A 243,793-nucleotide genomic window follows, 5' to 3' on the forward strand; every position below is an offset into this window, starting at 1 on the left:
ACCTGCGGGGCCTGATTGGAATACCCGGCAGCGGTCCGGGTCTTCGGCGGCACCTTGGCGGCGGGGGGGTCCGCTCCGCGTCTTCCGCGGCACTGAAGGACCCCCCGCCACCGAAATGCCGCCGAAGACCCTGGAGCGGACCCCCCAACCCCCACCGCCAAAATGCTGCCGGAGCGGACCACTGCCGGGTGAGCCTAAGGCGCGGGGCCCTCTTAGGCGCAGGTGCGGGGCCCTCTTACCTGCGGGGCCCAATTCCGGGGAATCGGGGGAATCGGCCTAAAGCTGGCCCTGTTACAGACAACTGTCTAAATCACAGTAACAAAATAGAAATCCCAGCAATAGCTTTAAGCTTGTTCCAGCCAGCATGACAGAGAGAAAGAGAGAGAGAGAGAGATGCTTTTGTGTCTACCTCTAATGGAAGGTGCTCAGATACCATGGTGATGGGCAGCCATATAGAGACGTAGATTGAAAGAGATGAAGACAATTTCCCTTTCCTAAAGTGTAAAACAACAACGGGACAATGGCTTTTCCATGTCCAGAAATTCCTTATTTTCTTATGAGTCATTGCTGGTTAGAGTAAGTCATTTTGAATTCCACACACATTGGCTCTGTGTACAGAAAGCCTCTGTATGTCAGAAATCAGGTTTCTTATTGTCATATGTAGGCCCTGTCTATGCTAGCAAAACTTCCAAAAATTTCCCACTCTGGAAACACCATTTCAGCTCCATGGTGCTTAGCAATGTTGCAACTCCCAATGTATATGGGCCATTGGCATTTTTAACACCTGAATGCATGTTGCTCGGAGCAGGTCTAATCAACATGGTTTTAAAAATGCTAGCAGCAGCAGCCGCCAATATCCAGTCTATACTAGTGGAGCAGAATTGGTGTTAGTAACAGTGAAGATTTTTTTAAAATATCCCTAGGGATGCAGAGGGTAGCCCCTTTTCGGGGATGTGCATTGTGCCAGCATCTGTTCAGGATACTCACAGTTAATTCATACAGTTTCTCATTCTCAGAATCTTTTACTTAAGATGCAAAACTTTCAGTTGTTTCCTTCATATTTAAAGACTGGAATTAACTCATGTCCTTTGGTGGGGATATCCTTTAAGCCACTATATTGTTGTTACATTCCCCCTTGAGGGACCCTATTTGCTAGGACATAGAGCATGTGTTCACTAAACCCATGCCAATGCTGCTTCTAGAGTGGTCATAAGGGTGCAGGGTAGATTAGAGGATTCTTAAAACGTGAAGAAAATCAGCAACAATGTGAGATTTTTCAGTCTTTCTGGCTAACTTTATACTGAAATCACTTCCTCTTCCATCTCCCTAAGGGGCGCCATGCTGTGGGGTACAAGTGGGAAAGGCCCTTAAGGCCCCCCGATATCTACTTCAGCTCTTGTTACTGCATTTCTAACTTTCTCACATTTGTTCTTACTCTTATCGCTAAGAATGAGGCTGGAGAAATGGAGAACCCCCAAAGGACACCTGTTCGGACTGGATATCTGGATGCTATCAGATTTGCAATTTACTATTCTAGTGGGGTTTGCAGCACAGACCTAAGTGGTAGCTGGCTCTTGTGACTGGATAAGGCTGATAACTCTTTGGACACATACAGTGCTTTACACGTGGATAGCCCCTTTCGTCTGAGAACTGAAAAGCAGGTTACAAAAGGAAGCTAAGTATCTTTACAGCCATGTGCACTCCATCGCAAGCCAGACCCAATTCTGCATCAAGCGCCCCTGGTTTCTTGGAGGGTTTTCATTGAAGTATATATTAAAAGTAACAATATCATCCATACAGTCACCCCGTGTTGTTTATTTTTATACTAAATTCCATTTATTTTATGTTGTCCCATCTATTCGCCTTTGAATGTGCCTTAGATATACACACTGGCAATGCAGAGCTGCGTTATAAAAACTGTCAGGAGAGAATGTCCTAATTTTCAGACTCAGAACGCCCCCTGAAGTCATCAGCCTATGGTTTGATTTATACCATACCCATTGTCCTGCTCTTTACACAAATTCACAACAATTAAAGAGCCCCTGTTCCTATTCTGTTGTTCTATGAGGAAGATGAATCGACTGTACGCTTAGCAAGGAAACAAACAAACAGTCGAGCACAGGAAGAAAATCAATTGCCGCAGAGATTCCTTCACAGGCAATGGTCACAAGTGATTAGATAGGCAGCAAAAGCAGAGGAAGCTTTGTACAACACAAGGTCTAAATGACAAATCATTGTAAGTCCAGCCCATACTCGAGGTACAAATCAGAGCCAGTTTTGGTTCCCTTCTATTTCACCCCACGGCTCAGTAGCTACGGCGTCACCTAATTAAACTATGTCAATTCCTCAACCCTCACAGACATGGGTGGGCTGTGGCGGGAAGCTGAAGAGTGATTTATGGGGCCAAATTCATCCATCATGGAATTCTGTGGGGGATAATTTTGGCCCACTGAGGCAAAAAAATTCGCTGCCAGGTTGATACGTGTGTGTACCATGCTTCCACTTTACTGGCCTTTATTTTCTGATAAAACAGGCCTTCGGTTTCCGAAGATATTGCCCAGGGAAACTGTTGGCGTTAGCTTGTCAGAGTCCCCTGCGAGCAGTGTCAGTGCCCCCTCCCTCACAGACACACACATACTCCATTGTTCCTATCCATCAGCCTAACCCCAAAACAAACACTGCGAATTCTCATCCCGGGGGGCACCCCGCCAAAAAAAGTCTAACCAGAGGAAACAATTTCAATTGAAACTGGGGCCTCCTGCGGCTGCAGTTTACGAGGAGCACTGCCAAATCTGCCTCTCTTGGCGAACAAATTGTTCAGACTTCAGACCTGTCAGCAGGGTCAGGCAAGCCTCTGATTTTTAAAAAAATGAGTCTAACATTATGTTATTTTGAGGCCAGGTTTGCCACAAAGGCAGAAAAATAAACTAAACCCAAAAGACAGAGCGCTTTGTATATTACAGCTATTCACTAGTGATCAGCATTGAAATACAATACACTAGGGATACTTCACACATCAATGACAAGCTTGCAATGTCCTAATTGACTTTTTCATGTAAACTGCCATGCCCCATGCTTCCCCACAGGTGCATGGAAGGTGAGGTAAATGGTGGCCTTAGCGCCACAGGTGTGGATTAAAAATGCTCTCCTTTTTGGCCTTCCTCCTGCCCTCTCACGCTATCATTTCCCTCTCTTTAAGGCCCACTACTGTGCACCTTGCAGAGTTGGGTCTTTTGTCAGTCTGCTTTAAGGAAGCTTTCCCATCCTTGGACTATCCCTCTGTTAATGTGCCATCATGCTACAGGTAGGGATCAAAGTGGGCTGGGCTAGTAGCAATTTGGCAAGGCAGTTCTTTCCCGTGGGGGGCGTTATCTTGCACTCTTGAATCCATGCTTTCATTTTAATTCTCTTTTAAAGAAGTGTAACTTGGATGCAAGCCAGTGCAGCGTTGTCTGCCTGAGTCTGTAGCCAGATAAATGTAATCCTTGTGAAGGGTGCTAGAGCCACATCCCTCATAAAGTCCTAGGCTTTATCCAGAGACTAGGCATGGCCCACAGCAAGCTTCCTAAAGCAAAGCAAGCTTCCGAAAAGCAGTCCCACCAGTGTGTCTCATATCTGACCCAGAGGCTCAGATGAGAAAGTAGTTTAGGGGGTACATATCTGCCAGCACCCTCAAAGAAAACAACAGTCAATTGAACAAATCAAATAAATTTAAATAAGTGCACCCAATTTACATACATTTAAATATATTTGCATACAGTTGTGCGTGGGTGTTGACAGAGCCATAGATGCAGAAAGGAAAAGGTGGAGCAAGGTTGGGGGATGGAGCAAGGGAGAAGGACCAAGTGAGACCCTAGCATTCCTACCAGCAGCAACACTTCCCTGTCTTCTCCCCGAGAGCAGTCCTTCATTCTCCATCCCCAAGTTTTCATTCTTAACCCCCAAACTCTCCACTGCATTTCATTCCCCAAACCCCTCTTCATTTCCCTCTATCGCCCCCATAAACATTTCATTTTAGCCCCCCTCTTTTTAAGCATTTGGGAGTAGCAGCTCACAAGAGCTCTCTACACACACAGCCCCCACACTCCAGCAGAGGCATGGATCTTGGTGTCTCTTTATCGCTTCCCCAGGTGTGGGTCATGGGGCTGTGCATAGAGAGTGCAGGTTCTGCGCAGCTATCAGGAGCAGCTGCTCCCCAGCTAGTTGAAGCACAGGCAAAATTCCAGCCCTGTAGCAGAAGCAGAAGGAGGAGAGACTGTGGGGTCAACCTGTCCCTCAGCTGGTGGATTGGTTGCTCTTCCCAAGAAGGTAGGGGGCTGGGGAAGAGCAGCCAATCAGAGGAAAGTTCCCTGTAGGCTAGTGGGTTTTCCCCCTTGGCACCTAATCAGAGTCAGAAAATCCATAAGTTCTAGCTGATGAGAAGGCAATTCAGTCTATTGAGTCCTTGGCCTCTGTGCTCGGACTGACACCAAGTTCACGTGGTGGAGGGGGCTTTGTTTTTGTGTAACATGGATGCTGTGCTCTGAGAATTGGCAAGGGACCATCTGCCAGTCATCAGACAGAACTGGGCACAGTACTCAGTGCTGGGGAGGGCAAGCTGCAGTTCGAACATCAGTGCCTTGGGAAAGCTGCTAATTCAAACCAACAAAGAAATCTCATCCGAGCACAATTTTACACCAAACAGCCTCCCTGAGGCCTGTACACCAGTGCAGTTGCCTCAACGTTTTTGGTCAGGGCCCACAGGGACTTGGGTCACTGTAAGAAACCTGTGCTGGCTGTTAGATGCTGGTGGAGCTATTGCTGCAGTAAGGTGGCAGTGCTGAGAGAGGCTGGAGCTTGTGGACTGCAGGTAGAGCTTTGGCTGGTGATACTGGGGGCAGGGCGTGACTGGGAGGCGGGAGGAAGGGTGTTCACATTTTTGCCCTCATAATGCTCAGCTTTGGGGCAGCGCTGCTTCAAGAAGCTGTGATGCTGCCCCCACAGCCACTTGAAGTGCTGAGTCCCCTCCCCGCCTCCCTGTGTGTGGGCAGGCCATAGGAGGGGAGGGGAGGGGAGCAAGGAAGCAAAGTCAGGGCAGTATCAGTAGGAAGCTCTGGCTCCTCTCTGCTCCCACTGAATCCCAGTGGCTGAGGAATCTTTCTACATTTCCTCCTTCTCTCAGTTGCTAGGTTACAACTTAGCAGAGTGGTTCTCAAACTTGTTTGATCGTGCCCCCCTTCTTTGTGTCTGTAATAGTTAACCTCCCTTCCCCATTCACCCGCGGGTGCCCACTGGCCACCCAGCTCTGAAAGCAGAGCAGAGAGCAGCAGCTGCTGGGTGCCCAGCTCTGAAGACAGTGCCCTGCCAGCAGCAGCACAGATGTAAGGGTAGCAATACCATACCATGCCATCCTTACTTCTGTGCCGCTGCTGGCAGCAGCACTGCCTTCAGAGCTGGGCATCCAGCCAGCAGCCACCACCTCTGGCCACCCAGCTCTGAATGTGTACGGCAAGGTAATTTTTTTCCTAAAGCATCTCATGCTCTTTCCTCCCCGGAATACATTCTGTTCCTCCCCCAGCCCCCAGGGGCACATCCCCCAGGTTGAGAATCTCTGATTTAGCAAATGCTCTCTCAGGACCCACCTGCACATTGTGTGCTGCATGCCACTCAGTCTCTGTCAGCCTCACATTCCTCCTCTTCACATTTGTTCAATTCCCTCTTTTAGGGCTTCTCTTCACTATGGGGGTAAGTCGACTTAAGTTACGCTACTCCCGCTATGTGAATAACATAGCTGGAGTCGATGTAGCTTAGGTCGACTTACCCCGGTGTCTTCACTGTGCTGCGTCAACGGGAGATGCTCTCCCGTCAACTTACCTTAATCTTCTTGGGGAGCTGGAGTACCGGGATTGACCGGAGAGCGCTTTGCCATCGATTTACTGGGTCTTCACTAGACCTGCTAAATTGATCCCTGCTGCATTGATTGCAGCAGTGTTGATTTCCCCGTAGTGGAGATCAGCCCTAACGCTCATGCTTTTAAAAATGCTTCTTGAAATGTGGAATCGACATGAGTTGAACTTCAGAAGATTATTTTGGGGAAAGCTTCCACAGATCATTTCATAGCTAGCTTAAACTCAGTGTTGCCAGTTCTTGTTATAATTTTGTGAGCCCAAAATAATGGATGGTTGTGTTTTTAAGAGCCATATCCCTTGTGTGCAAGTTATTATGTGAAATAACTAACTAAATAATAATATTTTTATTAATAAAGTATGTTTCTAACCCTCATAATTGTGGAGAAAAGCCTGGAAATGTGAACAGATTTATCCCAAAAGGTCAGAAAACATAAGGCAAATAAAAATCCACATTTATTATGTTCTTTAAATTTCACTTTTTTAAGCCAATCTCATGATTTTGGGGGCCTGGTTCATTATTTTTGAACCACTGGGGTTAGCAATACAGTAAGCTGAAACTTTCTTGAGACATGGGTTATGTCTTCATTCTTATATAAAGTGCCTTGCACACCTAAGGCATCATATACAAATGTTAAATAACTGTATAAATATTTCATTGGGAGAGCTTTTTGTGTGTGTGTGTGTGTGTGTGTGTGTGTGTGTAGGACTGAGATAGATCGCCAAATTAGACTTGTCAGCATTAGCAAACATCCTATGTATAATTCAGTGGTAGCGATGATGGAGCTGAACATATGGAGACTTAGGGGTCCTAAGTCTGCCTCTGAGGAAACAGTCAATGATTACAGTTACAGTGGTGTAAATCCAAAATAACTCTGTTGATTTCAATGAAGTCCCACCGGAGACAGTGGATATTGAAGATTATCAACAGTGCAACAAAACGAAAGGAGAATCTGACTGATAGATTCTTAATTTTAGATTTCTAATGATAAAAATAGGAATAAAATATTGTGCAACAAAATGACATAGGCATTCAGACTGTCCTCCTCTTCTTTCTTAATTACAAAAACCTTCCCAATTAAAAAAAACAGGTAGAAATGGTTAATCGAATCTTGGTGTAATGCTTTTATCCATTAGGACAATCAGTGGCATTGGAACAATTTGTATAGTGGCGGGGGGGTGCTGAAAGCCATTGAACAAAACTGTAAACTCTGTATATGATGGAAACCACTTCAAGCCATGAGGTGTTGCCACACCCCCAGCACCCCTAGTCCCAGCACCCCTGATTACAATTAAACAGAATGAGTACTAACTAAAATTTTGTTTTGACATATAATTAAACCTATGTTTAAGAAGTAATAGGTAAGACATGCTTATTCGTTCAAATATTGTTGCCTAAAACATGTAATAACTTTTACACAAGTCATGTCTGTGATAAAAACTGGACAGGGTAGTTAAACACAGACTGCTGAGCTTTCAGAGAGAATTGTTGCTTAGGGAAGGATACTGTTTGATTTGAATTTACATACAATATTTCATAAAAGATCAAAATCAGAAGAGATTTTCCCCCGCCTCTCCAGATACAAATACATTGGACAATTCCTTTTTGACAATGAAGATCAGAAGTTTTAAAGGGAGCTGGTGTTTTACTTTGTTGTCATGATTAAGGTGAGGCCCAAGAGATAGGTGTTGAGCTAATGCTGTTGTATTTTCCCTCAGAACCCAGATGAATTACTATAGAAGAGTAGGAATAAAAATTCCAAACTGATCAAGAGGTCAAAATGTATTGTGGCCCTTGGATCAACACCAGAGAAATCCAATTGTCTCACAGCAGTTACAGGGAAGCAACATACAGCATAATTAGTAAGATTTAGTGACTCAAACCAAACGTTGATTTGTATGAGAAAGTGTTGCATTAAAACCTTTCAAAATAGATTACACACCCTCTTTAGCAAAAATATATGATAACCTCTTCTCTTTAACACATTGTTATTTTCTAACTAAGATGATTGAATAACTCAGTGAATATGGCTGGCATAAAAATCTGGGAAGGGGTGCAGGGGGGGGAGGAAGGAAGAAGCAGGGCTAGCAAGCTCTAAATCCTCTGCCAAATCCCCTTTTCATAATTTATAGTCTGTCACCAGTTTATCACAGAGAACTGTCCCTCTTTTTCTCATTCTACAGGCTTCTTTCCCAGTGGACAGTCTCTGCCAGCTGTCTAGGCAGCAGGAACGTCCTTTTTTTCCCAAGCCTCGACCTGTGGGAAAATCTTCATTGGCCAGTAATTGATTCCACCCTGCCAGCTCCATTACTTTAGTCTACAGTCAAACTGCCAGCAATCTGGAGACAGGCAGCCTCAGCCCTCCCTTGCTCCCACTATTGAAGTCCACTCCTAGCCGTGCTGCTAGCTATTGGGTCTCTGAGTTGATGTGTCAGCCCGCCCTGCAATTAGCACTAATCTGAAAATTGGCCTCTGCTTGCAAAGCCAAGCACCTGACAGCTAATTGTTTATGTCAGATTGATGTGCATTTAATATGGAAAGGTTATTTATCAAAGGGAACTTTTTTCTGTTTGTCTTAGCTCAGAGCAGGGAGAATTGCCACAGGCACTTCGAGCCCACAAACCAATAAAGATCTTATACTTCATTTAACTTAAGGAGCCTGCTAAATACCCTTTCTAAATCCTCAGCTCCGACCTAGTGCAGTAGTCATCTGTTTACCTTTCTTATAAAGAAACTGCTGCTAGCCAAGTTAGTGGTTTTAGTGGGTTTTTTTTAAATCAAAATATTGAGGGAGGGGAAAATACCACAGAAGGAAGCAATAAAACCAACTAAGAAATTAAAAATAACGATATTTAAGATTTTTGAATCACCTTAAGGACCTGCTGGTCTTTTCTAATCTATCTATCTAAGATTACTAATCTTATCTATCCATGTAAGGAAATACCTAGGATAAAATGCCATTGAGAGTTTTGCCATTCACTTCAATAGAACCAGAATTTCACTCCCAGTATCCTCTTTATATTGAGGTAAAGTTATTTAGGCCCCGATCCTGTAATTGGATCACAATGAGCAGACCTGTGTGCTTTCGGATCCCCATGGATCTACTGAGGTTGTGAGCTCTCTGGGGCAGGGACCCTCTTTTTGTTGTGTTTGTACATTGCCTAGCACAGTGGAGCCCTGGTCCATGACTGGGCTCCTAGGCACCATGCTAATCAATACTAATACTGAGGGTTGACCCTCACTGATCCAAATGCAGGACGGGACCCTTTGTTGTGAAAGGCATTATCTAAATACTCACCAAGATTTGAAGAGTGACTACTACACCCCAGCTAAGGTGTATTATCATAGAATCATAGGGATAGAAGGGACCACAAGAGTCATCTAGTTTAACCCTCTGCCAAGATGCAGGATTTGTTGTGTCTAAACTATCCAAGACAGATGGCTCCAGCCTCCTTTAGAAAACCTCCAGTGAAGAAGCTTCCACAACCTCCTGAGGCAGTCTGTTCCATTGTCCAACTCTTCTTACAATTACAAAGCTTTCCCTGGGATTTAATCTAAATCTGCTATGCTGTAGTTTGAACCCATAGCCTCTTGTCCTGCTCCATGAAAGAACTTTTCTCCATCTTTTTTTATGGCAGCCTTTCAAGTATTTGAAGACCACTATCATATCCCCCCTTAATCTCCCTTTTTCCAAACCTTCAGCCTTTGCTCATATGGCTTCATTCCATCCCTTTGATTATCTTTGTTGCTCACCTCTGGATCCTTTCCAGTTTCTCTACATCCTTTCTATACATTGGTGACCAAAATTGGACACAGTACTCTAGCTGAAGCCTAACCAGCACCAAGTAGAGTGATACCATCACCTCCCGTGACTTGCATGCTATGCCTCTGTTAATGCAACCTAAAATTGCATTTGCTTTTTTTGCAACAGCATTGCATTGCCAACTCATTTTGAGGTTGTGATCCACCTCAACTCCCAGATCCTTCTTAGCAGTGCTGCTGCCAAGCCAGTTTTCCCCCATTCATTTTGTATCTGTGCATCTGGTTTTTTCATCCTGAAGTGTAGCACCTTACTTTTGTCTTTGTTGAATTTCATTTTGTTGTCTATAGCACAGTTCTCCAATTTATCAAGATCCCTCTGAATTTTAGCTCTATCCTCCAAAGCATTAGCAACCCCCCCAACCGCAGCTTTGTGTCATCTGCATACTTGATCAGTGTGCTTTCTATACCTACATCCAGGTAATTAATAAAGATGTTAAAGAACACCAGACATACAACAGATCCCTGTGGAACCCCACTTGAGACCTCCCTCCAATCCAACAACATTCCATGAATAATTACTCTTTGTTTGCAGTTGTTTAACCAATTATGTATCCACTTAATAGTAGTTCTGTTGAGCCTGCATTTCTCCAACTTACTTATCAGAATGTCTTGTGGGACTGTGTCGAAAGCCTTGCTGAAGTCCAGGTATATTATGTCCACTGCAGTCCCCCAGCTACCAAATCCGTTACCCTGTCAAAGAAGGATATCAAGCTGGTTTGGCATGATTTGTTCTTGGCAAATGCATGCTGACTGATAGTGATGACCCCTTCATCCTCCAGGTATTCACAAATTGAATGTTTTATACATTGTTCTAGTAGCTTCCCAGTTAGTAAAGTCAGGCTGACTGGTCTATAGTTCCCTTGCTCCTCCTTTCCCCCCTTTTTAAAGATGGGCACTACATTAGCCCTTCTCCAGTTTTCTGGGACTGCTGCTGGCATCCATGAGTTTATAAATATTACTGTCAATGGCTCCAAGATTTCTTCAGCTAATTCCTTCAGTACCCTTGAGTAAATAGCATCATTGCAGGCATTTGCCTGATGTCAAACACCATACTATCTAGCTTCACTGGATAAAGCTTTTAAAGAAACCATATGTAATATTTAAAAAGAATCATATTTGTCCTGACATCAAGTGACAACCATATTGGCCTAAAGAACTTCAGTTTATTTTATGGTCCACCTGAAATATGTAATGAAAACAATGAGCATTTGCAATGGCAGAGAAGAGATTAGCATAGTCTGTGGAATTGAAGGGGTTGACAGAAAGATATTAGTGGTACACATGAAACTCAAACACAAGCTGTAATACAAAGAAAAAACTCTGGGGCTCTCAAATGAAAAATATACAGTATTTATGGAAAGTATATATGAAAAGCAATAAATCAGACAGAATGAAAACACAACAACTGTTTGATACAAATCATATTCTGACAGGGAAACTAGAAATGCCTGTGTACTTGTATTAAATGATCCCCAGTGTTCATTCCAGAGATGGAGGAAAACAGTTTTATTATACATCAGATCTGTCCTCTAACTGAATAGAGTTAGTCAAATGATATTTGTCAAGTAATTAATTCAATGTTTTATATTTGAAAAAAAAATCAATATTTTTCCATCTTAAAGAACTAGACTAAAATTAATAGAGAGACATGATTTTTTCTAAGTTTGAAAAAAAAACTTTCAAATAAAATATCAATGAATTTTCTTTTCATCATTGATTAGGCCCTGTCTGCACAATACATCTATTACTTATAATAAGTGATGTGTTTGGTGTCATAATATAATATTTAAAAATTTGGAGGTGAGTTAGAAAACCCACAATGTTTATTAAGAGTAATCAATTGAACTAGGTGAGCAGGAGAGCGTGAGTGTTAGAGACGACAGAGAGATCAGTTTCAAACTGTGCTTTACAGAATTGCACCCATACAAAGCTCCAGCTGCCATTGGAGTCAATGGCAAAACTCCCATTGATTGTAATGGTGCAGAATCCAGGTGCACAGAGAGCACACGGAGAGCCAAAACATTCCTCAATGAACAAAATGCACAATAGCTACATCACATCAGAACAAATTTTAATTGGTTGAACACACCCTGGAGGTAGGAATCTCCCTCTGGCCCCAATTCAGGAAAGTACTGAAGCATGTGCTAAACTTTAAACATAAGCTTTAAATCTCATTTGGGTTTCTCTTTGACTAGGATTTAAAGGTGTGTTACTGGAATGTTTTGGCAGCATAGATTTTAACTGGACCAGCTAGCACATGTTGAAGTCTACACTTTTGAAATGTGTTAGCGAACTCATTCTAACACCACATCTTTAAATCCTACTCAAGCCAAAACCAATGGAATTTAAGCACGTGCTTAAAGCATGTGCTTAAATGCTTTGCTGAATAAGGATGGATTTTAGCACCTTTTATCCTAGTCAATAAGTCAAAACAAATGCAACAACTTCCATGTGATTGAAACACAGGGGTGGGCAAACTATGGCCAGCGGGATTGCCACCCTCATGGTGCTGCAGGCCCCATGCCGCTCTTGGAAGCGGCTGGCACCACGTCCCTGTGGTCCCTGGGGGAGGGGAGGGGCAGAGGGCCCCGCGCGCTGCCCTCGCCTGCAGGAACCGCCCCCCGCAGCTCCACATTGGCTGCAGTTCCCCGTTCCCGGCCAATGTGGAGCTGCGGGGGGCGGTTCCTGCAGGCGAGGGCAGCACGTGGAGCCCTCTGTCCCCCTCCCCCAGGGGCAACAGGGATGTGGTGCTGGCCGCTTCCAGGAGTGGTGCGGTGTGGGGCTAGGGCAGGCAGGGAGCCTGCCTGAGCCCTGCTGCGAATTGCTGCCACCCCGAAGGTGCTCAAGGTAAGTGGCACTCGGCTGGAGCCTGCACCCCGCACCACAACCCCCTGCCCTGAGCCCCCTGGACCCCAACCCCCTGCCTTGAGCCACCTGCCACACCCCTCCTGAACCCCAACCCCCTTCCCTGAGCCCCTGCCTGCACACCGCACCCCCTCTCACACCCTGCACTCCAACCCCCTGCCCCAGCCCTACATTCATGGCCCTGCATGCAATTTCCCCACCCAGATGTGGCCCTCAGGCCAAAAACTTTGCTCACCCCTGCTTAAACAGCTTCCTGAACAGGGCTGCTTTCTCGAATCAGGTCAAGCATCCCTGTACCTAGGAGAGGCCTTCATAGGGTCCAGAGGAGGGAGTGACAGTGCTTTAGGAGTGCTGAGCCTTCCTGTGCCAGAAGGGATAACTGTATTGGGAGAATCCCTTCTGTGTGCAGATCTAGGGAGCACAGTGTAGGCCCATGATAGGAGCTGGACTGACAATCCCAGAGGCTGAAGTCTCCTGTTAATAGAACAAGTACAGTACAGCTAGCAACAGCCCATGTTACCCCATGCCAGCCCATCTACAGGCTTCATTCTTGAACCAAAGAATTTTGGAGACTAATTCTGACAGCTTATTTTATTTCTACAGTTTACACAATTTGAGTGTTACTAATGGAACAATTAGTCAGATGCTTTGCACAGTATTTAAATTACCAATTAATCGGTTAGCTCAGCAAGGGTTTCAGCAAAAAAAGAAAAAAAAAACATTTTAATTATATACAGGATTTCTCATTCTCATGTATTAGTAGGACTGGACACTACATATCCCTTGTAATCTAGAACAATGGTTTGTTTCTTAGTATTTGTGAAAAGCCTCTCTCTGTCAGATGGGAACAAATACATGTATTCCTCTGCTGTCTCATATTTTGGATTACTTTTACTATCTTAGAAAAGGAAAAAAGAGAGCACACATCCACGAGAAAGGGGCGTCAGCATGTCCAACCAAAACAAACAGTGACATGATCCAAGATTCAGATACATCACGTAAATACTCAAATGGACATTTTTAATAAGAAAAAGAATGGAAGTGAAAAAACACCATCCATTGTATTATTCGATAATGCTGCTCCATTGGTATTAAATGCTTATCTTGACATCTAAGCACTTTCTGATAACATACTCAGGTTTACTCTGAGTACAGGGTGTACCAAGTCTCTGAAAACCTGCTATTGTTGAAGATTATGTAAAATGGTAAATCAAAGTGTTACTCCCCCCCCCAACAAAAAATAAAACAAAAAAACCAAATTACTGTGTTTCAGTTGCTCCTTTGTAAAATTCAAGGAATTTATAGAGAAGGAAGGCTGGGAAAGAAGGAACAGAGGACTAAAACACACATGATTTTACATTACAGAATACATGATGGCACAGTGTGGTTAGAAGGTTTTATTAAGTGTTACTTTTATATGGCTGAATTACAAGAAGAGCTTAGTGAAGAGTGGAAAGATATCTGAATATTTATTGAAATTCAAAAGTGAAATTTGATGTGCCCTTTTGTGTTCAGTTTCTGCAAACATTTAAGCAAACATTGGATCTGTGGATATGGGGAAAATGGTGAATGTGATATATCTTGACTTTAGCAAAGCTTTTGATATGGTCTCCCACCGTACTCTTGCTAGCAAGTTAAAAAAGTATGGATTGGATGAATGGACTATAAGGTGGATAGAAAGCTGTCTAGATTGTCAGGCTCAACGGGTAGTGATCAATGGCTCCAGGTCTAGTTGGCAGCCAGTATCAAACAGAGTGTCCCAGGGGTTGGTCCTGGGGCCGGTTTTGTTCAACATCTTCATTAATGATCTGGATGATGGGATGGATTGCACCCTCAGCAAGTTCGCAGATGACAATAAGTTGGGGGGAGAGGTAGATACGGTGGAGGGTAGGAATAGGGTTCAGAGGGACCTAGACAAATTGGAGGATTGGGCTAAAAGAAATCTGATGAGGTTCAACAAGGACAAGTGCAGAGTCCTGCACTTAAGACGGAAGAATCCCATGCACCGCTACAGGCTGGGGGCCGACTGGCTAAGCAGCAGTTCTGCAAAAAAGGACCCGTGATGAAGCGTGGGGTTCTGCAAGCATATAATAAATAAGTTTAGTAGATGCATGTGAAATTTATCACATGCTTATGACTGCATCACAGGCCAATTTATCCATCTCCCAGGCCTTTTCTAACATTGCACTCCCCTCAGCCACTTCACACAGCTGCCATATTAAAAAAGAAAATCAACCTGCTAGAGAAATATTTCCTCCTTCATCCCAGAATGTAGAATCTCCCCCAGTTATTACATTTTCCTGAGACCCAGGATGGACAAGATTCAGACCCAAGTCTATAACTATCTGAGGTTCTGGAACATCCTTCCTATAGAAGTGGAGGGAGGATAGGAGAAAACAATCTACCTAGTTTTAAGATGGAGCCTGATAAGTTTGTGACAGTACCCCATAAGGCTTTATGAGGAGGGGGTGCTTATAAATGTATGTATGACATAACTGGAATATGTTTTGTGCTGCCTGTGCCATGTAATATATCTCCGTAAAGGTTATAGTCTATTATATCTATTCATCCTATTTGTACATATATATCATTTTCTACTTGAGGTTAAGAATATGGGCTGTATGCTTGCTTGGTTTCTAAGTAAGCTTTGGGAGGCATTTAGTCAGCTTCTTTAGGAAGGAATTCGCCAGGTTAAGTACCTGATCAGGAAACACTTGGAGAACAATGCACCTTGGAATGCTCCAATCCACATAAGAAGTCTTCCTGGAGCCATGCAAGATACCATGTGAACAATGGCTTCGGCCTGTAAAGACTGAGTCATGCAGGGACATGTGACTTGCCCAGGTGACTCCAGAACTCCATCTTGGAGCTGGACTTTGCATAGGAGGGAGGAGGTGGGTCTCCACCCACAAGAGAGAGTCTATTTAAACCTGTGGGAGACCCCTCCATTTTGTCTTGAGCTGGCTAAGGAAGGAGCCTCTTCACTTCCCCAGGATACTCCAAGGGAACTGGAACAAACGACAGTCAATATAGGGGGTGTGAGTGATTGCTGGACCCAGGCTAAAAGGAGATTAGCCTGTAAAAGTGAGCATTCTGGAACTGGTGAGGAACTTATCTGTATTTAGTTTGATTAGACATAGATTTGCGCATTTTATTTTATTTCACTTGGTGACTTACTTTGTTCTGTCTGTTACTACTTGGAACCACTTAAATCCTACTGTCTGTATTTAATAAAATCACTTTTTATTTAGTAATTTACTCAGAGTATATATTAATACCTGGGGGAGCAAACAACTGTGCATATCTCTCTATCAGTGTTTTATGCAGGGTAAAACGGATTTATCTGGGTGTAGACCCCATTGAGAGTTGGGCATCTGAGTGCTAAAGACAAGCACACTTCTGTGAGCTGTTTTCAGTTAAACTTGCAGCTTTGGGACAAGTGATTCAGACCCTGGGTCTGTGTTGGAGCAGACGGAAGTGTCTGGCTCAGCAAGACAGGGTGCTGGAGTCCTGAGCTGGCAGGGAAAACAGAAGCAGGGGTAGTCTTTGCACATTAGGTTGCAGCTCCCAAGGGGGTTTCTGTGATCCAACCCGTCACAAAGTTTATGAACAGGATTATATGATGGGGTTGCCTGTACAGTTGGACTCATGCTCACCTGGCTTTAAAGGCCAAGGGATGCAATAAAAGTTTATGTTTCCCTTGTTTCTGTCCTTCCTCCTTTGCTCAATCTTTTCTTTCCTTCGGCTCTACATTGTACAATGAAGAAACAATTCCTCCGTCTTTTTTTTTTGTCCATTTTATGCAATCTAATTATTTTTACACATAAAAAATGCAGGGACTGTCTTTTCGTTGTATGTTTGCACAGCACCTAGCACAATGGGGTCCTGGTCTATGCCTAAGGCTTCTAGATGCTACAGTAAAACAAAACACACAAACAAATAATAACGAAGGTTGCAAAGTCAACCACTCAAATCTTGGAAAATGCCAGAATTAAGGTTGCCCATATAATTTAATTTGGCCCCCTTGTGTGTATGCATTATGCTAGTCTATAATTACATGATCAGATACTGTTTTTTCCCCACAGGATTGGTGCATATGGAACGTTCAGTGGTTTAAGGAACAAAACTCTTACAAACTCTATAGAGCTCAGGCAAAGGGTGATTTTCAAAAACTCATAACTCTACAACATCTGAATGGGGACAGCAAAAGGAATCTTTTAGTCCTCAGGGCTACCTCCGCTGACAAGTTTCAAGTTCCTGCTTCAAAATATGGTGGTGCTAGAGATCTTCTGAAAACAATAATCAGAAGAATGTTTATAAATAATATGAAATGTTAGCCACCGATAGGGGACATTATCTTGACATATCTTCCTAGAATTATGTCAAATAAATATTCTAGTTTCTCTTCTCTGTAATAATTTCTTTTGCCTCTTACCTCATCTTTCTTTTTCCTTCCATGGATTCCCTCTCCTCTCTCCATGGTCTCTGAATTTCCTTTTCTCTGCCCCTCAGTGACTATTTTCTCTCTCCTTCCCTGTATTCACTTGCTCTCTCCTTTCCATTCTTTCCTTCTACCATGTTCCCTTTCCTTCCTCCCTCCCTGCTCCCTAGCCTTTCATCTTTCCTTCCCCTCATTCCTCCTCCTCATCTTTGATTAAAAGATTATAGCTCTGGTTTGGCCTTCTGCTGACCCAGCATCTCAGAGAATGATGAGCACCAACTCTTGTAATAGCTGAATGGTAACTAAACATATTCAGTAGGACAATAGCCAGAGTATCTGGAAATTACTCATGCAATTTGCTCCTCTGCAGTAATGTGACTGAACCCAAAACACTGCAAACTAGTACACCTTGGAGAAAAATAAAGCAACATAGATATTCAATGGGAAGGAGATAATTGGAAATGCTGGAAGAGCCCCCATAGGACCAGTGAAAGACTTGTGGTCATGGTGAACAGCAAACGATATAAACTTGGAATATGATATGGTGGCAAAGAAGATGCTGTAATCTGGAATGTCTATGCAGCAGCTTGATGTTACAGAGTAGAGAGTGGATACAGCAGTCTCTGCTTATACAGAAGTTGTGAAACAGCACCATAATTAGTCACCACAGAGAGTTCTGGACACCTCAGTTCTACAACGATATTAACCAAGTTGGAGAAAAATTCAAAGAAGAGCTTCAAAAATTATTAAATGACGTAAGGAAGGATTAAAGACTATAAGGAAGATTAAAAGTTAAATACATACACTGTAGGTTGGCTAAATAATGACTCTGGAATATTATTTTGTATAAATATCTGTAGGATGTAAATGCTGTGGGACAGTACAGGATGGTCCAATTGAGTACAACTAGGAGCAACGAGATGGAACTGAGCAAAGGAAAGCTTGGGCTGATTGTCAGGAATAACTTCCTGAAAGTGAGTATCAGATCGCAGACAGACAGACAATCTCCAAAAGGAAGAGGTGGATGCTTTCATTGCTTTAGTCATCTAGACAAGGCACTGACTAGACAACATACTATTGGGTTAGTGGGAGCCCTAGTAGGACTTGTCCATTTCTAACTAGTATGATTCCGTGACTCTGATTCCCAGAAGGGATTGTTAGAGAGGAGAACCCTGTGTTCTACAAAGCATTTTATGTGATACTCAGGTGCCTGCCACCCATAATTTACAATAGCCTCCAATTCCAATTAAGCTCTGAATCAAGATTAATTTACCTGACATCCTAAGAGTACACCTTGTTTTCCCAAGGAGACAGCAGATGGGAGTTGCTTGGTCAGTCCTTCCAGTTCAATTAAAAAAAAAAAAAAGGGATAAAATAGTCTACTTGTGGAAGAAGGGGGAGGAGGAGACAGTCCCCCTGTAGCTGCTTAATCATTGTAGTTTGACTGTACTACTACTGTCAGCACAAACTAGCAATTACAATTAATGTGCTGTGGCAATTGGATCCCACTTCTAACATGGATGGCAGGTCCCACCATTTGCATGCAATAAATTATTCAGAGCTGTCAGCTGTTCAGATGTGAACTGGTAATACTGTGGTTAACGCTCACCACATGTCTAATTTGAGGTGTGCCCACCAGTCCCAGCACCAGTTCAAATTAACACTATATTAGGGTCAGACAATTCACATCTGTGCCACAACCTCATGTGATTTCTTTAGAGAATTCCCGTATCTCATTCTGCAGGTTAGACACTACATTAAAAAGCAGACGAATGAAAGAGGAGACGTCGTGACATTTAATTTCACAAGAAATGATACGTTGCTTCTTTAAGTAAAAAGAAAAAACAAAACAAAAGAAACCCCAAGTTATTCATTAAGCATAAATTGCTAGAGCCTGTGCTGAAAATTAGAAAAAAATAGACCTCAGCAAACAACCTTCTATTTTTAGCTGCACATGAGAAAAATGCAACTTTCTATACAATATCCAGTGTTATGGGTATTTCAAAAGAATAAAAGGCAGTTTTGAGCAAAAAAATTGAGGTAACTTTTAATTTTAAAACGTAATATCATAAGAAAAGCTGGAGTATACAAGTTACATAAACATTTAGGAGTAGAGGGCCAAAGCGTTCAGACTTGAGTGCCCAAAGATCAGCATCTGTATCCATATTTAGGCACCCTAATAAAAGAAGCCTGATCGTTCAGCGGGACAGCATACCTGCAGCTCATTGATCTCAATTGGAGTAGTAAATGCTTGCCATGTTTGAAAATCAGGTCATTTTTCTTTAGGTACCTAATTATGGGTTTAGGCGCCTAACTTTAGGCACCCAACATAACCGTTTTTGGATATAATATGAAGTGTATTTTAGTAGATGACATAGTAATCCTCATCCTTTATAAACCTGAAAATTCTTTATGATCAAGTATGTAAAATTAAGAACATTACAGGCCTGATTTTGAAAAATGAGCACTCAGTTATTGCCCTGGCATGAGCAATCACAGAAACTGTTAGCTAGGTGAGCACTGCACACATTCAGTTGTGCCTATGAGGCTCTAAAAGTCTTATATGGAAAATAATTCTTTCAAATAGCAAAACATCATTTGAAGGGAAAAAAAGATAAGTCTCAAATTTTAAATTGTACATAGGGTACCTTGTAACCATTGTGTTTCTGAAGCATAGAATGAAGAAAAGTAAACATGTATATCAGGAGCCCCATTAAAAAAAAGTCTTGAGAATTGTTCACACCACCTATATATCCAATTACTAATCTCTACATTCATCAGAACAGAGATCGATAGGAATTCAAAACAAGCATGCAGAGAAATGGTCTTTCCAGCCTCCAATTTTTAAAAAAGTATTTAATTAGCACCCCATTCAGAGTAGGCAAAAATATATTAACATAAATTCAAATTAAGTTATTGCTTTACATAAAGACTTACCCTCTGTCTATAGGCTCTGTGCTTGTTCCTACCTAACAGGCCTTTCTCCTGACCTGACCCACTTCCTTATTTGCTGGTTCCCAGCTTGAAGGAGAATCAGGAACTGGAGGGAAGATATGTCATAACAGGAGCAAGGCTGGAGTACAGTAGTAGGGCCCAGATGGACAGGAAATGAGGTAGGGCAATACTCGCTCCTCACAAGAGTTCTCCATCTGGCCCCACCTTCCAGAAGCCTTACACCCTTACCAGTATTGTTCCCCCATCGCACCCCCTGGATTGTCTTATTGTAGAATTGCTGTGGAGTGCCTGACATCTTCTGATATGCTTTAAAAAAAAATATATATATATATATATATATATAACTGAATTTTTTGTTTAAAAATACACTCTACCTCAATAGAACGCTGTCCTCGGGAGCCAAAAAATCTTACCGCGTTATAGGTGAAACCGCGTTATACTGAACTTGCTTTGATCTACCTGAGTGCGAAGCCCCCCGCCCCCGACCACTGCTTTACTGCGTTATAGCCGAATTCGTGTTATATTGGGTCACGTTATATCGAGGTAGAGGTGTACAATAAAGAATGACATGGACTTTGCAAACCTAAGAAAAATTTAGATCAAATTTAGGAGTAGTAGAACTTGAAATAAAAATGTGAGTAAATTGAATTGAAATAAAAGGAAATTGTGGTTTATGTATCTATTTTTGCATGCTCAACAGAAAGGGAAGGAAACAGAAGCAACAGTAATGACATTGGTTACCAGAACTTCGGGTTAGTGGCATCAGAGCACTTTAAAGTAGAGTCCCTGAGGAGAGTGCTGGAATAAAGAGCAAGGTGCTTATCTCTGTAACCACCATTCCATCTCTTAAGGACTGAGCCTACTTACATTTGATAACATTTTTGTATTTGTATTCAGTTTGTTTATACTTAATATGAATAATTAGGAGAAGTGGAATCACTATAATGTGCTTAAATTTATGCAAGTCGTCCAATATATGCCACTTAGACTACTCACAATGGATAAAGTTAAACGTAAGTTTTGCACATACCGGCCATATGTTTCTTCTTATCGAGGAATCAAAGTATAGATGTGTATGTACCAACAGAAGAACAACCGAATAATCTTCTATATAAATGTGACTATGCGTTAACTTTACAAAGGCAGTTGTCAGCACTCCTTAAAATAAACTCTAACTATGCTCTCTGGGCTAAATCTTGATCCCATGGAAGTAGCAAAATAAACTGCTCTCCCACAAGAGCTGTATTCCCTTCATTGTATTTATTGATGTGTTTTCCCACCACCAGCCTATTTTTCTGTTGTTAATCTAATTTAGATTGTAAACTTCAATAGACAGGGACCTCTTCTTTCTATTTGCTTGTGAAAGTACCATGTCCATAAATAATGGATAACAGTAACAACTACTATTGGGAAATTGGAGCCAGATCCTCACCTGGTGTAAATCAGCATGACTTCAATGGAGCTACAGCTGATTCATGCCAACTGAGCACCATAGTGCTTTGTTATTCCTGATCAAATAATGTCAGTCTAGCCTGTTATGCTGCCCATGCCAGTGAGCGATACTTCAAAAGAAGGTAAGTAGCCCTCTTAATGAACCTAACCAGTTGTGCAGTATATACGGGTAGATGGCTCGATGACCCCTATAGACCTGAAATAAGCGATTTGTCACCATTGTTACATTAGTTTACTTCTGCAGTCAAAGCAGTTCAGGTTGTGAACTCATTAACTAAGCAGGATCAGGTCTTATCAGTACTTCTTTGGGAAACAACCACTGGGTAAGTAGGTGCTACCAGAAGCAGTTTGTGATTCAGTATGTAGAACTCTTCTCTCTTTCCGTATAAGTTAAGGGAGCCTACCACATATACCCACTTGTGTACAGAATGCAAGAGCAATAACAAACCTACATTTGTTTTATGGTTCTAATCCAGTGGTTCTCAAACGTTTGTACTGGTGATCCCTTTCACATAGCAAGCCTCTGAGTGCAACCCCCCCCTTATAAATTAAAAACACTTAATATATTTAACACCATTATAAATGTTGGAGGCAAAGCGGGGTTTAGGGTGGAGGCTGACAGCTCGCGACCCCCATGTAATAACCTCGTGACCCCCTGAGGGTCCTGACCCCCAGTTTGAGAACCCCTGTTCTAATCTATATTATCTATTCAGCTTCATCTTGTCTGGAATACATATTCTCGCTTGCATACACAGAAACACGCTTCTTTTCCATATAGTATTATGAACTTTAGAAAGGGTGCCTTTCTAGGAAGGCAGCACAAAATTTTAAAATAACTTATTAGTAAATATGGGGGGAAAACCCAGAATGAAACAAAACCAAAAATGAGTATCTTTTCCAACATGGAATTGAAGCCTTTTGCTCCAAGCTCTCTCCTCTTTGGCCTTATTTCTGCTCTCCAGCAGGATTAACTTGGCAGCAGTGATCCCATTAATGCAGAATTGGTTTATTTTGGCATGATGGTCTACCTATCACTTTCTACTTATTCAAGCACAGTGCTCCACACTTGCATGGAGAATCAAACCCTGCCCCATATTACCAGAATTTGTGTTTGGCTGGGTTTATTCAAGTCATTCCCCTAGTTTCCTCATTTGATTTTTCCTCTGAAAAATTCCAAACTTCATATACCTTCTGATTTGGCACACACATAACATTAGTGGGGTCAGATCTTTAAGTAGTGTAAACTTGCCAGGCTGCACTGAAATCTGTATTACTTACAGAGTAAAAAATCCCATGGCCATGTCACACCTTACGCCAAGAAAGGTCAAGGCTGCCACTACTTGGATGGATGGGATACCTCCAAGGAAAATGTAGAGGTTTTAGTATTTGGTAGTGACAATTTATTCTTCCTTCTGCACCAATATTGAACTTCAGTCTGACCCTAATGGGTGTCTGAAGCTGGTACTGGCTACTTTGGGAGGAGACAAAAACCTAAGATCCTGACCCCTAAAGAAGTACCAGCGCTACATAATTTTCGTTGTGTTGCTTGAAACAGGGAAGCTAAAGTGGAACTGTTTGCTAATATGGCTGATCATTTTTAGTAGCTATTTTATTTCTCAATAAAGTCAGGAGAACAGGACCTAGTGTACCACTTGCAATGTAAACATTTCATTGGAATATTTCCAAAGATGACACTGTGCAGAGCTATCACCTGTTAAAAGTAAATGAGATTGTTAATATTATACGGCTAAACTCCTCATAAAGCAAAATGGACTTCTTAAAGAACTCATTGCACTTTTGCCAAGAGTAGGGTGTTTGACTGGCCAAATTCCAATCTAGGTAATTACACTTTGCCTTCCTAACATTCCCCCTCTAGTTTTAATTGACAGTTAACTATTTTTGACTTCCCCTCCTAGAATCAGGGTCACATAATGTTGGTTTCTTCACAAAATGGCTACTGCATATCTCCCAGAGCTACTGCATTTCAGGAGGTGTGCAGAGGGTTAAGTGGTACACCCTGTAACATGTTATGAGATTCTGCAGGATAAAAGACTCTATTTAAATTCAAGGATGATTGATTTATTACTTGTTTGAGACCACAAGATACTTTTGTATGAAACCAGGCTCTCTTTCTGTAAAATATATTTCCCAGATTCTAAATGGTGTCATGCTTTATATCATTTAATGTACTTGATACATACCAGGTTATCAGCGCTGAGGCCTTGAAAATAATGGCTCCTCTCTATATTTGTTTCCTTTCTGCTCATGTCCTTGGGATGTGATGCTTTTATCAATAGGGAGACAGTCCACAGGATTAACAGGTGTATCAGACTATCTTAAAACACTTTTGCAAGTGCCAGCCACTTGCACCACAGCTGGAAAGCACACAGAACATATTGTCAACCCCCAAGGTGCTAATTTACAGCTAACTGCTGTAATAAATGTTGAAAAACAGTGAGAGAACCATTGTCTAGACTGGCAGTGATTATAATTGAAGGCTGTAGTGCCCCGATGATTAATCATGTTCAGAGTTCCTTGCTCTACTAATGATAACACAGAGCTCCTGTTAGTACAGGCAAAATAAGAATCAGCTTTAATCCCTACCCTTTACAGTCTTAAAACTGGAGAATAAACAAGAAAGCCTGGGAGTCTTAAAGCGTTCAATTACTATTTCCTTTAACCCGTAAGAGGTCTCAGATGGATGCTGTCCAGCAATAAACACATCTGGTGCTGTGCTCTGTGATCTAGCCACACAGGCTAAGAAATGGACACATTGCATCTGCTCAGAACAGATGAACTGACTTCAGTGGGAGCTGGACCTGGCCATGATCCTGCAGCCTTTACCCCTGTCCTGGGACTGCCCATGTAACTAAAGATTTGCCATACCAGGGATCCAATCGTGCTCCCACAATCAAAGCTACCGAGTAAGACTTTGAAAGATCAGGCCCCAAAATACAAGTGACTGTTTTTGTATGTAGCTGCAGAGTTACCTCTCAAGAACTTCCACTGTTTTCAGAACTTTAAAGCACTTATACAGGAGCATCAGTAAGAGAGAAAATAACAAGCGTCTTCATTTTTAAAATAAGATTCAAATGGCCAGTTAGCTGAAATGAGCACCGCTCCCTGGATGTGGTAAAGGAAGACATGCTCACATCTGCTTGATTGTCCTTGCTGACAGTAGTAAAGTTTCACACAAGAATCAAAGAATCTATCAGAAATGAAAGATCAAAACTTTTTTTTTTTTTAAAAAGGTCTCACATGTAGTGAATATGTTAATAAAATAAAATAAAAAAATCCCTGAGAAATTATTGGCACTTGAACTTTCAGGGGTCTAAATTAAGGCAAGTCTAATTTTCCAATTAGGCAGTTTGATAGGCAAGATGACATGTGCAGAGTAGGAGGGCAGGCTTTAAACTGCATTTTTATCAACATTTCTCATGACTACAGCGGCCTCTCTATAACTAACAGCTGAGGAGTGCACTTTCCCATGCCGTCAGGGGTGAGGAGGTTACGACTTAAGTATTGTGGCAGTTGTTTTTCACACAAGAATCCAGCTCACTGCAGCTCGCTTGAAAGAATCCAGCCCCCTTGAAAGAGATGGGACCCCCCCCTCCCCACCCCAAGCCTCCTTTCCCTCCCCTTTATTAAACGCTACGCCCACCACTTGAGTGGGCAGCTCAGTTTAACCCACCATTGATCTGGACAACTTGCAACACTAATTGGGAACAGGGACGTTTTTCAAAGTCGCTCAGTCGGTAAATGAAACTTCAGCTCCCCTGTGATCCAGCGTGTGCGGGGAAGCTGCAGGCCGAGGTCGCAAAGGGCATGGCAGAAAGATTCCAAGCAGCCGCTGCTCTTTCACAGCTCGTGCTCTCCAGGCAGCTGGCCGCCTCTGGTGACTGGGTCTCTCAGATCCGTATCGCCCCCCCAGGGAAACACCAAGTGTGTTTGTAAGCCACAGGCAGAGGCATTCTGGTAACTCCTAAAGGAAGGAGAGGAGAAAAATCTCTTGGGCTGTATATTGACAGTGGACACAGCCTGGGAGGTGGGAAACATTAAACCATCAGGAATTAATGTATAATTCAGAGGTATTTTACAGCATTTGGGGGAAATAATATGATTAAAATTCTTAATTCCAAACTTGGCATGAGTTCATTGTACTCCCATTTGATTTATAATGATCTTTTGGAGACAGCGAAGTCTAGTGATTAAAGCACAAGGCAGAGCTAAGAATGCCTGAGTTACAACCAGGTTCTGGCACTGACTTGCTATGTGACTTGGGCAATACACAATCTCTCAGAGCCGAAAGGGTGATGTACGTTACTCACTGCCCGTGGAAGCAGGTGTAAAGGAGGTTATGGGCATCTAAGATAGTATAATTTATACACTGAGTTGAGAAAAGGTGTGTGTTAAAGGAGAGAAAGACCTATTTCAACATAGCTGCTCTGGCTGGTTGCTTTTCTGCCCCCTCAGTGTGGGAGGTACACCAACACTGACCCAGTGGGCCAAATTGAGAGGTGACTGTTAGGGGTGTGTAACGTCTCAGGGGCTCTAAGTTGGTATAACATACATGAAGAGGAGGCTGGAAGATGATGCACCACCTTTTAGCCCCACCTCTGATTTTGCCCTCACTGCTTGTATACATAAAGGTAAACCAGGGTACAGGGTAGCATAATCTTGCTAAGTGATAGGCAACAGTGCCAGAAAGCGGCCACAACCTTAGCTCCGTTGCAGGACAAGCAAAAGACCTGTCTATGACAAAAAGTGGGCCAGTTGAGCATGGGATAGCGCTGATTCAGAGCATCCGCTCAGCAACCACCTGCGGGGCAGAGCACCTGTGGAGCCTTTAGAAGCTTCCCTAACCAGTGAAATCCCAGAGTGAAGATACTGCCTGCCCTCCCTCCCTGTGATCCTTGGGAGGTAGATCTGCACCAGCAACCAAACAGGTAATCGCAGAAGGAACTGTTTTAAGTAGTGGTCATGTGGTTAGAAAGTCACAGAGATTTAGAAATAGAAGTTATTGACAGATTTCCAATAAGAGGCAGGCTAATCCTCTCATCGGTTAGGAGGTTCAGGAGGTCCACACTGACCTCCGTTCTAGATGTCTTGGTTGTGTGGTTTAGTAATCGGCTGCATGGAGCTGTGGTTGTTAGCTTTAATTGATATGTTTTATTTGCATTTTATTTCTTTTAAAGGAGAAGATGTAAACATTCAGTAGATTGAAACCCCTATCATGTAAGAGACATATTAACCTCTTGTATCCCTCATCCGTGTTAGATGACTGAGGCCAGGAAATAAGATTGAGTCTCTTCCCAGTGCTCTTATATGTTACGCCTTTACCACAAAAGAGGCTTAATGCTGAGGGGGTGGAAGTACCAGCGCTACATAATTTTCGTTGTGTTGTTTGAAACAGGGAAGCTAAAGAGGAACTGTTTGCTAATATGGCTGATCATTTTTAATAGCTATTTTATTTCTCAATAAAGTCAGGAGAACAGGACCTAGTGTACCACTTGCAATGTAAACATTTCATTGGAATATTTCCAAAGATGACACTGTGCAGAACTATCACCTGTTAAAAGTAAATGAGATTGTTAATATTATACGGCTAAACTCCTCAAAGCAAAATGGACTTCTTTCTTACACTTAATTCAGAGTGAGACATCACAAGCCCTCATTTTACTTAGTAAGCCAAAGTTTTATGTTCTCATTTGGAATTGTACCAAATGCTCACTAGATTAGCAGTTTATCCGCATATTCCATTACCAAAATTGTCATTCTATAGAACATGTTTATCAGGACCAGAATTCCCTCCGCCCCCGGGTCATCTTGTACAAGAGGTAAGCTCCCCAATTTAATGAAAAGATGCCAAAAACATTTCAATATATTGCCATTGTAAAAGATTAGCCCAAAACTGCAGACTAACTACACTATCCACCTCAAATGAGGCATATGGCTTGGACGGGTTATCTTATTTAGGAAGTTTATTTCTTGGCTGTTTTACACCTAGACCATTGCAGAAGGGATGAAAAAATTAACAAATGGTTGATTTCATCAGTATAGTTGCAATGCACAATTCATCAGCATGCTTAATATTGATTGAACAGGACACAGCCCAAAACAAGAACACTTGAGAGTATTTAAGAACTTAGTGAATGTTAGTCTAATGCATTCATCTCAGGGATAATATTTATTTTGGTGTCAGGCCAGATGACAATGTAACAGCCTCATTTGGATAGTCTGACCCTAGATACATGATAAATAACCCCCAGAACACATAATTTACTAAGACACATGTAGAGCGCATGCTTGTGTCCATTTAAAGAGCTTCACAGTCAAGACAGAAGACTCTCAGAAATTTTTCAACCAAAGAGAACATTAACAACAACAACAAAAAAAGCTTAAGAAGAAATTCCATTACTTATAAATGTGTAAATATAAAACAAGATAAAATCAAAAAACTTTCAGTATTCTAGAGAAAAGCACAATGTTAACAGTTCTTCACCTCAGAGACAAGCTCAGTGGCAGATTTTGCTGGTGGCAATATGCAAACATACTGTCATCAGGCAAGTTCCAGCTTTTTTCTTCAGCATCTTTTCCATTTCACCCTCTAGAGGCCTGGAATTTGAAAGGGTAGACTACGGCAGAGGGATTGCTATTTACAATGTACTACATTAGCACATCAGCCACCGAGAGAGCATTTAATTGTGTTATTTTTCTTCCACAGTGTGTGATTAAAAAATTGTTTTGCTTTTCAGAGCTGCACATGCCCTCTTAATGTTCTACACAGAACAGAAATGTAAAAGTTAGGCAGAGTTTTAGGGGAACTCATCATCAAAGGCCCTGTAACTAGATCTGATTGAATCCTTTATTACAAAAAATTGTAAACTTTCCATCAATTAAAGATCAAATTTGCTTTGAAGGTTATTTATGAGCCCTTTTACTTGCTTTCCAGGCACATCTGTAAAGTATATGGGCTCTCTGAAGGTGAAGTGAGAAGTGGATAGCTAGGTGAAATTCATGGGCTGGGCTAGAGTAGTGGCCCCAGCTCTGCTGCACATAACATAAGAACATAAGAAAGGCCGTACCGGGTCAGACCAAAGGTCCATCTAGCCCAGTATCCTGTCTACCGACAGTGGCCAATGCCAGGTGCCCCAGTGGGAGCGAACCTAACAGGCAATGATCAAGTGATCTCTCTCCTGCCATCCATCTCCACCCTCTGACAGACAGAGGCTAGGGACACCATTCCTTACCCGCCCTGGCTAATAGCCATTAATGGACTTCACCACCATGAATGTACCCAGTTCTCTTTTAAACTCTGTTATAGTCCTAGCCTTCACAACCTCTTCAGGTAAGGAGTTCCACAAGTTGACTGTGCGCTGCGTGAAGAAGAACTTCCTTTTATTTGTTTTAAACCTGCTGCCTATTAATTTCATTTGATGACCCCTAGTTCTTGTATTATGGGAATAAGTAAATAACTTTTCCTTATCCACTTTCTCCACATCACTCATGATTTTATATACCTCTATCATATCCCCCCTTAGTCTCCTCTTTTCCAAGCTGAAGAGTCCTAGACTCTTTAATCTCTCCTCATATGGGACCCGTTCCAAACCCTTAATCATTTTAGTTGCCCTTTTCTGAACCTTTTCTAGTGCCAGTATATCTTTTTTGAGATGAGGAGACCACATCTGTACGCAGTATTCGAGATGAGGGCGTACCATCGATTTATATAAGGGTAATAATATATTCTCAGTCTTATTCTCTATCCCCTTTTTAATGATTCCTAACATCCTGTTTGCTTTTTTGACCGCCTCTGCACACTGCGTGGACATTTTCAGAGAACTATCCACAATGACTCCAAGATCTTTTTCCTGACTTCTTGTAGCTAAATTAGCCCTCATCATATTGTAAGTATAGTTGGGGTTATTTTTTCCAATGTGCATTACTTTACATTTATCCACATTAAATTTCATTTGCCATTTTGTTGCCCAATCACTTAGTTTTGTGAGATCTTTTTGAAGTTCTTCACAGTCTGCTTTGGACTTAACTATCTTGAGCAGTTTAGTATCATCTGCAAACTTTGATACCTCACTGTTTACCCCTTTCTCCAGATCATTTATGAATAAGTTGAATAGGATCGGTCCGAGGACTGACCCTTAGGGAACACCACTAGTTACCCCTCTCCATTCTGAGAATTTACCATTAATTCCTACCCTTTGTTCCCTATCTTTTAACCAGTTCTCAATCCATGAAAGGACTTTCTCTTTTATCTCAGGGCAGCTTAATTTACATAAGAGCCTTTGGTGAGGGACCTTGTCAAAGGCTTTCTGGAAATCTAAGTACACTATGTCCACTGGATCCCCCTTGTCCACATGTTTGTTGACCCCTTCAAAGAATTCTAATAGATTAGTAAGACACGATTTCCCTTTACAGAAACCATGTTGACTATTGCTCAACAGTTTATGTTTTTCTATGTGTCGGACAATTTTATTCTTAACTATTGTTTCGACTAATTTGCCCGGTACAGACGTTAGACTTACCGGTCTGTAATTGCCGGGATCAGCTCTAGAGCCCTTTTTAAATATTAGCGTTACATTAGCTAACTTCCAGTCATTGGGTACAGAAGCCGATTTGAAGGACAGGTTACAAACCTTAGTTAACAGTTCCACAGACTGCAGGGAGATACAGGACCACTGGATCTGTATAAAATTGAATTTGTGGCCCCTTCTTGGCCTGCCCCCACTGTGGAATTCTCTGCTGAATCACACAGGCTAGCCATGGAGATGCTATTCACAGCACAGATGAGGTGCACCGGCCTCTCAGCACAACTCCTAGCTTGCACTGGCACTCCTGCGCTATGGTAGAATTTCACTCTGTTCTCTCAGCGTTAATTCTACACTATATGAAATATGAATTCTTGATAGCTAAAGTCCATCTGTCACCATTATTTGCATATATATGAGGGACTCGTCAATGTAATTCACAGATGTTGGGGGACCCTGAACTCTGCATCTGATGAAGGGGAGTACAGGATAATTGAAGGGGAGTACAGGATTGTATTGTAACTTGTGCATTGTCAGAACTGATAAACACTTAAAGAATGAAAAGATTGCTATAGAAACAGAAGATGAGAAGGAATAAGATCCACTAAAATCTGCTGTGGTCTCAATTCCATAACTCCAAGGCCAGGCCTACACTACAGACCTATATCGATATAACTACATCGCTCAGGGGTGTGAAAAATCCACACCCCTGAGCGACGTACTTATACCACCCCAACACTCCTGCTGTAGACAGCGCTGTGTCAATGGGAGAGCTTCTCCCATCAACATAGCTACTGCCTCTTGGGGAGGTGGATTAACTATGCCGACGAGAGCAGGTCTCCCAGTGGTATAGTAGTGTCTTCACTAAAGCACTACAGCATGCAGCTTCACTGCAGTAGCACTGTACGTGAAGATAAGCCCTAAAAAATTGACTGTATTGGATTAAACCCCATCTGCTCACCCTAAGGGGCCTCCTGCCTGGAGCTCTCTGCTGTCAGCCCTCTTTCAGCCTTCTGAAGCCATGGCTCTTTGGCTCACGGAAGGTCATTAGTAGGCCATCCCCACTTTTGGCTTCCTAGTCCTCTGCCATTTTCAGCCTCCCAGCACTAGCTTTGGCTCAGGAAGCTCAGCAGGCCAGCTCCCCATGGACTTCTTGATAATTCGTCTCCAGTTTCCGACTCCCAGGCAGTTCTCACCTGTCCTTTTCATGACTAACTGTCACGATTCACAGGGTCTCCACAACTCATGGGGTCTTTTTCCTGACTCCCCAGTCTCCCTAATCCTTTATAGCACCCAGGTGTTGCCTCACCCTCTTAATTGGCCAAACTGGGAGCACCTGTTCTGACACAGGGGCGCCGGATTTGCTTCACTTACAGGACCTGGGCAAACAGTGATCTTAATAGATTATCCCTGATCACTGCTCCAGAGGAAGGCATAAATAATAAACTTAAAAACAAAACAAGTCATTGCCAAAATGTCCCATGGGGAAATTCCTGAATTTGGCACTCAGAATACACTCCTAAAACTTAACTTTTATTACGCTAAGGGATTCCTCTGCAAATCCAAGGTATGTTTATATCTGCATGATTTTAGAGACTAGGGTATCAGCATATTAAAATAAGTCGCACCCTTCAGTTTATTAGCCTGAAGTGTTAATCTTTAATCAGAAAATACCATTATGGGATAAATCTACCCTCTCAAAGTCAACAGGATTTAAACACATGAATAGGCATAGCTAAGTGTCTTTCTTACTTCAAAAATAATTGGAAGTAACTAAAAATATTTTGGTAATATATTAATATATTATAATTTATCCTTGGAACTCTTTTGCATCCTTTCCCTACTTTCATCTCCCTGCCTTCTTCCATACTGATTTGTGTTAGTCTCTCAATTCTCACGCTCCAAATTTCTCCCCATTTTCCTTCAGACTCCTCCTCTCAAAACATACTATTTCTGTAAAGCCTTTCAACACACCGCTCTGCTAGATTCCCACACCACTGCCCATTCATAATAGCATCTATGATCCTATGTGTGTCTGAAACGTTATCTTGCCTGTACTAGATTGCAAGCCCAACAGGAAACAGGTATGTTTGTATTCTGCTGGTTCTCATCTAATAAATACTGCATTTAAATGAAGTTCATTTACTCCATACATACAGAATATTCACGTATTGCAATCATAAAACACACACACAATACCAATGAACAGAACATTGAGACATTTCATAATTCACTATCCAATAAGAGGAGGTTACTCACCCTGTGCAGTTTTTCGAGATGTGTCCCCCTATGGGTTGCTTTATGCACATCACAAATTCCCCACCACACCCTCTTCTAACCCTACTGCCCCTTCCCACCTGCCCCTTATTCCCCCCAAGGCCACCACTTCACCTTACATGTGCATCTTCTCCAGGACCCAGGCACCTAATTAGTGGAGCCACACCTGCGCAGCTTCATTAAGTAGGTGGGTGGCCCTTTGTTCTCTTGTATGCAGCCACCCAGGCGTGCACCTTAGAGGGAACTATCTGCGGACCACCTGAATGGAGCTTGCGAACCACTAGTGGTCCACGGACCACAGTTTGAGAACCACTGGTCTAGAGAAAGTATGTACCTAAGACCATGTAGCAGCTCTACAGATTTCTGGAATGGGAACATTTTAAAGAAGAGCCATAGATGTAGATTGTGACCTAGCAGAGTGTGCCAAAATGCTGATAGGGAGTGGAATGTTGACAGCCTGGTAGCAAGCTATAATACACTCGGAAATCCATTTAGAGAGTCTCTGGGTAAAAATGGCGGAACCCTTTGATCTGTCTGCAATTGAAAAAAAAGTCTATTGGATTTATGAAATGGTTTCGTTCTAGCCAGATAGAAGGATCATGCCCTCCTGACGTCTAGAGTGTGAAGAATGGTCCACCAGTTGGAAGTATGTGATTTTGGAAAGAAAACGAGTAGGTATATGGTCTGATTCCATGTGAAATTCAGAAGTTACTTTAGAGAGAAATGTGGGATGCAGCTGTAAAGACACCTAATCCTTGTGGAATGTTGTGAAAGGAAGGGTGTCTGCCATTAAGGCCCCAATTTCTCTGACTCTGTGAGCTGAGGTTATCGCCACTAGGAAGGCTGTTTTCCTTGATAAATTCAGTACGGAGCAGGTGGTCATTGGTTGAAACAGGTGTTTCAGAGGCTCTTGAGAACCAAGGTTAGGTCCCAAGCAGAAGTAGGAACCTTTATCTGGGGAAGGAGATTCCCCAAGACTTTCATAAATCTCATGACTGTGGGGTGAGCAAACAGAGAGAACTCCTCAAACAGTAGTATGAAAGGCTGCTAGCACTGTTAGATGAATTTTGATGGAATTAAGGAACAGTCTAAATTTCTTAAGCTGTAGCAGATACTTCAGAGCAAGAGGAAGTAGGGCATTTTCAGGAGTAGCATTGTAAAGTTTGCACCAGTGGCCAAAACTTGTCCACTTCAGGATGTAAGTAGTGCTGACGGAAACTTTTCTGCTGTTTAACAGTATGTACCTCCGCAGAGCAAGATGACTCTAGCCCCACAAACCATCTAGGAACCACGCCTTGAGGCAAAGAATGCCCAAGTTGGGATGCATCAGGCATCCTGAGAGAGGAGTTGAGGGACAGCTGGGAGATCTAGCGGAGATAGAGAGCGAAGTGAAACAGGTAAGGGAACCATGCTTGCCTTGAACATGTCGGGGCTATCACAATGACTCTGGCCTTGTCCTGCTTGATCTTGTTCATCACCTTGAGGATGAGAGGCGTCGGAGGGAAGGCATAAAAGAAAACAGTCTGTCTCTCCAGGGCAGGAGGAAGGCACCCTCGAGTGAACTGGGGCCCAAACCTCTTCTTGAGCATTTTTTGTTTGTGGTTGTGGCAAAAAGGTCTACTTCTGGAAACCCCCAAATCTGAAAGTGTCCAAGAAGAACCTGGGACTCCAACTCCCACTCGTATTGTTGGGAGAAGCACCGGCTGAGTGTGTTGGCTGTGACATTCTGCATGCTGGGCAGATCCTTATATGATGCTTTATGCACCAGTTACACAACTTTACTGCCTTGGTGCTTAGGGAAGGGGATCTCACCTCTCCCTGCTGAGTGATATAAAACATACAAGCAACGTTGTCTGTCATAGCTTTGATGGATCTGTGTCTGATGAGATGAACGAAACAAAGACAGGCATTTCTGACCGTTCTGAGATCCAGAAGGTTGATATGGTGGGGGTCTTTCAAGGTGACCATCTGCCCTGTGGAATCAAGGGGCTGAGGTGTGCCTCCCAACCCGACACTGATACATCTGTAGTTACAAGTCACTGTCACTGCCAACTGGAGGAAGGGGATCCCTGCCCCTATATTGCAATGAATCTTCCACCAGTCTAGGAAATGCATCACCCACTGGGGAAATCAACACTTGTATGTCTAGACTGTGTCTGTTTGGTGCATAAACCATTCTGAGGCACCCCTGAAAACAACAGAGGCTTAATCTCACATGCTTTGTCATGAAAGTGCAAGCAGCCATGTGACCTAGAAGTTGAAGGCAGTTTCTGACTGAGGTCTGGGGGCTCTCTCGAATTGTTTTGACACAGCTGGATAATGTCAGGGCGTGTCTATGGATGCCCTGGATGTCAGGGAATCCAGCCATACCCCTGTGAATTGTATGTTCTGAATGGGTGTCAGTGTGGATTTTTCTATGTTCAGCAAAACAAAGAAAGTACAGTCCTTGTGGTGGACAACACCTCTTGGTAGGATCAACCCTTGAGTAGCCAATAGTTGAGGTACAGGAATACCAGTATAGCCTGACGACTCAGGTAAGCAGCCACTACTGACAGAACCTTCAAGAATACTCTTGGAGACAAGGAGAGGCCGAAGGGGAGCACTCAATACTGGAAATGAGCCTGGCCTACCACAAATCAAGAGGAATCTTTTGTGAGATAGGTGTATCGCTATATGAAAGTATGCGTCCTGAATCTAGAAAAGGAATTATCGCAGACACATTCTCCATTCTGAACTTCCAGGGTCTCATGAATCTGTTTAGAAGTCTTAGATCTAGAATTGGTCTCCACCTTCCATTCCTCTTTGGTACAAGGAAATAGTTTGAACAGAAACCCTTTCTCCTATACTGAGCAGGTACCAGTTCTACTGCTGCTAAGCAAAAAGGAGTTTTGTTTCCTGCCTTAATAGTGGCTTGGAAGAGGGGTTCCAGAAGAGAGATGGGGAAGGTGAATAAGAAGAAGGTGGGGAGGTAAAGTAGATGGTGTAGCTTGATATTACTTCCGGCACCCACTTGTCTCAGATGATATGTTCCCATTCATGCTGGAAATGGGATAGTTGGCTTCCAAATGGGGGAAGGTAGGCAAAATGATGAAGCTAGCAGGCTAATGAGGGGGGGGAATTCTAACCCTTGACTGTCCCATCAAAACTGGTGCTTTGATGATGATGCTTGTTGCAGGGCCACATCAGATGGGTCTCTCTCTCTGGAACCAGTGCCTCTTCCTGGGGTATTTTGCAAGCCTGTGGAATACAGAGAATTGTATAGGGCGGGATCTCTGAGACATGTGTGATCTGCTGAACTTAATGTTTGTTTGCGGAAGTGTAGACGCCTAACGAGCGTAATGGGCCTTCAAATCTTTAAGGGTATGTAACGACTCACCAGTGTTCTCTGCAAACAGCTTCCATCTGTCAAATGAGAGATCCCCAGGGAAGTTCAAAATATGGTTGAGGACACCAGACAACTGCAGCCAGGAAGCTCAATGCATCACCACTGCCATAGAGATAAAATGGACTGTGGTGTCTGCAGCATCGAGTGCTGCCTGCAAATATGTTCTTGCCGAAAACTGTCCCTCAGCAATAGTGGCCTGGAATTGTTCTCTTTGAGCTGGAGGAAGGTGCGCAATAAATGACCCAAATTTCGTGTAGTTGGTAAAGCTGTACTTGGCCATCAAGGCTTGATAAACTGCAATATGGAATTGCGGCATAGCCAATGAGTAGGCCTTCCTTCCCAGGAGGTCCAGAAGCTTTTGGTCTCTGTCATATAGTTTGGATTTATAGCAGTGTTGTTTGCCCCACTCATTCACTGGATTGACAACCAAAGAACTGGGAGGTCGGTGGGAGAAGAGGAATTCAGAGTTCTTGGAAATAAAATATTTTTGTCATCCCTCTTACAAGTAGTTGTCACCGTAGCTAGGGTTTGCCAGATGGTTCTAAAGAGTTCCAGTACAGCTTCATTAATTGGGAGGGCAACTATAGATGGTGTTGCAGAGTACAGAATGCCCAACAGCTTGCATAGGGGTTCTCTGACCTCCTCAAGGGGTATCTGCAGAGAGTCTGCCACCTGCTTAACAAGGCTCTGGACTTGGCAAAAATCATCAGCTATAGATGGATGGGGAGGCATCAGGGCCTCATCTGGTGAAAAGGATGAGATGGTGCTTTTAAGTGTCTGCACTGGACTCCTGCTCATCAAATGTTTCCTCATACTGCTGGAGAGGAGAAGCTTGGTCTCCCTATCGTCCTAATAGGACAGGGTCAGGGACTTAGAGTACTGCTGACAGTAGGCTACCCTGGGACCCTAATACGGCTGTTGAGGCCAACACAGGGGAGGAGGTGGCATGCAGAGTTGCTCCTACCAGGAATGATGAGGTCCTGGAGCATCTTCCCTGCCCTTTTGGGAGAGGAGATTAGCGTAAGGGTGTATTGGCGAATACTGCACTGAAATGGAAGAAGCAGAGGGAAGGTCATCATCCTTGTCATGCTCTTCTTCTTCTAAAGGAGGAGCTCCCAGAGAATTCGGGGGGCAATAGTACCAGGGATGTAAAGGGATCCAGAGACCAAGAGATTTTGATACCTGTTAACAATGGAAACTCTGGTTTGGCAATGACTGCCAAGTCTCTTTGGTATCTGAAGTTTTATGGTACCAATAACTGTTGCGGTATCAAGTGGGGTTGTGATATCAAGTGTTTGTCCTTATCTGATGGAACCAAAGCCTTAAGATGCTTCAAGGGTGGTGTGAATGAGGTTGAAGGCTTATACTGTACAGCGACTTGGTAAGGGCACTGTAGAGAGTAGAGTTCAAGTCAATGGCTCAATCCTTTACATTTGGTACTGTCCCCAACCAATGGTACCAGCGTCTTTCTGGAGTCCTGTTTAGTCTTAGAGCCATGGCATTTTCCCACATCCCCTGTCCCAGAGGAGCCTTTCCCTCCTATATAATGAGCCTTGAGGAAGACATCTCAGAGGCCGTAGATCTGGCTGGAGACAGAGGTCTTTTTGAGGGGGAATCCATGGGAGAGGAACTATATCTCTTCTTCTTAGCGGCTTCTTAGAGGGCTCTGAGGGTTTCTCTTTCCTAGGAGAATGTTGCACTGAGTGGGAAGGGGCACTAGAAACTTCTGGAGACTGACATCTGGAAGGTCCTGACCTGGTTCTGAAGCGGGGCGAAGGGGACGCGCCATCATAAGGAATCAAAGTTTGACTTCTTGGTTCCTCTGAGCCCTTGATTTCAGGACTAGACAGAAGTTGCACTTCTAAGGCACATGCGATTTGACCAGGCAGCGAACACACTTGGTTTGTCCGTCACTGATTGGGATGGCCTCTTTATACAAAAGGCAATGTTTATACCCCGGTAAACCAGGCATGCCCCTCACAGGGAGAACCAACTACAACTAACTGGCTAACTAACTAACGAGAAGCTCCAAAACTACTGAGGTAGGCAAGAAGCAGACACACTAGGTCTGTCTCAGGCCAAGGCCATTGAAAAGAAACTGGGGGTGGGGGGAATGGGAGGGCAATTCACCTGCACAGCCTGATATAGCTTTGGTGGGGGACACGAAGATACCAATGCTACATATGCTGGTCAAATGGAGGCTGCTAATGAAAATCTCTGATTGAGGATGCCTGGGGCACACACGTACCAAGAGTGAAACATCTATAGGGACACTATTAAAAGAACTCTTGACTTATCACAGGATTCTGCTCTGTCCCGCCAGGACTGCAGCCTTTCTTGCACTTTGCACCAGCAGGGTTTGGGTGTCACCTGCCCTGCAGTAGTGCAGGGAACTCTCTGTAGACCGTTGTCTTGGGAATGAATAAGCAGGCTGTGACAGTGGAGCTGCAGAGGGCTCCCTGTACTGCTGTTGGGGCCAATCAGCAGCCATGTGGCCTCCCCCACATCTGGGGCTTGTCCTCCTCTTCACAGTCCTGGCTGGGGTCTCTGCTCTATTATCCAAACCTCCACCTTATCTGAATCCCTTCCTTGTTCCCCAGCATGAGATACAGAAAGCATGCAAGGAAGAGATTCGGATACTGTGGAGGTTCAAATAATTGAATTTTGGATAAACAGGAGTATATTGTACACACGCAAACGTGGCAAGTACAGTAGAATAGGCCCACAATCAAGTTATTCACAATACAGGTCCAGAATTTTTGCCCAGACTAGTCTGAAGCAATCCATTTTGTTCTGGTAAAATGGAGCCTTCTCATATTTTGCAATGTCTCAACTTCCACACATGAGAACAAATTGGTTTTCTGTTTTATCAGAACCTTGTTTAGTAGCCATTGCAGCCTTTAAACAGCCATTTCTTTTCTACTCCGAGAACATAACGTTCCCTCAAAGAAGTCTTGATAAAATCAGTGTCTGTAGAGAGTCTCAGTATCACAGCATTTCATCTCATAACTGCGTGCCCTGGAATAGTTAATATCATGCATTTTGCCCCCAAATCGTATTTCTTCAAGAATGATATAACACTGTAAAATAGATGGATTACTTTGATAAGTCAATTTTTTGGGGATATCCAGGATGCCTTTTGGCTTCTAAAAACACTCTTTTTTCTGTCTCAGTGGCAGTATAATTCTTTACCTGAGGCTAATCTCCTATGTTCAAATTCATGTTCAAATTCCCATAATTATGATCACTGAGATGAAAGAGCAAACTAAGGCAACAAGCAAGCTCACATGGCCTGCTCTCCTTCATTGACTTGGATCATTTGTCGTTTGAGAAACAACTTCCCTTTACTGGTTTGCAAACAGATCTGCTAAAACACGCTCCATTCCCCTCACAAAGCTTGCACATTTTCCATAAGATTCCTACTCCTATCCTGTGGCAGAGAAGTACATGATTTTTAAAGCATTGTTCTCGACAGATCATGCACTGAGATGTATTTTGAACAATGGCACCGGTGGCTGTGTGATCCCCTGTGTCATACCCAAGACCTCGGTTTTGCTAAGGGTGGGGGAGAAGGGAGGAAGTGAAGGGAATATAATCTTTCCTTCAGGAGGGAAAAGAATTAGGAACCATTGTGTGACAAGGCTCTGGGGAACACCTGTCCCAGGTGAACTGGAGCTTAACTTCATCTCTGCTTCTTCCTTTCCTTGCACATACTTTCAGAGAAAAGGTTAAAAGGAGTGGCTGCTTGAGGAGAGAAGTGGGAGACTGCCTTTTATAAGGAGTTAACACTTGCACACCCTGTTCTACACCACAATAGAACTGCTGGACCAAGTGCTGATGTCTAGAACAATATACACTTGGCCAATATATAGCGCGCTAGATTTCTACATGCAGCTCTTGATTCCCTGGGTTGTCCCTGCAGCCTGGCAAGTCATATCCACCTTAACAATTCTCCTCACTTAATTCATTTTAAAGATGCTCTATGGACAACCTGCATATTTGGTGGCCTCTCTTCTGGGCCCCATGGCTATAAAAGGGCACATTTCACCTACTCTGAGCTCCACTGAATACATAAAATTAAAACCTGGAGGCACCAGAGCCCAGCAGAAAGATACTCCAATTTCAAATATGCCAAAGACACTTGGAACACTGCAATGGAGCGTCTCAAAATGTGCAGTGTGTGAGAAATCTCTAGACTGCACATTAAAACACACACTGTCATGCTCTTTCTAAGTTTGTTTATAAAGTCAGAGGCATAACACTACATTAAAATAGGTTTTTGCATTTAGACTGGTCACCATTAAAAAAATCAGTGATTACCAACATGTATTTGAGATGAGAGCTCAAATCAAAGCAACAAATAAGTTCAAGTCACTCAATGCTCCATTATGACCTGGGCAACAGCAAGGGCCATATCATCATACAAATGAGAACCCCACAATGACAGAGATTAAGACCATTATTTGTAGTATGAGCTCTGCTTTCTGACCTTTGATCCAGGAACCATACATCTATTTCTAAATTAAGCACCTTTACTGGAAGGAACAATGCACTTCTGCCACAGAATTCTGCTGGCAAAGTATAGCACTTTAGATCATTTTTCCTCTGGGATTGGAGTACAGACTCTGGAATGTCTGTTCTGCTCCAGGCAAGAATACACAAAGGTCAGACATAGTATGGTTACCAAATTATTTAAAGAAGCTCAGTTAACTTCTTACCACTGAATTTAGTATGAAGTGAGAATGTTTAATTTTAAGCCGAGAGATGAGAAGGTAAAAGATAACTAAAGACTAAACATACTGTGATTGTTGCCTTTTATTTAATTTACCTTACAATTTACACAACCGTGAGGGAAGAATCCTAACATTTTCTTTCTCAGAACAAGCAAGTTGGACAAATAAAATGTTAAGCATCTACACTTTATTGATTGATTTATTTACATAACTTTACTCCTTTTGCCTTATTTCTCTGCTTTCCAGGAGCCCTAGCAGCACTGCATCAGCCTCCAGTAAAGTTGTATCTGTTTTTGCTCCCAAGAATCTAGATGTGAGTTCCAGGTCCACCAGTCTCAGACGCACTCTGGATCCTTTTTGATATTTTCTGGGGGAAAAACAAAACAAACAAAATAAGTTCTGTTAAGCACTAGACATGCTTATGTCTTCTAGGATGGAACATATTCTAGAATCTCTGGCACTAACGCACCCCAGCCTCCATTCCCAGCTCTTTCACAGGATTGCCTTTGTAATCTTGAACAAATCACTCAGCCCTTCCGTGTCTCACTTTATTGTCTGTCAAATGACACTGATAATATTTACCTACATATTTGCAAGTGCACTTTGAGATCCTTGGATGGAAGACAGAAGTGCAAAGTAGTATATTACTAGTTTAAATTCCAAATCGATACTAGTTTCTTTGGCAAAAGATAAGGGAGTTGATAATGGCTTTTTCAAGGTAATGATTCACCTCATTCTTTATGAAGTTAGCAGCATTACAGCGCTGCACTCACCAATATTAGTTTACAGTTTACTGTATTTTATAAGTAACAAAGTTGCAAGAAAAAAGTTTGATTGTTTTATTTTTTAAAAACCTTTCCAACAAACTACTCAAACAAATTCATTTTTAAAATTAAAATTTTGCAAGGCACTTGAGAGCCTGATGCAAAACCCAGTGAAGTCAAGAGAAAGACTTACAATGATTTCAGTGGGTTTTTGGATTAGTACCTTTGTCCCTAATTTCAAAAAATGATTAAAGGGAATTTGTATGGAAACTAATACACGAACATTTGTGGTAACTTTCTTATTACATTGTAATCACACACACACACACACGCTATTTAAAGTACCTTGCTACAGATAAGGAATGAACACAGGTGATTTTGCTAAAGAATAGGCATTTTTTAAATAAATATGTTTTACTTTTATTGAACTACATGTTTAAAACAATAGATGTGAATTAGAGGCAGTGTGATTTGGGGGAAAGAGGGGAAAGCTAGTAAATTCTCCTTCTCCTTGTTTTAGGGCCCAATCCTGCTAAATACTTACGTACATGAGCTTAATCATGTGTGAAGGTTGTTCTGATAACTGGGCCTACAAATTTACCAAAATTCGGTCCAATAAAAGATATTGCCTCACCCACCTCGTCTTTATAAAAAGTGAATAAGTTCATAAGATGTCATAACTTAGAACAAAAAATGTTAATGGGACAAGGTATCAAAGGAAGACAAACTAAATTAGTCTAAACAAAAAATTCCTACTGATATAATTTAAGGACAATTTAAGGATTATTTTTGGTAAACAAGGAAAGTGTGGAAATTAGAAAACGAAAATTGGTATGTCAGAAAGTAGGCCTAATTGGTGGACAAAATAAAGACCGCTATTCTGTCCATCATTTCCTTTGTGGGTCAAGTACAATGAATGATAATCAATAATAAGGGCCTGATCTGTACCTATGCAGAATCCAATTAACTTCAGTGAACTCTGCCCAGGTGCAGCAATCCATGCTAGACCCCAGTGAGAGACTGGGTCTTATGCTAGAATGGAGTTACTATTGTGAACTATTTTGTTCTTCTACCAAAATGTTTTACTGTATCTGTGGTATCATGTACACCATTATCAGCAAGACTTATACATCATTAAAGGGGAAGATAACACATCACTAGGTCATTGGTGACATTGCTACTCTCTGTTCAAAAAATACGTGACACTGGCTATTCAAGCGACTTAGCATTTATTTAACGATGGCTAAGGCTACATTTATGTCACGGAGGTCATGGAAGTCATGGAATCAGTGACTTCCAGAGACCTTGGTGACATTCTCTGCTTCAGCCCCAGGGGCTGCAGGACTCTGAAGCTGACAGCCAGTGGGGTCCTGGCAGGGTTCCAGCAACAGGCGGCCCCCTGCAAAGCTCCAGCCACATATGACAGACTCCTGAGGGGGCCCTCCTCAGGGTTCCAATGACAGGTGACAGCCTTGCACAGGTTGGGGGGAACGACGCCTCAGGCAAGCGGCTGGGGTGTCCCATTTTCTCTTTGGGAAATATGGTCACCCTGCAGCTCGCAGCTACCAGCCACCACAGTGGTGGGGGAAAACATGGAGCTGCAGGAGCAAACGTCACAGACAGGTCACAGCTTCCGTGAATTTTTGTTTATTGCCCATGACCTGTCCAAGACTTTTACTAAAAATAGCCGTGACAAAATCTTTGCCTTAACTATGGCTTATATCTTCACTTCCAAGCCTTAGCAAGGAAGGAAGCTTTTTGTTTGATTCTATCCTCCACAGAGTTAGTATCATTTGCAATTTTTTGTTAAATTATTTAAAAAAACAACCCCCCACACCTATTATAATGGAACATTCTGCCTAGAGGAAGAGAGACACTTGTGTTTTATTGTTTTACTTTTTTAAAAAGTCAATGGGAGCTGCTCAACACTTGGTAAAAGCAGGCCCTAGGTGACTCAAATTGGACACCCAAAATTAGTGAACACTTTGCTAATGATACTGACCTTCTTTGTAAAGTAATTTGCGAACTACTGATGAAAAGCACTATGTAAGAGCACTATGTATTTTTGAAAATTTCAGCGATAAGCAATTCTTACTTTTAATGCATGAAAAACTGAACACTTATCAAATGAGATCAACTTTAGCAACAGTGGCCAACTGGAGAAGGTGAAATAGGCAAGTCAGACTGTCTAATGTATATGCTCTCTTGACAAGCTCATTGTTTTTGCCTTTCAACCCAGGAAGTCAGCACTTACTGTCTAACAGCTAACTACTAGCACTGTGCAAAACAGTGGGAATCTCTTAGCAAAATGGTAATGGAATCGATCTCTCTTTAATGAGTCATCCAAGACTACAGAAAGACTGTGCTGGAAAACAAATGTGATCTTAAAACAAAGTTGTTCTGGGCCCGTACGTATTTATTTTGATATGCGAAGATCCTAGTTTACAGTTTACTCCTGGGCCTCTTAGTAAATCCTTTGCGGCTCAGGGGTTGGGTTATGCTTTTCCCCCCAGAGTAGTAAAGGAAAAATAATTGATAGTATGATTCTAAAGAAGTAAGTACAGTAAGCAGCTTCTTGAGTGATTTTCCAAGAACTTGCCCTGATCACATTTGCCAGTAACAGTAGCAATCAATGCAATCAGTCAGGATTTTTATACACTCTTTTTTTAAAAAGAGAAAATTAAAGTATTTTGACTTTCCTAAAACATGAGAAAAATAATACATTTCTTAAAGGGTAAAGTGCAGATCTTGAAACCTCTCAAGGACTTAGGTGAAGTAAAATTCACTTAACAGTCGTAGTGGTGTGTGAAATAGTCACTGTGAAATTCAAAATGCTGGGGAACAGGGCATGTTTGCATTTGGTTGTAAATTTGAAACGGATTTCCAAAAAATGGGTTTTTAGCTCTTAAACTGGACTGTTCTAAAGCCAAATTGGTTTCACTGTGAAAACAGGCAAAATCTTGCAGTTTCACAGTAGAATTGCTGTTTTCATGAACTTTGGATAAAGCACAAAATTTCAAAGGTATAAAAATGGGCAAAACAAAGTTACAGAAACTGTACCAAAACCTGAACCTATTTACTGGTGATGAGGACACACAAAAAAAGAAGCTGGTTTAGGCTTAGGATAACAAAAGATGCCTCTCACAGACGGGGGTTGCTGACGTATTACTGTGGCTCTTTAGCAATGTACATTGGTAAATTCTGGTTCCTTCTCAAGCTCAGGTTGGCCACCCCTGATATAGAGAGACTGCTCCTAGCGCCTTCCAGCAGCCAGAGGCTACAAAAGATGGAGCCTTTTAGAAATATCCAGGGCCAATTCTCCAATATGAACCCAAGAGCTGCCCTCTTTATTAGCAGCACAGAAGAAGGGTGGGTCTTGGTATCTCACCAGGGTGTTGCTCTTGGACAGTTGGACTTCTCATCTTACTTTAGCCCTTACTTTGGCTGGTAAAATTTTCATCCCTTATGTAAAGGGGCCTGAGTGGGTGAGCAGATGAGGTATATGAAAGAGGACATATGAATGGAATAAGTTAAAAAATAAGTTAGTTGTTGAGAGGGAGAGAGATTTTGGAAGAAGATGTGGATCAGAGAAAACAGACAGGAGGAGGAGGTGGAGAATAGAGTGTATGAAAAGGAAAGGGATAAATAGGGAATGGAGAGGAAGAGAAAGACTGACAACAGGTAACTCACTCAAAATAGTGTAAGAAAACAGGATATCATCATCTACAATAGGATAGAAATAAAAGAAAATATAGAGTGAAGCCAGGAAGGAAGAGTAGGTATAGCAAAAGCAAGAGAGACCTAATAAGTTAGAATTAAAATTTTTTAAAAAATAGAAATGTTGAGTGATATGTTAAGTACAAAGTAAACAGCACACAACTCTTCCAGTCTTCTGAAAAAAGAGGAGGGACAGATTTTTGCCCTGGATAATAAAATGTAGTCCTTAGGCTAGGAGGTGTCAGGTAAATTGTCATGCCCTACCAGTACCTATATACATATAAACACACCAGTAAATTAACCTGCCCAGCAATGACCTAACTAGAGCGCTACCCTGCAAACTCTGTACTCACATGTATAGATCTTCAACAGGACTATTAAACTGAGGAAGGTTTTGCAGGATCAAGCCACTAGATCTCCAGAATGGAGAGAATTTTAAAAGTTACATATTAGCCTCCAGGTCTAAAGGTATTAATTTTATACTGAAAAAACTCCTTTTTGTTTGATTACCACCATAATCCTTTGGCATCCAGATACTATAGTGATGGGTGTTTTACAAATGCACAGATTAGACAGATAGTCTGACCAAAATATATATATTACTATAAAAAAGTGAGTCTTACAAATGCAGGCTATCCCTGTGCTATGCATCTCAACTGTGAAGTAAATTCAATTTATCATAATGTTCCACAAGAATGCTTTAATCTCCCATTGTAGAATTATAAACAAGCCTATTTGCTCATGGTAAGGTTTGTAATGAACATTGCCCAAGTTCCCAGACATGCCTTTAACACATATTTGTAATGAAAAAGCCAAGTAATTGTACCATGGTGAAAGCAGCACAAACCTTAACTGCTGCTTCAATAATTTGAATTTAAGTTCCAGATACGTTAATCACACATAATCCAATTATTAAAGAAAGTTTTCCGTAGTCACAGCACACCTGCTTACAAAAGTATCCTGAAGAACACCACCTTGAAGCAGCTGACACAACTGTCAATTTGTGTGGGTATAAACATTTGCCTTTGTGACAGATTTTCCCTACAGCCAGAAAACTTTAGGATAAAAGATCAATGGAGGCTGTAGAGAAAGCGGAAACATGAATACTACTTGCAGTGGTTTCCCATCAGACAAGTTTAGAAACATGGGCAAATGATAGGTTGCTGCAGGCATGGTAATCATACATAAAACCCATCATTCTATCCAAGGCACCAAAGTATTAATCCCTAAAACAACCGAGGTTATCCTGTGTTTAAGGTAGAAGCTTTAAGTAGAATCCAGTGACAAAGCAGGCATTTTGTTATGTTCAAAACAGGAGAACTGTCCAAAAAAGCACAAAATACCAATGGAAAAGGAAAGGAATTGTCCAGCTTTCTTTCTCTCTTTTTTTAAAGGGTTTGCTCTCTTTTAAAATGATGTCAACAGCTGTATTCAAGAGCATTCCATATCAGGACAATTTGTGGGTAGAAGAGACAGGACCTCCGCAAGTGCTATATGTGTTTGTAAAGCATTCCAACGTTTGTCAACTTTCCATTGTCAAGTGAGAATACTGAACCCACTTTGAAGTAAACAATTTGAAGGACATTTTGGTCTGGAGTGGAAGCAGTGGTATAGAATTCCTCTGCAAAACTTTTAGAAAACTCAAAAAAGGGAAAAAAATGTAATTTGGAAGTAAATTCTAAGGAAAAGGAGTGACTCAACTTTTTTATAATTTACTTCCAAAACAGTAATCAGAAGGGCAATATCAGGTAGATGAAAATTAGTTTGTGAGTTAAGGCAGCCTCTGGAATAATTTATTTAGATCCCTTTGATGCTTCGGTCCTATTTCTTGCACAACATAACTCTTGCTCTCCTACCCAGAAAAAGTTCCCCTTCCCTCTGACCTAATAGCATAGCTTTCAAACCAGAGCTGGCCTTTGGGGTTCCTCTGGCTACAGCATATCCTTCATCCTCATTCTAAGGACCTAGACACACTGAGACTAATCACTGATTTCTTTTGAAAAAGTTTCCAGCCCTTTTTCTTGTAAAGACATCTTTGAAAATATAAATTGAGAGCTGAAACTCAAAGATTGTCAATGATTTTTTACTAAAGGTCACGTTCCCCTCCACAGCCACCAACATTTGTCCTTTTGGACCCATGAAAACCTCAATTTTGGAATTGGTCTGGAGTCCTCAGTTTTGGATGGAGGACTCCAGACCAATTCCCAGTTTTGGAGGCAGGACTCTGTGAGCTGCCAGTGCAGGTGCTGGGGCTGCCATAAATTCCTGGTGAACCACCAGTCAGCTACTGAACTGGATCTCTAGATTACTGTTCCTTGACAAACTATTCTGGCAACTATTCATAGGTTTCCTTCTGTCTTGTAGTGGGAAGCTAGCAATGGCACAAAGGTGCCTCATCCCTCAAACATCTTTCTATAGAAAATGACTCAGGCTGGAGGTGCCTCAAAGAATCATATCAATATCTTTTCTCAAAACCTGAAGATAGTAATTGTCCACAATGGTGTGATCATAATAGACGCAAGTTTCTTATGGTAGTGATAACAGGGGTGATTGATTTTATTTCTTTTGGAAGGGTGGAGAAGGTAGCAGTGGAAACAGGATAAGGAGTCTGAAGGGGCGAGCAAAAAGAAAAGCCATTTTTCATATTCAAACCAAGTTTCTACAACAAATGTTGATTCACCCACACTGTATATCTTCAATATTTTGTAATATAAATTTAATAACAAAAATATAGTAAGTTTTCAAAAACAATACGCCCACAAATTGGTGCAACCAGGAATGGAAAGTACTATATATGTGCAATATAACTTACTTTCCAAATGATCATACCCTTCTATTTTATTCTGATTCTCAGATCATGCCTCTCACTTTTGTACCAGAGCTTTAAGTCTGTTAAAACCAATTTTTTTCTTTCAAACCAAGCAAAAACACAATCTCTCATTGAAGACTCTTCTGGATACCAAATTTCAACATTTAAATTTTAGCCATTTTCAATGTTCTCCTATTAAAAAACAAAAGCAAACAAACCTAAGAATATTTTCATAAGAAAGACGGGAAGGTAGGGGGCTTGTAGTGATGGTTTACAACCCATGACAATACAGCTGGGGAAAAAAGTTCAAATATTGGTTTGTTTAAGACGTTACCTTTGGATAGAATGTAAGATCTGCAAAGTGAGTAATTCAGAAAGCCATGAGCATGTAAAAACCAGGGGCTACAACTGAAACTGTTCTGTGACTCTAATTAGAGTGTTTGCTACCAAGTGAATAGTGTCGCAAGTGTGCAATTTCATGTCTATTCATGGGTAGCAGGAGTATCCTTATTTTGAGAATGACAACAGACATTCTCTCCAGACTCTAAAGTATGGCATAATGACTGCAGTATTTTTTTTTCAATCATTCAATATATAAGAATTTTACCTGGCCACTTTCCCAGCATCATAATCATGAAGCCTTTGCCATTAAAATCATATAACAATTATTATTTTAAGTTAAAGTGAAAGGGCTTTTATTCCTAGAAAGATTATAAAATCAATGACAACTGCAGAAGTGGGGGCACTTTACATGCTGTCTTAATTTTCTCCATCCTTTTATAAACTGATTTAAAAAATGCATTCATACACAAAGGCTCCTCAGAAATCCTCTGTTCCACTTCATAAACATGTAACATTGCTACCCTGAAAGGCAACTAGGACATCTCAAATAAGCATATTCAAAATGAAAATACTCTGTTCTGTCTGGGGTTTTCTTTGTTTTTTGTTGTTGTTTTTTTTAACTTCAAGTGCTTTCTTTGGAGTGATCTTTATGAAGTCTAAAGCTAAACAGATTCAATCCCAGACCTTGATATGCCTGTTCTCTTCCACTATGCACTCTTTCATACCATATGTTGAACCAAAAGAGCCTGCCTGTCTCATCTGGATAGGAAAAGGGCAATTAAATCTGGTTTTGTGTTTCTGTATTAAGGGCATGATTTAAAGACTTTCCTTTGGAGAGGTTTTTGACATTCTTTCCACAGACATTTTTTAACATCTGCCAATGCATTCTAGTGATGGTTCTCATAGATTTAAATAGAGGGAATTTCTCTGGCTAGTTCTTTGATATAAATATATTAAATAATGCAAAGCACACTGAAGTCAAGGCTAGGACTGAACCGCAGTATCCAGTATCTATACAGAATGCTGTGAGAAATTCTGATTTTGCTAGGCAAATTAGCTGTATTACTGCAACAATGCATCTTCAGACTTTCAAAATGCATCTTTTGAAACTATTAAGGAATAGTGTGTTTATTCCAATGCCTTAATACGGTGTAGTTGAAGATTTTCTACGCTTTCTCACCATTTCCAACTTTAAAATGGAAGACTTCATATTTGTTAACTTAAAAAAAATACAACAAAAATGAATGGTCTTTTATGAGATTTTTACAGTCAATTTGGCGCCGAATTTTTTTCTTTGATATTATCACCACTGTTTAAGTACACCAACAGCAATCTGAACTCCCCCTGTGCTATGTGCTATGCTTGTAGTTCCTTACTAAAATACGGTTATTCGTAACAAAACTTCTGATTTAGTAAAGTTAGGAATAAAAAATATTTGTATTTCATTGTCAGGAGTTTATTCTGGAATTATAAAATGTTCAGAGCTCTGTCCTGAGCCCTGCTACTGCTCATTTGCTCTAGCGAGGGGGGAGGGGGTCAGTGTCATATGTCACAGTTCAGGGCACATCTCTATTCCCCTCCCTGGTACAGCAAGGGCGTGGACACTCACACTTCTGGCTCCTGTCACCTCTTGAGTGTAAACACTTCTCACTCCCTTCTGACCAGGTATACAGGGTATATCCAGGTTGTACAGTTCCCTGCCTTCCATATGTTGCTCCCACCAAAAGAGAGTCTGCCTAAACAGTTCTGCTTGCTTTCTCTTCAGAGACTAATAATAGAGCAATTGCCAACGTTATAATTTACCACATGGCACTTCCAATGCAAGATTATTTTATTTTTAAGATAAAACCACTACAGAGAAAACATTAAAACAATAAAAGAACCTACACGCATGCTAATAAACCCACCAATTGTCTCCAACATGGGTTCTGGCAGGTGAGTCCTCCATATCCTTCAAAGGGGTCATTTTGTGGTCACACGTTCATAACAGTATCAGTGCACAACTAACACAGTCTTATATGGTCTCTTTAGGCCAAGTCCTTCCAACGCTTCCCTAAGGATTGGAGCCCTCTGAAGACCTGGGGTCCTGTCCATTTGTTAGATCAGGAAGAAGCCCCCGAGCCGGTTTAAAACCAGGCTATACACGTCTACCCCGATATAACGCTGTTGTCAGGAGCCAAAAAATCTTACCGCGTTATAGGTGAAACCACGTTATATCGAACTTGCTTTGATCCGCCAGAGCGTGCAGACCCGCCCCCCACGGAGCGCTGCTTTACCACATTATATCCGAATTCGTGTTATATTGGGTCGCGTTATATCAGGGTAGAGGTGTATATCCAAAATCCTCTCTTTGTCTGTTACCCCCTGGAGAATCTCCTTTGAACTAGTATATGCAAACCTCTCTGGGAGTGGCTTCAAAAGGCTGATAACCAGAGAAATTACATTAGCAAACCGACTCCTCCTAGAGAAATTACATACAATCTCACAACACCACAAAAATTGCATTTTTAATACAATGGACCCCAAAGGTATTAATAAGGTTCAATAAGGTTTCACTCAATTCAGTGAGGGGTTTGTCCAGGATACTGTTATATCTGCCACAGTAGAGCTGGCTTAAAAAACCAAACAGGTGGGGATATTCCTCTGTTGTCCAAGGCTTATACAGGCTGGCATAGGTGACTGGTTGTGGGCGGGTCCAGGGGAATGGAGCCTGGTCAGAGCACACTGCTCTTCATCAATCCCTGACTAGCAAGCAACCGCCTCAAGAGTCACTGCAGCCAGAGCATAGTTTTGAGCAACTCTAAACTACACTCAGAGTTGAACAGGCCTCCAGGATTTGAAACCTGCAATCTACTCCTTTGCAGTTCCCCCACCTCTGCTGCACCCAGCAGAAGACTGGATCCAGGATCATAATGTACTTGCATCAAATGAGGATGTTGAAGTACTTTCCAGGTCATTAGTAATCAAAGAGATGTTAGACAAAATCCACTAGGGATAAACATTTTTAATCAACAGGCCTGGATAACTTGCACCGAATGGTCCTAAAAGAGCTGGCTGAAAAGTCCTTGGCCCACTAATGTTAATTTTTAATAAATCTTGCTATACTGAGGAAATTCCAGAAGATTAAGAGGGGGCTAATATTGTGCCAATATTCAAAAAGGGCAAGCAGGATGAACAAGGATAACTATAAGCTGCTTAGCTTGACATCAATCACAGGCAAAAGAATGGAAAAAAACGGATACGGGATTCAATTAATAAAGAATTAAAAGACAGGAATATAATTAATGCCACAAAACATGGTTTTATGGAAAATAGGCCTTGTCAAACAAACCTCATTTTATTATTTGATGAGATTACAAGTTTGGATGATAGACGTAACCTCCTAGATGTAATGTACTTAGACTTCTGTAAGGCATTTGATTTAGTACCACACAACATTCAGATAAAAAAATTAGCAGTTTATAATATCAATAAAGCACATGTTAAAGGGACTAAGAACTGGCTAACTGACAGATCTCAAAAAGTAGTCATTAATGGGGAACCATCAACAAATGGGAATGTTTCTAGTGGTGTTCCACAGTGTGTGGTACTAAGCCTTATGCTGTCCAACATTTTCACCAATGATCTAGAAATAAATATAAAATCATTGCTGCTATAATTTGTAGAGGACACAAAGATCAGCAAAGTTGGTAAATAAATTATAGTGAGGCCCACTGGAGCAAACTACAAAAGGGAAGTGGTGGATTTTCCATCTCTTGATGTCTTTCTCAAAGAGATGCTTTAGTCAAATGTAGTTATTGGGCTCAACACAGGGGTAACTGTGAAATTTAATGGCTTGTGATATACATGAGGTCAATCTAGATGATCTATTAGGTCCCTTCTTCCCTTAAACTCTATGAATCATTATTGCAGCAGTCAGTCAATCAGAAGAAGAATGTATACTCAAAATGGGATTTATAAGGCATCCCTGTTTTCTCTGCAATCGTTAAGTATGGCACAAAAATGCTCCAAGGTTGCTGGTGGCCAAAGTTAGATTTACTCCATTCTGTAAGAAATTGTAATTTTTTTTTCTTGTGACTTGTCCACCCATGGCCACTTTATCTAGACTTGCTTTCCTCTCCATTTCTTTGTTCTCATCTTTCCATGTGCTAAAAAGCAAAGATCTTTCTATATTTTGTTGCTGAGTGTTTAGTTTCATGCTATTTGTTTAATAAGTGTCCAGGATATTTTTTGCTCCATATGTCACCATACAGGTATAAAAAAACCCTCCTTTCATAAGTGGAGAAGGACATGCTTTTCAGGATAATGTTAAGCATCGCAAAAACTATTCGCCTATCTTACATTCTGTGAAATATTTAGTAGAATGCATCAAGCCTATATGTAACCTTTACCCTACTGCCCATATTCATTACACTATGCGCTGTATTTTCTAACTACAATATATGCAGAAAGTATACAATCACCACTGAAATCAACAGGAGTTGTATGTGCCTGAGGTAGGATTTGGTCCCAAGAACTATTTTATTTAACAACTTCTAAAAGACAAATTTATCTTGAAATTCTTAGATAAAAATTTGGGGGTGTAATTAGATCCAGAAGCGTAAAAGGACATTCTGTGACATGAAAATCCATATATCCTATTGTACATTATACAGTAAAATTGTCACTACATGGTCTAAACAGGTGTGAATTTTAATAATGTCTACTGACGTTACTTTTAATAATGTCTACTCTGATAAGGACTGCAACATTTGGGGATTAAAGGGTTACCTTCTTTATACTTATGGATGTGCCCAAAACTTAAATGTACTGATCAAGTGGTGTCTTCATTCCAGATGACTCAGATTTCTGTATCCATGTCATTCTTAGGTGTGCTTATGTTGCTGGCTGTTAGACCATTAACAATTGAGGTGTTTGGGGTTTTTTTTGTTTTTAAAAGAAGTGACAGTGTAGATTCCCTCCTCCTAGAATAGGTGGGTAAACTTTGGTGGATAGTTGAAATGTGTTGGTTTTCACTGTCTGCTGATAAAACCAAAGAATACAATGCCTCATTACAGCCCTTTTATGATAGAAGTCATCCTAACAAATTGGTGAAATAACTGTCCATCATGTTGTACAATTATGGTAATATCACTAATTAATGGCTATATTTTTCTGCTAAAGTAAAAATAAAACACTCAAAGTTTAAAATCATTTACAGGTAAATCCTAATTCTACATGTGGCTCTTAAAGCTGAGATTTTGCTCTTTAAAAAATATTCTAGACAGAAATTCATTTTTTTACAAACTTCTTAAAGGTACTGCTAGCTTTTACTTTAAAGTAAACCCTTCTTCCAAAGTGTCCCACACTATGCTACAGTGACATTTGCCAGAATAGAAAAATATTTTTTGTTGACTGTGTGGAAGAATGAGTTTGTGTTGTAAAAAGCTATTATTTAAACTTTTTGAAAGAGTCCCTCTCTTCTTTCACACTAAAGGAATTTTATATATATATATATATATATATATATATATATATATATATATATATATATATATATATATATATATATATATATATATATATATATATGATATTTTTCATATCATATCAAATATGAATGCTATAACCTTTTCTCCATGGCACAATCTGATAAGATTTGACAAATGAAACCTGAAAAAGGTAACTGCTGTCATCAAAGAACTTGTATCAGGTATAGTTATGTCATAATATAACAATTTATGCCAGTCACCTTCCCAGACTGGAATGTAGAATTTGTCACCTAACTTGAGAGGAAACATAATTTCAAAAGGACTGTGGTAAAGGAAATCAAGATCTTCAGTTGAGATTCAGCTACTTTGTTCTTAAGGAATATAATCAGTAGACAAACTCTTTTGGAAGACAAAAATGTTAGCTAATTTAGAAAGAATATTTTAAAAATAAGTATTATATATATATGGGATTTAGCTACTATTTAGACAGTAATGCCAGCAAATTTATCATTTCTAAAAGCTTAGTAGGATTGCAAAAGGATTATACACTTATGTAGAGAATGAGAATATCCAGTTATGCTAAACTGGATTTTTAAAAAGTTATAAAATAACTTTAATTTGAACATTTCCCCCCATCAGCAAGATATTGTTCACTGAAGAGTGTTTTCCACCGCCCCCCTTTTTTTTTTAAGCATCTGGTTTTGGTAATTCTCAGAGATTGACCACTCTATTAGAGAGACCACTTGTCCGATCATATATTGCAATTCCTAAGTTACTATGTTATATTGGCTAACAACCAAACTTAAATGTAGGCTCATGTCTTAGACTCAGAAAATCTATCTGTGCTTATCTGACAATTTCCTCTCTTTTAGTATTAATGTCCACAGATCCATTATAATGGGTACTTCAGCTTGCTTGAGGCTTGGAGGGCAGAACCAGACCAGTCAGTCATTGGCAACACGGGAGTACCACACCCCCTGAAGATCCCACCAGATGCGGCAATTTCCACAGCCATAATTCCACTTCTACTTTACTAAATTAGACAGTGTTAAATGTACTTTGAGGAAGAAGCACTACAATTCCTCCTACTGCAGAGTATAGGAAATTCTCTTCCATGAACAAAAACCAAATCTTTGGATGTTCAGTTCCATCTCTATTCTAGATGATCCATTTACCTCTGGGTGAGTTGCATCTGTGGACAGTATTACTTGAAGAAAGAAAATTTTCAAATAAATACACAGTTACATCTTCCTATTCATCGTGCTTAGATCCACAGATGCAATGGAGTTTTCACAGCAGTCTGCCTCAAGGGTAGGAACCAGGATCATCTTTTAAATATGGATCTCCAAAACAAAGTATATTACATATCCCTCCACATCTCCTTGTGAAGATGTCTGCCAAAAATTAGTATGGATAAAGAATGGATGATCAATATGTAAAGTTTTGGTGAATTTGTGTACTGATGGTCATGTGGCTGTCTGTCAATACAATGTCAATACAATACAATGACTATTCTACTGGAGGTTATCAGTGCTCCCAAGGATTAGACTTTGATGCTTAACAGAAGGAAGAATATTTCTTGAGTTTACTTTGAGAATGAATGACATGACATAACAGTTGTAAGGACTACTTGTCTGAATTCAAAGAATAATACTGGGTCTCATCGGAAAAAGATCTCAACTTCAAAACTTGTCTGATTGGAGAGAACAGCTATTGAGAAGTCTACTTTAATGGACAGGAAGTACGATTCCTCATGCATAGGTTCATTCTGGATAGTGCAATAAGCAGCAGAAAGAGGTTTCAAGGTTGTGCTCTATTACCTTCTGGGACTAGAATAAAGGTTTTTGCCCTAAGTATTAAATGTACACATTTTCCTTTTTTTAAATTTATTTATAGCAATATACTACACAGATTTTGAACTTTTTGCTTAGACACTCTCATATACCCACATTAAGTTCCTCCTGGAGGAACTCTAGGCTATGTTACACTTGTTTAACATCGCTGTTAAACGTAGGCTTTGTACTAGTCAGTAGAATAAGTTCTATTGGTTGACTTCTTGTTAGGTTCCATGAGAGTGGTAATTACTTCATCCAAGTATCTATTTTGAACCTGTCTGGTCATGGATGAAGGATTTTTTTTTTTTTTTTTTGCAATAGCATACCTCCTCAGTGAAGTAGAGACATTTGAACATCCAGTGCTGGATTAATCAGGTTGAGGTTGACAGGCATAATCTCTTCAACCAGAAAGGAATAAACAGCATCATGGCTGCTCTCTCCGTCCTATCTTTTGCATGGCCCTGAGGAGCTGTAGAAAAAGTGGGAAGGCATACAGGGAAGACATTGCACAGCTTTGCAAGAGGTCATTCATCACCTAACCTCCTGGGTCTAGACACAGTGAGAAGCCACGGGGCACTTTTTTGCTGTTTCTGGATCCAAAGAGATCAATTACCAGCCCACAAAATTGATTTGAAATAAGAGGATATTTCTAGAGGCAGGTTCCATTCTGCTTAATCCAACTTCTGCCATCTAAACCCTGGTATGTATCTTCCCTTTGATGGGCAGTGCACAGAGATAAGAAACTTTGCTCTCACCAGGACAAGAGTTGGTTTTGTCTCTGGGGATTAGGTTAGGCTGATAATTGTCTTCATCTTTTATTTATGAAACCCCATCAGACACATTAACTGTCACAATCAGAAAACAATCCATGGAAGAAATAGTGCTCCAAGACCTAATGAATCATTATGTTCCAGTTGGTGGATGCTGTGCTGTCCCCCTTTCTGGTACCTATCCTCTGGATTGAAGTGGGACCTGGAAGAGCATCCTCCCAAGCTGGCATCTGACATAAGGATCATCAGGCCTGGTTCACTAGTGGATGGATCCCTTTAAAAAATTTGATTCTTTGCCATTAGTTAAGGGAGCAGAGACTATACAATGGGACTTCGACCACTACCAATGAATATGCATGATATGCAGAAGGGACAATAAGAATGACTGGATAGGTCTCACATGAACTCTGCTTCATTGAAGCATTTCTGTATATGAGATCAGCATTCCCAACAGACTCCAGTAAGAATAGGTTTTTGGTTTTGTACCACCACTTGTTTTCTTGATGCCCATCTTCATCTTCTGATAACGTTCTTCTGAGATGAAACCTTGTACTTGATAGCATTTCTCCTTGGCTCAGCCTATGATTGAGTTCCCAAATGACATTTGTTTATCATGAATCCAAGGTACTTCAGAAACAGTATCCTCTGTGTACTTGTTTCTGCTTTTTCGTTGTACAGAGCTGTGATCAGAAAAATTGTCCAGGAAGAGATAAAATTGAATTTTCTTCTTCCTTACAGCCAATTTTAATACTACCATGATCCTGCAAGAGACACTGGGAGCACTTGTCAGATCAAATGGCAATGATTGAAGTTGAAGGGGAACATCTGCTATCCATATGCAAAGTGGAATTGTTAGTAAGATGGTAACATGAGAATGTGAAGATAAGTCTTGTTTAGGAATTTATTCAGATGTTTCAGATTGAATCCTTCTCTATTTTTCCCAAATTGTTGATGACTAGAAATAGGATAGGGAATCTACTCTTTTCCCTCCTGCATGGTACAACTTTGGTTTCCCTCTGCATTTGAATCAGATTGTTTCCTCCTCCACGCTGTTTGTGTTCCAATAGGCAGAGGGTGGGTTACTGAGAGCACAAGAGATGGGCTCCCTCCTCGCAGTTCCGATGCCCTATCTGGAGCAGGTGGGAATGGCCGTTACTGGGAAAGTCCTTCTGAGCCCCCACAGCCACAGGCTGGATGATGCATGTGTAGTCCAATCAGCACATGGAGCTGTGAGAGGCTTGAGGATGGTTCAGTGAAGATGGAATCTTTGAAGATTTTAGTTGTTGCACTGCAATTTTTCAGAGGTTTATAACTTGGCCAAATTTGGGCAGATTCCCCTTGGAGCCTTCATCAGTGGGCGGGGCATTCATACAGGCCAGGGCTTTATAAAGCAGCGCACAAGCGACCAGGGAGCTTTGCAAACAGGGGCTGCTAACAGGGAGTTTTGCAAGGGAGTTTGGAAGGGGAGCAGGAAGGGGGCGAGGGTCCCTTGCCAGTTCCATCTGTTTTCTCTTGACTCCCCTTAATACCTATAAAGCAACTACATTCATAACTTTTTGCTTAAACAACCCTTTCAGCTGACAGGGGGCTGCAGACGGGAGTTTGACAGAGGGAGGCTTACGATGGTTAGGAAGACCCGCAACACCTGTGCCAGCACTGCTGCTGTCTCCTCCACCTGTGCCTGTAGCCAGACAGAGTGCCTAAGCATGGATGCCTCTACCCAGATCCTGGTGTGGTTTTGCAAAGACTGTAACTTGCAATTTCCACTTACTGATATCCAGGCTGGGGGGACCATCCAATGTGAGAGGTGCCTGCTGGTGGAATCTCTCAGGCAGCAGGTGGGAGAGCTACAGGAGGAGGTGGCTAGGTTGAGGAGCATCCGTATCCACGAGCAATTCCTCGACAGTGTCCATGTGGAGACAGCTGAGGTAGCTGTCCCAGTACACAGGACTGCTGATACACCACTGGTGGAGGAGGAGATGGCTCAGGGTGGACACTGGCAGCTGGTTACTTCTGGCAGCAGGCAGTGCTCCACCCTTGCTCCGAACCCTCCTGCCGTGGTTATAGGTAACCGTTATGCTCTTCTTGATACAGGAAAGAAGGAATCACTCCCTACAGTAAAGGAGGAGAAGCCTCGTACCCCTAAGGCTGGAGAGTCTGCTGCCACCACTGCGAATAGGAAACGTAGGGTAGTGGTGGTCGGAGACTCTCTGCTGAGGGGGACGAAGGCACCCATCTGTCGCCCTGACATTTCATCTCGGGAGGTATGCTGCCTGCCGGGGGCCCGTATCCGAGACGTTACGGAGGCATTGTCGAGGATTATCCAGCCGTCTGACTACTACCCCATGCTACTCATCCATGTGGGCACAAATGATACTGCGCGGTGTGACACTGAGCGGATCAAGAGTGACTACAGGGCTCTGGGAGTACGGGTGAAGGAGTTTGGAGCGCAGGTGGTATTCTCTTCAATTCTTCCTGTCAAAGGTAGGGGCCCGGGCAGAGACAGATGCATCATGGAGGTGAATGCCTGGCTGCGAAGATGGTGTCGCCAGGAGGGCTTTGGCTTCCTAGACCACGGGATGCTATTCGAGGAAGGACTGCTAGGCAGAGATGGCGTTCACCTTTCGAGGAGAGGAAAGACCCTATTCGGACACAGACTGGCTAACCTAGTGAGGAGGGCTTTAAACTAGGTTCGACGGGGACAGGTGAGCAAAGCCCACAGGTAAGTGGGGAACATGGAGACCGGGGAGATGGGTCGGAAACAAGAGGGAGTGTGGGCTATATTGGCAGAGAGAAAGGAGAGTCAGGACAAAACTGGGAGGAAAGATCAAACCAGTATCTTAGATGCCTATATACAAATGCGAGAAGTATGGGGAATAAGCAGGAAGAACTGGAAGTGCTAATAAATAAATACAACTATGACATTGTTGGCATCACTGAAACTTGGTGGGATAATACACATGATTGGAATGTTGGTGTGAATGGGTACAGCTTGCTCAGGAAGGATAGACAGGGGAAAAAGGGAGGAGGTGTTGCCTTATATATTAAAAATGTACACACTTGGACTGAGGTAGAGATGGACATAGGAGACGGAAGTGTTGAGAGTCTCTGGGTTAGGCTTAAAGGGGCAAAAAACAAGGGAGATGTCATGCTAGGAGTCTACTACAGGCCACCTAACCAGGTGGAAGAGGTGGATGAGGCTTTTTTCAAGCAACTAACAAAATCATCCAAAGCCCAAGATTTGGTGGTGATAGGGGACTTCAACTATCCGGATACATGTTGGGAAAATAACACAGCGGGGCACAGACTATCCAACAAATTCTTGGACTGCATTGGAGACAACTTTTTATTTCAGAAGGTTGAAAAAGCTACTAGGGGGGAAGCTGTTCTAGACTTGATTTTAACAAATAGGGAGAAACTCGTTGAGAATGTGAAAGTAGAAGGCAGCCTGGGTGAAAGTGATCATGAAATCATAGAGTTTGCAATTCTAAGGAAGGGTAGAAGGGAGAACAGCAAAATAGAGACAATGGATTTCAGGAAGGCAGATTTTGGGAAGCTCAGAGAGCTGATAGGTAAGGTCCCATGGGAATCAAGACTGAGGGGAAAAACAACTGAGGAGAGTTGGCAGTTTTTCAAAGGGACACTATTAAGGGCCCAAAAGCAAGCTATTCCGCTGGTTAGGAAAGATAGAAAATGTGGCAAAAGACCACCTTGGCTTAACCACGAGATCTTGCACGATCTAAAAAATAAAAAGGAGTCATATAAAAAATGGAAACTAGGACAGATTACAAAGGATGAATATAGGCAAACTACACAGGAATGCAGGGGCAAGATTAGAAAGGCAAAGGCACAAAATGAGCTCAAACTAGCTACGGGAATAAAAGGAAACAAGAAGACTTTTTATCAATACATTAGAAGCAAGAGGAAGACCAAAGACAGGGTAGGCCCACTGCTTAGTGAAGAGGGAGAAACAGTAACAGGAAACTTGGAAATGGCAGAGATGCTTAATGACTTCTTTGTTTCGGTCTTCACCAAGAAGTCTGAAGGAATGCCTAACATAGTGAATATTAATGGGAAGGGGGTAGGTTTAGCGGATAAAATAAAAAAAGAACAAGTTAAAAATCACTTAGAAAAGTTAGATGCCTGCAAGTCACCCGGGCCTGATGAAATGCATCCGAGAATACTCAAGGAGCTAATAGAGGAGGTATCTGAGCCTCTAGCTATTATCTTTGGAAAGTCATGGGAGACGGGAGAGATTCCAGAAGACTGGAAAAGGGCAAATATAGTGCCCATCTATAAAAAGGGAAATAAAAACAACCCAGGTAACTACAGACCAGTTAGTTTAACTTCTGTGCCAGGGAAGATAATGGAGCAAGTAATTAAGGAAATCATCTGCAAACACTTGGAAGGTGGTAAGGTGATAGGGAACAGCCAGCATGGATTTGTGAAGAACAAATCATGTCAAACCAATCTGATAGCTTTCTTTGATAGGATAACGAGCCTTGTGGATAAGGGTGAAGCGGTGGATGTGGTATACCTAGACTTTAGTAAGGCATTTGATACGGTCTCGCATGATATTCTTATCGATAAACTAGGCAAATACAAATTAGATGGGGCTACTATAAGGTGGGTGCATAACTGGCTGGATAACCGTACTCAGAGAGTTGTTATTAATGGTTCCCAATCCTGCTGGAAAGGCGTAATGAGTGGGGTACCGCAGGGGTCTGTTTTGGGACCGGCTCTGTTCAATATCTTCATCAACGATTTAGATATTGGCATAGAAAGTACGCTTATTAAGTTTGCAGATGATACCAAACTGGGAGGGATTGCAACTACTTTGGAGGACAGGGTCATAATTCAAAATGATCTGGACAAATTGGAGAAATGGTCTGAGTTAAACAGGATGAAGTTTAACAAAGACAAATGCAAAGTGCTCCACTTAGGAAGGAAAAATCAATTTCACACATACAGAATGGGAAAAGACTGTCTAGGAAGGAGTACGGCAGAAAGGGATCTAGGGGTTATAGTGGACCACAAGCTAAATATGAGTCAACATTGTGATGCTGTTGCAAAAAAAGCAAACATGATTCTGGGATGCATTAACAGGTGTGTTGTGAGCAAGACACGAGAAGTCATTCTTCCGCTCTACTCTGCTCTGGTTAGGCCTCAGCTGGAGTATTGTGTCCAGTTCTGGGCGCCGCATTTTAAAAAAGATGTGGAGAAATTGGAAAGGGTCCAAAGAAGAGCAACAAGAATGATTAAAGATCTTGAGAACATGACCTATGAAGGAAGGCTGAAAGAACTGGGTTTGTTTAGTTTGGAAAAGAGAAGACTGAGAGGGGACATGATAGCAGTTTTCAGGTATCTAAAAGGGTGTCATAAGGAGGAGGGAGAGAACTTGTTCACCTTAGCCTCTAAGGATAGAGCCAGAAACAATGGGTTTAAACTGCAGCAAGGGAGGTCTAGGTTGGACATTAGGAAAAAGTTCCTAACTGTCAGGGTGGTTAAACACTGGAACAAATTGCCTAGGGAGGTTGTGGAATCTCCGTCTCTGGAGATATTTAAGAGTAGGTTAGATAAATGTCTATCAGGGATGGTCTAGACAGTATTTGGTCCTGCCATGCGGGCAGGGGACTGGACTCGATGACCTCTCGAGGTCCCTTCCAGTCCTATAATCTATGAATCTATGAATCTATGAAAAGCCCTAACCACAAAAGCCAGTCCCTGCAAAATTTCAAGTCTCCACTCCAAAGCACGGGGGCGCTAGAGCTGTTTAAAGAGAAGGTTGTCAGAATTCTTTTAATATGGGCAAAACAATGTAGTTTTCTCTAGCCTCGTCGTTGAAAATGGCTCACCAGCCATTGGTTGAAATTTTTCCCCAAAAATTCAGCTTGAGGCACCCATCCATAATGGAAAATTTCAGTTCACATAGTTTACATTTGGCAAAGTTATAAGCAACTGAAAACAGGATCTTATCATGGGACAGATCAGGCAGCCTTAATGAGAGAGACAATGTAGGTGACGTAATATCTTTTATTGGACCAACTGGTGAGGGAGACACGCTTTCGAGCTTACGCAGAGCCCTTCTTCAGGTCTCAACAACATTGCGTACAATGTTAATACAACCTTAATAAGAGACAGTACCACCAGCCCTGCCTATAATATCTTTAGGGTGGTTATTTTCTTGGGTAAGTTTCTAAAATATAAAATATTTAGAAACCAGAGGGCATTTCCCAATATTTAAAAACATGGTAGGTTTCATTTTTAACTAAAAAAAAAAAAAAAAAAATCAAAATATCCTAAGAACAATCTTAGCTACCTACGTTATGAATGCACAATAAAATACTAGTACTAAACAGACTTTTTGGTGAAAAAATGGTCATGGTTTCCTTGTCAAAGGGAAATTTTCAGATTTTGGCAGGAACATTTTTTGGCACTTTCTTAGGACTCAGATAGCCCAGTCAAATGATTTTGCTGGTTAATAAAAGTACTTTCTAGAGGAAACAAAATCCTTACAAAGGGTTGGCACCCTGAAAAGAAAATGGTTTGGCAGTGTCATACCATCAGAGTTCAAGACCCCAGCAGGAATGAGTCTAAAGTGTGTTGCAAGGCCACCAGCAATTCTGATTTCTATCAGAAATGACAAATATCAGTCCCTGAGCAAACTTAACACTTGAAGAAGACACGATGTTTTTACTTTCTGCTAAATATAGTCCATTAAAAAACATTTTGGATTTCAAAAAAATTGGTTGACCCAAACATGTGAAATGAGACAAAACAAGCAAATGTAGGAAGAGCTGAATGCTTTGTACATTATGGCTTGAAAGCAGTAATTCTAGGCAGTTAAAAATGTGTTATCTGGCACAACAGGCGAATGACTTGAATGTAGACAAAAGATTTAAATGTGAAGACAGAGGAAAGGGCAGCTTTTGGAAACATAAAGAAAGACTCGAGCCCGTGATGTCTTGTATATAGGGAGAAGTGTCAAAGATTCCCCTGATGCTACAGGCTTGGGATATGGGAAAATTATAGGAGCTATCAATGAATATAGCAAAGGAAAGAAATTCAGGAGGAATAAGAGAAGTTCAATTCTGGAGAAAATGAGTGGGAGATGGCAGCTGAACATCCAAGAAAAGATTTGTCAGAGAGAAGCTAAAGTTGCAAGTTGAAACTTGACCAGGAGGGTCGCAAGGAGAGAGGTGGAAGACAGGAAGTCTAGGAAGCAAGAACACCGTATGCCTTAGAATTTAGGAAACATAGGGGAGCAAGAAAATAGGATGGGACTTAGAGAAGGAATTTGGATCAAAGGATGGTGACTTTTCATGACAGGAGAAACAAGAATATGTTTGTAGGCAGTGAAAAATAGAATGGCTGAAACTAAGGGAGAGGGATGCAGTTTAAATGAGTATGAACAAGGGAATGGGTTGAAGAGAGGGACTGTTAAAAGAAAGGTCTCAGAGCTGGAAACAGGAGCAAAGGAGTAGAGAAAGGGTAAGCCGCAATAAAAGACCTGCAGCAGTGAGTCTCACAGTCCAAGTCAACTGGCTTGGGTTTATAGGGCATGCGCTGCATGGTTTAAAAAAAAAAAAAAAGCAGTGTAGGCTTCAAGCTTGGGTGAAGTGCAGGCTCTGAAACCCTGTAAAGGGGGAAGGCCTCAAATACCAGGCTGCAGTCTGAGTCCGAATGTCTATTTCTAGCCCCGTAGCACAAGCTCCGCGAGCCCAGTCAATTGACCTGGGCTCTGAGACTTGGCGCTGCAGATTTTAATTTGTAGTGTAGACATACCAAAGAGGGTGGAATTGTGGTAGGGAAAAGGACAGATGAGAGCAGGATTGAACCCAATGTTTTCACAGCAAGCTGAAGACGTACTATATTATGTAAGTGCTCAGAACAGTTATGTGTAGTGACATACTTCACAAATGGAATGGGGCACCTCCTCCTGTTTGGATTTAGATACTGAAATATTGCTCAGTAGAGAAACAAGGATCAAGTTCCAACTCCTGTAAAAGCTCCTAAATTAGCAAACCAACCAATCAAAAAAGCAATTGTGATGGAGCTGGGGTGTTCCTAAAGTGGTCTTCTTAAAGGAAAAAATTATGAAACATTAAGCTACTGTACAGAGTCAATCACCACCACTCACCTTCAAATTCGTCCTTTAAGCCAGCTTTTCCCAGGTACCTTTCTATATTTGTTCCTCTCACCAATAATCTCTCTTCCCTGAACTGTTAGCCCATGACTTGTCCTGTCTATTTTATACTATGATCCTACAATTGCATCAGCACAGATGGACTCATACTCATGTAGAGCCTGATGGGGGCTCTGTGAAGACCTGATTGCAGGATTGAGTCCTTAGATTGTAAATTTTTTGGAGCAAGAAATATATCATACTTCACATGTACGAAATATTGTTTATAGTGTTGTATAAATGATTTTACAATGCCTAACAACAACAAAATGAATCTGTCATAATCTATGATTGTTTGATCCAATTAAATCCAAGGAAAATGCCCCTTAGGCGTTGAAAATGTAGATTGGAGGGTGGGATTAACAGAATTGGGCATTACTCCTAAAGGCTTACCTATCCAATCTTTCCATCTAAGAGCTGGTTTACACAGTTTTTGTACTGCTTTAACTATATTGGTTCAGAAACAGACAAAGTTAAAGTGGTGTAACCCCCTAGTGGACACAATTATACCAGTATAAGGGCTTGTCTATGCACACAAAGTTATACACCTTTAACGATGCCGATAGGGTAAGAGATATAACGCTCCCCCTACTGTGGATATAAAAGTGCTTATACAGGTATAGCCTTTTCCCATAAAAGCAAAAGGAATAAGCTACACCAATATAACTACATCCAGATTAGGGGGCTGTACCTCTTTAACTAAACTGGTATAAGGACACAACCCCAACCAAAATAGTTAAATCAGTACAAAAATTGTGTGTACAATAAGCCTAAAAGGAGAGATGAACAATTAAATGGTAAATAAAAAAAGCTTTTCACTAAAGACAAAAAAACCCAATAACCCCTAACCAAGACCAGAGTTGATAGGTCTGTGTTCCTCTTGCTGAACATCACCAAAAATAGTATAAAGAGCTGCTGTATTCGGTGCTTTAGGTTAGCATTATCATCAGCCACTCCCAAAGTAACACAGGATCATCAAATTAAACTGAGGCTGATAAGTAATGGAAGAACTGATTTGAAAAGTACTTTTCATTTGTGATTTTCAGATATTTACCAATTTTTCTTAACGATTTTCCATTCACCTTTAAAAAACCAAAGCAGACAGACACCCTAAAAATTATTATATAGGAAGGCACGTATAATATCAGCTCTAACTTACATTTCTTTAAATAGTGGCAGAAAGTGTTACAGTTCTAGCTTTGTAGTCAAAAATTCCTTTATTAAATCACCTAAATAAATTAGGTTGTTAAAACTGGTACTCACTGCAGCAGTGCTGATGCCTACCCCATGACCGTACAAACTATGCCAGCATACCTTGTAAGATTGCTTGCCAAGAAAAGTGTGTTATTAGCCAGGCTTGGCTCAAACTATTTGCTGCCCACAAAGCTACTTTAATGTACTGTCTCTATTGAAAAAAAAAATCACAGTAATCCAACAATACATTACGATACTTTCCCATCACTGCAGCAGTTCCCACCACAGGCCACACTTTGTCTCCAACAAAGAAGCCTCACATTCTATGTCTGCAAAAAACCCTATCCTGACTAGTACTGTTTTGATGCCAAGAGGAACATCTGTGTGCTCAGAACTACACAAAACTGGCTCCCCCTAGACCCCCCCCCCCCCCCCCCGCAACAATAGCTTGTGTGACTGCTTGGTAAGGAAATGCTCTTTCATTCCCTTCCTCTTCCCTTTCATTTTATTTAGATTTTAAACAAGACAGTCGAACAACGACATCTGTTACTATTACTTCAAATACAGTGAAAAGGGTTAAGTTTATCCTGCATTACTAGTTTTAATCTGGATTTGTTTTTATAATGAAGAACTGCTTTTGATATTAAGCAAAAACAGTCACTAAATAATTCAAACTCTCTGGGTCTTCTTTTCCCTCTATCACAAATTGTTACAGGACGAGAGTAGATCTCAGCCATAAAATACTGAACTACAGATAGTAAAAGGTTTCTCCTGATTTGGATAGTGTTGCAGGTTTTATTTGAGGAACAAGAAATTGTGAAATTTTAAAGAAAAAAATAGACAAAAATAATGTTCACACAAATAGTACTGCTTGTCTGGATTTTGTGTCAACCACTTAGGATATGTCTACACTGCAATAAAGACCCAGTTGTGGCTGGCCCGGGTCAATGGATTCAAGGTTGCTGGCCTTGGGCTGTGGGTCTAAAAATTCAAGTGTAAACATTTGGGCTCAGCCTGGAGCCAGGGCTCTGAAACCCCACGAGGGGGGTAGGTCTCAGAGCCCAAGCCCAAACATCTACACTGTATTTTTTAGATCTGTAGCCTGAGCCCCTCAAGCCCTAGTCAATTGACCCAGGCTCTGAGACTCAGTGCCACAGTTTATCATCACAGTGTGGATGTACTTTGACAGTGTAGCCCAATAGATGAAAGCCAGGAATTCTGGCTTGAAACCAAAGACCTACCGATGCAAGTCACTTTTTACAGAACATCTTCACTAGGGATTTGCACTGGTGAAGCTACATCAGTGTTGCTATACCGGTGAAAAACAGCCCAACACAGACAAGTCCCGAGTGGAAGTTAGAATTCAGAAGGATCCATCTGTCTCAGGCCATATTGATTGATTATGTTTTGTTTTCTTAGTAACTAATAAATAATAATCTGACAAATCTTTGCTCATGATCTGAAACTTGACATTGTTTCCTCTTTCACTTCAAAAGTAACTTCCCAATGGAGAGCCATATTGTGCCATTGATTTTTAAATACAGCTTCTTATTGCAATTAATGGGGAGCTCTGCTCAATACTCAAGTCTCAGGCTCTGAGCAAAGAATGAAAACACAGCTTAGAAGAGGACAACCAGTAGGAACAACTAAACTAAAACACTGGCCCCTCCCAAACCACATGTATCTCAGTGACCAAACATCAGAAATGTCGTCTTCTTCACCACTTCGGTGAAAACGGAGATTGGAGAGGCATAGCTTTGGTTCTGGATTACCAATTACTTCCTTAGACTGATAACTGAGTACCCTCAATGGGACTACTTGCATGAGTAAAGAAAGCAGCTTTTGACACTCACTTTCTAAAACAAAGAACTAGCATTTGTTTTTGCTGTAAGTATATGCTCAATCCCCTCTGCATGGTCCCCTCTTGGTTCACATAGATAAGTAATGTAGACTCTCAGATACCCACCCAAAGGGGAAAAGAAAAAGAATAGAGCAAAATGATCAATCTAGACAAAAAAATACAAATTTATGGAAATTGGGGGATTCCGTAGAGTCTGGCGATGTCTGATAGAAAAATACTTCACTTTATTTATGTATGCACTCAGTACCAGAAAAGAATGGGTTATCACTTTTGAATAAAAATAGTTGTTGAATACAATCACTTTAAAATATATTTACCTCTATAGGTAATCATATATTTTAATCATTTTACAATTTTTGGTAAAATTGGCAAATTTTAATGTATGCTTGTGATAAGAAGATAAACAAGCATAAACAGAAGATGGGTGAGGTAATATCTTCTACACTGCATAAACAAGATGAGTCTGACCTAATATACCAAGTAGGCAAGATTCCCCAGAGAGCTTTACATGTATTCTTCTTATTATTCCTATTGACAAAGTCCTCTAGTGGCATGGGGGCTGAACTGGGGCCAAAATAGACAAAGATGACAAGTAGGTGAAAGGGGTAAAACAAAATACTGAGAATAGGCACATGCCTTATTAGCTCTGGTTTTTTATTTGACGCTTACCTTTAATTTAAACTTCATTTATTTATTTATTTAACTCTTGGATTTTCTCTTTTTATTTTCCACCCCTTTTATCCTTCTCCCCGCGCCAAGTTTTAGGTAAAGCTGATGCTCACTGATCCATTCCTTTGAATCCTTGCCAATCCTGCTGACTATTTCCTTAGCCTCTTACCCAAAAGTAATCTCCTTTACCTCACTGAGTTTCTCTTGATGACCAAAGATTCCGCAGTCTCATTCAGTGAAGAGGTCACCTCAGCTGTTGCTGCCACCTCCTGGGGAAACTGGAGTCCTGATCATAAACCACTCCCAGGGCTGCCCCGTATTGGACTGAGTAAGGGAGGCTGCAGGATGGCCAGTTGATTGTACTCCTTCCTTTGGCCCCACCTGCTACTGCTGCTGTACACCTGAAACCCTACTTACAATGTGTATGCAGTCTAGTCCATTACAGAGACAAGGTAGGTGTAGTAACATCTTTTATTGGACCAACTTCTATTGGCGAGAGAGACATGCTTTCAAACTACACAGAGCTCTTCTTCAGGTTTGGGAAAGGGACATAGGGCATGCCTTCACTAGCAAAACATAATCCAAACTATACATATAAAATGATGGGGTCTAAATTAGCTGTTGACTCCAAGATTTCTTGGAGTCATTGTGGATAGTTCTCTGAAAACATCCACTCAATGTGCAGCGGCAGTCAAAAAAGTGAACAGAACGTTGGGAATCATCAAGAAAGGGATAGATAATAAAACAGAAAATGTCATATTGCCTCTACATAAATTCATGGTACACCCACATCTTGAATACTGCATACAGATGTGGTCGCCACATCTCAAAAAAAATATATTAGAATTTTAAAGTGTTTAGAAAAGGGCAAAAAAAAATGATTAGGGGTATGGAACGGCTTCCGTGTGAGTAGAGATTAATAAGACTGGGACTTTTCAGCTTGGAAAAGAGACGACTACTGTGGGATATGACTGAGGTCTATAAAATCATGACTGGTGTAGAGAAAATAAATAAGGAAGTGCTATTTACTCCTTCTCAGAACACAAGAACTAAGGGTCACAAAATGAAATTAATAGGCAGCAGGTTTAAAACAAAGAAGAGGAAGTATCAGAGAGGTAGCCGTGTTAGTCTGGATCTGTAAAAAGCAACAAAGAGTCCTGTGGCACCTTATAGACTAACAGACGTATTGGAGCATAAGCTTTCGTGGCTGAATACCCACTTCGTCAGACGCATGTATTCAGCCACGAAAGCTTATGCTCCAATACGTCTGTTAGTCTATAAGGTGCCACAGGACTCTTTGTTGCTTTTTAAAGAAAAGGAAGTATTTCTTCACATAACGCATGGTCAACCTGTGGAACTCTTTGCCAGAGGATGTTGTGAAGGCCAAAACTATAACAGGGTTCAAAAAAAGAACTAGATAAGTTCATGAAGAGTAGGTCCATCAATGGCTATTAGCCAGGAGGGGCAGGGATGGTGTCCCTAGTCTCTGTTTGCCAGAAGCTGGGAATGAGCGACAGGGAATGGATCACTTGATGATTACCTGTTCTGTTCATTCCCCCTGGGGCACCTGGCATTGGCCATTATCAGAAGACAGGATACTGGACTAGATGGACCTTTGGTCTGACTAGGGTGACCAGATGTCCTGATTTTATAGGGACAGTCCTGATTTTTGGGTCTTTTTCTTATATAGGCTGCTATTATCTCCCATCCCTTGTCCTGATTTTTCACATTTGCTGTCTGGTCATCTTAGGTCTGAGCCAGTATGGCCATTCTTATGGTCCTCAAAGGCACAACACATGACAAGATCTGATCAGTTATGGAACATTTTGTGAAAAGTGTTCACCCATGGGTGACATGTTGTTTTTGTCTTTTATCATTTTTCTGTGCGAGTTCAAGACTGTGGGTGAAACCAATCACTGCATAGTTGTTACTGGGGTATTTAGTATACTGAATGAAGTACACTAAGTTTATGGCTTATTAGAAGAATCTGTAACCTTGTCTGTCTAATATAGACTCATAGACTTTAAGGTCAGAAGGGACCATTATGATCATCTAGTCTGACCTCCCGCATGATGCAGGCCACAAAGCCGTCCCAACCCTTCCCCTTGCCTCTGCTGTTGAAGTCCCCAAATATCCTGGGCCCAACACGACTACAACAACAGTTTAGTCCATGGCCAGCACTACACTGAGACTCTCAGTTATGTCAAATTGTGGGGTACTAGTGGTCTTGGAATTTGACAGATACTATCACATCAAACTCCTTTTCCTTGACACCAGATTTCCAAAGACTATTGCTATATTAGTTTACTACACATGGTCCCTCACATTTTTAAGTCTATTCAAAAACTGGTTAAAATGGGAAAGTGCTCCACCAATGACAAAGAAACACCAAAGGGACAGTGCTTGTTACGATTGACAAGATATGCAGTCTCCACTGGGATAATTTTTTCTAGTTCCAATGCTTTTCTTGTGGTCTCTTTTGTTTGGTTTTCTTTTCTTCCTCAGTCTCCTCCAATAAGTTTCTCTTTTTCTGTCTCTTGTCCTCATTTCCCTCCTACTCTTCCCTCTTCATTTCTTGCAAGTCTCCTTAGTCCTTCCTCACTTATTCACAGTCTCTCACCAAGCATCCTTTTTGCTACAATCCATTCTCCTCCTAATCCCTGATCTCCTTGCCATTCCCCCCCACTCCCAAGCACTTCTAGTATTAAGTCTTGTCTGCTATAGGCAAATTCTGAAAAATATCCCATAGTTACGGCCACTGATTCAGCCTTACCTGTTTTTGCAATGTTGGGAGCCCAAGTATACACCAGTTATATGCATTTAAAGCAACATATCTATCAGACCTGCCCTAACAAGTTTAAGGCCATGTCTACACTAGCACTTATGTCGGCATAAATTTTGCTGGCATAAGCGCTCATGTGCCCAGCACTATGTCAGCAAGGGATGCTCTCCCACCAACACAGATACAGCCATCATTGAGCTGGTTTTATTATGTCGGCATAATGCGAATATATGAGCGCTCTTACAGTGACACAGCTGTATCAGTACAGCTGTGCCACTGTAAGATTGTAAGTGTAGACATGGCCTTAGATTACACAGTGCTTAAAAACACTGGGAGCAACCAAAGGCACCTCTAAATTAGGGTTCCCAATATTGCCAATGCAAGTGGAGTTGAGCTAATGCTCACAATGATGGATAATTTTTGCAAAAGTTACATGTTTTAGACTTGGCCTTAGTCATTAACAGAAACGTTAGCCTCAGCTGTCAGAGATAGAAGTTAATAAACATTCAAGCATCTAATGAAAGCAGTACTACTAACCATCCTGCCTGAGAGGAAAATAGCAGCATGATGTCATTCCAGGATTATGTTTATGCATCCAATGCAGAACCAAAAATGAATCCTGTTTGTGTGCACAAAACCTAGCCATTTTCTTCACACCACAACCTCCTTAATCCATTTATTACAGTTCCTTTGTAATGGCCAAAAACCTGATCTTTAAGCCCCACTACTGAGTTACTAGCTATTTAAGGAAAAACAAACCCCGTAACACCTCTGTTGTACAGACTCTGAATTACTGCCACTAGATTCAATCAGAAATTGTTTACACTGTGGTTGTGAGAGGTTGCCAAAATATATATATCTGCCAAATCACCTGGACAGGCTAAAAAGCAGCTCATCTTCCTTACAGAAATGATCTACATTTTCATTCATTTTCACCTTCTGAGAAACAATGAACAGATATCAGAGGGGTAGCCGTGTTAGTCTGAATCTGTAAAAAGCAACAGAGGGTCCTGTGGCACCTTTAAGACTAACAGAGGTATTGGAGCATAAGCTTATACTCCAATACCTCTGTTAGTCTTAAAGGTGCCACAGGACCCTCTGTTGCTTTTTTACAGATATATTACAGCTTCTCAAGACTTCAGACATTTCTGTAAAATGCTAAATAAAATGCTCTTTTACACAAATAGGAAAATTCTCATACAGCAAACTGGAAAAAAAAAGCTCAACATGTTCAGTTTTAGTTATAGATAGAAGGATGGACTAATTTCAAATATGGTTTTAAACTTGCACAGGAAACATGATTTAAATAGTCTTTGGCCAGTGAGGTATTGTAGACTCAAAGTTATTGGAATATATAAACAAACTTAAATGGTCTCAGAAATGCTTACAACACAACACAGCACATTTGATACCTCACCCTCTCATCCCTCTCCAACCCCCTCAATCCCCATTTCCTCCTTGGCCACAGGTCTTCCTGCCTTCTTGAAATCACCGACTGGCCAGTTCCTTACTGCCTCCCTGTGCCTCAGATTTTCCCTGTTGGGCTCCTGGTGCTGCACCTGGGGGAGAAGAGGGTGTTTGGGGGCTGGAGCTCTGCACAGGTATCATGCCTGCATTCAGACTTTGGTGGGGATGGGGGCTTGAGGGGGGCCAATTATCTCCAAAAGGGCCTGGGGAAAGTAGATTGTGAGTATCTGCAACTCTTAGCACTGCTCTGTACTTCACCTCTCTCCTTCTGGATGACCTTGCCTAGACAAGAAAGTTAGATACAATCAACCAGTTTGATCTAATTAACACCTTTTAAAACTCTACTCAAGACAAAGCAATTGTACTTTCAAATACAATAAGGCCTTGGCTACACTGGCGCTGTACAGCACTGCAACTTGCTGCGCTCAGGAGTGTGAAAAGTCCCTCCCCCCCCGAGCGCAGCGCTGTAAAGCGCCAGTGTAATCAGATCCTGCAGCGCTGCACACTCGCTCGCAGCACTGCAAGCTACTCCCCTCGGAGAGGTGGCGTACATACAGCACTGCAAGAGCTCTCTCGCAGCACTGGCGGCGCGACTACACTTGTGCTTCACAGTGCTGCTGCGGCAGCGCTGTGAATTCCCGAGTGTAGCCAAGGCCTTAATGGATCTAGTTAAAGTCTCCGCTCCTCCACCAGAGTTTTAAATCCTAGTCTAGACAAGGCCTATGATACTGATGTATTGAAGATGAGAGACACTGCCAGTCCCTCGATCTGCTAACTGCACTCTGAGTTGTCTAGATTAGGAAAACAGGTCAGCTGAGCTAACCTTGTCTCTAATAACCTCTCTTCCTTAGTGTAGATACAGATTAACACCTTTTACCTCCATTTAACTGATCAAGCCGCTCCCTTTTAGGGTTCCCCTCAACCAGCTAAATGGAGGTAAAAGATGTTAACCCATTTCTACATTGTGAAAGAGGTAGTGGTTGGTCAGGGTTCCCCTAACATAGGTTAGCTCACCCCACCTATTTTCCCAATCCAGACAAATCATTTGGTGCTGTACTGAAGAATCTGCCAGCCCCTCCTCCCTGCTCCAAATCATCCCCCATTGTTCTCTCCATTGTGCAACTGTATAAAAGAACAGGATCTGCCACAAAGGGTTTTTGCTTGTTTAAAGGAATAAAGGGGAAGGGATTTTTTTGGTGGTGCTGACACCCATTAGCCAGTCATTATCAGCAGCCACCAAATGGAAGTAAAGCTGATATACAGGAAGATCAAGACACAGAAAAGTAACCCTGAAGAAACAGACCTTGTTTCAGTATAAAGCTAAGGTATGATTTAAAGAGATAATTATGCCCATATAACCCTCCCTGTGCAGACACTTCTATTCCAGTATGAGAGTCTTTTTACATTTATTTTATGTCATTTGGGAAGGTTTAAGCTAAACCAAAAAAGCCACTATTTAACTAGAATAAGAGGGCCTACCCAAGAGATTAGGCTAGTATAACTATACTGTATGGACAAGACCACAAATAACTGAAGCTTCTGGATGCAGATGATGATGCAGAGAGGGGGCACCACAAAAAGTCAGATGGAATCTAGAGGAAACCAGTGTGGTGGGAAGTAGAATAAATGCCAAGGGGCTTTTTGTATAAATAGAGAGGAGAGCTTTTAGTTAGAGGGATCAACAACCAACTGAGGGTTTGTGGTTAATGCCTCTACAACAAAAAAGGACAAATGAAACAGTAGATGCTAGTAATAAAATCAGCTCTTGATTTAAATCCTGTCCTTGCACCGCAGTTTCAGCCGTGTTAATGAAGTAAACAAGTGGTGTCTCTTCCAAATAAATTACAACTTAACATGCTCATTAAAAAAAAAAAAGTAGTTTTAATATTCTATGGGTTCAGCATAAGCAGTTACATCTGTGAACAAAAAATGTGAATAAAATAGACCTTAAAATTTCATCTGTATGTTTTGTTTCTATCGCCATCTTTCAGGAACTGCAGTTACTGCCATCACCCATCCTCTCGTGGAGTATGGTGAGTCACAATGAATCACCATAACAAAAATCCTACACTCATTTGCGAGCAAAACTAATTGTACTGCAGTATATATTTTTCTCCATCTCAGAAGGTATCTTGCAGCTTTCCCACAGTATCAAGTTGCTGGTGCGCACGCACACACCCACACATACAGAGCGCCTAGGTGATAATTCATTGCAATTTAAACTACTTTTTCAAACAAACTTCTCCAAACAATGCATTATCTACATTTTAAATGGTGGGTGAAATTCTACCATCCCTCTTAATAAGAAGGACAGGGAGGTTTATTGTATTCAACAAAAGATTGGAGGAAAGTATTGACAGTACAAGCAATCTATAATGCCCTTGGGGTGGAAAGAATTGTTCAGAAACTTTTCTCACACACACAGAAAAGGAAATAAGTTCATACAAATTTGATTTTTTCCATTGATGTATCATGGCCATCAAAATATGTTGTTAAACACGTGACAACAGAGCTAAATAAACATTTTAAAAAGGATACGTGTGTCTGTAATACACAAAAAAAGCTTTAAAATATGATCAGTGGTGTCTATCATTCTAACAGTAAGGCTAAGTCAGGGGTGGGCAAACTACATCCGCAGGCACCACCCCTCCAGCTCCTATGCTTAGGGGCAGCCAGGGGGGCTGCGCGCACTTTCCCAGCCCCAAGCGCCACCTCTGCAGCTCCCATTGCCCAGGAACTGTGGCTAATGGGAGCTGCAGGGGTGGTGCCTGCGGATGGGGCAGTGTGCAGAGCCACCTGGCCACACCTCTGCATAGGAGCCGGAGGAGGGACATGCTGCTGGTTCCAGGAGCTGCTTCAGGTAAGCGCTGCATGGGGCCTGCACCTCTGACCCCTTCCCATGCACCAATCTTCTGCCCCAGCCCTGATCCCTCTCCCAAACTCCAACCCCCTGCTACAGCCTGGAGCCCCCTCCTGCACCCTGAGCTCCTCATTTCTAGCCCCACCCCAGAGCCCGCACCCCCAACCAGAGCCCTCACCCCCTGCACCTCAACCCCTTGCCCCAGCTCTAATCCCCCTCCTGCCCTCTGAACCCCTTGGTCCCAGCCTAGAGCACCCTCCTACACCCCAAATCCCTCATCCCCAGTCTCACCCCAGAGCCTGCACCCCCAACCAGAACTCTCATCCCCGCCTGCACCCCAACCCTAATTACCTGAGCATTCATGGCCCACCATACAATTTTCATACCAAGATGTGGCCCTCAGGCCAAAAAGTTTGCCCACCCCTCGGCTCAGTGAATGCAAGACTAAAACTAGGCATTAAGATGCCCAGATGTGATATAAGTAGTAAAGTTACGTTTCCCTTAAGGTCAAAGAGAGAGGCTGGGTGATAAAAAAAAGACCCATCTACACAAGGAAAGGATTTGCCCCCAAGAACCTAGGTACAGTTTTATATTATAATTATCTGTGTGTATTACTGTAGTGCCTAGGAGCTCTAGCCAGGACCCCACTGTACTAGGTGCTGTACAAATGTAGAACACGATCTTTAGCATCTGTTTGGCTAATTACCATTTCCAGAAAGTTTCACTGGTTTAAGTAGTCTGTTAGGTGTGGTTTTGTGGAAAGGTATTTTGGCTGAAATGAAACTGTTTAATCATCAGATCTGTATACAATTAACTCAAAGGAAAGCTACTTCAGTTTAAATGCCAGGGTTTTATGCCCTTTTGAATTAAACTACATACATTTATCTTAAGTGTTGGATTGAAATCAACTTTAGTTCCACAATGCATGGTAAATTGATTTAGGATTCCATTTAATTAAAAAAAAATCCTGTTATGTTTGCTAGCACCTAATCTTTAATACAAACAGAGCGACACTGATTCCTTAATATGTGATTACATGTATGTGACAAAATACCTTATGACTACAGGTATAAAACTTGATTGTCACTTGTTGCTTAGAAACTTTTAAAAGAAATGCTCAGCTTTACTTTTTGCTTATAATTTTATTCATGGGATTTTATTAATATACACAACTAACACAAAATACAACAGCAAATCAGAAGAGTGATGGCTCTGCTTAAGCAACCTGGGGTGAAAGCAAATGACAGAGACCACAAAAATTTTACATCTAGTACCAATGAAGCCCCAATCCTGACTTGGCACATTGGGTGCTTCCTTCATACAAATAATAACAAATAAAGGCCATCATAAAATCAATGGGAGTTAACCACCTAATCTGCTTAGTTGCTTTTGAAAATCCGATAGGTGCCTGGCTGAATATCTAGTCACCTGAACTTCTTCGAAAATCTGGCCCTTAAGTCCCATTTTCAAAAGTGCCTTGGGCACATACATGCCTGAAAGTGAATTGAAAATCCATGGGAGGTAGGTGCTTTTGAAAATTTTTCCCTAGAAAAAATGTTCTGGAATAAATAAAAATAAAATAATAATAATATTTTTGGCAAATGAAATCATCCCAATAAGCTTGCCTGTCAATTTCAGTAGTTTACTATCTAAAATAACATTGCATTCAGTTTTTGAGATCTGAGTACTGTGCCTTTGTACAGAACTCCACAACTATCATCAAAACTGTGGTCATATCTTGATTCCCCCATGCCCCAAATACCCTTGTTTTGGAAGTACAGACGCAAAATAAAAAGGGTTCCATATTCTATTGCCACAAAGAGCCCCAGCTATGGAGAAGGGAGGTGTCAGGTTTTCCATACACTGAAAGCAAAACATGTACCGTCAACCTAGATGTCTTATTTTAGATCAAAGAAAATGACAACAAAAGAACAAATCTATTTTCTCCATGAGAGTGAATACAATGCATGTATCTTGCTCTGAAAGATCCTCCTCCTTGAAATGACTGACAGCATTTTTGTATGCCACCCTTTTCCCTCCCCCAAAAAACCAAGCAGAGTGACACTGCACATTTAAAGATACAGTACACATAAAAGAAAAAGCTTAACATAGGGGAGCAAAGTCATCTATATCTTTACAAATGACTCGCTGTTGCCCCTTCAGTATCTTTTGTGGACAGGGAGGAGCAGGAACAAGTGATCCATCGCAATCCAGATTCACTAGCCAGTTTACCTATCCCATGCAGAGCCAGGGCAAAGGAACAGGAGCAACTACTGTAACCTCAAAGCTGCAGCAGTGACAGTGAAGTAACTCTGCAGCTTGAAAAGACTCCCCTCCCTTAAATCTCCCAACCTTCTCATGGTAGGCCCAGTGACACAGAGGGCCAGATTTAGCCCAAAGGTCTTATATCAGCATCTTGTTTATAGTTTTCTAGGGCGTAATTGCAATGCTTCACAACCAGTCAGAGGCCTTGGCTACACTTGCAAGTTACAGCGTTGTAAAGCCTCCCCCCAGCGCTGTAACTCACTCCCTGTCCACACTGGCAGGGCACTTGCAGCGCTGTATCTCCCTGGGTACACCGCTGCAGGTACTCCACATCTCCGAGAGGAATAACAGCTGCAGCGGAGTGGCTACAACTCATGGGTGTGAATGTAAACGCTTGCAGCGCTGTACTAATCACCTTGTCAAGTGGCCAATCCTCTCCAGTGTTGTGACCAGCTGCAGGAATGCGGAAGTGCCAGTTTCAAAGCTCGTACCACAGAGAAAAGCAAACAGTTTGCAGCTTGCTTTGAGTGAGTAAATGAATGAGCAGGGGCCCCGGGACATGCTCCAAAAAGCACTCTCTCCCGCCACACTCCCTGTTACAATCCACGCCACCCCCACCCCCACCCCCGTTTTGAAAAGCATGTTGCAGCGACATGAATGCTGGGATAGCTGCCCATAATGCACCACTCCCAACACAGCTGCAAATGTTACAAGTGTGGCCACACCACTGCGCTGGCAGCTGGCAGTGTGGACAGACTGCAGCGCTTTTCCCTAGTCAGCTGTACGAAGACAGGTTTACCTCACAGCGCTGTACAGCTGCAAGTATAGCCAAGGCCAGAGAAGAGCATTATTTTTAAAGAATGCCCATTTGTTTTGCTGGGCGGGAATGGTATAGGGGAAGTACTCACTAAATGTTCTCGGAATGTAATCATCTATCAGAGAAACAATACATCCTTAACTTGGGTATCGGAAACCCAGTTGACCTTAATGATGAAAGAGGTCTGAACAATTTTGTAATATTTTATTACTATTACTTTATATTGCAATTTAAGCAATTTGGCTGTAAAATAAATGTTCTGATATGTCCAACTACAACAGAATAAATTAATAAAGATAACCCTGGATCAAAAATCTTTTAAGAGAAACTTCTGGATCAAAGTGGCTTTGGTTTGCCCTGTTAGTGATAACATTTCTATTCCCAGCACTGCCGGAAGGGACCACTTGTAAATTCTCAATTACTTAACTTGGGGAATAATACTTACCTCCCTCCTGAGGGAAGGCTCAGTAACAAGGACTGCAACATGCAGTGCATTACTAACACCAGTTGGCAGATGAACATAGAATAGAAGCCGTGGTTTTTTTCCAGGCTTTCTACCCAGCATTCCATCCCCTAAGTTAAAGGGACATCTACTTCCGCTGTTGTGTCCCATCTGCAGCTCAGGCTGCATGAGACCAGGCAGCATGCTCAGTACAAATGAAGTGAGTGGTACTAGAGCATGCTCAGCAAGCTCTGATAGACTGGAGCATGCTCAGTGCAGGCAGAACATTCTAAGATTTTATCTGTGAGCCTCTACCAAACCTCTACTAAATATGTGAAAACGGTAATTTTCAAAGACTTATAAACTTAGCTAATTCTAAGGCCTTGGCTACACTTGCAAGTTACAGCGCTGTAAAGCCTCCCCCCAGCGCTGTAACTCACTCCCTGTCCACACTGGCAGGGCACTTGCAGCGCTGTATCTCCCTGGGTACACCGCTGCAGGTACTCCACATCTCCGAGAGGAATAACAGCTGCAGCGGAGTGGCTATGACTCATGGGTTTGAGTATAAACGCTTGGAGCGCTGTACTAATCACCTTGTCAAGTGGCCAATCCTCTCCATTGTTGTGACCTGCAGGAATGCGGAAGTGCCAGTTTCAAAGCTCGTACCACAGAGAAAAGCAAACAGTTTGCAACTGGCTTTGAGTGAGTAAATGAATGAGCAGCGGGCTGGGAGTTCGGAACTTGCAAAATAGAGAGCTGACATGCTCCAAAATGCACTCTTTCTCCCCCCCACACTCCCTGTCACAATCCACGCCACCCCCTCTACCCCCCCCCCCCCGTTTTGAAAAGCACGTTGCAGCCACATGAATGCTGGGATAGCTGCCCATAATGCACCACTCCCAACACAGCTGCAAATGTTACAAGTGTGGCCACACCACTGCGCTGGCAGCTGGCAGTGTGGACAGACTGCAGCGCTTTTCCCTAGTCAGCTGTACGAAGACAGGTTTACCTCACAGTGCTGTACAGCACTTCCTAAGTGCTCCACTTAGGAAGGAAAAATCAGTTTCACACATACAGAATGGGAAGAGACTGTCTAGGAAGGAGTACGGCAGAAAGGGATCTAGGGGTTATAGTGGACCACAAGCTAAATATGAGTCAACAGTGTGATGCTGTTGCAAAAAAAGCAAACATGATTCTGGGATGTATTAACAGGTGTGTTGTGAGCAAGACACGAGAAGTCATTCTTCCGCTCTACTCTGCTCTGGTTAGGCCTCAGCTGGAGTATTGTGTCCAGTTCTGGGCACCGCATTTTAAAAAAGATGTGGAGAAATTGGAAAGGGTCCAGAGAAGAGCAACAAGAATGATTAAAGGTCTTGAGAACATGACCTATGAAGGAAGGCTGAAAGAATTGGGTTTGTTTAGTTTGGAAAAGAGAAGACTGAGAGGGGACATGATAGCAGTTTTTCAGGTATTTAAAAGGGTGTCATAAGGAGGAGGGAGAAAACATGTTCACCTTAGCCTCTAAGGATAGAACCAGAAGCAATGGGTTTAAACTGCAGCAAGGGAGGTCTAGGTTGGACATTAGGAAAAAGTTCCTAACTGTCAGGGTGGTTAATCACTGGAATAAATTGCCTAGGGAGGTTGTGGAATCTCCATCTCTTGAGATATTTAAGAGTAGGTTAGATAAATGTCTATCAGGGATGGTCTAGATGGTATTTGGTCCTGCCATGCGGGCAGGGGACTGGACTCGATGACCTCTCGAGGTCCCTTCCAGTCCTAGAATCTATGAATCTATGAATCTATGAATCAGCTGCAAGTGTAGCCAAGGCCTAAGTGAAATTTCAAGGGAACAGCAAAAGGCAACTTGCTGACATCAGGGCTCTCCACCTGACAAATTTCAAGTCCCTGCTTCAAAGCATGGAGGTATCAGAACTTCTCAAAGAAATAGGAACATTTTTTTTTAAACATTGGCAAAATTACCTACTTTTACCCAACCTTGTTTTCAGAAATGGCTGAAAATTTAACCCCAAATCATCAAAGTTTCCCAGAATTAGCAGCAACTAAAACAGGGGCTTGTAGTGGAACGTATTAGGCAATAATACTAACTATGGGCATCACTACCAGCTCCACCTATAATATATGGCTAATAAAAAAAAATCACTGAATAATTACCATAGCTTCTCTGGAGTGCGAATGAATAATTACATGTTTGAACAAGCAAATGAACTTGCCATGTTTAGTTCTTTTGCACATTGCAGCAGAAATTGTACCCAATGGTAATAAAAAATATCAATGATTCTTTGAATCTCCATCTAAAATATAGTTGTGCAGAATCATTTCTCTTTTAGTCTGGAGTTTTTAAAATGCACATAAGATTTTAACTGTGTCAGAAAAACACAGTATTTTTAATTTCTGAATGAAAGGGAATCTTTTCACTTCCCATCCTGGTAACTGAAGAAGTCTAAAGGGAGAACTGAAAATAGTTCCAAACTAAGGGATGAAAGAATCTCTTCTTACATGTACTCCAAAAGCTCTCAGCCCACATCAAAGGAACATGCACCACATTCTTAGAAGAAGTGTTTGTTTATGGTACTAGAAAAGCTTATGGAGTGTAGGCCTCCCAATCACATGAAGGAAGGCACTTTCATCAATACCAAGATCCTCTCATGCTTTACTATTTACTCCTCAAACACCTTATTTATCCCATTAGGCCTGCATTCAAGCTTGCAGTGGACTCAAAAAGTGCATAGCATTGTGTCACTGAAGCCTGATCTGCCCACTGACTGGCGTTATCAAGCAGAACAGACCACTACAATAGAATACTAAATATCCTCTTGTGCTCTCTCCCTGTGCCACTCTCCATTTTAAAGAAAAACCTTGGTGTTCTTGCAGAATTTTGCTACTTCATTCAACACTGTCCATGAAGTCTGAAGTAGCTTAGTGGTGGGCTTTGTGTCATTTACTGATGATGGCATGGCTTTGTGTGACACACAGCACTTTCAGGCTTTTCACTAATCCCCATTCTTCTTTCTTCTAAGCCTTATGTTACTTGAGAATTTGACAGGAGGAAGTTTCATATGGACAAGGCCTTCCACATACAATCTACTATTGGCTGCTGGTGACCAGATCAAATACAGCAGAATGGCGCTTCCATCTGTCAAAGACTAAACAAACTGTAACACACACTTTCATTCTTTTTCCACAAATAAGGGCAAAAGAAAAACTCCAAGTTCAACTGGGTTTGGGTCTTTTAAGCTTGTTGAAGTGCATTTAATAAACGGCCCAGTGAGACACAAGTGGAGACTACAAAAAGCTCAGGCATCCTGTTTCCCTATTACCTGTATGGATATTTAAACTGGACAGAACTCTAGGCTCTGCATGCTGTGAGGACATTAATTGTATAGTTAGTCGAGGCATTATTAGTTATTGTGAAATTTTAAAATTCAGTGTAGAACCTTGAAATATCTTCATTTTTCCCCAATGGAACAATCAGCATTGCTACAAGACTTCAACCGCTACCCTGCAATTATGTGTCACCATTCTAAAGCCATACATGCAGAAGAAAAACCTCTAGGTGACTATCAATATACCTAACTACTTCCACTAATTGTTTACATTTCCTGATGAAATCAGAGAGTTATGCAACCCTGTGCGATCTAGATTGGAAGATGAAAGGGCACCCCATTCCCTCCTAGTTATTAATTGACTCTATTTCGATTAGCTGTTGCTAATAGCAAACACACTTCCTCCAGCTGTGAGGACTGCTTAGTAGCTGCGTTCATAACCAATGCCAAGTCTACATATTAATACATAACAGCAGCTGCTTGCCTGCCCATACAGCTGAAAGAAGAATGCTAGAGGCACAGGCTGGCTGTGAAGACAGCTGCTTGCCTACTCATACAGCTGCAAGAAGAGTGCTAGGTGTCAATAGCTAGAAGAGAAATAGGGAGGGAGTGGTTGAATCAGTACAAGCCTCATTTTTAATACCTAAAATAATGCATGGATTTTCCCTTCCCCCAGGGCTAGCACTGTGCATCAGTTATTCTGAACCTTTAATCTAGAAGAATCCGTAGGAGCTCCTGCTATTCTTGGAAAAGGAATGCAAAGGAATCTGGTATTATTATAACCTCATGCAGTAACCTAACAAAAACTGATCCCATGGATTTTCGTGCTGGAATCTCTAAAGAAGTCTGTCACAGACTGATCATTGCTCTCTGATTTATAAAATAGCATTCACATAGTTACAGATGCAGCTATCTCTACCCATCACTCTTATGTGAAGGAGGCAGTGACAAACTTTGCATACAGAGGGTCAACAAATAAATGGGTAGGAGGAAGAAAGTACTCCCCAAAATATTACCTAGTCCTGAATACTGTTTCTCTCAAGATCGTATAACTTCAGCTGGTCAAAGGAGGAGGGAATATTTAGAGAACACTAAAAAGTACCTGAATGAGAGACCTCCCTAGGTACAGACGGATGTTAATTTAGTGATTAAAGAGGGGATATTAAGTCAGTATTGAACCTCTACCACAGCTTAATGTTAAGGTGCTCTGTGCTACTGGAGGTACTATCTGTGGAATGATACATAAAATCAAGATCCTGACAACTTTTGGTAATAAAAATCCAAAAGCATTTATCACATGAGTAGTGCTGTTCATTTGGGCCTTCTGGCTAAATTTGAACTTCAGTAATTCTAGTCTATTTAATTATCCCATGCAGTTTCAATCTGATATACAATTAGTCTTCACTGTGGGGCTTTCACTTCAAACTAGTAAGATGATAACTCAAGTTGTATAGCTGATCAGTAACACCAGCAACATTATTTCAGGGGGGAGGGATTGGGGAATGGTGGGAAAGCAAGGTTAATCAATTATTTTTGTGTCAAGGTCCAAATTTCTTGGTCAAGGTATAGTCAAAGTCCAGCCTCCAGAGAAAATAACATCTTCATTATTGTTATTATTTTTGCAACAATATGTAAATAAAAAGATTTCGTGGTCCGTTCAAAAGGATTTGGAGGTCCAGGTTTGGCCTCTGGTCCGCCTATTGACAACCCCTGATCTAAAGGGTCTAACCCTGCTGATGACCCACGTGGAAATCAATACGATGCCATGTGATGGAATTTCTGTGGTTTTTTTTCAGTTTGCTTTTTTCAAAAGCTAGGAAATTACACACACAAAAATCCTCAATTAAAAGAATAATAATATTGCAAAATCAAATACTCAAAAGTTAGGAAATGCTTTGAGGGCCCACAAACATATGCATTATGATACAATCTTTAATACATGATCATATTTTTTCCCCCACAGGATCCGTGCTTTATTCAGTGCACTGGACGGACCTGCTCAAGGGATCAATGAGTGCTGTGCAGTGAAGGAGGCTGTAGTCTGCAGGACCCCTACTTCATTTGTTAAAAAGATTAGAAGGTTTGTGGTGAATGAGGCTGGGATTGCAGGAAGAGAAAGGATGATCTCATGGATAAGACAGCTGAAAGCTGACCTGAAGAACAGGATTCTTATCCCTGCCTCTCCCACAGGAGTTCCTATGTGATGCTAGTCCAGTCACTTAAACCAAACTGTTCACAGGTGGTCACTAATTGTGTGTTCCTCATTTTCTGGGTGCCCAGCTGGAGACCCTGGAGTCTGATTTACAGAAGTGCTGAGCACTCACTGCTGCAACTGAAATCAATGGGAGCTGCACTTTGAACCCATGAAATGCTACTGAATGCTAAGTACTCTGAAAAATCATGTCCTAGGCATCTCAAGTTGGGCACTCAATATTAATAGATACTTTTGACCTTAATCTCTGTATTCTTCTAATTCCCATCTGTAAAATAGGGATAATATCCCCTCAGCTCACTGGGGTGTTGTGAAAAAATATTCACTGTTTGTGAAGCACTCAGATACAGTAGTGATGAAGGCCATAGAAAAAGCCCATGAGGAAATTAGTGATTCTATCTTCAGAGCAGGGTTTGCATAATGTGCAGTAAATAAGGCATGAAGCCCCACACAGAACAAGGATAAAACACAATAACTGAATAGCTTCTCATTAAGTGAGCAATGTCCATCCTGCTCATTAAATGAGGCAACAATCTTGTGGAAAAAATAGTAGGTGATCATGTAATTAAAGACCATATCATAATGCATAAGCAGGAGTCTGAAATAAGGTTGTGAAGGCAACCTTAACTCTAGCATTTCCTAATTTTACGGTGCTTGACTTTGCAACTTTAATATTCTTTTAACATAGGTTTTTAAAATTGTGTGTGTAATGGGTATCTCAGGAAAATCATTCCTGAGTTCTCTCTTAATGTCCACTGAGTTGGAAAACTAACTCTCTAAAGTACACTATAGAGTGTAACAAATAGTATGGACAGTAGTGATTCCATCTCTGGAAAAGCCAACTCTCCTGGAATTCTGGGGATGACAGGAAATGCAGTGGACATACAAACAGCTACGGATATACACCAAAATTCTCTTACGTTTGATGCAGAAATTGCACTAGCCTACTGAAGAATCCTGGTAAGCCGTGTTAGCTCAGAATGGTATACACACAAAACAAATGTATTCTTCTATATAGTCTTATATTATGCAATTGGAGCCCAGAAAATTTACTAACATCATCTTTCAGACATGATATTGTAGATGCCCAAATCACATCAATGTTCTTTTATATGATTCCTTTCCCATTATTCTGTCAGGCAACTGTTACAATTCACAGATGTGCATTCAAACTACTACTTGCTTTTTAAATCTGTAAAGCTCACTTATTCACCCTAGCCATGCCTGCAACATGACATCACTAGTGCCCTTTCACAGCCCTCAGTCTGAACCAATTAGTCAATTGCTAATTAAGGGTCAGATTCACCAGAATGCTTTGGTTGCTTTGCACTGCTCTGGCAAAGCAGGTTAGATGGCCAGTATGTTCTGGTTGCTTTGCACTGCTCTAGTATACCGGTGAATCTACCTTGAAAGTACATTTTTTAAAAATGCTGATTTTTAAATCAGATCAAGGGACGTGATCATTCCTCTCTCTTCGGCATTGGTGAGGCCTCATCTAGAGTACTGTGTCCAGTTTTGGGCCCCACATTACAAGAAGGATATGGAAAAATTGGAAAGAGTCCAGCGGAGGGGAACAAAAATGATTAGGGGGCTGGAGCACATGACTTATAAGGAGAGGCTGAGGGAACTGGGATTATTTAGTCTGTAGAAGAGAAAAATGAGGGGAGATTTGATAGCGGCTTTCAACTACCTAAAAGGGGGTTCCAAACAGGATGGATCTAGACTGTTCTCAGTGGTAGCAGATGACTGAACAAGGAGTAATGGTCTCAAGTTGCAGTGCGGGAGGTTTAGGTTGGATATTAGGAAAAACTTTTTCACTAGGAGGGTGGTGAATGGGTTACCTAGGGAGGTGGTGGAATCTCCTTCCTTAGAGGTTTTTAAGGTCAGGCTTGACAAGCCCTGGCTGGGATGATTTAATTGGGGATTGGTCCTGCTTTGAGCAAGTGGTTGGACTAGATGACCTCCTGAGGTCCCTTCCAACCCTGAGATTCAATGATTCTAAAGTTGATACTGTTATATATCATTAGAAATATTGAATGGTAGCATTTTATTGTTTAGTTAATCATTAACAAAAATAAAAAATCTTGTGGTGCAAAAGAGTCCCTCATTTGTATACCAACAAATTAATTAAAGCAGACAAAAAAAAAATCCCCGCTACATAAAAAGCCTTTCAAAGGGGAGGGGCCATAATCTATATTTTGACTAAACAATCCCTCCAAAGTTTCTCCAGATTTTTTGAGACATTCTATGTTTGACTACTAAAACAGCATGCTAGGAAAGTGATTACATTTGCTTTGCAGATATTTAATGTTCCCATCTCAGTCAGCTGTAAAGCAGTGTAATTGTACGCAACTGTAAAGTCCAGTCACTGATTAGCAAGTCAGCTCAAAGGCTGTTGCCACAGACACTTATGGCTACTTGAGAAGGAATCAAGTATGCTAATTTGGCTCATCTCTCCTCTGTGGACCAGAAGTTTATGGTCAAGTCCGACATCAGATGATGGAATTATATCCAATGCTGACATCAAAGTCGAATACCATGGAGATGTGCTATTGCTGGATGATGCCATATTTCCGATGAGATATTAATATTCCTTAGCCTGCATTCCCCTCACAGATACTATTACTGTGGATTAGCTGGCACTAATATAAATGTTAACAGCTGTATACAAGATGTTGTTGAGTGCACAGCCACGCTTGTGGCCACCAACATACTATTTACTGTGCAGTGTGTGTAATTTGTTCCACTGAAAAGCACACCCATTCAAATTACACTAAGAGTTTGCAGAGACTATAGCCCAGGTAGAAAGAGCAGACAATTATCAACCAACAGTGACTCTTTGTACCAGCCAGATGTTATTCCATATCAAAATATTTCATTGTCTTTTTACGATGTATATATTTTACATAATACTATAAATTTTAAGTTTAACGCATAGACATAATTACGTACACCTACAGCACACTCTTTCCAATCCAAATACATTTATTTTTCAAGCCCTATAAAATAAAATTCAAAATAGATACCATATCTGAGGTTACTAGAACAATTTGTCTTAGTGCTGCTGGTAACATTTTTAGGTGCCAGAATTGAAGTAAAAAGTAAACAAAACACTCAAGACTCCTCACTGTAGGTCCAACTAGGAATGAAGCTCGAAGCCATGGGTCAATATTTCCTACTCTAATTTTACTTGCACCTTATTCAAGGCAACATTCCTATTGAGTGGGAATACTTTACTGGTTGGCACAATACCAATACATTTCAATTTATCTGCACCCTATACATAAAGGCAAAATTAATTTAATTACCTGTAATTTTATCTTCCCATGTGTGGAAACACACACTGCTCCAGTTGGCCAGTATTAATGGGCTTTCTGCCTTCATTCTAGGCTTTGGTGGTAGATATGAGACCCCTTTTGTGATTTCACCCCCGAATGCTGACTCCCCTTCCTGGGATACTTAAGCCATGTTGAGAGCCCAGACATACTTTGTCTCCTCAACTATGCGAGTAAGAATTATTTTAGAAACGTACTATTGAAAAAAATTTTGTCTAGTGGGGGAAGAGGTGCAGCGGACAATATGAGCTAACTGGGAAAGTCAGCAGAGCCTTCTTTGATCTGAACACTAGGCCCCCACTTTACCAGCCAGTGTGTTGAGGCTACTAAACACCAGAATGGAGGAATTTCCTGGTTCCCCATAATCTCTGGTGAAGGATCCTCTTCTCTATCAGAACTGTGGCAAGGCTGGAGGGAGAGAGAGAAAAATGGTTAAAAAAAAAAAAAAAAAAAGCCTTTCCTGGAAAGGAGGGTACACAGCGAGAGCCACGAGGAATCTCCATTTGACTGGCACAAATGCTTTAGACTGAGCTAGCAGAACAGTACCTCAAGTGTGCCAGTCAGAGGAACCTGCACTGAGTTTGGGGGCAGGAGGCAGAGGGGAATGACACAGTAAGGATCTTAAGTATATCTCCCAAATGGTATGAAAGCAAAAAACTCATAACTACTGCACTAATGGAGCAGCACGCAACTTCACTGGAGAAAGGTTCCTGAATCCATTAGTAATATGTAACTAAAACCAACAAGTTACGAAGCACCAAAACCAGAATGATCTTCAAATAAAATAAGGCAATGAACACAAGCAATATGCACACAATTAAAAATACATCTTAAACTTCTCTTTTCTTTTCACCTACCTACAATAATCACTAAGACCAGGGTGCATGGATCAACGTTCATATTGCAATCCCCGTCAGTACCCGGTCCGGGCCGTGTGGAAGCTAATGAACCAACCAGCGGACCAAATTCAGTGATGAATCCTGGTCACTTGCCACCTGAGGTACATTGTGCATACACCAAGAAGAATCCCTAACACCATGTTGCCTGTTGCAAATAGTGTCTGCTATATTAGTGACAGCAATTCCTGGGGGGACAAGAGGAAGGTATTTGTAACGTCTAACATCTTCCCATTTGAATGCCCTCATTTTGTTTCAGTGATCACTGCAGGTTTCTACTGACCACATCCAAGTTTTGTACTTTTGTTTAGCTTTCACCTTTTCAAGACTGGGGCTAGTCTACTACTAAAGGTTTAAACTGGATCCTTTTCTTGCTTGTGAACCTTAAATAGGAGAAGTACAGTAAACTGCTACTCATGGAAATATCCTTGCAGGTCAAATTAAATGTACTCAGACACTCTACAGCATTGTAATCCCAGCAGGTTGTGCAATTTTTCGATGAGGCATTGTGCACATCACTATCCAAAACGTTTATTAAAACAAGTAATTTTTCTGTCCCTTTTCCAAACATGAGTTTCCATTTTTCTTAATCATTAGCACTACTTTTAGTTTCCTACAACTGAAAGCACACCACCCGTCAAATCCCAGGGTGCAATTCAGACCAGTGAGGGGTTGTGTCACTGCCTGCCCTGCAATCTTGGGTGCCTCACAATGTTTTGCTGTTGTAGCTCCTAACCTGGGCCACTCACAAACAGCCTACCAGCATGCAGGTCACAACTTGAGTGTCTTGTCTGTATAGCTGTAGCCCTGGTCCAGCAGTTCTGACCTCAGCAGCCTGTCAGCAACATACCAGCCACACTCTGGCTTCCACCAGCCTTGGTTACAGCTTGAGGGTGACATCACCACACTCCCAGTCCCAAAACCCAGTGTTCTGCACCGTCCAATCCTCCCCTGGACGGATCAGATATTAAAGGTTCACTGCCCCTGTAAAAGAGTCAATATTCAACAGTTTTCTACTTTAACTGGAGTTACCAAACAGTTTAGTTTAAACACAGCACTGGATTAGTTTAGATTAAAAATAAAACCAGTTTATTTAACTACAAAGAATTTGGTTTTGAGTGAATATAAGTGTAAGATATTAAAGTCAGAAATAGTTACAAGAGAAATAGAGATAAAACGCTTCCCAATAGCTAAAACTTACGAAGCTAGACTTGGTTCAAGGTAAAATTCTTACCACAGGTTCCCAGCAACAATGCTAACCAAACTGTCAGTTCAGGATCCGCGCCCCCCCAAAGTCAAAGGGCTGGTTCCCTTGTTATCTTAGGTGAAAGAAGAGAGAACCTGGGGTGTTTTTGCCTCTCACTTTTAAAGTCCGGTCACTCATTCTCCTGAGATTATTCCTAGATAAAGTTAATTCCAGCTGTGAGGACAGAGATGTGGAATCTCATGGTGAAAGAGGTTCCATGTTGTTGATCTGCATTTTAACAAACAATCTGTTCCTGCCTCCCTTCATTGCCAAAGAATGGCCATTTGACAGGTGACTGCCAATCAATTTTTGATGACACCTAGCTAGAAGCATTGGCTTGTCCTTTGTCTTTCAGAAACGGGTTTACCCCCTCCCCAGACTTGTCTGGCAACCACATTGTAGTCATAATTTCAGCATATGTTGATAACTCTTAATACACATTTCATAATACATTACACAAGAATATTAATAAGTGTGCTATTATTAAATGATTAAATGCTATGATTAAATGATACTTCACAGTGCTTATATTGTAGAAAGATTATTACAATAACGTATAGGGTGTGCTTTCAGTCACACAATCTTCTTTTCATGTTGGTAACAGCCACATAACAGTGCATGACTTCCACTAGCTTCTCTCACACACGCACACTTACATATATCAATCAATCTTTTGGAATAGTAAAAGAAAGATTTAAACTTCCACTTTTAATTCAGAAGTATTTGTTGCCATGCCAAGCACTTCAGAGGGTATGTGCCTATCACATTCCATTAAATGAGAAGTTAGAGGGTAACAACAGTGAATAAATTGCTCAGATTAAGCTTTACTTCTGCACAAACAACAAAAGAAGGTGTTCTGTTTGCACCCCCCATTAGAGCACATAAAAACCAGAGTTCTGTCCACCTTTGAGGAACACACAGAAAAATCAAATTTCAGTGGCTCTGTATCATTCTTCAGTTTATGACTAAGTATATAGATGATGGGGAGAAATATGCTGTTTATCTCAGTTATCATAAAAGCCCTCTGGCAACTGCACTGCGAGTCACTGAGTCTTTGCTTATTCGGAAGACCAATGGTCTTGTGGGTAGAATATAAAAATAGTAATAAAATAGTGGGTTTTACTTTGAGTTCTGCCACATACTTTGTAAACTCAGTCACTTCGCATATCTGTGCTTCAGTTTCCTCGTCCATGAAATGGAGATTGTGATGGGGTGTCCACCCCACCCTTGCCCTTAAGGGGTTAATGGAAGCCAGATGGGCCAATTAATCTGTTAGGCTGAAGGCTGAGAGGAAAGCCCAAATTAGGGGACGCTCACCTGTGTGGGAACAGGCGGGGCTTCCATAAAGCCAGGGATCTGATAGCAGGAAGGGGGCTGCAGAGACAGGAAAAGGGAGGAGTGTTTGGGGGCTGCAGAGACAAGTTGCCTCACGTTACTCCCTGGGAGGAGGTTAAAAGAGACTGGTAAACCCAGAGGAGTGGGGAGGGCCAGGAGGTATGGAAGTGGCTCAGGGAAAATGCAGCAAGGTGCAGGGAATGGACCTTGGCTGCTGTGTAGAGGGACCCTGAGCCGGAAGCCAAATTTCAGGGTGGGCCCAGGCTCCCCTGCCAGCCACTGCAGGAGTGGCACTGTGAGGCAGAGAAATGGAAGACTGCTGGAGAGCAGGAAACTTGATATACTCTACCCGGAAAGGGAACCACAATAGTGACCTGACCAGAGGGTTGAGCCACGAAGAAGACAGCTGTGGCTCCTGAGAGCGAGAGAGGGACTGCAGAGGAGAAACTGACAGAGTGTAAACCCTGGGAGGGGCATCAGCATTGACAGAGCTAATCTCCAGAACTGCCAGGAGGTTGTGCCATCCAGCAGTATGTAGAGCAACCCGTCGTCACCAGGATAATAATAGTTTATTATTACATAGGGATGCGGTGAGGTTTTAATGTATTAATATCTGTAACATACATGACCGAAATGAAAAAAAAACTATTATGACTGTTAGGAGGTCAGATATATCTCAGGACATTTCATCACATGGGATTGGATATGACATAACAGAATGAATATTACTACTTATATTTACTGTTGTTATTGTGTGCTATTTGTACTGCAGGGGAACCCCAAGGCTGCAATTAGGATTGGGACTCCATTGTACTAGGAGCTGTACAAAACATCCAAGACAACATGATCACTGCTCTAAAGAGCTTACAAACTAATTCTAAAAAGATGTAGCAAATGAGTGTGACAAACCATAAAGAAGGGAGTGTTGGGCAAGAGCATGATGGTAGAGAAAAATCAGAACAGACAGGGCTGCTGGTTAAAGTGTACATCTTGATCATGCCAAATAACTTTAACATAAAAAGAATACTAAGTAAACAGTAGCAATATACTGTACTCCAAACTGCTACACACTTTGCAGAGAGAGAAAAATATGGTCCCTGCCCTGAGAAGCTTACAATTGAAATTTTTACACAATATGCAGTAAGTGATAGTAATAAGCACTAGAGAGGAAGCAGAGGTAGGGGAGGACAAAAGTTAAAAAAAAATCGTATTAGGCTTGCTGTGTCAATGTCTTTATGGGTCCTATAAATATATATATAGTATCCTGTAAATAACACTCACATTTCTATGTTGCCCCATGCAATCTCATCTTCTAACGTGACCCAAATATTCAACAACTTACACAGTAGACCAATCAGCTCTCTTTAGTCTCTTCTCTAATCTCCTGGTGGGAAAATGCCTTTGGCAATGAACACCAGTCTCAGGGGGTTTGGCAGAGTGGAACGACTGGCTGCAGATAACATCTTGTACATGACCGTGAAATCTGACGAGTGTTACCACATTTCATCCATAGTGTCCCTTACTCCCATCAGGAACAGGGCAGCTAAACATTTAAGCAAGTGAAAAGATTTTTACACTTCAAAACACTGTCTTCTTGCAGAAAACACAAAACAAAGAAGGAGCTGTCTATACATTTTGTACAGTTTTAGCTATTATTCAGAATATAAATGCGCTTTAGAAAAATATTTCAGGGTACAGCATATTTACAATCTATAGTAAGAAGCAGTCACAAGGGGAGTACAGGAAGGATTGCTTTTATCTGCAATGAACTTGCTTGAGTTAGTTTATGCTAATGATGAAAACCAGTGAAAACTAGCTTTCCTCATACAACAGCATTTGTCTTTCTGAGTCTACTCAAGTTCCTATTAACTTTTTATTTTGTTGTTGAGAACAATAGCATATTTGTTAACTTAAGCAAACTCCTTCAGCAGAGGTGAAATAGTGCTTTCAGCAGATGTCTCAAAAATGATAATTTACAACAAAAAATACATTTAGTCTATGGAAACTTCAGATTACATCCTCACACTCAATGCAGACTATACAAAATGTGATGACAATACTAAACAGAACACTTCAGATTGTAATTTTAAATGTTTTAATTTACTTTTTCTAATATAGTGCAGTAAAATTACTGCAAGGTATAATCTAACATTAACTGAGTTTTTGAAATAAATTCAAAATTTAAATGCATGGCAGCATTCACAAAATCAGAAGTATACAATACCACCTCTCATGAAATTATGCATAACATTTTTAGGACATTATTCTTTACCAACTCCTCAAACGTATTTTTTCCATTTCTAACATATGTTTGTGTTTCTGGTAGAGATAACTTTTGATAGTGGGCAAATTAATTAAACATTCTTTAGAAGCCAGGGAGTTGAAGTCACAGTGCACTGACTAAACAGTGCAGCTGTCAGTATAGGCAAAGTGGGTTCCCATCCTAATCCTGTTCTGACCTCAGAGCTGAGCCTGAGAACCTGTCAGAAAGGTGCTCTCACAGTGCAAGACATCAAGCAGCAGCTGCTTATGCTCAGCAGGCTGCAGCCGGGTGTTTTTTTTTGTTTTTAGTGTCACTCTGGATACACACTGCATGACACTTGCACGTACACCCCCCACTCACTCCCAATTGCTGCCGAGGAGCATGAGTTGCCAATGGGCTCAGTACTTCATGAGTTCAAAAGCTGTACAGCTCAAAGCTAGCTGAAACTTGGTTTCCAACCTTTAGTCAAACACATGTTGCATTCTGCACTGAATTGTGTAAAGGATTTATTTTGAAATTCCATTAAATACAGTATCTGCTGGTAGTCATTTTCTTAATTCAATGGAATAAGTAAATTATTTCTTAAATTTTTTCCTGAACGATTAATGAAATTAACTGGGAAGGCTGTAAGACTCATTAAAGCAAAAGGAAGCTTTTTAAGTAATACTAAAAAAAAATAAGTCGCAGAAGCGTAACTCATATGGTATACCAGTCTGATAATTCAGAAGAGTGTGATTTTCTAGCAGGCAAAGTAAAGGACAGAGAGAAAGCAAATATTTTACATATGTTATTTTAATTAAAACCTAATTGCTCCTGTGTAAATTCAATGTATACATTAAATCACTTGGCAAAGGTGACACAAAAGATAAAACCAAACTCAAATACATTTTATATTCTCCTTCCCCCTCCCCTCACAGAGTTATAATTGAAGATTTCATTTTAAGGTGTTATTTTCAGGCATTTTTAACTTTTTAAAAAAATTGTAAAGTAAGTTTCGTAACAACCTCTCTGGCTGTTTTGCACTTGTTGCAAGGAAAAAAACACCATTGTAAATGCTTAATAACAACATAAGGGAAAAATTGTTAGCGTTCACATGACTCAAAGAAGCTTATTATTAAAACTTCCAACTTGCCATGGTCTTAATCCTCGGTGAAAACCAGTACATTAGATATATTTGAAGAAATCTGGGCCTCAATTCTGAAACCTCTACTCACACTGATTAGTAACTTATTACATAAATAGTCCCATTGATTTCAACTTAAAATTTGTTTACCACTGGCCTTGTGTAGTGGGTACTATTCAATTTGAGTAAGGGGGATAAAACTGGGCCTGTGGCTTAGACACACTTTAATTTTAAGTGGTTGGGGAAAAAAATCACATGGGGGCACTGCACATGCTCCACTAAATACTGAACAAACCAAAGAGTAGGACTTTTCTTCACATTGAAATACAGATGCATTTATTTGAAATTCCTGATACCGCAGACATGAAGAACATTCCAAAAAAAGCATTCAGGACATTTAGTTGCATCTCACACTGAAAACTCGATTGAAATTTTCTTTTTAAGTGGGAACACTTAGCTCATGAGACTGTTACTGAACTTTTTATTGGACCCGCACAGCTGCTCATAATGTCCTCTACTGTGACATCTAATCGATGGTTTTTGGATTAGATGTCACAGTAGAGGACATTAAAATTCAGCTACTGTCTTTGCCAGATCATCGCTTCATTTAGGCAGTGGTTAGCGCATTCCCAGGCAACTTGAACTGCCCCTGATCCTGGTCTGTCCACAAAGGCTCATAAATCCCACCAAATCCCAAAATATGCAGAAGGATGGCAGTACTCCACCTGCAGGTCAAGAAGCTGAGCTCTGTTGAACTATCATCATCATGAGGGCTATCAAATTCACGGACCATTTTGGTCAATTTCACGATCACTGGATTTTAAAAATCATAAACTTCATGATTTCAGCTATTTAAATCTGAAATTTCACAGTGTTGTAATTATAGGGGTCCTGACCCAAAAAGGAGTTGTGTGGGGATCGCAAGATTATTGTAGGGGGTTGCAGTACTGCTACTCTTACTACTGCACTGCTGCTGGCGGCAGCGCTGCCTCAGAGCTGGACAGCTGGAGAGCAGTGGCTGCTGGCCAGGAGCCCAGTTCTGAAGGCAGAGCCGCTGCCAGCAGCAGCACAGAAGTAAGGATGGCATGCTATGGTATTGCCACCTTTACTTCTGTGCTGCTGCCTGCAGAGCTGGACCCTCAGTCAGCAGCCACTACTCTCTAGTCACCCAGCTCTGAATGCAGTAGTGCAGAAGTAAGGGTGGCATGGTATGGTATGGTACACACCTCTATCCCGATATAACGCTGTCCTTGGGAGCCAAAAATCTTATCGTGTTATAGGTGAAACCGCATTATATCGAACTTGCTCTGATCCGCCGGAGTGCGCACGCCCCCCCCCCCCCGAGCGCTGCTTTACGCGTTATATCCGAATTCGTGTTATATCGGGTCGCATTATATCAGGGTAGAGATGTATCTTACTTCTGCACCACTGCAGGTGGTGCGCTGCCTACAGAGCTGGGCACCTGGCCAACAGCCACTGCTCTACAGCCACCCAGCTCTGAAGGCAGCGCAGAAGTAAGACTGGCAATACGCAACCCCCCTAAAATAACCTTGCAACCCCCCCCGCAACTCCCTTTTGGGTCAGGACCCCCAATTTGAGAAACAATGGTCTCCCCTGTGAAATCTGGATTGTATAGGGTAAAAGCACACAAAAGAGCAGACTTCATGGGGGGAGACCAGATTTCATAGTTCGTGACGTGTTTTTCATGGCTGTGAATTTGGTAAGGTCCTAATCATCATATACTAGCCACCACCATTGACACGCTATCCCCCAAATGGCCACTCTTTCTCATCACCCTGACAGACCTCCTTGATTTTCAGAGATTCTGTGTCAGATCAAGAGAGAAGGATGGAAACTTGAGCAGTGATGATGGAAAATTAAGGTTGAAATAGTCAGGCTGAAGTAAAGAATTTCTCCTATGTTAAGGCTATTTTACAAGCAAGAGAACTAGCCTCTGTTTCCACAGAAGCCATGAAAACACGACCTAAAGAATTGTGGTCAACTGCTTCATCAACTGCCTACAATTCAGAGCAGCACTATGCATTTCAAAGAACTATCCTATCACCTGCATTCAGAAGACTCCTCAGGCTGCATAGATCCTATCTACATGTGCTGTCCAAACAGCCAGCCTGCTGTATTTCCTTGACTTCAGCTCATTCAGACATCAGGAAGTGCAGGACACACTGAAGATTCACCTCTGTGAATCTGATCTCTGGGTTCCTCGTTAGTAAAAGAGGTATAGCAACTGGTGCTTTCTGTGATCAAAATAGCCAAAGTCTCATTCAGTGAAGAAATCTTCTCTTCCTCTGGCAAAGGAACAATAGTCAGACCAACACCAAAGCTCTCACATTGTAGAACACATTATCTGAAGATGCTACTATCTAGGCCAGCTAGAAATCCAAGTCCTATTCTGGTGATGACCTGGGCTCAGAAATAAACACATCTTTGTTATCTCACTTCTGGACTATCACAATGCAATCTATCTGGGCATAAAACAGTCAGCCCTGAGAAAACTACAACTAGTACACAGTGCAGCAGCTCCTTGGCAACACAGGTTACTATAAGCAGATCAAACCTGTCCCCTGCTCAATACATTGACTTTCCAAAGAACAGTGCATCACAGTAAAAGGTCTTGGTCCTTACCTTCAAGGCACTTAGTGGTCTGGGCCTGGAATACCAAAGAACAGTAATTCTACTCCCCCAGCTAAAGCACATGGAGCTATCTAACATAAATATAAAACTTGTTCGTGCAAGATACAGAAAGAACTCCTGCAAGAAACTAAGAATCACCACTTTCTTTTACAAGTACAAGGTGTGCTTATTTAGCCTTGGCTCCACAAATAAAACACACACAATAAATCAGATATAAATAAAAAAAAATCCACATGAAAATTTTACCCCAGGGTAAGGAAGGCAGAAGCAAAGAACAAACGGCATGTGACAGATGTTAGCCCTCCTTCACGTGTTATAGGAAATTGCTTAGATACCACTGTGATGAGTGCAGTATATACAGCCTAATTACCATAGAATTCCAGTCTATAATTCATAGGAGAAAATGGAATTTTTTTAATGTTTACAATACAGTCTCTATCATTATGCCACCATATCAGAATAATATTCAAAGTACTGTGATTAACAGGGGGAGAGGGGACAGCTCAGTAGTTTGAGCACTGGCCTGCTAAACCCAGGGTTGTGAGTTCAATCCTTGAGGGGCCATTTAGGGATCTGGGGCAAAAATCTGTCAGGGACAGTACTTGGGCTTGCTGTGAAGGCAGGGGACTGGACAACAATGACCTTTCAAGGTCCCTTCCTGTTCTATGAGATAGGTGTATCTCCATATTATATACCTTTTAAGAATGTGTTTTTATAATTAAGGAGATGATTTACAAAGGTCACTGATTCTATGATTTTAACAAACCTCCTTGACTTTTTCAGCTTCAGCAGGGCCTGGAGCTGTCAGCCACAGTGGTGGAGGCTGGAGCCGACCATCCCCCCACAATGTGGTAGGGCTCAGGCCGTCATTCTCCCCCCCCCACCCCCCCATGGGGCTCAGGCTTCAATCCCCCCCAGTAGTCAGCCTCCTCATCCCCATTATTTTTAGTAACAGTCAGGGACAGGTCATGGGCTTCTGCAAATTTCTGTTAATTGCCAGTGACCTGTCCCTGTTACTAAAAATAATCGTGACAAAACCTTAACCTTATTTATAATGCTGAGACTGGATACACTTGCTACCAAACATGGTGCTTATTAATGTCAGTAGTCCACAGAATAAATGAGACTACTCTTGCTAAGCTCTAGACCAGGTAACAAATGTTTGCAGACGTGGGTTCAATGCATAGAAGGGATGGATGTGCTTGTCATCAAGGGGAGTTTTGCCCGAATAATGATTTGGGCCATAATTTGTTTCTAGTTTGGGATCTTAAACCAGGCTCAATATTTTTTGTCTGTACAAAAGTTTATTTTTTTTTTCTTACTTTTGAAGGAATTTAAATAATGTTTAAGTCAAATGGATGTGAACTGCAAACTTCTGATGAAGTAATCGGTATATGTTGACTCCAGTATCTTATTATTGTATTATTATTATTGTCTTAGAAAGGTATAGAATTGATTCTAAAATACTGTGCTTACAATTTTGTCAGTATATGTTACATAGAGACAGACATTTATACAATGGATTATGTGGTAAACACATCTGGCTGTGAAACAATTTTATAACTACATTAAATAACTGTACAAGTTCTTCCTTCAAATCAACAAGGAAGTGGGGCCATATCAGGAGGTAGTCTGTTATGGAAATGATTGATTAATAAAACGGTATATCTGCTATATTTTTCAACTGGTCCAGGTGTTTGCCTTCACAAAGAGGCTGTACCACTGTTCACATAAATATAATCATTTGTCAATTTATTGCTGACAGGTGCCAATTTCAAGCCTTGCAAATACAAAAGCATTCTTATCAACGGTAATTCCACAATGAAATCATTCTATCAGCTGCAGGAAACTAAAATAAACTACTCATGCACAAGCTATCTACACTCTGCTAGATTGTATGTTATAGCTATTAATTGACAAGTTGCCCAGCAGTGAAGTTTTGAGCACATTTAATGTGGGGGAGGGAGAGGGAAGGTGAGGGGAGGAAGGAATTTTTTATTAAAAGAACATTATCAAATATTTTGTTCCCAAAGTTTAGTCTACTGAAATTTAAAAGTTGTTAGCTGATAGGGGGAAAATGTCTTCAAGTTTAATCATAATTTATCATCCTTCTTCCTCAAACAATAGCAATTTTTTTTATTTAGGACTCACATAAAACCAGAGTTGTGTTCTTGCTCTCCATCTGCAGGCTCTGCAGCAGCAGTTGAATGTTGAAGTCACTGATTAGGCTGATGCATAAGCAAGGAAGCAAATATCAAGGTTTTTATTCTACTCTCGTCACCATTAATGTTTAATGAGATTATGTATTAACAGAGTTAAGAGGTGTACATGCACCAGAAATAATTCGGAAACCGATTTGAAAGGAACTGTGAGTTTAGGGGAGAGGACTTTGAAACTGCAGAAAATTTGCTGCCCTAACTGTACTTGTCCCATCTGACAAATTTACTCCAGATTAGGAACCTGTCAGAATACTAATAATCTATTTTGTTGTACTTTATTGGTTTTATGATTATCAGATCATGCGATGCTGTTGCATGATATAAACCTCAAGGTAAACTGATAGAAATTCCAATTTAATATAGTTCAATAACAATTCCTTGTCACAGGATAGCCAGCAGGTATTCAACCAATCTGTGTCATCAGAGACAAGTACATAGCAGGAGGTTTCTAGTAGTCAAATACAGTGAACTGTAATGTTTTTAAAAAGATGGACGCAAATTAAAAGTTGTAGGTGTGCTTATATGTACACAGAGTACATTTTTGTGCGTCTTAAAGAGATGTTTGCACTCAAGCACACATAAATGCATGCAGAAGAATGGTTCATGAGACAGAATTCTGGAGAGGCTACTTCATTTAATCTGTAGACAGCATGTGAATGGGGCTGTTAAAGTTACTCTGCAAATTAGATTACTGAAGAAAAAAAAATCTCTAGAGAGGTGGTTTGAACCTGCAGCCCTTGTTGAAGTGAGTAGTTCCAATGAAGTCAATGGGAATATATCACGTCAGTAAGGGCTCCAGATTTGGGTCCTGAAATTACAATACGTAATACAATATAAAGGGATATTACTCATGCCCAGGGCAGGAATGGCCAAAGTGCCAAGAAATAGTTACTTTTAAAAAAATATAGTAAAGGTTTCCAGGTCCTAGTTATTCTCCCCCATGTCTGCTCCCCATCTTCAGTAATGCCAATCCCAATGGTTCAAAAATCATGAGGCAAAACACAGCAAAAAACAAACTAACAAACAAAGAGCCAAAACAAAACAGATTATGTTGTGTTTTATGATCTGTCTTTTGATTGTTTGAGCTGGCCCTGCCCACCCCTAATGTGGGAGTGTGACAATTAGTGTGGCCCACTCTCTCAAATTTATTGGGTAATGTGATTTTGGCCCCTGCTGCAGGAGCTCTCACCTTCACATCTGCCTGTCCCCTCCCCAGCAATTAAATCTGCCCCCCAAGCGCCAAATAAATCATGCCTTCCTGAACTTTTTCTGTTCCCTCCTTCTCACCTCCTGTGAGAATGGGGTCAGATTGCTGGGAAGAGGGGGAGAGCTCAGCCTGCTTTCTGCAACAGCCCTGACTGGTTGCTCTTTCCTAGGAGGCAGGCAAGTGAAACAGGCAGCCAATCAGAGAGGATTTTCCCTCAGGGAGGGCTGTCATTTGCTAGAGGGCTAGAGCTCCTCACGTCATCGCCAGACTGGCTACAGCTCCAGCCCCAGCCAAAATCCATTACTCGTGAAAAAATCATAAGTTGACAATACCCCATCTTCCACACATCTCCCCTCCCACTCACTCCTCACCCCTAGATCGCTAGTTCTGCTTCTCCTACCCCAGAGCAGAGGCGGCACTCCAAGGCTGAGGTCAATGAAGCTTGGAAGGCTATTCAAATAGCTACTCGCTCAGCTCCCTGAGGCAAATTAGGCCAGTCCCCATCTAAACCCTCTTCTGCTCTTTACTGGAAGGAGAAGAGAAGGGGATGGAACTGGGGTCAGGATACCCCAATGGGAGGCAAGAGAGAGCAGAACTGGGGCCAGTATTGCTCCTGTCAGCACCAGGAGCTGGCAACCATGTTTATAGACTCTTGGAGCTTTGAGCTCAACTCAGGGGAGCCCAGAGATAAGATGTGATCAGGGAGCTGGAGTTCTCCGTATGAAATCTTTTGCTTTAGTCAACTCTGTATCTTGAATTTTTGTATCCCTGAAACATTGCAAAAAGATCCTCTCTTCAATTCCCCATACACACCAGTTAAGTAAGACAGTTAAAAAAAAAAGCCACAGAATGTAAATACACCTTTTATGTTTTTTAGGGGGGGGAGGGATAGCTCAGTGGTTTGAGCATTAGCCTGGTAAACCCAGGGTTGTGAGTTCAATCCTTGAGACGGCCACTTAGGAATCTGGGGCAAAATCAGTCCTGCTAGTGAAGGCAGGGGGCTGGACTCAATGACCTTTCATGGTCTCTTCCAGCTCTATGAGATAGGTATTTTTTTTTTTCTCTACCCCAATACAACGCTGTCCTCAGGAGCCAAAAAATCTTACCACGTTATAGGTGAAACCGCGTTATATCAAACTTGCTTTGATCCGCCAGAGTGCGCAGGCCCCCCTCCCGCCCGGAGCACTGCTTTCTCACGTTATATTTGAATTCGTGTTGTATCGGGTCGCGTTATATCGGGGTAGAGGTGTACATTTATATTTAAATAAAAATAAACAAAACTGCATCTCAGCACTGACCTGAAAGTTAAATTAATTTACTACAAAGGGTAAATGTAGCTGCCCAAGTAACTTTCTCCTGTGTAAATAGTTATAACAAATTATTCATAAGCAAAGGATTTAAAGGCAGGCTAGGCAGAGGGTACTTATTTATTTTTTTGAACTTGAATTCAAGGTAACTTGTGATTTGTCCTCCTTCCTGGATTTTAAACTTGTTTCAGTTTGGTTAATAGTTTTAATGTTCATCCAGTTTCCTTCATATGAAGTAATAAACTTGAAAAATGTGACTAAAAATTACACTTGCACAAATTTCTACTTCCTTTATGTATTTATGGGCACTAAAAAAAGCATACAACTGGCTCAGCAACTGTTTTTAAATAGTTGAAACAAACAATAGATTCTCCAATAAAAATGTATATGTTCTACCATTGAACAGCAGCAGGAAAAAAAGTTTTCCAGAGCTAATCCTTTTATATTGAGAGAGGCCTTCAATAATATAAGTTATTCTCTCACAATTCATCACAATATTGTGACTGACTTTCATCTGACATGAGAGGAGGTCATGCTTAGTATCAGTACTTCAATGAATTAAACTTGTGCTCACAGAATGGTCTGAAAGGCCACAAAAGTTTCTTTTGACCAATGATTGATCTGTAAGGACTGCAGGATATCAGTTACTCTAAGACAATGACAGCTACTGTGGACTCTTAGAAACAAAATGAAGCCAGGCTGATGGTGCATTCCTGATCCAACACATTTTATGACGTCACAGGCAGCTTGATTATCTGGTATCACCAGGTCTAAGAAATCTGCCAGACAAAAGCATGGACTTACTGAATACTAAGGCCTTTTAAGGTGGGTAGGACTCAAGGAAGAGAGAGAGGAATCTGTGTAAATTAACTAATTGGTTTATGAAGGGGGAAAATATTTGGGTCAAAATTATAAAAGTAACATAAAACAACATGTATCATCATCACTGGATAAATCACTCCCTGATACCATCCATAACACATTGCAATCTCCTATTTCTCACTCAAACTAAGAAAATTATTCATTACTACCCTGAATATAAAGCAGAGTAGGGGCTGGTTAGAGATGAAGCCTATAGGACATACTGCAATGAAGAAAATAATTTAATTGGCTTTTTCCTTTTAAGTGACAGGAAAAGTAAGTTAGATTACACGTTTTATCTTTTTGTGTTTATAGCTCATCATTTCTGCCCCAAATTTTAATATATTTTAAAAGAGAGGAACTGACAAAACGCATATATTAGAATAAACGTATGACATTCCATGATTACAACCCTCTTCCTCCTTCTCCCATGCTTCCCCCCTCTCTCTCCCTTTTATTTCTTTTACTTTATTATATCTGATTCAGAATACAAAATCCTCAGGGGCAGGAAACAGTTTGATGTGCTGGTTACAAAGCACCATGCACACCTATGGCATTGTATAGATAATTGATTAATTAAAAAAATAAACTTGAAGACTCAGAATTGAGTTTTCACCTTCCCATGCACCTCACGTTAATGTAAGTCACCCCACTGCAATGAAAAAAGTGCACGCTCTAAGGGCCAAATTGTGCCATCGTTTATACACTGTATAGCCCCTTCAAAATTAAGGTGGTTCAACAGGGTGTAAATCAGAATATAAGTGGTCTTCAAATATTGGAGATCCTTATATAGGTTCTGAAGTAAAAACACATTTTAAAAGATTCCATGCTCAGTTACAACTTTAGGATATTTGCTTAATTAGACACACTTTCTTTTTTGTACAATGCAATCAAACATATACAAGAACTTTCACACTTGCGAGTGAGTTACTTACCTGACCGTAACTGGAGGTTCTTCAAGATATGCGGTCCCTATTTGTATTCCACTGTGGGTGCCATGTGCCTGGAATTGGAAAATTCTCACAAGCAATGTCCATTGGGCCATGCATGCACGGCTGCTCTCCTTATGCCTCAAACCAAGGGTATAAAGGGCAGAGCAGACCAACAGTCTCTCCGGTTTCTTCTCTACAGCAAATCCAGCAATGATCCAAAGCAGAGTGGAAGGAGGGAGTGTGGTGGAATACAGATAGGGACTCCAGGTACTATAAGGTAAGTAATGTCGTCTTCTTCAAATGTTGGTCTGTATGTGTATTCCACTGTGGGTGACTGACAAGCAGTACTCAAGTAGGAGAAAGGTTCGAGGATGCAAGCAATACAGCCGTTTGAAGGGCCGCTGTCCCAAAAGATACATCAGTGGAGGAGTCAGTGGAACTAGACCATAATGTCTTGTGAATGTGTAGCTGGAACTCCACTACTGATGTTGCTTGTTCTCTTGTAGAATGAGCGCTTACCCCATCAAGGGGAGACTGTGACAGCTGGTAGCAGAGTAGGATACACTTGAGATCCATTTAGAGATCCTCTGGGAAGATACAGCTTGATCTCTAAGTCATTCTCTGATGGTGAGAAACAGTCTAGGTGATTTTCTGATTGGTTTTATCCTTTGTATATAAAAGAGCCAAGGCTCATTGCTCATCAAGGGAATGAAGTCTCCTCTCCTCAGATGCACATGATTTCAGAAAAAACAAGGTAATTGGCTCGACAGGTTTAAGTGTAACTCAAAGTTCTTTGTGGGTGAGACTTTGTCCTTATGGAATATAGTGTATGGTGGATGTGCCATTAGGGCTCTGAGCTCACCTACCATTCTCGCTGAGGTGATGGCCACAAGGAATGCAACTTTCACTGGTAGATGATACATGGAACATGTTATTAGTGGTCTGAATGGAGGCTTAGGGCTTGACTACACTTGCGAGTTACAGCGCATTAAAGGAGCCCCGGGCACACTAGCTCACTACTCGTCCACACTGGCAAGGCACGTAGACCGCTGTGACTCCACGGCTATAGCGCTCCTGGTACTCCACTTCGGCGAGTAGAATAACATTTGATGCGCCCCTGCTGGAGCGCCCCAATGTCAGTGTGAACGAGGTGTTGCATTACTGCGCTCTGATCAGCCTCCAGAAACGTCCCATAATCCCCTTAAGTCAAGTGGCAACTCTTGTCATTGTTTTGGATATGCCCTTTGAAAACTCCGTTTGACAGCCGGCATGCTAATCTGCTCCGAGACAAAGCAACCATTACTGTGGAATGCTGTGTGTGAGAGAGAGAGAGAGAGGCGGCGGGGGGGGGGGGGGGGGGCGGGGAGGTCTGCTGCTGTCTGAACTTACAAGACAGCATGCTGACAGGCTCTCAGCCCTCCAAAAACCCACTCTCTATCCCCCCACATACACACAACACACTCTCTGTCACACTCCACCCCTCCCATTTGAAAAGCATGTTGCAGCCACTTGCATGTTGAGATAGCTACCACAATGCACTGCTCTCTGTGGCAGTTGCAAGAGCTGCTAATGTGGCCACGCCAGTGCACTGTCAGCTGTCAGTGTGGACAGACTACAGCGCTTTCCCTACTGCACTCTACAAAGGCTGGTTTAACTCAAAGCACTCTACATCTGCAAGTATAGCCATGCCCTTAGTGAGTGCCAAACGTATAAGGTTCAAGTCCCAGTCGGGGGTAGGTTTCCTTACTGGAAAGAAGGTTCTGATCAGGCCTTTCAAGAATCTGTTAATCAACAGGTGAGAAAAAATTGAGTAACCATCTGATGGATGGCATGCACGGATTGCTCCCAGGTGGACTCGTATAGAACTGAGGGAGAGTGCAATCATTTTGAGAGAAAGGAGAAGGTCCAAAATAAGGAGAAAATTTACAGACTCAGGAAATACTTATTTCAGCTGTGTCCAAGTGGAAAATGCTTCCACTTGGCTGAACAGCATTTCCTAGTAGACTCTTTTCTGCTATTAATAAGGAGATTTGTATGGCATCAGAGCAGGAATGTTCTAAGGATGACACATCCAAAAACTTAGCCAGGAGATTAAGTGCTCCAGGGTCAGGATGTTTGACCCTGCACTTCTCCTCAGGGTGTAAATCAAAGGAGTCAAGAGATCAGGAAAGGACTGGATGCTGATCACAGGTAAGATGGCATTAGGAGATTTAGGAACCAAAACTGGCTGGGCCAACTAGGGATGAGGAGGATGACTTGTGCCCTGTCCTGTCAAATTTTCCGTAGGAATCTAGGTAGGAGTGGTAAGGGAGGAAAGGCATAGCTCAGATATCTTGAGCAGGGGAGAAGGAGAGCAACACCCTGAGAGTGTAGACCTAGAGCTCCCCTGGAACAGTAAACGTTGCATTTCCTGTTTGGTTGGGAAAGGAACAGATCCCAGGTTGGGGTTCCCTAATGAGCTAAGGTATGTTCACTACCGAATCATGCAGCTCCCACTCTCAATCGATGGCGAAATGCCTGCTGAAGGTTGTCTGCCAACACATTTTAAGTTCCCGGAAGGTAAGCTGCTGACAGGCTGATGTGATTCCTAATACACAAATTCCACATGGTGACCACTTCCCCACACAGGAGAATGGATCTTGCCCTTCCTTGTTTGTTGATTTAAAAGACAGTTGTCATATTATCTGACATCATGAAGACATGGTGGAACCAGATAAATTGCAGAAAGGCCTTGCAAGCTTCTCAGACTGACTCAACATTCCAGAAGATTGATGTGCATCTTGGCCCATCTACGTGCCCTCTACCATATGGCTGTACATGTGGCCCTCATGCCCAAGTGGGAGGCATCTATAATGATCATTTTGTCCTGTGAAGAGGATAGGAAGGGAACACCCATACATACTTGATGGGGATCCTTCCACCACATTAGAGATGCTGTTACTCTGAAAGGAATTATCACTGTGGTATTCATACTGTGTTTGGTTGGTGAATACACTGTTTGAAGCCATGTTGATAAGCAACATAACTGGAGTCAGCAAGGTGTGGAGTGCTCTCCACGAATTTTTCCAGGTGACCATGCCTCCACGCACCAGGCGATCCCCAGTATGGAGCAATGGCGAGGTGCTGGACCTCATCAGTGTTTAGGGGGAGGAAGCTGTCCAGTCCCAGCTGTGCTCCAACCATAGGAATTACGATACCTTCGGGCAGATATCAAGGGACATGATGGAAAGGAGCTATGACCGGGACACACTGCAGTGAAGGAGCTGCGGAATGCATACCGCAAAGCGTGCAAGGCAAATGGCCACTCCGGTGCTGCCCCTGCGACCTGCCGTTTCTACAAAGAGCTGGACGCAATACTTGGGGGTGACCCCACCTCCACTCCGAAGACCACCATGGACACATCAGAGCCCAGTTTAAGAAGGCAGGAGGAGGAGGAGGAGGAGGAGGAGGAAAGTGGGAGCGAGGGTGCTGAGGAGGAGGGAGACAGCCCGGCATCCCTAGATGCATGCAGCCAGGAGCTGTTTTCAAGCCAGGAGGAAGGTAGCCAGTCGCAGTGGACGGTGCTTGGGGAAGAACAAACACCAGAGGAGGTGCCCGGTAAGCAGCTTTTATTTTGGGAAGGAAGTTGTTCGGTGCGGGCTCTTGGGGCGAGGAGGGTTAGGGCTGCCTAGATGCAGAATAGGGCGTTGATGTGCTCTCTCACATCATGGTAATCGGCCTCAGTGATTTCTTCAAAGGTCTCATGCAGAAGCTGGGCAATCCGCTTGCGCAAGTTCCTTGGCAGAGCTACTGTGCTCCTTGTCCCGGTAAGGCTAACATGTCCGTGCCAGTGTGCCGTGACAGGCAGGGGGACCATTGCTGCACACAGGCAAGCTTCATATGGGCCAGGGTGGAAGCCGCATTGTAGTAGAAGACCCTCCCTTGCATCCCAGGTCACCCTCAGCAGCGAGATAACTTCCAGGACGAACCCATCCTGTGGAAAATGTGGGGACAGTGTTCAGTATAAGGGCCCCCTCTAGCTGTTGGCTCTCCCCAAGGCACAGAACCCCAGAGGACAGTACGGCCGTGAAACAATCAGTCTCCCTTGCCCCTGTGCTTACTCACCATTTTGGGGCTCCTGTGGGTTATGTGCGCTCGCTTTGGGATGGGCAATTTCTGCTATTGTGTACACTGTGCTTGTCCTTAAGTATGGCTGAATCATTGCTCCGTCTGGCGTGAACAATGCTGCCTCTGTTAAGTGTTGCATTTTGGCTTTACAGATGCAACCTTGAGACCCAGTCGTCCTTGTTATCAACGGCCAAAAGACTCCAAAGAATCAGGAAGCGTCCGCAAAGAAGCAAAGAGGACATGCTGCATGAAGTCATGCAGCAGTCCCTTAATGAAAATCAAAAAGTGCAGGAGTGGTGGGAGAGTGAAAGGAGGGTCCGCCAGCAGAACGCTAATCGCCGTCACCAAAGCACAGAGTGGCTAATAAGCATCATGGAGTGCCAAGTGGACTTGATACAGGCGCTCATAGCAATGCAGGTGGAGCACTTCCGCGCCCTCCCCCCCGCAGTCCTTGTCCAAAAACTCTTTCCCTTGTTCCCCCATGTCACCGCCAACCCACTTTCCCCAACATCCAGGTTCTTATTGCCACCAGCTGCCCCCAACACCTGTAGCTTCACCACCCAGCCCTGCAAATTACGACCCTTACCTACTGCACTCAACCCCCATCACCATGCATTTTAGCCAGCCTGAAGTGCAGCACTCATTGCACGGCACACCAGACAGGAAGGCTGAGTATGATAACAGGACATATGTAAATTTCTGATTGTCCCGTTCCCCACCCCACCCCCTTGCCCTTTCTGTTTCCCAAGCAGTTGTGTTTCTTTTCAATAAATGAATTTTTTGGCTATGAAAACATTCTTTATCATTGCATTAAGTAAAAGATACCGTAGCCCAGGAAAGCAACAGGCACTGCAAGTCAGCGTAGCAAACACAGATTCTTACTAATATTGGAACCACTGCACTTCGCTCCTGTGCAGGGCACCAAACATTACTGGTGGCTTTCAGCCTCAAACTGCTCCCTCGAGGCATCCCTAATCTTTGCAGTCCCGTGCTGGGCCCCTCCAATAGCCCTGCTCTCTGATTGTTCAAATTCAGCCTCCAGATGTTGAACCTTGGAGGTCCATGCCTGAGTGAATCTTTCACCCTTCCCTTCACAAATGTTATGGAGGGTACAGCACGCGGATATAACCGTGGGGAAGTTGTCATCGACCAGGTCCAGCATCCCATACAGACAGCGCCAGTGGCCCTTTAAACGGCCAAAAGCACACTCCACAGTCATTCTGCACCGACTCAGCCTGTTGTTGAACCGCTCCTTGTTGCTGTCATGGCTCCCTGTGTAGGGTTTCATGAGCCACGACATTAAAGGGTAAGTGGGGTCTCCAAGGATCATAATGGGCATTTTGACTTCCCCTACGGTGATCTTCTGGTCTGGGAAGAAAGTCCCAGCTTGCAGCTTCCTGAACAGGCCTGTGTTCTGAAAGATGCGTGCGTCATGCACCTTTCTGGACCAACTGCGTTAATGTCAATGAAACACCCACGGTGATCCACAAGCGCCTGAAAACCATAGAGAAATACCCCTTCCGAATTACGTACTCTGAGGCTGGGTGGGCTGGTGCCAAAATTGGAATATGCATCCCATCTATCGCCCCCCGCAGTAGGGAAACCCATTTGTGCAAAGCCAGCCACAATGTCATGCACATTACCCAGAGTCACGGTTCTTCTGAGCAGGATGTGATTAATGGCCCTGCAAACTTGCATCAACACGATTCCAACGGTCGACTTTCCCACTCCAAACTGGTTAGCGACCGATTGGTAGCTGTCTGAAGTTGCCAGCTTCCAGATTGCAATAGCCACCCACTTCTCCACCGGCAGGGCTGCTCTCAATCTCGTGTCCTTGTGCTGCAGGGTGGGGGCGAGCTCAGCTTACAGTCCCATGAAAGTGGCTTTTCTCATCCGAAAGTTCTGCAGCCACTGCTAGTCATCCCAGACTTGCATGACGATGTGATTCTACCACTCAGTGCTTGTTTCCCGAGCCCAAAAGTGGCGTTCCACTGTGGTGATCATGTCCGTGAACGCCACAAGCAATCTCATGTTGTAAACGTAATGCGAGTCGACATCATCGTCGGACTCCTCACTGTCAGTGTGTAGCTTAAGGAGTAACTCAACTGCAATTCGTGATGTGCTGGCGAGACCCATCAGCATATTCCTCAGCAGTTTGGGATCCATTCCCACAGACTGAAAGGGAAGACAGAGCGCGCAGTACAAAAAACGTTGACAGATGGCACCAAGTATGGATGGAAGCACAGAGATTGCTGGGATGCGAAGCGATGCATCACGGGGCATTGGGACAGCACCCAGAATGCCCCACACCCCTACCCCCTTCCCACAAGCCACAGCGCCAGAATAGGAAGAGGTGCTCTGTGGGATAGCTGCTCATAATGCACAGCTCCCAATGCCGCTGCAAGTGCCGCAAATGTGGCCATGCCAGTGGGCTTGCAGCTAACAGTGTGAACACACTGCAGCGCTTTCCCTGCTGCGGTCTCCGAGGGCTGGTTTAACTCACAGCGCTCTACATCTGCAAGTGTAGCCATGCCCTTAGAGGAGGCATGTACACCCGGGGGCAGATTAACCCACATCACAGCAAAGATCTTTCCAGTGAGCTGGAAGAAATAGAAAGACAGCGACATCATCACTTGGCCTCTGACTCCCCCGCTTCCAACTCAATACCTGGAAGACCGTCTGGAGGACAAAGATTTTGAACTGGGGAAGGATGGTCCCAGACTGGAAGGCAGTCGCAGATTGTGTATTGAGGAACTAAACCTGCTTGTACTATCTGTCAGAGACAGACACTGTTTAATTCAACTCTTGCTTAAAGTAGAAGTTTCATTTTCTTAAGGTAACTATCTCTGACCTTTATGCTTACCACTTATAATGACTTAAAATCTATCTTTCTGTAGTTAATAAACCTGTTTTATATTTTACCTATAACAGTGTGTTTTGGTTGAAGTGCTTGGAAAATCTCAGCTCAGTTTACAAAGGCAAGTGTGTGTCCATTCCTCATTGAGGGAGTGGCAACCTACTTAATGAACTTGCACTGCCCAAGGGAGCCTTGAGCAGTGTAAGATGGTACAGTTCTGGAATGCAAAGCTAGGGAGAATTGGCTGGAGCCTCTCTATTGATGATTCATGATGCCTGGGAGATCATTCATGTAACACAGTTGGGTGTGTCCCTGCCTGTGGATGTCTGTGTAAGTGTGGGACAGAGGGCTCAGCAGTCCCACAATCCAGGTTGCACCTCAGGAACCCCCTCACAGTTACGCGCTCTTTATCAATGTGTGTGCGTGTTGCCAACTCTCGCAACTTTATTGCAAGTCTCCAGATAACTGTGTTCATATACACAGCCCCTGCTCCTGGAGCCCTGTAATTATGTGAGAAAATAATTTTCTTTTTAAAACAGATAGTTTTTACATTTAGCCCACCTATCTGATCTATCTAAATCAGTGATGGGCAAACTGCGGCCCGCATGTGACCCGTCAGGGTAATCTGCTGGCGGGCCGCGAGACAATTTGTTTACATTATCATCTGCAGGCACGGTCGCCCGCAGCTCCCAGTGGCTGCGGTTCACCATTCCCGGCCAATGGGAGCTGTGGGAAGCGGCGCGGGCTAGCTGCCGCTTCCCACAGCTCCCATTGGCTGGGAACAGTGAACCGCAGCCACTGGAAGCTGCGGGCGACCGTACTTGCGGGCGGTCAATGTAAACAAACTGTCTCGCGGCCCGCCAGTGAATTACCCTGATGGGCAGTGTGTGGCCCGTGGGCCACAGATTGCCAACCACTCATCTATATTGTGACAATATTTAAAAAATGAGTCTAGACACTAACACTTTTCTTGAATTTTGGTTCAATTGTAAAGGACTAACTAGGGTGCGAAAATAACCATGTAAAAATATATCAAAGATCATAGTCTCAAAATTTTCATTTTTAAAGTCTATAATCATTTGCATTTTGAAAAGACTAGTACAGAAAGCACCAAGAGATTCAAACATCAGCACTATAAAATTCTCTCAGCATGGCTAGCTTCAAAACCTCAAATCCCTACGACATCCTGTTTTACAGTGAATATTGCTCTAAATGATCTGCTTAGTCTGAGAAAGTTGATGGAGATTTGCTCTGTGGGTTAACTAGGCCCTCCTTTAATTGAGTGCAGCTATGTGCAGTGAATCACTGCAAAAAGCCACGTTCATTGACAGGTACCTTTCCCTCCCTCCCTCTTTTTCTTTTTAAGCACACAATGGCAAAGCTGGATGGGAAAATGCCTGGCTGCTTTGTTTCAGGTCTGGACAGCATCTCACTTTCCCACAACAGGTAGGCACAAGCACAGAATGCTGCTGAATGCACAAGACCTTGCCAGAGGCAGAAACCACTAGTTTCTGCTCCTGTCTCAGACGAGGCCCATTTTCTACTGACCATGGCTCTTTGCCAAAGACTAATTAAGACACTTCAGAATGTCAGAGTGTTAACCCTGTACTGCTCCTATCTGGTTTGTAAGAGGCTCTATGACATGTGTTTCCATTTCCTGGAAATATTTGTGTAACCCAGACTTTATTCACACTCTGGAACTCAGTCCTCAGTGTTTTTGTGCCTCTACTTCTTCAAGTAAAGAGCAGTGACCTGAGTAGACAGTACTATATGGTTTTAGAAACCTCTCTAAAACAAATGAAGCAACTTACCTACTAAGTTGGGTATCCATTTTGATTTTTTCCTCTCTTTTTTTAAGGGAAAAACAATTTTTTTTATGAAGTCCAATGTGAACAAGATAAGCCCCCTCCCCCCCCTCCTTTTTTTTTAAAAAGAAAAGCTCTGTAAATTCTTTACCTTTTCAATGATATTTTGCAAACGTTGAAATCTCTACAGCTACCATTTATTCATGGGGTTGGGGGCACTCAACTCTCTCATGTAAAATTGAAAAATCAAACAGAAAACAGTATTTGCTAGACTATCAGTACTGTCTATTGGTCTTGTGCTAAGAACAACCACCACCAGACTGAATGAGTGGAAGCAGTGACAATAGTCCAAATAGTTGAAAGGAAGCTCACTGTTGAGGCTAACTTGTACTGATTGTAATCTATATATTCATGGTCCACAACCCTGTTTAACTATTACATCCTGGATCTACAGTTACATCTTCTCTTATGAGAAGCAGTATAAAAAGCCACAATGTTGGGTAACACTGAGCCACCAGCTGAGTCCATTCAGCTCTGATAGTTAAAAATATCTCAATTTGAATACAAAAATGTGCGCACGTGACACAGGAAAATGTAGAAAATTGACCAAAAACTGGTCTAGGTTTTTAAAAGTTACCATAATGTACAATTCTCAGCAGACTATGTGGTCACCATTATCTTACAAACTCTAGCAATACACATCTGTCAGAGAGGCTTTAATTACTCCAGGGAAATAAATGCTGAATTTTACACAACCTAAATTAGGTACTTTGTAATCCAATCCCATTCACTTGTGCTTTCCGTGTATTAGTTCCTATGGTAGGAAAAACAGAATGATTTTACAGTGCCATGCCTGAACTAGCGCTAGGGGTGCAGAAGAGTAACTACGTGCTGAGTCTTCCTCTGTGGAGGTAGGATATTTTACAATACCCTCAGATTTAGCTGGCACAATACTAACAAAGATGCCAAATCCCTCCTATATCAGGGCTTCTATAAACCAGCATTTGGCGCATTCATTCCAACACATCTAGAAAGTGTCATCTCTCTATACATTATGTTAATGTGTTCAATATTTGTTCAAACAACAAATTTTCAAACTGAAATCAATAAATGTGGCTTTGTGCTTTTTTAAGACTTGTTATTCTTTTAAAAAAGTTAGCAAAACTGGGGCTTGCATCTTTTTATACCAGCTACACTTCTCTGCCTCCTGAAATAAATGTATTAAACAAAATTTTTCTAAGAAAGTTGTCACCAAGTAGTGTTGTAAAATTAAGTTAAGTAATTGAATTCACAAACTACATTCATTTTCAAACAAACCAAATGATCATTATAGTCAACCTCTAAGACAAAAACTGCATCTGTGAGGGACTGGTCTTATTCTATAGAACTTCTGCTTTATTACTCTCCTACATTGCAGCTAGTCTCCAGCTGAAATCCACAGAAGCTATATCTCTGGATGACTGCTCTCCCACGCTGAACATCTGACACAACTTCCAGAAGCTAGAGGGTATGCCCTGGAATGTATTTTTAGTATAATAGGTAACTCGAGTTTCCCCGTAAGTTCTTTTGAACTAAGAGAGACAGCTTGTGCCAAGTGTAATGTGGTTCTTACACATGCCTGGGGCCTTTGTTGAAACACACCAACTAATTTCTGTTGGAACATTATTTTTATGAATCGCTTCATTTTCCTTTTAAGAAAGGTAACAAACCGAGCCCATTCGGATTATGGCCACATGGTTTCACAGTTTTGACATAATAGCAATACATTTAGGTATGACATAACCTGGCATTCCAGGTTAAGAAATAATATTATCCATTTATGAACTTTAGTATAAGGAGAAATGCTACAAAATATGACTGTTACATTTAATTTTTACCATGATATACTTAATTCACAGTGTAACTAAAAAACTAACAGACCAACCAAAAAATACTTTATAAGGATGATCTGACCCCTTGTATATAAGCAGAGATGTTAAAATCTAGAGCAAATTTTCCTTTTGCAAGCACAGGTCTTTACACAGAAGGAATTTATTATGGTTAACTTTTTAAATAATGTATGCTGTTATACCATAGGTCAAGGAGAGGTTGGCAGAGTTGGTCAAAGGCATCCTGTTTTTCATTTCTTTTTAAGATAAGCATTTTAAGTATCGCTATTTCCAGGAAAGAACTAATGTGCTGGTCAGTGCTGGGTACCTTCATAATGCTTTTTTTCCATTGCGATCATTGATCTGAAGAACAACTTGCACCAACAGGATACTAATAAGTTGTTAGTTTCAGGTTAACATTGGAGCCCTCAGTGAGACTGATCCTTCTGAGAACACTGAGCCAAAATGGGGTAGTTCAATACTGCATGCACCCTCTGCTATACTTCTCCAATAAAACAAGGAGGAAGTGCATTCATTACATATGATGGAAAAGCTTGAACTCCACTGCCTTATTATGATGATTTACAGAGCAGTGCTGCATACCTTGTACACTATTTCCCCACACTTTTATTGATTTAATTTCCATCCGAAACCTCCCCATCTCTTTCAAGCTTCAGTCCCAAATTGGGAGTCTACGATCTTTCCAAACTAATAAACAAACTGGACAGTTCACAGTGGATAATTTTAAAGTAGATTTATTTGTATCTCCCAATTCACTTAACACACAGATGATTTCAATGTGGTTTTTTTCCAGGCAACTTCCCTTCCAGTACCTAGTGATACCCTTCAGAATGTCCATAATGAAGGATGTTCACACACGTTTTAGTAACTCTGGAGGCACATCTGAGGGCACGACTCCACTTTTGTTCTTTCCTAGATGGCATCCTTATAACTAGGAATTGAAGAGAGTTATCCAGGGAAGGGGGGGCATTACCACAGACATACTGCAGCTGAGACATTACAGCAACTGCATCAACGTAGGCACCTGAACTAGCTAGCTTTGAGGAATGCTGAGCTTGAGGAGAGTCTGGTACTGTGACAGGTGGAGCTTGTGAAAGGATAATTCCAGCCTGGGAGCCCACAGCTGACAACATCTGTTTCAGCACCAGAGGAAAAATATTGGTGCCTGTTGGACTCTGAAAAAAGCAATGAATGGGTAGGCAGATTTGGTGCTGCAGAAGAAGACCAAGAGAGATCTGGACTTACCTTTGCCTCCCACCTCACTGGCTCCTAATGAACAGAAGCAAAAAGCCAGTGAGATTGTTGATCTCTACAAGGGTGAATAGCAGCCTGAGTCTGGGGCAACGCTGATGTCTCTCTGACCCAACTCAGTAACTTGGTCCGGTTTGTGCCAGTAGAGGGACTTAAGTACTCTTTGCTTCTCTCTGTCTGAGCAAGATACTATCTCCAGCTCTGGAGTGTGAGTGCAGAAAAGGCTGTTTTCTGGCTGCAGGGGATCAGGCAGTGTTTCCTGTTTTTAAGGTATTTTTTAGTTTCAGCTTTTTTAGCCATCTTGTAACGCCCCAGCCCAGCATAGGGAGCATTCCCCATTCAGTGGAGGACCAGCAACAAGGGAGGAGGATTACAAGGAGCAGAAGACAGTAAAAAGCACAGAAAGCAAGGAAGAAAGGAAAGCTCTCACTGAAACAGAACCACATCTCAGAAGTTTATCCTCAATAAGAAATAAACAAAGGAAAACAGTTGAATTTCAGAGGCCTGTGGAAGACAGAGTACACCTCTACCCCGACATAACTGTGTCCTCGGGAGCCAAAAAATCTTACCGCGTTATAGGTGAAACCGCGTTATATCGAACTTGCTTTGATCCCCCAGAGTTGCACAGCCCCATCCCCCCAGAGCACTGCTTTACCATGTTATATCCGAATTCGTGTTATATCAGGTCGCGTTATATCGGGGTAGAGGTGTATTCCAGAGAATTACTTATTGGACAGGTCCCTGTGAGGTGGGTAAACAGCTTTTCTGCCATCATGCTTTAAGGATAATGACCTACAGCTCTAGTAAGACTCAGAGGACATGCCTTTGCAGGAGGAAGTTTCATAGTTTTACCAGCTACAGTCCTTCCACAGCTATAAGGGGATCTGTCATATATTGGACCTAACATACTGCTGTACAGCACCTACTCTCCCTGTTGTATTAATTTTACTATTTCAATAACTTCATAGCATCCAGAATACTTGGCTCCGAAGAAATATTAGGATACAAATGAAGAAGAGCAGTAAAGAGTTTGTTCTGACTGAAATATTTCTTGAAAGTTGCTTAGTCCAGGACGACACATTATTTTAACAATTTCTTAATTTATAGTCAAATGCAGGAAAGCAAGGAAAGGGAAGATGTGCTACAACTGATTTATATGCAAGTAACACTTGTGTCCATTCTACAATACACTGAAAGGAAAAGAAGTCTCCATAAAATAATTTATAGCCAGAAATGTTTTATCACCCTTGCACATTAGACTTACCATTACATTTTGGGGATGCTGGCCCATTGTAATGACTTACATTTGGAAATCCTGGCAACTCAACATGAAAGGATGATAGTAATTAATAAAAGCACCACAGTGTAAAATCAATTACAACAGGTAGGGCTTGCAAAACTATTTTGCAATGAGCACTCTGGGAAGTGGGGATACAAAATATTCTGCAGTCTCCACTCCCACCTCATAACAATTAAATAACTGAATCTGGAGTTGAGAATGGTTAAACCTGGAGTCATGGGAAAGCTCTGAAATGTAAGGTAGGAGAAGTATACAAACAGCTGTGGCTGGAGCTATTTTTGCTTACATGGATAAAGTATCCACCTTGTTGACCTGTCAGTCCTACTAATCCATTCTCTATTTCCAGTTAATATCATTAAAGTCCAGCGTTCAAGAGCCTAGGCACAGAATAGAAAACCACATATATTTTTTTCCACGGGGCGGTAACCAGATGTCAATAGCTGCAGCTGTGACTACATAATTACCTGTTTGCATTAACGTAGACCACAGTTTAGATTTAATAGGTCAGATGACAATGCAGCAAAATGCATTTAGCCTATGATTACCCCTTTTCAAACATTCTCTCACTCGCAACTTCGACCCTGGGAACATTGCAGGCACAGACTTAGGTCAATAAGAAACATTGGCCAGCACAATAGGCCTTGCCTCAAACAGCGCTGTTGACAGACACCAGCACAAAAGAAGTGAATAGAGTCCCCCTCAGTTCTCACACAGAGCGAAGAATGAGTCAGTGTACTGCTGCTTTGGTGCTCTGTTTGTACAGTGTATACAGCTTTTGTCCTCAGTCACTGTTCTCAGCTCAATGGGGGCTAAAGAGCCTAGGAAGTGAAGGCGGAAGAATGGCTCCACACTCTCTCCTGCAGCCAACAGCATATCCATGGGCACATGACAGGTCAAATGAGAAGCCCAAAGTCACTGGTCAAATCTCTCCCAGCACCCCACTTTAAAGTAACAGCTACATTTCTGATTTAGACCCCAAGCTCGCCATATTTAGAACAGCATCTATCACTGGGATTTTGGCCTGAAGCCAACATATGAGCTTGAATTAATCTACTTTATTTCCTTTCTTAAACCACTCCCGTTCCATGGTTATCCCTAGCAGTCCAATTCACTGCAGCAGTGTTGGGTAGTGAAGAATCACGTCTTCAAGGAACAGTGAGGTAAACTCAACTATGAATATGAATTATACTGGCTCTAAGTTATTTGAACAATTAGCTCAGAAGTGATAGAGAGCAACTTATTCAGCATTCTAAACTCCCAATATAACGAATCTTAATGCCAAAATGTATCAACAGCAAACAATCAGCTATGTGTTGATATCTCAAGGTACAAACACAAAAAGTTACACTGTACACGTATAGCTACAGCGGCAGGTATATCTATATGCACACCCACCTGTGCATATTCATATTTACATTTACCAGACATTATAGTTTAATATAGGCAAAATACTTAATACAAATTACCTTAATCCCTCAAGAACCATATATAGTAAACTCACATTTCTGTGTAAACAGTAATTATAACATTTATAGTACTATCTTTATGCTCATGTTTGAAAGACAAAGCAGCTACCTTTTAAGACAATTATGGCACAAAATCAAAACTATTACCTTTAACTGCTTCATAAATTATAAAACAATACATGCACTGTTTATTCTAAAAGGAGTGAGGTGGTTACTTGTGATTACATATTTATATTCTTATATGACTAGCATGGAGCTTGGAGCGGCTCATACATCTGGCCTGATTTTCCGTTCATTTGTGGGTATGCCCACTCTGGGCACTCACTATAAGCTGTGGTAGTGAACATGGCTTGAACTGGCATGGAATGTGCAATGTAGGAAAGTATTTGTATGAAAGCAGATATGTGCCTGCAAACGTACTGAGAATCTAATTTAGAAAACTTCATTCGGAATCTTAAACAGTAATTTTAAAAACACACGACCAAAAGGAATTTTGCAGTTCACCGTGTTATTCAAGACTGTTAATTACAGCTTTAGAACATTATCAGTTGGTATATTGGGTTCCTATAGAACATTATCAGTTGGTATATTGGGTTCCTATAACATAGAAAAGTCCATGTATTTGAAATTTTGAACAAATAAGGAGAAAGAGAGTCAGTGCCTAGCACAACTTCTTGTATCAACTGATTAATTCACAGGGAGGAGAATCCTACAGGCCAAAGTTTCCCTTATGATCAGTAGGGAAGAGAACAGAGGAATGTAAGGCCTTGTTTGCATGAGAAACTTGCACTGGTCTAGCTAAAGATGTTATTTTAAACCACTGCACACCTCTCTATGTGGGCACTCTTATTTTGGTTTAAGAGTGATTTATTCCTAATCAATTCCTAATTAATCTAAACTATGCCAAAATGAGTCTGATTTAAACTAAAATGAAAGTGTCCACACCTCCTTTTGCACTGGTTTCATTAACTTAGTTAAAAATCACACCTTTAAATAAACCAGTTCAACTCTCTCACGTAGATATGCCCAAGCCTGGTATCTTGAACAATTTTCAGTTTATAATGGGCTGTCCTTTAGATAACTGACATTCCCAGACAGTCCACTGCCATCTTGTATCTGGGAATCAAGTGGGAATGCTGCATCTTGCCAGGCACAGAATCACAATTTGTTTACAGAACTGTTTACCGGAAGAGAGAGTTTCATTTTGCTCTGTAGTGACTCCTTCAAGCCAATTGCCAACAGCAGTCTTGTTGTGCTCTGGAGGGAGGTAAATCCAGTACTCAGCTGTGAGAATGGATATCTGATACAGGGCCTTTGAAAGGGAACCAAAAGAGGAAGGAGTGACACACAAAGGACTCCCCTGTTAGAAACATTAACTCCTTAAATAATATTAAACACAAAGTTGAACCAACAAATATTAATAAAAATCCTAAACAAAGACAATACCTTAGCAACAGATAGAATTAATTCTTGTCAAACTGAGTGTCGCATCTCAGTGCAGCTTAAAGATTACCTGCACAAATTTTAAAGTAACTGGGCTTTGTGCCCATTTTGCTTCTTTACTATCCATGGAAAGGCCTACACATTTTGGTTGGTTTTTGCTGTTTTTTACATGCTTGTTCTTACCTTAAATATTTTTACTTTAAATATCAGTTCTGGTATTTCCAGATCTTACCAGAGGACTTTGATGTCAGATGAGCTATACTATAAACTCTCTCAACTTATTCAAAGGGATAGGGTGTTGAATCTTTCCTTAAGACATCCTTTCTCCAAATAGTTAGCTAGTCATTAAAAAGTTTAATAAGTGTTAAACACAAACAAAAAATATTTTTAACCAATATGCCTAAAAATTCCTTCCCAGCTCAACTGTTACTCTTTTGGTTTTTGTAATGTCATCATTTCACTAATTCTACTGTCATAGGAACAGATCCTCAGCTGCTGGAAATCACCAGAGCACCACTGGCTTCCAAGAGGCTAAGTGGATTTGCACCAGCTGAGGATCTCGCTGAGACTTCCAAGCTTAACAGGACCTGACTAATATAAACCGTAAGCAATTATAAACAAAGAACCTAAACCAAAGAAAAACAAAAAACAAGCCCATACTCTTTGTGCTTTCTTGATAAAGCAAAAAGGGAAATGGCACAAGCCCATTTCTCTCCCCTCCAGGGCCGGCTTCAGGCACCAGCTTAACAACCAGGTACTTGGGACGGCCAAGGGAGAGGGGCGGCATGTGCGGCAATTCGGGGGCAGCAGGTCCCTTACTCCCTCTAGGAGTGAAGGACCTGCCGCCGAATGCCGCCGCTCGCGGCTTCCCCCCCCCCCCCCCCCAATTGCCGCCGCCGGTCGCAATTGCAATCGTGGCTTTTTTTTTTTTTTTTTGCTTGGGGTGGCAGAAATGCTGGAGCCGGCCCTGCTCCCCTCCCCTCCCCTCCTCCCATTTCATTTAACCTTTAAAATACTGGATGCTTCTTTGACAATCATGTATTCATATAACTGCGAGATACCAAGTCAAGGTGTCTTGCTAACCCATTATGGTAATAATTTCATGATAGATGTGTATCAACTTAAATTTACCAAGCAGGAACAAATGACATTTGTTTCTCATTGTACCCAAATTGGTACTTTCCCTACCTTTATGGCAGTACCTCATAGTTACTCACGGTAGGCTTTTATGTGCTGATGTAGGAACACCAGTGATCAAATTAGGCACTTTTCTATGTAGAACAAGTCTGCCAAGTCTCAAACCACTTCATTTAATAGACATCTTCAGAGCTTTTCAGAACAGTTCCTTCAGGATGTTTCAGGCTATTAATTCTCACCCAAGCTGGGTGGCTTGATTTTCAGTTCTTTAGATAAAAATAAAGTGTTCCAAAATGCTAACAAAAGAAAATGGAAAATTTGCTTCCCTTGACAATCAACACGTGTAACAAAGGGGGTGGGGGGTGGAAGGAAAAGCAGAATGTTGTTTTTGTTAGAAAAGCTGTTCCATTTTTGACTATCAACTTACTTTACATTTCAATGTCCATAAATCATGCCTACTTTCAGTGTGTCCCACCAAGTACTACCAGCAACTTGCATCTCTGGTGGCTGCTATCGTTTTTTAAATGCTGACAGCAATATGGCAGCAGTGACCACACACAGACTGCAGTGTTGAGTAAGGTGATATTCTAATAGTACTGGGTGGCTTTTAAAACACGAACAGTTTTTTTTTTAAAGGAATATAGCTTTCACTCACAGTAAGATTTTCCCAATGGAGCAGCAAGTCCTTTCCTTTCCCTCCCTCCCTCTCTTTTCCACAATGAAAAATCCTAAAAAGATTAGACAAGTTGCGTAAACAAAAGATACTGGTGTGCAGCATGCTGCTAGAAGTACTTTCATCCAATCAGGATAATCACCATAATCTAGTCATTGCTCTGACCTACTCATTTCCTTCAGTACCTCTGCCCCTAACTTTTGAAAATATTTCTGATGGAAAAGTCTGACATTATGTATAATCTGTCCCCTCCCCATCCACACAAATTTGCTCATTTCTATAATAAACCTCCACTTTCATGGGGCTTATAAATCAGCCTCAAAAATTCCCACAAGATTGAGACTTGGAAAGATCTGAGTCTAGAATGGAGTTTTCTATACTGAAATATTTGCGGATGGAGGTGAGGGACAGGTGAATTCCTAAATTGCACATTTGCTGCAAAACACCATTTTCTGTTTGTGCTTTCAGGTGCTTAACACTTAAGCTGAGATTTTCAAAGCTGCCTAATGAGAACTGAGTGCCCCAATCCCCTAGGCCACTTTGAAAAGGTCACTCTTTAATATTCTTATTTCTCAATATGAATTTCACATGCCCTTGTTACATGATTGGAGCATTGCCTCTAAATATGCTGATAAAAAATAGGAAGGCAGTGTCAGAGCTAGAGGAACTGAAGTGCATCTTCAGGGATTTTTCTGTGACGAGGAGGGATAGTTAAAATTACTTTTATTATGTCCCACTAAGGTCTGATCCCAAGTGGTGCTTCATGCCACAACTCTCATGGATGACTCTTCCCCTCTCAATTTTAGCAAATACTGATGCATGACTAAATTGAACTCCAAATGATTTGAAAGCAACTATATATGATCTTTAATTAATTCTCAATATATAACATCAATCAGGCAGACAGCCTTACCAGCCAGTACCTTCTTAATATAATAAAGCAACCTGGGAAGAACAGTCAATCATATAGTTGTGCTGGATGCGCATTTCCAAGGTTGCCAAGTCTAGCAATTATATCCTGAGTCTTTGCAATATTTAGTATTTTTCTTAAAGCCTGAACCCCAGGAATCTTATTACATGAGAACCTCAGCTTTAATTTTTTTTTTTTTTTAAGTGCCTAGCCTTCAGATTTGAGAAAAATAGCTTGAAAACGTGAACCTGAAAGACTCAGAGGCCAGAAGGGAAATAAAAGGAACCCAAAAATTATTGGCTTAAAAATCACAATTTTAAGAAAATCTCACGAGTTTTGAGCATCTAGAAGTGACATCTAGGAGAGATAGCCCAGTGGTTTGAGCATTGGCTGCTAAACCCAGGGTTGTGAGCTCAATCCTTGAGGGGGCCATTTAGGGATCTGGAGCAAAAAATTGGCCCTACTAGTGAAGGCAGGGGACTGGACTCGATGACCTTTCAAGGTCCTTTCCAGCAATATGAGATAGGTATATCTCCATATATATATATAAAAAAAATCCTAGAATTATAAACTTGTATGTTGAGGGTCCCTGTCATTCTTCATCTCTTTTTAGACTGCCCATTATAACTATTCCATAGGGGCTAGGCTATATTTTTAACTACATAGTAAAAATAAATAAATAATGAAATAATTATTCTTATTGTAGGATATATTCATATGGGCCCTCAGAGCATCTGTACGTATATGAAGAGTCATCATTCGTATTTCATCCAAAATAGAACCAATGCATTTTTAGTTCCAGAAACAGAAGAGTCTATTTAGCAACTCTATCTCCCTAATGTTTACAACACCTCCAGATACAAATAGAAGTGCCCTCAGACAATTGTACACCTTTTGTATCATTACCTCCTCACCAGTCATCCAGGATTCACAAATCCTTTAAAGCACTTTCCCCCCAAATCCCTCCAAAACCATTATCTCAGGCTGCACCCAAAATGGTTGGGTGGAATCTCAACTAGGTTGTTTTAATTATAGTAGTTAGAATATTTCAGTATGACAAAAATTCTCATTAAAAGTGAGTTACAAGGTTGTTGTTTTTTAATATAAAACAAAAAACAAAACATGAGTGCCTCTGCAGACTGCACATATTGATTTAAATTACGTCTGTTCATACATTTTTAATCAGAATGTTAAAATCTATTCTCCTTCCAATTTACTTGCCAAATCCTGAGTTTAGAATTCCAGCTTCTGCAACTACGGAGGTCCAACACCTGAAACACACCAGGAAACACAGTGCTTCCTGCTCACATTAATGTTTGGGTACATTTTAGTCAAAATATTCAGACCTAATGTGCTAGCAAAATAAACCTTTTGATAAATATGAATAACCATGATGTAAGGGCAATCATGCTTTTCTGTGTGGTCACACAGTGCTTATAGACTGTGGCCCTGGATCAAAAGGAGCCAAGGACCACTTATGGACCTCTTTGTTCTCCAAGAGCTGTTTCTCCAACACTCTCTCCCCCACATACAGGATGTCATGTGGCCTTACAGTGCAACGACTGTGCTTGCACAGCCCTCCCAAGCTCTCTCAATATGACAAACACTGCATTGGTGTAAAATGTCCAATTATTTCCTCCTTTCTGCCTATGCTGCCTCAATCATAGTGCCAGGAGTGAAAAGAAGTGATCTGCAGGGTAACTTGCGCTGCTGTGAGATTGATGCTAGACATGTAATAATATATACTCAATATTCATTATTGTACTGATCCATCATTAGTGCAAATCAGTTGCACTTTGATCATATACTGCAGTATGTTATTTCATCGACTACAGCTTAAAGTACCAACTATCAGTTATGTAAAATTAAAGATATATTCCAAAAAATATTTACAGACCTAAAGGCTCCCGGAACTGTGGAAGTACAGTCCTTGTGTATTACTGAACCACAAAAAACAACACCTCAATTTGTGGCTGAAAATAACTATTTCAGAATGACATACAGTGGGTGACAAAAAAAGTCACAATTGTAAAGTAACCAACCAAATAATATGCTATGTGCACAGGGGAGAAAATATTATAATTTTGAAAATACACACTGCTATAAATAAAGTTAGCAGTTATTTGCTGTAGTGTACAGATTAAGTCTGCAGTCAGAGGGCTTCTCTGAAAATATGTTATAGAAAGAAAAGATGAAATTGTTTGATAGCAGACACAGTGGCACCACATGCATTGTTTGGGCTAGGAGCTATGGTGAACAGCTTTGTGAGAAAGGGAGTTCATACCACCTCCTTGGATTTAGCCTTCTTTAATTTAAACAATGACTCTTCCTTTTAAAGTTGTAATGTTGGTATGTGGGAATGGGACAAGAAGACCCGCAACGCTTAACATTTCTCCCTTGAATTTGGATAAAGTTTGTGATCAAGAGATGGACTGGAGTGCCAGAAAGAATGTTTGCTGATCAACAGTGGCAACCATCTCCGTCCTCTGAGGATTTCAACATGACATTCTTGCAATTTTAATCAGAGAGAGACTACATTTTTCACAGCATGGAGACTAACTGTCTGATTATGGTTTTCCTTAAAAGATGTAGAGCAAAGGAGAATCAGACTTTTTTTTTTAAAAAAAAACTTTAGCAAGCATTATTGGTGTATAAACACACAATGCGCCAAAGTCAGCCCTGATGTCACATTGGGGAAGAATATGGCCCAAAGTACATAACGTTGACTGGAGGAACAGTTCTAGTGTGTGAAAATCAGTACTAAGATTTCTACTATTTGGTTGCCTGTATGCCATTACAGAGAAAGAAACTTATATAGGATGGTTGCACTTAGGGTGACCAGATGTCCCGATTTTATAGGGACAGTCCCGATTTTGGGGTCTTTTTCTTATATAGGCTCCTATTAACCGCTCTCCCCCGTCCTGATTTTTCACATTTGCTGTCTGGTCACCATAGTTGCACTGAAGAAGTTTCAAGGATTTAAAAAGTTCTCTCTTTTAAAGAAACCCGCTGTTCATACAAACTTGCAAAATTCTGCTTGCTCACTTAGCTTGATACTTGAGCAAGTAATGTTTTTATCAGGCAAGAAACATAGCATTTTTTAAATCATAATTATTTTGGTGCGCACAGATTTTTGTATGCAGCCTGATAAGTTTTCATGCTGATTTTGTACGGATGTTAAGGTGCACTGTTAGTTCTGTAATTATAAATTCTTAAGATTATAGTATTTTATTCCCATATACCACCTTTCACACTAAAAGGGATGACATTGGTTTATTAAAAAATATATTTATAGGGGTCACTTCACACATCACTGAAATGCAGACACTTTGAAAGGCAGAAACATGGCAGCTGCTTAAAAGTGCACAGCAACACTATAATTGACCAAACTAAAATTTGGCTACTACTCATACAAAACCTGCGACTGGCTTCAATGTATTAAATGGACATGGTCAGCTGCTTTAGATCTGATAAAAGTTTTACAAAACCTAGTAAAACAGAAATATTGTGATGATTTTTTAAAATTTCCATTAAAACAATATGCATGATATGCATCCGAAGAAGTGGGTTGTAGCCCACGAAAGCTTATGCTCTAATAAATTTGTTAGTCTCTAAGGTGCCACAAGTACTCCTGTTCTTTTTGAGGATACAGACTAACACGGCTGCTACCCTGAAACCTGTCATTAAAACAATGTTTCTGTTTGGATATGAAACGATCCTAGCCATGCTCACAAGACAAAGATTGTACATGAGAACAAGAAAGTTAAAAAAGTTTAAATGACTACCATATTTACCTTGTCCAAACTGAATGAAATGCAAAAAAACAAATTCAACCTGTAGCAGAGTGCCCAATCAGCGTATCCCTGTGTGGATGGAACGCATACGCTCCCAATGAGTCTCCATAAGGTCTGATACATGACAACTCCACTCTGTCAAAGAAGTAGGCATCAGGAATGGGCCAGACTAGGAAATCTACCCTCATACGGAGCCAATGGCCGGGCAACCCTGCATAGCTGAAGTGGAGGGACCTTTTCCTGGGCTGGGAGGTAGTTAATTTCTCCCATCCTCACATATGATTGCTGTAGAAAGCCCAATCACTTGGGACTTATGTGGGATCCTTGAAATTGACCCCCAAAATGCATAAGAACACATTATATCACAAAAAGCCAGTAGGTGCACACTTCAACCTCCCTGGACATTCTATAACAGATTTAAAAGTAACTATTCTTGAACAAAAAAAACTTCAGAAACAGACTTAAAAGAGAAACAGCAGAACTAAAATTCATTTGCAAATTTAACACCATTAATTTGGCCTTGAATAGGGACTGGGAGTGGCTGGCTCATTACAAAAGCAGCTTTGCCTCTCCTGGAATTGACACCTCCTCATCTATTATTGGGAGTGGACTACATCAACCCTGATCAAATTGGCCCTGTCAACACTGGTTCTCCACTTGTGAGGTATGTCCTTCTCTTGTCATTATATAATGCCCGCATCTGTAACTTTCACTCCATGCATCTGAAGAAGTGAGGTTTTTTTTACCCAAGAAAGCTTATGCCCAAATAAAACTGTTAGTCTTTAAGGTGCTACCGGACTCCTTATTTTATCTTTGACATCCTTTCCATTTTAGAATTATTAATATTTTGACTAACAACGCAGACAGGGAATTTTATTTTTAAATATATGTTTTTGATCAGATAGTGTCCAATTAAAAAGAGAAACAGAAGACTGTTTGGCCTAAAAATACATCTACCTCTGTAGTTGCCCCAAACCCTGGCCTTGACCTTATGGTTTTTAGAGATGATACTGATTTACATCATTCTGGGATGTATTACCCAGAGTGTTGCAAGCATGACACGAGAAGTCATTCTCCCACTTTACTCTGCAATGATAAGGTCTAAGCTAGAGTACTGTGTCCAGTTCTGGGTGCCACGTTACAGGAAAGATGTGGACAAATTAGAGAAAGTCCAGAGAAGAGCAACAAAAACAATTAAAGATCTAGAAAACATGACCTGTGAGGAAGGATTGATAAAATTGCGATTGTTTCGTCTGCAGAAGAGAAGATTGAGGGGGGACATGATAACAGTTTTCATGTACATAAAAGATTGCTCCATAGAGGATGGGGAAAAATTGTTCTCGTTAACCTCTGAAAATAGGACAAGAAGCAATGGTCTTAAATTGCAGCAAGGGGGTTTAGGTTGGATATTAGGAAAAACTTCCTGTCAGGGTAGTTAAGCACTGGAATAAATTGTGTAGGGAGATTGTGGAATCTCCATCATTGGAGATTTATTAAGAGCAGGTTAGACAAACACCTGTCAGGGATGTTCTAGATCAGTGGTCCCCAACGTGGTGCCCGCAGGCGCCATGGCACCCGCCGGGGCATCTATATGCACCTGCCTACTGACAAGGGAGCACCCCCGCCACAGAGGAGCGTAGCCACCGGACAAGCAGGCGCCGAAAAGCAGCAACGTCAAGAAGCGTCGCCGCTGAAATGCCACTGCTTTTCGCCGGCATTTCGTCGGCGACGCCTCTTAATGACGCAGCTTCTCGGCGGCATTTCGGCGGCTGCTTGTCCGGCGGCCGCGCTCCTCGGTGGCATTTCAGTGGCTAGTCGTCAGGCGCCTGCCACATTGAAAGGTTGGAGACCACTTTTCTAGATAATACTTAGTCCTGCCATGAGCACAGAGGACTGAACTAGATGACCTACTGAGGTCCCTTCCACCACTACACTTCTATAATACTATGATTTTAGAAGGTATTTTTTAGCTGCAGTCATTACTGGAGAATAAAGTACAAGGTGTGAGAGTGGTGAGGAATTCAGATATCAGTAGAGCGCAACAGAAGAACACATCAGTAAGAAGTTTCTGAAAAAGAGAATGACAGCAAAGGATGAAAGTAGGTAAAAGGAGACTGAGAATCCACTCCAGAGACAGATGGACTTCAGAAGGCGTAGGAGCCATTCATGGATATTTTCTACAGTGTGTAGCTTACTGCAGAGGCTACCGGGAAGAAGAGGAGTCTACAGGGAAATGAAGGCTACAGCAGAGACTATCAGGAGGGAAGCAGCAAACAGAGCAGGAAAACACAGACCTTATTGCTAGTAAACTATCAGCCTGAAGGTTCAAATAGCATGAAGTAATAGTGCAAGTAGAGCTGTTACCGTTTTCCTTTCTCCCTCATCCACAAACTGCATTTAAACCCACATCCCGGGAATTCTTGCAATAAGACCTACAAGATGGAACTTAAAGGAGATTCAATATGTTGAGTCAATAAAGTGTGATTTTTAACAGGCCAAAAGCATTATTCTTGGTAGCCGCTACAATAGAAATGGACAGAAGGCCAATTCTGTATTACTACTTTCTTTAAAGACTTTCCTTTTTCTTCTCCTTATCCAGGCTAGCCACAAACCTGAGCCAGTTAAAAACACACTTATGCACACAGATATATTTATACAACAGGCATAGACCTTTTCCTTTATATGTTTTTCTAAGCAATAAGATATCACCTGCTAATTAGATGTTTCATGCATAAGCTCCCAGCAGGTGCAGGATTCAAACCCTATTGATGATGCGAGGTTGTTATTGTTGCACGTAATAGAATTTTTTTTATATTTTCCTTTCAAAATGAGGAAATTACATTCAGAAATCTTGTTAAAATACATTTAGATTGTAGAATCAAACATTAAAAAGTTGGGAAATGCCAGACTATAGATTACCTGTGCAACCTTAACTCTGCCCCTTGTCTGTGTGCACTGATATGTGATTGTATACTATGTCCTCCCCAGGACCCTGACTCCTCATTCAGTGCATAGGATAGATGATCCTCAGGGAATGAAGCTGCTATTCAAAATGTTTATCCTTATTCAGTTATTGGCCCCTGCCTGCCTTACTGCACACCATCCAAAGCCTGCAATGAATACAGAATTATTCACTCCTTATGGTCTTTTCTAGGGCACTTATCAACCGGATATCTTAGTGTCTCACAGACATTAATGAATTTGTTTCCGCTTCAGGATAACGGAGTGGCAGAGCCAGAATTGGAATTCAAGATCTCTTGATTCCCAACCTTGTGCTCATTCCTTCAGACCACACTGCCTTACAGCCAGTGGTGCTGAGCATACACAACTCATAGACTCATAGACTTTAAGGTCAGAAGGGACCATTATGATCATCTGGTCTGACCCCCTGCATGCTGCAGGCCACAAAACCGTCCCTACCCTTCCCTTGACTCTGCTGATGAAGTCCCCAAATCCTGTGTCTTGGTGACTTCAATTGGCAGAGAACCCTCCTGCTAGCGATCCCTGCCCCATGCTGCGGAGGAAGGCGAAAAACCTCCAGGGCCTCAGCCAATCTTCCCTGGAGGAAAATTCCTTCCCAACCCCAAATATGGCGATCAGTAAGACCCCGAGCATGTAGGCAAGAGTCTCCAGCCTGACCCTTGTTGGCCATTATACTATTTACCTGGCTATTTACCTGCTATTGCTCCATATTCCTCAGCTAATATGTTTTACCATTAAACCATTCCCTCCATAAACTTATCTAATTTAATCTTAAAACCAGACAGGTCCCTCGCCCCCACCGTTTCCCTCGGAAGGCCGTTCCAACTCCAGTTGACTTCAGCTGCATTTGCAAGTGCTCAGCACTTCAGCAAGTTATGCCCTGCTGTCTCAGGGTTGGGCAACCAGAAATTGGGGAACATGCCCTTAAGTGTCCATCTGTCAATTTTAGTTTTAAGTGACTTGCTGAGCAACACGTAGTAACTCTGTAGCAGAGGCAGGGATAGAACCGAAGTCCTCTTGGGGTGTTCACCTGTCTTAAGCAGAAGATCTTCTTCCCTTTTACAGCAGTTCTCTACTTCTGCAGCAAATGAAGCAAGGATCCTACAAACAATCTCATTCACTACATAACCCTAATTCATTCCATGATTGCCTCCCATCCTGTGTACTGCATGAGGCAGGTTTCAGAGTAACAGCCGTGTTAGTCTGTATCCGCAAAAAGAAGAACAGGAGTACTTGTGGCACCTTAGAGACTAACACATTTATTAGAGCATAAGCTTTCGTGGACTACAGCCCACTTATGCATCCGAAGAAGTGGGCTGTAGTCCACGAAAGCTTATGCTCTAATAAATTTGTTAGTCTCTAAGGTGCCACAAGTACTCCTGTTCTTCTTTTTGCATGAGGCAGGAGTCTTGTGGAAAAAATATATGATCATGCAATTAAAGATTGTATCATAATGCATACGTACAAGAGGGCCAAATTAGGGTTGCACAAGCAAACTTAATTCTGGCATTTCTTAACTTTTAAATGCTTTAGTTTGCAACTGTAACTTTCTTTTAATATGGGGTTTTTGGTATGTAATATATAATTTTGAGTGTATGTACAAAAGCATGCAGAGGATTTATAAGTTGAATTTTACTTACTATTCTTGACATTGAAGTAGCGCTTAGTTTAACTCTCTCTTTTTTTTAAACTGAAATAGCTGTTTAGATTCCAAATGATCACTTAAACATCTTTTAGTTATACAATTGTTACCATTTAGTAAATGAAAACAAACTAAAGTGCACTGTACATATGTTTTAGGAAATAAATAATAAAGTGTGTTTATATCTAAAGTTCTCTAATGAGAAGGCCTAATTTTAGTATTACTATTCTGTTAAGCTTTAGATGTTAATCCTTTGCATTTCCAGGTTATTTGCCTGTGATTTATTAAAATGATTATAAATATAGATAGAATATTAATTTTTGTCTTTGCAGAGAAGCGTCACAATGGGACGAAATCAGCGCTGTCACAAGTGGGTGCTTCTCCATTGACTTCACTGGAATTCCTCCTGCTTGCACCACAACTGCATTTGGCCCAGTGTATTACTTTATAAGTGATTTAGTCTCTTATCGTGTGTGTGTTCTGGCTTTGGTTCTGTTTAATATCTTCATCAATGATTAAGATAATGGCATAGCGAGTACACTTAATAAAGTTCGCGGATAACACCAAACTGGGAGGGGTTGCAAGTGCTTTGAAGGATAGGATATAAAAATTCAAAATAATCTGGACAAACTGGAGAAATGGGCTTAAATTGCAGCAAAGGTGGTTTAGGTTGGACATTCGGAAAAACTTTCTAACTATCAGATTGGTTAAGCCCTGGAATAAATTGCCTAGGGAGGTTGTGGAATCTCCATCATGGAGATTTTTAAGAGCAGGTTAGACAAACACCTTTCAGGGATGGTCTAGATAATACTTAGTCCTGCCTTAAGTGCAGGAGACTGGACTAGAAGACCTCTGGACTAAAATGACTCCTTGATGTCCCTTCCAGTACCACAATTCTATGATTGTGAATTTAATTCCACTCTGAGAAAGCTACCTTTGTGGCCATAGACAACAGGATCTTGTCTTGTAAGTCCAAACTGAAATTTTAAACAAAAAAACAAAGTAGACATTCTGGGTTTTCAGCAAGAAATTACCCAATAAAAACGAAAATAAAGTAGCTTTAAAAATAAGACAGCAGCAGAAGCATAACATTACATCTCTGTTCTTTACCTCTCTCATTTAAAAATAGTATTTCTTTACAAGCTAGGTGGCAATTCCCCTCCCCCATAAGCATTTCAATGTGTACGCAGATTGTTTTTGCTGGTTACTGACACTAAAAGGGAAATGAACTATTATAAGACAGACAAACAAAAACAAGATCATATCGCCAGTGCAGTACCAGGACCAATTTTTTAAATCTAGCATTGCATTATATTACTACTAAAAACAAAGTTACATATGAGTTAATGGTTTGCTCAAAATTAAAGTGATGTCTATTTGCATATTGACCTACAGGTGTTGGACAGTTATATTATACCTCAAGCTGCAATAATGTCAGAACATCACAAGCTTGGGTCAGTAACTGGGTGGACGAGATCTAGAGGAAACTCAGGACTTGCCACAAGTAATGATGGTGACTCAGCAGGAGGTACTGTGTACCAATCCTGAAGAATCTGTACTCTATCACAGTGACCCAGCCTAGTATTAGGGGGCACTCTACTCCAATGGTGATATTTTTGGGGTTAGGTCTGAAGATGAAGTCCATGATCACTGGGGTCATTAAAAATCCCATGACATTTTTTGCAAGTGTAGGGTTAAGTTCCTGTATCCTGGCCAAATTTTAATTTGGGTAACTGGGGATTCCCACACTTTGTTACTTCTGTCATCTGAGCTCACTGCACACATCAGTCTCCTTGCCTCCCTCCATTCCCACTTCCCTCAAGTTCCCTGTGTGTCACCCTTCCATCCCCCTCTATTTCAGTGACTCACTGCAACTCCCCTCATGCCAGGGTCTCTATGTGCCACCCATACCAGGGCCCCTCATTCCCCCTTCCCCACTATGGCAGGTGCTCTGTGTGCTCCCCTTTCCCCCTCCCCCATAGTATTGTTCCCCTTTCTCCTCCTCTGCCATAGGTTCTGTGAGCCCCACCATGCCAGGGACTCTATATGTCCTCATTCCCCCCTTCCCTCTCATCCCATTGTCTCTATTTACGCCCCAGTTCTCCTCTCTCCCCAAACCAGGGTCCTCCATACTCCACCCTCCCCTCCCATCATGCCAGGGGCTCTGCATATGCCCCTATTCCCCTCTTTCCTCCCTCCATTCATTCAGGGTGTCAACATTTTAAACTGAGATAGGAATACTATTACGTTGCAATGGCTGCCATCAACTGGTTCTTTGTTCCCTAGACAATTCCAGAGGTGACTGAAGGCAATAAGTCTGCTAACCAAATGCAAGTGGTGATGTCTCTCTCATTTCCCCCCTCTGGTTTTCTGATTTTCACCAAAACCAATAGGGTTCTGCCCACTGATGCCTAGAACATTCCCTGAGGTATGGGAATTAATCAGATGCGGCATTCAAAAGTTATTTCTAAACAGAGAAATGCCATCAAGTTGAGCATTGGGCCGTGCAAGCTCAGCCAATTATGCTCTACCCGAATGTTTCAGTTGGATACAGTAGTCCTCACTTTTTAATTTATTTTACATCATCTGTTATGATATTTGCTACACGGGGTCTTACTGTACAGGTAGAAAGACATTATTCTTTCCCTTACAGCTTATAAAATAATATACAGGATGCACCACATGGGAATAATGAACAATAGGGTGAAGGAAGGAAGGAAGGAAGGAAGGAATAATGTGGTTTACAGCAAAATCATGAGGTTATTCAGCTTGCTTGTGCACACATTATGATGGCTCAGTTACACTATTTTGTTGTTGTGTTTAAAAATATTTTCATAATAATAATATAAATTTACTCACATTGTGGCATTGCAGAAGAGCTGAGTCTTAAGGAACAAGTAGAGACAGAGATGGCCTGCCAGACAACAATTATAAGGTCGTGCCAAAGCACCGGGGGGCAACATAGAAGAAGAAACAGAGATGCTCCTAGAAGCAGATGAACAGGGTAGAGAGATGGCACTATCGGCAGAGTGATAGTGGCAGAGGATAACTTTTGTCTAATGTTGCTATGTGCTTTAAAATAGATGCCAGGTTTCAATCTAAAAAAGGCTGCACCCTCCATTCGTGGGGAACAAAGTGATTCATATGTATGTTTATAGTGTATGTGTATAAGAATGTGATACATATAATTATTCCCTCCACTATCCCTAATAGTGGTGGGTGTGTTTTCTACTGCAATCATCCTATTAGTCATGGCAGATTTCTATGGGAAACGAGATGCTGGAGCGCACTTTCTAACTAGCAGCAGCAGTTGCTCATGGTGTGCACAATTTGTTAGCATAAACACTAGTAAATGGCGGGCCTAGATGGCGCCTCTAGCTGGTACAGGACCATGATACTTTGACCAATGTGTTTGCTGGCCCTCTCAAGTGCTAAGTAGAGAATCCTCCCCTGCTACTTGCATCGGGGGTGGGAAAAAGAGACTCCATATGCTCTCTTCCTCCTAGTTGCCTAGTGCAGAAGACAAAACCTAGCATATGCTTTACAAAACTCGTTAATAAAGTCTGTAAAATGATTTGCTTCTATTTAGGAAGACAATGTAAAAGTACAAATTATCATGATCATTACAGTATATGTACTGTACTACGTGCAAAATTACACTTTAAAAGGACAGATTCAGTCACTTTCATCATGTTTTCTTTTTCACTGCTTAGAATGATCCCATGGACATCTGAAATGGAAATCTGCATCTCTACTACATATTTCTTTCTTGCCAGTTAAAATGAGGTAGGATCATAAGCTAAAATAGGGAAAGAAAAAGTTAAAAATTACTTAGACAAGTTAGATATATTAAAGTCACTAGGGCCTGATGAAAATACATCCTCGAACAGTGGTTTTTGAACGTTTTTTTCTGGCGACCCAGTTGAAGAAAATTGTTAATGCCCGCGACCCAGTGGAGCTGGGGATGAGGGGTTTGTGGTGTGGGAGGGACTCAGGTTTGAGGCAGACGGTTGGGCTGCGGGGTGGGGCCGGGAATGAGCAGCTAAGAGTGTGGGAGGGGACTCTGGGCTGGGACAGGGGTGCGGGAGGGGCTCTGGGCTGGGGGTGCAGGCTCTGGGGTGAGGCTGGTGATGAGGGGTTTGGGGGGCTCAGGGCTGGTGGTTGGGGTGTGGGAGGGGGTGTGGGCTCTGGGCCGGGGGTGCAGGCTCTGGGATGGGGTCAGGGATAAGGGGTTTGGGGTACAGGAAGGGGCTCTGGGCTGGGGCGGGGGTTTGGAGTGCAGGGTTCAGGCACGGGCTTATCTCAGGCAGCTCACAATCAGCGGTGCAGTGGGGGTGCTAAGGCAGGCTTCCTGCCTCCGCCAACCGTGTAGTGCCCTGGAAGCGGCCAGCAGCAGGTCCAGCAGCAGGTCCAGGTGGAGGTGCACAAGTGGCTCCGCGTGGCTCTTGCCCACAAGCACAGACCCCCCTCCCAGCTCCCATTGGCTGGTTCCCGGCCAATGGGAGTGCTGAGCCGGTGCTCAGGATGGGGTCAGCGCACAGAGCCCTGTGGCCCCCCCGCCTAGGAGCCGGACCTGCTGCTGGCTGATTCCGGGGCACAGCGCAGTGACAGAACAGGTAGGAACTAGCCTGCCTTAGCCGGGCAGCACTGCTGACAGGACTTTTAACGGCCTGGTCAGCGGTGCTGACCAGACCCGCCACAACCCAGTGCCTTCCATTCCGCAACCCAGTGCTGGGTCATGAAAACCACTGTCCTAGAATACTCAAGATGCTGACTGAGGAGATATCTGAGCTATTAGCAATTATCTTTAAAAAGTCATGGAAGACGGGTGAGATTCCAGAGGACTGGAAAATGGCAAATACAGAGCCAATCTATAAAAAAGGGAATGAGGACAACCCAGGAAATTACAGATCAGTCAGTTGAACTTCAATACCCGGAAAGATAATGGAGCAAATAATTAAGCAATCAATTTGCAAACACCTACAAGATAATAATGTGATAAGTAACACTCTGCATGGATTTGTCAACAACAAATCTTGTCAAACTAATAGCTTTCTTTGACAGGGTAACAAGCCTTGTGGATGGGGGGAAGTGATAGATCTGTTATATCTTGACTTTAGATACTGAATTGCATGACCTTTTCATAAACAAACTAGGGAAATACAACCTAGATAGAGCTAGTATAAGGTGGTTGCATAATTAATTGGAAAACTGTTCCCAGAAAGTAGTTATCAGTGGTTCACAGTCATGGTGGAAGGGCAAATTGAGTGTGGTCCTGTAGGGATCAGGTTCGGTTCTGTTCAATATCTTCATCAATGATTTAGATAATGGCATAGAGAGTACACTGATAAAGTTTGTGGAGGATACCAAGCTGGGAGGGGTTGCAAGTGGTTTGGAGGATAGGATTAAAATTCAAAATGATCTGGACAAACTGGAGAAATGGTCTGAAATAAATAGGATGAAATTCAATAAGGACAAATGCAAAGTACTCCACTTAGGAAGGAACAGTCACTTGCACACAGACAAAATGGGAAATGACTGCCTAGAAAGGAGTACTGAAGAAATGGATCTGGGGATCAGAGCGGATCACAAGCTAAATATGAGTTAACAGTGTAAAACTGTGGTTAAAGAAAGCAATCATCATTCTGGGATGTATTAGCAGGAGTGTTGTAAGCAAGGTATGAAAAGTAATTATTCCGCTCTACTCCATGCTGATTAGACCTCAACTGGAGTACTGTGTCCAGTTCTGGGTGCCACATTTCAGGGAAGATGTGGACAAATTGGAGAAAGTCCAGAGAAGAGCAACAAAAATGATTAAAGGTCTAGAAAACATGACTTATGAGGGAAGACTGAAAAAAAAATAAGTTTGTTTAGTCTGAAGAAGAGAAGATTGAGAGGGCACATGATAACAGTTTTCAAGTACATAAAAGATTGTTACAAGGAGGAGAGTGGTAAATTGTTCTCATTGACCTCTGAGGATAGGACAAGTAGCAATGGGCTTGAACTGTAGCAAGGGTGGTTTAGGTTGGACATTAGGAAAAAATTCCTAACTGTCAGGATGGTTAAGCACTGGAATAAATTACCTAGAGAGATTGTGGAATCTCCATCATTGGAAAGTTTTAAGACCAGGTTAGACAACTCCTGTCAGGGATGGTCAGATAATACTTAGTCCTGCCTTAAGTGCAGGAGACTGGACTAGGAGACCTCTTGAGGTCCCTTTCAGTCCTACGATTCTATGATTTTATTAACACACTGGCAAAAACACAGGAAGCCATCAGACACTTATCTATACTACAACTCCAACCAGCCCTAACCCAGGTAAGAATTCTTTTTGTAAAAATCCTAATCACAGACATAACCATCCAGGCATTTATGCACAGTCTGTGGTCAAACAACCCATTTAAGCAGATGCATACTTTTAATCAGATGCATAGTCCCACTGAAGACAACTTGACTATTCAGAAGTGTAAAATAGCACGTTTGCTTAAGTGTGCTATTGGATAAGCACCAAAAGAGGTAACTCTTGTGCAAATGTGGGAAGGTGCACAAACTCTGTAGGTGTGACTTTGAGGCCAGTTCTTATATTTTGGCCCAACGTCTGAAATCCAAGGGCTTGTCTACATTTAAAATGCTGCAGCGGTGCAGCTGCGCCACTGTAGTGCTTCAATGTAGATGCAACCTACATGACAGGAGGGCTTACCCCATCAGCATAGGTAATCCACCTCTCCGAGAGGTGGTAGCTATGTCAACGGGAGAAGCTTTCCCATCGACGTAGCACTGTCTACACCGGGAGTTAGTCTGCTATAACTGCGTTGCTCAGTGGTTTGTCTTTTCCACAGCCCTGCGTGACACAGTTATACCAACATAAGTTGGTAGTATAGATCAAGCCTAAGAAATGTAAATTAAAATATTGTGCATAACACTTTACTAATGTAAAATTTAAATCTTATATTTTCCTTTTCTTTGATGCACATTAAACATTTTCAATAATTTTTATAGTGAGGCCTGAAAAAAGGAATGGTAGAAATGTTTGTTTATTTATTTATTCATTTTACAGCTGGTTGGGAAACTGGACTGAGCAGGGGTCGGGCCTGCATTCACCGGCGGCAGGAAGTGCAGCGACCCGGCCCAGCCGCACCATGGGTGAGTGCTGGGGGGCGGTTCCACCCTGCCCCCCAAGCCTGCTCCTGCGCCCCCACGGGGGCCTGGGGCCAGCCTCTCCCCCCGTGGGGGCTGCGTAGGGCCCCAGAATGGCTAAGGACAACCCTGCCTGCTAGGGGGGAAAAAAACCAACAAATCAACTACGTGAAAAGATATTTTTAGAATAATTAGTTTCACCTCCTCCTAACATATAAAATAATTTTAATATAGAAAACAAAAGCGTGTAAATGTTTCCCAAATAAAATTCACCTTGGCAACCATTCAAGCAGTATAAATATTTTGGTATAGTTTACAGAAGTAACATTGCCTAATGTTTTATGAAGGTCATGAAGCTGTCATGCTCTGAATTGCAACTAGCATCATCTGATTTCTTTCCCTCCTTCTCCCCTCCTCCCCCACGCAAATTTGGCATAGACTAAAAGGTGTTAAGTAAACTGCCACAGGATGTATTGGAAACAGGGGCGGCTCTACGTATTTTGCCACCCCAAGCACGGCAGTCAGGCTGCCTTCGGCGGCATGCCTGCGGGAGGTCCGCTGGTAACACGGATTTGGCGGCATGCTTGGTGCGCTAGTGCCTGGAGCCGCCCGATTGGAAATCCCTGCAACAGCTGCACGTTCAAACTTTAAAAAGTACCTTTTAGATTCTGTAACCTGATAAAGTTGCTGGAGGGTTACAACAGCCTTCGAAAACGAAGCAACATCAGACTGGACAGATAGGGGTCCTGCAATCCAATATTTCAGAAAACTGCCAAAGTCATTGCGCTTTTACTGGAAATGGTCATTAATGATACAGGTGCAGACCTTGCAAGAAACAAAATCAGCACAACTCCTTCCCATACTTAACAATTCTTAAGAATCCCACCCAGTGATGACAGACACAGGTTGTAATACAACCTTTCTGTCATGGTTTATACTATTGTTCTATGGAGATCTATTAAAAATGGGCACTATTTTTTTTGAAGGCTTTGTTCCCTTTCTACCTAAAAGGAAAAATCTTTCAGCTACAAAAAAACCACAATCTAGCACAGTTTTTCCATAGGTTTCAGAGTATCTCTTTGCCTTAGATATTACCTCTCGGCGGATTACAAGTCATTTTACAGGATCTACACTTTTTACAGGAACTTTATACAAGATTAAATAATGCCTGCTAGGAAAGATGATGTTTTTAATAACTGCAATATAGAATATAAAAAATCATGTATTTAGTAATGCCCCATATTCATATTTTCTTGTTCTGCAAGAATGACAGAAATATCTTTGTAACATCAAATAAATCCTACGTGGTAACCTGCTATTAGTGGACAAGTGCATCCTAGTTTAACTCCACTGACATTACACCAGCAATGCATTTGGCCCATAGTAAACTGACTATACTCCAGATATGGCAGAGTCTAATCCCGATGCAGGCAAACATCAATAATGATGGATCACACTAATAACAAACTTTACAAATTCAATGAAGTATGGTAATATTTTCCAAAAGGAGAAAGACAATGAATTGCAAGAAAAGACGTTTCTAGTCTTCACTTTCCCATTATATTCATTGTTTTTGAACCTCTACTAGTACTGTTTCCAGGACTTCTTTTAACCGGAAGTGGTTTCAACTCAGGGTTGCAAATTAACTTATATAATGGTGAGAAAGGATGGGCCAAATAGGTCTACAAGAGTTTTGTTTGCTTTGAAGAACCAAAAGTCAGCCTGCAGCTCAAAGATTGTGCTGGATAATGAAAGGTAGGTTTTATTATGATCTAGGAGACTATAAACTAATTCTAGATGATTGTTCTAGAGCAGCGGTTCTCAAACTGTAGATCGGGACCCAAAGTGGGTCGCGACCCCATTTTAAAGGGGTTGCCAGGGCTGGTGTTAGACTTGCTGGGGCCCAGGGTCGAAGCAGAAGACTGAGCCCCACTGCCCAGGGCCGAAATCCCGGCGTGGCTGGGCTCAGGCTTCGGCTTCAGCCCTGGGCGGCAGGGCTCAGGTTACAGCCTCCCTTCCCCTGGGGCTGAAGTTCGACTTTGGCCTCCACGCCCAATGCAGCAGCTTTGGCCCCGCCGGCCTGAGGAGTCAGGACTTGGGTGGGTTCAGGCCCAAGACCCTCCTGGAATCTTGTAATAATTTCTGTAGTCAGAAGGGGGTCATGGTGCAATGAAGTTTGAGGACCCCGGTTCTAGAGTAATAAGCCGAAGTTATCAAGGAAGCATTGCAGGTTCATCACTTGAGACAGGATTATTTAGGGGCAAAAGGTACATTTTCTCCCCCTTTTTTCTTATTGATATCAAAAAGTAACACTTTTTGTTTAACATTCCTGAAAAGAGAAGAACAAATTAAAAAGAGATCTGCAGTACAAGTCATACTAGAATAGGTTTAACAGTATAGTTCTACTCTGAAAAGTGACTTGTAAGAATAGCATCACAAGCTTCCAGTTCTGTTTCAGTAACTGCAGATTAAATCTGATGGTTTTTCTAAATCGTTAGTTTAGCCCTCTACATTCAATATGCAATCTGAGTGTCAAGATGTCTCCTTTCTGGTTCATGCTCTACCAACAATAAATATCCACAAACAGAACTTTATAAACATTTCTGTTCGCAATGTGAGTCAATTCACTCTCCAGCTAGATTGACTCTACAGTGCTAATAGAAAGTATAATAAATTCTTATTATGGTCACCAGTGTGAATAGGGATGGCTCTAATCCAATAGTTCTCAACCTATTTACCATTGTGGGCCACATCCAATACTACCTGTATGGCCCTGAGGATGTCAAATGGGCCACAGCTCTGTGCTGATTGGGCTGCAAATGGCCTGCAGGCTGCAGGTTGAGAACCACTACTCTAAACCCCCACAAAGAACATCTATGAAGATATATAGATATAGATATAAATATATATAAGAGGATGATATTCTTACCTTGTCACTTTCTAGAATAGAACCACATTAGCATCTTCTGCCAAAATAAGGATTTTTATTTATTTATTTTTGTAAAAATTGATTATTCATTTGCTTCCAAACTGGAAGTCAGTCTCCATCTCTGCCTCAGGTGAGAGACGCATGAATATCCAAAGCAGAGTCTCCACACATTATTATACCAGGTTCTTATTAAACGTGAGAAGGTTGTATTGTTCTGAGAATGCAACCTTAATTTTGTAAAATCAATGCACTGCTGTCGTTAGTCTGCAAGCAGACTGAAGTAATCAGACAAGCAGAGGCATGACCTTCCCATTTATTCCTATTCATGCGGCGTTGACTTCAAGACATAGTTATGACTACTTAAATGTTAATACATCTAGCCAAGATAATAGTTTCCAGATTTGCTTTTGATCCAAAAGTCTCTTGTGCGTGTACACAGACCAATGTGCCAAGTTTTGGATAACTAGTTCAACTACGTGCTATAGGAAGAAGACATCTCATAATATAACTGTTGACACTAAAACAAAAACAATCAGATACTAACACCACTCCCATGTCAATTTCATCAAAATTAATATACCAGTTTATATGCGAATTTAAAAACAAACAGGGTCTAATCTTACACTTGTTCTGGAGTATCTGTGGAGGGTTAAGTGATGCTTTGGTAGTAATTTAGCTGAGTAATCTAGTTGAGCTCCACCAACTCCTCAGCCCCACCCCAATCCACCCACCACAAAGCATGTACAAATGTAAACCTTAAAAGAAAGATGGGGAAAAGGAACACTAGAGATGGGTCCATACAGCCACAAACAAATACTTGTCTACCTATTGGTCTTGGGGACAAATTCCTTTGAGATACATTTCTTCTCTTTCCTGTGCTATGTTCTGTCACCAAAATATGATGCAATGTCCTGTTAACACACGACCTCCTGATTGCCATGATTACTGATCATTCTCATTGTATGATCTACATTAACCACAGACTTTCAAGTTTTCTATCTTAGGCTTTTATAAGTAAATTTATTATAGTAATGGCTCAAATTTTAATATTAAATCACGAATCTAAATAAACCGTGTACATAAAATTCACTAGAACTATGTATAAAGGATGGATTTTCTTTTGCCTTTTCCCACCCTGAATTTTCTCTCTTTTCTGTATTTTAAATTTAGTTGCCTTGAATACATAATATAGACTGATTCTATAGACCTGATCCTGACAGTGCTGAGCGTACTGAGCTCCCAATGAAGTCAATAGGGCTGGAGGACTTTCTTCGGAGATGCTCAGCACATCGCAGAATTAAGCCCCCTTTATTTTTACCTTATGTATAACCTGAACTGAGAAATTACCTTGTTTATTTCATGTCTGTGTCAAAAAATGTACTACTACTATTCATGTCACGTGCTATCTACCTTATAGTTGTCAATCATATCTGCTTTGAAAGTCATAGGCCTGTCAAACATATCTGTTGTCAGAGAGGCAACACTACAAAAATCACTATGCCGTTATTTTAGAAAACATTAGGGAGCAAAATCATGAATACGCAAATGCTGTTTGATTACAAAATTGCATTAGAGTCTTATGCACAAACTTGTTATTTCAAATTAAAAACTTTGGGAAATCAAAATATTCTAGAGTTGGCTTTTATTGTCAATATAGTTTAAGACTATTATTTTAGGTATAGTAATGAGGGGTTTCATCCGACCCAAATATTTTCAAACCTTTTTTAGTTGTTTTTTTTTTGTTTTGTTTACATTGGGGGGTAGATTTAAATGCACCATAGTGTTGTGAACCCAAGCACAACAACATTGTGCTAATGTACGAAAACTAAAGAATGAAAGTGAACTGAATAATGAAAGTGAATTTTCATTCTCAATGTGCTCAAGTTTTCACAAAAAATACATTTTCAATAAATGTTTGGTTTTACAACTTTGATACACTGATGCCTCTTACAGTTACTGACGAGACACCTACTGGACAGAAGAGTAAACCCACTAGCCAGATTCAGATATGAAAGACAAGAAGGGGACTCCCATCAGCAAGGTCCAAGGGCAAGAACCTGGTGAGAAGCCCTGTTCCCCAGCAGCTGCAAATAGGGCAAGCAATGATATCTCTACTAGGGTACTTCCCCAGAGGCTTCCGAGGCTCTATCTTTTATGATCAGCCTCTGGCATTAGAGGTCTGATAAATCTAAAGCTCCACCCTCCTCTGGCTGCTGGAAGGGAAAAGGAATTTTGTCTCTTCTTGCCTCACCAGAGCCTCCAGTCTGCTGCCAGACGGTGGGTCTGCGTTACTTTGCTCCTCCCCAGTCCCTGTTTTTGGGACCTCCTTCCTTATTTCAGTTCCTGTTCTCCTTACTGCTCATAGGAATCATGCTCCTGCATGAGAAAGCTAACCGCTTCACCAACGCCACAAGTTTCAGGATAGCAAAAGTGAAACTGAGCTGTTAATTTCATGCTGCTACCATTGCCACTGGGCAATCTGCAACCCAGCTGCAGAAATATGGAGCTGTCCCTGAAAAGTGAGGAAGAAAACAATGAATCCAGTTTATATTCAGTTCACATTTGTAATGCTATCTTCTTTGTACCCATAACAGCGGAAACATCTTTCTCCTCAAAAAAATAAAGCTTATTTTCTACAGAAATAGATGGTTTTAACTCATTATTTCTTTTGAAACCAACATCTACAAATACAGGAATCTGACCTTTCATGCATACATCTTGCTCATCAGAAAAGCTTACACAAATATATTAGTGGTGCACTCATCTAGAAACAGGCAATGAATCTAAACTGGATCATATTTATCCATTTATGTCATCACAATTTATCTCAGTCCAGTTGTTCATTATTCATTCGTAGCCAATGTGCATTTCAAGGTGCAAAGATAAAATTCTGACAATTTAAAAAGCTGAACTAAAAGAAGACAGAAAACATTAACAAATAAATTATTTTGGATCTCCAGTTAAAGTTCTTTTTTACGAATCACACTTTTAACAAAAGCAATTCCCCTCTGGACTTTAAGAGTTTGTAACGTTTGCGTGCCAATGATTGATAATGTAAGGGAATCTGCTCTTAATGCAGTGACTTCGGAGCAAAAGCAAATCTTTTTGTGATCTGGATTAGTTCTCCACCTGAAATCTATAGTTCAGCAGTTTAAAATCTATAAATTACAAAGAGACCCTATCTGAGATCATTCCAAAAAGATTTCTGATTACCTAGGTATTCTGGTTTTCTTGCAAATTTTATTTATTTACCACAATAGTATTACTTACTCTCCATCTACTTCTGGTCGGTTGCACACACAGTGAAACTTGCCACCGAAATCTATATAAAGATCATCTTCTACAACGTGGAAGATTTGACCAAGGACAATTTTGTCTTTGGCAGGCCCCATCTGAACTAAAGGAGAGTGTCTCAACATGGATGCAAAGGATTCCACGTTCTTTGAAGGCACCTACAGATAAATATAAAAAAGAAAAAATGTGATACATATATTTCTATACATAAAATGCAACTGATGTCTAAACGAAATACTAAATCTTATTTTTAATGTATAAACAAGAGCCATTCACTACAATACAATACAAGATTTCATGTCCTTGGCACACTTTTTGTAAATTCTCTTTTTGAGAGGATCTCAGTTATGGTATATTATTTCTCTGATCCAAAACATTTCACGTATTAAAAAGGGCAATATTTTAATAGTTCAACTATACAGTATAAAGATGATAAATAATACTTTGCACCTATGTAGTCAGGCATGTCTTCAAATTGTTCTATAAACATTAACTAATCAATAACTTAATAAAATAATGTAATAGTTCTTTAAAAGGTATATTTCCTAATTGATATGATCTACTTGCATGTAGAACCTCATTAAAATTAGATTTTAATTTACTACATTTTGCTTCCTCATTGAAAATGCATTCAAATACATTTGGCAAGACATTACTGACTGTAATTATTTTTTACTTTTTGATAATTTAGCTTTTTGGCTTTTGTATTTAAATAATCAAAGGAACAGTCCAAATTATGGATTAATGTTCAGAGCTTTTTTTATTAACACCCACATATAAACATGGAAAATATTTCATCGGAGTAATGATTTGGAAGTACATATACAAACTTGATTTTTTTAAATACCCATAGAGCAGTGGGTCTCAAACTTTTACAGTGGTGACTCCTTTCACACAGCAAGCCTCTGAGTGTGACCCCCATTACAAATTAAAGAACACTTTATAAAAAATATTTAACGCCATTATAAATGCTGGAGGTGAAGCTGGGTTTGATGGTAGAGGCTAACAGTTTGCGACCCCCCATGTAATAATCTTGCGACTCCCTGAGGGGTCACGACCCCAAGTTTGAGAAGCAATCTCTACGGCATGGGTTAACAACACCTTTTTTTCCCCTCTCTCATACACCAAAATCTCAAACAAAACACTTGAATTCAAGTGCCTACTGGCAAAATACATAGAACACTATTTTTTCCCCTTGAAGACAATTGGGGACCACAAATCCTCCTCCTCAAGCAAAAGGAGACCTCCCCTTTTTCTACTTGGTTTCAGGGAGACCTGCTCCCTTAAGTCCCCAATCTGTCTCAATTATGTCTGATAACGACTGTATTTTCTTGAGTACACTCATCCATGGATTTTAATAAACATCTCTCTACATCCAATTAAAAACAATAACTGAAAAATACATCTCTGTGAAACTGAGGTACTTTAGCTGCCATCTGTGATGGCTGATGCTAACTGAGCATAATGTGACTGACATGAAAGATCTGGAAACAAGACAAGAGCATTTAACTGTACGGTTACAGCTAATAATTCAGCCAGTAGTGACAATACATAATCAAGGAGTAAAACACTCAAAGGAAAAGTCTAAGAAAATTTAGACCAAACAGTAAATACTCAACTCTATACACAGGGTATTATGTACCTAAATATTCCAAGTAAAAGGCTTTAATCTTAGTATTAAGAAATGAAAGCCTTAAAATACCTAGATATACCATAGTCAGAAAGAAGCAGCATTTATAAAAACAAGACTAACTACTAAGATACTAAGTTTGGTTAATTTTAAGATGGATACCTATGAAATACAGTAACAGCCTTTTTCTGGGAAGCAAGAGAATTTGTGGAGTGATGCGTGGGTTTTTGAGACACTACCTCTCAGAAACAGAAAGTACATGAAAAAGAACATTTTTATTCATAAGTTGCAAAGACAGAACACATTCATCAATTGCTTTTTGGAATTTAGCAATGATTACCTTAACAGAATAACTTCTTTATATAATTTCAGCCGCTGATTTTTCTAAGGCAAGGCATATGGGCTCTTAATCTCAATGGAATGGGTAATAATCAAATAGCCAAACCGTTAGAGTTTTTGTTGAGGTTGGAGAAGCATTGCTTTTTAGTAATTTCCTGCCTTTTTTTTTTTTTTAATACATAGCATCAAAAGTCTCAAAGCTACTAAATGCTATTAAAATTACAGTTGGATCACTTTTTTCTGTATAGTGGGTCAATCCTGAAAGGTGCTCAGAATGGCTTAACCCATGTGATGTTAACTCCAATGGGATTAGGGGGCCCATTTAATCAAAGAATCAGAACCTCACAGGAGCCCACGGCCTTGCAGGATAAGGCTCAATATCTAGAAAGCTTGGGTGAAACTCACTGCTGATGTAAGCAGTGAGGGAATTATACCTACTTCCATCTGTAGTGAAGTTAGTCCATGTGCCAGTCATTTTAAAATGGTAAATAAGACATTACAGGCTCTAACATTTTACCACCTTTTATATAGTCTACACAATGTAGTCTAAAATATAGAGTACCACTGGCTACAGACATCTATGATACTATTTACCCTCTGCAGTGGGAAATCTAATCTCTTCATGCCAAGGAACTAACAAAACAACCTACTGACGCATCAGCAGTAATGTGTTTTAATTGTTACAAGAGACTGTAGCACAAGACACAAACTATTCAATCAGAAAACTAAAACATTTCAAACTACTTGAAACCATATAGTATTTAATCAAAGAATCAAAAGCATGCTTAATGGGAAGCAAAGATGTTTCTACCTCATAACTCTTAACAGATAGTTCTGTGTTATTCATCAAATATGACACTATAAAAAACACACATACCCGAGCCTAAACTAAACAGATGCTGAAAAAGTTAGCAGCCACACAGCAGTAATCATGTAGCGAGAACAGTGCCATCATGTTCTATCTGTAAATTTGGCAACCTCATTTCTAATAACGTCATAACAAAAAGGGATAGTTTTGAATTCCGACTTACTGGAATGCACAAACAGCTTGGGTTGTCCTGACATAGCAAAACCTCAGGAATTGGAAATTGAGCTAGAGATCTGATGCCTGGCAAATCTGCTGATTCAGAAACTACCAATGTAAACAGTAGCACCCCAGGACTCCGACTAAAATACTTTTAAGCAATTGTGTATAAAAAACACCTATTTAACGAGAGATAGAAGTAGCTGTTGATGCACCACCAGCATAAGTATCCTGTATAAAAACCTCCTGCTTTGCAATCACTAATGCACACTTTTTTTTTTCAAATTTAGGCATGTACAATATAAACTAAATTCAACTGGGTAAAGTAAATTAATTTTACAAAAGCACTTACAGTGCTTCGAGAATAAAAGCCAGATTCAATAGGAATGCTGACAGCAAGCATTAACCATTTGTATTTCTTCAGGTGATACGGCAATCTAGGTAATACTTCACCTAATCCTCAGACTGCTCTACATGCTGCTCAAATGACACAAACAAACATCTAAAATGAATCATCCTAAAGATCCTATAAAATAGATTATTGCATTTGAATCCTCATATCTAAGTAGTAAAAATTGTCTAAGGTTCTGCTTGTTAAAGTATTTTGAAGGAAAAGCACAAATATAATTTCTTGCACTTTTTAGCACCTTAGAGACAATGCCAAAATCTACAATGAGTACTGACTGACCTCCACATTAGACTTTAAGAGCATTGGGTAAAATGTTCAATAGCATCAAGTGACTTAAAAACCTAAGTCCCTATTTTCAAAAGTGACTTAGGAATTTAGGAGTCTATGGGAGGCTACGAGAGGTATTTATGACTTTGGAGGCGTATCCACTCTTATTTTGGCATTTGCACTCAATACTGAGCTACTAGGCTCAGGTAATCTTTGAGTTGGAATGCAGGCTGAGCCCTGGAACAGGAAATCCTATCTGCTTGGATGATGGTTTGGCAGTCTCTGTGGCAACTCTACTAGGTACTTAGCCTACTGACTTCTTGGCCAATTTGGGGTAATCTAGGGTTACCATATTTAAAAAATAAAAAAGAGGACACTCCACAGCCCCTAGCCCCGCCCCTTTCCCACCTCCCGCCCCCGCCCCAACTCCGCCCTTTCCCCACCCCTTCTCCAAAGTCCCCGCCCTAACTCCCCCTCCTCCCTCCCAGCCACGTGAAAAGGGCTGCCCGAGCGCTACCGGCTTTACGGTTTGCCGGGCAGCCTCCAGACCCTGCGCCCCTGGCCGGCGCTTCCCCAGCGCAGCTGGAGCCCGGGAGGGGAAGCGCCCAGCCGGGGGCACAGGGTCTGGAGGCTGCCCGGCAAACCATGAAGCCGGTGGCACTTGGGCTTCAGGCAGCCCCTATGCCTCCGGACCCTGTGCCCCTGGCCGGGCACTTCTCCTCCCCGGATCCAGCTGCTCTGCTCCTCCCCGGACTCAGACTTCGGCTCTGTTTAAGAGCCAAGCTGTCCGAGCCAGCGCTACCGGCTTCGGGCAGCCCCCCTTGCCTCCGGACCCTGAGCCGCCGGCTGGGCACTTCTCCTCCCCGGCTCCAGCTGCTCTGCTCCGGCGGCACAGGGTCCGGAAGCACGGGGGCTGCCCGAAGCCGGTAGCGCTGGCTCGGGCAGCTTGGCTCTTAAACAGAGCCGAAGTCTGAGTCCGGGGAGGAGCAGAGCAGCCGCGGGAGAGGAAGTGCCCGGCCAGTATTTTTCCCGGACATGTTCGGCTTTTTGGCAATTCCCCCCGGACGGGGGTTTGATTGCCAAAAAGCCGGACATGTCCGGGAAAAAACGGACGTATGGTAACCCTAGGTAATCAGAATGGCTATCATTTCCTCCAGTTTGATATTTTGAATTATTCTCACCAGCAGAAACAAGAAAAAGGGATGTATAGAGAGACATATTTGGTTATCTGCTTGGCTGACAAAGAAGAGCCTTGTTTTCACGTTTCAACTGGATATGAATAGGCCCACCTGCGGCATGGCCTCACTTCCAGGACAGGAATTGGAATACTTCTTGATACAGAAACCACCGAATTGTCCATATGCTGGTGTCTTAGCTGCTTTTGTGTTCACTGTCTCTTTTATGTGGATCCTCCTGATGGAGGCTCAGTGTCACTGCATCCATGGAGGATCTTTGATTTGTGTTTAGACTCAAGCTTCTTTGCCGCCTTGCCAGACAATGGTATACCAAAGTCATTGTGTTGTCTGACCCAGAACCTGCTCCTGCAGGTGATTCTGAGGACATGTCTACACAACGATAAAAACCCTTTGGCTGGCCTGGATCAGCAGACTTGCGCTCTTGGGGTTTGGGCTCCAGTGCTGAAAAACTGCTGCATAGACATTTGGGCTTGGGCTGCAGCCTGAACTCTGGGACCCTGCAAGGCTGGAATGTCCCTGAGCTCAGGCTCCAGCCCAAGCCTGAATATCCATTCGGTGATTTTTAGCCCCTCGTCCCAAGCCCAAGTCAGCGGATCCAGGCCAGCCACAGCCATGCCACAGGGCTTTTATCCCTGTGTAGACATACCCTGAAAGTCCCAATGGCTACCCTTAGCACTCTCATCTCTAGAAATCTGATGCTCTGAAGCCTCAATGATCTCAAGCATATTGCCTGTGTATTATGACATCCCCAATGAGCTCCCCACCCTGAAAGCCTGACATCTGTGATCAAGATTTTGGGGACTGTGAAGGGAAAACTCATAATATTAATATCATATGGGCTTTCTGTTTTCACAAACTGAGGGAAATGGGTCACTCTGGATAATATTTCATTCTTCTAAGCATCTCTTGCAGGAAATAGTTTAGACCCTGAAGCTCTCTTATGTACAAGCTTGCCCTTAGAATAGGCTTTATGCATAAGACTGGAAGCCGCAGAAGCTGCAGGTAAAGATGGATGGACAAACTTGGTTCCTTGACACCATGGAGATCAACATCTGGGTCTCATCGAACCTTTGCTGTGCCAAGAAGCCTCTCTCTTTTGGACCTATTTTGACTTCTAGGTGGACAATTCTCTCAGAAGGGATTATGGATCTTCTTGAGATTTATTACAAACCCATGTGCCTGAAGCAGGGAGACTCTCCTCTAAGTTGCTATGATGAGGATGAGGTTCTAACCATTGGTGTACAGGAGCCCCAAGACACTTCTGTGGGCTAACATCACCATTGATATGTTCATTTACAATCTGGTGGCAGAAAATGCAACTTTTTTGTTAATTTTCTGTGCAACTTCCAGGATTTCTCATTAGATGTTGGTTTGTGTGTCTTCAGCTGCTTCCGAACATATAATTCCACTCTTAGATCACCTTCTGATGTATTTGTTGTTTTCTCTTCATGACTTCTAAGTGTCCTCTAATTATTTTCTTCCAGTAGGTGCAACAGAATTGAGAGCGCAAACCTTTGAACCTCAAGTTATTTACAGCTGCTCGCTTTCCTGTCAAACATTCAGACCGGTCTACGATATAAATATATATAATCATGATGAAGATAAAATTTGAAAAATTTGGAAAAACATGACAAATAAAAATCAGATGTACAAAAAGGGTGTCAAACATCTAGGCCAGTGGTGGGCAACCTGCGGGCTGTACACGATCCATCAGGGTAATCCGCTGGCGGGCCGCCAGTTTGTTTACATTTGCACGGCCTGTCACAGCACCCAGTGGCTGCAGTTCGCCGTTCCCGGCCAATGGGAGCTCCGGGAAGCGCAGCAGGCTGCAGGGACGTGCTGGCCACCGCTTCCTGTATCTCCCATTGGCTGGGAACGGCAAACTACAGCCACTGGGAGCTGCGGGCAGCCGTGCAAATGTAAACAAACTGTCTGGCGGCCCGTCAGCGGATTACCCTGATGGGCTGCAGGTTGCCCACCACTAATCTAGGCAAATTAAGTGTAAATAACTGTTTTCGACACCCTAGACATTAAAAGGGGAAAGAGGCCAGAAGGGTTTAACACAAACCACAACATTTTGGATATGTTCAGTTTCCTATATACACTATATAGGTCAGTATGAGAAATACTAAGAATCTGGTCTCTCCCTAAAACTAAATATTCTGCAAGACAGTATCTCTCGAACAAAGGATGGAAAAATCATAGACCCAAACCTCAGTAAAAGATCCCCAGGTAATGGAGGAAGGCCATGCACATTTTCTGAAGTAAACACCCGCCCCCAACTTAACAAGGTGGTCCCATCCCACCCAATGAGCAACAGGTCTTGAAAAACCTACAAACATATTTTATGTCTGCTTGCAAGGACAAGCAGTGTGCATGTTGGAATGCGTGGAATACAAATGAAACATGGATAAATGAGATGGGTGGTTAAATTCCTGCAGCTGTGGAATGAATGATGTTAACATAAAGCAGTATGTGAAGAATGCAACTATCATGTACATAAATATAGGATTGCTAGTGTAAAACGCTGACAAGGGCAGACATCTCTTGCCTAGTTACAACAAATAAAAATAGAAAAAAAATGTGTTATTTGAAATAGGTCTTTTATAGTGAGAGGTACTGTATTGCCACAGCAATTAAGAACAGAATTGGAAAACAAGAAGGAGTAGGCAGTCTACTATAAAATAAAAAATCCTCATCTGACCTGATGAAAATCATTACCATTAAGTCACTTTAACTGTATTTTTTTACAATAAATATTTCATTTCTATTTACTAGCCAAACGAGCTTATGGTTTGCACTATTGTACCTATAAAAGTTACGTATTACTATTTAGATAGGAATGAAAGTTCTAGCAATTTTAAATAAATGGTCGTACAAATTACCCAGGCAGTAACTATTTACACAACCCACTTAGTGAGTCTCTCTCTAGAGTTTTCTATTAAAAAAAACCACCAACAAATTTTATTCTTCAGTTATACCACTTTTTTTTCCAACCATCACCCTTTAACCAAAATGTGCTCCAGGCATTAACTCTAAAAACAGCAACCCGTACAATTCTTAAAAGGCCAATTCCCAAAGATAAGGCTTGTAACTTTGATAATAAACTGTTATAAGATTTTGGAGTTTCTGTACTCAAGTCCAAACTTTGCCCTGACTATGCATATACTTCTCACCTTAAAGCCAATGGGAGCTGCATGCACATAGCTGAAGGCAGCTCGTGCACAATATAGTCTTGCAGTAACTGATGTCCAACAGAATGAAAGACCCAATGGGTATGTCTACACTGCAATTAGACCCCCACAGCTGGCCCATGCCAGCTGACTCAGGCTCACAGGACTGTTTAATTGCAGTACAGATGTTGGGCTCAGTTTGCGGCCTGAGCTCCACCTCACAGGATCCTAGACCCTGGGCTCCAGCCCGAGCCCGGAAGTCTACAGTGCAATGAAACAGTCCTGCAGCACAAACTCAAGTCAGCTGTGGGTATGTCTACACCGCAAAAAAGGTGTGTTCTTAACTTGGGTTAAAACAGCAGTGAAGACACAGCAACTCAGCTTTTAAATAAGGTTAGCAGCTCAAATTCAACCCTAGGCTCCCCTATAAGCTTTAAATCAAGCTGCTAACCTAAGATAAAAGCCGAGCTGCGGTGTCATCACTGCTACTTTAAACCAAGTTACCTAATATGGATGAGCTAAGCAGAGTTAAAAAAAACCAACAAGGAGTCCGGTGGCACCTTAAAGACTAACAGATTTATTTGGGCATAAGTTTTTGTGGGTAAAAAAAACCCACTTCTTCAGATGCATGGAGTGAAAATTACAGATGCAGGCATTAAATACTGACCTGCATCTGTAATTTTCACTCCATGCATCTGAAGAAGTGGGTTTTTTTTTACCCACAAAAACTTATGCCCAAATAAATCTGTTAGTCTTTAAGGTGCCACCGGACTCCTTGTTGTTTTTGTAGATACAGACTAACACGGCTACCCCCGATACTTGATAGAGTTAAAAACACACCTTTAATTTGCCATGTAGATATAATCTGAGTGAACCCTCTCAAGTATTAGGCCTGATGTCTTCATCTATCCCAAAGTAGAATTTTGCAACTCTTCCACTGCTAGACTGGAGCTCGGCTACAGAAGCCTGTGTATCAAGCATTCTTAACCTGCAGGCCTGACTGAGTCTGGGCACCTGGGATTCTTCCTACTGGAAGTCTGTGACCAGTGGTATTTCTGGTCAGACAGCCTTTTTAAAACAGAAGTATTGTGTATTTTAGAAGTAGGAACAAAGTTTCAGCTTGTATAGAAAAAGGATTTTAGAACAACTAAGGCCTGGTCTACACTACACAGTTAGGTTAACATAAGGCAGCTTATGTCGACCTAATTATGTGATAGTACACCCTATAGCCTCGTTCCGCCTATGTAAGTGCTCTACTACACCGACATAACTCCACCTCCACGAAAGAGTAGGGCTTAAGTCACTGTAGTTATGTCTGCTGCGTTACTTACATGGGCTGTTAGCTATCTGGTCAATTTCAGGGCTCCAGGCTGTAGCTGTGAAATTGACAAGAAAGCCTGGAGGCTAGAGCCAGGCTGTCCCTGGCTTCCCACTCGGAACTGGGCTGCACCCACTCAGCACCCCACTCAGGAAAGCAAGAAGCCCAGGTGGCTGCCCCCCGCTCCTGGTGGGGAGGCGAGAAGCCCAGAGGACAGCCCTGGCGCTCAGTCCCACACACTGCCCTTATTCAGTTGGTGGAAGCGCTCCTGGTGAGGACGTGCACCACCGACAGGAGGGTAGTGTGGACATCAGCCACTGCAGTAATTACTGTGGTGGATGTAAGTCGACCTAACAGTGTAGTGATTTAAGTCTGTAGTGCAGACATGCCCTAACAGTCTACACACATCTACTTACCTAGAGGCTTACCATCCCCTGATGGTAATATAGGCAAGGCCTAACTTCTTCAGACACTCCCATCAGATGTTGGAGTCTCAGTCTGCTTCCCCTGAACTACTACACATGCCCTTTAGAGAGTGTTTTTTTTAAACCTGTTGGAGTTCTATGGATCTCTTTCGTGTCTTGGTCCAAACCAGTTCTGTAAGTTAGCTGGAGAGGGGGCAAAATCTTCAGAGCTAAGATTCCTGGCATTATTCTTTAACTCTCAATTATTAGCACAGAAAGGGATTATCTTGAGCAATTCTTCCCTGCCTGTTTTTCGAGAAAGTTTACCCTGTTGATTTAAATCAAATATTAGCCATACAGAAAATACCCCACTAACCAGGCCAACATACAGTATTCATAAATTATTACACAGCAGCTCCAAATTCCTCACAGAGAAATATTATTCATAATTTCCTTTTGGATTAAACAAGTATTATTTCTGCTGTGTCACAGGCTCATCTCACCTATTAGCCGGTGGTATTAGAAGCAAAGAGAAGCTGATGAATGAACACTAAGTATTTATACTTACAATATTAAATACTGTGGCCTATTTGCTGTACAGAATGTATTAATATTTTTGTAGTGTTGGACCATACAAGAGTGTTGTACTATGATGTAACCCCAAATTCCATTCTGACTTTCAGTTAAGGATAACACACAAACACATATAGGTAGGGCCCTACCAAATTCACGGCCATGAAAAACACGTCACGGACAGTGAAATATGGTCTTTGTGTAATTTTACCCTATACTATACAGATTTCATGGGGAAGACCAGTGTTTCTCAAACTGGGGGTCCTGACCCAAAAGGGGATTTCAGGGGGGTCGCAAGGTTATTGTAGGGGAGATCATGGTATTGCCACCCTTACTTCTGTGCTGCCTTCAGCTTTGGTTGGGCAGAGAACAGCAGCTGCTGGCCAGGTGCCCAGTTCCGAAGGCAGCACCCCACCAGCAGCAGCACAGAAGGGTAGCAATACCATACCATGCCACCCTTACTTCTGCATCGATGCTCTGAAGGCAGCAGCACAGAAGTAAGGGTGGCAATACTACACCATGCCATCCTTACTTCTGTGCTGCTGCTGGTGGTGGCACTGCCTTCGGAGCTCGGCTCCCGGACAGCAGCTGCCGCTCTTCAGCTTCCCAGCTCTGAAGACAGTGGTGCCGCCAGCAGCAGTGCAGAAGTAAGGGAGGCAATACTGGGACCCCCTCTCACCACAAAATCCCATTTTGGCTCAGGACCCCGACAGTTACACCACCATGAAATTTCAGATTTAAATACCTGAAATCATGAACCTGAAATTGGTAGGGCCCTACATATAGCCCTGCAATGTTTTCAGTGCAGCATGTCTTCTCCACATTACACCATTCAACAGTTACTCCTGAAGGAATTCTGTGCCAAAAAAATAAATATTCTGTGCGAAAAAATTAAATATTCTGAGCTCATTTTAAAATTCTGCAAAATTCTGCGTATTTTATTTGTTAAAATAACGCAATATAATCACACCATTTTCAATTATTTGCTGACAAGTATTTTGAAATAAATTACCAAAATAATTGAAAATGGTGTGATTATATTGTTATTGTGTTTCTGTGTTATTTTAACCATTAAAATATGCAGAACTTCACCTAAAAATTTAAAATTCTTCAAAGAATTCCCTCAAGAGTACCAGGGCTCTGTGTGGCACAATCTGGGTGCGGGCAGCTCGGGGGGGGGGGGGGGGGGTCTGCATGCAGGGGGGGTATCTGGATGCACAGGAGCTCAGTGCGGGGTTCTGGATACCGGGGGAATAGGACTCTACAGGGGAATCCAGATGAAGTGGGGGTGAGGGGCTGGAGAAGTGGGGGGTCAGGGTGCACCTGGTTGGGACCCAGTGGGGTGGGGAACCGCGTATGGGGGGCTCCTGATGCAGGGGGTGAGGCTCGGTGGGGGGGCCTGAGTGCGGGGGGCTCCTGATGCGGAGGGGGCTTGTTGGGGTGTTCCGGGTACATGGGTGGGAGGAGAGGTCACTGTACAGGGAGCTGCTCTTCCTGTCCGCCCAAGCCCCCTGTATCTGGGCGCCCCTGCATTCAACCCCTCCCGCTGAGCCTCACCCCTGTCCCCGCACCTGAAACCCCTCTCCCAAGCCTCTTCCCCACCTCGCAGTGCAGAGCTTCCTGCAGCCACGGGAAGTTTCTGGGGCTTGATCTGACCCAGCCTGGCTACTCCCTGCAGGGAAGGGGGAAGGGGAACTCTGTCTCCATCCTCCTTCTCCCCTAGCTAGGACTAATGCCCTGGGAAGCTGGGGCCCAGCTTGACAAAGCCCTGGCTGGGATGATTTTGTTGGGGTTGATCCTGCTTTGAGCAGGGGGTTGGACTAGATGATCTCCTGAGGTCTCTTCCAACCCTAATCTTCTATGATTCTACGGGGGATCCCCAGACCTCCCTCCCCCCAGTGATCTACTTCTCCACACAATCCTGACAGCACAAACAGATGCGTCTGAGCTGCTGAACTGACAATGAGGGGTGAGTGAGTACTGGTGAAGCTTCTCTTTGCTTCCCCACAGAAACCATTTTCTGCAAGGAAGCAAAGGAAATCTGCACAGAATTTTCCCAGGAGTAAACAGTACTGATTTAGTTGTTAATCTCTTGATTTGAAAATATCACCAGACCAGAAGTATTAAGTCTTTCTTTCCTATTTTGCCAGATACGATACAATTCAATATGGATGGCAAAACTGTTGCTACCCATCCTAGCTTGGCAGTCTAATGATCTAAAAAGCAAAGCAATTGACCAGTGTCCACTAAATGTAATGTTTTTCAAGACTTACCACTCATTGAATCCACTGCATGTGACAAATTATATCAGACTGTAATCACAACACTGCTTATAAAATCAAAATGGTGTACGGACAAAATATACACATCAACCTGGGCACACAATAGAAATTTAAACAAGACCACTGATCATACAACCCTGCATGATACAGACCAAATCAAAGGTTTTAGCTAGCATGTGAATAAAGTAAATACAGCTGTTAGTAAAAATCACCTATTAAGGCACATAAGTAAGATGTTCAATTATATTCGACTTTTACTTGTATAGTTACAACTAAATACTGTACACACAGTGTTTACTTTTTTAAAGCACACTATGTTTTGAAATTTTTTCCCACCATAGTATAGTTCTTTGTCCTCCCTCATTAGTGGCCTTTGGGTTTCTGGCATATAAAAAACCCCCACACAATTAAAACTCATAGTATTTCCCAACAGATTCAACATGTAAGCCAACATGGGCAACCACAAAGACAAGATCGACCTCTTCGTTTTTTTTAAAACAAGAGACTTTTTTACTTTATTCCATACAATCGGAGATAATGGTAGGGAGCACAAACATGGATCTCATTACCAACAGGAATTAAAAACAATTACTGTATAAACTGAAACAGGAAGAAATTTTATTTAATAAAGTTGCTTTATAAAACAGGGTAACAGGAGAAGTCATAAAAGAAGAATGTTTTATCAAAAACAAAGAAAGTGAAAAGCTGTGATTAACTCAGAGAAAACAATTAAATGCTGACTTGGAAAGTCACAAAGGAGAGTTTTGAATGGGATTTGGGAGGCAGTTGGATGGAAAGTCAGAAGATATTCTCACACAACAAAATATTGTATTAAAAACTTTTTTCTTCTTAGGAAACATGTTGTCCTGGGTCATTTCTGTAAGCATGAGAGTCACCACAATCCTATTTTTGTCTATTATATTTTAAAGTTAACTGGTCATTGCCTGCAACTAAAGCACTGAAAATACTGGTAATATATGAATTAGTAATACATTTTAATCTTCTCTAGTAGTTTGAAAAACAATGCATACAACAGCTATTGCAATGAATACCAACAGCCTTTTTGAGAGCATTATTCCTTCTTGCTTATTTCAATTTAATAATAATTTAGAAAAATAACCAACCATAAACAAGTCTTCAAAATGAGACCAATGAACAAAGCAAACTTTGTAGAGGAATGTCAAAATTCAGAGAAAAGATGAAAAAAATGAATAAGAGTTACAGTAAACATTACAAAACAGAAAACTGAAAGAGCACAGTGAAAACTGGAGGCTCTTACTCAGACACTTTCAATATGCTAACAATAATGCAGTGAAGGAATTTTGGAAATAGTGACCAAAAGAAAGAAAAAAGCAAGAAATGATCCAGTCTCAATAGAATTATACCACGAGTAACAGTAACTGCTTTGATTGAGGTTGCTTAAGTATCTGCATTCTATTCATTTAATAACTTTCTGAAACTTACATATTTTGGATTTAAATTATTTCATGTTTAGTCCCGGCCTAAAAAGATGTATTTTTTTTCCAAATTTAAAAATAAAGCTATTCTGAGTAAGAGGGTGAAAAATACATGTATAATTTTCCCATTATATAAAAAAAAATCTTGTTCCTACTTTAACAACAACTCTACAACCAAAATGATGGGGGCTGAAAGTTGAAATTTGATATTTAAATATCCTTCAATTAGAAGGAGTGATCTGGGTGTTCTAGCACAATTTAGTTTTGATTTTACCAAGATACATACAGCCTTTCAAAAACCACTTGTTGCACATGTGCAGTACTATTTTGCAAAGGGTTTTTCACTAAGGCCCTGACTACTCACATTTGCAGAATAAGTGCCTAAGCATGTAAGTAATTCGTCTAAGGAGCCCATGCTGCACATGTATTCCAGGCTAGCTCATTTATACTGAAGATACAAAGACTTTAGGGAAAGGTTGCTGCACACTTTATAAGACCTGTGTAAAGAAGACCTGCTCTGATGTGCCTTTGAAGCATGCAGTTGCTAAAAGTTTGCATGAGAGGGTCTCTCTCTGCCCCTCCCACCCATTGCATTCCTCTATGCATCTAGCAACTCCTTCTGCAAGTCTCCTGCATATGTGGGACAGGACATTCTAAGGGCGTCTGGATAGACAGTTCCAAACCATTGATTTACAAGTGCTACTGCCAACCTGTTTAAAGCTTGCTGAGCTACAAAGTCATAGAAAGTGAAGTTTTTTCTTATGTTTTTATTTTTTCCAACGTTATGCTTAAAACAAATAAAACAAAACCCACAAAATCCAAGAGACAAAGCTACATAAAGAGAATGTTAAAGCTGCACTCAGAAATCAGAAAATGCCAAAAGTCAGGTTACATTAGAAACCTTAACTCTGCCCTCTTGCACACGTCACAATGGAGATTTTAAATCAGGACTGTCTGTCTTTCTAAAATATGTGTTTTAGTTCAACCACAAGTCATTGACTTGATTCTGGAATCACTGGGTGAAATTCTACGGCATGTATCATGCAGGAGGTCAAACTAGATTATTACAATGGCGCCATTCGATGTTAAAATCTATTATGTAGTCTTTAATTACATGATCATACACTATTTCTCAAACAATACAGTACATTTCTATACCATTTTTCTAACACTTTACATTCATATTTGATTAATAGTGAACACTTGCTGGCATATATTGGACATATAAATTATTTTTTTCATAGTTAATTGCTTAATCTCCTGAATTGCAGCTATGGAAGGATGCGTCACTGGTTGAAAAAGAAAGCGATTAGCGTGTGACTGCTGACAAAAATATTAAAAATTATACATGGAGAGAAAATAATTTACCAGAGATTTTTATTCCAACACAAAAAACTTTGTTTAATGTGCATGCTGGTTGCTTTCTATCAAACTATTACAAGAATCAGGAAATAGAAAGTTAAGGATTAAACTTCAACTACAAGTTTAGAATATGACATGACAATTTAGTTTTTATCATGTAATTAGTGAACAGACAAATATATGAAGCATTCCAACTGTTTAGTTTTATACTTTACATGTTATTTTCCATGTTCTTCAAGAAGTACCATGTAGGCAGTTTTTAAACGACAGCCATCTTATTTTTATGTTTGGCATAGTACACAATCTCTTTTCCTGAACTACCCTGTTTTTAAATCAAAACTTCTTTGCTGTATAATTTTTTTTCCTATGGTTCTGATAATATTTTTTATGTTGTGACTTTTGCCTTTTCTGAGTCAGAGGCATTTTCATAGATGTGTTGTCTAGATATATAAAAAGCAGCCCTTCACTACTGTGGAAAACAGAAATTATGTTATGGTGTCAATTTGAATAAATATATGTAGGTGGCAAAATAATGTAATACAACAATACTGATGTTGTAGCATATGCCCTTGTTAATTATATTGCACATATTGTTCACAGAATGTCAGAAGACCTGTTCTACACAGGAGGTCAGACTAGATAATCACAGTGGTCCCTTGTAGCCTTAGAATCTACGTATCTAGAACATATAAAAATCAGCATTAATTTAATATATATCTCTGTGTTTTGGGAGAAAGTTTTAATGTCAAGAAGCAGAAAAATATAGTAATGCTAAACATATATTTATTATTTACCCACACATATTCAATAGAGAAAATGTATTTATTTATTTTGGTACCTGGAAAGAGTAGGGACTCATGTCTATAATTTCCTTCTTTTGAAAATATTAAGAAAGTCATAGTCCCCAATTGATAAGACGTACCTACATGAAAAGGAGCTAGACTTTCATATCTATTATTTTCATGTAATCTTTTTTGAAAACAATAATAATTATCCTTTGAAAATAAACAGTACAATTGACCTCAGAACAAGTCTAAAGTATCATCGCTAGACCTTATCTAAACACAGTATGCTCTCACCACAACTGCTCCTGTGTCCCAGTTTAATGTAAGCTTAGTGTGAGGTAAATCAGTTATCATTTGAATGTAGTAGAAAGCAGTGACATCACTTTGTTTACATGCTGTATTGCTACCACAATTACAAGGGGCTAACCCAAAAACGTCATAACTTTACAACGTCTTATTGTGAGTTGTCAACTCAAACAAATATCCCTGTTTCCTGTAAAAAGTAGGAGCTCTCTCATTATCTTCCCATGTAAGCTAGGCAAAGAAGGGAGAAATTGCACCTCAAAAGGCTCCAAATGATGACGGACTTTCTGGACTGCAGCCGAAACACATTGTTTAATGGAGGCGAGCAAACCATGTGTAAGGGATTAAAAAACATATGCAAAGTTTTTTTCCTAAAGTTAAACAACATATGTAATTTAATACAAATGTAATATAATTATTAGAAATGTTATCTGTGTTTTTCCATCAAAAATTCATTTATAGAGGAAGAAAAGTTAGATCATCACAATAATATCACCACAGATCCAGAGGAGGGAACTTCAAATGGATGTAGAAAATCTTCACATTCAAGGAAAACAGACCAGTAGACCTTTTGTGCAGAAGAAGATACAGAAACTGCAATATATTTTACAGGTCAAGACGGTTTAGATGAAAAACAGTTATCACAGCATAATTTTAGATGGAGAAACACACACATACAATTGTAATGTTAATATAAATCCACCTCTACCCCGATATAACGCGGTCGTGGGGAGTCAAAAATCCCTACCTCGTTATAGGCGAAACTCTGTTATATCGGGGTAGCGGTGGCAGGGCTCCAGTGATTTAATGGGCCCGGGGCTCCCCGCAGCAGCCGGAGACCTGGACCCTTTAAAGCACCGCCGGAGCCCGGCTTCTACTGCGCTATATGTGAACCCATGTTATATCGGGTCACGTTATAGCGGGGTAGAGGTGTATGCAATGACATGGAGAACAGAAGATGAGATCTCATTGTTAAACATTGTACCTCAGCCAAGCAAGTGAGATGCAATGATAATCAAAAGAACTATTCAATACACAGATATGGTAAAACGTACGGTACATTCATAAATAAGAAAACATCAAAATAAAAGTTGATGATTAAGGGTGAGATTTTCAACACTGCCTAACAGACTTGTGCTCTGAAGTCACTTAGGCACTTTTATAAATCTCAACCTTAGTTATTCACAATTATAACATTTCCCAAGAGTTATATGTTTTAAACATGATTAGACAGAAAATCCCCCAAATGTGCAGTACTTTTTCCACTCTGTCTTAAAAGAACTGACGCCCTCTGCTGTAATAAAACTAAAGTTAGCCTAACTACACAAGAGGATTCTTTGCTCAGTTACCTCCACCTTGTGGTTATAAGTGAGATGCTGAAGGTTAGGAGTCTGGGTCATTGTTGGTTTGTTTTTGTTTAGTTTTTGTTTTGTGGTTTTGCTTCCAACAACTCACATTTCATTAAATTTAAGGGGCTGAGGACTAAGTTTACAGACATAAATTATTTAGTAAATAGTTTTAAAATAAACATTTGAGATGTTCTAAGATTTTGCCTAAATGTAAAATGTGGACCTGGTATCTCTTTTTCTGTTATTATTAAGGAAACAATAGGAGCAAATAAACCCTAATACTGTGCCAATGCACGCTTTTTCTAAACAACTAAAAAGAAGTCATAGTAATAATCATTTGCACTTACAGATACTGAGCTACAAAACTTAGGTTATTCACTCTATTATCAAAACATTTTACACTTTATTTAGTCTATCATACAGCAAAAGACTTCATTTAATGTAACTTAAGGTTACTCTGTTCTACTTTAACATTTTTCTCAACCACTGAAAAGCTACCAAATAAATAAGATTCAGTTAAGATCAACAACCTGTTTTATTTCTCTTCCAACATCTACATAAAACTAATCAACTCTTACCTAATAGCCAGGCCTTCATAAACTACTATGCAACCTTCAATCTGACATGCATACAAGGACATATGTTAAAAATATTTGTCTTTTTAAGATTTTGTTGAATAGATTTCATAGGGGAAAAAGAACAACTTCTAACATACCTGTTCTTCTTGTAGGTGTGTCAAAGTTAAGACTGCATGGTAGTTTTTGAAGCCTTGGCTGTCAACCATGTGTTGTGTAAAAAGGACAGTAATAGATAAAATTGTGAAGTTTTATATTGGTGTAAGTAGAGAAACAAGCATGGCTGTTGACCTTAACATTGTATTTGCTAGCTTTTCAGCAAAATGTTATTAGAGTAGAACTGAGCAACCATAACTAACTTTAAATGAAAACTTTTATACGTTAATTTTCCTAGATTTAAAAAAAATGTGCAAATTGGAAATGAAAAATAAAAATAAAATAATACAGGGCTTTACAAAGAATACCACCAATATAGTGAAGCACACAGCAGCTGCAGGGAATGCTTGCCTATGGGAAATGCTTGTCAACATTAAAATGCAGAGCTTGCAGCTTGGCGACTCTTGATGTCATGTGTGAAAAACTATCTAGCAAAGAATGTAATAATTAGTGTATGTGATGCTTTTCAATTGGCTTTGCTGAAGTACATGTCGAGGAAATTGGAATTTGTCTAATTTTCTGCCATGTTCAGACATAGATTATCTGTTAGGCAATAACACTGTTATATTATTAATGCAGTGCTTTCAAACTGGCAAAGCTCAAATCAGTTATGAAATTTAAATTTATTTTCTCAGAAATTCAAAATGGAAAAATATAAGAGTGGTGATCTTCAATAATCCATCCCAGAAACTTAGTGTAGAATCTCTGTATGAACTCTTTGCAAAAGGGTTCCAAAAAAGCCTGAGACACTAGGGACCCAATTTAAAAAACATCTGTTTTTATCTCAAATATTTTGAAGTACCTTAACTCCACCACAAATTCCTACCACACAAAAATTAAAAGCTTTCTTCTTTCTTATATTGTATTTTGTTGGCCCCCCTGCCCCCCGCCAGCCAGAAGTGAAATATTTAGCAGATACTCAATTCTTTTGCCCTGTTAAGGTTGCATCAGAGAATTGTGGTTAAGTGTGGCTTCGATATCATTCCCCCATAAGAACTGCAAAACTACCCATAAACTTTGTATCCTCTCATAGAAAGTTCACTGTGAGCCAGGATATGCCTGGTCCTTACATGGCTACGTAGTGGAGATGGGGAATAAAGATCTTTCTCCTTGTGCTGCCCATCTAAGGTAGTGGTCCCCAAACTGTGGGGCACGACCCCCTAGAGAGGCACAGAGGAACATTTGGGGATGAGGGTGCACGGTGTGCACCTCATGGGAGTGCCACCTAGCCACAGTCCCGCCCCCCGCCACAGTTCCGCCATGCCCCCTGCTCTGTCCCCAGCCGAGCTCTGACTCCAGCTGCAACTCCGCTTCACCCCCAGCCCAGGTCTGGCCCCAGCCACAGCCCAGCTCCAGCTCCTCCTCCACCATCCCCAGTTCTGCCACCAGCTCCGTTTTCAGCCCAAGTTTTAGCACCACACGAATAAGTACAGTGCCAGTATGGCAGCAACAACATGAGTGTTATTTCACGGACTGGCTGCTCTCACTCAAGCTAGGCTAACTCAAGAGAAGTAACTTGAGCATAGAGAACTTGAGAACTTTGCAGTGAAGAAATACCCTGATCTAAACTGGCTCCTGTACATAGGGGAACCAACCCATCCTTGAACCAACTCCCAAACATTAATGTAATTAATGGCCAGTGCCCACACATTCCCAGAAGGCTCAGGGATGAAAGAGAAAGAGAGAGGAAAAGCTCCTTCCGTTCCAGGAAATGGGGTGGGGGGAGGGAGGGGAGTGTGGAAGAGGTGGTTTCAGATATATCAGACATCTGCAAGTCATAGGCTGATATGCAAGATGGAGCCCCCCTCCCCGGCATCCATCTTCCCCTTCCCAGCAGTTCGGAGTGGGGTGAGGCTGAGTTTCTCATTAGGACACTGCCTGTGAATTTTACTGGTGAGGGCTCTGCCATCTTTCATACTGGTCACCCGTAAACATTTCTAACGGGTGTCTTGACCCCTTCCACGGACATGGTCCAGCTCCCTCTGCAATGGCTTCTGGTAGCACTGACACTAGACCAAAGGAGATCTTGCACTCAAGTACAAGGACTCTCACCATGCCTGGTTCCTGCTGCAGTCCAAAGGAGAGGGAGATGCTCAAAGTGCCCATGTTTGAGCCAGTATTTTTCCATGCACATAAACTGGAGGTATAAATTGGCGAGTGTAACATCTCCTTGCCTCTTTCCTGCTCATCTCTGGACTGTGATTTCTAACTTTGATTTCTAGCTTTGAACAATGGACTGAGGACCCCAATATTTGGGATGAACCAAAGAGCCTTATTGCAAGCTATCAGATTTAACATCACTGCTATTAGCCTGATCTACAGATTCTAAAATCAACTGTAATTTATATGATTCAGTTTACTTATTTAATAACTCTCTTCTCTTTTTTTATATTAATAAATTGTTAGTTTTTAGTTTGCTAGAGGATTGGCTACCAGCGTGGCTTTTGGGTAAGATCTGGAGTATACTCTGACCTGGGATGAGTGTCTGGTTCTCTGGAACTGAAGAACCTAATATATGTGTGATTTCTGGTTTTTATAATCATTTATCACTGAAGTCTGCTTTGTCTGGGTGATACATGTGGGGGCTAGAGAGCCTGAGAGGGACTGTCTGTGGCTTCACAATAACTAGTACAATATTTTGGAAGCACACATTTGTTACTGGCTTGGTGAAATCTTATGATAGAGTAAACCTCCTGTCTGGGATACATGCCCTGTATTTTGACAGTCTGACCTGAGATTGGCGCTCTTAGCTGTGTCCCATACCAAGCAGCGTGACAAACTGTATCAACCTGATATACTCAGTATAGAATTCAGATATTTTCTATTGCTTAGTTTTATTACAGACAACTTGTAACTGATCTGGGCCCCTGTGAAGTCAATGAAATTTTGTTACTGACTGCACTGGAAGCAATTCTAGCCCACGGCAAATATCTTACTGATTAAACAGATTAGTTCTATTCTGATGATATTCACAGAGGCAAAACAGATTTCTGTTATACCTTATTGAATATCTGACTGCATATAAATGAATCATGTTCCATATATTGCAATTATATATGTATAATGGAAACACTTGCCACAACTCTATAGCTTAGGTTGCATTCTGAAATCATTTTTAAATGTGGCATCAATTTCTGGATTAGTTTGTTTCACATGTAGTTGATCTTCCAGTGTGAAATTTCCACAGTGTTATCTTTTATGCCCTTTGATTTTTCTACATAAACTTTGTTTTGTTTAATACATTTTTAAAGGAGTGTTTGAAGTTGGGCTCTTTTGTTATCCTTTTGGTAACCTTGTTATCAACGTGTATTTATAAAAACAACATTGTGTATCGATACAACAACTGGTGAAGAGGTGGCCCTTGCATAGATCTACTACGGTAGGCAGTTTTTGGAAATAAATATCTAGGATTAAATAGGGTGACTAGATGTCCCGATTTTATAGGGACTGTCCTGATTTTTGGGTCTTTTTCTTATATAGGCTCCTACTACCCTCCCCCCTCCCACACACACACACTCTGTCCCGATTTTTCACACTTGCTGCTGGTCACCCTAGGATTAAATGTCATTTTTTGCCTGTATGTAAGTTTCCCTTTTTGCAGAATTGGTGCATTAAATCTTCAGGGGAACTCACAATTGCCCTCTTTCAAAAATGGCTGCCATATCCCACTATTCTTAGCGGGACTGAGGCCACAGGCTGCCTTCAATTATGAGGATGCTCTTTCCCACCTGTGTAGGAGGAACGCTTTTTATAGAATGGGCAATTTTTGCAGAGAGCAACCTGAACTTTAATCTTTGCTATATTAGAAAAATTCACCAGCTTAACTAGATTGACTTTTAAACCAGTGTATCCAGTTAAACTGGTGTAAATCCCTAATGGAGATACACTGAACTGGTTTAACCCTCAAGTCAATAAAGAGATACAAGCAAGGGTTAATCCCATTTAGATAATCAACATTAGGAATTCACATCAGTTTAGCTAGGGCGTACAAAAAAAGGTATCTAACCACTAGAATTAAGGCTCAGCTTGACATATTAGGTCCCAGTCCTATAATCAGACTGCTGCATCCTAGCAGGACCCACTGAAACCAGCCCACATAGGTCTGCTTGCAGAATCAGAACTTAAAAGAACTGCTCCAGTGTTTGTATATTAAACATTGCAGTTAGACAAACAGGTACCGTATATACTCGTTCATAAGCCGAACTTTTTTAGTAAAAAAAGGGAAGCATCAGAGAAGGGGATCGGCTTATGAACGGGTATAGAGGTGGGACACTGCCCCCCACCCCCACCCACCCCCAACAGAGGGGGCAAGGAGAGGCAGCAGAGCCAGAAGGGAAGAGACAGGGCCAGAGTCTCTCCACTTCTGGCCACACTGCTCTCCCCCCAGCCTCCGAAGCAGCTGCAGCTCCGGGGCTGGCAGGCCGTGCCACCCGGCCCAGCGTGCCAGAGCAGGCTGTGGCCATGCCGCCTGGTCTGGCCCGCTGGAGCACGCTGAGGCCATGAGACGCTCCGGCCAGGCCAGAGACATCCTCCCCGGCCCACCCCAGCTAAGGTGGGAAGGAATGGGATGGGAAGAGTGTGGGGGTCCCGGGCTAGGGGAGGGGTCATGTGGGGGGTGGTCACAGGGGTTACTCCCCTGATCCCCAGCTTCTCCCCCCACAAAAAAATTTCCCCACCAGTTGCTGTCCCGGCCATCAGGGTAAGCAGCTGGCAGGCTGTGACACTTTGTTTACTTAGGTTTACCTCCATGCCAGCGGACACTTGAGGTAAACAAACCGTCTCGGCCCACCAGCCAAAGTTTGCCGACCCCTGAATTATAGGGTCAGCTTATGAATGGGTCATAAAAAAATTTCATTTTTACTTATCCATCTTGGAGGGGTCAGCTTATAATGAACCGGCTTATGAACGAGTATATGCAGTATGTAAAACTGAAATTTACATTAACAAATTAGACAATTTGACAACTATCAGAAAATGCTTTACCTATTTGTGTTACATATGACATCTTAGATTACTATAATTTAAACCAATAAAAGAAAAAAAAAATCCCTATTTTCCCCCAATATTATTTTACTTTGTGGATTTAACAAAAATCATGTAAGGCTCCATGCTGTGGTAATACAAATAATAAATAATCACACTAACAGCCAGTTTCCGGCAACCGTTCACCCTTTGTTTGCCTGGATATTACACAACAACATGGGAGAGAAAAATATGTTACCACATTCTCCTATTTAACATGAAACCACTATAATTGGCAGGGGACTCAATAGCAGTATGTTTATTTTTATTTTTAAATTGGTTAGATTTCATGTTGACAAAATCCCTTTAAAAAGATACCCATGCAGGCTTCAACATTTTTTTCATAGGCTGAAAAGCCCTGACTTTATTACATGTTGGTAGTAGGGTGAACTTGGCCAAGGAGAAACTGACTCTCTGATTTCAGAAGGAAAAACACAAGACTTGAAAGCTGATTTGATTATTCCATTATGAATTTTAATATGATTTTCTCTTAAATTAATCTTGTTTTGTTTACTTGTCAAATGAATAGGATCCAGAATTTGCTAAACAAAGAAAATCTAAACCTCACATTCTTCCTAAGAACGGAGGGTTACTTTTCTTTCGTTTCATCTGTATGTTCATGCTTCTCAGCATGTAATATTTCACAGCCCCCATGCAAGCATTAGCCAATACCTCCCCTCCAACTCCGCTAACCTCACCTTTCCCCACAACCTGGTAAGTCTCCACACCAAATGCATGAATACACCTGCTTTGTGAGCTTCAACTCAACTTATCTCTCCCTTGCTTTTTTTGGTAAGCATCCAACTCAGCTGCCACCACAGCCCTGGCTACCCTTCTTCCCTTTCTCAAGGCACTTGAGCAACCCTGCCCTTTGAAAGTTTTCTTAGTATGTCTTAAACTTTCCATGGATAGGAACATACCCAGATTGCTAGTTAGAACTGATTCTTCAAGGCTTGCTGCATTAATGTTCAGATATCTTATCCTTCCTAATTTCATCTGCTCTCTACTATATTCCTGTCTTCCTTGCTGGGTCTCCTGATTTTTCATCCAGCTGCTCTGCTCCCAAAGTTGCATAAGCATGAAGCTCCTCCACCTTGTGTGAATTTCTCATGTAACTAAGGGCTTGGTCACATGGGGAAATTTACAGGCATAAGTGCACCAGTATAATTCCCCATTATAATGGTATAGTATCTCTAAGATCCAGCCTATGAAAATAATGTTAGATAACCTTCTACAATAAACAATTTAGCATTTTTTTAAATACATATATCAAAATTATACAGCATATGAACCATGGAAAAATGGATGGTAATTCAGAAATACTGACTGTGCCAGTTAGGAGGACAAGACTAAAATGGAGTAGCAAAATCCTAAACATCATCCTAACCCTACTGATTAAGCAGAAAAGTATCCCTGCTCACCACTTCCTGTCACAGTCTGAATATCAAAGAACTCATTATAGGGCACAAATGCAATAAAAAAACCAAAGCTGGGGTCCTACATCAAAAAAGCCTAGAACTAGAACTCATTACACACTGACTTCATATAAGAGCTGCACAGAGGAAGACAAAAGCACCCCTGAGGTCCTAGAACACAATGATGACATGGGGGAGCTTCCTGGGAGCCCTGCGACACACCAACGGCGGGGGGGGGAGCCCTGCACCTGGGGCCCAGTTACACACCGACAGCAGGGGTGGGGTGGGGAGAGGGGCCTGCACGTGGGCCCAGTGACACACCAATGGCGGGGAGGGCCTGCATGTGGACCCAGTGACACACCGACGGCGGGGGAGGAGAAGAGGACAGCCCTGCACCTGAGGCCCAGTGTTACCTGTCAGCTCTGTGTTCTTGAGGAACCAGGGCACAGTATCCAACCTGTCTGATTCACGAAGGACACCTCCCCTAGCCTCTACTTGAACCAAAGCCGATCAGAAGGAAGGCTTACAAAAAGCAATGAAAAGGCAATGGGAGAAAACACCTAACACCCCCCCGCTCCGCAACAAGAGTTACAGGATTAAGGAAACTCCCCCAGACTCATTTGCATCAAAGATAGGACAGGGAGGCATCTCCATTAGCAGACAGAATGGAGAACAGAGATTCCAAGGCAAGAACTGCACTGAACTCTGGAACCAGAAAAGCAGGGAAGCATTGCATGATGGGGAATCTCTGCTCCAGATGTTAATGAACCCACGCCTGCACATACCCAGTTCAGTAGTTATCAGACCAATTATAGTAATAAATCCTTTATTGGTATCCAAAATACTGAAGCTGCCTAATTGCATTATGAGCTCCCTCAAAGGAACACCACCCATAGCCAGGAATGAGCAGCTCCTGTTGTCTAGTCAAATCAAAACAACTTTGGAATACTTGCGTCACCAGTTTCCCTACAAAAATCCCTACCCATGCTCAGTTCTGATACCTGTATCCAACATCTGCATCAGTTCTACTGGGACTTCATCTTCTCCTGACTGATCATGCAGGGGACTCTGCCTGTCTCCAGCACTCTGGACCCTCAGTTACCACCACCACCTGGGACCCCCGATTGAGTCAAGCTTCATGGAGTGGTGAGAACCCAGCTCTCGCGCTCTCTCTCTCGGTATAGCCTTCTGACCCTGACTTGTGTGACCAGTTTAATTTTCTAAACCTGACTTTTATAATCAAATTTAAGTTAGACTTAATATTATAACTGTTTTGTTTGTTTGGCTCCCCTATGGTTATTACCTGGCAATAAATAACTTTCATGGTTAAGTTGGTTGCTTCTCTCTCTCTCCCCCCCTCACCTCCGCCCTGCTCGTGGGTGTTTTTTGGTTTCCTTATTTGCTCTGCAGCAACGCTGCTCCTCGTACCTAAGCTAAAAGATCCCTGCAGCGCCCAAAAATCCTGTGGTGTTTGCTCATCAAGTGGGCTACTACCAGAACAACTGTAATGTGAAAGTGGGGATAGGGATGTGCTGAACCTGGGACATATGTGGGTGGCAGCTTGGAAGTGCTGCTCGACCTAGTCTGCTGAATCCAGGGGCATAGGAGGGTGACAGCTTGGGAACCCAGCCCTCTCAGATGCACTCTGTTAATATGTGTGCATCTGATTCTGGGGCTGGAAGAACCCAGCCCTGGGGAACCTAGGTCCTGCAGGATAGCTCCATTGGGAGGGAACTTGCAGAAGGGAGAAGTAGAGCGCTGTATGAGAACACACGTGACACAAGCAGTACATTGATAGAATTACAGAACACTCCCCCCCCCAAGAGTAACCCTAACAAATGAGCATACCCCCAAATAATGGGCAAATCTCATAACACAGGTGAAACACCCACAGTGTGGGGATGGGGGGCCTGCACCCAGGGGCCAGTGACACAACCACAGTGGGGGGGAGGGGAGGAGCCCTGCATCTGGGACTCAGCAACACACCCACAGCGGGGGGGGGGGGAAGAGGAGGGAGGCGGAGGAGAAGCCCTGCACCTGGGAGGCCCAATGACACACATACGGCGGGAAGGGGGGAACCTTGTGACACACCCACGGTGTGTGGGAGAGAAGGAGCTCTGCACCTGTAAACCCTGTTCAGCTGCAGGCTGGCAACTGACACGTATCTATCCAGGGTCATACTCCCCTGTAGTCCCCCAGGCTCCACCGCCCCGCTAGAACACGGTGCACCCGCGCCTGCGCTCATCTCCGCGGGTCTTTTCACTTGTGTTGCACTAAATCGTGTTCAGCCCGCACCAGTGAAACCCGCCCTGCCCCTGCGAACGTGCCAAGGCCGCCCCGCACACAGCAGGGGGCGCTGCCTCGGGGACTCCCTGCGGCTCAGGCACAGGGTAGGGCCGAAGACTAGGCCCCGCCCCTCGCTCCGCATCACGTGACAACCACTCGCCACTAGCGCCTGCGCCCCTTCTCACGTGACACGGCGCGGCTTCCTCTGCCCCCGCCCCTGCCGTTTAGATCCCTCCTCTTTGCGTTCTCACCTGCTGCGGGCCGGCGTCCAAGGCGCCGGTGAGGCTGCTCGGCCGCTTCTCTGGCTCCGGGGGCGAGACGCCCGTGGCCGGCGAGTCAGCGGTTCCATGGCTGCTGCCCCGCCTGGCCGCACCCAGCAGCTGCCATGCCCGGCTCCGCGAGGCGGCGCGGCCCCAGCTCGGCGTCGCCATGTTGCGTCTGTCGGAGGGCGGGGCGTGACCTCTGACCTTTCCTGCGCCCGGTCTCGCACGGGCAGAGGACTCGCGGGCAACCATAGAGTAGCGCGGAGGTATCCTAGAGCGCCGCCTCGCGCCATCTTGGTTGGCTTGGGGACCCGGCCGTCACCTAATGGCGGGGGGCTTCTGGGTAGAGAGAAAAGGCGCTGGAGGCGCAACAGCACCTGCTGCCTGGGGCCCACCTCTCCTGGTGGCGTTTCCCCCACCTCACGTGTCCCGCCCCCCTTCTTGCGTGCGGAAACGGCCGGTCAGCCTCAGCCTCTGCTGCTGGCTCGCGCGCGCTGTGGGGGCTTGGCTGTCGGGAGCGGCCAGCAAGGGGGTGGGGGGAGAAGGAACGAAGTGAGAGACTCGCTCCCTCCCGGGGCGAACGCCCAGGGCCAGGCAGCCCGGCTAGGGTGTCCCGTTACTGTCCCCCACCAACGCATCAGCTTCCCTGTGCATTGGCCTGCTAAACCCAGGGTTGTTAGTTCCATCCTTGAGGGGGCCCACTTAGGGATCTGGGGCAAAATTAGTACTTGGTCCTGCTAGTGAAGGCAGGAGGCTGGACTCTATGACCTTTCAGGGTCCCTTCCAGTTCTAGGAGATAGACCTATCTCCATATACTATAAGCCAAGACATCTGTGTGAAACAGGAAAAGGACTGTAACCAAAACAAAATAAAAAAAAAATCTGGAGGTGAAGGAGTTGACTACCGGAATTACAAACTCACCAGTTAACCACACACCCCATTTGGCACCAGAAGTGTACAATCAGGCAGTAGCACAGACCAAAAAAGCAATGTAGTACAGTAGTTTACATTTAACACAGTACTAAGAAAAAAAGGAAAGCAGCATTTTTCTGCTGCATAGTAAAGTTTCAGAGCTGAATTAAGTCAATGTTCAGTTGTAAACTTTTGGAAGAACAAGCATAACGTTTTGTTCAGAGTTAACCTTTATTCCCCAGCTGTTCATACATCTGAGGTTCTATTGTAATGGCAGTGAGAAAGGAATCAGAGGAGCAGTTTCAGTAAGGAGACTTGACAAATAAGGAAGCTTAGGCCAGGAAACATGGGTGCATTTACAGATAATCAGTACCTAGAAAATGAATCTGGTACATAAACTATATTTGTAAAATAGCTGTTTTACAAACTCCATCTTTTCAAACAAACTAATATAGGGTGTAGGACTAAATGTTGACAAGAGATCAGTTTGAGAACAGCTACATATCTGTTAATGTCTGGTTTCTGTAAAGTAAAGAAAATATAGTTATAACTAAGAAAGATAGATGGCATTAGAATAGTAAAGATACCTAAATGACAGTGAAAGCAGCAGTTTGGTATAAAGGTCACTGGACTGGAATAGTAAGCATATTTTATTTGATAACACATTTGAAGACTGGAAAGTGAAAGGAGACATAGGAAACAGGTAAATTTAGGAATAAAGGTAAGCAAGTAGTGAAAGTTTAAGAACTGAGTAATGAGTAGCAGTACAGGTAGGATACGTATAGAGATATCAAGTTAGGGGATTGTCTGCTAGATTGAGTAGCTAATTACAAACCATTGCATCCATCTTTAGCACAGAGGTCCAGCTTTGTAGATAGGTCCCATTTCTGACAGAAGCTGCGCTGGATATTAAAGGAGCATAAAAACATCCCACTCAAAAGCAGGGAGTAAGTGTTAACTGGCTTAGGATGCAGACTAGATCACAGGTTGTGGTTCTAGAAATTTGATGCCCAGGGTTGCTTTTCAGCCATTTCAAGTCAAGGCTTTCGAAGCAGAAGTCTCAATTGACAGGATTCGGGTACTGAAGACAGATGGAGCCACTAATTGCATTTCACACTAGTGGGAAAACATTCCCTAGATGTGTCAACTGTAACTGCTCCTCTGATTTCTTGCCAATGTTTTAAGTGGAATTTTACTGCCTAAGGATTCCAAGGTGTACCTGTTCAGTTTATCCCACACTGTTAGCTCAGTTTACATTTGGCCAGGATTTAGGAGTTTCATCACATCACTGAAAAGAGGGTTAGGCCAAGGCAAGACACTTCTGCTGTACCTGGAGATGAAACCAGGGTCTCTAGCTAAAGTGATGTAATGAGGAAAACTCAAGCCCTTTGGATTTTCCCCAGAGCATACAAAAATGGCGATGTGATGGCAGCCTATGGTCATCCTTCTTAAGGCAGCTGCTGGATCCCACAGACAGGAGTGAGCAAAAACAGGCTACAAAACCTATTAAGTATGAAATACTGAGGCAGTATACTGGGAATGTTTGTGCCAAGCAGGCTCTTGGAGCTAGGCTCAGGTCCTGCCTCTGAAGCAGAATGAGAGATGCTTCAGTGGGTCAACAGGGAGAATCAAATAGCTGACTTGATTAGATGGCAGGGGAAGTGTTTGCTTGACACTGTCAAACCAGGCACAGATAGGAATGCTCCTTCAGTCTAGGAATCCTACTTATTCAGAGTAGCATTTTTTTAAAACTGCTTTAGAAGACAAAACCTAAACAAAAAACAGCTGATATTCATGCCAAAAAGTTAAGTAGTTTAGTGTTCTACTGTACTGGTATTAGTTTCAATCTAGTGCACGTATAATGTTTCCTTACTATCACTTAATCATACCGTATATTGCAGCACTAAAGTAGGGTGGTTTAAACATATTAGATGGGAAAGTACCCTGGTATTACTGGAATTTTGATCCTTTATGGTTGTCATTTATTTTACTTGCTGATTTACAGCCTATGCTGAATTTTAAGTCTCAGGCCAGGAACTGTTCATGAATTACATTTGTGCTACAAGAGGCATAGTAAATTCCTGAATCAGTTTCCAGGATAGAACCAACTCAGCCCATTTGTCCAAGAAATAAGTGAAAAGTGGTCACAAGGCCATGAGTATGAAGACAGGAGGATTCCAACATCTTCCCAATTACTTGGGGAGCAGAGGATAGTAAGGGAATATTTCACATGTGAATTCAGTCCTTTCAAATTGATTTTAAGTATAGGTCTGTAGGGAGCTATGACTTTTCCAAAGAGTGGAATGTCTGCATTTACAGCTGTGCTATAATGGCAATACAGTGCTCATGTATAGGATTTTATTAAGCTTCTCACATGTAACTGAGCATATTCACTATAGGTGAAGTGCTATCAAAGCGCTCATCAGAAGTGCAGTACAATGGTGTCTAAAGAAAAATGTATAGTGTTTTGGAATTTGACTTGCACAAGACAAATTTTTGCAGTTAGTTTTTTTAATTGCTTCCAGTTCATTCCAAGCTCAGTGATGAGACATTTGGCATAAGTTACAATTTGATAACGACCAACATGTGCCAGACATGTACATAATACAAGCAACGTCCAAAGTACATAAAGTAGATATAGTCAACATGTAAAGCAACATAGCCCTCTTACAAGGTCTGCTGTAGGCTTTGAAATGGGCAAAGTTTCAAGAGTGGATCTCAATGGTTAAGCAGTCTCCAGGGTGCAAACAGTATTGCTAATTTTCAAGCCTCTAACAAAAAAGACTTAGGACAAGAGTCTTGAGAACATGAAATAGTTTGAACATCTCAAAGGCCCTCTGCCTCCTAGAGCAATGGCTCTTGCCTGCAACTGCTGTGCAAGTTTACTACAGCATGATGAAAAGTTTAAAAAACATTAATTCCCATAACTGACTTGGAATTAGTCAGTAATGACTTGTTAGAAATAATTTTTGCAGCAGCTGTAGGAATGTGTTCACATTTCATCTCCACTCCATGTTTTTAGTGTAAGATTCAATATTAATACCAGAATAGAAGTAGTTTTACAATCACCACCATTGGAGACCATTATTCCAGTGACTGCCATTTTACCACAGCAGAATAATTCTGGCATTAAAGCATCAAGTGAAGAACTCACAATAGTGTACTGGGGTAAACAAACTGGCTCAGATACTAGAGCAGCAGCATTAGGCATCTCACTTCCATTTGGAGCACTCTGAGAAACCCACTCTTCGGACATTAAATCTAGTCACAGGACCCACAAAGAAGTCAGTAAGTCTGAATGCTAGTTAGGATTATGTCCTTTGCCCCACATGCACCAAATGCAGTATAGGACTCAACAGGTTTTGACTACAGTAGATTAATATACACTTGTGAAAACCTGCTATAATGATGTTATTCATAGTGTTGAAGCAGAAATCCTTTTTCTGCAGCTTGGAGTAATCTTCCAAGTGTGATGTCCAATTTAGGGAACTGTTGCACTGAAGCCACCAAAGGAGTGAAGTAAACCTTCAGTTTGGCAGTAAAAGTAGAATGCCAATTCTTATAAGTGAAGAGAATTGCTAATAATCACAGCCTCCAAAAGGAAGTTATGAATCTACATACTACATGTACAGTATTAGTAGGTTTGTCTAAAGTTTTTCAAAGCAACATTTTAGAGATTGCCTTTAAAATCAGGGATATATCCTTTAAGTACTTGAAAAGCATAAAAATGTCCCTTCCCCCCCAAAAGCCAGGCTGATACAATCTACTTTAGTTCCAAAAATATTTTAAACCCACAAACAAGCTATTTTATCAAATTGATATAAAGCTAAGTGCTAAGTAAAAGCACATCTGGTGGAAACGGACAGTGAAGAACATTACAAATGTGCTTAGTTTTTGCTTGCAGCATCTGGCAGTGGGTAGCAGGACAAAGGCAGGAATCTCACTGGGTCTCCTCCTGTATCTGTTCCGTAATAGTTTCTGTGGCACTAGCATTGGCAGCTGAGTTTAAGACTTCTCCAAAGTCACCTCCAGCAGGCTTGGTTCCTCCAACTTTAGACTAAAATACAAATAGTTTTAGATAAACCCTTCAGAAAGTATAACTGCAAATACAGTTAGATAAGTATTTTAACAAACAAGTTTTGCAATAAACAATACCTTCATGTCAAGATTGTTTGGGGGAATTTATCCTTTGGAGGCAGTTTTTCCAGGATCAGACTGCCTCTACAATAATTGAGGTAGGAGCAGCACTCAGTGCGACTTGGTGGAAGAAGCTAGGTGGAGAAACACTGAAGGAAATGTTGCAACCCTCCAATCATTAGCTTAACATATAGGTCTCCCTTAGCCTTTAGTACTGCAAAAATTCTCCTGATCAGATTGTTGCAACAGCCCATACTCATATGCTCTATGAAGATTGTACAACTTCAAGTTGAGATCCTACATTTGTTTTAACTCAAAAATGTTCCAAAACCTGATTAGCTTTTGTTCTGTATCATCCTGGGGGATGTCCAAGAAAAACATTCAGCCTCAAGGACTGAAGCTCTCTGGTGTTTTGGTGGAGCACATTCACTACTACACCCCTTCAGATGGTGTGTAACACACTTACCACACATCATTCGCATATACCTCCATCCCTCCCCTCTAGTGAGATTCATTCCCAGAGTTCATGGAAGGAGAAGTTCCTAAACTCCCTTAGATTGCAACAGGCCATTATACAGGATGCCAAAAGGGGAAAGGAGTTCCTTATGCACTTTTCCCCAACCCCAAATTCCTATACAAGAAACAGTCTGGTCCATAATATGAAGGCCTTTATACCAAAACGTTAGTTGGAACAGCCACACAATGTTGATCTCTGCTTATTGAGGCCTCAGCCCCAATTTCAGCCTCCTTTCCTGAAAGTGAAGTCTAAGAGCATGTACATTTTACAACAGAATTGCACACCTATATTCCTTACTTTCTGATGCTAACATGCAAGAGTTTGCGTTCCCAGTGTAAGCTGGAACAAAGCTTTTCAGTCCTGAAGTTAAAAATCAGTATAGATTCTGGATATACAAAGACTAGGTTCTCTATTATGCGTGAAAGGCAGTTTCCTGGACAACCTTTATTGAATGAAGTATCTTAGAACCTCACTGTATTAAAAATGCAAGTTTGTGTTGTGGTGGGATTATTTGCAACTTGTCTGGAAAGACATGATTAATGTAAACTTTGGGAAGTGTTACAAGCTTCAAAGGACTCTTTAAAACAATGGTCTAAGACAAGAGTGAGCTGTTAATGGAGTAGGTTTCCTAGGAAATATTTGGGAGGAGGGGAATGCAAATATCCACCTCCAGACCTGATCTTCTGAAGCTTTGACCTGGGATGGGGATCTTTGCCTACAACTTACCTGTTCAAGATCAATACCCAAATGACATAAAAAGAGCAACTCAATTCATAGTGTGCAGGTTCTGCACCACGGCAGTTATCAACTTGTAACTAGAGAAAAAACCCTTGGTGGGGTTTGAAGGGCTGTTCTCTGGCCAGAGCCCTGCTTGGAGTTGGGATGATCTCTGATAAGCGTATTTGCATGCAAGTTTGCTATTTTGTATGTTCTCTCACTAATGCTTTCCCCTTAATAAATGTCCTTGCTTAGAAAGAGCTGTGCGCTAACTTAATTATGGTCAGTTACATTGCTTACCATCAGAGGAGCAAAAGTAAAGCTGGTGAATTTCCAGCGTAGGCAGGGAGCTGTGCAGCCTGGAAATATTTTGGGGTCAGGAGGGAGAGAGATGTATGTTTCTATCCAAGAGGTAATGGCAGGGAGTCAGAAAGAGTGGCCTTTTTTGGACCACATAGGAGAAATACAGGTGCAATTGCCTTGAACTGAAACAGCATGATCCAGCCCATTTGTGCTGTTCTGAGCATACAAGTAGACCAGAGAGCAGTTGTCTTCCCAACTGGGGATTTGCTGGCAAAAAAGCTATCATAGTTGGCTATACCCCTGCATTTCATAGCATTAATTTACTTGGTTGTCAAATGACTACATTGGATTTTCAAAGAGTAACTTAAGAGGTTAGTTGCCCAGCTGCCATTGAATTTTAAGGGAAGGGATTTGAGCACCACATTTAGGGTCCTTCAAAAGTCCCAGCTTAAGTCTCTCATAAAACAACTGTTTCCAGAGGCAGCTAGTTAGATTTACCTTTAAGTTTTCAACCTTTTCTTCAAATGACTTGAAAGTAGAAGAATTTCTAGGGGGAAAAAAAAGCCAGTGGTTAGTTTCTTAGAGTGAGAACACGAGCATAGTAATACTAGGTTAGTTTTGAGACAATGCATCCATGTTTCCCTGTCCTATGTCAACATGCTTTTGACAGCCCTCAGATTAATGTATCTTTTGGATAGTAGTTTTTGTACACTTCGCAAACCGTTACTTTAGACCTAAATTGTACAGTTGAAGAGCTTCAAATACAACCTATGTCTAGAGCTTTCAACTGTAAGCCAAGCAGCTCATTTTATTACTACCTTTGAGGCAGTAAAGATATTACTCTTTACACTGCTTAATAGCAGGAGAAAAAAAGAAGAAGAAAAAAATAAGTTTTCAGTGAAGTTACTCATTGCTTGTAACTCAGTGACAGTACCCTTTACAAAAGGTAAGGGGGTAAGGTACTGTATAATGCCAGATTTAACTTGTCATTAGTGACTTTTCAATGACTCTTCAAACAGGTTGACAACTGTTGTCTTAGAAAAGTTGCTAGCTCAGTAAGACAATTTAGTCACATCCAGTCACTCTAGAGGCTAGTGAGTGATTGTTAAAGACAACTCATTATAATATGTGTGTCTCAAAGTTAAAGAAAGGTTATTTACCCTGTCCCTCTGGAGACCGCCACTGTCAACAGTAATAAGTATTCTCCTCCCCATCTCTCACAGGTAGAGATAATTAAACTATGAAAAGTTAAAATGCAATACCCTAAGATAAAAAACAGTGTTTAGTCATAGCCTAGACAAGGGGTGAAATTTTGTCCCCACTGAAGTAAATGGCAAACATGGACTTCAGTAGGGTCAGTAAGTCACCCAAGGATTCTATATCAATTGCCACCAACTTGCAGTGCGACCTTGTGCCTTAATCTGTGTCACCAGATGGAGAAATGCTTACTTCTGATGCAGCCAGCCTTAGTGTTTGTAATGTACTCTGAACCTTATTTACAGGGTGCAAAATATTAGGAGTTTTAGGTTTGGAGTAAGGCCTTTACTTCAATTTTCCCTTGCTCAGTGTCCATTTAAGATGCCCCACATTTAATCTTTGTTACTCTGAATATGCATTTATACGGTAGGCATGTACACCACTCCTTGTTTGGGAAATTGACACTAAGCTATATGAAGTTGTATCTGCATGCTTTTTGATCAAAGCAGGATTTTGGAAGGAGGGAGGCAAGGTAAGCAATTAAAGTCAGCAAGAGAAAAAGAAAACTGAGGTCAGAGGCCAAACTGCTTACTTTCCTATGAGTTAGTAAGAAAGTAAGTCTCCATTTTAGAAGAGCTGTAGACAGTTCGGAATTTGAAATCATTTAGTAGCATAATATTTCTAAGAAAAAGACTATTCAGCTTCTCACCATAAGCGAATATCATGTCTAGGATGTGTAATTGCCAATAGAACAAGTTCAAAGAAATAATGAACTTTCTGCAAGAACATTCAGTACAGCAAATTGTTCTAAAAACCAAGATGTTTCCATGTATTTAATTCTACACATGTGGGTGGGATGGGGGAAGGAAAGAGGATCAGTTCAACTAGTAAGAGACAATACACATCCAATAGCTGAATTACATACTAAAACATACATTACCTCATAACAGGCATGCTAATTGAATGTTGTATGGAGCGTATACTAAGTGTCAGCATTAAGAAAAGGAGAGAGAGTGAAGTTAGTTATGATCAATTATGAAAAGCAATTTGCTTAGAAACCCTTTGCATCAGGTTCCATGGAAAGAATCTTTCTCCCCATGATTGAAGATGTCTGAGACTACGATTTTCCCAAGCGCAGTTTCAAATAAACTGGAGTCATGCACACATTCATAAAGAATATGCAAGAGTGTAGTAATACTTTATTTAAAATATGCCAGTTAAAATGTACATTCTGCATAGTTGCAACATAATTCCTTTGTCCTTTTTTAATCTACCCATTAAGTTTTCAGACAGTGAGAAACATGCTAAGTTTGCAATTCTAGTAGTGTCAAGTGAATGCCAAAAGCTATCGTTCACATTCCCTCCCCTTGAATGATGCTTACATTAAAGGGTAAATTCTCTCAGACTATCACAACATTAATTGCAATGGACTCCTGCATATGGAGTAGCAAAACTACAAGTCCGTATGGATCCAGGAGCTGAATTTTAGTTCACTAGCACCATTTAGAAACAGCTCTGTTTCGTGGACTGTCAATCCATTACCTTTCACTAGGATTAGAGTCATAGTAACTCAAACAGGCCTAGTTTCAACTACAGCTGGTTGGGAAGTTTCCAACAAAATAGTTGGACATATCAGTCCCAGAAAAGCCAATAGCTTGGTGGTTAGGGCATTCACCTAGGATGTGTCAGACCCAGGGTCATGTCCCAGCTCTGATTTAGGTCTTTGTTTTGTCCCAGTGTGGAACAGGAAAACAGTTTGAAAGCTCAAATTTGTGTAACAGGAAAACAGTTTCTTGCCCAGCTCTAACCTTAACTTTGTTTTTGAGGAACCACAAGCTTATTCTTCATACTTGTTAAATCTTATCCCTGCCAATACATCCAACTCATCACTAGGAGTATCGTTAGTGATATAGTTTAAGTGATGTGGACAACTGCTCATTAGAAAGAGTCATTAGGAGGGTCATAGGCCCAATAGCAACTAGATTGTTTCAGACAGTAATAACTTGAGCCAATTTAATCCTCCCTAGGAAAAGCTCAGCATTCTTATTTTTAATTCCCCATCCCCCCAAATATTTAGTCCTACTCTACTGTAGATGTGTAGTCTGTACTAGTTGAGTACCATACCAGCTTCAGTAGAGCAGTTTTGCTGGACATGTGTCTTCTCCAACCATACCTGGATGCTTAATCTTGAATCACGAGTCAATACTTTCATATGAGAGTTCTCATCACTGGCAGCTCAGCTCATTTTGATGGCAACTCAGTCTCCCCTAAATTAGGGCCTCAGTGGTAGAGCCACTTTGGTACTAATGAAAAGGTTCCAGAATAGGTTTAGAATGTAAGGATTTCTGGAGATGTTTAGACACCAAAGAGATAAAAAGCTTTAAGATAAGCCAGGACATGTTGCTAACTGAACATGTGACTGAAGATTGACTTGCAGTATATGGCACTACTACCCAAACTCTGTCAGCTAGTTGTTTGCTGAGGTTGTCTGTGCTCCAATCAGGTTTATTCATTGTTTCACCCTGTGTATATCTGCTGCCTATGTCCCTGTAGGAGACCCAGCTTCTAATAATTAGATTTTTAGAGTCTATTTTATCCTCTGCCTTCAGGATGAGTCACCACTTCTGTATTGAGTCCCATTATGTTATAAGAGGATTGGCACAGATCCCAACTTTGCTGGATGCCAAGTTTCTGCTCAATACGTTTTCTAATGCACGCAATAGTTACATTTTTCCAGCAGTGGTCAGCCACCTGTCTGACCCTGTAAGAGGCTCTCACCTCTAGAGATGGGAGTCTTTTTTTTTTTAAATAAAAAAAGTAGGATGCCTACTCTTCCCCTGATATTACAGTCTACAAACCCACCCACACATACCTACAGGAAAGTTAGTGTACAAAGACTGACCTTCAAGGATAGCATTTGCATTGTCTTTTGAGAGACATGTACTGTAAATACAAGCGTCAGTGTTCAGCTTTCGGTGGAGAAGTTTTCATGGACCTCAAAAACCATGCACAGTTCTGGAAATAGTTTAACTCCCATAGTACCAGAAATCATGTTTGTTATGTAGCTATGATGTGTTTTCAGTAACTCAGCCCAGACAACTGTTTTAGAATGAAGCATATTTTTGAATTAGTAGCAGTTAAGTTACTTTGGTTTCCAAGTTTGACTTACAAGTCCAATGTTACACTTAGCCAGGTCATAGCATACCCAGATACAGGATGTGATCCGAGAAGATATTCTCTGGAAGGACACCAGGAGGCTCTTCATCCTTTCCGCCACAACAAATTGCTGGTTCAACTTGTGGAACAGTTTTGTTCGTTCAACATAAAAAGCCAAAGCCAGCCAAATATTCAGGGAGTGAAGCCTCTGCTCACGGCTGTTGGCATGGGGCTTCAGGAAAGACTGGGAGAAATAGGTCTTTGTTGGTGTGAAAGTTGGAGACCAACCCTACTTGGTGTTCCTCCCGAAGGTGAAGTTGCACTTTGTCCTTATAAAAAGGTAGTATATTGGGCGGAGTGGTCAGATGTGAGGGCCTTGAGCTCAGAGACCTCCTGGCTGAAATTATGGCAACTAGGATTAGGCCACTTTATAAGACAGGTAAAAAGTAAAGTAAAGTAAAGTAGTTGAGCATGTCGCTAGTGGTTTGAATGGAGGTCCCCCCAGCAGCCGTGAGTGTACCAGGTTAATGTCCCAAGATGGGAGTGGACTGCTGGATTTGAGGGTATAGGCTGTCTATCCCTTTAAGAAATCACCGCATCATAGGGTTAGCGAAAACGGAGAGGCCCAACTCTCCTGGGTGAAAAGCCGAGATGGCAGCCAGGTGAATCTTTATCGACAAGTTGGACAGGCCTTGCTGTTTCAACCTTAGTAGGTAGTTCAAGACCGAAGGAGGACCGAAGATTGCAATGGAAGGATACGGCTCTGCGAACACAAAATAGAGAATCTTTTCCACTTGGCTAAGTAGGCCGCCCTGGTCGATGGTTTTCTGCTGCCAATAAGAACTTCCCTAATGGGGTTTGAGCATGCAAGCTTGCGTGGATTCTCCTTCCAAGCAAGGAGATGGAGAGATTCGAGATTGCAGTGTTGGAGCTGGCCGTGATGTTGAGTAATGGAGGTCTGGAACGAACAGCAGGGCGATTGGAGTCTTCATCGAGAATTCCAGCAACATGGTGGACCAATGCTGGCATGGTCAGGCTGGTGCTACCAGGATGAGAGGCCCCATCGCTCTGAATCTTGAGGAGGACCTTGTGAATAAGTGGGATTGGGCGGGGCGGGGGGGGGGGGGAAGAGAAGAGGAGGAGAGAAGTGATAACATGTAGAAGAGCTGGTCCTTCCATGGGAGAAGAAATGCACCTGCCAGTGAGCCCTGGCTGTGGCTCAGGAAGGAGCAGAATTAGAGGCACTTCCTATTGCTCCTTGTGGTGAACAACTCAACTTGGGGAAGACCCCACCATTAGACGATATCATTTATTAAGTCCAGGCGAATGGGCCATTTGTGGTTGTGAAAAGACCTGCTGAGATGGTCTGCTAGTTCATTCTGAGATCCGTGGAGTTAGGAAGCTTCCAGAAGCATTGGAGCGTGTTATGCAGAACTCCCAGAGCTTGCAGGCTTCCTGACATAGGGGAGAGGAGCGCACTTCACCCTGTCTGTTGATATAAAACAATCGCTGTTGTGTTGTTGGTCAGGACTGATATGCATTTGCCCTCCAGATGAGGCCGAATGGTCTGACATGCCAGATGAACCGCTCTCAGCTCTCTGACGTTCATGTGAAGCAACAGCTCCTCTAGAGACTAGAGGCCTTGAGTTCTGTGCTCTCCGAGGTGAGCTTCCCACCGCATCAGCAATGTGTCGGTGACCAGTCATAACAAAGGGTATGGTTTGGAGAATGGGATGCTTATACACACCATGCGAGGGTCAAGCCACCACTGAAGAGGCTTGAGAACCATTGGTGGAAGCATGACTGCCCTGTCTAGACTGTTTGCTTGGTCGATATACAGATGGCAGCCAAGCCTAGAGAGGTCTGAGTTTGAGCCGTGTATGCTGGACCACGTATGTGCACAACACCATGTGTCCTAGGAGTTTCAGACAGTGGTTGTAGGAAACTGCTGAAGTCTTGTGTGTCATGTATGGCCTGAAAACATGACTGAGGTAGAAATGCTCTGGCCTGTCTCAAGTCTAGCACTGCCTCTATGAACTTTATTCTCTGAGTAGGGGTGAGCATTGACTTTTGAGTATTTAGCAGGAGACCCAGTGAGTCAAAGGTCGATCTTATCAGGTTGACCTGCTAATCCACTTGTGTCCTAGAATGTCCCTTCACTAACCAGTCGTCGAGGTATGGGAATACCTGAACCTGTCTTTTCTGCAGGAAGGCAGCCCTGACTGACATGCATTTGGTGAACACCTGAGGTACTGATATTATATAGATAGATCTATATCTACATCTATCTCAGAACTGGAAGGGACCTTGAAAGGTCATTGAGTCCAGTCCCCTGCCTTCACTAGCCGGACCAAGTACTGTCCTTGACAGTTTGTTTGCCCCAGATCCCTAAATGGCCCCCTCAAGGATTGAACTCACAACCCTGGGTTTAGCAGGCCAATGCTCAAACCACTGAGCTATCCCTCCCCCCCATAACAGACCAAACAGGAGCACTGAGAATTGGTAGTGAGCACCCCCCCATTACAAACCTTAGGAAGTCCATGTGGGGAGGGATTATGGAAATATGCATCCTTCAAAATTGAGGGCAGCATACTAATCTCCAGGATCCAGGGAAGGAATAATGGTGGCTAGAGAGACCATCTGAAACTTTAGCTTCTTCATGAACCTGTGAAGTTGCACAGGTCCAGGATGGGTCTGAGCCACCCCCCCCCCCCCCCGCCCTTTGCTTTCAGTATTAGGAAATACTGGGAGTAAAGACCCCTTGCCCCTGAGCTCCAGCAGAACCTCCTCCATGGCTCCTGCTGATAGGAGTGTTTGTACCTCCTGCATAAGGAATTGCTTGTGAGAAGGGTCCCTGAAGGGGGTGCGGGGGCAGCTCAGGGGAGGGAGGAGGGAAAGAAAATTGGAGGTAATATCCCATTTCTACCCTGCAAAGGTCCTAATGGTCTGAGGTGATTTGGGACCAAGCCCGGTATAAATGGGATAGATGTGCCAAAAAAGGAAGGAAGGATCCAGTTGGCTGGCTGGCAAGTCTTCCTCAGGCACATCTTCAAAAAGGCCTGCCTAGGCCTGGTGGCTGTTTGGACAAGCCAGATCCCTGGTTGTTTGGAGCTTGGGGTTGGCAAGGCCGCCTTCAACTGTGGTCCTGTTTGGGCTAGCCTTGGTAGGGAAGAGGCATAGGCTGAGGCTTAAAATGCCACGTTGAGTGGCCGGGGTGTGCAGCCCCAGTGATCTCAGACTGGCTTGGGAGTCCTTTAAGCTACGCAGCTTAAAGTCAGTCTTCTCTGAGAATAACATGGCCTCCTCAAAAGGGAGGTCTTGTATTGTCTGTTGAACCTTCCCAGCTAGGGCCAAGGCCTGCAGCCAGGAGCAGCGACATTTCTATGCCTGATGACATGGCACGAGTTGCTGCATCTGCATAGTCCAGCGCTGCCTGTAATGAGGTCCTGGCCACAGCCTTGCCCTCATCTACAGGGGCAGAGAACTCAGACTTGGAGTCCACAGAAACCAGCTCAGTAAACGTGGATAGCATGTCCCAAGACTTAAAAAACTGTAGTGGCTAAGGATCGCCTGCTGGTTAGCAATGCAAAGCTGGAGCCCTCCAGTGGAGGGCACCTTCCTCCCAAAGAGGTCCAGCTTCTGTGTGTCCTTAGCCTGTGGGGTGGGTCCTTGCTGCCCCTGCCTCTCCTACTCAGTGACTGCCGCCACCAAAGAGTCCAGCGGGGGGGAGGGAGGGGTGAGTGAAGAGGTATTTGTACCCCTTAGAGGGTACAAAATACTTTCTCTCGACCCCTTTTGCTGTAGGGGTCAGGGAAGCTGGAGTTTGCCAGAGTGTCTTTGTTTTCCTGTATGGTCTTGATTTGGGGGGGAGGGGGGGAGGAGAAGAGGAAGAGAGCCACCCTGGTGGGACCTGCCTGAGCTAAAAACGTCCACTATTGGGTCTGAAACCTCAGTGACCTCTTCCATCTGGATACCCAGATTCTGTGCCACCCATTTTAACAGCTCAAGATGGACTCTGCTGTCCTGTGGAGGAGTCCCAAAGAGGTTCCCCCTACTGCCTCCTCAGATGACGAGGATGCCCAGGCCAGTGCTGTCCCCTCCTGTCTGTCTGGCTCCTTGAAGTGTTGATAAGCTGCTGCACCAGAGTTGGTGCCAGAAATGTTGGTAGAGCTGGATACAGTGCCAGGAGTGGCACTGGCGCTGGTAACGATGGCCGAGCCATGGGAAGAGACCCTGCTCCGGGACTTCGCTTGTTCCTCGGACATGACCGAGAAAGATTGCCCGGAGACAGATCCCTGGCACTGGTGGTATGGCCACAGGGTCCTGAAAGGCTACTGCACCAGCACTTGTGGCCACAGTGGCAGATGCTACCACAGCACCAGAGAGAAAGTTTGGGTCATGTCTGGCCTCTGGTGTACCCGTCCTCCACTCCGGCTCCTTGATGTGTGGAGAGAGTGTGCCAGGGACAGGGTGAGCAGTGCCGTGTCAACAAGGGTTTGCCTCTGGATGGCACAGTGGTCTCTGATGCCAGAGGCTTCAGGGCTGATGGTCTCTTGGGCAAGAAGATCCCTTCCCACCTTGAAGGTCTCTGGGGTAGAGGGAAGGTCCCTCTTTCACTGGCACCAGACTCGATGGGCCCGCTTGTGGACTCTGAGTAGACAGTGCCGTTTGTTGCACTGCTGTAGAGTGGCCCGGCACAGGTCGCACTCCCTTAGCTGGCTCATGCTCTAGCGCTCAAGAGGGGGTGCACCCCGTCAGTCTTCCTGTGCTTCTTATGAGGCACAGGTGACTGGGAGTGGTGCCGAGACTCTATGCACAGGGCAGTCTTCGGTGCTGGGGAGTGCTAGTGCCAAGTCCCAGGACTCTCTAGTCCCAGAGTCCTTCCTCGGTGCAGCCTCCCTAATCACAGCTGGTGGATTGTGCACTGATGCAGAGGAGCCCAGTGCCAGTTCCACAGGGCTCGTCTCAGATTGTGGCCGCAGGGCTGCCTGCATCAGCAGCAGCTTCAATCTGTGGTCACTTTCTTTTTTAGTGCAGGGATGAAAACTCCTGCAGATCTTACACCTGTCCATTTAATGGGATACTCAGCCTGTAAAGTGTCTGGGTTGCCCCGGGCAACAGTTTTTGGCAGACTCCATATGGTTTAAACCCCGGGACCAAGGCATGTCCCAGGAAGGGGAAAAATGGGGAGAACCATCCTCAGTAACAAACAAACATTTACACTACAATAACTATCTAAAACTATTTACAAGAGAAAGCAAGCAAAAGCTATTAGGGGATCACTCAAGCAAGAGAGAAAGCACTCCAACAACTTTCACTGGCAGTAAGAAGGAACTGGACAGGCAGTGGGTTGGCAGGGCCCTATTTGCAGCACCATGAAGGCACAACTCCAGGGTGCTCCATAGCCGACCTGATGGGTGCTGCTAGGGGAAAAACCTTCTGGTGACAGTGCACGTGGCATGCACACACCTAACTGTAATGGATATGAGCAAGCACTTGAAGCAAAGTGTAGGTCCACTACTTAGTGGGGAAGGAGCGCTAGTGATGGACAACACCAAGAAGGCTGAGGGTTTAATGCCTATTTGTTAGGCATTAAACGTATTTGTATTCAAAACAGCAAGGCCTGAGGAAACTTATCCTAGGGAAGAACAATGGGGGGAGGGGGGAAATCTTCAAACTGATAGCAATTAACTTTGAAAAAAGTCATGAAGGATGGGTGAGGTCCCTGAGGGCTAGAGAAGGGCAAATATTGTTCCCCTTTTTAAAGACTGGTCTGAAGTCGAAAGGTACTAAGGACCCTGGAACTAACTTCAATACCTGAAAACGTACTGGAACAAATTATTAAATAATCAGTTTGTCAGCACCTTGAGACTTTGAGTTATAAGGAATTGACAGCATGGATCGGTCAAGAACAAATCATGCCAAACAAAGCTAAATTTCCTTCTTTGACAGGGTTGCTGGATAAATGGGCTGAGGAAGCAGTAAATGTGATTTTGACAATCCTGCATGATATTCTCATAAGCAAACTAGGGAAATGTGATATAGATTATATCATCATCAAGGTGCATACACAATGGTTGAAAGACCACACTCAGTAGTTCTCAGTTGTTCACTGTCAAACTGGGAGGACATAGCTAGTGGGGACCTGCAGAGGGCTGTCCTGGCTCATTCTATTCAACATTACCACTAATGATTTGATAATGGAGTGGAGAGTATGCTTAAAGTTTGCATGTGACACCAAACTGGGAAGGGTTGCAAGCACTTCGGAAGACAGGATTAGAAGTCAAAATGACCTTGATAAGTTAGAGAATTGATCTGAAAGCAGCATGAAGAAATTTAATAGACATGAGTACTGCACTTACAGGAACGAAACAAAAAAATGCTCAGCTACAAAATGTGGAGTAACTAGCTAGGCAGTAGTACTGCTGAAAAGGATCTGGGGGATTATAGTGGATCACAAATTGAATAAGACAATATTGTGATGAAGTTGCAAAAAAAGGCCAATATTCTGAGGTGTGTTGACAGGAGTGTTATATGGAAGACCTGGGAGAGGACTGTCCTGCTCTACTCAGAGCTGGTGAGGCCTCAGCTGGAGTATAGCATCCAATTCTTGGTGCCATACTTTGAGAGATGTGGGCAAATAGTCTAGAGGAAAGTGTACTGGGGTGGCTGCTTATTGAGCTCCCTGTTGCGAGCCAAGATGGCTTTGCAGGCACCCTGTCTTGTTAGGCCCACTTCATAGGCCCCTTAAGCACTCCACACACTTATGGCTCACAGCACCACCATCCAGGGCTGGTTTAATAGCAAATAAAGTTCACACAGTTCTCAGAGTCCTGCATAACAAAATAATTCAAACAATCCTCACTGAGCCCCCAACAAAGTCCATAACTGTAATTCCAGTTAATACTTCGCCTGCTCCGCCCACAGGCACTAGGTACGAGCTGTCACCCAGGCTTTTCTCTTTCAGAAACCTTCCTTGTTTTGAACATGGACCTCTTTCGAAGAGCTCTTCCCAATTGTCTGAAGAGAGGGGATCCCTGCCCCACCATACACTACAGGGCTCCTGATACCAGGCTCTTGAAGGAACAGTGTCTCCGGTGTCTTCCACAACCCAATTTTAGTTCCCCAGTACCGCTCATCCCTGGAACAAGGTCTTCTGGTCCCCTTTATTCTTAAAGGGCTAGTATACCCCATTACAGAGAACAACAAAAACAATAAGTTTAGAAAACCTAACCTATGAGGAAAGGGGTGGGGGAGGAGGAAAACTGGGCACATTTAGTCTTAAATAAAAACAAGGAGTCCAGTGGCACCTTAAAGAATAACTGGATTTATTTGGGCTTAAGCTTTTGTGGGTCAAAAACCCACTTCTTCAGATGCATGGAGTGAAAGTTACAGAGATAGGCATAAATACATTTTGGTACATGAAGAGAAGGGAGTTACCTTACAAGTGGAGAACCAAGTGGAGTTTGAGAGGGAGTTTGACAGAGGGAGGCCTACGATGGTTAGGAAGACCTGCAACACCTGTGCCAGCACTGCTTCTGTCTCTTCCACCTGCGCCTGTAGCCAGACAGAGCACCTGAGCATGGATGCTTCTACCCAGATCCTGGTGTGGTTTTGCAGGGACTGACTCGCAATTCCCACTTACTGATATCCAGGCGGGGGGGGGGGGGGGGGGGGGGGGGGGGGGGGACGACACCATCCAATGTGAAAGGTGCCTGCTGGTGGAATCTCTCAGGCAGCAGGTGGGAGAGCTACAGGAGGAGGTGGCTAGGTTGAGGAGCATCCGAATCCACGAGCAATTCCTGGACAGTGTCCACGTGGAGACAGTTGAGGTAGCTGTCCCAGCACACTGGACTGCTGACACACCACTGGTGGTGGAGGAGATGGCTCAGGGTGGACACTGGCAGCTGGTCACTTCTGGCAGCAGGCAGTGCTCCACCCCTGCTCCAAATCCTCCCACTGTGGTAATAGGAAACCATTATGCTCTTCTTGATACAGGAGAGAAGGAATCACCCCCTACAGCAGAGAAGCCTCGTACACCTAAGGCTGGGAGGTCTGCTGCCACCACTGAAAATAGGAAACATAGGGTAGTGGTAGTCAGACTCTCTTCTGAGGAGGATGGAGGTGCCCATCTGCCACCCTGACATTTCATCTTGGGAGGTATGCTGCCTGCCAGGGGCCCATATCCGAGACGTTACATAGGCATTGTTGAGGATTATGCAGCCTTCCGACTACTACCCCACATGGGCACAAATGATACTGCGAGGTGTAACACTGAGCGGATCAAGTGTGACTACAGGGCTCTGGGAATATGGTGAAGGAGTTTGGAGCGCAGGGGGTATTCTCTTCGATCCTTCCTGTCAAAGGTAGGGGCCCGGGCAGAGACAGATTCATCGTGGAGGTGAATGCCTGGCTGCGAAGATGTGTTGCCAGGAGGGCTTTGACTTCCTCAATCATGGGATGCTATTCCAGGAAGGACTGCTAGGCAGAGATGGCGTTCACCTTTCGAGGAGGGGAAAGGCCCTATTTGGACACAGACTGGCTAACCTAGTGAGGAGGGCTTTAAACTAGGTTTGACAGGGACAGGTGAGCAAAGCCCACAGGTAAGTGGGGAACATGGAGACCTGGGAGATGGGTCGGAAACGAGAGGGAGTGTTGGCTATATTGGCAGAGAGAAAGGAGGGTCAGGGCAAAACTGGGAGGCAAGATCAAATCAATATCTTAGATGCCTATATACACAAATCTGAGAAGTATGGGTAATAAGCAGAAAGAACTGGAAGTGCTAATAAATACAACTATGACCTTGTTGGCATCACCGAAACTTGGTGGGATAATACACATGATTGGAATGGATGGGTATAGCTTGCTCAGGAAGGATAGACAGGAGGAAAAGGGAGCAGGTGTTGCCTTATATATTATAAATACACACACTTGGACATAGGAGACAGAAGTGTTGAGAGTCTCTGGGTTAGGCTAAAAAGGGTAAAAAACAAGGATGTCGTCATGCTAGGAGTCTACTACAGGCCACCTAACCAGATAAAAGAGGTGGATGAGGCTTTTTTTAAACAACTAACAAAATCATCCAAAGCCCAAGATTTGATGGTGGTGGGGAACTTCAGCTATCCAGATACAGACTACCCAATACGTTCTTGGACTGCATTGCAGACAACTTTTTATTTCAGAAGGTTGAAAAAGCCACTGGGGGAAGCTGTTCTAGATTTGATTTTAACCATTAGGGAGGAACTCGTTGAGAATTTGAAAGTGGAAGGCAGCTTGGGTGAAAGCAATCATGAAATCAGAGTTCACAATTCTAAGGAAGGGTAGAAGGGAGTACTGCAAAAGAGACAAGGGATTTCAGGAAGGTGGATTTTGGTGAGCTCAGAGAGCAGATAGGTAAGGTCCCATGGGAATCAAGACTGAGGGGAAAAACAGTTGAGGAGAGTTGACAGTTTAAAGGAACACTATTAAGGGCCTAAAAGCAAGCTATTCCACTGGGTAGGAAAGATAGAAAATGTGGCAAAAGACCACCTTGGCTTAACCACGAGATCTTGCAGGATATAAAAAAGGAGTCATAAAAAAATGGAAACTAGGACAAATATAGGCAAACACAGGAATGCAGGGGCAAGATTAGAAAGGCAAAGGCACAAAATGAACTCAAACTAGCTACAGGAATAAAGGGAAACAAGATGACTTTTTATCAATACATTAGAAGCAAAAGGAAGACCAAGGACAGGGTTGTGTCCTTGGTAGCCTCCACTGCTCAATGAGGAGGGAGTAACAGGAAACTTGGAAATGGCAGAGATGCTTAGTGACCTTTGTTTCAGTCTTCACCGAGAAGTCTGAAGGAATGCCTAACATAGTGAATGCTAATGGGAAGGGGGTAGGTTTAGAAGATAAAATAAAAAAAGAACAAATTAAAAATCAGAGTTAGATGCCTGCAAGTCACCAGGGCCTGATGAAATGCATCCTAGAATACTCAAGGAGCTAATAGAGAAGGTATCTGAGCCTCTAGCTATTATCTTTGGTAAATCATGGGAGACAGGAGAGATTCGGCAGGGCCAGGCCAGAGGGAGCTGCTCGACCGGAGCCGGACTGGGCCGCTCCTCCCTGAAGCCCTCCTCGCACGTCCCCGCCCCAGTTTACCTGCCTGCTGCTTGTTTCAGGCTTCCCGTGAACATCTGATTCCCGTGAACATCCTGGGAGGAGGAGGAGGAGGAAAGGGAATGTTCAGGGGAGGAGGGGGAAGTGAGCTGGGGCCGGGGGCAGGGTGGACAGCTGCCAAAGCTTTTGTTAAATTTAAAAGCCCTTTTAGAACCCGTTGTCCCAGAACCGGTTTGTATGTTACCATTCCTGATGGCTAATTTGTGTCCATTTATCCTTTTACATAGAGAGACTGTCTGCTTTGGCCAATGTACATGGCAGAGGGGCATTACTGGCACATGATGGCATATATCATTAGTAGATGTGCAAGTGAATGAGCTTCTGATGGTGTGGCTGGGTCTTACGATGGTGTCGCGAGAGTAGAGATGGTGACAGAGAAGGCAATGGGGTTTGTTACAGGGATTGGTTCCTGGGTTAGTGTGGTGTGGTGTGTAGTTGCTGGTGAATATTTGCTTCAGGTTGGTGGATGGTCTGTAAGCAAGGATTGGCCTGCCTCCCAAGGCCAGTGAGTGTGGGGGATCATTTTCCAGGATAGGCTGTAGGTCATTGATGCACTGGAGAAGTTTTAGCTGGGGGCTGTACGTGATGGCCAGTGGTGTTCTGTTATTTTCCTTGTTGGGCCTGACCTGTAGTAGGTGACTTCTGGGTACCCATCTTGCTCTGTCAATCTGTTTTCTCACTTCCCCAGGTGGGTATTGTAGTTTTAAGAACACTTGATAGAGATCCTGTAGGTGTTTGTCTCTAGCTTAGGGCTTGGCTGTAGACAATGGATTGTGTGATGTGTCCTGGATGCAAGCTGGAGCCATATAGGCAAATATAGCGTCAGTATTGGGTGGTATTTATGGGACCATCACTTATTTGCACTGTAGTATCCAGGAAATGGGAAGGAAGAAAGAGGAAGGAAACCTACCAGATGTACTATGTCCTCTTGAGGAGGACTTGGACCAGTAAGCAAGAATAGAAAAAAAACCCACATATTATAAGTGTCTGAAGGTGCCATGTCAAAGGCGAGATCAGGTTTCAGCAACCAAGAGAGTGGGAAGAGGTCCTTAGAAAAACAGTGCATTTAGCTTTAAAAAACAGATTCTCTATTAAATACATCTCTCTAGCACCGGGGTGGGCAAACTACAGCCCACAGGCGGCATCCGGCCTGCCAGCCATTTTAATCCAGCCCTCAAGCTCCAGCTAAGGAGTGGGGTCTGGTGCTTGTCCCACTCTGACACTCCAGCCGGGGAGTGGGGTATGGGGCTTGACCCGTTCTGCTCCCAGAAGCAGCGGCATGTCCCCCTTCCAGTTCCTACACGTAGGGGCAGCTAGGGGCCTCCGCTCCACATGCTGCCTCTGTAGCTCCCATTGGCCGGGAATTGTGGCTAATGGGAGCTGCAGGGGTAGCACTTGTGGATGGGGCAGTGTGCAGCAGAGCCGCCTGGTCGTGCCTCTACATAGGAGGCAGAGGGTAGGGACATGCCACTGCTTCTGGGAGCTGTTTGAGGTAAGCACTGCCCAGAGCCTGCACCCCTGAGCCACCACCCCCACATTCCAACCCCCCGCCCCAACCTCTGAACCCCTCTGTCCTAGCCCAGAGTATCCTCCTGCACCCCAAGCCAATCATCCCCCACCCCTCCCCAGCATGGAGCCCCATCCTGCACCCCTGAACTCCTCATTTCTGGCCCTACCCTGGAGCTTGCATCCCCTCCTGCATCCCAACCCCAATTTTGTGAGCATTCATGGCCAGCCATACAATTTCCATATCCAGATGGGGCCCTCGGGCCGAGAAGTTTGCCTACCCCTGCTCTAGCAGGTAGCTACTGGAGCCAAGAGGCACTGGTAGGGATAAAACACTGAAGACAGGAATATTATTTTGCAGAACACCGGAATCAAATTTAGAATATTTATACCATGTCTGTTATATACTGTTAAGATACTTGAATTATTATACATTTAGAAGTATTATAGTTTCTCATGCATGTTACCCCGAACTATCTTTTTAATACACAACCCTTTATGAGGTATTGTGTGAATATCGTTTATGCAGCTATATTGTCAATTCCATCAATACTTATTACCCCTTATACACTAGTTACTCAGACCAAGATGATCCACCAAAGTCTGTATACTAACATTACATTTAGTAGCATGCCTTTTCAGTTGCTTATAAATCTGAGTCTTATTTGCAAGTTAAATATTAAGTTTGCCCAGGACTCCAAAAATAGTACATACAAAGGGTGAGAAATAGCGTAGTTAGGTACAGACATCAGTATGGAAATGTATTTAGCCTCAAGTATTGTGACAGCAGTGTACTTACTGAACAGCTACTGTGATGAGAGACACTGAAAGGACAACTGCTACTCTATCAGTGCACTGCTGAACAAACATACATGCTACAAACAGAGGACCAGAACTTTTAATCAGACATTAGAGGAAGGAATTCTGCATGCCATTGACCTCAAAGCCTTTTCATGTCTCCTTACAACATGCTTCCACAACTGTTCCCCCTCCCACCTCTCAACAGCTTCCTTTCTTTTACTTTTAAAAAAGTATTACAGTCTTACTGTATATCTGGATTTCTTGTTCATTTAGGAACTACCCAAAATGATGAAATCCAACCCCTGACATTAAAGACTAGGTTATTTTTATTCTGTGTAGTTACTATAAGGGACACAAGTGTTGTCTAGATAAACCAATTTTAAAAATTGATGTGGAACAGTCTAACCAATTATGTGCTAAAGTTGTATTAACAATTCTAAAGCCCACCTTACCTAAAGGAATGTGAAAATGCCTGCAGTCTGCAGGATGCCAGAGTAAGCATTAAAAAAAGAAAGGAAGTTCTGATAAATCTGTAGTAAAATTAATCTCATGTAGCTACTTCTCTTGCTTCTATAAAATGAGTGCTTGAGAGGTAAATGGCAGCACTTGAAATGCAGGGCTGACTTTATTACACTGTTTTCCAATGCAGTTAAAATCTTAAATGGATTACATTTCTATGGGCCAATTAACAGGCAAATAATTTGGTCCACTAATGCAAGACAAGCTACAGCAAGACAGAGGCAAGATAAACAAGAATTTCGCAAATTCCTGTAGTGAAAGCAGTGCAATTGTATGGATTGTACAAGCCTGCAGATGTTAATGGAGTCAGGAAAAAAGTCTTTCATGCTGGTCAAAACAGAGGATAGTTTTAAATGGTCTTTGGTATTAGTGTGCATGAAAGATACAATATAATGGATGTGCAGTTTTGGCACAAGACAGCAACAGATTTTCAGTTTGGCAGTTACCAGCTTTTAACCTGGCACACTGGCAATAGTTCATAAAAAGGTAATAAAAATCAGGCTTTTGGAATGAAGTTACGAATAGCTTACAAAACATGAAACATGACTTAAGGAAAGCAAACAAAACACCAAAAGCTATCCATACAAAATGGATTTTGATGCAAAAACTTTAGACAGTCATGAGAGAATGTAATGTGCTTCCATAGGCTGAGATAGCCAAAAAAAAACAGGAGCAATGACACCACAGGAGTACTGATGAAAATACTTACTGTGTAAAATCCTTCTAAAGAGAATTGAGTGACATTAGAAGTAAAACATTTGAATAGTAAGCTATTTTGCGTACGTAAACCTCTTATATGAATAGAATTGCGTAGAATGATTTTAGGAGTGTATTCCACAAGCAGCCACTCTCTCACCCAGGTCAAGTCAGCAGCAGATGCTCTGCAGGTTCTTGGTATACTAGTCTGTGCCTTTAGTCACTGATCAGAAGTCAAATTAATAATGCGCCTTCCCTCCCCCAGACACTGAACTTCAGTAAAAGATTAATGAAACATACTTCACATCTTCCAGCTTCTTTGTGATGACTGAGCCAACTGATGAAAAAGCAGCAGAAGCCTTCTGCCCAGCCTGAGACAGGGTTTCTGATGTCTTCTTATATCTATATTCAAACAGCCAGAGGTAAATAGGATTCTATTCGTAAGTCTACAGACAGTTACAAGTTGTGCAACATTTTGATACAAAATCTAAAAAAACCCACATGAAAATTAAGTCTTTGAATCAAGATAGATATCCAAAATATGCCCCAATCACAAGACACTGAAATTCTACAGCCAATTCTGCAGGTGGTCAGACTAGATAACAATGGACCCTTTAGCCTTATCAACAAGTTTCAGTGCAGGCTCACCTAGAAATCAATTTGTTTTCTACATGAAGCCAAGCAACATGCTCTGCGGCCACTGGAGAAGTGATTTTAGCAATCTTGGTTTCAGCCTGCAGCTTAATTTTGTGCTGTTCTAGTGAAAAACTGCTTGAAGAGGTGATTAAGAGTAAAGGCTTTGTGCTGAATCTCAAGGTTATGAAACCTTTCTGTACGAACTTTTTACTTCATGCATACAGTTATTGCAGATCTTTCAGATATCCACCAGTTGAGTGATGTTAAAAATGACAATCTTTGGAATTTTGTTTGGATAAAATCCAAAGTTCAAGTGCCCATTGTAGTATTGTATTTCTTTTCCTACATTAGGGAAAGATTTATAATAGTTTGCCAATTAAAGAGAGAAGGATATTGCATTTGATTTGCACCATCTTGGTGGTGCGATGTGCTGGCAAAACAGAATTGCCTTTTCGTTTATGCAGAATAGGAATCATGGCTCTGTAAAGACAGGGTTGTTAGAAGTCTCTTTGGGACAGGGACTTAGCTAGATTTTAATGAAGCGTAGTTTTACCTTAAACTTGATACCCTCAAGAAAGCTGCTACAGTTTCTTCAGACATTTGAAAGTAAAGAAAGTTTGACTAGTAAATATGTTACAAAGTTTAACAGCACAGGAACAGTTTTCACTTAGCCAACACATATTCATGATACACTGAACCAGTGACAGGGACATACGCTGAAGTAGAAGTCACATCTTGCCAGCCTTTGGTAATGTTCTGCCTCAGTTCCTGCAATGAATTGATTCCTAATTTTCTCTTGATCTCTGCTAGATGCTTCTCCTTGGCAGCTAGCACCTGTGAGAGCGTCTGGATTTCCTCTTCTACCTAGGGCAGTATACAGTTCAAGGAGGAAGGTCAGTTAGCAAGTGACGTAACCAGTTAGCAATACTTCATTTAGGAAGTTATTAACTGAAGAACATTTAGCATGATGAAGTGATTTACAATGGATGCCATGTTTTAACATTTCCTCTTGTGTTTTAGAAATGGATTGATGCAAAAGGGTCTTTTTATAAAAAGGACTGCAGACATTAGGAAGAGACCAGTGCAAAAAAAAGGTTCTCATCTCCTCCAGTTATTTCAGCGTTTCTGGAGGACTGGATGATTTAGGAGATAAATGAGGCCCTATAGCCTATTAATCTACTCATCCAAATTAATAGTAAATAATTGTCTACAAGACCGTTCTTTTAGCCAGTTTGGAGATCAAGGATTGTCTCGTTAAGGGAACTACCATACACTTTCATGCCTCAATCCGGACATGAAAGGACTGTTAAGATGTCGTTATAGGGACTAGTGAAGCCTGCACTGTACCTGTTCTGTGCATAAGATTTGTGCTCTTGTAAATATGCAGGGTAGCTGCCCTGGAGACTAAAGATTCTTGAGACGAACAGACTGACAGTATTACATTTCTTAAAAGCCAAATGCCAAGGTTTAAGCATCCATGTGTCATAACTATAAAGGGAAGGGTAACAGCTCTCCTGTGTACAGTACTATAAAATCCCTCCTGGCCAGAGACTCCAAAATCCTTTTACCTGTAAAGGGTTAAGAAGCTCAGGTAACCTGGCTAACATCTGACCCAAAGGACCAATAAGGGGACAAGATACTTTCAAATCTTGGGGGGTGAGGGAAGGCTTTTGTTTGTGCTCTTTGTTTGGAAAGTTGTTCGCTCTTGGGACAGAGGGACCAGACATCAAGCCAGGTTCTCCAAATCTTTCTGAACAAGTCTCTAATATTTCAAACTTGTAAGTAAACAGCCAGGCAAGGCGTGTTAGTTTTATCAACTTGTAAATGTACCTTTTGCTAGAGTGTTTATGTCTGTTTGCTGTACTTGGAACCTAAGGCTAGAGGGTGGTCCTCTAAGCTCTTTAAGTTTGATTACCCTGTAAAGTTATTTTTTCATCCTGATTTTACAGAGCTGATTTTTACCTTTTTCTTTAATTAAAAGCCTTCTTTTTAAGAACCTGATTGATTTTTCCTTGTGTTTAGATCCAAGGGGGTTGGATCTTGATCCACCAGGAGTTGGTGGGAGGAAGGAGGGGGGGGGAGATGGTTAATTTCTCCTTGTTTTAAGATCCAAGGGGTTTGGATCTGTATTCACCAGGGAATTGGTAAAAAGTCTCTCAAGGCTACCCAGGGAAGGAAATTAGCTTTGGGAGTGGTCCAGATCTAAGCTGGTAGTTAAGCTTAGAAGTTTTCATGCAGGCCCCCACATTTGTACCCTAAAGTTCAGAGTGGGGAAGCAGCCTTGACAAACATGTAGCACCCTATGGAGACCCTATCTTCAGAGGAAAGGTGCTCAACCAATCTGCTTAGATATAAACACCATTCCCGAACAGGCCAGCAGAGGCTAGAGAAATGACTAGCTGGGGAATGCGAGCTTTATTCATCATCAACTCTAGGATATGTGAAACAAGCATTTAGGCAGAGATGTTCAAACTTAAGGGTCTGAAGTTAAACTATATGGAGGCTCTAGCAGTCTTTACTCCTGAGGGCATTCTGCACCTAAAAATTCTGCATGCAATATTGTAAGATTCTGCACGTTTTACTTGTCAATAAATAAATGTGGAGGCTCCAGCATGGCAATGGGGAGCACAGGCCACTGGCTGCACAAAAGGTGGGAGATCACCCTGCAGCCTCCCCAACCCCACGACATGGAATCAGTGGTGAGGCTGCACCTGACCCTGACACCACACAAGGCCTAGCCCAGAAACACCCTGGGGCCCTCTCCCTGTTGGCCAGATGCACCAGGTGTGGGGCAGGCAGGCTCAACCAGGCAGGATCTGAGGGGCTGTGTGGGGTTAGAGGATTCTGTGTGGGACAATCTGGGTGCAGGCAGCTCAGTAGGGGGTCTAGGTGTGGGGGATCTGGATGCACAGGCTCATGGGGGGGTCCAGGTGCAATGTGACTCTGCAGGGACTTCCAGGTGAAGGTGGTTGGGGCTCAGCAGAGGGATCTTTGTGTGTGTGGGGGGGGTGTTTGTGTCTCAGCAGGGGACTGGGTGCTAGGGGAGTGGGGCTTGGTGGGATGGGGTCTGGATGCAGCTAGTTGGGGGAGTCACTGGCGTGGGAGTCTGGAGGCAGGGTGTCTGGGTGCAGAGAGCTCCAGATGTAGGGGCTGAGGTTCAGTGGAGTGCGCTTCAGGTATGGCAGGCTGGAGGGGGTTCTGGGTGTATGGGGTGAGGCTTGGCAGGGATGTCTAGGTACAGGAGGTCCAGATGCACAGAGGTTGTGAGGATGGGGGAGCAGCTCCCTGTACAGTGACACCTCTGCCCCACAGTGAGAGGTGATGGGGCAGGAAGCAGGGGAGGATGCTGAGCTTCCTGCTGCGGAGGGAGGTTTTGGGGGTGGGTCTGACAGCCCCAGCCACTCCTTTCAGAGGAAGAGGAAGTCCCATCCTCTTCTGCCTCCAGCCCAGCCGGGACTAGCAGCTCATCCCAGCTCAGGGTAGGAGCCACTGGCTGGGGTGTGTCCAGCCCCACAGTGATTTACCTCTGTGAGCTGCTTTGGGTGCCTGAAACATTGTACCTGTGTGGATAGGGAGTGGTGCGTGACTGCTCTTGCAGCTTCCCCCATCAGAAAGTCATTTTTCTGCAAGGAAGCAAAGAAATCTGTGGGGGACATGAATTCTGTGCACATGCAGTGGTGCAGAATTCCCCCAGGAGTAAAGTCTTATTTAAGTGGCCTGATTTTTTCCAGGTTTCACTGAAACTAGAGAGTGCTCAACAGCTTTAGAAGTAAAGGCTTTAGGAGCTTAGTTCATTTTGGCTCATCGATAAGGTCTTTGTTTAATGTCTACTGCTGGTATGAATTAAGGACAAGATTAATTTCCTTGTTAACCATTAGCAATAAGTGTGCACATCAATAACACTACAAAAAATAAAAATATTAGCAGAGTGGGTGTTTTACTAGTGGATTCTAAAGTTGAAGTGTGAAGGGAAGTGGACAAGGTATTCAAGCCTGGGCACCTAAAGACAGACACTTAAAGCTATATTTCGGCATCTACTGAAAATGACTAGTTATTTAATGCTGAGCACTGGTAGCTTTAGCTGACTTTAGTGAGATTGGAGAGTACCCGTTTTGAATTAAAGTCAAGGTAGATTAAATGCCTGAAGTTGGGGACCCGAAGTTGACCATTTTGGTCAGTGCTTCCCAGACTTCTATTCTGACAGCCAGTTCAGAGAAGGATCTTATTCAAACTTTGAACTTTTACTGGTTTCTGAAAGATTTCATTCAGAGTGAGAGCCACCTGCATGAAGATTGTTCTTTACCTTAGCAAGTTCTTTTCTTAGTTCCTCCTGTTCTTCTTCAGAAAGATTTTCTGTCATATTAACAGTAGCAGCAGCATCCTCTCCTACCTCAGGTACTGTGTCTGAGCTCAGCAAACCTGTGAGAGAAAGATTAGTAGAGTACTCTATTCGCTAAGAAAAGATGGTAGATGTATTGCAGTCTCCATGGAGACTGCAAGATTTGTTCTTGTGGCAAACACTACAATGCCAGAGTTTGTGTACTAAGGAGTACTGAAATTCTTAAGGCAATTGTTTTGGCACTTATATAAAGGGCCTCCTAGTTTGACATCAGCATTGAAGTCAGCGTCCTTAGTTTGGAAGGCTGTTTCTTACACATGTAGGATGGATAGAAAAGAAAGCAGAAATCCTTGAATCTCCATTGCCAGACCCCTCCTGTAGCCGGGGGAAAGTACTGCCTATCATCCTTTAGCCTACCAGTCAAGTTCTCAAAGAAAATACAGGTAGCACCTAGCACTAAGGTGGGATCAGAGAACAGCCATCTCTATCCTTTGGCCTTCTTAACTGGGGCTTGGGAAAGAAGACCTTGTTAAATAGACACCAGGTTTAGAGGTTTTTGAATACATCTCTGCAGACAAATGAGGAATTTTATACTTAGTTTTGAATGGCCAACATAGCAACTAAGTAAGATGGATTCTATTCTCATTAGAGTTTTAATGACATACAGACAATTCTACCAGTACAGCTTTCAGTGAGATTGCCATTTGTAACTCTTAACATTTATCCTGCAGAACCTTGCTTACTGATGTGCAAGGAGAGCCATCTTGTCCAGAGCCCACAGTTGAATCTGCTGTTCTGATGGTCTTGAGAAACCAGTTGAGTGTATCTGATATGGAAAAAGTCGCAAGACAAGCCCTGGGCCTCAGTCATTTTCAGACCAAAACATGTTTTAAGGACTGGCATGTACTGTGATCACCACTAAATGTATGTTTCATAGTAGTAGTCTGATTAACAAGTTTTTGGCTTCAGCCTTGGTGCACACAGCACTTAAGTATAAAGCTAATGGATTCCAGCCTTAATATTTTATCTACCAGCAGTTTGTTACTGCTCGTTAGGCAAGTAATTCTTGCTAAACCATTTATCCTCACTTATTAATTTGTATTACCAGAGAGTCAGGAAATCCCTTGAGGAGCTGTGTAAATAAAACAGTTCCTACCCCCAGAGAGCTTGCAATGCAAGCACAATAGTATGTGGACTGCAAATAAGAATATTACAGCAGAAAAGCATTGGCTTTCTATTTGGGGGAGGAAAAAAAAAACACCCCCCCCCACACACACACACACACACACACACTCACTCCAGGCTTACCAGGTGTGATGTCACAAGAAAATAAGAGACACAGAATTAGAGATTAGGGTTGGAAGAGACCTCAGGAGGTCATCTAGTCCAACCCCCTGCTCAAAGCAGGACCAACAGCAACTAAATCATTTCAGCCAGGAATTAGTCAAGCCAAGCCTTAAAAACCTCTAAGGATGGAGGTTCCACCACCTCCCTAGGTATGCCTTATACCTCAAAGAGTCAAAGACAGACCCTTCTGTGATGAGCCAGTGTGCCTAATCTATTTTCCAGAAAACAGATCCCAGTGTTTTCATCCATACAACTGTTACAAGGCACTCTCCAGAAACAAACCTGAAATACCTTTTGCCACTGTAGGAAGATGAGTGGGTAACATGACCATTTTTACAAGATCCCCAACAGTATGCTAACTACTTGCTCTTGAGCCAAGACCTCTTGAAAACCTTATTCCTGAAGAGATGCAAGCAACTGAGTAATGTTTCTAACCGCTTGCTGGAGCCAAGTTTTTGGTAGTATTCTTTTCTCCAAAGGGTGACTGAGGCACATATACAATATGTTGCCATTTTATGGCTGTAAGAAATTTCTGTACTTAATGCTTTCAGACACTCTATTGGAGGGCCAGGAGTAGATACAGGGTCACAGCCAAAATAGCTTGCAGAATCCTAACAGACTAGTATTAATTGTATTAAATCAGGGGGGAGGGATAGCTCAGTGGTTTGAGCATTGGCCTGCTAAACCCAGGGTTGTGAGTTCAATCCTTGAGGGGCCACTTAGGGATCTGGGGCAAAAATCAGTACTTGATCCTGCTAGTGAAGGCAGAGGGCTGGACTTTATGACCTTTCAAGGTCCCTTCCAGTTCTAGGAGATAGGATATCTCCATTAATTTATTTATTTATTATTTAATGACAGTCAACTGGGAATAGTGTAGCTCTTCCTATACTTCAGTATTTAACGGCAACTACTTCAGAACAAGTGCAAAGATAAGAGGAAAGATATGAAACAAAAAATAAAACCAAGTAGAGACTCCAATTTGAGAATTTAGAATTGGGATACCAGTATATTACAAGTTGGGCTGTCAAGTGATTAAAAATATTAATCATGATTAATTGCGCTGTTAAACAATAGAACACCATTTAAATATTTTTGGATTTTTTTCTAAATTTTTAAATATATTAATTTCAATTACAACAGAATACAAAGTGTACAGTGCTCACTTTATATTTTTATTACAAACAATTGCACTGTAAAAAACTTCAATTCACCTCATTGAAGTACTGCAGTGCAATCATGAAAGTTGAACTTACAAGTGTAAAAAAGATAACTGCACTTAAAACAATGTAAAGCTTTAGAGCCTACAAGTCCACTCAGTCCTACTTCTTGTTCAGCCAATCACTCAGACAAACAAGCATTCAGTGCTGGAGGGGTGAAGTAAGCAATAACTTGTGCAGGAGGAGGGTGAGGGCGATGTCTTGCTGCTGCTTCTGGAAGGGTGGTTTCTGGTACTGGGCTAGCTCAGTTAAAGGAGGCGAGCTGGACTCCCTTCAGCTGAGTGAGTCCTTGTTTACAAGGGAAGCTGGACTTTACCTCAGGGACTCATACTGCAGGGGAGGAGAGGCGGAGCTCGCCAGCACCATGTTCTCTATGGGGTATTCCCGGAGCGAGCGGCTGGCTAGGGGTAATGGGACATGATGCAGAAGGGTTGGTCCTGGGAGTGACGGGCTGGCCAGGGTGACAAAACATCCCATTTTGGCCAGGCCATCCCCACTTTTTTATTAATTAATTAATTATTAAACACACACACACACACACACACACACACACACACACCCCGCATTTGTTCTGGCTGCAAGGCCGAGCAGAGAAATGTGGCTGCTGCCTAGGGGTCAGCTGAAGGCAGCACTGCCTGCCAATAGGAAAGCGGAGAAATTTGCTGCTGGTGGGCTGCGGGCAGCACAGGGCTCGGCCCTGGAGGTGGGTGAGCGGCTTGGGCGAATTCTCTGCAAGGGGGGGGCAGCTCGGGCAAGCCCTTGGCATTCCCATTTTTACTTTAAAAATATGGTCACTGGGGGTGGGGAGGAAGAGTCATGATCTCTACTTCTCCACTGGAGCCAGGATGAGAACCATATCTTTCTCTAGCCTCTTCTCTTCCCACCCTCTGGTGACTGCTTGTGTTACTGCACCTGACCGGACATAGGTTCTCTGCAGCAGCTGATACTGCCCTCCCACCTAGAGGGTCTGCGATTAACGCACATTAAAAAAACATTAATATACTAATTGTGCTGTGTGTTAATCGCATGTGTTAATGGTGATTGACAGCCCTAATTACAAGATGACTGAAACAGAGTCATCTGAATGATCTATCCATAAAACAGTTTATGTGAATTCTGTGCGAATGAAATCTCCCAGATTGTCAGCAACATTGATAGATTTGAGGAATAGGGTCAACATAAGCAGCACAATCCTCTTCACGTCACCGCATGACGTGAACTCGAGACCACCCAGGTCAAGACTGTAGATAGGCTTCCATATGCATTTAGTCCTCAACCTCTGCACCACTCACCAGCAAAGGTGGATTTTTGTGGTGCCACATTTTCAGGAGCCTGGAAATCACTGCTATTCAGAATCCTCTTCCCCGACAGCTAGCACAAGTTAAGTTACTCCTGAAGCCAAGGTTTTAACCCGCCTTCAGAGTAAATCTGAACTTCCCCAAAAAAAGCTTAAAAACCTCATCCTGCCAGTAGCACATGGAAAGCTCTCCATTGGATGTGGATAGACAATATTGACATATTGCTAGCAAATGACTGACCAACTCAATTTCACGTCAAAACAAAGTAACAGTTGTTACCACCTAAGACGTTTAAAGGATGTTTAAGTAAGAAGTCAGAGCTATCTAATCCCCTTATTTTGCAGAAGAAAAAACAGGGGAAGATACTTTCAGGAGTTCTCCTCCAATATACATTTGAAATACTGTCAGCTCTTTAGGAGCTAAAGTCTGGACTGAACAGAGTAAGGGGCTAGATTGTTTTCATTCTACAATGCTTGCTAAATAGTGTTTATCCTCTAAGATGGCATTTTTTCAGAAGTTTAACTAGTTTGATAGCCACAAGTTGTGTGGGGTAGTTTACTTATCTTTACACAACTAAGGGATGGCCAAAATACATCATCAGTTTAGATCTACCTGGTGCTTTTTTTCAAAAGAAGTCTTCCAGTATGTTAGCTGACTAATTAGTGTGGGCAATCTTATGACTTTTGAGGGTTAATGCCAATGATAGCATTCCAATTACTACCCTAATACATGATTGTCTGGAGAGCTGGAATGGCATCTTCATTTTAGCATCTCAGATTATCAAGGTTTTTAAACCCCTTTGAGCTAATGTCTTCCTCATTTGAGATCTAAATGGTTTGCAAAATCAAAAGGGAAAGCACTTGGCTTTTAAAAGATGTAATTAGCACTTGTGACACACTTTGCAGTTCTCAAACTCCTTAGGAACTTGAGAAATCTTGTTTGCAGACTTCCCTGTTCTGCTACTACAAAATGAATTACTATTAGAATCATGCACACATATTCATGGTCTCAAAAAAAAAAAAAAAAATTACCTATTGACCTGAAGTTACTCATGTTCATTCTCTGCCCAAAAAAAAAACAAGTAGTCAATATGATCTGATCCACTATTTCTGGGAACAGGGAAATGTGGTCCTTGATTACTTGTTCTGTTCATTCCCTCTGAAGCCCCTAGCATTGGCCACTGTTGGAAGACAGGATACTGGGCTAGATGCACCTTTGGTCTAACCCAGCATGGCTGTTCTTACGTTGAAAGGCTGTAGGTTTTCCTAGCATTGTAAAATTTTATATTTGCCATGAACTTCACCCTCAGTGAGCAGAAATAGGGATTAGTTAAGTCTCACTAGACAGTGAAGTATCATGATAGGCATAACAGTTTCAAGACCAGGAACAGAAGGGGGAAAAATGTTCCCATGTACACTAAATTTTTCTTAATCAATCTGGCCTCCTAGTGATCTTAAGTTTACTCACATAACTGCTTACAGGCTAACTGGAAGGGATTTTTGCTTTGTGATTGACAAAGGAGAGGCATGAAGTATCTAATTTACAGTCTGTCAACTCAGTTTTCCCCTGATTTTGCTAGAGAATATTTGGTCATGTTGAGGATGCGTACCTTGAGTTCCCACATTGATTTAAGGTGAAGATGTTGGACAGAGTTGTCATTGTTCCACAGGAGTCATTGGTTTTCATTTTAACTTCAATCTGGGAAGAACTTCTCTAGCTCAACTTTCACTTGTAAGTTATTTCACTAATTCTCTAGTCAGTCTGAGAAAATAGCTGTCTTTTCTCCATACTAATACCTTAGGCCTCCTATCTACAGAGGACCAAGTGCCCAGTCTTTTCTATCATGTGTCTGACGAAGTGAGTCACTTTTTATCTATCCCTATAGTTTAGCTTTAAAACATACTTCTTAACAGTTCTGTCCTCATTGGGGGGGGGGGGAGAAGAAGAGGGGGAGGTGCCATATTCTTTTGCATTTATTATTTACCATTTATCAGTTCACAAGCAACTTCTTGTTCATACTGCATTCAGATCTGACCAGAACGAAAGCAATGTGTTCACTAGCATAAGGAGGGGTGGGTGGGGCAGGAATAGAAGCAAACAAATGAGCATAGGAGGGTGCCAGAGGTTCCCAGTTCTCCAACTGGAGAGTACTTTCACAAGTGTTCAAGACAAATTCAAAGTGCCAGTTCATATGTAATTATAAATGTTTAATTTTAGACCAAGGGCACCAAGGTGGCTTCTTTGGCACATACGGCACTAAAAGCAGTATTCATCCCAATCAGACTCTGCTGTTTGTGCACACAAGCAAGTTAGTTTGCAGCAATGGGGGGAAGAAAGGGAGGAGGAAAAGTTATGTGGGAATTGTAATTTAAAGACTGTATGGGCCTTTGTTAGATTGGGAAATACTTTGACACAGAACCAACAAGAGTTAATGTCCAATTTCTACCAATTTGGGGCACTGGCTATTTTAAGCTGAAGTACATCTTAGATTTTTTTGATGCAAGATTCACATGCAACTAAAACAATTGTTAAGCTATGTTAAGTATCCCCATCCTGCAAAAATTTGCTTTCTTAGTCAGTTTTCAGATCACTTATTTTTGCTCAGTCTACTTCAGACCCCAGACAGCTTGTTTACAGCAAGAAATCAATGTTAGTCATTCTATGATGCATATGTACTGCAGGTCATTCCATAAAACAGCAATTTTTGGATCCAGTAAGCCTCCCAAGTTGGGAGCAGAGGACCAAATTGTCCTCATACCTGTAACCCTTTCAGTCAGTGATGTTGCCAGAATAGGAATTCGGCCCCCACAACACCAGCCCCTAGACTTCCAGAATTCGATTGCTCTTGCTGCACATGTAATCGTTTGTACGTGGATTAAAGTAAACTAGTATACTCGCTGCTCTCCCCCACAAAAAAATATTAAGGAAGAAGTTACCAGAATTCTTCTGTACAGGTGATCCAGGTGGAGAGATGTTTACACTAGGTGACAGGTAGAGATAGTTTTTGTTAACTCCACTATTGAAATCAAAAGGAGATTTATAATCCTCATTTAGATCTGTATCCCTCCAATCCATCCCAGACAGTTCAGAATGCATGTTCACTCCTTAATATAGATCAACATCCACTGAAGTATTCATCCCGATTGTCAGCGTTGTGCAGCCTCATTCACTTAGTAATCCCAACCATAGGATTTAGATGTTGTACTTTCCCACACTGCACTTTATTTCCTTTGGACGACTTTAGACATTCATATGACTCAAGTGCAGTACACATTTATTAAATTACTTCTGAGCCATGTTGTAGTTGTGGCATAGCACAAGGTTAAGTTTCTGTAAATCTATAACCTGGGCTGGGTTTTACAGACCATTCCCTTGGTAAACAAACACTTGCAGCACACTATGCACAGGCTTCTGGGACGTCTTAGTCTTCTGCAGAATTGCAGCCAGAATTTTCAATCATTGAAATAAAAAAAAAAAAAAAAAAAGTCAGCTGACTGCAGCTGTACCAGGATATCCTTAATCTTCTAGGACACAAAAGGATTACTAGCCATAATCTATTCTATATGCCATCTGTGTAGGACTGTTAATCACAGAAATAAGAAATTGTGCATGGCTTCCTGTTGTCTGTGCAACAACTGTTTGTAATTTGTGTTGCTAGCAAAATTTAAAAAAAAAGTCAATCTGTGTTTATCTAGCAAGATTACAATGCAGCACCCATTTTAGCATCTAATATACTTAAAGTAGTATTTGTCACCTGAGATGAGTTACCAATATATTCAAGGTAATTTCAGATGAGACCCATTGCTGACCCCAGCAATGGACAAACTGATTAACAGACCATACAAAAAGTTTATAAGTTTCACAAGCTACAGAGGAAATGTAATTCATCTACCTTTGTAACCTGTGCACTTGGTACTTTGGCTAAAGCCTATTTAGTGCTAGTCAGTATATTAAAAATAAATTTAGTGGAAATTTTCTGGATTAATTTCATATTGGGGCTATGCAACTTTAGTGCAATATATTGCTCTACTATCCTCAGTTGCTTCACTACATGCTTTCAAGAGGAGGCAGGTTGTTGGAAACAGCTACACAATTTTATGCAGGAGAGAGACTAGGAATTTGAAACATTTATACTTCGAGGCAAAATTGGCATGAGTACAGATGTTCATTGGAACTTACACTATTAATTTGCTCTAATTTTCTATCGTTGTGGGCTAGGAATTGTATTCAACTCCATTGTGAGTGGGGCAGGGGGAGAAAAGAAGGTTACCACAGTTCCTCCAGGAACTTAAAGATGACTGTCAGGGGTGATTACAACATAGGGTTACCATTCGTCCGGATTCCACCGGACACGTCCGGCTTTTTTCAGTTAAAAATAGCGTCCGGGGGGAATTTGTCAATGTCCGGACTTCCCCCGCCCCGCATGCAGAGCGTGCAGGGCTTACAGGGCAGCCGGCCGGATGGTGCCACTCGCACAGGCTCCGGTAGCCAGAGCCCTTCCTTCACTTCCCCCCTCCTCTCCCCTGCAACTTGAGACCACTCCCCTCCTCTCCCTCCCCCCGCATTCACAGATCGCCGGCCCTCGCCTCGGTCTCCGGCAGTCTGGAGCTCCGACCGTGCTCCCCTCCCCCGCTGCCGAGCGCGCTGCTCTGCAGCACAGTAAGGGGGCCGGGGGTCAGAGAAGCGGCAGGGAGGTTCTGGGGGGGGTAGTCAAGAGACAGGGAGCAGGGTTGGATGGGTCAGGAGTTCAGGGGGGGCTGTCTGGGGGTTGGGGGTGTAATGTTTTGTGCAGTCAGAGTACAGGTGGGGGGGTCTCAGGAGGGGGCAGTTAGGGGACAAGGAGCGGGGGGGGTTTGGGAGTTCTGGGGGGGCTGTCAGGGGGCAGGAGTGGGGAGAGGGATCAGAGCAGTCAGGGGACAGGGAGCAGAGGAGTTTAGATGGGTCGGGAGTTTTGGGGGGGGGCTGTCAGGGGGTGGGGAGTGGTTGGATGGGGCGTGGGAGTCCCAGGGGTCTGTCTGGGGGTGGGGGTGTGGATAAGGGTTGGGGCAATCAGGGGACAGGTAGGGGGTAGAGTCCTAGGGGGCCAGTTAGGATGTGGGGAAGGTCTCAGGAGGGGGGCAGTCAGGGGACAGGGAGTGGGGGGGGAGGGTTGGGGGTTCTGAGGGGGCAGGAAGTGGGAGGGAGTGGAAGGGGCAGGGGCGGGGCTAGGGCAGGACAGGGGCGGGGCTCCTCCCATCCTCTTTTTTGATTGTTGAAATATGGTAACCCTATTACAATATGAATGCAATGAACAGCTCCAGAGAAGTGCCATTCCTGGAGTGATTGATATATACACATACACATAGGTACTAAAGGCCCAAGAAAAAACAAAGAAAGGGCTTTTGGAATAAGAGGCTGAATTTAAACAGACTGAGTCTTTCAGATCCAGCAAATGCATGTGACCTTTGGTCCACATCCCTCTCCCCAAAAATCCTTGCTGAAGGGTTGGAAGAACTTTAACCTGCCCTTCTGTCTATGGGCCCTGGGATTCTTCTGGTACATTTTACCTGTTTCTGTTCTATTTATTTCTGAAAAAAAAATTTTTGATTTAATGTAGTCAGAGAAAGCTGGGTGGTTATTAGTAGCTAATTTGTCATTATCTCCTGAGAAATGAAAGTGCAGGTGCTGGCCTTTAATCACCCGAGCAAGCCATCTGCCTAGTGAACTACAGGGGACTACAGCCTAAAACTCCTAGTCTGAAGAGAGAAAGGATGTGGTTCCATAGAAGGCTAGGGGCCTAAGACTGATTGGGCATTCTTAGAACAGACCGTGGAGGAGATCAAAGGAGCGGTTCCCTAGAAACTTATTTTGCCAAGTCATCCCATTTTCCCTTCTCCCTGCTCCTTCAAGAAAAAGATCCTTGCAACTTACCTCACTCAAGTTTGGGTACTGAATCCTGATCAGGGCCCTTTGTAGAAAGGCACCATAACATAATGAGTCCAGGCTTATTAGCTCAATCATCTCTGCTGATTGCAGACCACCTTAAAAACATTTGATGTCATCAATTGGATACCACTGCAGATTGAGCATGGGAATAATAAGATCTCTGCAGGAAACTCTCTTGAAGTGAGCATTGCATAAGTTTCTGTACCTTTGAGTCTGTGCCCTATGGTAGGGCATGGTGACCTAATCTCTGCATTGGAAAAATGGCTGAGGATCCTGCCACAGAAGTTACCTTTCAGCCAGATAGAAAGTTTTGGCTACAGCATCTACCCAGGTATCCAGGAACAGCTAAGAATTTTAACATTGCCAGATTTAATAAGTGACAGATGCCCTTTCAAGCCTGAGTGTCATTAAATAACTTTTTTTCCTACCATCCAGCCCCTGGATGTGACAAGCGTTGACCGACTTATCTTGATTGAGCCTCAGTCAGACATACTAATCGCACACACTGGGTTAGGTGAGACAGAGACCCTGTTAGGGTCTCAAGTTTCAGAACAGCTGTCCTAACAGTTTGGTCTTTAAGATAGGCCAGGAACGGAGCTTGTTCACAAGCCATGATGCATTCAGATAACATTGTTTCCATCTACAATGCAAGACAAGACCACAACTTACCTGTGCTGCTGGGGTCTACTGTACATTTTAAGTGTTCCAACAATGCACATCTCTGAGATAGCAAAGGTGGAAGAGAGGCTGAAGGATGGCCTTGAAACGTTAAGATCGCTTTTGCTCATTACATTTCCCTTGATTTAGTCTAGGTGGCAAAGAAGTACATTGAGATGCATCAAGAGAGGAATTCTCCAGTACCATGACAAGTCTTCAGTAAAACACGGTCATAACAGGCACATCTGAGAAGAGGATGACTTGTTTCCTTACAGCCAATAAGGAACTGCTTGACACATGCAAGAATACCAGAAACCAAGATTTCCTCAATGTGATCACAGCTTCCCAGCCTCCTCCATTATATAGCTATGAGGAAGACTCCCATGTGAAGCAAGAGACCCTGTTATGAAATGACCTACCAAAGAGTCTTGCAGTATGCCTTTAAATGGCAAGATTGATTTAGCCTGACCTCTGGCTGAAGCTAGTTTCCCCACTCTGACCACATCACCAGTGCTTATTTTGAGCCCCAGCATCTCTAGGCTTGGCAGTTCATAGCCCCGGCACCTCTGTTATTGTCAAGTAAGTTATGAAAGTTTAAAAAAAAAAAAATGGGTTGAGCTCCAGCACCTCCTTCATTACAAATTAAGCACCACACATCACCTCCCATTAGCTGTACCTTGCCATCTTGCACACATTCGAGAATGCTTATGCTCTCGAGAGCAAGTAAAAAACAGCACAGACTAAAATCCCATTCGTATAGTGGCAATATCAGTACAGCTACATGCACTAGCAGGAAGTTTGAACTACCTCATCTTCCTGTATCCCGTGAAGACAAAAAAAAAAAAAAAAAAAAAAAAAAAAAGTCAAGTTTTGCCAGCATGGAGCTCAACCCTTTTCAGATACCACCCCCAGTACCTTTTCTGTTTCAGAAGTGTTGCTTGTTTAAGTACTGCACCCACATGTTTTACGGCTATTATTTAATTGCTTCTTTACAGGCTGACAAAACCAAGAGCAAGCAGAAGCAATGAAAGGCAGGAGATGGGCACAGGTTTGAGAGATAAGGGCAGTAGTTTTCTAGACATACCTGCCCCAGCGACTCATACTGATAGGGCACGGATTGCTATAACCAGCATTTCAGCTTCTATGAGGTGAACTGCTGTAGATAGCATTTCTACCCTAAAAATGTGAGGGGAGTAGGAGTTCAATAGACTAAGTGCTCAGCCTTTGGTTTACACCATTTTAGATGCTACGTATTTGTGCAAGGGCTGTCAAGAAGGTCAATTACTCATGACTAATGCACTTTAGCCAATTACAACCAAGTTTGCCTGAATGTAATGTAAAATGGCTCAGTCAGGCATTAGCATCAAGATTCTTATATGCTACAAGTAATTGGATTGTGATCTGTTAGTGTTCCAAGACTTCTCAGAGTTAGTACTCAGCATGAACAACAAGTGCTAGTATTTCTCTACATGAATTAGACAGAAAGCTCTCTGCACTTGTGGAGAGAGCACTATTAACCAATGTTAAAAAACAGGACATGTGTTTGATTAGAGTTGGGCACAGGTGTATTTGTTCCTCAGATACCACCTCCTACCTAGTTTCAATTTCACACTGTATGGCTAATACTAACTGGCAATGATCATGTGACAAGTGTTGCCATCTTATTAACTGCTTTCTCAACTGGGAAAGGCTAAGAAAGCATAATGTTTGCCTACATTTCAATAAGGCTGTCTTATCTACACTATTGCAGATTGCATTTATGAATGAATCAGCTGTACACTTTTCATATAGTCATAACACATACAATGGTTATTAATTCAGTCCATCTCCCCCTACCTTATACTAAGTGCATTTTTTCCAGGAAGCTTGATTAGAGAAACTGAGTCCCAGTTGTCTCTAGCCTTGATTTGAATTGTTTTCACAGCAGAAAGCACATCTTCAGTGGAGACAGCCTTAGAATCTAAAGCACACTTCAGCAATATCTATTTCTTTGATCTTCCACACTGAAGTCAGGAAGTGAAAGAGTTGGGTAGGAGCTCCCTATTGCCTGAAGAGTGATTAGGATACTAGTAATCTACCCCAAAACTAGGAGAAGAGATAGCTCAGTGGTTTGAGCATTGAGCTACTAAACCCAGGGTTGTGAGTTCAATCCTTGAGGGGGGCACTTAGGGATCTAGAGCAAAATCAGTAGTTGGTCCTGCTAGTGAAGGCAGGCTGCGTAAGGTGGTCTGGTTGTATATGCCAATGATGGGCATAACTGCAATCTTGTGCGCCAGAAGCATTGGTGACATGACATGATTGTGGGCCACATAGCAGCATTCCTTGGCACACAGGCTTGGGAATCTGTTGGTCTTCCATATCAGGAAAGCCACCGAAATCAAACTAGTGCTGATCAAAGCCAAACCAACAATTGCCTCAGATATCCTAACTTCTTATCTTACCCTGCAACTTGCTATGGAGCAGCTGACGAAACACAAGAGTCAAAAAAGTCGATTTGGTGTTCTTCAGCCTGCCTCAGTGCTCATGTTTTGCTTCTATGCAGCTGTTTAACCATGTTCTACAGATCTGCAGCTTTATAGCAAGCTTGATGTCATGACATCCCCAGAGATCATTTAAGGGCCTCACCCAGCAGCAGCTACTGCTATACAAATGTCCACATTCTTCAAGCATCCTCCACTACTACCCAAATATACATGACAGTTGCCATCTGGACAGCTTAATGATAGAGACCAGGGACTTCATTTTAGCTTATTTAATAATCAGATCAGTGCTCATGGCTTCTTGCCCAACCAAGTCAGCCATCAGCTACAGTGATTTCAAACTAAGCCCAACAAGAGGTCATCAGCATATTTGAGATCTTACAGCAGAACAGTGCTGAGCTTAAAACCAGCAACTGCCTTCTTAAACTTGTTAGCCAATCAACACTGATACCGAATAATTAGGGTGACAGCACTGCCTTCCCACATTCCTGCGGTGATACACACCATGATTTCCTATCTGCCATTGATTTGAATGCAGCTTTGTTCCAGTATAGCTCTTCTAGCAAATGACCATCTTCCCTGTGATGCTGAGCCACCTCATCAGCTCCCACAAGCTTGCTCAATGTATTGAATCAAAGGCAACATGTAAGTGCAGCACCCTGCTTACTAAAATTCAGACATCCTCAAAAGGCAGTCTCAAGGCAGAGATCTCACGGACAGTGGAATGACCAGGTCAAATGTTGCACCAAGTATCCTGGCCTTTGCCATGAAGTTTGAGACATTAACAGAAGTGAAAAAACTTTCCCTGGATCTATAGTTGCTACCCTCAGCAACTGAATAGTCCCCTTCTTCTGGTCAGAGAGGGATGGTATTTATACTCCAGATAGTCTGGGAAAAAGCCACAGTACAACAATTCTCATGTGTCTTTAGCATCTCAGGGGTAATGTGACCAACCCCTGGTGCCTTCCCTGACTTCAGCTTATGGGCTATTTGCAATGATGGCAAGATGCCCACAGCTAGTATGGACTTGAATACTGATAAGTAGTTCAATCACCTCCTGCCACCCTTGGAATGTTTATCTGGCATTGGGTTAAGCTACAACAGCCTCCCCTTGCTGGAGCAACCTGTCAGGGCAGCATGAGAACAAAGTACAGTCCTCAGCTTTTTCATTACTTCATATCCAGTGCAACTCAGATAAAAGGCAGATATCAAGCATTCAGGTTTTTCAATTGCTTGACGAAGACCGCTTTCACCGTTTTGGTGGTGTTTCCAGTACCAATTTTATGTTTGGCTCCAACACACAGGATATACCTGAATGGCCCTTTTGCAAAATTTCATTGGTCATTTTTACGTCCATGGTAGAGAAACTCAACCATTTCAGCTACAAGAACAACTAAACTATTTTGTTGCATGTGGTCAGCTTCAACACCCACAAAACAACAAGAATAATCTTTGTACTCAGTAGCCTTGTGAGGTAGCATCTTGGGGTGGGGGAGGTGGGAACCTCAGTTTGCGGGTCAATATGTTCTTGATACAACTTTGGAACACATTTTATGTGGAGTTATAAGATTTCCCTGTATAGTGTTAATACCACATTCCAAACCACCGAAGCTGACAAACTGGTCTGTCAAACAAAGGAATGTGTGCTGTGCTTAATTTGCATTTAAGCAGTAAAAAAAACCAAACAGTCACCAAGCAGGAAGGGTGGACAAAAACTTCAAACAGGTGAGGAAAAGCAGCATTGAACATCCTTCTCCATAGATGTTTTGTCTCAGAATCTCAGCTGGAAATGTTTTCCAAAAGGAGGACTGGCACTGTAAAAAGAAGGGACAAACACCCCAAGGCACCTCTCCTTGGTCCATCAATTCACTGCACCAGAAGGGACAAAAGAAGCAGCCACTGAACTGGAAAAGGGGTTCTAGTCTAAGAAGTTTGGTCAGTAAGACTGCTCAGAGCATGTGGTAAGAAAAACTTAAAGCAAGGTTGTTATATCAGGCACCGGTTGCGTTGCACCTTTATTTTTATTGTAACCATTTCTGACTTTTATGCCTCATTACTTGTATTCAATCTATGTAGTTAATAAATTTGTTTTATCGAATCCAGTGTGTTTAAATGGAAGTGTCTGTGAAACTCCATGGGGTAACAAGATGTGTACACATTATTTCTATCAAAGAAATATGGACTTTATATGAATTTGTGCTGTCTAGGAGAGGGCTGGACAATACAAACACATTTCTGGGGGAAGTCAGACTTCGGGTGTGTTGGAGGCACCATGCAATCTAACCAAAGCCAAGGTATGGCTGGATGGCTGCAGCACAGACACAGTGGGGAGTGTCTTACATGCTGGAGGCTGTGAGCAGTTCAGACCGGAGGCTACAGCAGCAAAACATTGTAAAGGGAACTGCAGGTTACAGGGCACGAGTGACAAATTTAGTCTAGATTGTACCCAACTAGGTGACAAAACCGCAGGCAAGTTTTATGCCATTGATGCCTCAACAAGTGCCCCATTTAGTCCTGCTATATCTAGTCATTTCAGCTGCTCTTCCCTGGACTGGTTATCTCAGAATATAACCAAAGTTGGACACAATGCTCCAGATGAGGCTGTGTCCCTGTTCTCTTTAGTACACTCAAGCATTATGTTTGCCTAACCCTTACAGCTATGTACTAATCTGGTCTCAAGCCTTTCCTCAGAGAACCATAGATTACGTACACTGCTCTCTTCAGCTAAACCCACTTCCTTCAATGCAACATGCCAAAAACTTCCTTCATTGGGTCTCAGAACTCTGCCAAATCATTAAGGACCCTGAATCTAATGTATAGGACTTAACACCTTCTTGGCCTTGATCAAGCATATTTAATGCTGTTCCAAGTTGGATCTTAAGTAGCTAAGATAGCACTTACAATGCTATCTCGGGCACTATCTGAAGTACTGGTACTAGTTTTGTGGTTGATATACCAAGTTAGTCACTTGATGTGATCTAAGAAATAGTACTGGAATCTCTTAGATGGGCCAGTAACCATAACTTGAAGTCTGAACTGGTATGGTATTGCTAAAGTGCTGATCTTTGCTAATTCAAGTTAGCTCATACCATGGGAATGTCAACAAGTTTTGTTCGCTTGTTTAAAAGGCCTAGGTTTTTATAGCTACAAAGCTTGAGTACAGGGAATATTAAAAGGAACGGATGCTCAGAAACTTCTGCTAATAGTATGGTAATGCATAATTTGTCACAACATGATAGGAGGGCAAAAGCCAGCTAAAATATGAACCATATAGTAAGCCTGTTACTAAGCAGGCAAAGACAGTTGAGCTGGTCATAGTTTTCTGGATTTCAAAGCCCTGGTCTACATTACAGAGTTAGGTCGACATAAGGCATCTTACACCAACCTAATCATGTTAGTATACACACTATTGCCTTGCCCCTGCCAATGTAAGTGCCCTATTACACCGACATAACTCCACCTCCACAAAAAGTGTAGGGCTTATTTTGGTATAGCTAGGGTGGTGCTGTGTCTGTGTAGACACTGTGGTTACTTACATTGGGGAGCAGGGAGCTGCAGAGCCAAGGGCCCGGGTTCTCAGCATCCCCAACACTACCTGTTATGTTGGTGGAAGCTCTCATGATGAGGATGCGCACCATTAACATAGGTAGACTTAAGTTTGTAGTCGAGACATGCCCAAAATCTGAAGCTAATGAAAGTTAAGCTTGCTAAAGAAAAATCAGGTTTTTCACAATAAGCTCTACTAGGCAACATTAGTGTCCTTGAACAGCTTCTTCACCCCATTTAGATATTGCCATGGTTGGATTTAGTTAGCCTACTGTGGTTAAATCATAGAAGGGGGCATATACAGGAATACATTAAGTGATGTTACTCCATGACTGATGACCTTTGAGTAGTGCTCAAGTTACTTTAAGATCTTGAATAGAGTCTACAATAGATACGTTGATAGAAAGATCCAATTTTTTGGAGTATGCCAATTATGCTCCAATGTGAGATGTAACTAGTAACTTGGTTTAGAAGTCATGACATTCAGTTAAGACACTAATGTTTTTAGAATTTAAGTAGACTGTCCCCTTATGCCTTTTTATAAAGTTCTTTAAATGGTGATCGCGTAACTGCCAGGTCTGAAATCCCAAAGGGAAAGGACTCTGCACTACTTGTATTTGTGGTACAAACAAGAACTTGCTCATACAAGTTGCAGAGTTGAGCTCCAATTTGGGGTTTTAGACTAACAGTTTCTCTAAGGGACCGAACACCTCCATAGTCTCTGTGCAGATTCGGTCCATTGCACATCAGTAGCCTGCCTGACAGCTAAGCAGCAGTTTGACCTGTGCAGCTTATCTTAATTTCAAGCAGGGTTGAGAGGCACTAAGGGGATTGCATCCATGCAGCTATGTGAGGGACTGGGAATAGGGAGAAGCTGGTTTATTAGAAGGTATTAATTTGTACTTGTTTGTTCAAAGATACTCAGAGTAGGTTCCAAACACCCTCTTCACTACTTTTTTCTATTGTGGACAAGGCCTAGTTTAGTGCATTTGATATGAGAATTTTGCAGCTTCACCCAAAGAAGCGTGTAAAGCCAGTTGAAACTTTAAAATGGTTTGGGGTACCCAAATTCTTCTTCACCCAGACCTAAAGAAATCCATTTTTGGTCTTAGGTACTAGTCATTCACAGTAAAGTCCCCTGTTGTAGACAGACGTATTAGGCCTGGTCTACACTACGGGGTTAGGTCAAATTTAGCTGCACCCACACAACCAACCCCGTTCCGTCAACCTAAAGGACTCTTAAAATCGACTTCTGTACTCCCCTCACTGGGGAGGAGTAGCGCTAAAAATCGACCTTCCTGGGTCAAATTTGGGGTAGTGCAGATGCAAATTGAGGATATTGGCCTCCGGGAGCCATCCCAGAGTGCTCCATTGTGACCGCTCTGGACAGCACTTTGAACTCCGATATACTAGCCAGGTACACAGGAAAAGCCCCGGGAACTTTCGAATTTCATTTCCTGTTTGGTCAGCGTAGCGAGCTCAGCAGCACAGGTGACCATGCAGTCCCCCCAGAATTGCAAACTAGCTCCAGCATGGACCAAACGGGAGACACTGGATCTGATTGCTATAGGGGGAGAAGAATCTGTGCAGGCAGAACCCCAATCCAAAAGAAGAAATGCAAATATATTTGCCAAAATCTCCCAGGGCATGTTGGACAGAGGCTACACCAGGGACACACAGCAGTGCCGCATGAAAGTTAAGGAGCTCAGGCAAGCCTACCAAAAGGCAAAGGAGGCAAACGGTTGCTCTGGGTCAGAGCCCCACACATGCCGCTTCTATGAACAGCTGCATGCCATTCTAAGGGGGGGGGGGGGAGGGGGAGGACACCCTACCACTATCCCACCACTGTCCATGGACACCTGCAGGGGGAGTCACAGAACACAGACGAGGATTTTGCTGAGGAGAAGAATGCACAGCAGGCAAGCAGTGAATCCATTCTCCCCAGCAGCCAAGAACTTTTCATCACCCTGGAGCCAATACCCTCCCAAGGCAGGGTCCCCAACCCTGAAGCCAGAGAAGGCCCCTCTGGTGAGTGCACATTTGTAACTACAGTACAGGGTTTAAAAGCAATATAGTGTTCATGGTCACCTGGTTGAAATAGGGGATTTTTTGTAAGGGAAAAGTAAAAGGACCCCATTCATCCTGGGCTGTTTGTGCTTGGCTAAAAGGGATCATCCCAGAGAATAACCACACGGCGGGGGAGGGATAGGTGTGTGCTGCACATCTACCCGAATATTGCAGCCCCTCCTTTTAAATGTGAAACCCAACCCATTGCTTGCTCTGGGAAAAGGGGGCGCTGCAGTTTGAAAACATTCCCACATGTTATGAAGACATAAGAAGTCAACCCTCTTTTACTCTCCCTTTTTATCTCCCCCCCCCCCCCCAGGAGCAAATGTTTCTACACTCCCCCTATCATCTCCATCTCTGTGGTTATTGCAGATTAGAAGGTGGGGGGAAAAAATGCACTTCTGAGCTGATGCAGTCCTCCATCACTGATAGGGCACAGCTCAATGCATGGAGGCATTCAGTGGTAGAGGCCAGGAAAGAACTGAGTGATCACGAAGAGCGGAGGCAGGACGTGATGCGGAGACTAATGGGGGAGCAAACGGACATGCGGTAGTGTCTGTTGAAGCTGAAGGAAAGCCAACAAGAGCACATACCCCTGCTGCATAACCGCCTACCCTCCTCCCCATGTTCCATAACCTCCTCACCCAGATGCCCAAGAACATGGGGGGGGGGGGGGGGGGAGAACAAGGAGAGTGGAAGGGGGAGGCTCCAGGCACCCAGCCACTCCAGAGGATGGCCCAAGCAACAGAAGGCTGTTATTCAAGCAGTTTGATTTGTAGTGTGGATACAAACTATGTGGCCTTGTCCTTCCCTCTTCCGCCACCCCACGTGAAGGGCCCTAATCCATTTAATGTGGATGTAAGATCTTAACTGCAGTTTCTGCTAAGAACTTTTCATATAGGCCCAGAGTCCACAGCTTGGCCTGGGCCATGGGGGCTGGCTAACAGAGAACAATACATAGCTAAGAAAAAGCTGGGGTAAACAAATAACCTTGTGTGTTTCAAGTCAGTGAGTGGAGTCAGCATAAGTACACCCAATTACATTCGGAGTTATCGTGAGTTCTAGACACATGAAGCGCAGAGAAAGGCCTCACGGTATCTGTTGGTCAACTGGGAGAGCTGCTACCTCACTCCCCTGCAGCCCAAAATTAGGATTTAATTTATACAATAGACAGTTTGGGGGTAATCATCTGTGTCAGCAATATGTTAATTTGAGCCTCAGGCGAAGCCATTATGTAATCTTTTAAGACCATTGGCTTATTGTGCTTATCTTGCCTTGCTGTTAGAACCTATCCAGGGGCTTGGGAAAACCCATCCCCGTTGCTTCTCTCTGCCCAATGAGTACCCTATATAATCTATTGTAATTCATTGTTCTGCAGTGTCTCAGCCTAATAAGCAAGGTGACACTCCGCCAGTGCTCTGCGTAATAAACTCCTGTGCTTGACTCTACACGGTGTGAATGTATGTTCCTTCACCACCCAGGCTACTTTGTCTGTTATCTAACTTTTTTTTTTTTTTTTTAAACTAAAGAATGCATGGTCTCAAAACAATAGCTACTTTATTTCGAAGGGGGGGGGTGTGGTTTCAAAACCTCTCTGATGCACAGCATGCCTAGCTGTACTCTTCTAATCACCCTGGTGTCTGGCTGCTCAGAATCAGATGCCAGGTGATTTGCCTCAACCTCCCACCCCGCCATAAATGTCTCCCCCTTACTCTCAGATATTATGGAGCACACAGCAAGCAGCAATAACCATGGGAATGTTGGTTGTGCTGAGGTCTGACCTAGTCAGCAAACTGCGCCAGCGAGCTTTTAAGTGTCCAAAGGCACATTCTACCACCATTCTGCACTTGCTCAGCCTATAGTTGAACTGCTCCTTACTACTGTCCAGGCTGCCTGTGTAAGGCTTCATGAGCCATGGGAGCAAAGGGCAGGCTGGGTCCCCAAGGATAACTATTGACATTTCAACATCCTCCAATGGTAATTTTCTGGTCTGGGAAGTAAGTCTCTTCTTGCAGCTGTTCGAACAGCCCGGAGTTCCTAAAGATGCGAGCGTCATGCACCTTTCCCGGCCATCCCATGTTGATGTCGGTGAAACGTCCCTTGTAATCCACCAGTGCTTGCAGCACCATTGAGGAGTACCCCTTGTGGTTTAATGTACTGGTTGGCAAGGTGGTCCAGTGCCAAGATGGGGATATGTGTTCGGTCTATTGCCCCACCACAGATTGGGAAATGTGCAGGTCATAGTGGATGGCTTTACTGCAATGGAGTTCCCTGAGTCACCACCCTTGATAACAGTAAGTCAACCATTGCATTGGCTACTTGGGTCACAGCAGCCCCCACAGTAGACTTGCCCACTCCAAATTGATTCCCGACTGACCAGTAGCAGTCAGGCATTGCAAGCTTCCACAGGGCTATCACCATGCACCTCTCAAGTGTCAGGACAGCTCTCATCTTGGTATTCTGGTGCTTCAGAGTGGGTGAAAGCAACTCAGAGTTCCAGGAAAGTGGCCTTACGCATGCGAAAGTTTTGCAGCCACTGTGAATCATCCCATAGCTGCCACACTATGCGGTCCCACCAATCTGTGCTTGTTTGCCTGGCCCAGAATCAGCATTCCACTGTGTCAACCAGCCCCAGTGCCGCCATGATGTCCCAATTGCCACAGCCCATGCTTTTCAAGAACATCTGGGTCCATGACCTCATCAAAATCATCCTCGTGCTGGCATCTTAGCCCAGTTCTGCATATACTCAAGGATAACTTGTGAGGTGTTTACAATGCTCACAACAGCAGCGGTGATGGTAAGCTGAGCGGGCTCCATGCTTGCCATGGTATGGTGTCTGCAGGAGAGCAGAGTTGCAGCAGAAGCGGTGGATGACGGTTAGCACTGCGCAGATTTCTGACAACTTGTAGAAATTTGCTATTGAGACTGAGCTCATTTGCAAGAGCAGGAGAGCAGAGTTGCAGCGGAAGCTGTGGATGACGGTGGTTAGCAGTCCTATTGCACTGTCTGCTGACAGCAGCACCCAGGACAAAAACAGCAGCAGTGACGGTGAGCTGGCTCCATGCTTGCCGTGGTATGGCGTCTGCACGGAAAAAAGGCGCGAAATGATTTTGCTTTCATGGAGGGAGGGGTGACTGACAACATGTACCCAAAACCACCCGCAACAATGTTTTTGCCCCATCAGGCATTGGGAGCTTAACCCAGAAGTCCAAGGGGCAGCAGAGACTGCAGGAACTGTGGGATAGCTACCCACAGTGCACTGCTCTGTAAGTCGATGCTAGCCACTGTAGTGAGGATGCACTCCGACTTAGTGCGCTTAGTGGGGACATACGCAATCGACTGTATAAAATCTATTTCTAAAAATTGACTTCTATAAAATCAATCTAATTTTGTAGTGTAGACATACCCGTAGACTGTCACATTTGTTTATTCTGTCAGAGCCAACATCTAACCTGCTGGAGGCTCCTTTACCACTACTGACAGCAGCATCTAGTGCCTTCTACCAGCTCCCCTTACATGAGAAAGGGGTGCAAGAAACATGTTCCTCAGCAAATGAGGAATTGTGGACATCAAAAAACTGCACTAGAGCCCAGTTTCTCAACCTTTGATACCTTGCTGCCTTCCTAAACTGTGTCAGGAAGATCTCAGGAACCAGCAATGGTCCCTAGACTGGTCGTTGAGAAACACTGCACTAGAGGAATAAGGGACATATCAGGGATTTTCAGAACAGCTGACTGCCTATCCCATATTTAGGGTGACCAGATATCCTGATTTTATAGGGACAGTCCTGATATTTGAGGCTGTGTCTTATAAGGGAGCCTGTTACCTCCGACTTCCATTTTTCACACTTGCTATCTGGTCACCCAACTCATATTTGAATTAAATATTTAGATTGCACTTAATACTATTTGTTCAGTGCAAGTGGGAAGGTTAAACGTGACAAAGTTAAGTTAAAAGCATTAATAAGCAGCCTAGGTATTGAAATAAGTAGTTGAGCTCCCCCTAATGGTGTTCTGTAGAACTAGTAAATTACAGAATATTATGCACTGGGGAAAAAAATTGGGAAAGCAAGTTAGACTGGCTTTGTTCACATCTCACTACATGTGCTCCTTGAGGAAACCTGAAATTACGGTCAGTGTTACAGTGGCAAGATTAGTTAGCAGTTAGTAGCCTGTTTTTTGTTGTTGTTTTTTTATTGCAAGGAGAACAAAGACTTGTATTAACAGTTTGAGCGTACTCAAATATTCCCAATCCCTATGAATTATACTTGATCTGCCAATAGCACAATTGTCTAAGGATCAGTTTGATCTTAAGTTTAGCGTATTCAGACACTACTGATATCAACTCTGCTGTAAATAAGTCTATTATTCAGGCTTGTTATACAGGGAAGTTCGTGTCATGCAGGGACTCTATAGAGGAGCATCAATTTAGTTTTGCCCTTTAAAATGCTGTATGGATGCCATTAAGCAGTTAGCCCACTCCCATTAACTCTGTACCAGATATTTGTTTTGAGAACTGTGGGATTCTACATGTACTCCTCCCCTCTGTTTTCAGGGGACAACCCTGGTTCCACCCTGACTTCTCAGGCCTGGTCCACACTAGGAGGTTATGTCGAATTTAGCAGCATTAACTCGAATTAACCCTGCACCCATCCACACAAAAAGCTATTTATTTCGACATAGAGGTCTCTTTAAATCGATTTCTGTACTCCTCCCCGACGAGGGGAGTAGCGCTAAATTCGACATGGCCATGTCAAATTAGGGTAGGTGTGGATGGAATTCAATGCTAATAGCTCCGGGAGCTATCCCACAGTGCACCACTCTTGACGCTCTGGACAGCAGTCAGAGCTCAGATGCTCTGACCAGCCACACAGGAAAAGCCCCAGGAAAATTTGAATTCCTTTTCCTGTTTGGCCAGTTTGAATCTCATTTCCTGTTTGGACATCGTGGCGAGCTCAGCAGCACTGGCAACGATGAAGAGCTCTCCAGCAGGTTATAGTGTCATAGCACTGTCAACTGGGACTTCTGTCATATCTTAAGCTATTGCATAAGAAGTTTACCTTACTGAAGGGCTATAGTAACAAATGATTGCAAGGAAGATGTTGCATACTAAACTGACAGTTTAGAACTGCTACCTATCATCTTTGCTCCCTTAGTTTGTCAACAGCAAGTTGCAGGTCATGAAGTTGTCCCATGCCATTTTGAATTAGATCTTTAATTGCAGAAGATTATTAGTGGACACTTTACTTGGTGGCATGACTGGAGTGAGTGTACATACAGGACAATCTCAAAGAATGGCTAGGAATAAGAGCCATTACTTCAAGGTATTAGCTCCCCTGCTTGGATAAAAGAGTTCAGTATTTAGCCAAGCATCTTTCAGAGAGCTTAAAAGGTAAAAAGATATTGATTTTATTGGCAGCTTGATGTTAAGGTGGTAGCTTGCATCAAGATGAAGGATAGTCACAGCTTAGACACAGAATTAGATTTTTAACAAAGTAGAATGAGTTGTGCTTATCATCCCCTGACCAGTCTGCTTATGTTGCATTATAGCCCTTCCCCACCAAGCGTTTTGGGGCAGGGCTCATCTTCCCTTGTGTAACTAACTCATTTTGGTGCTATTGCCATACTAGTACACAGTATTGTCTGATGAACTTTCAAAAGGTTTGACCAGTTTCCCAATTTGCTAGTTTCCTCCTGCATCATTCACGATGTGTGCGCACACAAAGCTGGAGACTGCAAGAGAGGTTGATGCAGATTGTGACACCAGATACTCGGCTTGTTAGTTTGGTTTGAAATCTTCACCTTCAAATAATCCAGTATTTGACAATATAGTAAGAGCACCTGATGGGTCTGGTTCTGTTTATTGTAGTTTGACTGCAAAACTACTAATCCACTTGTTCCATGACATGGTATAGCAGAGTAGTAACATAGGTAGGACTAAAGTTTTAGATGCTGCAAACTAGCAGCTATTAGCTCATATGTTAATATAGCAGATTGGGATGATTAGTATCTATGACAGTCTTGTTTCATTCATGTGACAGCCTACAAAGATATTGCTAAGCAGTTCACTTAATTATCTGACTTGAAATAACTGCAAATGTCTAGTCACAGTAAGACTTGTTAATGTTTAATGCTACTTGAGTTTACTGTACGCAGAGTCAAAATAATGGGAAACTAAGAAATTAAGACTAATCATATTATTTCTAACAGACTTCATATGGAGTAATAAACCTTCCCCTCAAATGAAAATCTAAAATGTGTTGATCTAATTAGTGTGCATTTTCCCTTGTTCCCTGTCTGAATGCCTAGGCTATATGACTTTCATGGCAGGGGAGAGGTATCCTTAATCTATGCGTATTTGATACATTTGGCTTGAACATCTTTAATTAAAATTACAAAATACTGTAACGACAAAATAATTAAATTGCTCCTTTTAGTCTGACTGCAGGAGTGAAGGAGATGGCCTTGAAGTCTTTCTGGAAGCCAAAATCCAGGCTTGTAGTTAGCTAAGCAACACAGATATTGAAAGTGAGGCATCCCAGCATCCTCCTTTTGAAGATTCTGGAATACTGGGTAGAGCTGAGGTTTGGTCTTTAGTTAAAGTACTACTAGAAGTCAGATCTGCATTCTATTCCAGCTATACCACAGACTTCCTGTGCAAGCTTGGGCAACTGAATAAAGAAATTTATACTTGTCCTTCTTGTGAGGAAGGCAAGTACATTACCCTTTATGAGATGCTAAGATACTAAAGTGATGGGGTTCATATAAGAACCTAGAGAGTTTCCTACATGCTCAAGTTATTATCATATTTCAACACTGCAGGCTGGATTGGGGCCAGAGTGGAAGGGTGCTAAAGAGCCATGTTTTCTGGTTTAGTCCCAACTAGAATATTTGTAGATCTTTACTACACAAAGTAGAAATACATTCTTATTCTCCAACATTGAGACATCCACAATAGAGCTGGTCAAAAAATTCCAACTTTGTCTCTTTTATGGAAGACCTCAAATGTTCATTCCACTTCTTAGCCAATTCTAGACCACAGGCTTCTGTCATTAACTGCTTTCTTTGGCTATTCAGTATGCCCTCAAGAATCTGCTTTCTGCCACCCACAGTTGGAGACCCCTAGATATTAGTTGACATTATGGCAAGTGGACACATTGCAGTATTTCTTTAAGTGAGGCCATCTCACCTAGGAGACCCTGACTGCAGAGGCCTGGGCCAATTTTGTTTCCTCTTAAAGAAACCCCTTCTGCTAGATGGCATATAGGCAGGCTCAGTGAATCCAACTCTTCCCATTTATCTCAAAACCTGTTCTCTAGGGCTTGGATTATCTGTAACATATGCTACGTTGTTTCTGATGGGGCCCTGAGCTGTACGTAGTCACCTCCTGTCCAAGGCCTGCTACCAGTACCGCAAAAGCCTTTGAGCATTCAGGGTGCTGTGGCAAGTGGGATTTCTTGTTGCTACACATAGGTGATGACAAAGCAATCTAGGTAGGAATTTGCCTCCTGAAGTTTATGGAAGATAAAAGTTCCAAGATAGAGCTACCAGAACAGGGTCCTTAACTTCTTGCAAATCATGGTTAGTTAGAAATCTGTTCAGATGTTTTAGCCTTAGTATTGCTCTGATCCCTCCCAACCATTTGGCAATCAGGAGTAGTATGGACATCCTTGTCTTTTCCATTTATGGGATTTCTTCAGTCACTCCAGCCTGATGGCAAGTTGTTTCTCTCATCTGCCCTCATCAGCATGTTTATACTGGGGATTTTCTAGTAAAGTTTATATTTCACACAGAAACAGGTCAGGTGAATTTTAAAGTGTTTAAGTGAAAGATAAATGGACAAATCACATGTAGAAGTTGGCATTAATGGAACAATGCAGAAACCGTTGCGCAAGACCTAGAAGGACAGATCTTGAACCTGATGCAGCGAACATGGAAACCAGTGGGGAGATTCAGAAAGCAGGTGGCATGGGCAGGAGATCTAGCACTATTTTTATGGATTGAAGAATGGCAACATGGATGTCAGGAGGCCCATGAACACTTACAAGTGTACAGTACTAAAGCAGAAATGTGGGATCACTTCAGCTTGGGAATTATGCAAGTTCTCAGCTAGAACTAAAGTATAATGTAAAGCCATGACGACTGAAACTTTGAATGTATTGCACAATTTCAGCAATCACTTATGCATTCATCCTGTTTCCTAATTGTAATCTAGAGTTATGAAGCCTATAGTGAAAGTTTTAACAGCTATTTCTTGTTACTGAGTTTAGTAGCAGACTGGATTGTTATATTATCAGTTTACAACCTACGAAACAGTTTAGCTATCTAAATAATTTCTATATCCAAGCAGGAGTCACGGAAAACTCAGTGAGCTTCAGGCCACTGCATCAGCAAGTGTGCAAGCCTTGTTTTGCACATGGTGCCACCACCACATGCATAATAATTGCTGAGAATATTTAAATACTAGCATTTTTTGCTGGGATTAAGGTGACTAATCCAGATTATTTCCCATTCATTCTGAAATGTAGAATGTGATGCCAAAGGTATACTCTTCCCCCCCCCCTTTTCTTTTTTTCAGGGGGGGGCCTTAAACACTCAAGTCCTTGAAATCTGCAATATGATGTAGGCAATTCTCAATGTCATATTCAACCTACTGCATTATTTAATGCACAGTACTTCCAACATATTAAGACATTCTCTACTAGTAGTACTGTGCGAGAGTACTCTCCACTTGTTGAAAGTGCTTTAGTCCCTATTTGTATAACAAACCAAAACTTAGTTGCTTGAGAGTTCAGCAGCATCCTAAAGGGGTTAGATAAGCAGCAACTCCCTCCCAATCCAAAGATGGATTTAATATAAATAGTCAAGTTATCAAAGATTGTAGATTCTAAACATTTAAGAGGAAACATGCTTTAGATGTCTCAAGTTTGTTTCCTTCATACTTATTTTCTTATAGGTTGGCTTTGTTGATATGTAGAGTTCTTTCTGAACTCCTAATATTTTGATTTCTCTCCCAACTTCTCAACCCCCACCTATTCTTCCTTCCCATTTAAACACCATCTGTTGGGTTGAATGAAGACCCTGCACTGTCCTTCAAAGTTTAAGAGTGGGTAGCCCTGCCATAACTATAAAGAGGAAGCCCGTTTAGTTTAGGTAAGAAACTGAAGGATATTCAAAATTAAATTAGTATTAAACTATAGAGGAGAATTATGTATAAAGCAAATAATAGAAAGGAAGACTCATGGTCTGGTTAAGTGTATTCTATTTACAGCTACCGTAAGTCTGTTTTTTAAAAAAAAAAAGCTCTCCAAATTCTACCTAGGATAGGAGTCATGATGGGTTTCCTTTCTCATGCACAGGATGGGAGGACAGTCTAGACTCAAATACGCCCTCAGTGATATGCAGCTGCATTATTTCTGTGGGCTTTGTTAGTGGATGCAAGTCACTGGAACGTTTTTATTAATGCTCAAGGGAGGCATAGACTCCAGGTCCCTCTTAACTGGGTTGGCACTGAAGTGCCAACAAGGTATATTGATTAAGGAACTAGTTATTGTATAGGTTGTATAAACAGGTCCATTTGAGTGTGGTTGTACTCTGAGTTTGTAGAATGGTACCCCCTTCAGTCTGGAAGGAAATCCATATCCTGCTCTAGTGTCCAAGTCAAGAGGAACACATTCTATTAATACCTCACATGATTAATGTGACAACTGAAGCCTGTTCAATGGACTAGTCTCCACAAAAGTGGTAGTTTACATTTTAAGATTAAGATTCAGACAACGCCCACTGATTTAGTATTTTTTGTGCACTCGTCACCACTGAGATACTGCTCCAGCTATGAATGCTAGTGTAATTTGCTACAAGAGTTTAAATACACATGACTATGGCCAGCCAAAGATATATAGATATCAAGGTCTCTACAGTTGTAAGTCCTGTCTGATGAGCTTGCCTCTAAACATTGTGTTGCTGTCAGAAATTGAGTCTGCAGATGGATCTAGGGAACACAGCTAAAGCAAGCTTCCATGTGTCAAGAGTGCTTTAGCATGTCAGTGACAGTATGTTTCTGTAAATACAGTCAAGCCTCTAGACTGCTTGTAGCCACGGATTTGTAAAGAATCAGTTTCATTTCTGTGCTTAGTTAGTATGCCTGCTGAGCTGGTTTTGTTTCTCCCTTGAGTAATCGTGCACACTGTCAAGTTTGATGTCAACTGCAATGCTGACAAGTTGGACAGTACAACATCCTGTATTTGCAGCCCTTCCTCTAAAGCAGGAGTTCCCAAGCGGTAGTACGCATATCCCTGGAGGTACATAAGAAAAATTGTGTTGTGATTTTATTTATTGCATTTTCATAACAGGCTACTCAGACAAAGCTTTAAAACGGTGGGAATGTTATATAAAATACAGTAGTTAATTTACTTCAAGATGTAAAGCACTGGAATGGGTTATCTAGGGAGGTGGTGGAATCTTCTTCCTTAGAAGTTCTTAAGGTCAGGCTTGATAAAGCCCTGGCTGGGATGATTTAGTTGGGGATTGGTCCTGCTTTGAGCAGGGGACTGGACTAGATGATCTCCTGAGGTCCCTTTCAATCCTGATATTCTATGATTTTATGTACCAATGAGGACAGATGTGATATATAGAGCCCTCACCTCCAGTCACTGTACAGCACAGATTCAGTTGCCCAGCAACAACTGTCCAGTGTAACTGAGCTCAAAACTTAATCAGGGGAGGTTTTCAGTTGTATAGGTCACACTCTATCCTGTACATAACAGTGAAATATGGACAGATGGCTAAAGACACTGTTCTTCTTAACACTAGCTATCAGTGATGATAAAGGTAGGGGGACATGAGCAGCTGGTATATCTTGAATGGGATACACAGGCAGATGGTAGCTCTGGAGGAGGTACACAATAAGAAAAGTTTGGAAACCTCTGCTCCACAGGGCTCAGAATCTGCTAGTGTCAGAAGACAAATTCCAGAGTTGATCATGTCCTGGTGAAATTAAATATTTCTGTTGCAGCCAACTGCCCACTGCAGATTTGTGGGTAGAATGAGACTAGTTCTTACTGATTTATACCTGAAAGCAAGGCATGTTACTATACTAAGGGTCAGTTATCTAGACCTAGACATTTTAAAGACCCCTCAGTCACAGCATTATTCAAGAATCAAATCTAAAAATTTGGGCCCTAGCAGCTTGACCGTGAACTATTCGGTAGAACTAATCAGTACCCATTTAGTGCCTTACAGAATGATGTATCAATTCTGAGATAGATTAAGGCCAGAAGAGGCCATTATGATAAATTTGGCCTCATGCATAATGGGCCATAGACTTTCATCCAGTAATTCCTGCAACAAGCCCATAACTTCTGGGTTGTACTACTCCATTCAGTTTTACACAGCCCCTCACCACTGTAGTCCGAGCTCCTTCCAGAAGTGCAGTAAGTGATATCAATGTCTTTTAGGGCTTGTCTACACTGCCACTTACAGTGCTGAAACTTCCCTCACTCAGGAGTGTGAAAAAACACCTCCAAGTGATGCAAGTTTCAGCACTATAAAGTGGCAGTGTAGATAGCACTGGTAGCTATTCCCCTCACAAAGGTGGTTTTTACACAGCACTGGGAGAGCTCTCTCCCAGCACTGGAGCTGCATCTACATAGCCACGTTAAAACGCTGCCACAGGGCTTTAATTTTGGCTGTGTAGACATGCCCTTAGAAAAGGGCATCCAGTCTTTAAAGACTTTGAATGATAGAAAATCCAAATACTTTGAATTGTTCCAATTGTCAGTTACCATTACCACACACACACACTTTGTTGTGGTTCAGGGATGGAGATACCATTATGGAGGTAGAGGTGCATACTGTGGACAGGTCCTAAACAGGAAAACACGGGATAGATTTTTAGAATCATAACTCTGGCCCTGCTCAAGCAGACTGGGTCCTACATCCTGTGATGGGCACCAAGTTTCAAGCCCTACCTTTCCCCAACTGAGGGTACGTCTACACTACCTGCTGGATCGGCGGGTAGTGATCGATCTATTGGGGATTGATTTATCGTGTCTAATGTAGAAGTGATAAATCGATCCTCAATCGCTTCCACCTCTTGCCACAGTGGAGTATAGGAGTCGACGACAGAGCGGAGTCGACGGGGAAGTGGCGGCAGTCGACCCCACGCCGTGAGGATATGAGGTAAATCGACCTAAGATACGCAACTTCAGCTATGAGAATAGCATAGCTGAAGTCGACATATCTTAGGACGACCCCCTCCCGTGTAGATCAGGCCTTAAGGATCATCAGTAACCTCACTGCCAGCCTCTTACTGCAGTAAGACATTCTCCAGCAGTGCATAAAACCTGCCAGAACTTGCTGTTTGATCACAGTGACAAAAGGCCTTTTTCTGAGAGAGACAAAACACTTAACAAGGCAAGCACATGAAGTACCTGCCTGCTGCAGCTGTACATGCTTATTTATTCTTCTAAATGGAGAAACTGACAGGGATAGGTTGCTATAAAAGCCTTGAAGAATTTGACAGCTACTCATCAGGGGTTGCTACACAAGTTTGGGCCCTCCCTGCACTGAAGCCCAGCAGCAACTCTGATGAGAAGCCCCAAGGTGATTGATTTTACCAAGGTGTGATGCTGGGGCACATTCTTCTGAATCTGTGGCTTATAGGGCTCTGATAAATTTGAAGCACCACCTACCTTTACCTGTTGGAAGAGAGCACTTTCCCCTTCTAGGCTATTTTGCAACAGGAGGAAGGAGTCTGCCACTACCTTTTCCCTGGCCTCTATATTTTGGCTATTGTCTATGATTAAGGCTATGTCTACAGTACAGAGTTTCGTTGACCAAAAAGTAATTAAAGCAGCATAAAACAGCTGTTGCATGTCCACACTATCCTCCTTGTGTTGGCAGAGCGCATCCACACTAGCAGCACTTGCATTGACACAGGAAGCACTGCACTGTGGGTAGCTATCCCACTGTGTAACTGGCCACAGGGTGCTTTGGGAAGGGTTTGCAATGCCTCATGGGACAGGTACAAGATCACATGATGCAGGTTTCTCAATCCCATTGTTCCATGGGAATCCTACTAAATTGCCAGCTGCTTTTCAAGTGAAGAGTATGGGGTGGGGGGGGTGGGAGGGAGTGTGTGAGCGCATGCTGTCTCGAAGTTCAGACAGCTGCCTGAGCAACCAAACCTGAGGCGGAGGAGAAGGACACCTCCCCACATCAACCTCCAGCTCTGCACAGTAGTCTCTTTCCCTCCCACCCACAGCACAGCAGCCTGCTCTGCCTGTTGATTCCCATTAATGGACTTCTGTGATTCCCTCCAAGTTCTCCCACAGCCTCCTCAGCAGCTCTTAGCTCTCCACACTGTGGAATGTCTAAGCTTCCCAGAGCTTTGACGGGGAGAGGCACATGCCTGCATAGCTAGATGCAGGGCAGCAGAGTTCCAAACAGTGAGAGAAAGCAGTCATGGCGAGCATTGTGGGATACTGGGGAGACCAGTTGTGGCAACAAACAGCAGCCTCCACACTGACACTTTGTCACTAACTTTGCCACACAAAAACTGCGCCTCATCAAGGTGGTTTTATTTGGTCAGCAAAACAAAGTTTTGCCACCAAAAGTAGCTTTGTAGTATGTACACCTCCATTGTTTTGTCAGAAAAAGCTGCCTTTTGCTGACAAATTGTGTAGTATAGACAAGGCTCAACTCCACTGCAAGGTACTACTGCTCAGCTTCCTCCAGAAGTAGGAAAATTTTGCTCTGCTGCTAGGCAAAAGTTAACAGCAACAGCAGTAGTGGGTCCATCCTCACAGATTGAGAGATAACACTATATTATCACTTGGTGTTTAGGTTGTAGCAGCCAAGAACTAGAACATTTTAAATGGCCCCAGAAACTTGCCATAAAAAAAGCTTCCCATTCGCAACTGGCAAATGAATAGATTAAGAACTCTGCATTTACTAAGAGTTCTGGATGGTGTTCCTTGGGCTATAAATGGGGGCACAAAGCACAACTGCAAAATAGGGAGAGCAGAACTTTTACAGTTGTGAAAGTAGTTCCTTTCTTCGCACTGGTTTCTGGTTCACTAGCTAAGATTCTCTCCTTAACAGGCATTAGAAGTGTTTTCTAGGATTTTCACACTTCAGCATTTGAGGGCACTCAGCTTATTCTTCACTCTGTTCCCCCCAGGGGTAGGTCTATGTATTTTGCCGCCCCAAGCACGGCAGTGAGGCAGGCTTTGGTGGCGCGCCTGCGGGCGGTCCGGCTGGTCACACTGATTCGGCGGCATGCCTGCAGGAGGTCCACCAGTCCTGGGCCTTCAGCGTACCCGCCACCAAATTGCCACTGAAGCCGCAGGACCAGCGGACCTTCCGCAGGCATGCTGCCGAAGGCAGCCTGACTGCCGCCCCCACAATGACTGGCAGGCCTCCCCCTGTGGCTTGCCGCCCCAGGCATGCGCTTGGTGCGCTGGTGCCTGGAGCCACCCCTGGTTCCCCCCACCCATACAAAAGCTCAGTATGTCTTAGTGATAGAGGCTTGACTTTTTAGTTTTAAGGGCTTCAATTTAGGCATCTAGCTAAGAATGGCCTAGTTCCATTCCATCCTACCCCTCTCCCCGAGAATTAAGTACATCAGCAGGAGCTGCATATGCTCAGCATCTCTACATTAAGAATCTATATGGGGCCCAAGCTTAAGCTGACTCACACTGACAATTCTGGCCATATAGTAGCTCCTCAGTTCAGTGAATAGTCTTATTGTAGCACCTGCTTTCCCTTCCAGTCCCCTTTTTTTTGGCTTACTCTCAGCAGTTTACCCAAGGATCAGGATAAGTGAGTCCTCTACCACCACACAATGAACCTCACGCCAAGATATTAAGACTAGGGAAGATTATTTCTCCAGCAGAAGCAGCTATGTGCTTTTCTGATACAAGCGCAGTCAAGCTGTACTCTTGCTTTGAAGCCACTTATGATTCTTTCAAATAGCCTTGCTGAGCAGAGGTCAGCAACCTGGACTATTATTCTGTTCAGAGAGGGGAAAAAACCCTTTAAGTCTACAATAAAATTTTCTGTAAGTTAGTTCAGGAATCCTTAGCATTCAGGTAAAGTTCCTACACTGTTCTGCTGCCATGGAAACACTAAATTTTGTTTTGTTTCCCTCTTGCACCCTATTTGTTTGAAAGGATACAATTTTAGGTCATTTTTATCTCAAATCCCAAAATACTTTACAGAATTATAGATAGTACATAGGCCAAACAGGCCAACACCTTTGTACACTGCTGTGACGAAGGTAGATTCTCCAAGACCTCTTTGTGTTGGCATAAGAGAGTTTTCTACCATTGTGAACAGGCAGAAGTGGCTCCTACACCAGCCTCCCCACACCCTAGTATCAGAAATACAAGTGATTGGGAGGAAGCATAGCAGAGCTCTTGATACCAACAGAGCCCTCGTAGCAATGGTGGAATTTAGAACAGACAAGAGACTTCAATCTCATAGGGACTTGTGCAAGTCAGGAAGCCTCACTCCACTCCCTGACACAGACACACACACCCCCCAGTTTCCTAAGCAGATCAGTGCTCTGCCACAGGAAAGAATCTGGCCCATGGAGAAAAAAATTGTTTAAAGAGACAGTACTTACAGGCTAATAAGGGGAGAAATGTTTAATGTCTCTAGAGTAGCCAGGATATAGGAACTGTTCTATATGGCCAGCTCCAGGGTTTTGGCTGCCCCAAGCAGCCCAAAAGAAAGCAAAGCCACGATCATGATTGCGATCTGCAGCAGCAATTCGGTGGAAGGTCCTTCGCTCCGAGCGGGAGTGAGGGACCGTCTGCTGAATTGCCGCCGAATAGCTGGACCTGCCTCCCCAAGCACACCAAGCTGGTGCCTGGAACTGGCCCTGATGGCCAGTAGCGTTGAAAAAGCTAACACTAGAAAGCAAAAGCAAGCATGAGATTAGTACTGGAGCAAGGACAGCAGAGAGACAAGATTCTTATGGCAAATTAAAATAGTGTTGGCAAGGAGCAGCAGGCTTACATATATGGGGGCTAGATTTACAGCTATTCCTAATAAGCACCAGGTTTTGCTGAAAAAGGCTCAGTAGAGTTGTTTAGTAACAGTTCTTCACAGGGCTGATACCCAGCATAGTTTAGAGTAGTCTCCTGCTACTAGCTACTGGCATAATACAGAGTAGCCCAAGCAAAGGGGCTGTCCTGGCAGCCAGGACTGACCAGTTACAAAAGCATTCCAGTCATATTGCTGCCCCCCTTCCCCCAAATGTCCCCTACAGCAAGAGCTGGGGACACCATCTAGGAATTCCCCCACACTAAGGAAAGTCCTTCATCCAGATGCAGAAATTCATGTTTGGTTTGTGCGGATAGAACATAAAGAAGCTTTGAAGCCAAGGATCTGGCCCAAGAATAGAAGTTGCAAACAGGAAAAGGAAACAAGAGAACAGAAAAAGCTAGATGCTCTGAGCTGAGTGAGCTTAAGGAAGTGTTTTACCAATGATGTTCCTGTCAAAGAAGCACTTCTGACTGAAGCTTAGAGTGAAGCCAGTTCGACTTGGTAAATATATGGGAGAGGGAAATTAAGGCCTTGTCTTCATTTAAAGTTTTGCCACTTAACTATGTCATCATAGACCTTATTATGTCAGCATACTTACAGTAGCAATTCCCCCAGCATAGATGCAGTTGTATGGGTAGAAGTCTGCATATACAGATACAGCTTAGCCTGGTGAAGCAAAAGAAGCTATAGTGGTACAGAGAACTTTATACCAGCATAACTTTATCTACATTAGGGCTCTCACTGGCATAACTGACAGTTTAAATAATAATAATAAAAAAGAGACACCCCTTACAAGTAGAATTAAAATAATCTATAGCATAAGTGTAGATCAGGCCTAAGAGGAGCAACTCTAAAAAAATAGCTAGGTGTAGCATTTATAACAGAGCTAAGATAGGAAGTTTGACTGCAAAATTTAATCCTCATTTAGAGAGAGTTTAGCTCTTCCATTTGCTGAACGTACAGAGTATGTGTCATTGGAATGGCACCCTTCCAAGTCTAGAGACAAATGGCACGTCTCAGCTGCTTCTCACTTTGCTAAGCAGCAGACCGAAGTTCAGAATTCTTCTGTTTCACTGAAGCCGCTCAGAGTGCTATGGGCAGCTGTGAAACTGACAAGGTTCAGATCAACTATCTTGCTGGTACTTGGGGAAGCTCCAAGTACCTGAGGCATGCCGGCAATGAAGCTGTTGGGGAAGGAGGGTCTAAAAAGGCTGGAAGAGGCAGGTGCCACAAGTACTCCTGTTCTTTTTGCGGATACAGGCTAACACGGCTGCTACTCTGAAAGCAGAGTAGAGACACCCCTCTCCTCAGCCTTCCACCTACCTCTCCCTCCAAGCATCTGAGTGTCTGGGCATTTCCAGTTAGCCATCCAGGCCCCAACCTGTCTCCAATGAGAAATCCTTCTCTCACTGTCACCCTCTGATTTACACTGCCCACCCAAACAATTTACTGCTAAGATTTGCCACAATACACAGGAGGTCAGAACAAGTTACTTGGACACCATAAAAATCCTATTTTTAAATCAAGATTGAATGTTTTTCTAAACATGCTCTAGTTCTAATGGAATTTAATTCAGTGAAATCCTATGGTCAGGGTGATGCAGGAGTCAGACTAGATCAGTAGTCCCTTCTGGCCTTATAACATAGGAATAAAAAGTCAATTTCTATTCATCTAGTAGTTTGTTAGCTTGGCCTCTGCGTATCAACAAAAACCTACAGAAAAGGTTAGTTGGATGTCAGGGTACTGAAGAGTTACCGACAATAAGAACTGGCTGATCCATTAACTGTTCATTTCCCATTTGTCTAGCCATGCACAAGTGTAGAGATATAAAGTTTTGTGAAGAAAGTAATTTTGAAATGTGTAGATTAATTTGTAATGCAAGTCTGATTTTTCCAAACAAGCGAGACAAGAACGGATACAAGTTGACAAACTTACTCACCAGGGCAGAACTTGATGGGTCTTGTATGGACTAACTAGCTGGCCAAACTTCAACCTATTGAGGTTCTACGGCAGATCTGCTCTGGTCACACTTTAAAATGGGACTTTGTGAAGAGAGAATTTAGCTATACAAGTTTTACTTTCTTAGTCATACAGGTGGCTTATTTGCCTGGCGAAGTTATGCTTGTCACTCCTGATTTTAAAGCACATTTGTTTCCTTTCTCCACCATTCATGTTAGCTACAATGTTAGACATGCAACATTAGCGCTTAGAGTTAATGTGAGCAAAGTTCCCAATATTGCTAGCAGTAGTTCCCTCCACATTGGGGTTGATATAATGGATACTGATGTAACAGTCTTAATACAGACTGCTAGTTCTAGAAAAAGATGCTTATATTGTGCGTGTATAACAATGTGAATAGAACAGAGGAGCTCCATGTACCACGACTCCCAGAACACTTCAAAAATCCTCTTGACTACTGGACTGAAAAGCTTACAAGCTAGGATTCAGCTGCTTTCCATTTCTAGACCTGAAGAAGTAGTGCAGGTAAAAGAAACCAGCACCGAATTGTGAAGTCTGAGGGCAATACAGTTCTACAAAACAGATTAGTCTTGTTTCAGAGTAGCAGCCGTGTTAGTCTGTATCCGCAAAAAGAAGAACAGGAGTACTTGTGGCACCTTAGAGACTAACAAATTTATTAGAGCATAAGCTTTTGTGGACTACAGCCCACTTCTTCGGATGCATAAACTCTGTAAGCTTAGATTTTTTATAAGGGTGTGGTAATACTGACAGTATGCAGTGACATATGGGTTTGTACACACAATCACTTATGTCACTCAGGGGCATGAATAAGCCATCCTCCTAAGTGACGTAAGTTACACCAACCTAAGTACCAATGTGGACAGCACTATGTCAGTGGAAAAGCTTCTCCCACCAACATAGCTAACGCCTCTCGAGGGGGTTTTATTATGCCCACAGGAGAGCTCTCTGTAGCAATTCTAGTGTAGACTAACCCCAAGTAACCAGCCTTTAAGGGTGGGAAACTGTCAGTATGTAACGAAGGCAGGTTTCTCAAAGAGTTAGTGTCTATTTACCTGGGAAGACCCTACTTCTGAATACAAGCATTACAAAGCTAAAAAGACTCCATGATTTATCAGCATTAGTTTGTAGTGAAAGATTTATCCCAGATGTAAACACTAACAAGGAATAAGCATTAAGTAGTATTTTAAATAAATACTGTGACACCCACTTAGTTTTAGTAAATTGCTTTTTTGTTCTATAAAGTAAAACTTCTAGTGCTAACAGTTTAAAACTAAAGACTCTCTTGCAGTATTTCCAATCAAAGTGTTTTGCTAGTGCACAAGAACTGGTCTCTAGCCAGCATTACACAAGTCTCTGTTGCACAAGTGTGAAGAAACCCAGTTTATAGTATTCATGGCTAAGTTTATGAAGTTCTTAATTTCAGTGTATTTTAATTTGTTTGTTTTGAGATGCATTTACCAGTGTATTTTTAAAGTTTACTGTTTTGAGTAACCAACTTATTTACAATTAGTTTCATATTTAACATATATCGTTGGAGTACAAAAATTCAGGAACAGCTATTAAGCCATCCACAATTCCTTTCACTTTCACAGAGTGAGAATGCAGCTGTCAACTTGTTACAAGGTTGCTACCCTGCATTGACATCTATTAAGTGGAAACATTGGTTACATGGCAGTTTCACTATTCTCACTCTGTCTGCATCACAATTCATTTACAAACCTCATTGTTAGACCAATAAGCTTATTTCAATTGTCTTGCTCATGGCATAGACATCTCCTAAACTGTAGCCATAATCTTATATGAAGCTTCTAAATGAGGTTTTCCTTCCCCAGAAGGAAAGAGACCGAAAGCAAAAAGAGTCCAACTTTTGCTAGTTTCAAATATGAAGTTGATCTTTTCAGCATTCTGGCTATTGCTGAGCTGGTTACGAGTTATCTGTACTGCCTCTGGATTATCTTCTCATCCTCTCCCCATATTCCTTTTGAGTTTACAGAAGCCACCAAGAGTCTGAGATACAGCTTACTGACAGGCTATGCTTTCTTAAGCAACAGTTTGCTTGACTGACTAGGCTAGTATTGTTGTACTCATGTCGATCCCAGAATATTAGAGAGACAAGGTGGGTGAGGTAATACCTTTTATTGGACCAACTTCTGTTGGTGAGAGAGACAAGACTAATATTGTCAGCCGAATTTACAAACCAAAGAGACATCCAGTTTGCTAGTTAGATGTGCCCTCAAGAAGACAGGCCGCTGTAGTGGTAAGTCATTGGTGAGCACAGGCCTATCAAATGCTGAACAAGAACCCCATGTCTCCAGTACTAGAGTTTGCTTACAGCTATATTTATTAGACTAGTTTATTGCAAGCCTTATTTTTAAAGGGATTTAAATTAACTACGTTTGTCTTCACTACACAGGAGCCCAGTTATTTCAGAGTAGTTGACTTTATGATGGGGCATATCCTCATTTTGTACAAGGAGATCAGAAGTGGGAATTCAGGAACTCTGAAGTGGACAGTAGTTTCTGGAAGGGGCAAGTATTTCCCTCTACAAGTCTTGTTCCAGATTCCATGTTGTTTCAATGCAGAGCTATTACTTTCAGTGAATACTGCTTTGGAATAAAGTCTACTCTACAGTAATTGTTTGTTAGATATTGAAACCAGAATATACTTGGATGCAAGTTGTTAAATATTGCACTTTGAGTCTTATGGAGATAAATTTATCTGACCAGATTAGTTAAGTGTAAAAGCTACACGTTTTCCTTAGTAGATCACATGAGCTCAATGGAGGTGCCCTGGCAAAGCATCAGTTTCATCTGCTTTTTTATAACATTCCACATAAAGTTAAACTAACATTTGACAAACAAGTCTCCAGTTACATTGCAGAGTAAAACACCAAGTTGAGACCTCAATTTCAAGGCATAATGGACCATGTCCTCAGTTCACAATATTTGAAGGTAGCACATATATGTCCTTCTGCACTGATGTGCACTCAATTTTACCAAAGTGACTTAGGAGCACAAATAGTTACAATGGGACTTAGGCACAACTGAAAGTTTTACTTCAGTACTTTTCACTAATTATTTTACCTCTGCACTAAGTCTTACCAGGCAACTCTTTCCTTTTGTTGTGCACATGCAGAGAAGTTCACAGACGTCTTTTTAAAGTTATATTATCAGCTAACGCAGTACACTTTGTACTAAAGAAAGTGGTTAACACACTAACGCACTTGTTTAGTCTAATCAGGCCAACTGCATTGCCATGTGAGTTAACCCCTTTTAATCAGAGGCAGCGCACTTCAGTTATGTCCAAAGCTAGATAAAGTTCAAGTTGGAGGCATGCCAGTCTATTGTTTACACCAAGACTCGCCATTTAACATTTAACCCATTGTGACTTTGAACATGTGTCATGAATACAAAATAAGGGCATTTGGATTCAAATATCAAGCTTGACCAGGTAAGGAGCAGCACCAGTGGCGCAAGCAGTGCAAGAAGCGGTTTATAGAAATACAGTAGGTCTAATTTATTCCACCCAGGAATAGTCAGTGGTACATAATGCAGCATGTTGCTATGTAAAGCTACTGTGTAAAATATCATCCTTAAAGCATTTTAGAGTAACAGGTCATATCACAGATTGGCCCAATGATAACCACCAGCCTTAAGGTACAAGATTCAATTCACTTTTTCCCTTAGTCTCATGATTAATCTAGAGAGAGGAGCTTCAGTTAACTATAAGGCAGGAGGAGAGCTGTGATTCCATAAGAGCTAGAAAGACAGCCATATATGTATAAAGGAAATCCAAGCCCATGAATTTTTGGCTTCCAAAGTCTACAAACAGCTGCAGTGCCTCTGCTGTAGCAATTCATAAACCTGCGGGCAGCAGCACAATGGACGTCATACAAATTCCCTGCTGTTAGGCGAAGCTGTGAGCACTAGTAGTATTAGGAAGCCCAATTTAAAAAACAAGTCGCCATTTACTCAAAATCCTCACAATCTGTTCCCCTCCCACAGCCATGCGCCTCCCTATTAGTGAGGAATTTGACAACTACTACCTAGCACTCCTGCTCAAGGAATAAGGGACAACACCTTAGTAGAAGTCCCAGCACCCAACCTTTTGTTTTACCAGATGGATTTGGCAGCAGGGCTTGGGTTTTTCACTAGAACACTACCCCATACCTTACCAGTAGCCACCCTACGCTAGAAAGCCATATCTGTAACTAGTGGGTTCAGTTCTCCTGCTAATAGTTTTTGGTAGATTTAAGCCTTACATTTTATTGTAGGAAAGCAGCTCTTTAATGCTACAGGAATATTGGATGTTTCCTTCTACCAGAAGAGATTTGGCAGATTAGAATATTTTACTGGAACTGTTCCACTACCAGGTTTGCAAAATTAACTTAATCCCTATCCCCCATCCAGATTCCTATAATGACTGTGCTTTGCTGGGTTTGGTTTTCAATCCACGTTTACTATACTGTCATAAAATACACAGAGTGCTGAGCACATTAGATATACAGGATATAAATGCTTAGCCTGTGTTTTAAGACAATCACCTGAGCCTAGTACAGTTATTAAATATGAACATAGAAGCTATTTTAGAAGATTACCCAACATCTCAGAGGCTAAGTCAAAGTAATTCCATTCTATCTTGTATGCGTATAGAAGGTAGAAACTAGATTCACAACATCTTTAACATAGACCATTGGGCAGTTAAACCAAGTAGCTAGGTCCACCTCAGGCCTGATTTTCAGAGGTGCGGATCACCCACAAGAGCAAATCAGAGTAGTGAGGGTTCAGCATCTCAGCAGGTCGGGTGCTTGGTGTCAAGCCTAGCACACAGGAGTAAGGGAGTGGGGGAGAAGACACAGCCTTGGACAGGGGCACAGTAGGAGCAGGGCTTGGAGGTGCCTAGGCTCCAGGAGGGCAGGTTGAGAGGAAGCCAAACTATGGGTAGTTCAGGGCTTTCAGTCTCCCCAGGCAAGGCCGGCTACTTCCACGCACTCTCCTCACTCCTCCGCCCCCAGCCACTGCCGGAGCTACAGCAGCTGCCACGGCTCCCAGAGGGCGCGCGCAGCTAATCACTATGCAAACAACAAACGCTGCCCAGCGGCCCCTTCACCCCCGCCCCGCTCCCGGATGCGGCCAGGGACGGGGGGCGGACACAGCGCAGGGCCCCCGAGCGCGGGCCGTGCCCTGCGGCGCCAGGGGAGGGGCTGCTGCGGCCACGCCCGCCCCGCCCGGAGGCAGGAGGGCTCTGGGGCTGGGGAAGCGCAGGGGCCGGGGCGCTGCCGCCAAGGAGGTGGCTGCTCCTCTCTGCCCCGTCCCGCTGCTCCGGGGGCCGGCGAGCGGGCAGCCCCGCCCCGCCAGCGGCCCCCCTCCCCACAGGGCAGGCGGAGCCGGGGCGGACAGGGGGCGTCCGGCCGGGAAAGCTCCCCCGTACCTTGCTCGCTGCTGGGGTCCATGCTCGCAGCCACCGCCCTCCGGAAACAGCCCGCTGCCGCCTTGCTCCCGTGCAGCCCCGGCTCAGTCACCACCCCCCGGCGTCAGGCTCGGCAGCGTGAGCGCCGCCTGGGCTTCATATAGGGCGGGCTCCCGGCCACGTCAGCCAGCAGCCAGCCACCTGACCGGAGCCGCCCTGCGGCTGGGGCAGCTGCAAGGTGCTAGCAGGTGAGGGCGGCGCCCCTGGCTGGGGGGCAGGGGCTCTGCGCCGCTGAGCCCAGGTGTCTGGCCTGGGGCAGAGCCGTGAGCCCCGCGCTGCTCCGCCTGTGGGATTCTCTTCTCAAGCCGGGCAGGTGCTGGGAAAGAGGCAGGGTGATTGGCAGCCCTGGAGGCGCCCCAAGACGGCCGTATTGGAAAGCTGTCCTGGAAACGTACCAGCCCGGACACGAGCCCCTG

General features: G+C 42.4%; 1 protein-coding gene across 5 annotated transcripts; it reads right to left on the reverse strand.

Moving 5' to 3' along the window:
• Positions 1–40,420: 40,420 nt before the first annotated feature.
• Positions 40,421–243,476, reverse strand: TPD52 (tumor protein D52). 5 transcript variants are annotated; one of them, XM_042844739.2, is made up of 7 exons: positions 208,138–208,681; positions 201,304–201,419; positions 197,716–197,864; positions 196,665–196,766; positions 178,827–178,875; positions 144,131–144,312; positions 40,421–40,723 (listed from the first exon to the last, which is right to left on the reverse strand). In XM_042844739.2, exons 1-7 carry the CDS (start codon positions 208,295–208,297, stop codon positions 40,570–40,572), a joined length of 912 nt encoding a protein of 303 aa, XP_042700673.1. In that variant the 5' UTR covers positions 208,298–208,681; the 3' UTR covers positions 40,421–40,569. The 5 variants fall into 5 exon arrangements, with proteins under 5 accessions (XP_042700673.1, XP_042700669.1, XP_023958577.1 ...); XM_042844735.2 differs by lacking the exons at positions 40,421–40,723; positions 144,131–144,312; positions 208,138–208,681 and adding exons at positions 175,148–176,711; positions 180,466–180,507; positions 243,339–243,476; XM_024102809.3 differs by lacking the exons at positions 40,421–40,723; positions 144,131–144,312 and adding exons at positions 175,148–176,711; positions 180,466–180,507 and having other exon boundaries at positions 208,138–208,684.
• Between the last annotated feature and the right edge of the window lie 317 nt (positions 243,477–243,793).

The sequence above is a fragment of the Chrysemys picta genome, chromosome 2, assembly GCF_011386835.1.
Source record: "Chrysemys picta bellii isolate R12L10 chromosome 2, ASM1138683v2, whole genome shotgun sequence".
NCBI lineage: Eukaryota > Metazoa > Chordata > Testudines > Emydidae > Chrysemys > Chrysemys picta.

Bases quoted from the DNA above. Each gene is read 5' to 3' on its own strand.
- TPD52 (XM_042844739.2), bottom strand. From the start codon at position 208,297: ATGCATTCTGAACTGTCTGGGATGGATTGGAGGGATACAGATCTAAAT. The intron at 201,420-208,137 runs GTAACTTCTTCC...TTTCTCTCACAG, and splicing joins ACCTGTACAGAAGAATTCTG to GTTTGCTGAGCTCAGACACA. The intron at 144,313-178,826 runs GTAAATCTAACT...ATTTATCTGTAG, and splicing joins AAAAGGTTGAAAACTTAAAG to GTGCCTTCAAAGAACGTGGA.